This window comes from Magnolia sinica, chromosome 16, assembly GCF_029962835.1.
Source record: "Magnolia sinica isolate HGM2019 chromosome 16, MsV1, whole genome shotgun sequence".
Classification (NCBI taxonomy): Eukaryota; Viridiplantae; Streptophyta; class Magnoliopsida; order Magnoliales; family Magnoliaceae; genus Magnolia; species Magnolia sinica.
This window is the reverse complement of record NC_080588.1, coordinates 38,180,334-38,467,125: the sequence shown is the minus strand read 5'-3', so window position 1 is coordinate 38,467,125 and position 286,792 is coordinate 38,180,334. Positions and strand designations below refer to the sequence as shown.

The window sequence follows — 286,792 nt, the reverse complement described above, 5'->3', positions numbered from 1 at the left end:
ATTTTTTTGTAATGATTTGTTTCGTATCCATTCCTTCCTCGCCACCAGCCAATCCCGCAGAGAATGTATGCACTTGAAACAACACTTTGTTGAGTCATTTTATCAAACACTCGGTGAGCAACATCAATATCAAAATAACCGAGTCACCAAGCTAATTCTATTCGAGTTGAGGTTCAATTCCAGTCAAGTCGAGCTTGGGCAAGTTCGAACTTGGCTCGAAATTTTTTTGAGCTCCAAAAACCAGCTTGACTCAGTTCGAATCCAATTTCAAGACGAGGTGAGTCGAGCTTTTCCAAGTTGAGTCGAGCGAGCTGATCAAGCTAACCCAACTCATGTACAGTCGCAACTTGTCCGAGTCACATATTGAGTAGGGCATGTTCTGATTCATGGTAACAAACCGGTTCGGACTAGAACAGGTCGCAAGAAGCTCACTCGAGTTAGCAACCCACGTTTGGATACTTGTAAGTCAGTTCCACGCGTGAGAGGGACTTTACTAGTCACCACCATTTTGTAGGAATTGGATTCTGGTCGGTGTTGGAAAATCTCTGTGAGCCCACCATGATGCATGTGTTTTATCCACACCATCCATCCATTTTTTTTCAGCTCGTTTTAGGGCATGAGCTCAAAAGTGAGGCAGATTCAAATCTCAATCTCAGGTGGACCACACCATAGGAAACAATGGTGATTGAATGCCACCACTAAAAACTTCGTAAGGCCGCCATCCAACCTGTTGATTAAGTCACACAGACGTGGATGAAAGCAAAACACAAAGATCAGCTTGATCCAAAGCTTTCGTAACCCCCGAGAAATTTTTAATGGTGGGTGTTCAATCATCATTATTTCTTATAGTATGGTCCATATGAGATTTGGATCTACTTCACTTTAGGTATCATGCTCGAAAATGAGATTGCAAAATGGATGAACAAAATGGATTTTAAAAAAAAAAAGAAAAAAAAAACTTAAATAATGATGGGGCCATAGTCCTTTTCCAGCATCCACGGGTACCAACGTGGATGTTGTGTGCTACTCTATGTAATCCGAGTCCATTTTGTAATAGTGCTAAACTGACGTAGCACTTTGGCCATCCACAATTTCACTTCCCTGCACGGTGGTCCCTTGGTGAAAGTCAAGCCCTCGGAAAAGTAGGAGTTGGTCTCGTCAATATAGGAGGCACCACTTACATGGGTTATAGACGAAATATTAATGACGAATAATGTTCCAATTGGCTGATTGGTGAACATCTTTCGGATGGCTAATTGGTCAAATGTCCTTCAACCAAAGGTCGGAATCACTTCGGCCGGATTTCTTCTAACTTATAACATGTCTAAAGTGGGACTTGCAACTTGAACAGTCCAATTTGAGTTATATGCATGCGTTGTGTACATTTCTTGTGTGCATCCTTGTAAGCCATAAAGTCACTTTAAAATGGGATGTTTACCAAAATGGCCTCGGGGTTTGGTTGTATCATGTGTTTAACCTCTCTTTCTTATTTCTCATTGTTTTGGTCTCTTAACAATTTTATTTTATTTTTTTCAATTTTGCAAGGATGAAAATATCCTTGCCTCCTTATTTGGAATTTTTTATTTTTTTAGAGGAAAAATGATCAAAATCTTTATTCTTCATTCAAAGCTTCCTTAGTGGAACCCGTTATTGCATTTATTTATGCTCCTTGTTCGATGATCACATGCCTTGGTGTGTTAGGGGTCGGTTAAGCCCTTGGAAGCTGAAGAAAGAAGACATACGAAAGCTTGGAGCATCAAGGAGCAAAGAATAAGTATACGAGGTGCCTTGGTGATTCCAACTCTTGAACTAAAACAACCCTTAGTTTCTAGCTTATCCTAATCTTTATAGGTAAACCTTGTTTGATCATTCATAGTCTTATGAGCCAAAATTAGAACATAATAAGTACAACTAAAAGAGGTGTGGGCTGCTATAAAACAAGTTATCTAAATAATAGCCATCAAGCGATCTTCGATCAATCGGGCTCAAGTGATCAAACAGGACAAAAACCATCCAGTAACATATCTGGAAAAATTCAACCAAAGTTTGATTGATCGACATAACGGATTTCTGTCCCATTTTTTCTTACTATTGGAGCTCAATTATTTTATAAAGGGCATTTGATATCAAGGCATTTCGGTGGATTTTTGATGCAAATAGCGGCTATGTGTTTTTCCACTCATTCCACACTTTCTAATCCTCAATTCAAAGAATTTCATGCCAATTTTCTTGTGATTCTTTACTCTAATGAGCATTGCATGCTCTTATTTGAAGATGTGGATGAACTTTCACATTTCTAAAGATTAGATACTATCACTATAGTCAAATCATTATCTAAACTCTCTAGAAGACCCATTTACGTGAATCCCCTATGAATTACAACATTTTCATGTTTTGTAAGAGATTCACCCAACCTCCCTTGTCTTGGTCACCTCTTTGGTACATCAGTTACAAATTTTAAGGAGTTTGGGTTGGAGTTTGATTCTTAAACCTCTTCCTAGATTTGGTATCACTATTTAAGGGATTGTAAATTTGTTTTTATTATCTATCAATGAAATTTCGAATTTATTTTAAAACTTTTTTCTATTTTTTTCTTATAGATTTGAGGAATCTCAGTGAGGAGTATAGAGAAGCTTCGTGAATTCGGAGTAGTTACCTTTGAGGAAGACGGTGATCGACCTCATCACGCCCATCCCTGCATCATTGGATCACCTAACACAACCCTAGATCCACCATATATTGTGTTGATATATCCTATTGTAATACATCAAGATGTAATCTAGCAAACCTCTAGTAACAGTGGGTTTAATAATTTAGTTGATTTAATTTGACTAATATATACCACATTTACAATTTCTCAATGCCTACATATCAAGCGTCATACTCTGCTAGAACAACAAATAACTCCCCTCACAATACCACATGGCCACATTTATGTGCTTTCAATTAATTGCATTCTTAGGCCACAAAGAGTATAACAAAGAGCTCAAGAATTATGCCCATAAAGTACTTCGAACCACTCTTTTAGTGGCCATTAAAAGGGAAGTAGAAAAAAAATATATATAAAGAGGAAATAGTTATTGGAAAAGAAAAATCCCATTTCTCATCCCTTTCATTGCTCATGCTACTCTTGGGAGAACTCCTTGTATACGTGAGAAAGTTTAAGTGGACCATGAAATTAATTGGTTTATAATTTTAAGTCAAGTCTGCGGTAACACAGACTTGAAAGATATAGAGATCACTCTTCGCTTCCTTCTCTTTCTCTACTATTAACAAAAAAGTTGAAAGGTACTACATTCGTATTTTCCATAGATCATGTTAAAATGGCAAAATCTACATATACAAGGGCATTTTGGGCATGTAAAAGTTTGAAATGGGATCTAGCTAGGCACCTAGGTTGATAATTGTGTGATTATGTGACTTTTTCCTAGTTGGGCCAGCGTTTTTACCCTTAAAAATAATAATAATAATAACATAAAATAAAAAATAACAAACAAAACTAGGTGTTAATGTGGTGTTCTTCTGTTTGATTTGTTGCATGGTCCCTTGGTAGTAGGACCACAATATTAGTGGTTTGGATCACTAAAGAATGGGCTCCACTTGACAATCTGACAAGTCTAGTTTGATTGTAAACTCAAAGAACCATCAACGTATACGATCTGTAAGCTGTCCATGATGGGCACTGTAATTGAAAGTTCAGATTGGTGATTCTGCAGTTTTGTTCTTTCTTATTGGTATGGCTTTCTTAGTGTCACTTGAATAGTGTGTGACATCAAATGGATGGTCCATATTGATTTATTTGACTAGAAGTGCCCTAGCTAGAGCTCATAGCACTGTAACTTAAAAACCGAGAATGTTTTTGTTTGTAGGTTGATTTATCATTACAACAAGAAGGAATGCGTATGCAAGATCTAGGACGGTCAACAATTAGGTTTCTTAGAGGATGCGTTTCGGCTAGAAAATCAAGTTGGACCACTCATTAGGGTTAGCCACACATGTGCCATGGAACTGTTGGCTACATTTTCTTATGCATTTGATGTTTTATTCACATATTGCCCAATCGTTGAGTGAGCCTCATGGATTGTAAACTAAACAATACTCACCTTGGAGCCGATGCTATCGACCGACCAGTTGATGTCATCGAACAGCTGTTCGATCCCATTAAAGAAATTCAGAATTTCTCTAGTTGGTTGTTGGACTATTTGGGTACCTATTCAATGCCATTAAAGATAAGTTCGATGCCATCGAGACCTATTGAACTGCAATCGAGAAAAGACAATTTTTTATGTTGTCTCTGGACTATTTTGGTTCTTGTTTGATGCCATCGAAGTGGGGTTCGATGCCATCAAGACTCATCGAAGGTCCCATCAAATGCATCGCGTAGATTTTATGCAAATCTTCGTATATGCGGAATTTATTTCCCATTTTGTTTGGAATTCTTCCCATGGCTATAAATATGGGTGGAAATCGGAATTAGGATAATATAAGCTTTTCCAATTCGTTCCTAGGGTTTAAAAGGTATAGCTTCGGGTGATACGAGGCTTGTTCAAATCGGGTATTTTCTAAACTCTTATAATTTATGTTTTCATAGTGATTATTTGTCACTTTGTGCGGTGATTTTTTTCCCGAAAGGGTTTTTCCACATTAAAATTGGTGTGTTTACGTTGTGCTTGATTAGTGCAATTGGATTACTTCGCTTGATTCATTTCTATGTGCTTTCGCAGTCCCCTAACAAGTGGTATCAGAGCAAACGTTGGGGCACATGCTTGAATCCGAAAGTAAGTATCAATGGCTGCCAATCCCAAATTCGAAGTCGAGAAATACTTTGGGAAAAACAATTTTGAATTATGGAAGGTCAAGATGATTGGCCTATTAGTTCAATAAGGATTAGACGACGTCCTTGAGAAATGACCATAATCTATGGATGACGATGAATGGAACAAACTGGATAAGAAAGCAAGAACCTTCATTTAATTGTGCCTAACTAATGAGGTTCTCTACAATGTCATGAGAGAAAATTGTGGCGAGTCTATGGGCGAAGTTAGAGGATATCTATGTAAAGAAATTCTTTAAAATTATATATACTTGAAATTGTAGTTGTTCAATCTTAAGATGGCAGAGGGAGGAGACGTCGAAGCCCACATTAACAACTTTAATAAGATGATTTGCAAATTGCTAGATGCGGAGGAAACGATTGGGGATGAAGATTAACTATGTATTTTGTTGAATTCTCTCTCGGCTTCATATGAGTTTTTCAAAGACACATTGTGTGCCAGTAAAACGTCTCTTAGTGTTGATACAATTATCTCAGCCTTCAAGGAAAAGCGATGAGAAAGAAAAATGGTAACATGGGGGCCTCTACCGATGCATTGTTTACGAGAGCAGAATTCTAATCAAGATACTAGATCTTCTCGATCGAGATTCAAATCCAAGGGCAGAGGCAAAGGTAAATTGAAGTGCTGGAATTGTGGGATGACGGGGCATATGGAGAAGGATTGCATAAATCATAAAGCAAAGAAAGAGAACTCAAAGGCTTCTTCTAGGGAAGCCAACATGGCCACGTCTAATGAAGGTACAAACGGAAGTGATGTGTCGTTAGTGTATATGATCAGACACTTATACGATAATCGTAAGGACTGGTGAATTTTGAACACTTGGGCTTCATATCACAGACTCTTCATCGAAGTTTGTTCACCAGTTACAGAGAGTGCAATGGTGGCCAGGTATTTATGAGCAATGATAATGCTTTAGTACGATATGCATCAAGATGTTTGATGGGATGGAGCATACCTTGACTGATGTGAGGCACTTTCCTGACATGAAGAAGAGTCTGATATCTCTTGGTGTATTAAGGGCGATTGGTTGCAGATTCACCGGTTTCAATAGTATCATTAAGGTTTTAAAAGGGGCACTTATAGTTATGAAAGCATAGAGGCACGAGAATCTTTACAGGTTGATCGGAAGCACTTCAATAGGTAGAGCTGCAACGACTGTAGTGGATTCCACGTCTACACGTATGTGGCATGCATATCTAGGCCATATGAGTGAGTGAGGCACGAAGGTACTTTCTGATCATTATTTAATTTTAAGTTTTAAAAGTTTTAATTTTAAGTATATATGGGAATTATATATATAGTAAACAATTTAGGTTATCTTTTAAATTTGGAAAACATGTATGTAAGGGTGTGCTTGATTATGTGCATTATGATGTATGTGGGTCGTCGCCCGTGGTTTCCGCTGGAGGGTTGTCATGGTTTGTTGCATCCATTGACGACTACTTCAAGAAAGTATGTGTTTATTTCATGAAAAATAAATTCGCTATTTTCACTAGGTTCAAGCAATGGAAAGTGTTGGTGGAAAAGCAGATAGGGCAAAAGGTGAAATTTCTATGGACAAATGATGGCAATGAATTTACTTCAACTGAATTTAATCAATTCTGTTAAGGAAGAAAGGATCATAAGGCATAATACAGTTAGCCACATGCCCGATCAAAATGGTGTTACTGAGCAGATGATTCAGACTCTCTAAGAGAGGGCCCGATGCATGATTAGTAATGCTGCTTTGAGAAAGGACTTATGGACTAAGGCTGTTAACACGACTTACTATTTGGTGAATCATTCCCCTTCTATGATGATGGATTGCAATATTCTAGAGGAAGTATAGAGCGGTCAAAAGGTAGACTACTCAGGATTGCGTATCTTTGGTCATGAAGCTTACTCTCATGTACCATCATTTGAGAGAGATAAGCTATATCAAATAGCTAAAAAGTACATCTTTGTTGGCTATGGTGGTGGTGTGAAAGGGTACAGGCTATTCGATCAGGTCACACAGAAAATCATCATTAGTCGTGACGTCAAATTCAATGAAGGATCCTTATTATGTAAGGATGATCAGGAATCTGAAAGGTTGATTGTGGATATTCAAGTTGACATAGGTGATACTCAGGCTGAGACAGACGCAAAGATATCAGTACAGGAGTAGGTGGAGTAGCCACTGTGAGAAAGAATCCACCGTGGCATCATAGGTTATTGGTGAGATAAAAGGATGACTCAAATATTGCATACGCATTTATTACAGATGAGGGGGACCTATCTACTCTTTAGGAGGATATTGAAGAGCCTGATGCATAAAAGTGGAAAGCAATGATGGATGATGAGATTGACTTCTTATACAAGAATGAGACATAGGAGCTAGTAGAGCTTCTAGTTGGCAGAAAAGTAATCGGGTGTAAGTGGATCTCCAAGAAGAAATTTGATAGGTACAGGGTAAGGTTAGTAGTGAAGTGATATACTTAGAGGGGAGGCGTTGACTTTACTGAGATATTCGCGCTGGTTGTGAAGTAAGTATGTATCAGATTCATGTTGGCGCTGGTTACCCAATACGATCTTGAACTGGAACAAGTGGATGTGAAGATTACCTTCCTACATGGGGAATTGGAAGAGCAGATTTATATGAAATAACAAGAAGGCTTCGAAGTAAAAGGGGCAGAGAATAAGATTTATAGGCTAACTTAACCTATGCATTCCTTTTAAGGGAATTATATGAGCTTAGATATACCATAGGGACCATTTTGATAGCCTGTCCTGGTTTGCGAATTCTACTATAGACTTGGAGTCACATTTAACTTGAATTTTGTTGAAACCACCGGCAGCACCTAGGGAAAGGCCCGTGGTTTGTACATGCATGCCAAGCTAGTAGACTTACATGGGCAAGATCCACAATTTAATTTGATGGGTTCATTGCTCTAGTATCAACATCCACCTATGTTATAGAACACTTTGTAGATTGAGCCATTAGGACATTACGAATAATGGCAAATTAGGACCTTATGAATATTCTTACCTAAGTATAGGAGACTACCACGTATCATACTAAATGATTTCATATTAGCACATCAGTGTATCTTACACGTCACAATGTTTGGATGGTTGTGATTCAAGTCCAAGTTAAGATGTCACCATTTGATTGGGGAAATGCTCCTTTAATGTGATCTTGTAGACGGTCCCACAATTTGGTAGAAATAAAGACTTATTGCATACTCTTTAATAAGCTCAAAGTTGATGTAGTACCATAACGTCAATGCATGGTATCACTCGTAGGCCCCACACGGGAAGGAAAAACCCAATAACATCCGGTCTGTAAAGAAATGCAAACCACTATGTGGAAAAGTAAAGCAGAAAATGGACATCAGATGAGGAAAAATCCCATTTAGTATCTACTCCATAGATTTGTAGGGAATGATATATCATACTTCATCATGGTTTTACGACTTGAATGAGTCCGACGTCACATATCCGAGTCGACTTGGATTCGTTAGCATCTTATCCGCTTGCAAGTTAGCCCGATTTAGTCCTGATTCAACTCAAGACCCAACGAGTTAATACAATACCATAGCTTTTATAGTTGAAATGGGAATGAAAATGTTAATAGCAGTTGCTTAGTAGGATGACTGATTTTGTCTCCAGTGGTGGTTCCGTGTGATTCAGGTTGTGGATTTGGTGGACATCCCATGTGAGGCAGGGAAGGATGTGTTGATGTCGAGCACCGTCTTTCTAAGGGGGATAATTAATCTGAATCCATGAAGCTTCTCTGGACTTCTCACATAGAATCCACGAGGAAAACAAGAAAAATAGAAATACTTTTCTAAAATTCAAAATAAATTGCTTGATAATTGTCATTTATATGTGTGCCTGGTACACCATTAATATATAAAAAAACCAAAATTCTTAATTACCAAATATAGCAAAATTCTAACTCTACTAAAAATCCTAATTCTAATAAAACTCTTCTAAAGCAAATTTCTAAAAATAAAAATTCCAAATAAATGTTTGCTAGAAGAGTCCTACCATGATTACAAGTTATTTCTAAAAAGAAAGAAAATCTAAAACCCTAAAAAAAAATATTAAAAAAAATAAAATTACTAAAAATAGTATTTTTTTTCTTAAATTTTCATTTTTGAGTTGAAAGTGCCCATTTTCTGACAAAACAGATAGATTGAACCCACTTTGTGGGTCAGTTCACCTCAAATGGCCCGTTTCAGCAAAGATTGATAGGTTGTGCATCCTATAAAGATACCCAGATCAAAAGTTATGATCAATTTATGGCCCACCTTCTTTTGGTCCAACCATGCTAGGAATGTATTGGTGTCACGTCCTATATCAAAGCCCTCCACATAGAAAAAACTTGTCCTCGAATCACTCAAGGGACTTCGCTCATGGTACTCAAATAATTTCTAATGTCGATGTTTTTCAGTCTTTTCCTTATACTTTGCATTAAGCTCTTGAGTTGACACAATACATGTACTCATTCTCTCTTTGACTTGACCATTATGGATCAGTTCCACCACTTGTGCCTACAAGATCTCACATTCTTCCTAATAATGTGGGCAATTAGGTAGACTTACCCCTGAGACAAGATCAATATGATTTTGTATATCTCGTATGGGAGGCAATTTATTAGGAAATTCATTGAGCAAAATCACCTTGAACTCCTGCAACGCTGGTCTTAAATCCTCTGGGATGTTTATAGGCTCCATATATTCTTCCTTTTCAACTAATAATGCATTTACAGTTCTCATCTCCTCAAATTATTTTATGAAATCCTATTTGGTTATGAGAGATTGTTCCTCCACTTTAGAAGTCTTGGGTTGGTTCTTCATTCCCATAAGGACAAGGATAGTCTTTCTACCATTTTTAATAAATATAAATATGTTATCATATCTTTTATTTGTAGAATTAATATTATATCGTCATGGTCGACCAAATAACATGTAACAAGCTTCCATGTCAACCACGTCACGAAGTACTTGATCCTTATATTTTTTTACCAATTGAAAAGGAGACAACGCATTGTTCGGTTACCTCTATGTTGCCAACCTCCTTGATCCATCCAGTCGTGTACAGAGATGGATGTCTTTCTGTTTTTAGTTGTAGCTTTTTCACCATTATTTTTTAACACAATATTCTTATCGCTCCCGATGTCGATGATCACATTGTAGACTTTTTGGTGTACAATGCAACTCGTTCGAAAGATTTTGTGATGTGGTAGATGTAAGACCCATATCCTAGCATGTACCATTCTGTATGCTTCCGCGATCCTCCCGGTCGAATTCCAGCGACTCTCGATCTGTTATCGGTGTTTACACGCGATCCTGAGTCGTGTCCCGTATATCAGAGTCAGCTCGACCCGAGACTTGTATCTCTGTGACCGCGCCGTCGCCGCGGTTCCGAAGCCGCGTCTCGCGCGCTGAGGCGATACCCGGGCCAGGAGATGTGGGCCTGCGTTCAGTTTGAGAAAAACATCGCGCGTTACAAATTCTGAGAGAATCCATCACATCACTCCCATCACTCACACCCATCCCTAAGTACAACTACCCATCCCCAAGTCAACTCTCTCTCTCTCTCTCCAACCATCACTCCCCATCACTCTCTCTTACAACCCTCTCTCTCTCTCATCTCTCTCCCTCATTCTCCAAGCAACCAACGTCCAACATTTCCATGGAAGAGAGGAGAAGCTAGTGTGGCCCACCTTCCTACCACTCAATCCCACCATGCAAAGACCATCTCCACCGTTGAAATGCATCCCTTGGAGCTCTAGGATGCGTTGATGGAAGAAGAAATTCATGATCAAAAGTGGGTGTTTTTATAGGCCTAGATTTCATTTTTTTTTTGATGGGCCAATTGAGGCCTACCGATTGATGGTATGGATCTCACTTTGGACCCTAGGTGTGGCCGATGGCCCCCCTTGATTCTCATGATCACTCCATGATGGGGCCATCCTCCATGGACCCCATCATGATGTTTATTTTCCTTGCATGAATAGGGTCATCTAGACCTTGCATTTCGGTGGAGAAAGGATCTCCACCGTTGATCTTTGATTTGGTGGGCCCACATGTATTGGGACCCACTTGATGTATGATTAAATGCAAGGGAGGGCTCATAGTGGCGGAGCCTTCCATCATCACATGTCTATTACTCTCTCTCTCTCTCACCCTCTCTGTTTCATATTTTTTCTATTGTGATGATGTGGCGGTGTGGCCCACCCGGATGAACCCGATCTTGATGTATGTCTTATCCACACCATCCAACCATGGGTGGCCCACCTAGGCATCCATTTGTAGGTGAGGCCTACCTTATATATGTGTTACCTAGACCGTCCAGCGTCCAGGGACACTGGACGTGGCCTAACCGTGAAGTGTGCACGGACACTGGTAGTGTAGTGACCATATATATATATATATATATATATATATACACACACACACACACACACACACACACACACACACACACACACACACACACACACACACACACATATATATATATCAGTTTGATTCTAAACTTTTGGGTGGACCAGTCATACACTCCCCACCCTTGATGTATAAGTTTAATCCACACTGTCCATCCCATTCCTCAGCTCATTTTAAGCGTTGAGCTGAAAAATGAAGTGAATCCGACTATCTGGCGGGCTATAACATTAAAAAAACAGTGGCTTTACCGTTGAAATCTATTTTGAATTTTCTACACGCCAAAACATATCACATATTGGGCTTGATTGGTCTGTCTTGAGCCATGGAATGCAATGGCTGGAGTGGATCCACCTGATGCGGGCCCCACATAGGAAAAATCATAAAAAAAAAACTATTTTTTCAAAAAAAACATATAGCAGGCAACGCCTGCTGCTGCAGCGTCCAGCAGCAGGACGCTGCTGCGTTTGACGGACGGACAGGGACCACGGTCCTAGACGTGGGCCCCACTGTGATGCGTGTAGAATATCCTCACCGTGCATTTGGTGAGCCCCTTTAGGACAGTGGACCACCCAAAAAAAAAATCAGTCATGTAGTGAACTTAGGTGGCCCACGTCACAGGAAACAGTGGATTGAGCGTCTGCCATTGAAACTCTTTTGTGGTCACAGAAGTTTTGGATCATTATGAAATTTGTTTTTCCTTTTCATTCAGGTGCGTGTGACCTTATTAACAGAATGTATGTAAGATAAATGTTATGGTGGGCCCCACTGATATATGTATTGGATCCCACACCGTCCCACATTTGAGGTGGGACGGCTGGTGTACCTCACTCCAGCTATATAGCTGCTGTAGTTGTGTCACCAAGTTTTGTAGGTCCCATCTGTCTCATCCACGCCGTCCATCTATGGGACCCACCATAATGCATGTGTTGTATCCATACTGCCCAACCATGTTGAGATACCATCTCATGATATGAGGCTAAGAATGAGTAAGATCCAAACCTCAAGTGGCCCCCACCATTTAAAGTAGTGGACAGTGACATCCACCATTCAAACTTCCAAGGGCCACAGTAGTTTTCAATAAAGCTGATATTTGTTTTCACTTCATCTATCATTATGTTAACTTATGAAATGGTTGGATCTCAAATACATCACGGCGGGCCACGCCGTGATGCGTCCAGCCTAGGATCACGTGGACCACACTGTAGAAATAGTGGGTTTGAACATCCACCATTAAAACCCTTGGGCTACAAGGTTTAGACCAATATGATATTTGTTTTTTTCCTCTAAATCTAGGTCTTTGTGACCTTATGAATAGGCTGGATGGGAGATAAACCCTATGGTGGGGCCCATTGGAATTTAACCGTGGAAATCACTATCTCCACTGTTAGATATGGTATGGTCCAGTTGATCTTTTGATATGATTCTTTTTTTTTTATAATACTCTATATTGATCTCTAAAAATAGATGAATTGTGTTCGGCCCATTTGAATTGGCCCATTCAACTCGGCCCATTCAACTTGGCCCATTGATTCGGCCCATTTGGTAAGGCCCGATGTAATGTACTTGGGGACCATTTGATAAGGCCCGATGAGATATATGAGGCCCGTTGTTGAGGCCCATCTTAATGTGTACCAGACCCGTTGTTGAAACCCACCTTGATTATGTAATTATTCCACACTGTCCGTCTGTCGTGGAGCACACCTTGACATTATGTATTTTCAACAATGTTGTCCATTCCGTTTGCTAGATAGGTGTGGCCCGTCTTGATGTATACGTAATTTCACACTGCCCATTTAACAATGGGACCCACTTTGAGGTACTTCACAGCCACGCCGTCCATCCATTTTAGCTGCCACGTGAGGCCCAGATGATGTGTATGGAGGCCATTTAGAATGTACAGGGCCCACCCCGATATGATAAGGCCCTTGTGTAAGGCCCATCGTATGTATTTATGGCCTTTCAATCAGGCCCATGCAATGTATTAATGGCCCATTGATGCGGCCCACTTAATGTATATTTGAGGTCCATATGTGGGGCCCATATGTGGTGTATATCAGGCCAAAGTGGTGAGGCCCGATGTGATGTATGAGGCCCATTAATGCAGCCCGTTGATGCAGCCCACTTGGCGTATATGAGGCCCATATGATGAGGCCCAATTTGAAGAACACGAGGCCCCTTATGATGTATTAGGCCCTTATCGTGCGGCCATTGTGACGTGTATTAAGCCCATGACACGTGACCCATTTGATGTATTCGAAACCCAGATACGTGGCCCATTTGATGCATACAAGACCCATGTGTAGGGCCCATATGTTCGATTTGAGGCCCATGAGCAGGGCCCACCTGTTGTGTATATGAGGTCCATTGGTGTGGCCCATTGATGCGGCCCACTTATTGTATTTGAGGCCGATGGGTTGTGGCCCGTGCAATGTATTTGAGGCCCATGTGCAGGGCCCACCTGTTATGTATGTAGCCCTTGTATGAGGCCTATTGCGATGTACATTAGGCCCTTGTATGAGGCTATGGGCCTACTTTATGTTTGACTCGATGTGGGCCACTCCTTGGGAACAATGTTGCTTAAATGTCCACATTGATAGGCAATGATGGTTGAACGTCTACATTGTGACCTTCCCTTAAGCCTTGTTAGGCCCATTCTCATCAAAGCCGATTAAGATTATCGATACCAATTATGAGTATGTGACAGCATAGCATCATGTACATACCCATACGCATCATCTGCATGTTTATTATGAGATGTGGTTGACCATTGCATATGTCCTTGGACAAGTTATTATGAGACTCCCTGATAGGCGGAGATTGTCTCACATGAGCGCACAGTATGCGCAGGATTGATGCATGATAGGATTGTATGACTCATGGATCTTGCATTGTGTGTTGTAATTACTGTATGCCCTAGCAATATCAGGGTCGTAGCCTCTACAGGCATGTCGTGGATAGCTAGATGAGACACCAAAAATGTTTGGTTCGAGAATCTGGGCACTTTGAATGTCCGTGGGTGAAAGTCTCTAAACCTCCGTGGTCAGGAGATGCCCCAACGTCGAGACCAAGTGGATATATGAGAGCCCGAGTGCTGAATACCAGGAGGCCGCATCTCCCACTATGTTGTGGTTGGTTGGAAAGGGGTGTGGCCTTACCCGCCCGAGAGTAGGGGGTATAGCTAGGCTGAGTTTGACCAGCTCGTGAATGGGTCCGCTATCGACGTGCTGGGTAAATATTTGCTGACTACTGGTTAAGCAGATAGTGAGGTCTCTTCCACTTGCATGGTCGCGCGTCAGTGGGCGGTAATTTGCATGTAGAGTGTACTAAACCCCGGTGATAATCCCAGAGATGTACAGTACGAATTTGTGGAGCAAGTGTTGTATACTCATTTATTCATTCATTCACTATCCACTCGGGCTGATAGTGCGCAACTATTTGTTACGTGTGCCTTCACAATGGCCAAGATTTCGGTTGGGGCGCGCGACTAACCTGAGATCAAAAGTTTACCATATTGAGTCTAACTATCCAAATTGGGTATGAGACTAGTTTGGATAGAAGTCCCTTGTGGTGGACCCCATAGCCTGCGATACTACGTACTATCATCCCGACTTCACACTCCAGTATGGTCATCCCATTCGCACCGCATATTGCATTACATCCGCGGCATACGACATTTTGGGTTACTGTGTTTCTACATTTATATGGTCTAGATATGGCTGATGGTATTTGTGAACTCATCAGGAATTGTATATTGCATTGCATCCTCGGCATCTGATATTTGGCTCTTTATGGCTCCTCGTTTGTATAGCTAATCTGTATTGTGTACTCTGAAATTGTATGACTTGTGGACTTGTCAGTATTTCTGCTTACTCTGATATTGTATGGTTCGTGGACTTATCAGCATTTCTGTTTACTCTAATATTACATTCTAAGCACGCATATTCTGCTCACACACTTACACCACCCTCTAAGCTTTTTATGAGCTTATGCACGATAGATGCGTGCAGGTGACGTTTGCACGTAGTCGTAACTGAGCAGGAGCAGGAGTGTGCAGCCGAGCCTTATGAAGATTTTATTATATGAATATGTTTTTCCATTTCAGCATTGTAATCAAATGATTATATTAGTGGATATGTGATGATGATGTTGCCTTTATGATTTGGGTATACTTGTGGTTATGCTTCTTATGAGACAAATGTACGTTGAAAAATCCTCCTTGTAGAATCCCAGGATCAGAACCTGGCGTATGGACGCTGGGAGCCGAGAATGGGGTACTACGGAGGCTGTCGACACCGGATTCGGTAAATCGAAAATTTTGTGAGCCCGATTTCCGGGTTTGGGGCGTGACAGTAGATTTATCTCTACTTTTAGCATACACAACGACTTCCTCGTGATCAAAGTAGTGACCTGCTATTCACCATCATCAATTGATGCTCTGCGGAAATCGGGGCTATGTCGTATAATGATCACAAGTGGTTGAGCATCGCCTTGGGCTTAGGGTAAAATTAACATATCTGCAATATGGTCGAGGGTTGCCTGCAACCCTTGTAATGTCAACTGATTCTCCTGGTGGAAAGCCTTCATTCTTTCTAAAAAAATAACGAATCATTGGATCACCATCCACGGGATTTTGGTCCATTACTTTGTTATTTGTCATCGGCTCGAGGATTGTCCTTGCTCTGATACCAATTGACGTAGGGAAGGTGTTGAGGGTCAAATATTGCATATTATCCCCCATTTATTTCTTGATTTTACAAACATAATATGGCTTAACGGCATATTTTACATGTGTTTGTGTTGCAAGGTGAATTTAAGAGCTTGGATTGAAAAGAATGTTAAAAGCATGGATTTAGTACTCAAGAATTGACAAAGTAAAGAAGGGATCTTTGGATACCAAGATTGAAGATTTCAAGACTCCATGATCCAGGAAACCAAGTGGAGAAAGAAGGAAGTTGAAAGAACAAGTGTAAAAATCACAACGACTATGTCATCGAGAACCGTTCGATGACATCGAACACTACTCGATGATATTGACTTTACAAGGAAAAATCGAGTTGGTTCCTAGACATATTGGGTGCTTTTCTTGATTAATCGAAGACATGTTTGATGACTCGAGGGAAGGTGCTCGATGACATCGAAGACTACTCGATGGCATCGAATTTATTGAAGAAATTGAAGTAACTCACTGGACTATTTTGGATACATTCTCGAGGACTCGAAGACCTATTCGATGGATCGAAGCTTAGCTCGATGACATCAAAGGACGGTTCGATGACACAGAGACTTACGCATTGCGAAAAAATGAAAAGGCGCGACTTCCATATTCAAACCCCTTCGATGTCATTGAAGGGTGTTAAATGACATCGAAGGCATTACGCAGAATTACGCAGAGTGCATAAATTTGATCCGATTTTGCAGATTTGCGAAACTTTATTTATAAATAGGGGTTTCCTAGGCACTTTTTAGGATATCTAAGATTTGGAGAAGTAGAGCAAAAGGACGGAGCCATTTCCCAAGAGTTCTTCTTCCCTTCTTTTTAGTTTGTTATGCTTTTTTCTAGGGTTTTTAATCCAATCATGTCTATGGTTGGCTAGATCCCTTAGCTAAGGCTAAGGGGTGAAGCTTGTAGTATGGTTAGGATGTTATTCTTGTTTGATTCTTGTTGTTGTTGAACTCCTTTGATTCTAGTTTAATATTTAGGAATACTTTTAGTTTTTAATAGTTTGTTGTGACTGAAATTACAAGGAATCTGCAATAGCTTGAAGTATTTTCTTTTTTTGTTTGGAGTTTGTGAAAATAGGAAATCTTATTGTTCTTTATCGTCCCTTGGGCATGGATGAGTGACGAAATCCCTTCTATTCTTCACAATTCTCCTATGTTAGTTGTTGGATCGGTATATCCTGTTGTCCACCATTGTCTCATGGGCATGGTTAGGTGATGGAATCACTCACAACTTTCATCCGTTGAGAATTAGGTCAATAGAAATTCAGATTTGATCTTATTGAATATCTTCCAATTGGATAGGATAGGACTCCAATTTAATTGAGTGTCTTGAATCAAATAAGGAAACATCCTAATAGCTGCAAGTAGATCCCTGAAAACCCTAGTTCCCACCTTTAAATTCTTAAGTTTCTAAATTCATCATCTCACAATTACTCTCTACTTTCCTTATTTAGGTTAGATCTTCTCTTAGTTTTGATTCTAATTACTTTCATAATAGATACACAAGATTAGTCCCTGTGGATTCGACAGATTCGACGTCAGTCTCACTGAGATTATTACTACATCGCGACCCTACACTTGGGGTTGTGAACAGAAGGACATGTTGACATCAAGCATCATCTTCCTCAGGGGGATAACTACTCTGAATCCACGGAGCTTCTTTGGATTCCTTATAGAGATATCTCGAATCCACGAGGAAAATAAGAAAATAAAAATAATTCCCTAAAATTTGAAATAAATTGCTTAATAATTTTCTTTTGTATGCATCCCTGTTACACCATCAATATAGGGGGAAAAAAAAAGATGTGACCCAATTTGTGGGATGGTTCACCTCAAATCGCCCATTTCAGGAAAGATTGATAAGTTGTGCATCCCGTAACGATACCCGGATTGAAAGTTATGATTAATTTACGGTCCACCTTCTTTTGGTCCAACCATGCTAAGAATGTATTTGTGTCATGTCTTACATCACCATGGATGGAGCACATCCCTAAATATTCACATTAGAAGATCCCAACTACAAATCTTAGGTGAAGGTTGAATAATCGTAGCAGCCCAATCGAAGATCATCAACTCAACCGTTATCTACAAATTCCAAAGTCACTGAGAGAACTCACTAGTTAAGATCATTTTATTAGAGTAAATTTAAGCCTTACTTTAAAATGAGGCCTATGATCTGGATGGTGGGAATGGCTGTAGAAGCGTGTCAAGCTGTAGTAGAGTAATTGGGCCATATCTAGTCATGTTGGGTCCCTTGTTCCAGCACCAACATCCATCTCTGCTCTGGACCCATTTTTATAGACTTGGGCACTAGGACATTGCAAATCATAGCCATCAAGACAATATGCATACTCTTGCCTAGTGCATGAGACTTATGCTTATTATAGAAAATGAGTCCATATTAACAACAACAACGATGATGACAACAACAACAACATATCTTACAAGCGATGATGCCTGATGCCAAGCTGGCTGTGATTAAAGTCAAAGTCAAGTAGTCAACATTCAAATGGGCCCAATGCTCCTTTAATGTCATCATGTTCACGGCCCCACCATTTCAGGAATCAAAGACTTATAGCACACTATTTAATAAGCCCAAAGTATATAGCTAGTAAATGTTAATAGCTTAACATCAATACATTTATGTGCTTCCAAACTGGCTGGCCTGGGTTATGCTGGTTTGCCCCGCCGGAATAGGCTTCTTGTAAAATTTGCCTTTTCAATGGAAATATTTTTCTCCTTAAGAAAAAAAAAAAAAGTGCTTGCAAGCGATTGAACTTGTAAGCCCCAAAGTCAATAAATCACATCCCAATAATCAACCTCATAGAGAAATGCAGAGGAAAAGTAAATCAAAAGGTGGTAATTAGACGTGCAAAACCTCATTCTGTATCCTCCTCAAGGTATACTTGGGAAATTCCTTGAATATGTAGGGATTAAATATAATTTAGAAAGGATAAAGAACAACTCAATGAAAGGTCATGATTGCACATATTCAAGGAGTGACCCTGATTATGCAAAAAGTGGCTGAAACACGTACTATAGTTCTAGACGACCATAACTTTATTACCGATTATATCCGTTTCACACGTATGGAAATGCATATGAAAATGGACAGATTCGGTTTTCCCTAATGGATTTCTACAAAAGGCCGTTTCATGTGTCAAAATTGCATTTTAGTCCAAAACTCACTATTTAAATTTTATCATTGTTTTTCCCATTTTCAGGGTTTTAAGAATCCAAGTGTGATTTATAGTTTTTTTTTTTTAACATCTATTTTTTTTTTTTAACATCTAATGGGTTTAAATGAGTTTTGGTGCGATTTAGACATCTTTTTATTATTTTAGAAATTTTTCTTATTTTGAGTTTAATGAGGGTTTAGGGTTTCTATCTCTTTTACAAATACATTATATAATTGTCCGCAACACTTTTTTTCAATAATGCAAAATTTATTTATCAATGTTTAGATGGTTGTGATTCAAGTCTAAGTCAAGATGTCACCATTTGAATGGGGGCATGCTCCTTTAATGTGATCTTGTAGACGGTCCCACAATTTGGTAGAAACAAAGACTTATTGCATACTCTTTAATAAGGTGAAAGTTGATGTAGTACCATAACATCAATGGTATTATTCGTAGCCCCACACGATAAGGCAAAACCCAATAACATCAGGTCCGTGAAGAAATGCAAACCACCACTCTGTGGTAAAGTAAAGTAGAAAATGGACATCAGACAAGGAAAAATCTCATTTGGTATCTACTCCCTAGATTTGTAGGGTATGATATATCTAGGCGTGTACATCAAGTTAAGCCAAGTCGAGCTAGCCTCAGCTCGACTCGGCTCAGCCACTCACTGACCTCTGCTAGAAATTGGCTCGGCCACTCATTGACCTCAGCTCAAACTCGACTCGGCTCAGTCCTCGAGCTTGACTGGCCAGCTCGGGTCGGTTTGGTCAGCAGCTCAAGCCAGTTCGAGCCAAGTTCATCTGTGCAGCATTTTCACAAACACCTGGACTACACGTTCAAAATCCCATTGTTTTAGTTACTGGCATTTTATCAAACACCTAAGCAACATAAAATTCAAGAAAAGAAGGGTATTTGTTTCATTAATGTGCTAGAATGGCAGGGTACCTATCCTACCTTTCTTCTACATATCCTACCTTCCCTGCCATCATCCAGGCACACCGCATGCTAGTTAGGGTACATATCCTACCTTCCCTGCCATCGTCCATATCCTACCTTTCTTCTACAAGCATCTCTTCCCTGCCATCGTCCATATCCTGCACATTATAACACAAGCATCTCTTCCCTGCCACACTCGTTAAGTCATTTCATCAAACACTTGGTGAGCAACATCAATATCAAAGTAACCGAGTCACTGAACTGGTTTGATCCGATTTCGATTTGAGCTGGGTTCGATCCGAGTCGAGCTGGGGCCAGCTCGAACTCATTTTCAAGCTCAAAAAATCAGCTCGACTCGGCTTGAACTCAACTTCAAACTGAGTCGAATCGAGCTTTTTCAAGTCCAGTTGAGTGAGCTAACCGAGCTAGCTTGGTTCATTTACACCCCTAGATATATCATACCTCATCATGGTTTTAAGACTTGAATGAGTCTGATGTGACATTTTCGAGTGGACTTGGATTTGTTAGCACCTGATCCAGTTGCAAGTCTAGCCAATTTAGCCCTAATTCAACTCAAGACCCAATGAGTTAATACAATACCATAGCTTTTATAATTGAAATGGGAATGAAAATGTTAATAGCAATTGCTTAGTAAGATGATTGATTTTGTCTTCAGTGATGGTTCTGTGTGATCCAGGCCGTGGGTCTAGTGGACATCCCATGGATGGATCTAGATCCTAGTTACAAATCTTATGTGAATGTTGAACAATCCTAGCCACCCAATTGAAGATCATCAACTCAACAGTTATCTATATATTCCAAAGTCACTAACAAAACTCACTGGTAAAGATCATTTTATTAGAGTAAATTTAAGCCTTACTCTAAAATGAGGCCCAAGATCTGGATGATGGAAATGGCTGTAGAAGAATGTCAAGCTATAGTTGAGTAATTGAGCCACATCTCGCCATGTTGGGTCCTTTGTTCTAGCACCAACATCCATCTTTGCCATGGGCCCATTTTTATAGGCTTGGACATTAAGATATTGCAAATCATGGCCATCAAGACCATATGAATACCCTTGCCTAGTGCATGAGATTTCTGTGTATTATAGAAAATGAGTCCATACTAATAACAACAATGTGTCTTACAAGCCACAATGCCGATACGGCTGTGATTAAAGTCAAAGTCAAGTAGTCATGGGCCCAATGCTCCTTTAATGCCATCATGTTCACCATCCCACCATTTCAGGAATCAAAGACTTACAGCACACTATTTAATAAGCCCAATGTATACGGCTACCATACATTAACAACTAATATGGACATGTTGAGGGGTCAAATATTGCATATTAGACCCTAATTATTACCTAATTTTATGAACATGATCCCGTTTAATGCCCTATTTTAATCGTGTTTTTGTTGCAAGGTGAATTTACGAGCTTAGACTGAAAAAGGGTGCTAAAGGTATGGATTTAATGCTCAAGGATCATTAAGGCAAGGGACGAACTCCAGAGGACCAAGATCGACAAATTTACACGCCAGAAACCCGAGAAAAACAAGTCAGTCACATTAAAGATGCTTGAAAATCATCCAGAATGTAAGATCATAGGGTTCTCACCATCCGTTTAGCTCAAAACTTTATATATAGCCTGAGGACCATAAATTAACCGTACACGTCAAATTTCATCCATTGAATCCCTGTGAAAGTGGCCCAATGGATAGATCAGCCCATAAAACATTGATTTGGGCCTACCTGATATCTGGATATGCTTCAAAATTGGGATTGACCCCTTAAATTATCTAGAAGAAAGGATGTATGGATTAGATTTCTCATAAACATCAATATGGACCCGACTTCACGTGGCCAGTGTACACAACAGGTGTACGCCCGCTGTGCACCGGACCAGTTGAGCTGGTCAAGCTTGGTTTGACCGAGCCTCCTTCCTAAAAACGGAATTTCCGTTTTCCTTCCTCCAGCGTCCGCACAGGGACCTATGGATGATCGTTGTGGGCCACCATGGTCCATTAGAATCCCACGGCTCATATTACCAAGTCCTAGGTGGTGGTATTACAAAAGACAGCAAAGATCGGATCTCAACCGTCCAAATGTAGGACGAACGGTGCAAGAGAAACTCTGTGGGCCACACTGAATTTGATCCAAAACTAACCATGTCGATTTTTTTTTGAGGTGAATCCAATTTACGGACTGGATTTCACCGCTGACACTGATCATGGGCCCACCGACCTTCATGGCACGATCAGAGTGCGCAAGCCCTGTTTTCACGCCTGACGCTGGCCATGTTTTCGTTCGTTACAATATCATGGCATTGATCAGATGGACGATCCAGACCGTCCATCATGAATTCCACCCCGAAACATCCCATGGGACGTTGTTCATTTGGAAGGAAAGCAAGGACAGTGGGAAAGTTCTTCCCATTTTCTTGGCTGCAGAAACAGGTTATGTGCAAACTGCACGTGATTCCTTCATCACCTCTTGCCTGTATGAACCGACTCCAGCTGCAAACGTCTAAGCAACCGTCCTCTCTCCATCGACTCCTCTGGTTCTATATAAAGGAGAGGAGAAGAGAAGGAAGAGGCATCCAATTGGGACGTTTGCAAGAGAGAGAGAGAGAGAGAGAGAGAGAGAGAGATTGGGAGTTGTTTTTCTGTTTTCCTTATGTTTTTAGAAAGTTCCAGCCGCATCATGTCAGGCTAAACCTCTTAGCTAAGGCTAAGAGGTGAAGCTTGTGGCATGATTGGAAGACTTTACGACTTTGATTCATTACTCAATTGATGTTGATATTGGTTTGATTTTAAAGAATACTTTTAATTTTTAATGGTTTGTTGTGACTTAAATTACAATAGATCTGTGATGGTTTTGAGTATTTCCTTTTCGTTATTGTGATTATACAGTTAGGAAGCCCTGTTGTTCACCATCGCCCCTTGGACATGATTAGATGATGGAATTCTCCCTAACATTCATACATCTCTCAAATTGGCTGTGGATTGGTTTAATTTTGTTGTTTACTCTGTCTCATAGGTATGGTTTGGTGATGGAATCCATTTTAATTTACATCCGTCTTATCTCTTTGGAAACTAGATCAAAGAAAGTTTAGATTGAGTTTTAATGATATATCTTCCAACTAGATGAAGACGGGACTCGAAGTCCAGTTGAGTTCATGAATCAAGCGTAGATCTCCCTGATCTATATATACAATTGGATCCTCTGAATCTCTAGTTTCCCACCTTTGATTTATACAAAATTTAGATTAATAATTTCACCATTAGTCCTTCATATTCACTTAATTTAGATATCATCTTCTTCTAGTTCTAGTTCTGATTGCTTTCAAATTACGTACAAAGTTCAATCCCTGAGGATTCAACCTCGGTCTTACCGAAATTATTACTACATCACAACCCTATACTTGGGTTGTGAACATGATACATTTATGCGCTTCCAAGAGATTGAATTTGTAAGCCCCAAAGTTGATAAGTCACATCCCAACAGCCAACCTGATAGAGAAAGTCAATAAGTCACATCCCAACAACCAACCTAATAGAGAAATGCAAAGGAAAAGTAAAGCAGAAGGTGGTAATTAGACACGTAAAACCTCATTTTGTATCTTCCTCAAGGTCTACCTGGGAAAGTCCTTGCATATTTAGGGATTAAATCTAATTTAGAAGGATAAAGGGCAACTCAATCAAAGGTCATGATCACACATCCATCTTTGCTTTGGGCCCATTTTTATAGGCTTGGACACTAGGATATTGCAAATCATGGCCAGCAAGACCATATGAATACTCTTGCCTAGTGCATGAGATTTCTGTGTATTATAGAAAATGAGTCCATATTAATAACAACAATGTGCCTTACAAGCCACGATGCCGATACGGCTGTGATTAAAGTCAAAGTCAAGTAGTCATGGGCCAATGCTCCTTTAATGCCATCATGTTCACTGCCCCACGATTTCAAGAATCAAAGACTTACAGCACACTGTTTAATAAGCCCAATGTATACGGCTACCCTACATTAACAGCTAATAGGGACACATTTATGCGCTTCCAAGAGATTGAATTTGTAAGCCCCAAAGTTGATAAGTCACATCCAACAATCAACCTCATAGAGAAAGACGATAATTCACATCCCAGCAACCAACCTAATAGAGAAATGCAAAGGAAAAGTAAAGCAAAAAATGGTAATTAGACATGTAGAACCTCATTCTGTATCTTCCTCAAGGTCTACTTGGGAAAGTCCTTTCATATTTAGGGATTAAATATAATTTAGAAGGATACACCCTGATTAGGCAACTCAATCAAAGGTCATGATCACACATTCAAGGACACACCCTGATTAGGCAAAAATGGCCGAAACAGGCACTATAGCTGTAGAGGACCACAACTTTATGACTGATTATGCGTTTCATGCGTATGGAAATGGACAAATTCCGTTTCCCCTAATGGATTTCTAAAAAAAGGCTATTTTATGTGTCAAAATTAAATTTTAGTCCAAAACTTATTATTTAAATTTTATCATTTTTTCCATTTTCACGGTTTTAATGTAATTTATAATTTTTGTTTTTAACATCTAAGGGGTTTAAACTAGTTTTTGTGCGGTTTAGATGTCTTTTTATTAATTTAGAAAATTTTCTTATTTTGAGTTAAATAACGTTTTAGGGTTTCTATCTCTTTTACAAGTACATTATATAATCGTATGAAACACTTTTCTTTTTTAATAATGCAAATTTTATTTCTCATTGCGACACTTTCCTTCAATACTACAGATTTTATTTCTTGTTTTTAAAGAATTCTCATTCCTTATAAATTGAAAGGCTATGTTTAAAAAGACGGTGATCTCATACCAGTTATGTTAATATCATATCTCATAACTTTCATAATTTGCAATGAAAATGTAATTGTTAATGGCCGTTGGTTAGTAGGTGTTTTCATTAGTTTTGGGGCAGTCAATGAGCTGGCCTCAGGCTAGCCAATATTAAAATTTTGAATAAGGTCGGCCCATCAAGCCTAACCCAAAATAGTTTAAAACCCAAGTCCAAGCCAACCTAAGGCCAGCATGTTGATAAACCTATCATTTATGTTAGATTTTATTTTATTTTATTTTATTTTTATTTTTAACAACATCCTAAAATAGTTCTTAAGACATGCCCCTTTAGGTTGGATACAGTACAAATGTTTCTATCTGAAGCTTAATGTACACTTTGATGTGTGAGGTTCAACATGACATCCAAATTTGCCCTACATGTGCACCCTCTCCTAGTCTATTATTTTTCATGAGTCAGATTAGTCTAAAACTCAGGTGGACCCACCATGTAAAATTATGCCTAAAGCCTTTAAAATCACTTGTTGTGGCCCACGTAGGTTTTGGATCTCTTGGGTGCCAATTTTCTTGGCCGGATGCATCTCTTTAATTGTTTAGATGGAATATATGAAAGAGAGTGGCCCCACATGCAATCTGAAAGGTCTTTAATGGTATGCATCCCTTCCCAACTGTTCCTCATGGTGTGGCCCACATAAGTTTTGGATTGACCTGATTATTGGGCATCGAGGAGAAAATAGGGACCCAAATGATGGATGATTGGATGTCTTTAAAACAATGGTGAAACCCCGCAAGATGATTTATACATTAAGCTTAATGTAGAAACATTTTCTATTGGATTCATCCCTGTTCCTAATGCCATGTTGGCGCTGGTTACCCAATACAATCCTGAGCTAGAGCAAGTGGATATGAAGACTACCTTCCTGCATGAAGAATTGGAAGAACAGATTTACATAAAGTGACCAGAAGGCTTCGAAGTAAAAGGGGTAAAGAATAAGATTTATAGGTTAACTTGACCTCTGCATTCCCTTTAAGGGAATTATATGAGCTTAGATATACCACAGGGACCATTTTGATGGCCTGTCCTGGTTTACGAATTCTACTGTAGCTTGGAGTCACATTCAACCCGGATTTTGTTGAAGCCACTACCAGCCCGTAGGGAAAGGCTCGTGGTTTGTACATGCATGTCAAGCTAGTAGACTTACATGGGCAACATCCACAATTTAATTTGATGGGTCTATTGCTCTAGTATCAACATCCACCTATGTTATAGAAAACTTTGTAGATTGAGCCATTAGGACATTGCAAATAATGGCAAATTAGGACCTTATGAATACTCTTACCTAAGTATAGGAGATTACCACGTATCATACTAAATGATTTCATATTAGTAAATCAATGTATCTTACATGTCACAATGTTTGGATGGTTGTGATTCAAGTCCAAGTTAAGATGTCACCATTTGATTGGGGAAATGCTCCTTTAATGTGATCATGTAGACGGTCCCACAATTTGGTAGAAATAAAGACTTATTGCATACTCTTTAATAAGCTCAAAGTTGATGTGGTACCATAACATCAATGCATGGTATCACTCGTAAGCCCCACACGGTAAGGAAAAACCCATAACATCCTGTCTGTAAAGAAATGCAAACCACTCCACACAAAAGTAAAGCAGAAAATGGACATCGGACAAGGAAAAATCCCATTTGCTATCTACTCCATAGATTTGCAGGGAATGATATATCATACCTCACCATGGCTTTACGACTTGAATGAGTTCGATGTGACATATCCGACTCGACTTGGATTCGTTAGCATCTGATCCGGTTGCAAGTCAGCCCGATTTAGTCCTGATTCAACTCAAGACCGAACGAGTTAATACAATACCATAGCTTTTATAGTTGAAATGGGAATGAAAATGTTAACAGCCGTTGCTTAGTAGGATGACTGATTTTGTCTTCAGTGGTGGTTCCGTGTGATCCAGGCCGTGGATCTAGTGGACATCCCATGTGACACAGGGAAGGATGTGTTGAGGTCGAGTACCGACTTTCTAAGGGGGATAATTACTCTGAATCCATGAAGCTTCTTTGGACTTCTCACATAGAATCCCTAAGGAAAATAAGAAAAATAGAAATACTTTTCTAAATTCAAAATAAATTGCTTGATAATTGCCATTTATATGTGTGCCTGTTACACCATTAATATATATATATATATATATATATATATATATATATATAAACCAAAATTCTTAATTACCAAATATAGCAAAATTCTAACTCTACTAAAAATCCTAATTCTAATAAAACTCTTTTAAAGCTTAATTTCTAAAAATAAAAATTCCAAATAAACTTTTGCTAGAAGATTCCTACCATGATTATAAGTTATTTCTAAAAAGGAAGAAAATCTAAAACTTTAAAAATAAAAAAATATTAAAAAAATCAAAATTACTAAAAATAGTTTTTTTTCTGAAATTTTCATTTTTGAGCTAAAAGTGCATGTTTTTTGACAAAACAGACAAATGTGACCCACTTTGTGGGTCAGTTCACCTCGGATGGCCCATTTCATTGAAGATTGATAGGTCGTGCATCCTGTAAGGATACCCGGATCAAAAGTTATGATCAATTTATGGCTCACCTTCTTTTGGTCTAACCATACTAGGAATGTATTTGTGTCACGTCCTATATTAGACCCCTCCACATAGGAAAAACTCGTTCTCGAGTCACTCAAGGGACTTCGCTCATGGTACTTAAATAATTTCTAACGTCGATGTGTGTTAGTCTTTTCCTTGTACTTTGCATTAAGCTCTTGAGTTGACACAATACATATACTCATTCTCTCTTTGACCATTATGAATTGGTTCCATCACTTGTGCCTGAAATATCTCACATTCTTCCTGATAATGTGGGCAACTAGGCAAACTTGCCCCTGAGACAAGATCAATATGATTTTGTATATCTGGTATGTGAGGCAATTCATTAAGAAGTTCATTGAGCAAAATTGCCTTGAACTCCTGCAACACTAGTCTCAAATCCTCTGGGATGTTCATAGGCTCCATATATTTTTCATTTTCAACTAATAATGCATTTACATCTCTCGTCTCCTCAGATTATTTTACAAAATTTTGTTTGGTTATGAGAGACCGTTCCTCCACTTTAGAAGTCTTGGGTTGGTTCTTCATTCCTATAGGGACGAGGATAGTCCTTCTACTATTTTTAATAAATATAAATATGTTATCATGTCTTTTATGCATAGAATTAACATTATATCGCCATGGTCGACCAAATAACATGTAACAAGCTTCCATGTCAACCACGTCATGAAGTACTTGATCCTTATATTTTTTACCAATTGAAAAGGAGACAATGCATTGTTCAGTTACCTCTATTTTATTGACCTCCTTGATCTATCCAATCGTGTACAGAGATAGGTATCTTTCTGTTTTCAGTTGTACCTTTTCCACCTTTGTTTTCGACACGAGATTCTTATTACTCCTGGCGTCAATGATCACATTATAGACTTTTTGGTGTACAGTGCAACTCGTTCGAAAGATGTTGTGATGCTGTAGATTTATCTCTACATTTAGCATACACAACGACTTCCTCATGATCAAAGTAGTAGCCTGCGATTCACCATCATCAGTTGATGCTCTGTGGAAATCAGGGTTATGTCGTATAATGATCACAGGTGGTTGAGCATCACCTTAGGCTCAGGACAGAATTAATGTATCCGCAATACGGTCGAGGGTTGCCTGCAACCCTTGCAATGTCAATTAACTCTCCATGTGGAAAGCTTTTATTCTTTCTAAAAGATAACGAATCTTTGGATCACCATCCATGGGATTTTGGTCCATTACTTTATTATTTGTCATCAGTCTGAGGAGTGTCCTTGGTCTGATACCAATTGACGCAGGGAAGGACATGTTGACGTCAAGCACCATCTTCCTCAGGGGCATAACTACTCCAAATCCACGGAGCTTCTTTGGATTCCTCATAGAGATATCTCGAATCCACGAGGAAAATAAGAAATTAAAAATAAATTTCTAAATTTTAAAATAAATTTCTTTGTAATTTTCTTTTCTATGTGTCCCTGTTACACCATTAATATAGAAAAAAAAAAAAAAAAACAAAATTCGCAATTACCGAAAACAACAAAATTCTAACTCTACTAAAAATCCTAATTCTAATAAAACTCTTCTAAAGCCTAATTTCTAAAAATAAAAATTCCAAATAAACTTTTGCTAGAAGAGTCCTATCACAATTACAAGTGATTTCTATTAAAAAAAAAAAATCTAAAACACTAAAAATAAAAAAATAAAAATAAAAATTGGAATTACCAAAAATATTAATTTTTCTTAATTTTTTGTTTTTGAGCTGAAAGTGCGCGTTTTCTAGCGAAATAGATAGATGCGACCCAATTTCTGGGATAGTTCACCTCGGATGGCCCATTTTAGGAAAGATTGATAGGTTGTCCATCCCGTAATGATACCCGGATCAAAAGTTATGATTAATTTACAGTCCACCTTCTTTTGGTTCAACCATGCTAGGAATGTATTTGTGACACGTCTTACATCACCATGGATAGAGCACATCCCTAAATATCCGCATTAGAAGATCCCAACTACAAATCTTAGGTGAATGTTGAACAATCCTAGCAGCCTAATCAAAGATCATCAACTCAACCATTATCTACAAATTCCAAAGTCATTGAGAGAACTCACTGGTTAAGATCATTTTATTAGAGTAAATTTAAGCCTTACTCTAAAATGAGGCCCGTGATCTGGATTGTGGGAATGGTTGTAGAAGCATGTCAAGCTATAGTAGAGTTATTGGGCCACATCTAGTCATGTTGGGTCCCTTGTTCCAGCACCAACATCCATCTCTACTATGGACCCATTTGCATAGGGTTGGCACTAGGACATTGCAAATCATAGCCATCAAGACAATATGCATACTCTTGCCTAGTGCATGAGACTTCTACGTATTATAGAAAACGAGTCCATATTAACAACAACAAAAATGTGTCTTACAAGCCACGATGCCCGATGCCAAGACGACTGTGATTAAAGTCAAAGTCAAGTAGTCAACGTTCAAATGGGCCAATGCTCCTTTAATGTCATCATGTTCATGGCCCCACCATTTCAGGAATCAAAGACTTATAGCACACTATTTAATAAGCCCAAAGTATATAGCTAGCATATGTTAATAGCTTAACATCAATACATTTATGTGCTTCCAAATTGGCTGGCCTAGCTTATGCCGGTTTGCCCCACCCGAGTAGGCTTCCTGTAAATTTTGCCTTTTCAATGGAAATATTTTTCTCCTTTAATTTTTTTTTTAAAAAAAATATCCAGTAAATTTTGCCTTTTCAATGGAAATATTTTTCTCCTTTAATTTTATTTTTTTAAAAAAAGTGTGCTTCCAAGCGATTGAATCTGTAAGCCCCAAAGTCAATAAATCACATCCCAATAATCATCCTCATAGAGAAATGCAAAGGAAAAGTAAATCAAAAGGTGGTAATTAGACGTGCAAAACCTCATTCTGTATCCTCCTTAAGGTATACTTGGGAAATTCCATGAATATGTAGGGATTAAATATAATTTAGAAAGGATAAATAACAACTCAATGAAAGGTCATGATTGAACATATTCAATGTCACGCCCCAAACTCAGAAACCGGGCTCACAAAATTCCTAATCGCCGAATCTGGTGCCGACAGCCTCCGTAGTACCCCATTCTCGGCTCCCAGCGCCTATATGCCAGATTTCGATTCTGAGATCCTACAAGGACGATTTTTCAACGGACATTTATCCCGTAAGAAGCATAACACAAGTATACCCAAATCATAAAGACAACATCGTCATCAAATATCCACTAATATAAACATTTGAATACAATGCTGAAAAGGAAAATACATATGTCAAAATCAAAGCTCCAAGAGTTCACTGCATGCTCCAAACTCAACGCTACTGCGACCTAACGCCAGCTGCACGCATCTATCATGCATAAGCTTATAGAAAGCTTAAAGGGTGGTGTAAGTGTGTGAGCAGTATATGCGTGCTCAGAATATAATATTAAAGTAAACGGAAACACTGGTAAGTCCACGAACCATACAATATCAGAGTAAGCAGAAACACTGACAAGTCCATAACAAGATCATCAACCTCATCCAGGATATGCAATGAAAAGACATGGCAAGCCAACGTCATATGCTGAGAAAGTAATGTAAATCGGCTATGTAATACGGAAACATAATGAACCAAATATCAGATATCGAGGATGCAATACAATATTCAATTCGGAAGAGCTATGAATACCATCAGTAGGGCTGTTCACGAGTCAAGCTAGCTCGAAAAGCTCGCTCGACTCGGCTCGAGTCAGCTCGGATTGACTCGGCTTGAATAGCCGATTCGAGCCAAGCCAAGCTAATTATTTGAAGCTTGAGTTGAGTTCAAGCCAAGTTCGACCATAGGGCATTTCGACTCGACTCGACTCGAAGCTTGAACTCGAGCTCGACTTGGCTCGATTAATAAATATATTAAATATTTTCTATATATATATATATATATATATATATATATATATATATATATATATATATATATATATATATATATAATATTAATATAAGTTTTAAGTTTAAACTTAAAAATAAAAAAATAAAGAAAAACCCTGGAGTCTCTACCCGACCGCACGCACCCCCTTCCCTTTCCCTTTCTTCTCTTTCTCTGCACACTGCTAGCCGCACGCCCGCCCCGACCACCACCACCAGTTTTCATTTCAACTCCACAATAGTATGATTTTAATCTCTTGAGATCTACTTCTTAGGTGAGAAACCCAAGAAATTTGAGATAGATTCTTCTCAGATTTGTTAGAGCCTCAAAGAAATCCAATGATTTGATTGGCTAGAGCTCTTTACTTGGATTTCTGATCTATGTTCTGCTCTGTTTTTTTTCTAGTACTTGGATTTTTGCTAGTGGAAGAAGATCAAGAACAGATCGGTTCTTATAGGTTTTCTCATCCAATTCGATGCTTTGTTTAGTTTTTTCATTGGGTTTTGCTTTGATTCTCTTAAGATTTTTGAATTTTTTATCAATGGAGGAGGATCAAGAACAGAATCCATGACTCTCTCACCCAACAAGCTCGAGCTCGACTCGAGGTAAACTCGACTCGACTCGAACCACTAGCTCGACTCGAACTCGACTCGACAGCTTTGGCAAACAAGCCAAGCTTCAATGTTGAGCTCGAGGCTAAGCTCGAGCTCGAGCTCGAACTCGAGTACATCATGGACAAGCCAAGCCAAGCTTGGCCCACCTCGACTCGGCTCGGCTCGATGCCCACCTCTAACCATCAGCCTCATCTAGGTCATATAAATGAAGAAACATAGCAACCCAAAATGTTATGTGTTGTGGATGTAATGCAATATGCGATGCAAATGAAATGATCAGGCTAAAACGTGAAGTCAGGATGATAGTACGTAGTATCACAGGCTACGGGGTCTATCACTAGGGACTTCTATCCAAACCAGTCTCATACCTAAATTTGAATAGATAGACCCAATGTGGTAAACTCCTGATCTTAGGTTAGTTGCACACCCCAACAGAAATCCTGGCCATTGCGAAAGTACATATTACAATTAGTTGTGCACCACCAGCCCGAGTGGATAGTGAATGAATGAATATAATACTGAGTATACAACTCTTACTCCATAAATCAGTACTGTACATCTCTAGGATCATCACCGGGGTCTAGTACACTTTACGCCAGTTGTCGCACCATCAAGCACACAACAGGGTAAGTGGAAGAGACCTTACTATCCGCCTGCCAATATTGCGCCCGGCTCATTGATAACAAACCCATTCCTCAAGCTGGTCAGACTCAGCCTAGCTATGCCTACTCCCTTAGGCTGGTAAGGCCACACCCCCTTCCAACTGACCATGACACAGTGGGAGACGCGGCCTACTGGTATACGGCCCTCATGCGCTCATATATATCCACTCGATCTCGACGTTAGAGCGTCCTCTGGTACCAAGAGGGTTTAAAGATTTTCATCCAGGGCCATATATGGCGACCCGATGCTAGTAATAGATTTCCAGTGTCCCATCTGGCCATCCATGACATGTCTGTGGAGGATACGGCCCTGGCGTCGTTAGGGCGTACAGTAATCACAACACACAATGCAAGAAGCATAAGTCATACAATCTAGTCATGCATCAATCCCGCGCATATCGTGCGCTCATGTGAGACTATCTCCGCCTATCAAGGAGTCTCATAACAATCTGCCCAATGTTATATGCAATGGTCATCCACATCTTATAACAAACATGCAGATGATGCGTATGGGCATGTATCATGATGCTATGCTGTCACATACTCATAATCGGTGCCAATAACCGGAACCGATAATCAACATCGACAATTAGTCTTAATAATCGAAATCGGCCACGATAATCAGCCTCGATAATCGGAATCAGTGAGAATATACCTAATAAGGCCTAAGAGAAGGTCACAATATGGACATCCAACCATCATTACCCATCAATGTATACATTCAACCAACATTACTCCCAAGGGGTGGCCCACATAGGGTCAAACATATAGTGGGCCCATGGCCTCACACAAGGGCCTACATCACGATGGGTCACATCCATGGGCCTCTCATACATCAGGTGGGCTGCATCATATGGGCCACATATACATCACAATGGGCCTCTGACACGGGCCTAATATACATCACAAAGGGCTCCATCCCATGGGCCTCAAATATATCATAATGGGCCTTTACCCATGAGCTCCAAATACATCACAATGGGCCTTAACCCATGGTCCTCAAATATATCACAATGGGCCTCAACCCATGGGCCCCGAATACATCACAATGGGCCTCAACCCATGGGCCCCAAATACATCATATTGGGCCTTAATGAATGGGCTGCAAATACATCATATTGGACCTCATACAAGGGCCTCATATATCACATCGGGCCTCACCAAATGGACCCCAAATACATCAAATGGGCCATACCAACTACACTATTCATCCATCTAAAGAAATCATTTTAGAGCATTATCCAAATAAATGAATCATATCAAAAGATCATCTAAACCATACCACAAATAACAGTGTGATAATGATTTCCACTATTAAAATTTAGAGGGCCCACCATAGCGTTTATTTTCCATCCAGTCAGTTCATAAGGTCATAAAGGCCTAAACTGAGAGGAAAAACAAATATCATATTGGTCTAAAACTTTTATAACCTAAAGGGGTTTCAATGGTAGACGTTCAATCCCGCTGTTTCTGCAATGTGGTCCACTTGATACTAGATCTAGTTTATTTTTAGTCTCAAGCCTTGAGACGAGTCACTAAATGGATGGATAGTTTAGCTGTAACACATACGTCAGTGGGGCCCACAGAACTTGCTACCGTCAGTCCAGTGGCTACCCAGCTGGTAGATGGACGGTCTGGATGTTGCCCTACATGAGAGGGCCCCATGCAGGGAAACAGATGGACGGCATTGATGAAGCGTACACGGAGTGGGTCCCACCCGTCCAGATTACTAGACGGTGTGGATAGTACCTATACATCACGGTAGGGTCCACAGAACTTGGTGACGTCAAACAGCAGCTGAATACCTGCTGTGAGACACACCAGCCAATCTACTTCATGTAAGTGGGTCCCACGTGGTGGGCCACCCATTATATAATATTATATTATATATCATATGATAACATGATACACCCAGCGTCCAGAGAGTCTGGACGCTGGATGGACAGTGTAGATCACACCACATATAAAACCTCATGGCATTCATGCATAAAAGGTGGGTCCCACGTGGGAGTGACCCACCCAAATATATATATATGGGAAAAGGTACTATGCGCTCGACCTCACGATAAGCTCCCGTGAGGTCGAGCTGTGTGGGCCCCACTGTGATGGGTGTCGATCATCAACACCGTGCATTTGATGGGTCCCCTTTAAATTATGGGATATCCCAAAAATCAGCCATATATGGAACTCAGGTGGGCCATACCATCTAAAATCATGTGAAGACACCATTAAAACATATAAAAGCACTTGGTGGGGCCCACCTAAAATTTGCATGCGTCTGAAACTTGGTCTGAACCCTCATCCAAGTGGGACACACATAATGGATGGGCTGGATTTGCAAACCACATGTCGGTGGGCCCAAAAAATGATTATGAATGTTTTAATGGTGCACGACCCCTCTCCACTTCTATATGTGGTGTGGCCCACACAAGTCACGGATTGACTTGATTTTTGAGACCTAGGCCCACGATGGAATGGTGCATCTGACTGATGGGGTAGATGTTCGAAACGCATCACGGTGGGGCCCACACAGCTCGACCTCATGGGACAGACTCGTGAGGTCGAGCGGACCATATATATATATATATATATATATGTATATATATATGTATATATATATATATATATATATATGTATATATATATATATATATATATATATATATATATATATATATGTATATATATATATATATGTATATATGTATGTATGTATGTATGTATGTATGTATGTATATATGTATGTATGTATGTATTTTCTTTACTTTATGCAATTTTGATACACAATCCACGATGAAATCCCACCATCCCTGATAGACGGTGTGGATAAAACTCATACATCATGTAAGGTGAGGCCCACATGGCAACGGCCACTAGTCAATCCGTTCATCTGGTGGGTCCCACGTGTGGGCCAACTGGTTTGTTAGCACTCACACCTCACTGTTAGCCACCTCCAGTAGGGATCAATACCAAGACCTCAGTGATTGATACGAGGTATCTTTCACCCAGACTACCACTTGAGCCATGGATCAGGGTAGTCCAATGGGTGGGATTCCCACCGTTCCAACGGTGGATAGTGTGGATCATCACCTGCAATATGGAGGGCCACACCATCTAATGGATGGGGTAGATATAACACATTGGCGGGGCCCACTCCATCATAAGGGAGAGAGAGAGAGAGAGATGGAGATCGGAGTAACGGAGGAACCCCGCCACTATGGGTCCCTCGTTAATATAAATCGTACATCAAGATGGGTCCCACCATATGTGGGCCCTCAAATCATCAAAGCCACACAAATCAACACTAGAAAACACCCACCAATCATCTTCTTGGACTTCTTCTCCCACCGATGCATCCTAAAGCTCCATGGAATGCATTTCAACGGTCGAGATAAAGCTTAGATGGTGGAGATGGGAGGTAGGAAGGTGGGCCACATTAGCTTCTCCTCTCTACCATGAAAATGTTGGACATTGGGTTGCTTGGGAAAAATGAGATAGAGATGAGAGAGAGGTTATAAGAGAGAGATGGATGGGTGATGGATGAGGTGAGTGATAGGTGTACCTGGTTGAAAGAGAAAGTTAACTTTGGGGTTGCTTGGGGATGGGGTGTGAGGTGATGTGTACTTGACATGAGATGTGATTAATGAGATTGATTTGAAAGCTCTCTCTTGGGTTTTGTAACTACACGGCATTTTTCCTCGAACTAAACGTAGGCCCACATCTCTTGGCCCAGGTATCGCCTCGGCGCGTAATACGCGGTGTCGGAACCGCGGCGACGGCGCGGTCACAAGGGTACAAGTCTCGGGTTGAGCCAACTCTGAAATACGGGATAAATTTAGGATCGCGCACAACTGCTATCTACACATCGTGGGTAGCCGGAATTCAACCGGTAGAACCGCGGAAGCCTACGAAACGTTACTGCTAGGATACGGGTCTCACATTCAAGGAGTGACCCTGATTAGACAAAAAGTGGCCGAAACATGCACTATAGTTCTAGATGACCATAACTTTATGACCAATTATCCGTTTCACATATATGGAAATGCATATGAAATGGACAAATTCGGTTTCCCCTAATGGATTTCTTTAAAAGGCCGTTTCATGTGTCAAAATTGCATTTTAGTCCAAAACTTACTATTTAAAATTTATCATTTTTTTTTACCATTTTCAGGGCTTTAAGAATCCAAGTGTGATTTATAGTTTAAAAAAAAAAAAAAAAAAAAAAAAAAAAAAAAAAAACAGCCAAGGGGTTTAAATGAGTTTTGGTGCAATTTAGACGTCTTTTTTATTATTTTAGAAATTTTTCTTATTTTGAGTTAAATGAGGGTTTAGGGTTTCTATCTCTTTTACAAATACATTATATAATTGTACGCAACACTTTTTTTCAATAATACTAATTTTATTTATCAAATGGTTGTGATTCAAGTCCAAGTCAAGATGGGGAGGATTTTCCTTTAATGTGATCTTGTAGACGGTCCCACAATTTGGTAGAAACAAAGACTTATTGCATACTCTTTAATAAGGTCAAAGTTGATGTAGTACCATAACATCAATGGCATCAATCATAGGCCCCACACGATAAGGCCAAACCCAATAACATCAGGTCCGTAAAGAAATGCAAACCACTTCTCCTTGGAAAAGTAAAGCAGAAAATGGACTTCAGACAAGGAAAAATCCCATTTGATATCTACTCCATAGATTTGTAGGGAATGATATATCATACCTCATCATGGTTTTAAGAATTGAATTAGTCCGGCGTGACATATCCGAGTGGACTTGGATTCGTTAGCATCTGATCCGGTTGCAAGTCTGGCCAATTTAGTCCTGATTCAACTCAACCCAACGAGTTAATACAACACCATAGCTTTTATAATTGAAATGGGAATGAAAATGTTAATAGCAGTTGCTTAGTAGGATGACTAATTTTGTCTTCCGTGATGGTTCCGTGTGATCCAGGCCGTGGGTCTGGTGCACATCCCATGGATGGATCTAGATCCTAGCTACAAATCTTATGTGAATGTTGAACAATCCTAGCCACCCAGTTGAAGATCATTAACTCAACAGTTATCTACATATTCCAAAGTCACCAAGAGAACTCACTGGTTAAGATCATTTTATTAGAGTAAATTTAAGCCTTACTCTAAAATGAGGCCCATATGATCTGGATGAGGGAATGGCTGTAGAAGAATGTCAAGTTATAATTGAGTAATTGAGCCACATCTAGCCATGTTGGGTCCTTTGTTCTAGCACCAACATCCATCTCTGCTATGGGCCCATTTTTATAGGCTTGGACGCTAGGATATTGCAAATCATGGCCATCAAGACCATATGAATACTCTTGCCTAGTGCATGAGATTTATGTGTATTAGAGAAAATGAGTCCATATTAATAACTACAACGTGTCTTACAAGCCAAGATACCGATACGGCTGTGATTAAAGTCGAAGTCAAGTAGTCAACATTCAAATGGGCCGAATGCTCCTTTAATGCTATCATGTTCATCGCCCCCACCATTTCAGGAATCGAAGACTTGCAGCACTATTTAATAAGCCCAATGTATACGGCTACCATACATTAACAGCTAATATGGACACATTTATGCGTTTCCTTGAGATTGAATTTGTAAGCCCCAAAGTTGATAAGTTACATCCCAACAATCAACCTCATAGAGAAAGCCGATAAGTCACATCCCAACAACCAACCTAATAGTGAAATGCAAAGGAAAAGTAAAGCAAAAGGTGGTAATTAGACGTGTAAAACCTCATTCTGTATCTTCCTCAAGGTCTACTTGGGAAAGTTATTGCATATTTAGGGATTAAATCTAATTTAGAAGGATAAAGGGTAACTCAATCAAAGGTCATGATCGCACATATTCAAGGAGACACCCTGATTAGGCAAAAATGGTCGACAGGCACTATAGCTCTAGACGACCATAAGTTTATGACTGATTATGCGTTTCATGCGTATGGAAATGGAAGAATTCGGTTTCCCCTGATGGATTTCTTAAAAAAAAGGCTATTTTATGTGTCAAAATTACATTTTAGTCCAAAACTTACTATTTAAATTTATCATTTTTTCCATTTTCAGGGTTTTACGAATCCAAGTGTAATTTATAATTTTTGTTTTAAACATCTAAGGGGTTTAAACGAGTTTTAGTGCAATTTAGATGTCTTTTTATTAGTTTAGAAAATTTTCTTATTTTGAGTTAAATAACGGTTTAGGGTTTCTATCTCTTTTACAAGTACATTATATAATTGTACGCAACACTTTTTTTAAAAAAATAATGCAAATTTTATTTCTCATTGCGACACTTTCCTTCAATACTACAGATTTTATTTCTCGTTTTTAGAGAATTCTCATTCCTCATAAATTGAAATGCTATATATGTTTGAAAAGATGGTGATCTCATACCAGCTATGTTAATATCATATCTCATAACTTTCATAATTTGCAATGAAAATGTAATTGTTAATGAATGTTGGTTAGTAGGTGTTTTCATTAGTTTTGGGGCCATCAATGAGCTGGCCTCAGGCTAGCCAATATTAAAATTTTGAATAAGGTCGGCCCATCAAGCCTAACCCAAATAGTTTAAAACCCAAGTCCAGGCCAACCTAAGGCCAGCATGTTGATAAACCTATTATCTATATTTGATTTTTTTTTATTTTTTTATTTTTTAACAACATCCTTAAATAGTTCTTAAGACATGTTCCTTTAGGTTGGATCCAGTACAAATGTTTCTATGTGAAGCTTAATGTACACTTTGATGTGTGAGGTTCAACATGACATCCAATTTGTCCATCATGTGCACCCTCTCCTGGTCTCCTATTTTGCATGAGTCAGATTAGTCTAAAACTCATGTGGACCCACCATGTAAAAGTATGCCTAAAGCCTTTAAAATCACTTGTTGTGGCCCACCTAGGTTTTGGATCTCTTGGGTGCCAATTTTCTTGGCCGGATGCATCTCTTCAATAGTTTAGATGGAATATATGAAAGAGAGTGGGCCCACATGCAATCCGGAAGGTCCTTGACGGTATGCATCCCTTCCCAACTGTTCCTCGTGGTGTGGCCCACATAAGTTTTGGATTGACCTGATTATTGGGCATCGAGGAGAAAATAGGGACCCAAATGATGGATGATTGGATGTCTTTAAAACAACGGTGAAACCCCGCACGATGATTTATACATTAAGCTTTATGTAGAAACTTTTTCTATTGGATCCATCCTTTTCCTAATTCCATGATTGCAAATGAGCACTTGGGCACCCCAGCCATTCGATCATGCTCAATTAATGGGCCAACATGATGCCTTTATCAATTTGTTGATCCCATCTCTTGAAATGTTTGCCTTTTTTATAATCCTATAGAAGGTTTTGGCAGTCTTCAGTTTATGTTAGCAGGTTCATAGATAACTGATCAGAACCATTCATATAATGGGCCTCACAGATTCACTGAATTGTCAGACTACTCTACAAAATTTTTAAACTTTTATTGGTTGACTATGAAACTTGGTTGTATTTTCTCTCCTTATTGTCTATTTGGTGGTCATCTATTTATCGAACTAGAAAAGTTCCATATCAAATTTATTTTATCTCTTGGGCCATTGATAGTGGAGCAAATAATTGAAAATTCACATGTGGCATCATGGGATTACCGTAGCTATGTGTGGGGAGGCTTGACAGAGCTAAGGAATGAAGGCTATATCCTAGAGTAAATTTAAGCTTTACTCTAAAATAAGGCCCATGATCTGGATGGTGGGAATGGATGTGGAAGCATGTCAAGCTATAGTGGAGCAATTGGGCCACATCTAGTCACGCTGGGTCCCTTGTTTCAGAACCAACATCCATCTCTACTATGGGCTCATTTTTATATGCTTGGGCACTAGGACATTGCAAATCATGGCCATCAAGATCATATGAACACTCTTGCCCAACACATGAGATTTTTGCGTATTATAGAAAATGAGTCCATATTAATAATAACGACCATATTAATAATAACGACGTGTCTTACAAGCCGATGCCCGTTCCAAGACCGCTATTACTAAAGTCAAAGTCAAGTAGTCAACATTCAAATGGGCCCAATGCTCGATCCTTTAATGCCATCATGTTCACGGCCCCACCATTTCAGGAATCCAAGACTTACATACAGCACACTATTTAATAAGCCCAAAGTATACAGCTAGCATACGATAATAGCTTAACGATGACACATTTATATGCTTCCAAGCAATTGAATTTTTGAGGCCCAAAATCGATAAGTCACATCCCAACAATCAACCTCGTAGAGAAATGCAAAGGAGACGTAAAGCAAAATGTTGTAATTAGATTGTATCTTCCTCAAGGTCTACTAGGGAAAGTCCTTGCATAGGTTGGGATTAAATTTAATTTAGAAGGATAAAGCTCAGTGAAAGGTCATGATTGCACGTATTCAAGGAGAAACACGCACTATAGCTCTAGATGGCCATAACTTTATGACTGATTATCCATTTCACGCGTATGGAAATGGACAAATTCAGTTTCCCCTAATGGATTTCTTAAAAAAGGCTGTTTTATGTGCCAAAATGGCATTTTAGTCCAAAACTTACTATTTAAATTTTATCCTTTTTTCCATTTTCAGGGTTTTAAGAATCCAAGTGCGATTGATAGTTTTTGTTTTAAACATCTATGTGGTTTAAACGAGTTTTGGTGCGATTTAGACATCTTTTTATTATTTGTAATTTTTATTATTTTAGAAAATTTTCTTATTTTGAGTTAAATGAGGGTTAGGGTTTCCATCTCTTTTACAAGTACATTATATAATTGAATGCAACACTTTTCTTCAATAATGCAAATTTTATTTCTTATTGCAACACTTTCTTTCAATAATGCAAATTTTATTTCTCATTTTTAGAGAAATCTCATTCCTTATAAATTGAAAGGCTATGTTTGAAAGACAGTGATCCGCTATGTTAATATCATACCTCATAACTTTCATAATTTGCATTGAAAATGTAATTGTTAATGGCAGTTGGTTAGTATGCATTTTCATTAGTTCTAGGCCGTCAATCATGAGATGGCCTCAGGCTAGGCAATATTAAAATTTTAAATAAGGTCGGTCCATCAAGCCTAACCCAAATAGTTTAAAACCCAAGTCCAAGCCAACCTAAGGCCCAGCATGTTGATAAGCTTATTATTGTGTTATTTTTTATTTTATATTATTTATTTTTTACATCCTTAAATAGTCCTTAAGACATGCCCCTTTAGGTTGGATCCAATACAAAAGTTTCTGTGTAACTTACTGTACACTTTGATGTGTGAGGTTCAACATGACATCCAATTTGTCCATGTGCACCGTCTCCTAGTCTTTTAGTTTGCATGAGTCAGGTTAATCTAAAACTCAGCTGGACCCACCATGTAAATTATAAAATCACTTGTGGCCCACTTAGGTTTTAGATCTCTTGGGTGCCAATTTTTTTGGCGGGATGCATCTCTTGAATAGTTTAGATGGAATATATGAAAGAGAGTGGGCACATGTAATCTAGAAGCTCTTTTGTAAGATCCGTAACCATGTGAGACCGATTGTACACTTCCTTTCAATGTCGGCACATTCCCGACGGACCAGATCAATGAGATTTGAATTTGACTTTATTTCAATACTGCGACACCCCGAGACTTGTACTCTAGCAACCGCACAGGCACTACAGTTACAACGTCGTACCACACGTCCCATCGCGACCCCTAGATTAGAAGTTGCAGTTTTGACATAATTCGAGGTAGGCCGTGCAATGCATGTGAGTCACATTTGCACACATCCCAATATTGTCAAATCCATCAATTAATCAATTAAATAATCCATCAATCAATCCATCACTTCTCTTTCCTCATTAGTCAAAGCAATACATGCCTCCCATCATACAATCCATCCATTGCCCATACTTAGTCATCCCTCTCTCATTATTTCTCTCTCCATTCTCTCCCTTCATCTTTTCATAATTTCCTCTCTATCCAAAAAGTTCTACTACAAAAGCTTTCAAACCTCTCTCATTTCTACAAAATTTCCTACCAAATGAGAGTGAGAGAAAAGAGATTAGAGAGAGAAAGAGAAAGAGAAGAAATTAGAGTGAGATTAGAGAGATAAGAGAAAGTGCTTAAGAGAGAGAAGTGTTTAAAAGAGTGTTTTGGAGAGAGCGTTTGCGAAAGAAGTGTTTGAGAGTTAGATTAAGAGATATTAAAGCTTGAGGAAAGGTTAGAGGAGTTTAGGGGAGGATCTTCACCATCCGATTAACAATCTGACCTAATCCAACCATCCATCCACCATTGTGCGTGCAAGGGAGGACAAACTCTCCCTTATTTCCTTTTTTTCTTTCATTTTTCAGGGGCCCACAAAGGTGGGACCCACTTGGTATATGTGATAGTTGTGTGCGGAGGGCCCCATAGCGGCGGGGGCCCATCCAATGGACCAATATCTCTCTTCCTTCTTTTCTTTCTCTCTCTTTTTTTTTTTTCCTTTAATAATTGTAGACCATTGAGGGGCCCATAAGTAGGTCAGCCGTGATATTTAATTGCCATTAAACATGTTGATTAGATCATGTAGATCTGGATTTTAAAAATGTAAAGATTAACTTGATCTAAGATTCTTTAGGCCCATCATATGAAGTGGCAAAAATGATGGACTCACTGGATTATCCAAAGAGGACCCAACCATATTCTAAGAGAAAACAACAAAATAAATAAATAAAATAAAAAATTGAAAACGGCAGCTGCTGCCCAGCGCCCAGCAGCTGACGCTGGTGCTTTTGGGCGTTAGGGCCCAGCTGGTGGCGCCCAATTTGAAGTATGTGTATAATCCACACCTTTTATCTATTTTATATAAATTTCCAAAATATGATTCAGATCTAGTGGGCCACACCATGGAAAATAGTGGTGATAATGACTCCCACCGTGAAAACTTTTAAAGGCCCACGGGCCACAAGGCCCACCCTGCTGTGTGCATGCGATCAAACCTGCCCAAGTCGGGAATATTTGAGTCCATGGCTAGCTGGGAGAAAAGGTAAACGGATGGGATCATTTCAATGGGGCCCAATTAATATTTTTTTTTTATTTATAAAAAAAGGGAGTTTTACGTGCAACGGCACTGCTGCCGGCACGTGAGTGTGGAAGCCCTCTCGGGCAAGGAGAGGTGGTCCCACTCGTGGGACCCACCATGTAGAATCCATACCGTCCACTTGTTTCACCATGCCATTTTAGGGTTTGGGCCCAACACTAAGCCATATCCAAAGCTAGAGTAGGCAACACCATATAAAACAATAGTGATAATGACACCCACTATTGGAAGATTCCAGGCCTACTCTGTTGTTTATAAGAAGTGGAATCTATCTAAGATTGCAGTTATTAGGTCTAATGCGAGCTGGCTGGAGTGGATCAACTCATTGTCAGCCGGATTCAATAGAAAACCAAAAAGAAAGAAAAACAAATATATATATATATATATATATATATATATATAAAATTTGACCTCTCTTCCCGTGTGAGTAGGAATGCTCGGTGATAGCCTCTCAGTTGTCACCGCCAGGTGAGGGGTTTTATATATATATATATATATATATATATATATCTCTCGAAATGCTCACCTGTGGCACCAGTTCTCACGGAACTGGTGCAAACTTTTTTGAGAACCCATTACATGTAATGTGGATCCAAAATCTGAACCGTCCATGTGAAGCAGCACCTCATGAAACCCCCCGGGCCTTAAGTTTTACTTTGATCCAAAACTTTGGTGGGTCATGAAAAATAAAAACAGTTTCCTCCTTTGATTTGCATTTCTCTTTTCTATGTTCCACAAGAATTATAGATCAGGGAAAAAAATTGTCCCTCGGGATTTCATGAGATTCCACATCACATAGACCGTTAAGATTAGACACCTCTTTGCGGGCAAGGAAGGGGCCCAACTCATGGGACCCATAATGATGTATAGGTATAATCCACACTGTCCATCTGTTTCTTCGGATCATTTTAGGCCTTGGCCCCAAAGATCAGCCAGATGGGGATTTTGAGTTGGCCTCACCACAAGAAACAGTGGAGCAATGGTAGTTATGTGGAAACCTTTCTAAGGCCGAGTGTGATGTTTTTGTACCTCCTTTTTGTCTTTCTGAACCCACCACGTGATGGCCAAGTTGATAGATGGAGTGGATCATTCAACAAAAAAAAAAAAAAAAGTTTACGTGATGGTGGCGGGAGCCCCACTGAGTCCCACTCATGGCACCCACCATGATGTAAGTGTTTAATCTACACCGTCTATCAGTTTTTTTCTAGATCATTTCAGGCCCGGGGCCTAAATATGAAGAAGATATAAATCCCAGTAATTCACACCAAAGGAAACAGTAGAGATAGTGGCGTCCACCATATTGAAGCTTTGCAGGGCCCACTTTGGTACGTTTCCGCACCCACCCACATGTGTGAAGGTCACGTAGACCTGGGTGAAGAGAAAATACAAATATCACCTCAATCCAAAGCTTTTATGGGCCCACGGTGGTCCACGCTGCCCAAGCTAGGGTCCATTTGTGGGACCCACCATGTTGCATATGTATGATCCACACCGCTCATTCATTCTTCCAAATCATTTTAAGTCTGGGTCCAAAAAATGAGGCCGATCCAGATCTCACTTGGACCACACCATATGGAGCAGTGGGGACAATAATGTCCACCGTTGTGTAACTTTCTAACGCTTATTTGCCATGCAACCAGTGCATTGGTACGCTGCCCAGTAGGTGGCACCTCTGTGGGACCCACCATGATGTATCTATTTAATCCACACCATCCATCTGTCTTGCCAGCGTGGTATGGTTATAGGTTGTGTGCCACACCTTTGGAATAGCGGTGGTTGCACGCCAGCAGTTGAACCTTCCTAGAGCCACCGTGGTGTCTATTGGTCACATTACCTATGTAGGGCCCAATTTTGGGACCTCACCTTGTTATATACATGTAATCCATGCCAGACCATCTGTTTTACCAACCTAGGCAAGGGTATGGGGCCTGATCAATGGGCCACACCAAGGAAACAAAGCTCATTTGATATCTCCATTGGAACTTTCTTAGGAACCACTATGAGGTTTAATTGTGATCCACACCCTCAGTGGGGCCCACCATGGACCCTGACCTGGTGCATGTATTGCATAGTCAGGCTATCCATCCATTTGACAGCTCATGATAGGTGGGGCCCATGGTAGTCCCTACCTTAGTTCATATATGTTACATCAACTACATTCTTTCATTGTTTGCCCATCTATAGGGCATGTTTTGAGATCCCAATAGGACACCTTGTGGGCTCAGCTTTAGAGCATTACAATCACCACCTTAGAGTCGCCTTCCCGGGCCTTTAGGAGCATATTTAGGTTGTAGCCAAAGGCTACGATTGGCACCCATCTTACACCCTTGATGTGCCCACATGGCTCGCTACGAGTGGGACTTTCAATTATAGGCCACCTATGTAGGAATATGTGGGGCCCATTAGAGATATATTCAAGTGGATCCCACATTGGCATATCGGTATTAGATTTGTAGGGCCCATAGTGATTTTATTCACAATGGCCCATTGGCTTGAAAGACTAATCAAGTATAGCCTGGTGGGCTTCGATAAACTTGGTTTCCAAGTAGGTCCCACCTATTATGAATGATGCATTTCCCTTGTCATGTGGTGCGATATTTTACATATGTGTTGCTACAATACTTTCTTGATAATTTATATAGCATTACCTTAATAATTTGTACAATGTTTACGCTTGTGATTGCTATAACACTTCCTTTATGTTAATATGGTGCTTTCTTCATATTGATGCGACACTTATTTTATATTTTATGTAGCATTGGTTTTATATTTGAATTAACATTGCTTTATAATGATTTAGCATTGTTTTATGCTTGATATGGTATTATATATCTCATGCATAGTAGTTATGATTGTATGTTATCATATCTCATTCGTATCATGTGTGCATGACTTTGATGATGGCTCATTCATGGTTTTGGCTTGCCTATGTATAACAAAGATGATGTCCGTATGACTTAGGGCATTTTAAGGGACCTGTATAAGATAGGGCCACCTTGCACGTATGCACGATTACATGACATAGTTGCATGACTTGGATGATGGTCTCGTGCATTCACACATGCAATTGCATAATTGCATCCACACCTTAGCGACATCAAGGTTATGGCCACCACAAGATTATCATGGTTGACAGCTTGAGAATAGATATCGAAAATCTGGTTACGTTTACTGGGCACGTAGGATTTCCCTGGGTGAAAGTCCCTAAACCATATGGGCTAACAGGATTGTTCAACGTCGAGACCGAATGGGTAACATGAGCGCCCGAGTACCAAATACCAATAGGTCGCGTTTCCGACTGTATCGAGGTCGGTTGGAAGGGGGTCTGACTTTTTCTGCCCAGGTGAAGGGGGCTATAAGCTAAGTTGAGACTGATCAGCTTGTGAAATGGGTCGGTTATCGGCGAGCTGGGTAGGGATTAGCATATCACTAATGAAGCGGATAGTGAGGTCTCTTCCATTTACTGGGTCATGCACGCGATGGGGCGGCAAGCCAGTGTCATCGTATATTAGACCCTGATGATACCAGATGAGAATCGTACTGAGATGTTGATTTAGACATCAGGATTATGCATGTTACATTGCATCATTAGCATGTGACATTTGGCCCAGTAAGTCTTTGCATCGCACAGCCTAGGTAGGGCTGATGATATTTATGGAATTGTCAGTTTGGCCCTCCACCATTTCGCTTAGTCTGGCATTTGTATGCTTGGCACATGCATTGCACACACACACACACTCTCTCTCTCTCTAAGCTTCGTATTAAGTTTACGCACATTCTTTACATGCAGGTTATGCTAGACTGCAACAACATTGTAGCAAGAGCATGTGTCTAATCCGTTGGATTTTTATTATATTATGTATTTTCCTTCCAACACTATACTTAAAGATTATATTAGTGGATATGCGGGGATGATGTTTTGTGACTTAGGTACACTTGTAGTTATCCTCATTTTAAAAAAAAATCACCCTGAAAATCCTCATTACAGGATCCTATGATCGGAACCTAGCGTATGTGAGCTACAAGCCGATAATGGGGAACTACAGAGGTTGTTAGTACCGGATTCGGCGGCCGACAATTTTGAGTGCCCGATTTATAAGTTTGAAACCTAACATATTTAATGGTATGCATCCCTTCCCAGCTGTTCCTCGTGGTGTGGCCCACATGAGTTTTGGATCGACCTAATTTTTGGGCATCCAGGAGAAAATAGGGACCCAAATGATGGATGATTGGATGTCTTTAAAACAACGGTGAACCCCACATGATGATTTATACATTAAGCTTAATGTAGAAACTTTTTCTATTGGATCCACCCCTACTCCTAATGTCATGATTGCAAATGAGCATCTAGGCACCCTAGTCGGTCCATCATGCTCAATTAATGGGCCAACAAGTGACGCCTTTATCAATTTGATGATCCTATCTCTTGAAATGTTTACCTTTCTGTTAATCATATGGAAGATTTTAACAGTATTCAGCTCATGTTAGCAGGGTTCGTGGATATATGATCTAAACCATTCGTATAATGGGCCCCATAGATCCACTGAATCATCAGACTAGGCTACAAAATTTCTGATCTTTTATTGGTTTACTATGAAACTTGGTTGTATTTTCTTTCCTTATTGTCTATTTGGTGGCCATCTATTTATTGAATTAGAAAAGTTCCATCTCAAATTTGTTTTTTTGTTTTTTTTTAAAAAAAAAATCTTGGGCCATTCACAGTGGGGCAGTTGATTGAAAATTCCCCTGTGGTGCTTTTGAGAAAATTCTATCTCTTCTCATGGATTCGAGATTTTTCTCTTATGATTTCAAGAGTACCATGGGGATTCAAGGTATTTATCACTTGAGGAAGACGGTGATCGACCTCATCATGTCTTCCCTTGTGTCAGTTTGTATTAGAGTGAAACTTTCTCCTCGAATCTATGGCTTCTAATGACAGGTCGGGCAACATTCCGATGGACGGTGCTCCTAAGAATTTTCCTTTAACATCAGCGGTTTTGAAGCGGTATAGCAAGAGAATTGGCAAATCATGTAAGGGTTGCAAGCTGCCATTGATTGCATGACAGAGGCCTTATGGAAGCTCCATGTTTGTGGAGATGATTTGCCCCCGATAGGCACTGAAATTCATAATCACGCCAATCGCAGGGTAATACCAGCAGTGAACTGCAGGGTCATGCCTGAGAAGGTGGGATCCAACGACGAGGATATCGATGACATGATCCTTCAACATCCCGGACGAAGCGACGATCAAGTTAATGGGACGAATTGGGAATTTAGGATGAAATTGACCTTCCTAGTTTCAATGGACAACTCCACATTGAGGACTTTCTCGATTGGCTACTAGAAGTCGAGCATTTCTTCGATTACATAGAAATTCTTACAGAGAAGAAGGTCAAATTGGTGGCGTACAAGTTGAAGGGCGGATCTTCAGCTTGGTGAGAGCAACTTCAGCTCGAGCGATTGAGACAGATGAAAGCGTCAATCCACTCGAGGCTGTGAATGAAGCAGTTGTTACACACATGATTCCTCCATCAAGATTATGATCAAGTATTGTTCTAACAAAACTAAAATTGTTAGCAAGATAGAAAATCAATGATGGATTATGCAGAGAAATCTTATTTCTTGTTTGCGAGAGGCGATGATAGCCAATTGGTGAATGGTTATGTAAAGAAATCTCATTGTTTGTCGACAATGGTCGACCTAGTTGAGACAGAGTCGCAATAGGCCGTCGGATTCGTCAGTAGCGTATGTGTGGCCCCTGTGGAACCGGAGAACCAACCCAATACTTCAGAAGTGGATAAGCAGCATCTTGTAAATGAGCAAGATTTCGTCAAACACTCTGAGGAGATGGGACTGATCGTGCCATTAGTAGAAAATGAAAAGAATGAGGAGTCCACGAATATTTCAGAAGATGTAAAGCTAGTGTTGCAGGAGTTCAAGACGATTGTACTCGCCAAACGTCCCGAGGAATTGTCTCCTATACAGGAGATTGGTTTTTCTCAGGTTGAGTTTGTCTCCAACAACATGAAGAATCAATCTACCGACCAAGCCCAATTTGAGGTTTTATATGTTCGAGTTCCTAAACCTACACTCAACTTGTTTACATAGCTTAAATTACCCGAAATGAGTGTTGCAGTGAGGAATATGACAGTTCGAGTAGCAACTATCAATATTGATGTCCAAGAGAAATCAAAGAAACCTCCTGCAAAATACAAGGTACAGGCTAATAAATGTCGGTACCTGAGGTTGAATACATATTGTGAACCTAGTCCATTGAAGAACTTGAGGAAGTTGAACACATATCGTGAACCAAATCTATTGAAGAACTCAATGATTTTTTTTTTTCAAGTGGAGGGGTTTGATGTAGGACGTGAATCAAGCACATTCCTAACACACACATTAACCAAAATAAGCTCATTGAGAGAAATCAACAAAATTCAGCATAATTTCAACGAGTCGACTAATATGGTCGATATGTCAAAATCCTGACAGAAATTCCAAATTACTTGTTGGCTGATTTTTGCTAGTTTAGACAGGTGGACAAATCCGTCGATAAGTCGAAATACTGTTTGACAAGTCAACAAATCATGTCGACAAGTCAAAATTCATAGAATTTTTAGTCCTTGTCTTTGGATGTTTTTGGACCACTTCGTTAGATCGATGACAAGTTGACAGATAGCTGAAATTTGCACGTTTTTTGAAATTTGTTTCCTAATTTGATTAGGACTTTTTAATTATGTTTTAGGATTTGTTTATGGTTATTTAATAATATTAAACTCTTTTTTTATGGACAATTATAATTCAATTAATTAACTTCTCAGAAAATTCTCTCTCTTCTCATGAATTTGAGATTTTTTTTCTTGGCGATTTAAAAGTACATTATGGATTCAAGGTGTTTATCACTTGAGGAAGACACTGGTCAACCTCATCACGTCCTCCCCTGCGTCACTTATAGTGTACTTAGGAAAGTCCATGCATGTATAGAGATTAAATTGAATTTAAGAAGGGTAATGGACAATTCAATGAAGAGTCATAGTAATCACGCATATTATGGTAGGAGGGACCCAAGGAAAAAGAGCCTAAACACATATTATAGATTTGGGCAGTCATAACTTTACGACTCATCATCCATTTCACGTACATGGAAACGGACAAAGTTAGTTTCCTTATGGATTTAGAAAAAAGAGGATATTTTATGTATCAAAATTGCATTTTAGTCCATAATTTACTATTTAAATTTTACTGATATTTTTTTGTTAGACCAGAGTTCATAAGCTGATATAGTTAAACACTGAGGTGACATCTGATGTGTTTCGAACATCTACCCCATTAGTCAGATGCACCATTCCATCGTGGGCCTAGCTCTCAAAAATCAAGTCAATCCATGACTTGTGTGGGCCACACCACATATAGAAGTGGGGAGGGGCCGTGCACCATTAAAACATTCATAATCATTTTTTGGGCCCACCAAGATGTGGTTTGCAAATCCAGCCCATCCATTATGTGTGTGCCACTTGGATGAGGGTTCAGACCAAGCTTTAGCAGCATTCAAAACTCAGTGGGCCCCACCAAGTGCTTTTATATGTTTTAACGGTGTCTTCACATGATTTTAGATGGTATGGCCAACCTGAGTTTCGTATACGGCTAATTGTTCGGATATCCCATAATTTAGAGGGGACCCATCAAATGCACGGTGTTGATGGTCGATAGGCATCACGGTGGGGCCCACACAGCTTGACCTCACGGGAGCTTATTGTGAGGTCGAGTGCATAGTACCTTTTCCCTATATATATATATATATATATATATATATATATATATATATATATATATATATATATATATATATATTCAGGGTTTTTAGAATCCAGTTGTGATCTGTAGTTTTTATTTTAATCATTTAAGGGTTTTGTATGAGTTTTGGTGGGATTTAAACATACTATTTTAGAAAAAAAAAAATCTTATTTTGACTTAAATCAGGATCTAATGTTTCTATTGCTTATACGATTACATTATATATGTTGTAAGTAACACTTTCCTTTAATAACGAAAATTTTATTTATCATTTTTAGAGATTTTTCACTCTTTATGGATTGAAAGGCTATTTTAAAAAAGATAATGTTCTTTTCTCTTTTATTGGCATACCGGCAAGTGTATCATTAGTTTTAGAGCTATCAACGGGCTAGCCTCAGGCCATGCAATATCAAAATTTTGAATAGAGTTGGCTTGTTAGACTTGGCCCGATTAGTTCAAAATCTAGGCCTAAGCTAACCTCAGGCCCAGCCCGTTGACAACCCTATATTATTTATGTCAGGTTTTTATAACAACAGGTTTTTAAGTTCTTCAGACATGCCCCTCTACGTTGGATCCAGTACAAAAGTTTCTATATGAAGCTTAAGATAACACTTTGATGTGTGGGGCTCAACATGACGTCCAATTCATCAATCATGTGCAACCTCTCCTAGTTTCCTTGGATTCCATAAATCAGGTCAATCCAAATATCAAGTGGGACACACCATGTAAAATCACACTAAAAACTTTTAAAATCACATGTTGTGGCCCACCTAGGTTTTGGAATGTCAAAATTCTTTTGGGTGCCCATTCTCATGGTTGGATGCACCTCGTGGATAGTTTAGATGGAATATATGAAACATTGCGAGCCCCATGTGAAACTTGGAAGGTCTTTAATGGGTTCCGTCCCTCTTAATTGTTCCATGTGGAGTGTCCCACCTTAGTTTTGGTGGCCCACTTGAGTTTTGGATCAACTTGATTTTTGGACATTGAGGAGAAAAGTAGGGACCCAAACGAGGGATGATTGGATGTCTTTAAAACAATGATGAACCCCACAAATAGATTTTTACATTAAGCTTAATGTAGAAACTTATTTATATTAATTATATCTAACCCCTACTCCTAATGCCATGATTGCAAAGGAGCACTAGGCACCCCAACCAGTCTATCATGATCAATCATTAGGCCAATAAGTGATGCTTTTATCAATCTGATGATTATATCCCTTGGAATGTTTCCCTTTTTGTTCATCATCTATAGAGTTTTAGCAGTCTTCAGTTTGTGTAAGCAGATAGATGATCTAAACCATTCATATAATGGGCCTCATAGATCCACCGGATCATTAGACTAGTTTACAGGAGTTCTTGCCTTTTTATTAGTTGACAATGAATTGCTTGGCTGCATTTTCTTTCCTTACTGTTTATTTGGTGGCCATCTATTTACAGAGCTTGAAAAGTTCCATCTCATTTTTATTTTTTATGCTCTTGGGCCATCCACAGTAGGGCAGATAATATCAGTGATTTTAGAGTAAATTTGAGCCATACTCTAAAATGAGGCTCATGATCTGGATGGTGGGAATGACTGTGGAAGCATGTTAGCTATAGTGGAGTAATTGGGCATGCAACATCCCAGCACCAACATCCATCTCTTCTACAGGCCCGTATTTGTTGGCTGGGGCACCAGGACATTGCAATCCTGTGAATAGTACTGCCTAGTACATGATATGATGTAGAGCAGTCCGTGTCTAAGATGGATCAGAAAAGGCCCGATCAATAGAAGTGATTGGGACAGAACCCTAAAACAGACGTATCTTGCAAACAGGAATAAATTATTCCACATACCGTATATGATTTTGGGTAGGAGAAGTTACTTTAGTCACCCAACCCTGCTGTGATGGGTTGCCCATGCCAAATTTATGAGATTCCATCAGATCAACGGTCGAAAATTCTTTTTAATTTCATTTTACTATTTATAATAAATTTTAGTTGGATAACTATTGATCCGTTAAGCTTTAGGAGTCGTGCCCAACATGAAAAGGGCTTAGAAAATTTAGAAGAATAGCGTGGTTAATCCAAATTGCACACTTACTATTTTTGGCAAAAATCATAAAGTCTAGTCAAAATCATTGCAGCCTATAAATAGTAAGTTTACTATTTATGGTAAGTTATGAATTTTAGTGAGTTTGAGTTGGAGTTTGATTATGAAACTTCTTCTTAAGTTTGGTATCACTATTTAAAGGGTTGTAAATTCATTTTTATTATCAATCAATTTATTTTCAAATTTATTCGAAAGTATTTCTCATTTCTATTTCTCCTCATGGACTTGAGGAATCCATGTGAGGAGTCCAGAGAAACTCCATGAATTTGGAGTAAACCTCATCACATCCATCCATGCGTCATGATATTTCTACATGTTATAGAAAATGAGTTCATATTAACAACATCAACATGTCTTACCCGCTGCTCAATGCTTGGACAACTGTGATTTAAATGGGCTAAATGCTCCTTTAATGCCATCATGTTCAGGACCCTAACATTCCAAGAATCAAAGACTTATAACACGCTATTTAATATGCCCAAAGTATATAGCTAGCATGCATTAATAACATAACATGGGTGCATTTATGTGCTTCAGAGAAGTCAATTTCATAAGCCACAAGTTAATAATTCACATCCCAACAATCCCCCTTACAAAGAAATGCAAAGGAAAACTAAATCGAAAAGTGGTAATTAGACAAGTAAAACCTCATCTTGTATCTTTCTCACAGTCCACTTGAGAAAGTCCCTGTGTGTGTGAGTGTGTGTGTGTGTGTGTAGGGATTAAATTTAATTTAAAAAAGGGTGAAGGACAACTCAATAAAGGATCACATGTTCAATTGGGAGAGACATTGATTGGGGAAAAATGGCTTGAACACGCACTATAGCCTTGGACGGCCTTGACCTTACCATTTGGTTATCCATTTCACTGGTATATAAAGGGACAAAGTCAGATTCTTAGTATGGATTTCTACAAAAAGGCTTTTTTACGTGTCAAAATTGCATTTTAGACTAAAACCAAATTTTAATATTTAAATTTCATTTTTTCTATTTTCAGGGTTTTAAGAATTTAGTTGTGATTTTTAATTAGTTTTTTTTTAATCGTTTGAGGGTTTTTTAAGAGTTTTAGGTGAAATTTAGATATATTTTTATTATTTTTAGTAATTTTTTTAGAGAATTTAATTTAGATATATTTTTATTATTTTTAGTAATTTTTTTAGAGAATTTAATAAAATAGTACTTCATTAATGTCATATTTACATTCTGGTATATTTTCTAATTAATTTTTTATTAAACTAACTCTCCAGCTACGAACCGGGAGGAGCTCTGAGTGGCTACCGTGATGACCGTCCATCTACTTCTCCGTGTCATTTTATGGAATGATACCAAAAATTAATAAAATCCAAAGCTCAAGTGGAGCGCACTATAGCAAAGAGTAGTGGAGATGATGCTCACCGTTGAAACTTTCCAAAGGCCCACGGTGAAGTTTATTTACCATCCAACCTATTTATAAAGTTACATAGACTTGGATGAAGAGAAAACACAAATATCAGCTCGATCCAAAACTTCTCTGGGCCCTAAGAAATTTTCAACAGAAAGAGTTTGATCCCTGTTGTGTGGTCCACCTATGTCTTTGATCTTCCTAAGTTTTGGATCTTCTACCTGAAATGATACGGATAAATGGATGGACGGTGTAGATAAAACCCATACATCACGGTGACCACCCACGGCTCCTGCCCGTTCCCAGCTGGAAACGGGCGGGGGTAGGACGCAATCCGCGTTATACTGTTTAATGTGGTGTGGCCCACTTGAGCTTTGGATCTGCCTGATCTTTAGAATTGTCAGATGGACGGAGTGGATTTGTGACGTGAATCTCTGTGGGCCCCGCATTGTTTCCTATTCCATGAACCTGTTGCAGAGCAATCCGCATCAGGCAAAGACAGCAAGCCGGTGCTTTCAACCTGGGCACACCATGATGTCTGTGTTTAATCTGTCTATTCTTTTTTTTTTCTTTTTTTCAGATCATTTTAAGAGAAGAAACCAAAAATGAGACAGATCCAAATCTCAGATGGACCACACTGAATGAAACAGTGGTGATGAACGCCACTGTTAAAAACTTCTTGTAGGCTTCAAAAGTTTTGGATCAAGTTGTTCCTTCGTCCAAGTATATGTGATCTGTTCAACAAGTTATATGGAAAATAAACATTATTGTAGGCATAGGCGTTAAGGTTTGCCAAGAAAGATTTTAATGGTGGCCGTTCAATCACCTCTGTTTTCTATGGCATGGTCCACTTGAAATTTGGATCTGCCTCATTCGTGGGCTCATAACCTAAAATGATATGGAAGAATGGATGGACTGCATGGATACATCATGGTGGATCCCATATAACAACAACCCCTAACCTCGTACGTATGCTATGCAATCAGCCGGCAAACATTTGAGAAATTTTTTATAATAACACACACACACACACACACATATATATATATATATATATTAGATGGTTCATATCGTCTACTCAGTGTAATTTTCTGGTGATGCACCGTCCAGAATTGGGCCCACGAATTGGATGGTCCGGATAGCCTTGCCGGCAAGTGAATGCAGCGCAGGGCAGGGAGACTTGTAACATGAGCTCCATTTGTTAAGTGGCTAGGACGACCATATACGGGCCCATCCTCGCTAATGGGAACCGTTAATCAATTTGGTCGCACCAGAGATGGACCATGATGCTTACGATACACTGTCATACGCTGCCCCTCTCGGTGGTAATCTGAAGTAAATGGCCATTCTACTTCTTGTTTGTCCCAACGGACCCGGCTGGCCTGGAAGCTAGGTGGGGCCTACCATGATGTTTGTGAGAAATTCATCTAGTTTATCTGTTTTGTCGGATCATGTTAGGCCATGGGCCCAAAAATGAGAGAGATATCAAACTGAGAAAATGTAGGTAAGGAAATGCCTATCATTGAAACCTCTCCGGGTCCACCGTGATGTTTATATGCCATCCATACCGTTCATAAGTTCATTCCTACTGCAATGAACTGCAAAAGGAAAAAAAAAAAAAAAAATCCTGATTCAAAACTTCTGTAGCCCTATGAATGTTTCAACCAACTGTGGACATTCAATTCTCACTATTTCCTACCGTACAGCCCACTTGAGTTTTGGATCTGACTCATTTTTGGGTCCATGTCCTAAAATGATCTAGAAAATGATCTAGAAAAACTGATGGACAGGATGGATTTCTCACAAACATTGCGGGGAGTTCGTACCTACAACAGGCTTTCCCAGGACATCCGCGTGGGTTGTGAGGAACCCATCTAAGATTCATATCCACTCACCTTCTCACATGTCGTTTAATGGCTGGTGAATCTGGGCGTCCATCACATAGCCTTAGGGTAGATGGCCATCCTAAAGTCAACTTCCCTGACAAACGGCAGGACCATAGGTCAGCGTGACCATAGGTCAGACTCCCCTAGGGAATAGCTTGGTAAGGCAATTAAGCCCTGCGAAAATAAACAAGCTAAGGGCTATTGAAGTTAGTGATCAGAAGGACATCAAAAGCTTGCTTGGTTGGTATTATCATGTGAATGACACCGACCTTCTGATAGCTCGGTGTCATTCAAGGTGCCGCTGCCTCTACCGTCCGACCTTATCTATGGGTCAAGAGAGATTATCAGCTTCTGACTAATGTTTAATCTTATCCAAAGTAAACGACCCGAAGGTCTCTCCTGAGATCTCGGGGGATAGGATTGGAATCCCAGAGATCTCGGATGTCGAAGATCTCGGGAAGATCTTTAGACTGTGTGATCTTCCCTCTAATAGAAAAGATCTTCCAATGGTGTGATTTCCCTCTAACAGAAAAGATCTTCCGACTGTGCGATCTTCCCTCCATTATAAATAGGGAAAGCCCCTAACGGTGAAAGGTACACAACACATAAACTTTTACATACTAATAACCACTTTCTTTTGAGATCACTTCTACAAAGACCTAGATCTCTCACTTTGGCATTGGAGGGTCCCTTACATTACCCAAGGTCTTTCTTATTTGTTTCATGTGCAGGAACCCAAGGGTCTTTTGGAAAATTGCATCGATAGTTTGGTGTCATCTGTGGGAAGCGACATCAAAGTTGTTTCCTACTTTACCAGATAAACCGCAATGGCTAAAAGGAAGAAGAAAGCCCGAGTCTCCCTTGTTGCGCCTGATCTTACGCCACCGGAGCAGCCTGACAGCCCCCAGGGCTCCACCTCCCAACAGCAAACTGACTCCAGTCCTATAAGGCAAGCTCAACGATCTCGCAATAAAGGAGGGCGGCTGAATTCTCTTGAGCAACAGGTTGAAATGCCGAATAACAACATGAACTTCATGAGACAGTTATTGGAACAAATACAACCCCAGCAAATATAGATGACCACCCAGGAAGCTGACAAGTGGCCTACAATCCTCTTCAACTTTCCAACACGCCTGTTGCCTCTCAGAGAAGTTGGCAGCTTGGATCAACCAGGCCTACCCCTTCTCATGTTTCTGAGACTATAGCTTTACCCACTTCCGACCTATGCCATGAGCTGGATCGAAAAAAGCGTGGCAAAGCTCCAGCCGACACTATGGCCAAAAGTGGCGAACCGTGGGAAACTAAGCTTAAGGACTTGTGAGGTCAGATTGGGGACATACGACAAGCCTACCCTGCAAATGCTCCGACTCCAATAGAAGCAATAATGGAGGAAATCGAACCTCTGTTCACTGCTGACATTATGCAAGCTTGACTGCCAGATGTTCACAACCCCAAGTGTAGGGTTGCGATGTAGTAATAATCTTTGTGAAACCGAGGTCGAATCCATAGGGACTAATCTTGTGCGCATTCTGAAAATAACTAGAAGAAAATCTAATTAGAAATCTGGAATAAAAGGAATAATTGTGAATATTGTTTAAACTATCAATTAAAAGTAGGAACTAGGATGCCAAGGATCCACTTGCAGCAATTGAGATGCTACCTTGCTTGATTCAGGAATCCGAACTGCAATTAGAGTCCTATTCTATCCAATTGGAGAAAGAGATAGTCAAATCTCTGAACTTCTCATTGATCTAGCCTCATAGGAGGAGAATTGTGAAGATTTGGAAGGGATTCTATCACCCAACTATGCCCAAGAGACAATGGCAAACAACAAGATTTACCAATCCCACAATCTCAAATAAGAAAAGAAGATACTCAAAGCTATCATAGATCTACTACAATTTGAGTCACAATAAACTATTAAAAACTGAAAGTATTCCTTAAAATCAACTAGAAATTAAAGAAGTTCAACAATAACAAGAATCAAAACAAGAAAAACATCCCAAAAATGCTACAAGCTTCACCTCTTAGCCCTAGTTAAGAGGTATAGCCAACCATAGACATGATTGGATCAAGAATCATCAAAGAAAACATTAAAAACTAGGAAAGAAAGGAAGAAGAACTCTTGGGAGACGGCTCCACCCTTTTGCTCTGCTTCTCAAAACCCTATATATCCTTAGAAGTCTTTAGGAAACCCATATTTATAGCCTCATCCATATAGATTCGCAAAACCACCTCAAATTTACGCAATCCGCATAACTCTACGTAACCCCTTCGATGTCATCGAATAGCCTTCGATGTCATCAAAGGTAACTTGAATTCGGAAGTCACGCCTTTTTGCACAGCGTAACACCTTTCGCACTGCGTAACTTTTCATGTCATCGAACCTGCCTTCGATGAATCAAGAAAATGTCCAGAGTGTTCCAACGAGTTGCTCCAAAAATGGATAGTTATGCCTTCTAGACTAATATTATAAGCTTGTATATGCCCAGAGGTTTTGTTGCAAACTAGTATAAGCTTCCATGAGTCCTATAGATTAACAGAAGAACTGTGTGATTCAAGGGTGTATTTGGATAGTTATGCCTTCTAGACTGATAGGTCAAGCATTTTCCTCATTTTTAAAATTGAAGGAGTGTTGTTATTGGTCCCTGTCAAATCTTGTCGAGTGTCAAGAGCCTTAGTTTGTTGAAATATCAGATGTTCTGTGCTGTCCTTCTCATGTTATGCTTCCCATGATTCATCTCAACGCATCTATTCATTTTGTTTTCTTTGTTTTAAAGTTACATATTTCTTGTTAATTAGCAAGCACTTTTATATTATATTATATTATATATATATATATATATATATATATATATATATATATATATATATATATATATATATATGTATGTATGTATGTATATTCCATGATTATTTCTTTGTATTTAATCATGTAGATGGTCAGTCTTTGTTTTGACATTGATTGAAATATAAGTTCCTATTGTTGCATAAAATACATGTGTGAATCATTTTCTACCTATCCATGCACCTATGATTTACTTCATGCTTGGACTGTATTTTCTAAAATAGAGAAGCGTGGGTGTAGCATCGAAGATCTGCTCATTGAGATGGATTGGATGCTTCAGCCCAATGGGTTTGTGATTTTAAGAGATAAATATTATGTTATAAACTACATTTGGAAGTTTACGATGGCACTGCAATGGGATGGCTGATCAAAACTTTGATTAGTCAGCAAGGCATCATATTTCTCCCACCCGCTACTTAATTCTCCTATCAAAAAATCACTAGCAAGGCATCATATTTTATTCTGATTTATTTTTTGTTGAAGTTTCTGTCATTAGATGTAACCATGGTCTAAAAAAGTGACAAAATCTTGATTATCAACCACATTCCGATGGTTTTCTAATAGTGACTTCTGTACATGTTTGATAAACATACAGTCCTGTTGCGCAGCACGCCAACAACGCAGTGAGCCTAGATCCAATCTCAAGTCTCACCCACAAACGATAAACAAGAAGAAATATAAACTAGAAACAGATCAAAGCAATCCAAACAAACCACAAGACAAGATATATGTGGAAAAATCCCAAACTAGGGTAAAACAATCACGGATGCAAACTTCCACTATGAAGAATAATGAAGATTATAAGGCAATATACTAACCTCTCCCTTGGAAGTACAGAGAAAATCCATTACCCACACCTTAGAAATATTTTCCAATATTCACATTTACCATAGAATAGCCCTAGGGACCCCAATTTATAGTTTTGGCAACTTCCCTTTCGCATCCTTACGAAAGGCGACACAGAAAACCGCAGTCCGCATCAGATTCGAAAACGAATCTGCGTAACTACGATCGGTCGAGCAGACCCCATCATCGGTCGAGCATGGGCCACGACCGGTCGAGCACCTCGGAACCAAAAACTGATGCTCGCTGGACTTTGAATCGAGCTAGTCCATGACTGGTCGCGCAGGAGGCCACGACCGGTCGTGTGCAGCCCTAGATGTGGCTCCACTTCTCAAAGATCTCCCATTTGGAGACACATCGCCATAAACCTCGTCTTCTTCATCTGGAGTGCACCACCTACCCGTCTTCAAGCCTAAAGACCAATCAAAGTTGAACAGAGCTTTAGCTTCTCTCGTGTGACCGTCTTAATCAGCATATCCGCAGGATTCTCACTTGTATAAATCTTCTCCAGAGCAATCGACCCATCTTCCAGTAACGAACGTATGAAGTATATCTGATGGCAATATGCTTGGTCCTTGAATGAAGGGCTGAATTCTTAACCCAGTGTATTGCACTCTAACTGTCACTGTACAGCTTACAATCTACTTGCCTCTTACCCAACTCTTCCATAAAACCTTGCATCCACACCAACTTCATGCATGCTTTTATAGCCCAACATATTCTGCTTCCGTCGTACTGATAGATACTATCTTCTGTAACTGAGAAACCTAACTGACTGCAGCACTACCCAGAGTAAAGACATAACCTGTAGTACTTCTTTTGCTGTCGATATCTCCTGCCAAATCTGAATCCACGTAGCCTTGTAACTTGATTTCCAATCCACCATAACACAGCCCTACATCCTTAGTATCGACCAGGTATCTAAGGATCCACTTCATAGCTTCCCAATATTCTTTCCTGGGGTTGTTCATGAACCTACTAACAACTCCCATTGCTTAAGCAATGTCTGGCCTCATGCTCACCATAGCATACATGAGACTCCCTATCATTGACGCGTATAGGACTTTAGCCATGTAGTCTCATTCCTCTGGCATCTTTGCACCTTTCTCCTTAGATAGCTTAAAGTGGTTGGCTAATGGAGTGTTAACCGGCTTAGCACCTCCCATATTGAATCGATCAAATACCTTGGCTATGTACTCTGCCTGTGACAAAAATAGTTTCTTGTTTTCCCTGTCACGCTTTATCCTCATGCCTAGGATTTGTTTTGTAGCTCCTAAATCCTTCATGGCAAATTCTCTAGACAGTTGCCTTTTGAGATCTGAGATGTCCTTCATGCCTGAACCAGCCACAAGCATATCATCAACATACAGAAGAAGGATGATATACGACGTATCAAACTTCTTCAAATAACAATAGTGGTCTACATGACATCTCCTAAAACCGTTTCGCGACATGAAACTGTAGAATTTCTTGTACCACTGCCTCGGGGCCTGCTTCAGGCCATAAAGACTCTTCTTTAGTCTGTACACCTTGTTCTCCTTTCCTGGTGCCACGTATCGTATCGGCTGATGCATGTATATCTCTTCTTCAAGGTCCCCATGAAGAAAGGCTGTCTTAACATCTAGCTGCTCTAGATGTAAGTCCTCTGTAGCCACTATACTCATGACCATGCGAATCGTAGACATTTTCACCACATGTGAAAATATTTCAGTGAAATCGATACCTGCCTTTTGTTAAAACTTTTTCACAACCAATCTAGCCTTGTACCGTTTCGAACCATCGTGCTCCTCCTTCAGTCTGTAAACCCACTTGTTATGAAGAGCTTTCTTACCCTTAGGTAGAGTGACTAGCTCCCATGTAAGATTAGACTCAAGAGAGTCCATCTTATCATCCATGGCCTGCTCCCACTTAACCGGTGTATCCGACTGTAATGCCTCTTCAAAACACTCTGGTTCACCATTATCTATCAGCAGTAGATAATGTAAGAAAGGTGAGTATCGGACCGTTAGTCTCCTCTCCCGAGTAGACCTCCTCATAACCGGTGTATACGGCTCTACCTCATAATGCTCCTATGCATGATCATCCTATGGCGCTGTAACACCCATGTCCGGTAACTCTTCTATCTCTACGAATTCCTTTTTCTCGGCCTTATTTTTCTGCACACTGTTCATATGCATCACTTTTTCATTGAAGACTACGTCCTTACTTCTGATGATTTTTCTGTTTTCTGCATCCCAAAACCTGTAGCCAAAATCATGCTGCCCGTAGCCTATAAACGTGCACCTCCTGGACTTCGCATCTAGCTTATTTCTGTGCTCTGCATCAATGTGAGCATATGAAGTGCAACCAAACACTCTGAGATGTGCAAGGTTCACTTCTTTCCCGGTCCACATTCTTCTAGTAGCCCACCATCCAATGGTGTTGAGAGACTTCTATTGATGAGATATGCGGCAGTATTCACAGCATCTGTTCAAAAGGTCTTGGGTAACCCTACATGTAACCTCATGCTCCTGTCGCGCTCAAGAATGGTCCTGTTAATACGCTTAGCCACACCATTCTGCTGCAGTGTCCCTGGAATCATTTTCTAATGTTTAATTCCATTTGCTGCACAATACTCCTCAAATCTCTTATCACAATATTCTCCCCCATTATCAGATCTGAGACATTTTACTATTTTACCTGTCTCGTTTTCTACCATAACTTTTCACTTCTTAAATACATCAAACACATCAGATTTATGTTTTAAGAAATAGACCCATAATTTTCTACTAGCATCATCTATAAAGGAAACAAAATGTGAGCCACTAAGAGATAATACCTGTGTCAGTCCCCACACATCAGTGTGTACAAGCTCCAACAGATGCGTCTTTGGAGTGCGTCCCGTCTTCTTGAAACTTACCCTCTTCAGCTTGTCATACACACAGTCCTCGCAGAATTCCAAGTCAATAGACTTCAGCCCCAGTAGCTTCCCTTTTGACAATAACACTTTCATCCCTTTCTCACTCATATGTCCCAACCTCTGATGCCATAACTACTCATTCACTCCAGTTAATGCGACTGCGAGTGAACTATACGATCCTGAAGTCACGTACAAAGTACCTTCCTTCTTAACTCGAGATATCACCAAGGCACCTTTTGTGATCTTCTAGGAATAACTGGTGAATGTCGTCACATAACCAGTATCGGCTAACTACCCCACTGAAATCAAGTTACATTTCAAACTCGGTATATGTCTGACATCCTTCAATTTCAAAACTGTTCCGTCTTTCTGATTTACATGAACGTCCACCTTTCCAACAATACTGCACGGCTCATCATCACCTAGGTAGACTCTTCCAAAGTCACCTGACACATAATCATGCAGAACTTCCTTACATGAAGTGGCATGAAATGAAGCACTTGAGTCTATGACCCAAGACTCATTCCTCGCATCAAGAGACAAGATCAATGCCTCTGTGTCACTCTCCTCGGATAGATTCACTGAATCCTTCCCGCCTTGAGAGCTTCCTTCTTGTTTCTTGAGCTCCCTACAATCATGTTTCATGTGTCCCTTCTTGCCGCAATGCCAACACCCGTCTTTATCTTTTAGTCCCTTGGACTTCTTCCTCGACTTAGAACGCCCGTGTTTATTGCCTTCTTTGTTCAGTGATCTTACTCTTCCTTCAACATTTAAAACATTCTCTGAATCTCCTGAAACTCCTAATGCCTTTTTTCTAGATTCTTTGCTGAGAATTAGACCGACCACATCATCAAATTTTAACTTTGTCGACTCTGAAGAATTACTCACAGCAATCACTAAACCATCCCAACTGTCTGGCAAACTAGATAAGATCAATAATGCCCTGACCTCATCCTCAAAAATAATGCCAACAGATTCCAACTGGCTCGTGACTATATTGAACTCGTTTAGATGTTCAGTCACGCTCCTACCATCTGACATCTTCATGTTGAATAGTTGTTTCATAAGATGAACCTTGTTGGATGTTGAGGGTTTTTCATACATGGTAGTTAGGGCTTTCATTAATTCTTTTGTAGTTTTCATCTTGAATATATTGAAGGCGATGCATTTAGACAAAGAGAGTCGGATCGTTCCTAAAGCCTTCCTATCCAGCAAAAACCATTCATCATCGTCATCTTTTCTGGTTTCTTCTCTTTTCCTCCTAGAAGAATATAGAGGTCCTTCTGATACAGATAGTCCTCCATCTGCATCTTCCAGAAGGCAAAGTTTGAACCATCAAACTTCTCAATTCTAATTTTTCCTTTTTCTGTCATCGCTCTCAATAGAAATAAACCAATAGCTTTGATACCAGTTGTTACGCAGCATGCCAACAACGCAGTGAGCCTAGATCCAATCTCAAGTCTCACCTACAAACGATAAACAAGAAGAAATATAAACTAGAAACAGATCAAAACAATCCAAACAAACCACAAGACAAGAAATACATGGAAAAATCCCAAACTAGTGTAAAAAACCACAGATGCAAACTTCCACTATGAAGAATAACGAAGATTACAAGGCAATATACTAACCTCTCCCTTGGAAGTATGGAGAAAATCCCTTACTCATACCTTAGAAATATTTTTCAATATTCACCTTGACCCTAGAATAGCCCTAGGGATCCCAATTTATAGTTTTGACAACTTCCCTTTCGCATCCTTGCGAAAGACGACACAAAAATCGGCAATCTGCATCAAATTCGAAAACGAATCTGCATAACTATAACCGGTGGAGCGGACCCCAGGACCGGTTGAGCGGACCCCATGACCGGCCGAGCATGGGCCACGACTGGTTGAGCACCTCGAAACCAAAAACTAATGCTCACTAGACTTGAAGTCGAGCCAGTCCACAACTAGTCGTGCAGGGGACCACGACCGGTAGAGCAGACCCCCATGACCGATCATGCGCGGCCCTAAATGTGACTTCACTTCTCAACAAGTCCATCTGTTGCATTTGATAAAATGTACTTTAACCACATTTTTGCTTTGATTGAATTATGAATCAAAATTTGAAGATCTAGGTCTTAGTTTTCCTTAGAAAACCCATATGTGCATACAAATGTTTATTTTCTCTCATTCCCTTTGGAATCATTCAACAGATCAACAACATTGGCTTAGATGGAAAGAGAAATAAAATCACGTAGAACTCTTCTATAACTTCTTATTTTTAAGATCATGTATTGTACTCTCTATGGTCTACTGGGGCAATCATTGGGGCCTGTTGTGTAAAAACTGTTTTCCTTTGGAAAATAGTGCCTACAACATGTGATCTTTAGAAGGTCATAGTTTTTTCACAAGTAATGATTAGCGGCACAATTGAGTAAAACATGCAGTGTCCTCTCCTCTCATATGCATTGCTTGTGTATTCTGTAGCGCGAAGTGGATTGTCCATTCTACCTCAAGACTGGCGGGTGAGATTCATGTCTGCAGGAATTATTTTCGTCACCTGTCTAGTTAGATTTTCATGCATTTATACAACTTAACTCTCGGCACTCAAGTTTGTCTTTTGTCACTCATAAATTGTTTTAAAATGTTTGAGGAAGATCGAGTTTTTTCTATCCTTATTTTTGGTAGATACCCTGTAGTAGCCGTTAAAGAGAAGGGAGTTGAAGGTTTCTTCAGGGGCTGTATTGGCCAAGCTAGGAGTGGACCAGAAAACTAGGAAATTTGATGAGGATCAGGTGAATGTTGCCATGTCAAGGTAGCTGGTGGTATTTGTGGTAGTTTGCAGGATCAGGTGAATGTTGCCATGTCAAGGTAGCTGGTGGTATTTGTGGTAGTTTGCAGCAGTGCCAAGCATCACTTCTGATTTAATATGTTAGTTGATGTCTTTATTTTGAACTTTTTGTGCATTTGGGTTGGCATGAAATATAAAACTGAAATGGACGGGTTAATGTTTTACCGCTTTTGTGCCCCAAAAACTGTATTTTGTTCATTTCACATACCGCTTGAAGTTAATAAAATATTATTCGGTGGAAAGCATTCTTCCTGCTCTATTCTATTTTTTTCTTTCTTTTTTCTTCAAAACATTACATTTCTCTTAGTCTAAACTATTTTATAACTTCTTCATATCTTTTGATTTCTGGACAGGCTCCACTATATCCGTGAATTTCCATCATGGGCGTCAACCCTCAAACTAAGAAGTTTTCCAACCATGTGGTAAGTTGTTTTGTTTTTAAAAATATATATATATATGTTCCACACTTTAAATTTATTTTTATAAAAGCACCTAAAGTTTTTTTTTTTTTTCAGATGGCTTTTTCATTGTTGAAATTCAATGTCTCGAGTAGTTTAGTCTAGGAGCTTATTTACGTTGATTGCAATCTAATGTAGCTTATATCGTTGTATTTTCATGTTAGCAGGTGTTATGTACTTGTTGGGGATGATTATACTCTTGACCTACCTCCACATGAGTCATTTGGTGCCCTAGTAATGACATCAATGAAGTTAAATTTGAGGTTACTTCTTCGTGGCATATTTTCATCAAGGGGTAGACTACAGGAAAACTGGTAGTCAGTAGCAAATGGCATGTCATAATTTTTTTATGCCATTTGATTCAAGTCAAATGATGTCTACAAGCACACTGAAAGCTGTGGAGTATAGAGGAAAACAACCTTTGAATTTTCCTTACTAAATTCAGGTCTTCCAATCCAGGACATTTTCAGGGAATGGTCCATTCAGGTTAAATGATGAATGATTTTCTCACGTTGTGGTAAATTGGACAGGTTATGATATTCTTCAGTGCACATGGGGTGATAGTAAGTTATGTTGAGGATGCAGGGGATCCTTATAGAGATCAGATGGAAGATTGTATCAGTTTAATAATGGAAGAATTGAAATCTATAGGAATTGCCAACAGTCACACTCTTGCATACCAGGTAATTCATTTAAAATTTTAGCTTTTAGTTTCTAGGTTTGATTTCCAACTGCTCTATGCTTCTCAGTTCTTCAGTTTGTTTGCCACTTATGAGACATCTAAATCACCATCATCTAAGCCTTATCCCGACTAATTGGTGTTGGCTTCTGAGACATCTAAATAAACAGTTAAAATTACATATGTGCTACACCAACCAAGGCTTTAGAACTTGCCAAAACCAAGTGGACTTGGTTTCGCTAAGGAACAAATTGATAGGTCCCTTTGAAATATATATGTTTTAGGATGAGTTGTTGTGTGACAGGTGGCAGTTTTAACTAACAGAGCTGCAAACCTATATATTCCTAACTACCCAAGTCTCCCATCTCAGTTGATGTGCCAGGTTCACAATGTTACACTACATGCATGTTTTAACTCATACTCAATCTTCCTTTAGTTTTTATGTTTCCCTTAGTAGATGCTCTCTAATACCTGTCTGATTGCATATATTGCTTGGAACTACAGGCAAAGAGAGATGCTGATGAGATTTACACCCAAGCGACTCTTCAGCCAGTGAACTCTGTAAGCAGAATTTGTCGTTAATGTTGACTGAATTATGTCTCCCCTTGCGATCTTTGATCTTTGAAGCTCACAGCAATTTTCATTTGTGCAATGCTCGTGCCCTTGTTGGAAAACAATTCTCTGCACAGGGGTCATGAAATTCCCCTTAGATGGGAAGCAGATTTTACTTGCTTGTGATTCTTTTCCATGTATTGGCTTCTTTACATGCCCAGCCAAGACTCAGTGAGTTTGGTATCCCTGATTCAGTGATTCGTACAAGATTTCATATAGGTATTTAGCAAATTTGAGTTGACTCGGCATGTTTTCAATTGTGCTTGGGTCAAGAAGCTATTAGATTCTTTATGAATTTCTTGTGGTTTTCTAACTAGAGATTAGGTGCAGGACTAGCTATTGGCTTGTATTCTGGCATCACATATGGTCATCCTTCAATGATTTTGGTTTCCAAAGTGTTCTTTTTATTCTTGAATTTAAAAGATTATAAAGGCTTTGATTGCAAGTAAGGATGTCATCAAAGCCCCGGCCTGATCATTCTGGAGAAAGTATTAGGTCATAAGATACGGATTAAGTGAGGAAGACATTTTATACAAATGTTCCTGATGAATACATGCAAGTTGTTGAAGATCTGGTTGTCCCAAGGACTGAATTTGGTAATGCATCAAAGAAAGAGCATTACCATGTGAAGATATTATTTTAGCCTCCGTGGTTACTTTGTTACCAGTTTCCATTGAATAGAGGAAGTTGTAATGTTCAAAAGTTTTTATTTTTATTTTTTATTTTGTTATCTAATGTAGGTGCTTGACAAACATGGAGTGACTCTTTCTTGCAAATGTTCTGCAACAAAAGATGGTGGAAAACTTGAGCGTCATAAGGAAAGTATTACGCCTTCCTCTAATTAATATTCGTAACTAAATACTATTAGTAAAATGCATGTGCATTGCATTTAGAAAATAATTCAAAGTATGCAAAAGAAAAATAAAATGCATGTGCTCCTTTTTCTACTGGTTTTCAGGCTATCTTTTCAAGAGGTGGATGTATGGCACACAGCCAATTTGGCACATGCGAGTGATATTTAGAGCCATTCATCAGGTGGTAGACACCACAAACATGACCTGGCCTAAAAATAAGGTAGTCCATTAAATGGGTTGTACTTTTACAAGAAAAGTGGTCTGTTGAAGAAAAGATATAATCTAAATTTAATGCATGCATGTTGCCAACCGAATGGATAGACCATATTTATTTTTAGGATAGGGCATTTTTACAGAAGTCCCAACCACAAATGAGTTGCTCAAATCTTTTTTCGAGCATGCCATTCTGGCATGTTTGCCTTGGATTGCCTCTTCACATGATTCGGCTAAACATTGCTTTATTTTGTTTGTTTTTTATATTATAGTCTCAACAATTGGCTTTGGTTTTCACAATAAACATGGCAAACTATCTTAACTTTAGAATCTCTGTAGATTGAGCTGATTACGTCTCCCTTACCATTCGTAGCCCCGCTTGGTCTAGAACGAGCTCCCCTCAGGTCAAGAGTGCATCAAGCATATCCAAAAACTAGGTGAGTCAACTAACAACAGTCCCTCGTATGTATGTTCAATTGTCACAATTTTTTTCACTATTTTGACAGTTGATTGTTTTTTCAATCTATTCACATGTTTTTGTTCGTATTTTTTACTTGTTGCTTGTTAGTTAGGTACATAAAAGGCCATCACATTATGCAGCTCTTCATCTGCTTGGACTTTCATTTAATTATGTCTTTTTATTTTGAAGTCTTCCATTGCATATTTTAGTTTTTACTGTCAAGTTTGCAAGTTAAATAAATGTTTCAAATTACATCATGGTTGTTTTTACGATCTTTCGATTATTAAATGAATATGGGTTAAATATATTTGTTTCGTTTTTTTATTTTTTACAGCAGGTTTTTTAGTTAAAAATCGTTCCGAATAAGAAAAAATACCATTCCCAAATATGACCGTTGGCACTAGAATGGTTTAAAACCGTTCCTAAAATTCTGTCTCTAAAATTTAAAACGATACCCAAAACGGTTTTGTACCATTCATGATTTTCTGCGACGCCTCATTTAGGAATAGTTTAAAACTGTTCCTAAATGAAAATTTTGGTATAGTGAATTAATTCTAATTACTCCTAATTAAGGGGAGTGTTGGGGAAAACATCTTACTACATTTGAAGTTAGCATAATGTGGTGATAGACTCGATCCCCAATTATACTTGATTGGGGATTTGGCTTGCCATACTTCTCCAAATGTTACTGCCCAAATGGACCCAATCTGATTAATTCTACCTAAACTCTATAAATCAACAAGTTAATAACCTATAACTTACTAGAATTATGAATCTTATGAGGGAGATTACCTAAGGATCTGACTCGACTGAGGTACTAAGAAATCGGGTTCACCCCAAGAGAAGCTGTTAAACTCGGGCTAGACTAGGTTTGGGTGTGCGGTGGCTAAGTCAACTTGGCTAGACCGAGTTGAGCTCCGATTAGCCGGCCCTCTCTCTCTCTCTCTCTCTCTCTCTCTCTCTCTCTCTCTCTCTCTCTCTCTCTCTCTCTCTCTCTCTCTCTCTCTCTCTCTCTTCTTTCCCCTGTTTTCACTTCCGTTGGCTGCAGACCCGACCAACGATCTGACTCGGCCCATGACTCAGCTGGCTCATTGGTTGGGTTTGCTGATTTGCCCGCCGAGTCCTTCCTCGGCCTATCTCTGCATTCTCCTTCCTCCTCCTTCCCTCATCTCAAGGAGTGCTTTAGGAAAGGCTCAATCCTTCTGGCCAGCGAGTCATCAAGTCGACCCGCCTTCGAACCGAGTCGAGTTCTGTCACACGCAAAGAGCCTACTCCTCCATTTCTCTTCTTTTTATTCTTCTACTTTTCTCCAGCAGTACTTAGACCTCTCAAGACTAATTGAAACCTACTGCCATCGCAACTCGGCTGTCTCAGATGAGTTGTTGGAGCCCGAACTTGGCACCACCGCACTTGTCTCTCTCTCTCTCTCCCTCTCTTTCTCTCTTTTCATTCCTGGATTTTAGGACTGCTTCAAGGAGGGCTATTTTGGAAAGGAGCTTTTATAGCTTCCTTAATAGTTTCTAGCACCTTCTAATGTAACAAATTGCAAGATTAGTTACGGCTTCTTTTCCAAACACGTGAGTTAGAGGACACATCTGCAAGATCTAGCTTGTGTGGTCCATGTCTGATGGTGCGGATGGATTTTTGTCCCTATGACCTGTCAAATAAATGTGTTTGATTGGTGAATAAGGCCCACCCTGAAATGACGGATTTCCGACTTCAACGGAGAAGATAAGGCCACCTTTCATGGCATTTCTTTCTATATGGTCTCATTATTTGATCTGGTCCTTCTGGATGGACTGGATGAGCCCTTTGATCACCATGGGACCCACCTTTTGCTACCACATTTCCTCTGTTAAAGACGAGTTCCATTTTTTTCTCAAACGCAGCCAAATCTCATGCAGAAAAGGGTTCTCATGGAATCCTTTCGACTTTCTTGATCAGTTGATGCTCGCCCTAAGGCGGACGCTCCAGATGCATTCGGAGTGCCTTCTAGAAGCTCATAAATGCCCGGGGTGGAGCCACGTCCCAAGGAGGAAAGATTCCTCCTGCCTTTCTTCAACTGGCGACGAAAGAACCAAAAATGTCTTACTGTTCGAATTAGTGGTTGTGAGTGATTCGAATGAATGGTCTGGATCGTCCTGGAAACGGATTACCAGCGAGGTAATGGCAGGCATTTTGTTCCCGATCTTACATATCTCGTTTGTCCAATGGCGTGGGTACATCGATGAGCTTGGGTTCTTCAATCGGGAGGGTTTTCATTGAAAACACCAAACCTCGCTAATGGGCGGTTCTGATCATCCGCATGCATAGCCATTGTGGCCCACTCGTCTGAGGCACGGACGTTTCTGGCAGAAAAGAGGAAGAGGACCCCTCCTCTTGTGGGAATTCATGGGTCAAACCTGGTTTGACCAAATTTTTGGACGGGTGTACAGCGAGTGCACGCACACTTTGTGCACACACAACTAGGGTGGGATCCACAGTAATGTCTCTAAAGATCTAGGCCATCCAACAGTTTCTACTAGTCATATTAGGTCTCTAGTCCATAGATTAGGCCAATCCAAAGTTTAAGTGGGCTATATTTATTTATTTATTATTATTTATTTACTTATTGTAATTTAATTGTGGATTTCCAATCTTCCTTATGGTCAGATCATGCTGAATTTGAACGTCAATGGTCAAAAGGGTCCAGGGTTCCTTAGATGGAATTAATTGTCTGATTAGTGATTGGATGACCTATTATGTATTTATAATTTTGAATATATAATATCATTGTTATTATTATTATAAAATTTATTATTATCTTATTTCTACTTGCCGAATATCTAATTTTAAGCCTGATGGATGGTTTCGATGATGTGATGGTCCATCTTGAAGATTATCGGATGGATGGCTTGACCCATAAATGGAGATTGCCACCAACATTTAGATTTAGGCTAGGATGAAGATGAGCGGTTTCTCATAAGTTAGGTTATCAGGTAACACCCAAAAGGTACAGGATGTTACAACCACTTAAAGGTAATACCCGAAATGTAAAGCCCGTATCCTAGTCCATACCGTTCCTTAAACTCCCGTTGTCGCATCCCGTAAATCTGAGTCGACTCGAAACTTGTACTCTAGCGATCGCGTCGTCGCTGCGTCTTACGTGCCGATGCGATACCCAGGCCAGGAGTTGTGGGCCCGCGTATATTTTGAAGAAATACCACGCATTACAAATTCTGAAAGAATTTCTACAATCCATCACGTCAATCACAGGTCAAGTACCGATTCATCCCTCTCTCACCCAAAAGTCAACAACACTCATACCTATCTCATCCCTTTCTTACCAAAAAGTCAAGGCAACCCATACCCTTCATGTCACCTCCTCCTACAACACCCTCTTTTCTCTCATCTCTCTTCACTCCCAACAACCAAGAGAGAGCAACCGTCCAAGCTTCCCAAGGAGAAGCTAGGTGTGGCCCACTTCCTACCCCCTAATCTCCCATCTCCACCCTTCAATCTTCATCTTCTACCATTATAGAGAAAGCTTAGGAGCTTAGTATTCCAAGAAGCCAAGAAGGAGCGAAATCAGCGGGTGTTCATGGCATTAGATCTTGATTTTTTTATTTAAGGCCCACATGATTTGGGACCCATCTTGATGTATGCATTGTATCATAGTAGGGAGCTCATAGTGGTGGAGCTCTCTCTCTCTCTCTCTCTCTTCCCTGTTTTGTGGCCCACCATGATGCATGAATTTTATCTACGCCAACCACCTAAGTGGGACCACACCGTTGTCCACTAATAAACCCACTTGGCTGACCGTCCAATTGCGTCATTGGCTGTCTGTTTTTGGACAGTCTAGATGAAGGGATAGCACAAATATTAGCCTTGATTCAAAAGGCTGGTGGGCCACACTAACGTGAACCCCACCTGAATGGATGTATTGCACCTTACCGTCCATCTGCAGCAGTGCGGATCTGCCGTTATAGGGTTGTACCAGTAACAGCAGCACCGTCCAGACGGGTCTAGACAGCAAGCAAAGCAAGTATCAGTTGATCCAAAACTCTAGTGGGCCACACCACGTAGGACCCACCTGCTATGTTTTTGGATCCACCGTCCAGCTACAGGATGGTGGTATCCACCTTGATATATGTATTGTAGGTGGCCCACCCACGTGGGACCCTGTTTTTGGATCCACCGTCCAGCTACAGGACGGTGGTATCCACCTTGATATATGTATTGTAGGTGGCCCACCCATGTGGGACCCACCTGATGTGTGCGTTGCATCCATGATGCCCAACGTCCAGCAAGGGACAGTGGGGCCTGCTGTGATGTATCTGTAATCCAGACCATCCAAGTCATGTAGAGCCCACCTTGATGATATGTATTTCATCCATCCCGTCCGCCCATGGGACCTACCAGACGCGCTTTATCCTGGTCGTCCAGATCATGTGAGACCCACTAGATGTCGCACGGACGCAGATTATCTACTAGCAGGTTGATTGAAGTGACGTCACCAAGATCTGTGGGGCCTGTCATGATTTATATATCCACATCGTCCACTGTATGGACGGTGGAAACCCACCATAATATATGTATTAAATCCTCACCGTGCAACCATGGAGCCCACATGATGTATCTGTCTTATCCCTGCTGCCCAGGGGCCCCACATGATGCATGGGTTTTATCCTCACCGTCCGTCCACTTGCTGGGACGTGGACCCCATCCACGTGGCTCCACATGATGAATGGTTTTTTAACTTCACCGTCCGTCCATCTGCCAAGACGGTGGAACCCATCTGCCATGATAACGTGGTCATCCTAGCCATCCAGATCATGTGGGATCCACCTTGATGTATGTGGTATACCCACATCGTCCAGCAAGGACGTGTGGTCCACCTTGATGTATGATTCCATCCACACCATCCATCTCTAGACGTGGCCCCATCCTGATGCATGTGTTGCATCCATACCGCCCAATCATTTGTAGAGATCATTTTATGGCAATACACAGAGAATGAGATAGATCTAAATTTCAAGTGGGACCCATCATTATGTATTTTATTCACACTGTCCAGCGGCCGTGGGTCCCAACCTGATGTAAGTGTTGTATCCACACCATGCAGCTAGGACGGTGGGACCCAATGTGATATATGAGTTTTATCCTCACCGTCCAAGCACCTAGAGAGTGGGATCCACCATGATGTAAGTGTTTCATATCCACACCGTCCACCGTTGAAGTTTTGGGACCCACCGTGGTGTGTATTATATCCGGACCGTCCATTTGCTGGATGTCCGTGCACGGCCCACCTATTGTTTGTGCGAGGTCCATTTTGATGTATATTGGGCCCATGAGTGAGGCCCAATGTGATGTATATAAGGCTCATATGATGAGGCCCGATGTGTTGTATATGAGGCCCATTGATGAGGCCCGATGTGATGTATATATGGCCCATATGATGAGGCCTGGTGTGTTATATATGAGGCCCATATGATGAGGCCCGATGTGATGTATATGAGGCCTTTGTGTGAGGCCCAATGGAATGTGTATTAGGTCCTTATGTGAGGCCATGGGCCCCACTATATGTTTGGCTCTATGTGGGCCACTTCTTGGGAGCAATGTCAGTTAAATGTCCACGTTGATCGGCAATGATGGTTAAATGTCCTCATTATGACATTTCCTTTGGCCTCGTTAGGCCCATCCTTGACATGACAAGAGTACATCATCATCATATAACATGCTTAGTATAGCTCCACGATCCATACCCATACGCATCATATGTATGCTTGTTATGAGGAGTGATTAATCATAGCACATGCCATTGGGCGGATTATTGCATGACTGGATGATATGACTCATGCATCTCGCATTTTGTGATATAACCACCGTACGCCCTAGCGACATCAAGGTCGTGGCCTCCACAGGCATGTCATGGATAGCCATATGGGACACTGGAAATCTTTTTCTACATGGGGTGTCATAGATGTCCTTAGGTGAAAGTCCCTAAACCCTCTTAGTACAAAAGAACACCCCAACATCTAGACCGAGTGGATATATATGAGTGCATGAGGGCCGTATACTAGTAGGCCGCGTCTCTTACTGTGTCATGGTCAGTTGGAAGGGGGTGTGGCCTTACCCGCCCGAGGGAATAGGCAATGTTAGGCTGAGTCTGACCAGCTCATAAATGGGTTCGCTATCGACGAGTCGGGCCGATATTAGTAGGTGAATAGTGAGGTCTCTTCCACTTACCCAGCTGTGCGCTTGATGGGGCAGCAGGTGGTATAGTGTACTAGACCCCGGTGACGATCCTAGAGATGTACAGTACTAATATGTGAACTTGTTGAGTAGGAATTACATACTCAGCATTTTACTCATTCATTCATTCATGCATTATCCACTCAGGCTGGTGGTGCGCAACTAATTATAATGTGTACCTTTGTAATGGCCAGATTTCAGTTGGGGCGAGCGACCAACCTGAGATCAGGAGTTTACCATATTAAGTCTGGCTATCCAAATTTAGGTATGGGATTAGTTTGGATAGAAGTCCCTTGTGATGGACCCCATAGCTTGCGATACTACGTACTATCATCCCAACTTCACACTCCAGCTTAGTTATTTCATTCGTACCGTATATTGCATTGCATCCTCAACCATAGCATTTGGTTTACTATGCTTCTACATTGTATAGCCTGGATAAGGCTGATGATATTTATGGACTTACCAGCATGTTTCAGCATTGCTATGATATTGCATTCTTGGCACTTATCTTGCGCACACACGTACACCACCCTCTAAGCTTTCTATAAGCTTATCCATGATAGATGTGTGCAGGTGGCATTAGGTCGCAGCAGCGTTGAGCTTGAAGCATGTAGCTATCCTCTGGTGTAAGACCCATATCCTAGACCGTACCATTTCGTAGGCTTCCGCGGTACTCCCGGTCGAATTTCAGGAACCCTCGACCCGTTACCGGTATTTACGTGCGGTGCTGAGTTGTGTCTCGTATATCTGAGTCAACTCGACCCGAGACTTATATCCTTACGACCCCGCCATCGCCGCGGTTCTGATGCCGCGTCTCACGCGTTGAGGCGATACCCGAGCCAGGAGATGTGAGCTCGCGTTCAGTTCGAGGAAAACGCCGCATGTTGTAAACACCGAGGAAATCTCTACGACGCATCACATCACTCCATCAATTAATGTCAAGTACAACCACCCCTCTCTTAAAGTCAACTCTCTCTTACAACTAAGTACATTTACCCATCACTCACCATCCCCCTCCCCATCACTCCATCACTCACATCACCTCCCTCTTTCTCTCTAACACTTCTCTCTAATCTCTCTCATTCTCCAAAAACAAGCAACCCACGTCTCAACCCCCCCATGAGAACTTGGTGTAGCCCACCTTCCTACCACCCAATCCAACCCTTGGATCATCATCTCAACCGTCAAAACTATCCCCTTGGAGCTCTAAATTGCATGGGCGAAAGGAGTTGATCTAGAGGTGGGTCTCTCTCTCTCTCTCTCTCTCTCTCTCTCTCTCTCTCTCTCTCTCTCTCTCTCTCCTTCCTTTATTTTGTGGCCCACTTAATGAGTGTGCGTGATGTGCAAACCGTCCATCAAATAGACCCCATGGCCATCAAAGCCATGTGAGCTCTACCCTTTGGATGATGGGAAAACATAAATATCATATTGATACAAATCAAGTGGGCCACGTTCACGTGGGACTCACCAGCTGTGGTCCCCACACGTGGGACCCACCTTGATAAATATGTACACGTCCAGCGTCCCTGGACGCTGGACATTGTGAAGAATGATCAAACAGTGAGGTGTACTCACCGCCAAAAAGGTAGATGATTTTAAACTTTTTAGGCGGGCCACTCATACAGGCCCCACCTTAATATATGTATCTAATCCACACCTCCCATCCTATTTCCTAGATCATTTTAGGCATTGAGCCTGAAAAAGAAGTCAATCCGAATCCCTGGCGGGCCATATTGTAGAAAATAATAGTTTTGGGTGATTTCAATTGTTAGGGCCTGCTGCGGTATTCTGTGCATCAAAACACACCCAATATTAGGATTGTTAGACCCGTCACGAGCCTAGGGACCCAACCAGTGGAGTAGATCTTTCTGATATGGGCCCCACCTATGAAATTCTTTTAAAAAATAATATTAATAAAAATTTTAAAAAAAAATCGACGCTGCTGTTGTTGCTGCGGACGCTCGCAGTGAGCAGCGTCCTGGCGCTGGCAAAACGGGCAGGGAGAGTGGACCCCACCTCAGGCCCCACCGTGATGCATTTAGGGCATCCACACCGTGCAATTGATGGGTCCCCTGTAGGCATGGGGACGTCCTAAAAAATCAGTCGTTCACGGCACTCAGGTGGTCCACACCATCAACAATAGTGGGATTGAAAGTTTGCCATTGAAACCCTTTTTAGTGTCACAGAAGTTTTGGATCATTATGAAATTTGTTTTTCCTCTTCATCAGGGTCTGTGTGACCTTATCAACGGCTTGGATGAAAGATAAACGTTATGGTGGGCCCCACGTGGGAGCCACCTGGATGAGGATTGGCTGGCGTACGGATACACCAGCTGCTATATAGCTGTTGTGTAAGATGTCAGCGAGTTCTGTGGGTCTAACCGTGAGGTTGTGCCACATCCAGACCGTTCATTCATGTGGGGCCCGATGTGATGTGTTGAGGGTCGAATATTTCATATCAGACCCTGATTACTACCTGATTTTACGTACATGATGATGCTTAACGCCCTGCTTTAATCTTGTTTTTGGTGCAAGGTGTATTTACGAGCCTGTACCGAAAAGGATGTTAAAAGCATGGATTTAACGCTCAGGAATTACCAAGGCACTGGACGGGACTACAGGGAACTGAGATCGACAGATTTACACACCAGAAATCCGAGAAAATCAGGAAACTGAAGCTCAAGTAGCCCAAAATTGGTCTATAATGCAAGATCACGAGGTTTCCACCATCCGTTCGGCTCGAAACTTCATACATGGCCAAGGGACCACAAATTAACCGTACACGTCAAAATTCAGCCCTTGGATCAGTGTGTAAGTGACCCGATGGATAAGATCAGACAATAACCATTAAGAAAGCATCTTGGACATCCTTGGGAGATCATGACCCAAACTGAACCGATGGAAAGAGCATGAAAAACGGTGGATACCCGTCAAATTTCACTTCTTTTGGATGGTACAGTAGGGAGAAACGAACGATAGATGTTTCTAAAAGGGAGAGTGGCAAATTTGTAAATAACCAAAACTCTATATGCATGCATGTAAGCTAGAGGTTTGCTTCAACGTTCGGTATCGACTCATCACAGGTTGATTGTGTGGCCCACCTAGAGTTTGGATCTACTTCATACTTTGACCCATAGGCTTATACTTTATTAAGAAAATGATGAGCGGAGTAGATCTTCGAAAATACCATCAGAAGTGGGCTCCACCTATTTTTTGCAAACTTTCCAAATAGAGCCATGTGAAACGTCCAGTGACGGACGTGCTATCTACTGGGTTTTTACAGTGGGCCCTGCCCATCAGTCTGATCACTGATCCAGACCGTTCATGTGACTCACGTGGTTTATCTTCACCAAGAACTAGGTGACGGAATTTCAGAAGGGAGCGAGTATGGGTTCTCGGCTGTTCAAACGCAGGTTGGACGGTGGCGTAAAATATCCCATGGGCCACGTGAATGCAAGTCCAAATGGACCATTCTCAACCGAAATTCTGAGAGGAATCTGGTGGATGGAGTGGATTTCCCAAAAGTCATCTTAAGTGGGCCCCACCGAGAGTTCAGCGTCGGCTCGCGTACAGAGCCTGCGTCCGTGAAAAACGGCCGCTGTAGGCCGGTTCCGTGATCCCGATCACGGTCGGATTAATAATCCAAACCGTCCAATGTGTATCTCATCCAAAAACTTCCCCCCGAACGTTGTATTTTTGGAAGGATATCAAGGAAAATGGTGCTGTTTTGGCATGGTTTTTGGGCTACGTAAATAGAATTACGCAAGGAATATTTGTGGTGCGCTTCAAAGTCGGTTGCTGTGCATTCCACCGACTACTTTACGCACAGACTCTCCATCGACTCCAGCGACGGATTGCAATACTTATAAAAAGGAGAAGAAAAGAGAGAGTTAGGGAGGGCTGGGAGCTTGGACGTGAAGCACAGGACAAAGTTTATTTTTTTGTTTTTGTTTTTTTCCTTTTCTTTTCTTTTGAGATTTAGTTAATCAAAATTATGTTGGGCTAAACCTCTTAGCTAGGGCTAAGAGGTGAAGCTTGTAGTGAGATGGGAGACTCTATTTGTTGATTTAACTATTTAATGGTGAATTGAACTTGATTGTGTTTTAATTATTAAGGGAATGTTTGTAGTTTTTAATGGTCTATTGTGACTGAAATTACAATGGGTCTGTGATAGCTTTGAGCATATATGTTCCTTTCCTTTTATATTTATGACGTCAGGAAGCCCTGTTGTTCATCATCGTCTCATGGGCATGGTCAAATGACGGTACCCTTCCTAACATTCATAATCATCTGATTGGTTGGTAATTAGTTTTATTCTTTTGTTGATTTTGTCTCTTGGGCATGGTTTGGTGATGGAATCCATTCTAATTCATATACCTTTCATCTCTTTAAAATTATATCTGAGGAAGCTCAGTTTAAATTTTCATAATGTTTGATACAGCCATAAGATCTCCCTGATCTCTACAAGTGGATCCTCTGAATCCCTAGTTTCTTATCTCTGATTTCTCTTAAATTTTACAATAATTTCTCACCACCATTCATCAATTTATATTTGATTTAGATTTTATCTTAAGCTAGTTCTATTTCTACCTAGTTTCAGATAACGTACAGGTTTCAGTCTCTTGGGATTCAACCTCGGTCTTACCGAGTTTATTACTACATCACAACCCTATACTTGGGGAGTGAACAAGTGATGCTGGCGCGGCACTTACCTACCACGTGTGTGTGGAGCCCGCCTTGAACTTACGTGTTTTACCCCAGCCGTCCATCATCTGGACGGTGGTTGGCCACCTGATGTATGCAAAATGCGCTCACACGGTGAAAACATTAAGATATGCTTTCTTTTATTATTATTATTATTATTATTATTATTATTTTTCTTCTCTCTCATGGTATTACAAGAGATTGGGATATAGATATATTTTATAATATATATATATAAATACTTATATATAATATTATATTATGGTGGTCCCATGCGGAACACACCTTGATTTATTTATTATAATCCACACCGTCCAGATTATGTTGGACGGTACTGGACAATGGTTGGACAGTGCCGATTTACATGGATAATGATTCGATGGTGCTGATTTGTGTTGATCATCAATAGTGGGCCATGTGCTCCATAGAATGATAGTGTACAGTGATATACATGATGCACCTGCCACTATTGAAATGATTTGAGATGTAATCCAAGCTCTCACCCACATCATAGTGGGACCCACCATGATATATATATGTTGTATATTCACATCGTCCATTCATGTGGCCCCTACATAATGAACGTGTTGTATCTACTTCGTCCATCCATTTTGACGTGGGCCACACCTTGATTTATTCATTATATCCACATCGTCCATCCCTGGATGTGGGGCCCACCTTGGCGATGTATCTGCCACACCGTCCAGCATGGGACAGTGGGCCTACCATGATGTACGTGTTTTATTGATGCAGCCCACTTGTTGTGTTTATAGCCCATGTGTCGAGGCCCATTGGTGCAGCCCGTGGATGTGGCCCGCTTGATGTAATACGGCTTATTGTGATAAACTTCTGGCTTATGTGATAATGTCACGCCCCAAACTTGGAAAACGGGCTCACAAAATTCCCGATCATCGAATCCGGAGTTGACAGCCTCCGTAGTGCCCCATTCTCGGATCCCGACACTCGCATGCCAGATTTCGATCCTGGGATCCTACAAGGAGGATTTTCAGTATGAATTTTTTTTTTGTAATGGAGCATAACCACAAGCATAACCAAGTCACAAAACAACATCACCACATATCCACTAAATCAAAAACTTTAAGTACAATGCGGAAAGGGAAATACAGGGTGATCAAAAAGCTCCAAAATAAACTGATGCGCACTCCTGCCTCAGCGCTGCTGCTGTCCAATGCTACCTGCACACAACAGTCGTGTATAAGCTTACAAAAGCTTAGAGGGTGGTGTAAGTGTATGCGCAAGGCCAGTGCCAAGTGTATAATATCAGAGTAATGCGAAAATATGTGGGTAAGCCCACGAATGCAATCAGTTGTACCAAAACGATGTGATCCAAGGCATGAATACTATCGGCCATACTAAGGCCATGCAATGCGAGGCCTATGTAGCCAAATGTCAAATGCAAGATGCAAAGCAAGCATGCCAGGCCTCATCAAGTACACATATCAGTACAGTTCCTCTCTAGATATCACCGGGGTCTAATACACCTCACACTGACTGCCTCCTCCCTAGCTGCACAGTCAAGCAAGTGGAAGAGACCACACTATCCGCCTGACCAGTAGTCTGCCAATACCTACCCGGCTCATCGATAGCGGACTCATTTGCGAGCTGGTCAAACTCAGCCTAGCTTATAGCCCCCTCACTTGGGCGGATAAGGCCACACCCCCTTCCAACCGACCACGACACAGTGGGAGACGCGGCCTACTGGTATTCGGCACTCGGGCGCTCGTGTATCCACTCGGTCTAGACGTTGGAGCATCTCCTGGTACCAAAAAGGTTCTGAAATTTTCACCCAAGGACATCCTAAGTGCCCACAATGCTAGAACCAATATTTTCGGTATCCGATACGACCATCCACGATGTGCCTGTGGAGGCCACGGCCCTGATGTCGCTAGGGCGTGCAGTGAATGACGACACATAATGTGAAATGCATGAGTCAAACCGTCAGTCATGCAGCAATCTCGCGCATACCACGCGCTCATGTGGGGCACTCTGTCTCATAAGGAGTCCCGTAAATGTCTTAGCCCAACGGCTTATGCTATGATCAAACATTCCTCATATCAAGCATACATATGATGCGTATGGGCATGAATCATGGGGATATACTAAGCATGTTACAAAGTAATGAACTATCCTTACACCGAAGATGGGCCTAGACGGCCTACACATAACCAGTATGAGCCTACCAATGGACCCAAGGGAGAGTCATAATGCGGACATTTAACAACATTATTACAATGTGGACGTCAAACCGACATTGCTCCCAAGGATGGCCTGCCACAAACCATGGAGAAATCACGCATTGCAATGGACCCTAAGGACAACCCATTGGGCCTCGACCCATGGGCCTTAGGTACATCAAATGGGCCGCATTAATGGGCCTCACCAACAGGCCTTATGTATATTGCAATGGGCCATAACCCATGGGCCTTAGAATACATCAAAATGGGCCTAAGCACATGGGCTTTATGTATCTCAAATGGACCACACCAATTGGGCCCCATGCATACCAAATGGGCCACACCCAAATATAAGTGGAGATAGTGATTTTTCCACCATTAAGGTTCCCAAAGCCCAACCTAACATTTATTTTCTATCCAATCCGGTCATAAGGTCACACAAACCTGGATTAAGAGGAAAACACATTTCCTATTAATCCAAACTTTTGTGACAACAAAGGATTTCAATGGCAGGGACTCAATCCCCACTACTATTTGCAATGTGGTCCACTTGATCCTAAATCTGCCTCATTCTTCAGCTCATGCCCAAAAATGAGCTTTCCAAATGGTTGGGAGGCTTGGATGCAACACATGCATCATGATGGATCCCATAGGTGGATGGATCTGACTCATTCTTTAGTTCATGCCCAATAATGAGCTTGCAAAATGGGTTGACGGTTTGGATGCAACACATGCATCATGGTGGACCCCATATAGATGGACAGCATGAATAAAGCACACATGTGCTGGGGGGTTTTCCACTGTCTGCCTGGACGGGATGAAGAAAACGCATACATTATAGTGGGCTCCACCGTCCGCCTGACGGTGGGAGACAAACACATACATCACTGTGGGTCCCATGTGGGGCCCACCATAATGGTTATTTGCAATCCAATCTGTCTATGAGGTCACGCAGACCTGGACGCCGAAGAAAAACAAATTTCATCTTGATCCAAAACTTATGTGGACCCAAAAATGGGTTTTAATGGCAAACAATTCAACCCCATTGTTTCCTCTGATGTGGGCCACCTGAGTCTTGGATGTAGCTGAAATTTGGAGGGGGCCCACTGATGGAGGTGGCCCACCATATGAACGGGTTGGATGGCAAATATACATCAGGGTGGGGCCCACGGCAGGGTCCGTGGGTCACTGTTGTCCGCCCGCCTGCCTGGCGCGCTTGCGTCTGACAGCAGCAGCAGCAATGCTGCTGTTGGTTTGGTTTTTTTTTTTGAAATCTTATATTCTGGGGTTTTTCATATGTGGAGTCCGCATCAACTGAATCCATCCCATCCATTGCACTCTATGGCTCATGACCGTCTAAACGAGCCCAATATCCGTTGTGTTTCGGCGTGTAAAAAAAATCAAGTGAATTTAAATGGTTAAGGTCACTATTTTTAAAGGTATGGCCCGCCAGAAAATTGGATCAGCATCATTTTTCGGCTCAACGCCTAAAATGAGCCGTGGAAGGGAATGGATGGCGTGGATTGAATTTATACATCCATGTGGGGCCTATACAAGTGACCCACCCCAAAATTTTAAACCCATGCTTTTTTTTTTTTTAGGTTTCCAGGTTCAAGTCCAGAGACGCTGGACTCTCTCCTTTTGTTTTCTTTTCTCTTTTTTTTTTGGCATACAAATAACGTTAAGGTGGGCCCTGCTTAGGTGGGCCACCACATGGCTGAATGGTGTGGAACAAACACATATAAAGTGGGCCCCGCCTACAAATGGATTGGATCCAATACATGCTTCATGGTGGGGTCCATCAGGGTGGGCCACATGGCCATTTCATCACACAAAAGAAAAAAAAGGAGGGAGAGAGAGAAGAAAAGAGATCGAGACACGCGTGATGGAGGGACCCCGACACTATGGGCCCTCCCTTGCATTCAATCATACATCAGGTGGGTCACATTGCATGTGGACCCATCAAATCAAAGATTAACGGTGGAGATCCCTTCTCCACCAAGATGTAAGGTCTAGATGACCCCTTTTTAGCCTAGAAGATAAACATCATGATGGGGTCCATGGAGAATGGCCCCATCATGGAATGGTAAGAAAATCAAGGTGGGCCATCGGCCACATCTAGGGTCCCAAGTGAGATCCACACCATCAATCAGTATGCCTCACTTGGCCCATCATCAAAACATGAAAACCTAGTCTAATAAGTACCCACCGTCGATCTTCTTGGTCCGTTGGAACGTCGATCTCCTTATGCTTCACTTTAACGGTGGAAGATGGGAATGAATGGCTAGGATGAGGGATTTTGGGATGGAAAAGTGGGCCACCAAAAATCACTTTTCTCTCTTGAAAATGGTTGGACGTGAGAGGCTCTTGCTTGCTTAGGAAATGTGATGAGAAATGAGAGAGAGAGAGAGGGTTGTAAGGAGAGAGAGTGATGGATGTGAGTGATGGGTGAGGTGATGGTGTACTTGATATGTATTGGTGTGTAAGAGAGAGGGTGAGAGAGAGTTGACTTGGTGGTTGCATAACTTGTGGAGAAAGAAAGCATGGGTGCTCTTGTACTTGACATGAGGTGATAGATGGGATTGATTGATGAGATTGATTTGACATGTTGTAGAGATTCTCTTGAGATTGCAAACGCGTAGCGTTTTCTTCGAAATAAACGCCGGCTCACATCTCATAGCCAGGGTATCAGATCAGTACGCGAGTCACGGCGTTGGAACCGCAGCGACGGTGCGGTCGTAATGGTACAAGTCTCGGATTAAGCCGACTTAAATCTACGGGATTCGACTTACGGTTGCGCGCAAACGTCGATTATACGTTGTAGGTTACCGAAATTCGATGGGAAGGATCGCGGCAGTCAACAGAATAGTATGAACTAGGATATGAGTCTTACAGATAAGGCCCAACGTGATGTATTCGAGGCCTATGGGCGAGGCCCAATGTAATGTATTTGAGGCCCATGGGCGTGGCCCATTGTGATTCGTTTGAGGCCCTTGTATGAAGCCCAACGTGATAAATGAGAGGCCCATAATGGGGCCCATCGTGATGTGTATGTGACCAATACGTTGTGTATGAATCCCTTATGTGGGCCACTCCTTGGGAACAATGTTGGTTAGATGTCCACATTGATGGGCAATGACGGTTAGATGTCCTCATTAAGACCTTCCCTTAGGCCTCGTTAGGCCCATTCTCTTCGTGGGTTAACCCAAATAAGTGGGCCCCATTTTCTATAGACGGATGGCTCCGTGCTATCGGACTTGATATAACCACGGTCGAAAGTTGATCTTTACATTATGGTTGATTGGTCGTCCATCTATGGACCCCGCCTTGTTTATATACGCTGGTTGTCAATGCCGATTATCGATCGAGGCCGATTACCGATTCTCATTTGTTGTGGCTGATTACCGATTATCGATCGAGGCCGATTACCGATTATGATTTGTCGTGGCCAATTATCAATTATCGATCGAGGCCGATTACCGATTTTGATTTGTCGTGGCTGATTACCGATTATCAATTGAGGTCGATTATCGATTCTGATTTGTCGTGGCCGTTTGCCGATTATCGATCGAGGCCGATTACCGATTCTGATTTGTCGTGGCTGATTACCGATTATCGATCGAGGCCGATTACCGATTATGATTTGTCGTGGCCGATTGCCGATTATCGATTGTCGATTACCGATTATGATTTGTCGTGGCCGATTGCCGATTATCGATCGAGGTCGATTATCGATTCTGATTTATCGTGGCCGTTTGCCGATTATCGATCGAGGCCGATTATCAATTCTGATTTGTCGTGGCCGATTGCCGATTATCGTGGCTAATTACCGATTATGATTGTTATGGTCGATTGACCGATTATAGATCGAGGCCGATTATCGTGGCCAATTGCCGATTATGATTGTCGTGGCCGATTGGCCGATTATCGATCGAGGCCAATCATCATGACCGATTGTGGATTCCAATTGTGGTGAATATTCTGCTCATATTTGAGGCCCAATGTGATGTATATGAGGCCTATGTGATGAGGCCCATTGTGATGCATTTGAGGGCCAAGCGATGGAGCCCATTGTGATGTATGTTAGGCCCATGTGAGAAGCCCATCGTGACGTATATTAAACTCTTGAGTGAAGCCCATGTGTTGTATATTTGGCCCTTGTGTGAGTTCATGGGTCCGCTATATGTTAGGATCCATGAGGGTATTCCTTGGGGGCAACGTTGGTTAAATGTCCACATTGTCAAGGTCGATTGTCGGTGCTGGTTGTTGATACTGATTATGAGTATGTGACAGCATAGCATCATGATATATGCTCATACGCATCATCTGCATGTTTGTTATGAGATGTGGTTGATCATTGCATATGTCATTGAGCATGTTATTATGAGACTCCCTGATAGGCGGAGGTTATCTTACATGAGCGCACGGTATGCGCAAGATTGATGCATGACTGGATTGTATGACTCATGCATCTCGCATTATGATTACTGTACGCCCTAGCGACATCAGGGCCGTAGCCTCCACAGGCATATTGTGGGTGGCCAGACGGGACACCGAAAATTTGTTCTAGCATCAGGCTGCCATAGATGACCCTGGGTGAAAATCCTTAAACCCTCTTGGTACCAGAGGACGCCCCAACGTCGAGACCGAGTGGATACATAAGCGCCCGAGTGCCGAATACCAAGAGGCCGCGTCTCCCACTGTGTCGTGGTCGGTTGGGAGGGGGTGTGGCCTTACCCGCCCGAGCATAGGGGGCAATACTAGGCTGAGTTTAACCAGCTCGTGAATGGGTCTACTATCGACGTGCCGAATAAGTATTGGCAGACTATTGGCCAGGCGGATAGTGAGGTTTCTTACGCTCACTTGGACTGTATGGCTGGGAGAGCGGCAGTACCATTTGGAGTGTACTAAACCCCGGTGATGATCCCAAAGAAGAACGGTACTGATATGTGAACTTATCGAGCAGGAGTTGCATACTCATTCATTCATTCACTATCCACTCGGGCTAGTGATGCGTAACTATTTATTACATGTACCTTCGCATGGCCAGGATTTCGGTTGGGGGGCGCGACTAACCTGAGATCAGGAATTTACCACATCGAGTCTGACTATCCAAATTTAGGTATGAGATTGGTTTAGATAAAAGTCCCTTGTGATGGACCCCATAGCCTGTGATACCACGTACTATCATCTCGACCTCACACTCTAGCATGGTCATCCCATTCGCACCACATATTGCATTACATCCGCGGCATATGGCATTTTGGGTTACTGTGTTTCTACATTTATATGGTCTAGATACGGTTGACGTATTTGTGAGCACATAAAGAATTGTACATTACATTGCATTCTCGACATTTGATATTTGGCTCTTTATAGCTTCTCATTTGCATAGTTGATCTGTATTGCATACTCTGATATTGTATGACTCATGATCTTATCAGTATTTTCGCTTATTCTGTTATCGTATGATTTATGATCTTGTTAGTATTTTTGTTTATTCCGATATTGTACAATTTATGGATTTTCAATATTGCTGGTATTGTATGATTATGGCATTGTATTGAATACTTGGCACTTACCTTGTACACACACTTACATCACCCTCTAAGCTTTCTATAAACTTATGCATGATAGATGCGTGCAGGTGATATTAGGTTGCAGCAGTGCTGAGCTTGGAGCGTACAGCGGTTGTCTAAAGCTTGATTTTCGATTTTTGTATTTTCCTTTCAGCATTGTACTCAAATGATAATATTAGTGGATATGTGATGATGATGTTGACTGTGTGAATTGGGTAATCTTGTGGTTATACTTATTACGAGTTAAATGTATAAAAAAAATCTTCCTTATAGGATCCCAGGATCGGGATCTGGCGTATGGACGCTAGGAGCCGAGAATGGGGTACTACGGAGGCTGTCGGCACCGGATTTGGCGATCGGGATTCTTGTGAGTCTGATTTTCAGGTTTGGGGCGTGACATCTGGAGCTTTTGATTTTCGATATATGTATTTCTCTTTCGGCACTGTATTCAAATGTTTATGTTAGTGGATATGTGATGACGATATTGCCTTTGTGATTTGGGTACACTTGTGGTTATGCTCCTTTATAAAAAAAAATCTCACATAGAAAATCCCCCTTATAGGATCCCAGGATCGAAATCTGGTGTATGGGCGCTGGAAGCTGAGAATGGGATACTACGGAGGCTGTCGGTACCGGATTCGGTGATCGAAAATTTTGTGAGCTTGGTTTCCGTGTGTGGGGCGTGACATAAAAGGTACAGGGTGTTACAACCACTTAAAGGAAATAGTGAAGGCCCACCGTTAAAAACTTCCAGAGGCCTAGAGTAATGCCCACTATAATATTTCTTTTCTATCCAACCCATTGATAAGGTCAATCAGACCTGGATGAAGGGAAAATACAAAGATTAGCTTGATCGAAAACTTTTGCAGCTAAACCACAAAAAGCTTTTAATAGACATTCACCACTATTTCCAATGATTTAGTCCACTTGAGATTAGGATCTACTTAGTAGGTTTTGGGCTCAGGTCCCAAAATGAGTTGTAAAAACAGATGGATGACGTAGATATAAAAATATATATCAAGGTGAGCCCCACACGATAAGGGTAACACCCACTAACATTCTCTATAAGGGGATTGCGTGGTGTGCTGCGTGCCACCGGCATCAGTAGTGTATTGTCATCACCAAGTTATATGGATCTCACTATGATATGTGTTATATCCTCACTATCCATCCATTTTATGAGATAATCTTAGGGCATAAGCCCAAAAATGAGGCAGATCAAAAGCTCAAATAGACCACACCATAGAAAGCAGCAGGTATTAAATGCATAACATTGAAAACTTCTTGAGAGCCACAAAAGTTTGGGATCAAACTAATATTTTTTGTTTTCTCTTTGTCCGGTTTGTGTGACCTTATGAACAAGTTGGATGGCAAATAAACATATTTGTGGCGCAATAATTATGATGTTTGATGCAATGTTTGTGATGAGCCCATTGTATTATATATATATATATATATATATATATAGGCTAAAAATGATTAAATTTCAAGCCTCAATGGGCCACAAGCATAACATCACATGGGAGCGACTAACCAACATTTTTCAACCGTTGATTTATGTGGCCATTGTTTTGACTTATCAATTATTTTATGAATGTAATTTTAGTTTAGTGATGCAAGTGATAATTTAATTATTTTGGAATATTATCAACATCTGTTGGGATTTGTTCTGCGGAATCACACAGAGATGGATCTAGGATAACAATCCAAGAGAACCAAGCAAACACAAGAGAACAGAAAGATTTAACGTGGAAAACCCTTTCGGAAAAAACCATGGCACAAAGCGATAGAAATCCACTATGAAAACATAAATTACAAAGAGAGAGGACTTACCCGATTCGAACAACCTCGAATCTCGCCCTTGCTACACCCTTTGAAACCCTATAACCCTTTCAAGAAACCCTTGGAATACCTTTAGAAAGCCTTAGGATGTTTTAAAACAGCCCTATGAACTCCTATTTATAGTTTTGGAAACTCGACTTTCGCACCGACGTAGAATAGTCCAGAAACTACCTCAAATTTACATAGTCTGTGTGCTATCTACGTAAACTTCGATGAGTCAAAGGGCCTTCGACAAGTCGAAGTAGATCTTTGACAAGTCGAGGATCATGAAAATTTCAATATACTTTGTTGCTGGACTTCGAGCCGAACTTTTTCAGGGCTAGTCGAGTTTTTTCAGATTTAAGACATCTTTTTAACAACAATCTCCACCATGTCTTCAATCTTTAACCATGTAGATTCTTGACCTCTTCTCTTATCTTTGCATTACATCATAGCTTCAATCAATGCTTCTCATGCACGCTCCATCATTCTCTTACGCCATCGCCAAGCCCGGAGAAGTTGCATAGAACTTGAACTTCTCTGTAAGAATGACCTAGGTGAGCATGTCTGCTGGATTCACGCAGGTGCGAATCTTCTCTAGAGTTACACCTCTTTCTTCAAGTACCTATCGGATAAGGTGGTGACAAACATCAATGTGTTTAGTACATGAGTGATAAACAGAATTTTTAGCCAAATTGATAGCGCTCTCGCTGTCACAATTAACCGGCACAACTTGTTGTTGAAGCCCCAACTGATTTATCATGCCTCTTAACCAAACACCTTCCTTAAATGCTCTCATCACTGTCATATACTTAGCTTTTGTCGTGAAAAGAGCCACCAAGGACTAAAGCTTTGACATCCAACTAATTGCTTCACTGTTAGTACAAACGAGTAACCTGAAGTTGACTTTCTGGAATCCATATTGTCTACGTAGTCTGAATCCACATAGCCTACAACTTTGTCTCTGTCTTCCCAAAAGGTAAGACGTAATCTTTTGTACCTCGAATGCATCGAAGTAACCATCTTACCGCCACCCAATGTTACTTGCCGGGGTATTTTCTCACAACACCAATTGCCTATGAAATAACCAGTCTAATACAGAACATGGCATGCACTGCCAACCACATTCGAGTAAGGCTCATGAGACATCCTACTTTTCTTCATCTGTTTTGGGACATTATCCTGAGGAAAGCTTGAAGTGAGTCGCGTAGGGAACGCTCACCGACTTTGCCTGGTCCATTGCATACTTGATCAATACCTACTTAAGGTATTCTGCCTGAGATAACCAAAACCTGCTCCTCTTCCAGTCTCTATGAATATCAATGCCGAGAACCATCTTTACAACCTCCAGATCCTTCATCTCGAATGTCCCTATTAACCGAGTCTTCAGTACATTGATTTTAGACATGTCATGATTGGTGATCTATATGTCACCAACATACAATTCCAGGACGATGGACCTGTCAACACTCAATGTCTCGCAATAGACACAGTGATCGTATTCACTCCTAGAAAATTTCTAACTCACCATGAAGAATTAAATATATTTACCACTGCCTAGGCGACAGGTCGTACAACGACCTCCTGCAAACCTTGTTCTCTGCCCTTTTAACTTCGAACCACTCTGGTTGCTTCATGAATAATAACACTTCCAATTTCCCGTGCAGAAGTGCAATCTCCACATCCATCCGTTCCAGCTCGAGATCGCATTGGGCAACTAGCACCAATACGAATCTAATAGACATCTACTATACCGTTGGCACAAATATCTCTAAGAAGTTGATCCCTTCTCTCTAAGCATGACCATTCGCTACCAGCCTCGCTCTGTATATGGTGTATCCTTTTGAAGATCCACTTGCATCTAATCATTTTTCAGCCCACTGGAAGCTCCACCAGCTCCCATGTGTCGATATGGTACAACGAGTCCATCACATCGTCCATAGTCACCTTCCGCTTCTCAACACCAGGCTCACCTAGAACCATCTAAATAGTAGACGGATCTCCCTCACCTGTAACAAGAGCATATGCGATATTAGAGTCGTCCATGTACCTTGCTGATATCCTGCGATTATGATGTGTGATTCTTATCACGCCCCAAACTCAGAAACCGGGCTCACAAAATTCCCGATCGCTGAATCCGGTGCCGACAGCCTCCATATAACCCCATTCTCGGCTCCCAGCACCCATTCCCCAGGTTCTGATCCTGGGATGCTACGAGAAGAATTTTCAACACCAATTTGATTCGTAATAAGCATAACCAAAGGCATAACCCACAAACAACAACCAAAAACTCCATACATTTCCACTACGATCAAAAACTTTAAAAGTACAATAAGCATAAAGGGAAATACGATGATAATAAATAAAAAGCTCCAAGATGATCTGCAAAGCGCTCCTGCCTCAGCGCTGCTGCGCTCCAACGTCACCTGCACGCAACGATCATGCATAAGATTATGAAAAACTTAGAGGGCGATGAAAGTATTTACGCAAGGTAGTAGTTATGCAGTATCAGAGTAATGCAAAATATGCTGATAAATTCATGAATGCCATGAGTCATACAAAGGCTATGCGATCCGAGGCATCGATGATGTCGACCATACCAAGGCCATGCGGTGCGAAATGCAACTCAAGCATGCGAATCCTCATCTAAATCCACATATCAATACAGCTCAACTCTGGAATATCACCGGGGTCTAGTACACTCCAAGCCAGATTGTCGCCCCATCGTGCGCAATAAGGTGAGTGGAAAAGACCTCACTATCCGCCTGCCAATATCAAGCTCGGCTCATCGATAGCGGACCTATTCCTCAAGCTTGTCAAACTCAGCCTAACTTTGCCCCCTCCTCTCAGGTGGGTAAGGCCGCAGCCCCTTCCAACCGACCACGACACAGTGAAAAGCGCGACTGTCTGGTAATCGGTACTCGGCGCTCATGCACCCACTCGGTCTAGACATTGGAGCAACCTCTTGGTACTATAAGGGTTTAGGAACTTTCACCCAAGGATATCTATAGCACCCCATGTAGAACAAGATTTTCGGTATCCAATCCTGCCAACCACGATACGCCTGTGGAGGCTACGGCCCTGTGTCGCTAGGGCGTACAGTATTATATCACATAATACGAATGCATGAATCACACTATCCAGTCATGCAGCAATCCTGTGCATATCGTGCGCTCATGTAGGGCAATACCTCTCATTCGGGAGCCTCAAAAAAAAAATCTACCTGAAGGCATATGCCATGATCAGTCACTTCTCATATCAAGGATACATATGATGCGTATGATCATGAATCATGGAACTATACTAAGCATGTTATATGGTGGTGGATGTTGTTCATAACTAAGATGGGCCTAGACGGCCTGCAAATATGGGCCTAATAATGGGCCCTAGTGAGAATTATAATGCGGATATTTAACCAACATTATTCTTACAATGTGGATGTCAAACCAACATTGATCCCAAGGTACGACCGCCATAAACATCATTACTCAAACCATAGTAGGGTTATACATTGTAATGGACTTGTGTACATCCTATTGGGCCCCGACCTATGGGACTTAGTTACATTAAATGGGCCTTATCACATGGGCTTCATATATATCAAGGTGGGCCTTAATTGATGGGCCATAACTACATCAAGACGAGCCTAATCCTATGGGCCGATCAAATGGGCCAAGTCGAATGGGCCTCAGGCATGTCAAATCGGGCCCACCCTCATATATATATATATATATATATATTTGAAATCTGACCCATTCACAAGTTAACATAGAGATAGCTGAAATGAAAACAATTATCAACTAAATTGGAAACTACTGCTACCCTTAGAAGTTGAATGGCAGATGTCACGGTCCACTATTTAAATGGTGGGGTCCACTTGAACTTTAGATCTGATTCATCCTTTTGCCCATGCCATAAAAATGGTATCTCAAAATGTTTAGATGGTATGGATACAGTGTGTGCATCATGGTGGGCCCCACTGTTTAAACAATGAATGGTGTAAAATACATACATCAATGTGGGGCTTGTGGGCTTGTTGTCATCAAAGGGGCAGCTAAATAGCTGTTACACGTATTGTAGCTGCACTAGAAAGGTAGAGGTGGGTCCCACGTAGGGCCCACCATCATGTATATATTATATATAATATATAATATATATAATACAATATATACTATATATAATATAATATAATATATCCACGTCTAGGCCCTGGACAGCCTGGACAGTGCTACATATTATACAATATATATATAATATAATATATACTATACATGATATATATACAATATATCATATAATATATAAAATATAATATATTAAAAATCATGATCGTTAAGGCCCTGGACGGCCTGGACAGCACATACGTCAAGCGTAGCCCCACATTGGGCCCACCATAATGTTTATTTTCCATCCAAATCTGCTAAGAGTGAGGACCCAAAAGGGTTTCAATGATAGCCACTCAATCCCACTGTTTCCTACGGTGTGGGCCACCTGAGCTCTAGATCAAGTTGATTTTCGGAGGGGGCCCACTTCAGGAAGTGGCCCACCTAATGAACGGGTTGGATGACAAATATTCATCATGGTGGGGCCCACGTCTGGGCCCGTGGGCTGTTGCCCACCCGTCCGTCCGCCGGTGCGCATGCAGTGCCTGCTGCCTTCTGACAGCAGCAGCGCCTGCTGCTGCTGCATCTCTTTTTTTTATTTTCCCACAAAATTTCACATGTGGGGCCCACATCTTGAGAATCCACTCCGTCCAATGGTCCCCCATGGCTCAAGACAAGCAAATCAAGCCCAATATTGAGCATATTTCGGTGTATAGAGACATTGGAGGGTGTTTCAACGATAAATACGCTGTTTACTATGCTATGGCCCGCCTGAAAGTCAGATTGGCCCCATTTTTCGGCTCAATGCCTAAAATAATCTGGAGAATGCAATGGATGGCTTGGATTGAATACATACATCAAGGTGGGGCCTATATAAGTGGGCCACCCCATAAGCTTGGAAACAAGCTAATATTTGTGTCTTCCCTTTTTGTCCAACGTCTAGGGACGCTGGACGGTTTGGCCTTGCATATGCATTGAGGTGGGCCCTGCTTAGGTGGGCCACCAAATGATGTATGGTGTGGGTACAACTCATTTAAAGTGGGCCCCTCTTATAAATGGCTTGGATAAAATACCTGCCTCATGGTGGGGTCCATCCTGATGGGCCACATGACCATATTAACATAAGAAAAGAAAAACATGAAAAAGAGAGGGAGAGAGGAAGAAAGAGAGAGTGGGACACGCATGATGGAGGGACCTCGACACTATGGGCCCTCCGTTGCAATCAATCATACATCAAGTGGGTCCCATTATATGTGGGCCCATTAATTCAAAAAAAAGAAATCCAACAGTGGAGATTCCTTCTCCACAAAAATAGACGGTCTAGATGACCCATATACAAGCTAGGAAGGTAAACATCATGATAGGGTCCATGGAGAATGGCCCCATCATGGAATGATATTGATAATCAAGGTGGGCCATGGACCACATCTTAAGATCTAAGGTGAGATCCATACCATTGATCGGTAGGCCTCACTTGGCCCATCTTTAAAAAACGTAAAAACTACCCTATAAAGGCACCCACCGTTCGATCTTCTCGGTTCGTTGGAAAGCCTATCTCTTTTTATTTCACTTTGACAGTGGAAGATGAGTTTTGAATGGTTAGGATGATGGATTTGGGATGGGAAAGTGGGCCACACAACTCACTCTTTTCTCTCTTGAAATGGCTTGTACGTGCACTCTCTTCCCTTGCTTAGAAAGTGTGTTGAGAAATGAGTGAGAGAGAGAGAGTTGTAAGGAGAGGTGATGTGCGATGGAGTAATGGATGGGAGAGAGAGGGATGGGTGTGTAAGGCTTCTTTTGACTTTTGTGGTTGCTTGGTGTAAGAAAGGCATGAGTGGTGTAAGAACTTTTTGACTTTGGAGTTGCTTAGGGATGAGTCAGAGGTGATGGTGTACTTGACATGTACTTGACATGATGGGATGGATTGATTGATTGATTAAGGTGACATCTCGTAGAGATTCTCTCGTAATTCGCACGAGCGGCATTTTCCTCGCACCAAACATTAGCCCACATCTCTTAGCCAGAGTATCGGATCGGCGTGCAAGACGAGGCATCGGAACCGCGGCGACGGCGCGATCGCAGGGGTACAAGTCTTGGGTTAAGTCGACTCGGGTTGACGGCATGTGAATCAAGGTCGTGCGCAAATGCTAGTTAAGGATCGAAGGTTGCCGGAATTCGACCGGGAAGACCGCGGAAGTCTAAGAAACTGTACGGTCTAGGATACTGGGCTTACAGCTCTCCCCTCCTAATAAAAATTTCATCCTCTAAATTTACATAATCATCGCAACTAGTCATAACTCATAAAGAAGAAAAAATATAGCATCACTATATAAAATCAGAGATAATATACAAAATACAACACAATCAATCATCAAAAAGATGGGGATAGTGCTCTTGAATCTCAGCCTCGCGCTCCCGAGAAGCCTCCTCAATAAAATGGTGACCCCACTGAACCTTCACCAACGGAATGATCTTAGTCCGGAGGACCTGCTCCTTTCGATCAATGATACAAACTGGCTGCTCAATATAGGAAGTATCCTCCCAAACCTCTAACGGCTGCCAATCAATAACAGGAACAATGTCCGACCCACACTTTCTCAACAAAGAGACATGGAAAACGTTGTGAACGCTAGACAACTGAGATAGCAAGGCAAGCCGATGGCCAAGGTGCCAACGCGCCCAGTGATCTCAAAAGGTCTTATGAATCTCGGGGCAAGCTTGCCCTTCGTTCCAAATTGAACTACGCTCTTCATGGGTGAGACCTTGAGATACACATGGTCCCCCACATCAAACTCCAAGGGACGACGCCGATGATCAACAAAACTCTTCTGCCGGCTCTGAGCTGTGCGTATCCTCTACCATACCGATGGTCGCCTGATAGCTGTTATTGTATACGAACTCAGCCAATCACAGATGCTCATCCCAGCTACCCCTAAAATTAATCGCGCAGGCCCGAAGCAAATCCTCAAGGATCTGGTTGACCCTCTCGGTCTGGCCATCAGTCTGCGGATGGTACGCGGTGCTGAGCTGCAAATCAGTCCCCATCCTCTCTGGAAGCTCCTCCAAAACTGAGACGTGAACCTCGGGTCTCGGTCAGAAATGATCGACACTAGAACGCCATGCAGTCTCACAATATTCTCGATGAATAATCTCGCAAGCCGGTCCAAAGGCGAAGTTGCACGAATCACAATAAAATGTGCCGACTTAGTCAGACGATCCACAATAACCCAGATGGCGTTATGACCATGCTGAGTCCTCGGCAAGCCCATAATGAAATCTGTCGACACGTGCTCCCACTTCCACATCGGGACACTCAACAGATACAATAGACCAGGGGGTCTCTGATGATCGGCCTTGACACGCTGGCATATGTCACAATCGGCCACAAAATTGGCGATCTGGCGCTTCATCCCCACCCAAAAATACTGTCGCCTCATGTCACGGTACATCTTCGTCAAGCCAGGATGGATAGAAAATCGTGATCGATATGCCTCGGTCATAAGATCTCTGCGCAACTCAGGAATATCCGGGACACATAATCGGCCTCTGAAGCAAAGTCCACCATCTGAACCAATCTGTCAATCTGTCTGACTCTCAGATGCTGCCTCTACTCGGTAATCCTGTAACGACTCGTCTGCCTGCTGAGCTTAGATCACCCTTGTAATAAGAGAGGGTTGAATCTACAGGCTCGATAACTGCACAATAGAAGACTGCAAGTCAAACTCAAAGTCGTACTCTACTATATCCTCGAGCATCCTCCACTCCTGAATCATCATATGCGCCACCAGGCCTCGTGGCTGACGGCTGAGGGCATCCGCCACCACATTCGCCTTACCCGGGTGGTACTGGAGATCGAAATCATAGTCCTTCAAAAGCTCCATCCAACGCCTCTGCCTCATGTTCAACTCAGACTGCGAGAAGAGGTACTTCAAGCTCTTGTGGTCAGAAAAGAGCTCGAACCTAACCCCGTAGAGTCTCCACACCTTCAGTGCGAAGACAACTGCAGCCAGCTCTAAATCATGCATGGGGTAGTTCAACTCATGGACCTTGAGCTGGTGAGATGCGAAGGCTACTAGTCTCCCGTGCTATATCAGGATAGCATCCAAACCAATATGCAAGGCATCAGTAAATACAATAAAATCATCACTCCCAAAGGGAAGAGTGAGGACAGGAGTAGACGTGAGACTGTCCTTTAACTCCATAAATGCTCGCTCACAGGCGTCCCTCCAAATAAACTATGCGCCCTTCCGAGTCAACCTAGTCAGCGGGGCTGCAATACAAGAGAAGCCCTCAATGAAATGCCGGTAATAGCCCGTTAAACCAAGGAAACTGCGGATCTTAGACACAGTCGTAGGTTGGCCCTACTGACGCACTGCCTCAACTTTCGAGGGGTCCACTGCAACGCCCTCCTTAGTCACCACGTGACCGAGGAACTTCACCTCCTCCTACCAAAACTCATACTTCTCCAGCTTCGCATATAGCTAGTGTGCGAGGAGGGTCTGTAACGTAACCTCCGATGCTTCTCGTGCTCCTCACGGGTCCTCGAATAGATCAGAATGTCATCGATGAAGACTACAACAAACTGATCGAGATATGGATGGAAGACCTCGTTCATCAACTGCATGAAGACCGCAGGTGCATTGGTCAATCCGAAGGACATGACCTGAAACTCAAAATGGTCGTAACGTGTCCTGAAAGCCGTCTTCGAAATGTCCTCCTCTCGAACCCGAATCTGATGATAACCGGAACGCAAGTCAATCTTCGAAAAGAACTATGCACCCTGCAGCTGATCAAACAAATCATCAATCCTCGGGAGCAAGTACTTATTCTTGATCGTGACCTTGTTGAGCTCACGGTAATCTACGCAGAGCCTCAACGAGTCATCCTTCTTCTTCACAAAGAGTATCAGCGCTCCCCACGGTGAACTGCTCGGACGGATAAAGCCCAACTCGCGCAACTCGTCCAACTACTTCTGCAGTTCCCTCAACTCCAACGGTGCCATACAATACGGGGCCTTTGAAATAGGCACAGTACTGGGTACGAGATCAATCTGAAACTCGGTGAGTCAGCAAGGCGATAATCCCGGAATCTCCTGGAACGCATCGAAAAAATTACAAACCACAGGCAACTGGTCGATGCTCACCGTTATGGGCCCCTCTATGGCACATGACATCAAACAAGACAATGACACTCCTCTGGGCTCAGCAATGAACTGGAATTGCTGTAAGCCGAGTATACAAAACGTAACTGTCCTGGCGGAGCAATCCAATATGGCGTGGTACTCAGCAAGCCAATCCATGCCCAGGATGACGTCGAACTCAGACATCGGCAATGCAAACAGATCGGCAGGCAAAAAGATATCTCCAACCAGAACGGGGCAGGATGAGCAAAGTCGGCCCAACACTGCAGTCTTTCCCAAGGGAGTTCATACTGACAAGCCCTCGCGAGCAGACTCCAATGGCAAACCAGTCGATCGAAAAAAACTCTCGACCACAAAAGAATGCGATGCACCAAAATCAAACAACACACGTGCAATGCATGCAGATACTGAAAGTATACCCTCAACGACTCCTCCTGATGTCTGCGGGTCCTGCTGAGCTGCATAAAACCTAGCCTGAGCCGGCTGGGGAGGTGTCTATCCCGTCTGAGGTGCTGCTGTCGCTGAGGCGGTCGAAACTGCTGCCTCTACTGCTGTGGTCTCGGAGGCTGGTGCTACTGCTGAGGTGGCCTCGGTGGTGGGGGCTGCTTCGCTGCTGCTGTGGGAGTCTCTGCTGCAGCTGCGGTGGAGGCTGCTGTGGACCTCTCGGCTAATGCTGCTGGGGGCGAGGACACTCCCACATACGGTGCCCCATCGCACCGCACCTAAAACAAGAGCCGATGAACTGCCTCAGAGGTGGTACTGGAGGTGCTACTGGCGCTTGGAAGGCTGGGCGACCTATGCACCTCTACTGTGGTCGACCCTATTGAGAATCACTAGAAGAAGCTTGCCTCTTCCGGTCTCTCCTCTGACCGCGATCTGACTGAGAACCGGCCCACTCAGCCCCAAAAATCTGGGCCTTCCATACCACTTCCTCAAAAGTCGGGAACTCATGCCCAATGACACGGCCTCGAAGACCGTAATGCAAACCATCCTCGAAACGGCGAGCTCTCCGCTCCTCATCATCTACCAAGTATGGCGTAAATCTAGATAGCGCTACAAAACGAGCGACGTACTGAGCCACCGTCATATCACCCTACACCAAGGCCTCAAACTCCAACGCCCGCTGTCATCGGATGTGATCAGGAAAGTACTGTCGGTCAAATCGATCCACAAAATCCTCCCAAGTCCATACAAAATCGGTGCCTGCTGCTCGGGGGACTAATATCCACCAATGCTCAGCCTCACCGTGGAGGAGAAATATTGCTAATCGAACTCGCCGCTCGGTCGTACATCCCATCGTATCGAATATCTTCTCCACATCGGTGCGCCATCTCTCAGCTACCGTCGGGTCTGGCTCACCCTGAAAACGTGGGGGATCGAGCTGTCGAAACTCTTGAAGGAGGGCACTCGCGCGCTCCTGCTCTGCCTGGGCCGGTGAAATAATAGGGTGTCTACCCTGCTCCTGAAGTGCAGCCATCACAGCCTGCAACATCTGCTACAACTAGGAGGTACTCACAGATACGGTCGGATCAGCACCAGTCTCTGGTGGAGGAGCAGCATCCTCAAGATGAGCGGTAGGAACCTCTGGTGGTGGAGTGGGGATCATAGGTGGTAGGACGGGAGCCGCAGGCGGTGGAGCTGGAGTATCAGGTGGTGGTGCGGGAATCGATCGGGTCACTCTCCTGCGCGGCATGTCCTACAGGAAAGAGCGAATACTCTTATCAATTTTGAAAACTCTCGAAAGCACGCTCGTTAAGGGTCTGTAATAAAAGTTCATTAGGCTATCCGAACTTAGGACTTAATCATTCATAGCAGACATGTAATGTTGTTCTTGGTTATTCCCGAGTTATGCTCTGATACCAACTTCTGTCGCGCCTCAAACTCGAAAACCAGACTCACAAAATTTTCGATCGCCGAATCTGATGCCGACAGCCTCCGTAGAACCCCGTTCTCGGCTCCTAGTGCCCATTCGTTAGGTTCCGATCCTTAGATGCTACGAGGAGATTTTCAACACCAGTTTGATTCGTAATAAGCATAACCAAAGGCATGACCCACAAACAACCAAAAACTCCATACATTTCTACTATGATCAAAAACTTTAAAAGTACAATGAGCATAAAGGGAAATACAATGATAATAAATAAAAAGCTCCAACATGATATGCAAAGCGCTCCTACCTCAACGCTGCTGCGCTCCAACGTCACCTGCACGCAACGGTCGTGCATAAGCATAAGCTTATGGAAAGTTTAGAGGGCGGTGAAAGTGTGTGTGCAAGGTAGTAGTTATGCAGTATCAGAGTAATGTGGAATATGCTGATGAATCCATGAATGCTATGAGCCATACCAAGGCTATGCGATGCGAGGCATGGATGATGTCGGCCATACCAAGGCCATGCAGTGCGAAATGCAACTCAAGCATGCGAATCCTCATCTAAGTCCACATATCAATACAGCTCAACTCTGGAATATCACCGGGGTCTAGTACACTCCAAGCTAGATTGCCGCCCTATCACGCGCAATAAGGTGAGTGGAAAAGACCTCACTATCCGCCTGTCAATATCGGGCTTGGCTCGTCGATAGCGGACCCATTCCTCGAGCTGGTCAAACTCAGCCTAGCTTTGCCCCCTCCTCTCGGGCGGGTAAGGCTGCACCCCCTTCTAACCGACCACGACACAGTGGAAAGCACGACCGTCTGGTAATCGGCACTCAGCGCTTATGCACCCACTTAGTCTAGATGTTGGAGCAACTTCTTAGTACCATAAGGGTTTTGAGACTTTCACCTAGGGATATCTATAGCACCCCATGTAAAACAAGATTTTCGGTATCCAATCCTACCAACCACGATACGCCTGTGGAGGCTATGGCCCTGATGTCGCTAGGGCGTACAGTACCATATCACATAATGCGAATGCATGAATCACACTATCCAGTCATGCAGCAATCCTACGCATATCGTGCGCTCATGTAGGGCAACACCGCTCATTCGGGAGCCCCAAAAAAAATATGCCTAAAGGCATATGCCATAATCAGTCACTTCTCATATCAAACATACATATGATGCGTATGATCATGAATCATAGATTATACTAAGCATGTTATATGGTGGTGGATGTTGTTCATAATGAAGATGGACCTAGACGGCCTACAAGTATGGGCCTAATAATGGGCCCTAGGGAGAATTATAATGCGGACATTTAACCAACATTATTCTTACAATGTGGACGTCAAACCAACATTGCTCCCAAGGTACGACCGCCATAAACATCATTACTCAAACCATAGTAGGGTTATACATTGTAATGGACTTGTGTACATCCTATTGGGCCTCGACTCATGGGCCTTAGTTACATCAAATGGGCCTTATCACATGGGCTTCATATATATCAAGGTGGGCCTCAACGGATGGGCCATAATTACATCAAGACGGGCCTAATCCTATGGGCAGATCAAATGGGCCAAGTCGAATGGGCCTCAGGTATGTCAAATCGGGCCCACCCTCATATATATATATATATATATATATATTTGAAATCCGACCCATTCACAAGTTAACATACAGATAGCTGAAATGAAAATAATTATCAACTAAATTGGAAACTACTGCTGCCCTTAGAAGTTGAACAGTAGATGTCACGGTCCACTATTTAAATGGTGGGGTCCACTTGAACTTTAGATCTGATTCATCCTTTTGCCCATGCCATAAAAATGGTATCTCAAAATGTTTAGATGGTATGGATACAGTGTGTGCATCATGGTGGGCCCCACCGTTCAAACAATGAATGGTGTAAAATACATACATTAATGTGGGTCCTGTGAGCTTGTTGCCGTCAAAGGGGCAGCTAAATAGCTGTTACACGTATTGTAGCTACACTAGAAAGGTAGAGGTGGGTCTCACGTAGGGCTCACCATCATGTATATATTATATAATATAATATATAATACAATATATACTATATATAATATAATATATCCACGTCCAGGCCCTGGACAGCCTGGACAGTGCTACATATTATATACAATATATATATAATATAATATATACTATACATGATATATATACAATATATCATATAATATATAAAATATAATATATTAAAAATCTTGATCGTCCAAGCCCTGGACGGCCTGAACAGCACACACGTCAGGCGTAGCTCCACATGGGGCCCACCGTAATGTTTATATAATATATACTATACATGATATATATACAATATATCATATAATATAGAAAATATAATATATTAAAAATCTTGATCGTCCAGGCCCTGGACGGCCTGAACAGAGCACACGTCAGGCGTAGCTCCACATGGGGCCCACCGTAATGTTTATTTTCCATCCAAATCTGCTAAGGGTGAGGACCTAAAAGGGTTTCAATGGCAGCCACTCAATCCCACTGTTTCCTACGGTGTGGGCCACCTGAGCTCTAGATCAGGCTGATTTTCGGAGGGGGCCCACTTCAGGAAGTGGCCCACCCAATGAACGGGTTGGATGACAGATATACATCATGGTGGGGCCCACGTCTGGGCCCGTGGGCTCCTGCCAGCCCATCCGTCCGCCAGTGCGCAGGCAGCGCCTGTTGCCTTCTGACAACAGCAGCGCCTGCTGCTGCTGCATCTCTTTTTTTTCCCTACAAAATTTCACATGTGGGGCCCACTTCTTGAGAATCCACTCCGTCCAATGGCCCCCCATGGCTCAAGATAAGCAAATCAAGCTTAATATTGAGCATATTTCGGTGTATAGAGACATTAGAGGGTGTTTCAACGATAAATACATTGTTTACTATGCTATGGCCCGCCTGAAAGTCAGATTGGCCCCATTTTTCGGGTCAACGCCTAAAATAATCTGGAGAATGGAATGGACGGCTTGGATTGAATACATACATCAAGGTGGGGCCTATATAAGTGGGCCACCCCATAAGCTTGGAAACAAGCTAATATTTGTGTCTTCCCTTTTTGTCCAGCGTCTAGGGACGCTGGACAGTTTGGCCTTGCACAAGCATTGAGGTGGGCCCTGCTTAGGTGGGCCACCAAATGATGTATGGTGTGGGTACAACTCATTTAAAGTGGGCCCCTCTTATAAATGGCTTGGATAAAATACCTGCCTCATGGTGGGGTCCATCCTGATAGGTCACATGACCATATTAACACAAGAAAAGAAAAAAAATGAAAAAGAGAGGGAGAGAGAGGAAAAAGAGAGAGTGGGACACGCGTGATGGAGGGACCCCGACACTATGGGCCCTCCGTTGCAATCAATCATACATCAAGTGGGTCCCATTATATGTGGGCCCATTAATTCAAAAAAAATCCAACGATGGAGATTCCTTCTCCACAAAAAAAGACGATCTAGATGACCCATATACAAGCTAGGAAGGTAAACATCATGATAGGGTCCATGGAGAATGGCCCCATCATGGAATGATATTGATAATCAAGGTGGGCCATCGACCACATCTTAGGATCCAAGGTGAGATCCATACCATTGATCGATAGGCCTCACTTGGCCCATCTTTAAAAAAACGTAAAAACTACCCTATAAATGTACCCACCGTTCGATCTTCTCGGTCCGTTGAAAAGCATATCTCTTTGTGCTTCACTTTGATGGTAGAAGATGAGGTTTGAATGATTAGGATGATGGATTTGGGATGGGAAAGTGGGCCACACAACTCACTCTTTTCTCTCTTGAAATGGCTTGGACGTGCACTCTCTTCCCTTGCTTGGAAAGTGTGTTGAGAAATGAGAGAGAGAGAGAGAGAGAGTTGTAAGGAGAGGTGATGTGTGACGGAGTGATGGATGGGAGAGAGAGGGATGGGTGTATAAGGCTTCTTTTGACTTTTGTGGTTGCTTGGTGTAAGAAAGGCATGGGTGGTGTAAGAACTTTTTGACTTTGGGGTTGCTTGGGGATAGGTCAGAGGTGATGGTGTACTTGACATTTACTTTACATGATATGATGGATTGATTGATTGATTAAGGTGACATCTCATAAAGATTCTCTCGTAATTCGCACGCGCGGCGTTTTTCTCACACCGAACGCTGGCCCACATCTCCTAGCCAGAGTATCGGATCGGCACGTGAGACGCGGCGACGGCACGGTCGCAGGGGTACAAGTCTTAGGTTGAGTCGACTTGGGTTGACAGCATGTGAATCAGGGTTGTGCGCAAATGCCAGTTAAGGATCGAAGGTTACCGGAATTCGACCAGGAAGACCACGGAAGTCTACGGAACGGTACGGTCTAGGATACGGGGCTTACAATTCTTCTCACAGGTGGCTGCTCCACTGTAACGTCCTGAATTTTGAGGTTCGAGCAAAGGCTCAACTCCCGAGATCCATCGCATTACCTATGCAACATAGATAACGATGGTTAAATGTTGTCCATGTTAGTGCATTAAACATGAATGGGATTACACTAAATCAGCATATCATACTCCAAAGATGATTAAATTAGGCAAGAAAAAGACTGTGATAGATATATAAAGTGTAATAGTGGTTATAAACCCCCAGAGTATGATCATATCACCAGGCTGAATATATACATGTTTGTTCCAAAATATACAAAATGACAAAGTGTAATGTCTAACTAATTCATATAATCCCTGTAATCTCGTCGATCAGTACATGGTCTACATAGACCCGCCTGATAACTGTACATAGGAGAACTCTTCCTCATTGTCATAAAAGTCTGGCTTCGCCTCATATGCCTCGCCATCATCTGCAGCTAAAATAGAGTCTGGTTAGTGTTTTAAAATACCATCCCAGCGTGGGAGTGAGTGATCAACTTAGTGATACTATAAGGCAAAGGTTAACATTTATCAATTCAGTCAAGCAGTAATGATAAAGCAATATAACAAGCATTTCCTAACTACTCTGGTTAATGTAAGGATGATATGTGGTAATGATACATGCCCTCGCCTGCACTCCCTCAGCGACATCTTCTCACTGTCGCACATGCTATTCCCACTGTTCTTCATCGCCAAAGCACATGCAATGCAGTGCATGCACGTGTTAGCCGAGTTCTTAATTAGGCCTATTCATACAGCAGATTTGGGAAGCTAAGGTACCTCCCTTTATATCATTTACCCAAACAATGGTCCATCTAGGGTCGTCAATCCTAGTTATTCACATATGATAAGCAAGTTATAGGGCAACATCACCCCTGATTTGAAAAGCAATGGATAGGCAAGTTCAGGTTACTACGAGAAGGCTCGTCACCTTAGCGTAGGCCGACAACTTGAATACAATGTCCCATACCACCGTATTTGGCTCATGAGTTTGGGTTGCTCACTAATCACTACAGGGAAGTTCGTCACCCTAGCGTAGGCCGACAGCTCGACCACAGTGTCCCATACTACCATGCCCGGCTCATGAGTCTTAGCGGATCGTGGTACCAAGGTTAAATGGGCTTTACATTGGTAAGTAGTATCTTCGATTCAAGCAGCAGCGTCTATACATGGTAAACATACAATAGGTCAATCAGGTTATTTCACAAATTCGATTGGTACGAGCGCATGCTGAATTAATCGACATGGAGTGCATAAGCACTCCATGTGGCCTAACCACTGTCGACAATCTTCGTACAACTCGAATTCATCGAACGTATCTAATGTGGTGAATCTAGTTCGGCCATTCAACCAAGATCTATTACCGATTACCTGGACTATGTGGCAGTCCCAATCATATTCAACGCAATAGACAGTCACATGTGATAATTATAACAGCATTTAGCAAACAATTCAAATACATTAATCATTTAAGCATTTTTTAAACACATAAAGCATGCTACTATACATAGGATATTTTTATACATAAATCACGTATGTGAAATTAAGGTTACATGAAAGAATTTTATATGCATAAATAAGGTAGTCGAGAATCCTATCTCAACACCCTTAGTAATTACAATTCAACAAACAATTACTCATTCAGACATTTTATCAAACACTTAGCCTACACATTAATACATACATGCCCTAACTTAGTTATAGCATATATTATAGCAAATCCTTTAGCAAAGGAGTTGTCATATATACAACGAACATGTATTCTAGATTAATAGTCATGGCAAGTATAAATCATGAAACACATGGAATGCATTATATATTCACTTAGTTCATACGCATGTATAATCTATCGAATACATCGTAACTAAGATCATATAGTAGCAATCAAGTCAGACATAAATCATTAGCTAACATTGAAAGCCTTGAAAACCATAACTTAAACGTTTATAGTCTGCACCTTTCGTTGGTACGCTTGTTATGAACTCAGTTTGTACACCACGCCTTTGTCTACGGCACAACGGCTACCTAAACATTAAAATGGGTTAGCTATTTCACCGATTTCTCTATTTGGATTCCCAAATCAAGATTAGGGTTAGGATTTCTTACCCAAATTGTATCTGGAATCGATGGTGTAGCGATGGTGGGGTGGTGATTCAACACGAGGAGTAATGGGAATGAATCCCGGTAACGATCTCCTGATCTCTCACTCTTCTCCTCACTCTTTTCTCCTCTTTTCTCTCTTCTCTCTCCTAGGGTTAGAGAAAATCGTATGGAATGAGAGAGGGGTGGGTTTTGGGCATTATATAGGCCCAGAAGTGATGTCAGCGTCCCCAAGGCCATGATATACTTAGGTTATAGCCCAAAGGCGGCTGTTTCGGACCAACGGAATTCATTTGGAGGTCCATTGATCTGAAGAAAGTTCCCTGACAATGGATCTATGCCGGGTTAAGATTTCGGTTCGATTGGATTAGTGGATCGATCGTGGAGGACCCGTTTCAGTTCAACGGTCATCGTCACTCAATCAGGGCCACAAGTATACCAATGGGTGTAGGGAAATTTCTCTGATCTAAGGGGTAGTTGGGTCAAGATCTGATAGTCTGAAACCTTAAATTTCGCCTGCAAGCGAACGGTCCAATTCACTTAAATCTGAGTTCATTTTCTAAAGATATTCACGTTTCTCACGCACTTCGCTCCAGGCTCAAGTTGTGCGTTTCTGAATACTATTTGGACTCGATTCCCACGATGGTTGTCAAGCCCAGTAAGGTGGTCATAACCTTATAGTTTCGCAGCCATCGGACTTTTGACGCGCGGTCCAGGTCCGATACGGGGTTTCAATGTGCTCTCGAGAGCAACTGGGTTTTGCGATTGATCCTATATTTTTACGAAATGTTAAGTTAGTGATTCTAATAGTTTTGGGTCTTGCAGTTCGTATAGAAAGTGGTTCGAGCTAATTCATCGATTAATTCAGTTTAGTACTTAATTAATTTTTGTCTAATTTCTAAAAGATTCGGTCCTTAGTGATTTCTGCCTGAGGTGGTACTCGATTTTTTGTACGGATTTTTTCGAGACGTTACATCCACCTGCTTTATATCTCTATTCTCGCGTCTCAGCCTTCATGCCCTGCCCTCATGTGGCCATGCCCAGCATGTCACACACGTGCAGAGATGAAATCCACTACAGCCACTGCAACTCCACCTGTTGAAGTGCTCTCGATCAACCTATAAATGTTATTGAGTCGTTGCACTTTCATGATTATATGTGCCCCCTTAGATACTTTAAGGGCATCATCAATACCCGTGAACTTGCACCCTATAGCCTCGAGTGCACCGAGAGATATCAGACTCTTCTTCATGTCAGGAACGTTCCTGACACCATCAGTACCCATGAACTTGCACCCTATAGTCTCGAGTACACTGAGAGAAATCAGAATCTTCTTCATGTTGGGAACGTGCCTCACCTCAGTCAGTGTATACTATGTCCCATCAAACATATTAATGCGCACCGTACCAATAGCCACAACATTATAGACAATGTCATTACCCATAAACACTTATCCACCATCGCATTCTCTATAGCTAGCGAACTAACTCCGATGAGGAGTCATGTGAAAAGATGCCCCTATGTATAGAATCCACTCGTCCCCACGATCATCGTATAAGTGTCTGATCGTACACAGACAAGACATCACCTTCACATCTACTCGTTCTTTCACCAGACGTGGCAGCGTTGGCCTCCCTGTACGAAGCCTCAGATTCTTCTCTCTTAGATTTAGGATTTGTACAATCTTTCTTCATATATCCTTCTACCCTATAATTCCAGCACTTTAACTTGCCTTTGCCCTTACTTATAGACTTAGATCTTGACCCTGAAGATCCTATACCTCGATCAAAATTCATGCCTCTTGTAATCAGTGCATCGGAAGATGTCCCTATGTCGTCGTTTAACTTTTTCATAGTCTTCCCTTGAATGGCTAAGATAACGGTGTCGACACTCAGAGTTTTATTTGTGATGCGCAGTGTGTCCTTGAATAACTCATACAATGTCAAAAGGAAATTCAGCAATATACATGTCTGTTCCTCATCTTTGATCACTTCCTCCATATCCAGTAATTTGCAAACCAATTTATTAAACTTGCTAACGTGGGCCTCCAGATCTCCACCCTCTGTCATCTTGAAGTTATACCACTGTAGCTTCAAGTGTAGGCGATTTTCAGAAGATTTTTTCGCATAGATATCCTCTAACTTAGCCCGTAAACTAGCTGCAATTTTCTCCCTCAAAACATTATAGAGAACCTCATCCGTGAGACATAAAAGGATCGAGGGTAAGGCCTTCTTATCAAGGGTATTCCAATTATCATCAGTCATAGTAAACTTTCGCTCCTCAAAAGCACCATCTTCACCTTGCTTGGTTAAGGAACTAAACATCTTGATCTTCCATAACTCAAAGGATCTTCCATAACTCAAAGTAATTTTTCCCTGAGTACTTCTCAATATCATACATTATGTTTCCCATTAATGTTAATTTTGTAAATCCAGATCTGTGTCCCAACGATGGCTCTGATACTAGTTGTTGAGATTTGTTCTATGGAATAATATAGAGATGGATCTAGCATAGCAATCTAAGAACATCAAGCAAATACAAGAGAACACAAAGATTTAACGTGGAAAACCCTTTCGGAAAAAACCACGGCACAAAGCGACAAAAATCCACTATGAAAGCATAAATTACAAAGAGAGAGGACTTATCCGATTCGAACAACCTCGAACCTCTTCCTTGCTACACCCTTTAAAACCCTAGAAACCAACCTAGAAACCCTTGGAATACATTTAGAAAGCTTTAGAATGTTTTAGAAAGGCCCTATGAACTTCTATTTATAGTTTAGGAAACTCTACTTTCACACCGACTTGGAATTGTCCGGAAACCGCTTCAAATTTACGCAGTCTATGTGCTGTCTGCGTAACCTTAGATGAGTCAAAGAAAATTTTCCACAAGTCGATGATCACATAAATTCCAATATACTTTGTTGCTGGACTTCGAGCCGAACTTTCTCAGGGTTAGTCGAACTTTTCCAGATTTAAGACATCTTTTTAACAACGACATCAACATCAACATCAACGGGCCCGCGTGTGCAATAGATTAATAGCCTATTGATACATACGTTATGACAGGCAGCTCTCCATAAATGCACAAAACAGCAAGAGGATTGGTAATCCAAGAACAAGTGAGGAATATTTACAAAACTCGCCAAAATTAAAGATTTGAATCCCTCCAGTCCACGCTGCCAAACGACTCATGAATTCCGAGCACCTTCCAATCTTCCAAGTCCATGGTGCCAAACAAACTCTCTACATAACGAGAATACAGTACATTGGAGCATTATTTCATTATATGCATGACAAAAAACATGTGGGCCCAACAAAATGCTCACCTAAGTGATCCAAACCGTTCAAATCTTCCACTTCTAATAATGCTAACATATATAAGCTTCAAACAATTTAATCCTTGGGGATATTTGCTATTTCATGGCCTTGTGGTCAGGACAACCATGAAATTGATACAAGGTGGTCCATTTATTTTGATACATTTTCAGCATTTCTGGACCATGATGCGCACAAAAATAGGGTGTTTCAGGGTTTGAGTCCTGCCGTGGATGGCTGCTGTCTAAAAACCACACTCATCAGTTAATTCGGTATGTTGATTCATTGGAGGAACTTTTGCATGTTGCTTACCATCTGTAGGTCATATCAGCAAGATTTTCTATTTTGACCTATCTTTCTAATTCACTCTACAATTTTTAGGCATTGGAGAAGACTAAAATTACAGCTTCATTTGAGGTTTGTGTAAATGATGCATGCAAATAAATTAAGATAGTAAAATCAATCTATGAACTGTTAAAGTAGTGTAATCTATCTATTAACTGTTATTTTATCTTGATGACCATTTGCAAAATGATTCAATCAAATTAAACAAGATTTTCAAAAAAAAAAAAAAAAATGAACTTAGCATGTTTTAACTCAACGTGATCGTAAAACCTTTGACAATCTTATTTTTTAACCATCCTATTCAAACATGAACTCATGTGCAACATCAAGTCACATGTGCATATGCACTGTACTGTATAATTTGTATTGTGTCAATTATAACATTTTTGTTTCAGCTTGTGTATTTAAGTAACATTTTCCATCCACGTAAGTCATTTGAATTGCAGTATGTGTTAGCACAAATTACAGATTTCACAATTTTTGTAAATAAAAAATAATTAAAGAAACCAAAAATAAAAGGATAGGCTGAAGCACGTGTGATCACGTAGTTCTTAAAGTGTTATTCGCCCTTTCTCAAAAATGATTGAAAATACTAATATGTTTTAGGTAAACTGCTTCTAGGATATGATGAGCATGGGTGTGGTTCTGTATTCAGCAAATACGAAGAACCATGAATAGAACTCTGTATACACATTTTTTTTTCTAGCAAATAAATAAACGAAAAAATTCCAATTTCAGAAAGCATATTAGAAAAATCCAAACCACTGCATTGGTCTGTTTCTTGAGGTTTTCTGGCTAAGGTTCATATGAACCTTGCTAACTGATTAGAGTACACAATTGCTCTTCTGTTTGGGTTGTAAGTGAGAATGGTTTGAGTGTTAGTGATGGTTTGTTGAACCATCCAGGCACTGTTTATATAGGATATGGTGGCTGACCGTTTTGGTCCAAGGTCATAACTCAATATGACCGTTATTTGGCTATTGGTGAGAAACTAGCTGTTTTTGGCAATTTCTGACCGTTGTGCATGTGGGATTATTGTTGTTGCATGCTGGCCGTTAAGACTCATTAACTAGTCGTTTTATGACCGTTGTGCATATTGGATTAATGTTACATAAGGAGTTACACTTCACTCCAATGACTAGTTTTCAGCCTTTATAAAAGACACACCGGTCTCATTCAGATCACTTATTCATTCCAGCCACTTGACCCATATTCTCTGTCAAGTGCAAAGTGCACCATTAGCGCCTCTATAGCCACTCAACCAAGCAAATAATAAGGTACTCCACACCTCATATATAAATACTATTTTTTTCTTCTCTGCTTTTCAATATGGGACTATTCCCAAAACTCCAAAATCGCAAATTTTTCAAGCAAAGCTTTTATTATTATTATATATATTTTTATTATTAAAATATTTTTTAATCAAAGTTTTTTCACAACAGTATGTAGAAGTATCTTTAGCGACGAACTGGGCCTAAGTCCACTGGAAGATGTTAGAGAGGGTGAGAGCCTTGTTGTGCCCTGACCCTGTCACATCACGAGACGTTGTCTGTGAGTTAGGTTGTTTGGGAATGCAGTCTCAATTGGGTAGTAAATTTTTTTCCGAAGCTAAATACTAACGAGAGATTGATAGCGAACAAGTATCACAAGGGAATGTGAAGAAGAATTTGAAAGGAACAAAAAAAAGTATTTGAAATTATCGGGAGGAAAGTAAATGGGAGCTAGCAACGCACTCCAATCAGATGTGAAACTTCGATAAGCTGGTCAGTCACTCAACTCAAGGTGCAGACCGTTGGGGCTGGGACAACGACTGAAGCTTGGGTGCTCATCACCCGTGGAGACGTCATTGCCCCAACTGAGGTAGGAAGCACGCACCGCAAGGCATGAGCTATCTTTTTAGCAAAAATCAAGAATACAAGATGGTCCCATTTGCAAGATACTTCGACATTGACACATTTGGCACAATCTCTTTTTCACATGAGCTTTGCGAAGCCTACTCGCCGGTTATCTTATGTCATGTGGTACTATTAATGCCATAAGATTTTTTTGTAGACCAAAGAGAAGACAAATGAAGTGAAAAATCCATGGGTATTATCGGTCATCAACATTACAACTTATATTTGGTCTATTCAGTCATAAAATAGAACTGGCAGGCCACTACATTTTTCCATAAACCTGCATTATAAGAATCTTTATAGCATATATTTGAATAGAAAAATATTAAAATAAAAAAATCAATTGAATTAGTTAGAAGTTTTATATAAAATAGGATAATGTAATTCTTTGCCTATTTCAGATGGATTCCAGTGATACATTTATGCACCTACTCAGTTCTTGGTGGTAATACCAATCAACCTGCAATTATTTTTTTTCTTTTGGGATAAAATGATTTTTTTTTAAATGTGAATATGATTAAAGAGCAAGTTTTTTTTTTTTTTTTCATTTTTATTTCTTTTGAATTACACATTGAGTCAATTATACGAGTTCTTTTTCACAATAATAAAGTTTTAAATGGAATTTTGTAAATTATGAGTATATTGTGGGCCCTATGGCGTATTCATCACTTTGGAGAGATTGGAGTAATGTTTTATTTTTAAATGATGCTTTTTTGTTGTTTTTTTTAATACACGTACCCACACCACATGGGCACTTGGTCCCATGATCTCAATGTTGAAACAAAGCCTCTCTACCATACGAGGTGAGTCAATAATACATCAAAATTTTCATTTCCCTCCTCTTTGGAGTAATGATGGTGGGCATGCAAGTGGCTAACTGTCACGATGGGCCTGATTAGCCTGCCCAGTTTTCGGCCTCATATACATGGCCCAATCATTTTTTTCAATGGGCTCAAGTTACTTTAGCATGACTCGGACCCAACTCAGCCCAGCCCAACCCAGGCTTATCGATGCATATGTTATATCCTACAAATATATGCTAGTCTAATCCTTAGGCAACTATGTATTTTGATTTCATTAAAGTATTTATTTCTTTGTGCATGTGTGGTCCAATTGATAAATGAATGGATAGGAAAATTAAAGGTGGACATAAGGACACTGGCCATTTTCGGAAGGGCAGTTATTTGATACTCTAGTGGTGTATGGTGCTTGATATGCACACACTTAGAGGCAGTACACATAATACACTCAAATTAAAATTGTCAAGCCGACTCTTTCATATCTTCTTACCTGGTCTTCCCTCTCTGTTTAAGCAAGCTGCCTCTACACTTGTCAAACAAGGTTTTAGAAATAATGAAGAGGAAGTCAACACCTTAGAAGGGTGCACATATCTTTCAATAGTAGAATCTTTCTCGTTGAAGCCGCCTTATCCAAATTTTCTTAGTATTTTTGAAATTACATATGGAGGGCCACGGGCTATACGCGGAACTTAGGCGGAGCTAAGGAATGATGACTATATTCTAGAGGATGTGATTAGGACCAAATAAAATTTATGTCAATTTAAACATAATTGCCTACTTAAATTAATATAAAAATTAAACTAATGAAATTAACTCTAAGGTTTTAAGTCAACAGAAGGTCCAATCACATAAATTACAAAATATGTGACAATTAAGCAACTATTCTATAAACATGATAGTGTACATGTGTGTGCAGGATGTGCTACTTATCAACTCATAGTATTATCTAATCATACATACATATAATTAAACATTCAATAGCATATATATAATTTAACATGTGCTCAAATAATAATTACAAACACAATCATGTATACTGGTTCGGTTTTCCTAATATTCTCCCTGCGAATGCACTCAACTCATAAGTGTACCAAATTTCACTATTGGAGGTTTTAAATCAGATTCACCTTTAACCCTAAAGACCCTAGCGTACACTCCCATCAGAGGCTCTCGTAAAATACTTGATTTGGTTTTCTATCTGCTAACCAACAACCTTAGTCTTAAACTATGGACATAAGTTTACTCCCGTTCGAGGCTCCCTCAAAGATAAACATGTATAATTCCGTATCTAGTGGCCTACACAAGGACTTTCATTTAGGTTTTACACAAAAGTCATGGTCATATAAAAGAACCTAGTCAAGTTTGGTAATTTAAACTCTTTCACTCAATCATACACAAGGAATAAGTGTATATGGACTCTTACACATAGCAACTTACTTATCGGATTAAGTTTACTTTTGTAGCGCCTTCATAGGTTGCTTAATCAATGCTATCTAGTGCTTCAATCAACTTCCATGTACTCCCACAATCATGATGCCAATGCGTCGTCAATGCTTCAGCTCCAGGATCAAACACTTTGTATGCGATACTCTGATATGGTGACCAAGGTAATGGGAGGTGAGTAGAATCTCCTACAACTAATGAAAAGTTGAATTCCTAGGGAATTTTACTTGATGGACACTATAGAGGTTGATAGACACTAAGATTTGTCAATATAAATGGTGTCTAAATACTAGAGAAGGCTTGTGTCATGATATTCCTGTAACAGAGCTTAAAATACTCATTAGAGTGAAGAATCACTAGGAAACGAGCATGGATCTCATTGAGATAGACCCTATGAGGTTTGGTAAAACTTAGGATGCACTAGAATCTCTAAAATGTTAAAATCCATTATTTCTATAAAGATCTAATTGTTAAATTTATTAGAAAAATGCTCCAACGGATCTATAATGGCTAGTCTTCAATCGGACCGAAAACATGGTCAGTTCGACTGAAACTAGCAGGGCAAGGATAGTTTGACCGAAACCGTCAAGACGGGATCATTTCTAAAAAATGTAGTTTCAAGCTTAGGTCAGAACAAAGTTGGCTTCAGTTGTGTCAAAGCCAGCCGAAGGATTCTTTGGCAGGAGCCTAATTACATGAATTTCAAGGCTTTATTGTTCTACTGTTTTGAGCACTTTCAGTGGAACTGAAGGGGAGTTCGGTAGGACTGAAGGTTGATAAATTTGTGTAGTTTTTCCACCAACTCAATACCTCTAAAGCCAATCTAAGAATGTTCAATTAAGTTTCTTATGACTAAGAGATGATCAATAAAATGTTTACCTATTATGGTTAAGATCATCTAGAGGTTTAGGTTATTATGGACATAAATGGGTCTAAGGTTAAGGTATACCAATGTACCTTATATTTACCTGTTTCTTTGCTCCTTGATACTCATATACTCTTGTGTTTTTAGTCTTCAATTTCTAAGAGCTCAATTGACTATATGACATATGAACTCACGTAAACAAGATGCACAAATCAGTGTGCTGATAATTTCATGTCCTTATTTAAGTGCCAAAAGTTGATTTTGGTATTAGGCTTCGAAGGAATTTTTTGCAGCGAAGTGTTGCCGCCAAAGGAAAATTCCATCACCTAAAATGGAGTGAAGTGTGTGGAGGACCCCGTATGGATGGTGATGTGGGAATCAGGCGTCTGTAAGATGTCAATTCGACATTACTTGCTAAATTAGTTTAGAGGTTCGGAACTGAAGAATGAAGCAATTTGAGGATTATAAAATATGCTATTTGCAGATTCTTGGTTCTATAAGACCGTCCCATCTTTGAAAAGTAATAGCCCAACTGGAGGGTAGAGTTTTTAAAGGCGTTAGCTTTGCGGTTGGGTATGGGGAGAGAATCTGATTTTTGGATTTACCTTGTGCTTTGGCTTGAATATTTAGGCACCATCCAAGAATCTGATTTTGGATTTACTTGTGCTTTGGCTTGAACATTTAGGCACCATCCAAAGTTAGGCCTACGAATCACCGATTGGGTTGCTAAGAACCCTTTCGGGTTATTCCCCCATCCACAGGCCCTAATCCAACAGCTAAAGTCTGGATCTACCCTAATCCACAGCCCAGAGTCAGAAAGACTCGTTGATTCAACTCAACAAGAACCCCAAACCACAACCAAAATAAGTAATGCCCTTCATCAGCTTGCTATGTGTTGTTCTTTAGTAAGGCTATATTCTACACTACTTGTGTACTATTTTAAAATGTCTTCTTACGATCGAGCCTAGACACATCTTTGAGTCAACCCGACCCAGTTGAACATTTAGTCAGGTCTACACGAATTTTCAGGTTTTTGAAATATGCTGTAGAGCCTAAACTATTTTAATTTTAAAATTAAAAAAAAAAAAAAAAAAAAAAAAAAAAAAAGAATAAATCACATCTATCCATTCTTCAGGTGGGCCATAGTGATGGGGAGGAAACCTTCTGTAATTAAGATTTGCTTGCAGTGAGGATTTTCTGTGCCCCCCTGCTTGGTGAACCAAAGGCAGCCAATATCCTAATTATAAGGAAATCTTTAGGGTACATTTGTGTAGTGTTCCATCCCCTACATGTAAATATTCCTTGCCATGCTTTAGCACAGCTTTCATCTCTATAATAGCAATCATCAGCATGTTTTTTTTTTCTACAACTTGTAAAATCGCAATTATGAGCAAGAGAGCGGGACTAATGCGCAGTGAAGCCCACGTGGAGGCATGGGGGAACGCAAGAATCAAGAAATAAGCATGGGATCACCTATACCAGTGGACAGTTAACCAAAAGATTTACAGACCACTGATCTGATGGCTCATATAATCCTTGTATTAGCCTAGGCCCCATCCACCAACTCAAATGTCTCGAACAATCTAAATAAACACCATGTGTAACAGCGAGATGTTTCAGGGCCTGTTTTGACAAACCCATGAAAGTAAAAGTGTACATTCCTCTTTAATTTTCAGCCTCTACTTCGGACCCAAAAAAATGCCCTGGAACTTGAAACTACTAGCAAATTCAATCCATGTGAAATCAAAGGGCGATCTAAATCAAAGGGGTCCCAAAAGGCATAATGAAATTAGGGAGCAAGCCTGAGTGGGTCGCGCGGAAATAACGATGTTTTGCGGATGTTGTTCAGAGCACAGAAGAGCATCACAACCCGCTCCAAACCCACACCAAATCCGCCATGCGGAGGAGCACCATATCTGTCAAATACAAATATCATAGAATGACAAATTTGAAAATCACGGTCTGGATAAAAGAAATCAAAAAAATCAAAGAGAACGAAGAGCCGGGGGAAACACCAAGAGTGACAAAATCATACCGGAAAGAATCAATGTATGTTGATATCGTCTTTAAATCAATACCACATGCCTCTGCACGAGTTGCCAAAAACTCAGGATCATGTACACGTTGCGCTCCTGAAATGATCTCCTCACCTTTGAGAAAAGCCAAGAGAAGTCAACACTAAAGAACAAAGAGAATGCAACATTTCCCATTCTCCCAAGAAAACATTACCAACATTTCCCTTCATAAAAAGTGAATAGATGGTCCAACAACGTGAAAAAATAAAGGAAAAAAATTTGGGTGTGTTTGGAAGTCCCCAATTCCTAACACGGTTCAATAGCGCCACAAAAAGTGTGGTGGAGGCATGTTCTGGACCTTTACGTATCTCCCTGTGGATTGCATACCTCGAATGAAGACATCAAATGAATTACTGTAAGCTGGGTCATCATAACATGGCATGGTGTAAAATGGCCTGACAGCCAATGGATAGCGGTGAAGTATATAGAACTCGGTATTGTACCTATGTTGAGAAGTAAAAAATCGGTTCTTCAGCGTACAAGTACGATAATCATTGCTTTATTTGAAAAAACAAAATGGATATTACAAAAAAGTGAGAGAGAGAGAGAGAGAGAGAGAGAGAGAGAGAGAGAGAGATTACTTCTCTAGAACAAGCTGCCCCAATTTTCTTTCCGACTCTGTATTTAGATCCCCCATTGGATCAACTTCGACACCAGCTTCCTATACATACAGTACAAGTTATGGCTGCATTGTTAGCATAACAGATGTGCAGACCACAAATGGCATGTCAACGAACTATTTGTATGGGTGCGTTTGGATGCAATATTGAATTGAACTGCATTTTCTAGTCTAACAAACTGGGAATAAACAAATCAGTGTCCTTCGTCAGCATGCATATTGAGGGTCTCTACTCCAAATACGTTACTTTTGAGTTGGACATGAGAGAAACATGTGTGCATTACGAGGCCTATTTTCTCATTACAAATATATGGTAAATATAAAAAGCTTTTTTCTCTTGATTAAATTGAAATTTCGCAGTTCAACTCATGTGTCCTTCCAAATACATGTAGCACTGGGCTATGGGCCACCTATCAGTGAAAATTTTGCGCATGTTCTCTAATTTAACATGGCTGCCATGTCCAACACCAACATGCATCAATCTCTAAGTAACATAGGCCCAAGTTTCAAACCATGTCCTAAGGCATGCACTTATCAATTCTGGTCAATAAGATAACAATATCAAGACAGCAAACAAATATGATCGACGATGCAAGAAAGAAAAGTTGGGTACCAATCAGCACAGAGATATACCTTAAGCATTTGAACCCCTTCTTGGAAAGTGAGTCGCAAAGTCTTCGACAAGTACTGCCTCACCCAATAAAATAAAATAAAATAAATATATATATATATATAAAAAAAATCAGTAAAAACAGGAACAAAGATCAGCTTTCTGTTGATAAAAGGACAGGACATATACAGGTTATAACAAAGGCAAACAGAAAATGATCAATGGAGTCAACGTGAATATAGGCCAAATTCAACATTTTGAAAATCATAATGGAAAAGAAAATGGACCTTCAAAGGTTTAAATGGATACTGCCTCCCAATTGCATCGAGTTCCTTTTGGCATTTCTCGTTCAAACTGTCAAACATTGTAACGAATAAACGGTCGACAATGTCTAAGACCTGCAGGTGCACGGATGAATTCTCACCAATAAATTTACATGGGCCAACTCCCAATGGCCACCCAAAAAAAAAAAAAAACAAAAACAAAAACTCAACATCCAACCTCACCTGAAAATAGTGCTCTTCGATCTCCATCTCAACATCAAGGCCAGTAAACTCACACAAATGCCTATGCGTGTAGGAATCCTCCGCTCTGAAAACAGGGCCGATCTCAAAAACACGGCCAAAATCACCACAAATCGATATTTGCTTGTGAAGCTGAGGTGACTGCGCTAGGCAAGCAGGCTGCCCTTTGTAGTCCAGTTTGAAAACAGCTGAACCACCTTCACTTGCGCCTGCTATCAACTTTGGAGTATGGATCTCAACAAAATCTTCAGATAACAAAAAGTGCCTGAATATCTGCACAATAGTGTGAGTGATTCAGAACCACGACTTCCAATTTTTACTCAATTTATGTATAAAAGATATGAAAATCAAGAAAATAATTTTTTTTTTCCAAATAACAATCTGATAAGATAGGAATAATTTTAAACAAAAGCATTCAATTTTCAAATGCACATTCAACATCAGCTGATCAGTACTGCAAATGAATAAGTAGCCATGGAAGGTACGATGGACTAATGCCCTCAGAAATATCACTCAGATTTGGAGGAATGAGGATAGTTTTAAGGCTCGGTATGTGCTGTCTTTATTGATTACAGATATTTCGTCTGGTTTTAAATGGTTGCTGATGGTGGTGTATGGTCCAAACAAATCCAATATGAAGCAGATGTTTTGGGAGGAGCTGGATTTTTGCTGCAGGGAGTGGGCATATCCCAGTGTGTAGGGGGAGGGGGTGACTTTAATGTCGTTAGATTCTCATATGAAAAGTCGAATGGGGGAAGAATTAATCGAAGTGTGCGTGATTTCTCGGACTGGATCTCAAAAACTGATTTGATTGACTTACCGATGGGAGTGGTTAAGTTTACGTGATCAAATGGTCAGTCCCAACCTGTTCAGTCCAAGATAGAAAGCTTTCTTCTATCACCTGAGCTGCTGTATAAGTTTCCGCTGCTGCATCAAAGGGGATGGCCAAGACCGGTATCCAATCATTGCTCTATTTTTTTGGAAGTGAACGAGGAGGACTGTGGGCCCATGCCATTCAGGTTCGAGTTTTTGTGGCTAGAGATGGAGGGATTTTAGGAATTGATTTCAAAGTGGTGGAGGTCTCTCCCAGATCGGGGAGGAGCTGGTTAGAACTTATTCCAAAAGTTGAAGCTTCTGAAGAGTAAGATCAATGCGTGGAAAAAAGAAGTTCTGAGTTGATGCGAGGAGTCCTTGGTCATCTTAAATACAATTCAGGAACTAGACTTAAAGGAAGAAAAGGGTGAGTTATCAGAAGGAGCATGGAGTTAGGTTCATTAGGCCAAGTACTGTGCTAGGTTGAGAGAGAATGAGATAAAGTGAAGGCAGCTGTCAAGGGCCATTTGGCTCAAAGAGGGAAATAAAAACATGAAGCTCTTTCACAATATGGCTAGTGCGAGAGCTAGGGTCGATAAAATCAAGTCAGTGGTGGTTGAAAGGAAAACAGTAGAAGGGAAGGTAAATGTTTGTGCGGCAATAGCAAACTTCTACAGGAAATTACTTCAAAGGGAAGAATGGATTTGGCCAAAGCTAGATAATCTTCAATTTGATGCGATTCCAATGGAGGTGGCGGTGAATTTAGAGAAACCATTTTCGGAAGAAGAAATCACGAAGGCGATTTCCAAGCTAGGAAGTGAAAAGGCGCACGGTCTAAATGGCTTTCCAATCTTATTCTATAATAAGTTCTGAGAGGTTGTGAAAGGGGGCGTGATTGGTTTTATTAACGAGTTCTTTCTTGACATCTCCGGAGTTAGGTGCGACGTTTATTGCATTGATCCCAAAAAAGGAGGGAGCGGAAAGCTTGGCAGATTATAGGTCGATTAGTCTTTTGGGTGGTCCGTCAAAAATCTTAGCAAGGATCTTGGCATCCAGATTCAAAGAAACAATTGGGGGTGTCATATCAAAGTCTCAAGGGGCATTTATAATAGGAAGGCAGATTGCGAATAACATGTTGGTGGCACATGAACGCATAGATACATGTCATAGGAGGAAAGAAAAAAGGGATGGTATGTAAGCTGGACATCGAAAAGGCATGCAACCATGTCGATTTGGGATTTCTTGGACTACATACTAGGTCGCTTGGGGAGAAATGGAGAGGGTGGATTCATGCATGTGTAGTGTCGGCAAAGTTTTCAATGTTGGTAAATGGCTCGCCAAACGGCTAATTCTCTTCTTCCAGAGGTTTGAGGCAAGGAGATCATTCGTCCCCCTATCTCTTCGTAGTTGTAATGGAAGCTTTGAGCAAAATGATAGATAAAGGGGTGAAGGAAAAGATAGTGTGGGGCTTCGCCATTGACAACTCTGACTTTCAACTGTCGCATCTTCAATACGCGGATGATACACTTCCGCTCTGTGAGGCAGATGCAGTTTTGGTGGAGAATTTGCATCTGATTTTGATATGTTTCGAAGTAGTTTCGAGGCTGAGAATTAATCTTGCAAAAAGTGAACTAGGGGAGTGGGGATATCCAAGGAAGAAGCAGCTTTCTTTGCGGGTGTGTTCGAATGCAAGGCTGGATCATTTCCATACACCTACCTCGGGCTTCCGTTGTGTATAGGAAAGCCCCCTAAGCGGGTATGGGATAAGGTGATCGAGCCGTTCGATAAGAAGCTATCACAATGGAAGAATAGATCGCTATCACTAGGGAGGAGAATTACACTCATCAAGGTGACAATGTCTAACCTCCCAGTCTATTACAAGTCTCTATTTAAATGTCCAATATCGATTGTGGAGAGGTTGGAGAAAATCAGGAGAGATTTCTTATGGAAAGGTACAGAAGACTCGCACAAGTTTCATTTAATGAAGTGGGACAAAGTTTGCAAGCCGAGAGAACAAGGGGGTGCAAGGTTGAGAAGTTAGGAGAGGATAAACGATGCATTGATAGGTAAATGGGCTTGGAGGTTCAGGGTGGAAGAGGAATCCTTTTGGAGGGAGGTAGTGGGCAAGAAGTATGATATTGATGATGGGGGTGGTGGAATCGTTCTTCGCCGTTGTATAAAGCCTCTTCGGTGTGGAAAGCAACTTCTTGGATCAAGCCCAAGGTGTGGGAAGGGATTTAATTCTCCTTAGGTGATGGATTGAAGAACAAGTTTTGGAAAGATGTTTGGGTGGGGAGCAAAAATTGGAGGAAGCTTTTGAAATTGCGGTAAAGACCACAAGGCCAAAGTGTCCTAGAGGGGGGTGAATAGGACTTTATAAACTTTTATGATAATTTAAAAATCCTATTATCCTAATCTTGATCTAACGTGCAATTATCAAAATATACTCATTTTAACTCTACAGGCTTCCAAGCCAAGTAGAGGATCCAATCGCAAGACTACTCAATATTTAAACAAGATATGGCACTTAGTCTATGATGAATGAACTATGTGAATGTGTGTAGGATGTGAGTCTTATCAGTTCTAGATATTCATATTGTCATGCTTTCATGTAATCATTCAAAGTAAACGCAATAAGAGAATATGCAAATATCAATCCCAAACACAGTCGTTTATAGTGGTTCAGCTATGTGCCTACTCCACTCCTGGCGGACGCACTCAACCCTTGAGTGTACCGGATTTCACTAACGGAGGTTTCAAATCAGGTTCACCTCTAACCTTTATAACCTACACAAGGTTGACTCTAGGACTTACACAAGGTACCTAATCATGCCTACACAAGGCAAACGTTTATGCCCTACATAAGAGCAAAGGTCTTACACAAAGCACCTAGGTTTTATGCCCTACACAAGAGCAAAGGATCCACACAAGGAACCTAGTTTAGACCACACAGGTCAAGGACCTATACAAAGGACCTAAGTTTATGCCCTACACAAGAGCAAAGGTCCTACACTAAGAACCTAAATGTACTCTCCCGTCGGAGGCCTCTTAGGAGGGCTTGTAAAGGGTGAGATGCGCCTGTGACCCAATCCTACACAAGGAATGATTAACAGGGTCTCTGGACTCTAATGACTTACAGATAAGTAGATGAGCCCTGTTCTGCGCATTGATGAAAATGCTCTCCCTTGATGACGAAGATTCTTCAATTCCCTTGATCTGCAACACTAATGATGCTCCAATGTAAGGCGACGGGGTTTTGGGTCAAGGTTTTGTTGGAATCCACTCTAATGAATGTTAATCATTAAAGAGACGGAGTGATTCCAAGGTCTTAAGCATTCAAGGGATCCCAGCTCAATGATTTGCCATTAAGGTGGTAGCTGGATGATCCTTGAATGAGAAAGTTCATTCACCAATCCACTCAATTGAATATCAATGATGAGGGTGGATTGAAGAATGAACTCCCATGAGAAAAAGGGCTTAGGGTAGGTGGTATGCAATTACTCTCTCAAAGCTCTCTCTTTTTCTCAATACTGCAACTAAGAACAAGCTCTCCTTATAAAGGCAAAAAGCTCCAATGGAAATAAAACTGTCAGTTTCTGACTGAGTTCGATGTCATCGAACGTATAGTTTAGATGCCATCGAATATCAGTTCGATGATACGAACTCAACTGAAAAACATTCCGAGAACTTTTTGAAAGAAGATCAATGTCATCGAACCTGATTCGATGTCATCGAGATTTGAACTCCAATGTCATCGAATTACAGTTCGATTCCTTGACATAATATGTGATATTACAAAAGAGCTTGCTGGACACTTTTAAGCTTGTCTTCGATGTCATCGAGAATGATTCGATGTCATCGAAGTTTGAATTTCAATGTCATCGAATCCCAGTTCGATTCATCGATCATTTCAGAAGATATTCCTTGAAGACGCGCTGGACACTTCTTTGTCCAATATCGATGTCATCGAGGTTTCTTCGATGTCATCAAAGTTTGAATTTCGATGATATCGAGTCTATCTCGATACCTCGAACATTTCCATTTGATTTTCCTTTCAAGCTTGCTAGACACAGACTTGTCCAGATTCGATGTCATCGAACCTTGCTCGATGTCATCGAACTTTGAATTACAATGATGTCGGAGCTCGTTCGATTCCTCGAGCAAAGTCAGAATATTTTCCAAGAAGATTTGTTGGACAATGCTCTAAGTTTTTCGATGTAATCGACTCTCCTTCGATGTCATCAATTACTGATGTTTGCCGATATCGAAGGTATGTTCGATTCATCGAGTATTCTGTCCAAATATTATGCGGTTGCTAGACATAAAAGGTCTCATTTCAATGTATCGAAGTCTGTTCGATGTTATCGACGAAACTCGATGTCATCGAATTAAGCAGAAAACTTGAAAATTTTTCCTGTTTAAAAACAAGTTTTCAGACTTTTAACTCCTATGTTGTTCTAAGGCTTTTAAGGATTTACTTACCTGGGTATTTTGGGACATGGGATGCAAGGCTTAGTTTACCTTTGACGAGCTCGGAACACACATCCGGTTGAGGCAATAGCTTGTACGATCTTCATATGGGGCTCACTTGACTCGTCGACTCAACCCTCACGCTAATTGACAAACCAGGACACTTTCAGCTTTCCCGAGAGTAGCTAGGTTGACCTCAGAGTAAAGGATTGTAGTGGCAAGGTGTTTCTCCTTTCTGGGGGATGAGGTTATCTAGGCTCTACCATGTAGGAGGAATTTAGACAATGAGGAGGCTGAGGAGCTAGTCAAAATGTTATCTCTTCTTGAAAAGTCGAGGCTGCTGCCTATGATATCGGACTTGATGGTATGGAAGGAAGATAGGTCCAATAAATTTTCTGTCAAATCTTTTTATAAGTTCTTGGAGGGAGGTGCTAACAATAGTGGGATAAAGCCAACTACTCATGTATGGTGTTACAGAGCTCCTTCTAAGGTGGCGGTGTTTGCTTGGCTTGTAGGTAACAGCAAGGTTCTTACAATCGATAATCTCAAAAAAAAGAAAGATCATTCTTCCGAATGTCGGTGTTATGTGTTATCGAGATGGGCAATCGGTGGAACACATGTTCATCCATTGCGATTTTGCATCTCAGTTGTGGTAAAAACATTTCAATCTTTTCGTAGTTAGATGGGTTTCGCCAACTCTCATTGGGCAGTTTTTTTTTATGTGGCATGATGGTATACTTTTAGAAGTGGGGCGAAAGGTATGGAGGCTTGCACTCCTGGAGGGGTTATGGTTCATATGGCTGAAAAGGAATAATAGACGTTTCAAGAATCGGTCGAGCCAACTCGTGGAAGTCTTCAAGAAAGCGAAATCGCACGTTATAGAATGGGTATTGGCATTAAAAAATTTCTAGCTTGTGATCCATCAGATAGGGCCGTGATATAATAACCTGTGGGTTCTCGAGTTTCTGTATATTTTTCATGTCTAGTATATTTTGGCTTTGCCTTTTTTCTCAATAAAATTTTACTATTGCTATAAAAAAAAAAGGATAACTAGTGGAAGTTGATGGAACTTGGTTGTTGGTGTTCTGGGGGCTTATGAAGGGCCATATAGATGCCTTTCTAGGACTGTTGCCCATGCAGTCTAGAGCTATTTTGATTGCTAGGGCCCACGGGTAAGGAGGAGTGTTTCACTGAATCTCACATGCATGCATATATGCTCCACTGGAGTAGTCTATGCATCATCTTCTCCTCAAAAGTAGAAACGGAAAAGCCAACTGAATGAAGAATAAGCTAATATTCCTATATAGATTAGAAACAACTTATGTAACCAATGGCTTATGCGTGCATTGAGCACGAGAAAAAACCCAAGCTTAACAATACCACCAGAAATATATAAATGGACAAAAGGCTAATCGAGAAGTATAAGCACTTACATTTCCAACTTGACATTGTATGCGAAAAATCCCTTGATTAGCAGGTGTGCGGATGTCAAGAACTCTATTATTTAAACGTGTGTCCTGACCAACACTGACAAGCAGTTCTCCAGCCTGAACCCACCAAACTACCGTTAATAAAGAAATGAACATCTTCCATCCGCATTTTAAATGGAAAATACGTTATGAATTGAGTTGATCAAACATAGGGGACTTTCTTCAAAACTAAGGTGGAAAATTAATAAATAAATAATTTAAACTAATGTTAGAAAGTGTTACCTTCTTAGCATCTTCAATCTCCTTCTCACTTCGAGAAGCATCCTCAATATTAATAGGCAGATTAGGCACAGCCTTACTGATACAGTAAATTTTTCTAACTTGCACTTCCACCTGCAGAAAGAAGAGACTAGTATTTAACTCATTTTCGAAATATAAGGGTTGTCTAAGTGAGTATGAAAGTAATACAGACGCAGATTGGAATAGTTTACATCAACCACAATGGCAAGATTTATGAGATTCAACTTTATATGCATCTCCATATTTACAGGTAGGTAAGAGCAATTGCATCTTGCAATTCCTGTGCACCATAAAATAATGCAACTCCCATGCATTGAGACATGGTCAGTATGACTACTGGGTTAGACATCCTCCTAGTGCCCTCCCACCCCGGGATTGTAGATGACCTGATAATTGCTTTGATTGGATTATCCTAACTATCCCAATTAATAGGTTTCCGGCTGTTGAATATGGAGCATAGCCATTTTTTAACAGTTGATTCATAGGCATCTGATCAGATGGTAAGGTTCATAGCAACCCAAGGTGCGGTCCACTAGGTGGATTGTGGACAGTCATTCCAATCATCAATCTGGACTGTCCAGAAACCATTAGACTATTGGAGATGCACTAGATCCTCCCTCTCTCCCTCCCCTCCCCCAGCCTTCGTCTCATTTCATGTTAATAAAATTATCCCATTACCATTCAAATAAAAAGGTCTATAAATAAGGCCAAAGGCCATATGTACATTCAACTCTTTATGATACAAATTGAAGATTGCTTTCTATTAAGACAGAAGCTACTGGAATTGAAATCTAGATTTTATTCCTAAATCTAGCATGAATCTTCAGCACACTGTTATTTATTCATTTCAGTCCTTTGGATGCGTATATTTTGGTATCAAGCAAGTTTCATTCCTTGGGATTCATTTTCTTTTATTTTGAGTTTTTATTTCCCAATCCTTCCATGCCAGCAAATCCTAATTTTTTTCTCAATCCCTAAAATTTCCCAGTTCACTAACCCGAGGTTGACAAGCTTTCCAATTTCCAGGTTGACAAGCTTTCCAATTTCCTACATCCAAACCCTAACTTAGTGGAACCCCCAATTTTCCAATTTCTCAATTTTCCCAATCCAACATTGCAATTGTTGTGCCAAAATCTCCAAATTACCCTAACCTAAATTCCTATCTTCTCCGAATGTTTCCCAAATTAGCAACTCAACTTTAACCCTAAGTCAAATCAGCCCTTTACCATCACCAAAACCCAATTTTAGGATCAATTCAATCAGTAATATGATGAAGACACTCCATTAGATAATAGAAGAGTTGGATATTGTATTGCGTCGTGTCTGCTAAAATCTCGCCAAGTGAAATATTTAAAATGAAAGTAGCCGTAGTGGAAACGTTGTTCAAATGATAACTTATGGGAATAGTCATGAAAACAATGTATTGGAGAGAGTGAATATGAAGAACACCCCTTTCGATGATATCTTTTAACGTACTCTTTCAGAGAAAGGTATTTGAAAGGTGCATGGTTCAGAGCCACTCCCATGGATCATTGTCACCCAATACTTGGAAAACCATGGATACAACATTAAAAGGCCATCCATGATAAGAAAAGAAATACATATAAATTTGTGAGGGACAAAAGAACATTCACAATGAACCCGATTTCCGAAAAGCTATGGACATCCTCCAAATATTCAGATGAGAAAAGGAAAGAACCAACGAAAGAACAGAAAACAGACCAAGTAAACCGTTGAATTGACCAATGGATACACAGATGGATTTGCTGATGGCTCAACAACCTAATCAGAGGAAGTTCCAACTGAATCAGAAGACCAATTGTTAGTTAACGCAATAGAAGAAGCCTCAGAATCAACAAACATGGACAACTCAATGGTCAAGGAGATGGACAATGTCACAACCACATTGGCAAAGTCTACAAAGATCGATGCTATGGTACCGCCTCACTTGCAATCAATGTGCACATATCAAAAGCCAACAGTGACAGGCAGCATGATGGCGACCAAAATCCAGTTGACAATAATGAACGAAGCCACAATCAATATTCCAGCAATCCAGATCTACAAATAGACTCTGGCAAAAGAAATGGAACTTGACACCTAGCACATGGAGGACTGCGGAGAAGACAAAGAAGGGATGGTGTGATATATAATGCCATATAGAAAGATGCAGATCCAGGTTAGAGGCCTTCATCATCAACCAACACCAAAGTTGAAGCAGACAACTTACAAGCTGGATCATTGTAATAAATTGCTACTTTAACTCGAGGACGAGATTTTTCAAGTCTGGGGGGAATGGATGCATCCATACCACACAAGCTGACTGACCGAAAGACTGGGCCCATCCAAGGTCATGATCAAGGATCTGGACCATCCAACAGTCTACATCAACGATTTAAACCACTTTGAGGATCAAGACTGATATTATGGAAGACCAACCCCCGAAAGTGCATTATGCATTAATAGTCATTTACTTAGTTGTTAGAGTTAGCTTAACAAGTTTCATTTAGTACTATTTTCATCATTTATTGTCTGTGCCATTTTCTCAGGTATCAAAAAAATGGCCAAATGACGTGAAATGGGTCCCATTAAGCTTATCGAGTTGACCTACAAATGAGCCCAAGAGCATGTGATTCCAATACATTCAAGTGAATTGTCCAGTTTCCATGAAGCCTACATGGTTGTAAGAGGACACACGCACGCATGCACCAAATGACGCAAAATGGGTCCCATTATGCTTATCAAGTTGACCTTCAAATGAGCCCAAGAGCATGTGATTCCAATACATTTGAGTGAATTGTGTCCAGTTTACATGAAGCCTACATGGTTGTGAAAGGATATACACACCGAATGACGTGAAATGGGTCCCATTAAGCTTATCGAATTGACCTTCAAATGAGACCAAGAGCATGCGATTCTGAAACATTTGAGTAAATTGTGTCCAGTTTACATGAAGCCTACATGGTTGTGAGAGGACGCGCTCGCGCACACACACACATATATGTATATGTATATGTGTGTGCGTATGGGGTCATAGCATGCATTGCTTCCCTTCTGGCATATCTTGTCTATGGTACAACAAGAGCGGGAGATTGTTGTCATTACTAGCACAGCGGCTAGTAAACTATCGGCTCTCAAACGCAGACTATTTATTTCTACTTTCTATTGCATCGGTAAAGAAATTTTGCGGTTTGATCTTTCAAAAAATAATCCATAGGTATCCAAATCATCAGGATTATCCCTTTATGATTTGGTCATGTCACTCACATGCGATGCGAGTAGTTCAACACATTTTCTAACAAATGGACAAGGTACTTGAAACAAATTACTGAATTACCTACCTGCTGCGAGGCCCCTTTGATCTGAACTTGGGGAACGGTGACGATCCCTTCGATATCAATAATCGATTCCTTGCTGATCCCAGTGGCGAACTTCACCATCTGCCTGCTGACCAATTCCGGAGCAACGGTCACAATGCACTGGACGGTATAGCCTCCCCTCCTCAGTACCAGAAACGCCATGTTCTTACCAACGGCACGGATCGTCTGGGCCCGACCTCTGATCAGGACCTGCTGATCCTTCAACCCGTCATTCAACAACTTAATCTCCGTCCACTTACGGCCGCTGATGGCCTTCGATTGGAGATCGATGAGAAGGGCATCGCCGTAATTTTCATAGAGAGGGTCGGTTTCTGCAGCAGCCGACGCGGCAGCAGCGGCGGCATCGGCTTCTTGCTGGCGCTTCATGGCTTTCTCGGCTTTCATTGCTTCCTTCTTCGCGGCTTTCTTGCTGAGAGGCTTTTCTCTCTCTTCTGGTGTTGGAGGTGTTTCGGTAGCGTTTCGGTCGTTGGGAGGAATTTCGGAAGACATTTTCTTTCCTCTCTTTTCTTTTTCTTTTTTTTCCTGAAATGCTTGATTTTGAAACGTTTGGGAGAAGATTTGAGGTGAAACGGAGGTTTTAAGAGATGGTCAGACTAAAACCCTAGCATAGAAGAAACAGAGTTATTTGAAACTCGCGTGACGCTGGACGCGGATTTCCTGCGAAAGCCTTTCGCAGGAAGTTCCTGGACTGGATGCAAGGTGGGGTCCAACGTGATGTTTACCAGAAATCCAACCCTTCCATCCATACAAGATGAAACAGTGGGAAAAGGAATTTCTACCGTTCGAAACCTTTATAAGGTCATTTTCACTGGGAGGATGTGAAAAAACAAAAAACATATACCTATACAAAACTTTTGGTCCCATATAATATTTCATTGGTGCTCACTAAAACCCCACTGTTCTCTCATGTGGCACATTTGAGTTTTGGATCACCGTATTTTTTCATTGCATACCCTAAAATGAGCTCGAAAAACGGATGGACAAGTTACATTTCTCACAAACATCATAGTGGGCCCCACCCAGAATCCTTGAAAGCTTCCGCACGAAATTTGGGGATCCAACCCAATCGAACCAGTCGGATCGGATCCAACCGGAACCCGGGTCGGATTGAGTAGCCCCACTCATATCCAACTGCACAACGAATCGAGTTCGAGTTAGTAGCTAATCCGATCCGATCCGATCTGCACAACGTTCATTCAACACTGTTCATATAATGTTATCCACTTGTGATTGGGATATACCTCGTTTTTAGTTTAATACTATAAAATGATCTAGAAAAATAGATGGACGGCACGGATGAAATAAATACATCATGGTGGGGTCCATAGAGCACCAACCACCAGCCATTGGCTGGTGGCAGGGGGAGTAGCCAATTCGTCCTCTCAGCTCATGGCTCAAGGTGCATCAAGCACCAAGAAAAGAACGAAGATAAAGGAAGCGGATTGGCAGGTGCACCACGCACCAGGCCAACTAGTGTATTGATGTCAATAAGTTCTGTGGTCCCATGTCACGCCCCAAACTCGAAAAACGGACTCACAAAATTTTCGATCGCTGAATCCTGGGCGACAGCCTCCGCAGTATCCCATTCTCTGATCCCAGCACTCACGTGCCCGATTCCAATCCTGGGATCCTACAAGGAGGATTTTCAGTATGAATTTTATTATTTTTCTTTTTTTGTAATGAAGCATAACCACAAGTATAACCAAGTCATAAAGACAACATCATCATCATATATCCACTAATATAATCATTTGAGTACAATGCTGAAAGGGAAATACATAAATCAAAAATCAAGCTCCAGAAGACCGTTGCACGCTACAAGCTCAACACTGTTGTAACCTAATATCACCTGCACGCATCTATTGTGCATAAGCTTATAGAAAGCTTATAGGGTGGTGTAAGTGTGTGCACAAGATAAGTGTCAAGTATACCATAAAGTCCATAAATCATACACAATCAGAATAAACGAAAATACTGACAAGATCATGAATCATACGATATCAGAGTAAGCGGAAGTATACTGGTAAGTCCATGAGTACTATCAGTCGTACCAAGGCTATGCGATGCAAAACATAATAAGACAATAATAGATGCTGAGGATGCAAATGCAATATGCAAACCCTGACGAGCCACGAATACCATCAACCTCATCTAGGCCATATAAGTGCAAAAGCATATTAACACAAAGTGCTAAGTACTGTGGATGCAATGTAATTTGTGGTGCGAATGAAATGACCATACTGGAATGTGAAGTCGGGATGATAGTACGAAGTATCACAGGCTATGGGGTCCATCACAAGGGACTTCTATCCAAACCAGTCTCATACCTAAATTTGGATAGTCAGACACAATGTGGTAAACTTCTGATCTCAGGTTAGTCGTGCACCCAACCGAAATCCTAGCCATGCGATGGTACACATAACAAATAGTTACGCACTACCAGCCCGAGTGGATAGTGAATGAATGAATGAATGGATAAGCAATTTATGCTCAATAAATCCACATATCAATACGGTTGTTCTCTGGAAAAATCATCGGGGTCTATTACACTCAACACCGACTGCCTCCTCCCTAGCTGCACAGCCCAGCGAGCGGAATAGACCTCACTATCCGCCTGACCAGTAGTCTGTCAATACCTACCCGACTCATCGATAGTGGACCCATTTACGAGCTGGTCATACTCAGCCTAGCTTATAGCCCCCTCGCTCGGGCGGATAAGGCCACACCCCCTCCCAACCGACCACAATACAGTGGGAGACGCGACCTACTGGTATTCGACACTCGGGCGCTCATGTTCCACTCGGTCTAGACATTGGGGCACCTCTTAGCCTCGGAGATTCTGGGATTTTCACCCAAGGACATCCTACGTGCCCACAGTGCTAGAACCAAGTATTTTCGATGTCCCATTTAGCTATCCACGATGTGTCTGTAGAGGCTACGACCCTGATGTCGCTAAGGCATACAGTGATCATAACTCACAATGCAAGATGCATGAGTCATACCGTACAATCATGCAACAATTTCGCACGTACCATGCACTCATGTGGGGCGCTCTGTCTCATAAGGAGTCCTGTAAATGTCTCAGCTCAATGGTTTATGCTATGATCAAACATTACTCATATCAAGCATACATATGATGCGTATGACATGAGGCATGGAATTATACTAAGTATATTATAAAGTGGTGAACTATCCTCGCAACGAAGATGGGCCTAGACGGCCTACACGTACAAGTATGAGCCTATCAATGGGCCCTAAGGAGAGTGACAATGCAGACATTTAACCAACATCATCCTTACAATGTGGACGTCAAACCAACATTGTTCCTTAGGCACGGCCCGCCATAAACATCATTACATAAACCATGGTGGAATCACATTATAATGGGCCTTATGTATATCCCATTAGGCCTCGACCCATGGGCCTCCAATACATCAGATGGGCCTCATAACATGAGTCTCATATATATCAAGGTGGGCCTCAGCGGATGGGCTATAACTACATCAAGATGGGCCTAATCACTTGGGCCTTATATATATACCAAGGTGGGCCTCAATGGACGGCCGCAAATAAATCAAGATGGGTCTCATACATATACTAAGGTGGGCCTCAATGGACGGCCACAAATAAATCAAGATGGGCCTAATCACATGGGCCTCATATATATACCAAGGTGGGCCTTAATGGACGGCCACAAATAAATCAAAATGTATATATAATATATACAAATGAATCATATCAAAAGATCAACTGGACCGCACTCCAAATATCAATGGTGAAAATGATTTCCACAGTTAAAAATCCTTCAGGGGCCCATCGTTATGTATTTTTTTATTAATCCAACCTATTTATAAGTTAACATGGAGGTAGATGAAGGCAACACATCATCTTGATTGAAACTGTCGTGGCCCTTAAGAAGTTTTGAACGGTGAATGTCACTATCCCCACTATTTTAAATGGTGGGGTCCACTTGAACTTATGGATCTGGCTCATGCTTTAGCTCATGCCATAAATGAGCTTTCAAAGTGGTGGGACGGTTTGGATGCAACACATGCATTATGGTGGACCCCACCGTCCAAATAGTGGACAGCGTAAACACAACACATACATAATTGGGTGGGTCCCACCGTTTAGTGCTGTGGACGGTGCGGACAGAACACATACACCGTGGTGGTTCCCACCATCCACAGCCGTGGACGGTGTGAAGAAAAACACATACATCAGTGTGGGTCCCATGTGGGGCCACCATAACATTTACTTTCCATCCAATCCGTTGACAAGGTCACACGGACCCAGATGAATAGGAAAAACAAATTTCATAATGTTCCAAAACTTTCTGCTACCAAGAAAAGGGTTTCAATGGCAGATGTTCATCCACACTGTTTCATGTGATGTGGGCCACCTGAGTCCCAAATATAGCTGACTCTTGGGGGGCCCACTGTCCCAGAGGGGACCCAACAAACTGCACGGTGTTGATGATGGACACACATCATGGTGGGGCCCACGGCTGGGACCCCTTCCAGCGTCAAAAGCATCAGGGCGCCGCTGGCGTCCTCTGACGGGTCAGCAGCAGCAGCAGCTACTGCCCTGTTTCATTTTTATTTTTATTTTTCTGAGGTTTTTCTTATGTCGGGCTCATATTAGTAGGATCCACCTCACTCATTAAATTCTGCAACTCATAACAGATCCAACAAGCCTAATATTGAGCGTATTTCAGTGTGTAAAAACATCGGAGTGACTTTCAATGGTGAAAACCACTATTTTTCTATGCTATAGCCCGCCTGAGAGTCGGATTAACCTCATTTTTCAGCTCAACGCCTAAAATGAGATATGGAAAGGAATGGACGACTTGGATTAAAAACATGCACCAAGGTGAGGCCTGCATGAGCAACCCTCTCCAAAGCTTGAGAATCAAGCCATTTTTTTTTTCAACTAACCTGGACGGTTTTGGGCAAACGGCTTTACAAGGTGAGCCCTGCTCAGGTGAGCCACCAAATGATGGATGGTGTGGACACAACATATATGTAAAGTGGGCCCCACCTACATATGGCTTAGGATCAAATACATGCTTCATGGTCGGGTCCATCCGGGTGAGCCATATGGCCATATCATCACATACAGTAGGATGAAATGAAAGAGAGAGGGAGAGAGAGAAAAAGTAGGACACACGTGTGTGGAGGGACCCCGACACTATGGGCCCTCTTTTTTAAGCATTCAATCATACATTAAGTGGGTCCCAATACATGTGGGCCCACCGATCAAAATCAACGGTAGAGATCCGTTTTCCACCAAAATAGAAGGTCTAGATGACCCCTTTTCAAACTAGAAAGTAAATATCATGATGGGGTCCATGGAGAATGGCCCCATCATGGAATGATAATGAGCATCAAGGTGGGCCATCGGCCACATCTTAGGGTCCAAAGTGAGATCCATACCATCGATCGGTAGGCCTCACTTGACCCATCATAAAAATATGAAAACTAGCCTATAGAAGCACCCACCGTTTGATCTTCTCGGTCCGTTGGAACGTCGGGCTCCTTGTGCTTCACTTTGATGGAGGGTGATAATGTTTGAATGGCTAGGATGAAGGTTTTGGGATGGAAAGGTGGGCCACACACATGCACTTTTCTCTCTTAAAATGCATGGACGTCCACCTCTTTTGGTGCTTGAAAATTGTGAAGAGAGAGAGAGAGAGAGAGAGAGGGTTGTAAGGAGAGAGAGTGATGGGTGATGGAGTGATCGATATGAGGTGAGTGATGGGTGAGATGAGTGATGGGTGAGGTGAGAGATGGGTTGACTTGGTGGTTGCTTAACTTGTGGAGAAAGAAAGCATGGGTGTGTGTACTTGACATGAGGTGTTGGATTGATTGATTGATTGGATATATTGTAGAGATTTTCTTGGGATTGCAAACATGCGGCATTTTCTTCGAAATAAACGCCGGCCCACTTCTCCTTGCCAGGGTATCGGATCAGTATGCAAGACACGGCGTTGGAACCGCGGCAACGGTGCAGTTGCAATGGTACAAGTCTCGGATTAAGCTTACTCAAATCTACGGGATACGACTCAGGGTCGATCGCAAACGTTGATTATACGTCGCAGGTTGCCGAAATTTGCTGAAAATGATCGCGGGAGTCAACGGAACAGTACGGACTAGGATACGGGCCTTACATCCCATCATGGGGTATGTGTTATATCCAAATTATCCATCCATTTGACGGGCTCATCTTAAGGCTTAAGCCAAAAACTAAGACAGATCTAAAGATCAAGTGGACCACACTGTAAAAAGCAGTGGGGGTTGAACATCTACCATTAAAACTTTGTTAGGGGTCACAAAAGTTTCGGATCAATATAAAATTTGTTTTTCCCTTTCATCCATGTAGTTGTAACCTTATTAACAGATTGGATGGAAAATAAATGTTATGGTGGGCCCTATGAATTTTTTAATGGTGAAAATCGTATATTTTTTTAAAAAAAAATTTCAAAAAAAGAAAAGAAAAGAAAATTCAATCCGAACTGTACCTAACCCGATACGACCCGATTTCCCTGACCAAGTTAGACTTGGTTCAAGTCAAGCCAATGGTGTAACGGATTAGATCGAGTCAGATGATCCGAATTCAGTCCCTGATCGAATTAAGCTCAAATCATATCATTGAAAATTTTAGACTGAGTGGAGTTGGACCAATTGGTCCGACTGGACTCAATGCCCACCTCTACCATGATGCTTGATACGCAGGGAAGCGGATTGGCTGGTGTACCACACACCAGCTATATAGCTAGTGTATCGACGTCAGCAAGTTCTAAGTGTCTAATCATGAGGTATGTTACGTATCTAAACTGTACATCAATTTGGCGAGATCATCTTAAGGCTTGAGAAGAAAAATAAGACAGATATAACAATCAACTGGACCACACTGCAAAAAGCAGTGGTGGATTGAACGTCTACCATTGAAACACTTTTATGGGCCACAGAAGTTTTGAATCAATATGAAATTTGTTTTTCCTCTTCATCCAAGTCTTTGTGACCTTATGAAGAGATTGGATGGAAAATTAATGTCATGGTGGGCCCTACAAATTTTTTAAGAAAATCATTATCCCACTGCTATTTGTGGTGTGGTCCAGTTTATCGTTGGATATTATTCATTTTTTTTGGATAATGCTCTAAAATGATCTCGAAAAATAGATGAACGGTGTGGATATAATAAATACATCACTGTGGGGCCCATGTAACTTTGATCTCCTTTGAACCGTTCGTACAACTCATGGCTCGTGGAGCGTCAGCGCTTGCCTTCGCACTACACGTACCTACACCAGCTATACAGCTGGTGTGTGGTACACCGGCAAATCCGCTTCCGATATGCAGGCACTCAGAATTTTACACGTGTCACGTTTGAAAACCCAGTGGGATATATCCGGTAAGAATAACCAAAGCTTCATGGGGCCAACCACGATGTCACCGTCCGTTTAGCTGGAAATCTAAAATGGGCCACATCCAAAACTCAAGTGGCCGTGCCCTAGAAAACAGAGTAGATTCTTTGCAATTTGAAACGCTCATCTTCGCAATTTGCTCAAAACAAAATCCAATCCTAATGGCATCAAAACTCTCCGGTCAGAACTCAGTAGGGTTCGGCCACAGGCGTGGGTCCTGATGCACCTTCTCAATGTTGACTAGTACACGCGTGCCAGCTGAGATGTGGTACCCTCCAATGCAGCAATCTTCGATAGCCTCGTGCATTGATAAGGTTGTTCCTGTGGAGCTTATGCGCAACTATCTCTATCCTTGCTGATGTGGTTGTCCAACTCATTTTGTGCCTTCTTAAATACATGAGGATTGTTTAAGACCACATTGAGGGTCCGGGCCAAGATGGCTGCTATGGATTTAGTGTTATTGTCTGATGTTTTGAATTGAACTGAAATCAAGGGCACGTGGATGTTATCAACAAATCATTTGATGCCATCGAGAAAATTCAAACAAATTTTAATGAGATAGTTTTGGAGTTGCTACTCAATGTTATCAAATGTGATTTCGATGTCATTAATTGAGTTTCAATGGCTATCGATGTCATCAAAAGTCCCATATAAAATTTGAGTGTTCTCTCCTTCTTTTGTTTACATTTGATTTCGTCTTATTGGATTGAATTCATGTTTGTTTTCGCACGATCGGCAACAAATTCCAATTATGATAAGACCCTATGGTTGAAAAATCAAAATATAAAGGAAAAACAAAAACAATGAAATTGGCTAATATGAAAAAATAAAATAAAAACTATACATATATCTAACCAAATTGTCTGTGTTTCAATGATTTCTTCTTCAAATTCTGATACGAGTAATTCACATTTTCATTTCGAGTTCTAGTTAACTAACTATTAAAACTTAACTTTGTTACTCTGGTAGAGGATGATGGATGATATTCAGGCATTTGAAAATTAATTAGAATTTACATATTTGACAAATATGTAAGTCAAATTAAATTATTATTCAAATTATGGTCTACAGTTTAGAGGTATTGTTGTAAACTATTGATTAAAATTATTTTACATTAAAAAAGAAAAAAGTACGAGTGATTTTTTACAAAAATTCATGTTTTGGTGTTTTTGGAAATAGTCCCATGTTAGAAAAGAGGTAAGATAAACTTGAATTTATACCTGAGGTGTGGAAGATGGTGCTCAACCTCGTCACATCCATCCCAGCAGCGCAGTCATTTCTCAATTTAATATATTTTACTTTAGTATTTCTTTTAGATTTTCTTTAAAAAAAGAAAAAAATTAAAAAGTTAAAAAAAGTAAAACCATTTCACAAACAAAATAAAACTATTCGATGTTGATTTGAGGTTTTAAAAATCTGTTTGACATCGATTTCAGGGTTATAAGAGAACTCTCACCCCTCCACCATTTGCCTTTTCAGGTGTTACCTGGTCATTGGACCAAGCTTCGAGTTGGCTTCTAAATGTATTTGTGTTTTCCGGAGTATCCAGGTTGGGTGACCTAATTAAGAGGTTGGATGGCAAATAAATATTACAATGACCCTAGCCAATACAAGATGGTCCCATTTGCAAGACACTTCGACATTGACACATTTGGCACAATCTCTTTTTCACGTAAGCTTTGCGAAAGTTATCTTACATCATCTGGTACATTTCATGCCACAAGATATTTTTGCAGACCAAAGGGAAGACAAATGAAGTGAAATTTTCATGAGTATTATCAGCCATCAACATTACAACTTATATTTGGTCTATTTGGCCATAAAATAGAACTCGTGAACCACTACATCTTTCCATAAACCAGCCTATTTCAGATGCATTCTGGTGATACATATATGCACCTATTCAATTTTATGTGGTAATACCAACTAGCCTGCAAATTTTTAGTTACTTATTTTTTCTTTTGGAATAAAATGAATTTTTTTTTTTTTTAAATGTGAATATGATTAAACAGAATTTATTATTATTATTATTATTATTTTTTACATTTTTATCTTCTGAAATATACATTGAGTCAATCATACAAGTTCTTTTTTCACAAAAATAAAGTTTTAAATGGAGTTTTGTAAATTATGAGTGTATTGTGAGCCGTATTCGTCACCTTGGAGAGATTGAAGTAGTGTTTTTATTTTAAATAGCGCTTTTTTTGGTTTTTATTTATTTATTTTACATACATGCACCCACACCACATGGGCACTTGATCCCATGATCTTGGTGTCAAAACTGATCGATCACATCTACTACATGAGGCATGTTAATAACACATCAAAATTCTCATTTCCCTCCTATCTCCAATAATGATGGTGAGCATGCAAGTGGCTAACTGTCACGGTGGGCCTAATTAGCCTGGCCCAGCTTTTGGCCTCACATGCATGGTCCAATCATTTTTTGGGGTTAGGCTTGGGCTCAAGTTATTTTAGCCCGACTCAAACCCAACACAACCCAGCCAGCCCAACCCAGGTTTATCTATACATATGTCGTATACTTATATCCTACAAATATATGCCGGTCTAGTTAGTCAACTATGTATTTTGATTTCGTTTAAGTATTTATTTCTTTGTGCATGTGGTCCACTTGATAAATGAATAGATTAGGAAAATTAATGCGGGAAATAGGGACACTACCCATTTTGGGAAGGGTTAATTATTTGATACTCTAGTGGTGCATGGTGCTTGATATGAGGCGGTACACAGCATACACTCGAATTAAATGGATTAAATCTTCAGACCCGCTTCATTAAGTCACAAACCAAAATTCAGATTGGTTGGGCAATCCTAACCTCAGATTCATGGACATTGTTTGCTGACAGGACCGTAGGATATATTTACCTTTAGCAGTCCGGTAAATGTCCACCATTCAATTAGTCAGATATTCGAATAAGCATATATATATATATATATATATATATATATATATATATATATATATATATATATTTGTGACCATAATTTGGACAGTTTAATTTGAATTACTTTTTTTTTTTGCCATGTATGTAACTTACTCCAATTTCTGAGATCCTTTATACTATCTATCACATTCTGCCAGAGTATCGAAGTTAGTCCGAGAGGCTGAATAAACTGGAACCGCCCATGCTGCTTTAGAAATGCTAAATGCAATCACTCGAGAGGGAGATGTAAATAATGAGGCCGACAAAATAATCAAGTGGGCCACAGTTGTGTATTATTAGGACCTCAGCCAATTTCTCTAGCCATTCATTTATATGTTGTAAGCATGTCCCCAACTTGATCATACGGTCCTGATTTTGAGTCATGCTATCTACCCCGTGGGATTGCATTAGTATTCCTCACTTCCACTGTCAGTAAAGGCCACTTCATACTAGTCAATGGAACCCAAACTACCCACCAACGTTCAATTGGCGGTCACAATCAATCTAGACCATGCAATACATTGTCCTCACTAGTCACACTGGCCGATCCTAACACTGTTTTCTGAGTCTTTCTGATCCGTCCAGGCTTTGAGCCTTCTGTTTTGACACATTTCGGCCAAAAGCCTAGCATGGACCTAGTTTTGAGTTTGAAACCACAGCTCGAGAATAGCCTTTTAAGCTATAAGCTAAAAGCTAAGGGTCTGTTTGGGCGGTGGGATTAGAAGGGATTAGGTGGGATGGGATTCAAAAAACATCATTATTACCCATGGCAGGGATTCTCCCCTATTGCCATGGGATAAAATTAATGTCATGCTTTGTTTATAATATGGTGGTACATTGAATGGATATACCCACCATCATTTGAAATTATTGGGAATAACACACGTGTTATATCTAAACTGTTCATTTGTTTTGAAACCTCATTTTATGGCATGGGCCTAAAAATGAGGTAGATCCAAAACTTAAGTGGCCCCAAAGAAGTTTTCAACGGTAAATATTTAATCCCCATTGCTTTCTATGGTGGGGTCCACTTGAGATTTAGATTTACCTGATTTTTTGGCCCATGCTCTAAAGTAATCTAGATAAATGGGTGGACGGTGTGGATATAGCCCACACATCATGGTGGGACCTACACAACTTCCCAAACATTGAGTGAAATTGGCACGGACCCAATGCAATTCCATTTAATGTAATTCCAAGCTTTTCCATTCTTCCCAAACATGGAGTGGAATTGGATGAATCCCATCCCACCTAATCCCTTCCAATCCCACCGCCCAAACAGACCCTAAAGAGGAAAATCAGTCTTCTTTCAAGACAGACCAGACCATCTTCTACCAAAATTATACTGATTTGATTACATAAATATACCCAATTGATGAACATTTAATACAGAAAGTCAAAACTATGAACATTTGCAGAGAATTTTCCATCCACTAATCAACGGTTAGGATTGCTTTGACAAAATATGCCTTTTCAACTATGAGCATTTGCAGAGATTTTTCCAATTGGCGCATGGGGTCTGCAAACCAGGGGAGACTCAAAATGTATAAACTACCGACCAGGGGGATTCTTCATGTCTGGCTTTGATCCCAATATATATATATATATATATATATATATATATATATGAGGCCACTCCAAAACTCAGGTGAGCCACAATGTACAATGTAGGAAAAAAAAAAATCTCACTCCTAAAACTTCAGATTAAGATGGGGTGAACACACCTGAGTCATAGAATAGTGAAATATCTAGGGCACCTCTTTTTACCTTGTGACTGTGAGGCGCTTCAGATGAATGGATTCATGGAATTATAAACACCATGGCAGGCATCCCCATCGCACTCATTCCCTATGATGTGGCCTGTTACAGGGTGAATATGAGGCAGCATACCTTGAAGGATGGAGGTGCTGCTCTGTTATGATTCACGTTTGTGTAGTTCTTTTACAATCACTTCTCCACCCTTCTCCCACACGGGGCACGTTCCACTTGTCTAGTTTAACAAAAGTGCAGGCCATTGGTTAACCAGAGTTGCACCGTGGTAATGGGATAACCTCAACACCAACCAGTACATGGATTACTATCAAAGCTCAGGTGAGTCTGATACGACTGGTCCAACACGACTCGTCCAGTAAACTTGGATTTGGTACTGGCCAATTCATTTCAATACCAAACCTCTGATTCAACAAGTTGGGATGATACTCCCCAACTTTGGATGAGTCACAACTCAACTTGAGACGAAGCGAGTCAGAAAACCATTATCAAAGTTACCTCATTTGTCTATGGAAACTGAAAAAAACAAGAGAAGAAATGCAGTTGGGGCCATCTCAAAAACAAGCAAAATCTTAGTTGATATATCAGGAGTCCTAAGCTCAGACAAGCCTACATATTTCCTCCAATGTATGTGCTAGGCGCCCAACAAAAGCTAAAACGGCAAAACTTTCTCAAACAAGCTGAAATAAGTACTTGCAGACATTTGAAACCAACGTCTCCCTGGAAACTGGAAAGCAGAAGAATAGCATCATTTCTCTCTGGATACTTTTAAAAGTGACGTACCTATCTCTTTTCTATTTCTTCTCTTCCTTCTCGGCTTCAGCAGCCTTCTTCAACCTTACTCCCACGTGACGCTCATTCGTCCGTTCCAAGCGAAGCTTCTGATATGCGTTGAATGACTTCATTGCCTCGGTCACCTTCACAAACTCGACTGTTGGCTTCTCAAGAGTGATGGGCATGTATGGACCCTGGACCTGGGTAGCTGAGGCCAGCTCCTCTGCACTAGAATCTCCATTCTGCACGTAAAAAATAATAATAAATAAATAAATAAATAAAATTTAAATTTAAACTTAATTTAAAACACACACACACACACACCATTCTTTTTAGTCCATTCTGAGGCAATTGGATGGTTATGATCATGTAAATAATGTGTGCCCATGGTTCCCACAGCTAAACATTCATGGCCTGAAAAAGAAAACTTGTTTTTTTTTTTTTTGGGGAGGGTGACACTACCATGGATTGAACCGTGGATCACTCACACACACTACAATGACTCCACCAGCTCTCCACCAGCTCATCCAACAAGCAGGAGACAAAACTAGCTTATTTTGCAACTGTGATTTCGAAAAAAGTCTTGGACCCTCCAAATACATGGGGACCACATTCCATGATCAGAATGGTAATAGTCTGTAGCCCTGACAGAGGATGGTCCACGATCTGATAGTCCCACAGATTGCATAATCCATGAATGGGATCATCCATCGGGAATGGACCCAACCATCTAACAACTAAAATTTTGAGCTGACCCACAGGCTACTGAATTGGTCTTCATCTTCTAATAATGAGCAAAACAACTGACACGTAAAATGAGAGCACATGTAACACATTCTGAATTCATGCGGCGTGTGGCTTTTGCACAACCCTGACATTGATGTTAGTTTTGACAGGTACCAGCCAGTGAAGTAGTGAAAGAAATTACCACAAATGCCCTCAGACAGGATGCTCTAGGCAAGACAAGTGCCAGAGATCTGGATGACAGCACATGTCAGAGATCCCAGACATTTATCAGGTAGGGTATACTGAACATGCTATGGACCAGTTTGCTGATCATATAGGTCCAACTTGCATGAGAAGTTGAGGGGAAAAAAGGTCAACAGACTTAATTCATCATACATGTTTGGCGGATCAAAGAGTGCTACCCTGATTTTTGGTATTTGGCATGTTCACTTCACTGTGAACATTATCTGATGAGTGGCCCAGATCTTTGACACATGCACCTCTCATTCAGATCTCTGACACATGTTTGCCCCTCACACGGGGGGCCCCTCATTGAATCACTACCCAATTACAAACCCAAGTTCCAAAGCCCTCCCTTTCTCACTTTCAGTTTTATGCACAAGGGAAAAAAACATCTTTTCCGAAAGTTGGTCAACAGCATTGCCTTTTCCATCACAAAAAAGAAAAAAAAAACAAAAGAAAAAAAAAAGACCTATTAAAAGGGAAGGGGTTATTTACCGACAAAAAAGGGGGGAAGAGGGAGGGAGTTCATTAAAAAAAAAAATAATAATAATAATAAATTGTGTTAAACAATTTCTCCTCCTAAGCCAACATCAGCAAAAATCAAGGTATGACTATTCATCCATCAGGCTCTATTACAGATGAACCATGACCTAAAAACAATGACATTCAGATGATCTTAGGCCAATAGTCTACATCAATTGACTAAAGACCTCCAACAGAACAGTTAGAATTATTCCACTCGTTTAGCGTTGCACTATAATGCAGCCACAGTTGATCTGTTGATGAAGGGACTGAATATCCTGTGTATTTGTATTGCTACATAATTAGAGTAGGGAGAAGAAAAAAGAAGTGTTTTAACACGGCACCCTAGGAATTAGTATGGATAGTATTCGATTTACGTGATAGTTCAAGGACATGGGCGTCACAACCAGCATCAATTGTATTCAGTTTGTGCACCAACATAGTGTTTGTCATTTGGTCAACCAAAACTACAAGCTTTATAAATCAAAACTCACATTTTATTCAGCTCCTAAAAACAGGAGCAATAACATGGTTTCTTGGGTTTAGCTTACCTTGAATTTGCCAGGTCGCCTTGGGAAAATAACCAGCTTGGCCTTATATTCTTTCAATCTTTGAACATTGGCTTGAAGCCCTTCCAATGATCGATTCTTACGACGGTGATCGACAGCAATGCCTATCGTCATGGCCAACTTCTTTGGAATGCCAGCAGCCTGCAAGCACAGACAAGGAAATGGAGATAAACAGAGATTATAACAGCCATCAAGCCGTAAAGAAAAGGGAATCATTCAGCTGAATGAATGTTTTATACACATGAGAGTGTGTGGGTGTGCGTTGAAGAATAATGTTATAAATTTTATTTCATGCTCGAATTAAAAGAAAGGAACTATCCAGCTGCATAAAATTAAACAATTTGAGCAAAATAATCTTGAGGCAACTAATTTACAATTTCTATGTTACTCTAAGCATTGTAAGAAAATATTTGAAATATAATGAATGGCACCCCCCCAAAGAAACTGGTCGAATTTACAGAATTTTCTCATTTTCAGAGACTAACAGTAAAATAATTGAAAATTTCACAATTAAGAAAAGAAAATAGGATGTATTGTATGATCTGATACATATCAACCAGTACCATCATTTTTTAAAAGAATGGAATGGAAAAAAAAAACATCAATTATTGTTTGATAAACATTGTGCCATCTGATATGAACCCACCCAGTATTTTTTGCTGCACATCATATGGTCAATACAGAAATTCTTTGGTAAAGTGGTGGGAAGGATGGAGTAGAAATTATCCGGGAGGAAAGGTTGGCTTATTATTTAGGGGTGGAAAATGTTTGATCAAAGCTGCTATTGCTAATATGCTGATGTACTTACTGTCATTATTCACTGTTCTGCCAGCCATCATTCAAAATCTGGAAGGGATTCGAAGGGACTTTCTATTGCAAGGAGCAGAGAACAAAAACAAGTTCATTTGGTTTGTGGGGAATAGGATTGTAAACCAAAGGAGATTGACAGCCTTGGGTTAGAGGTCCCAAATTAATGAATTTCACTCTTTTTTGGGTAAATGGCAAGGAGGCTTAGGAAGGAGGAAGGTAGTGTGTGGGCAGCTGGGCTTAAGTTGGAGATTCTTTAGGATGGAAACATCTTTCAACCCAGGTGATGGTACTTGAATCACTTTTCGTTTGACCCGTGATGTGGAATATGCTTCTACGCTCTACCTTTCCTAAAATATTCACAGTTGTGATCAAGGAAGATGTTCTTACCTCCCATTATGCCTCGATGGCCCTGTTTGGATACAATGCAAACAGTTTGCATTGGCAAGACATTTGCATTTGCTTGGGAGGTGGCAGATGCAAAGGCAAAGCGTTTGCATTTGCTTTCCCCTCCTCAATAGGGGAGTATAACCTTTTTTTCCCTCAGAAAGTCAAATGGAGGTAAAAGAGTTTGCCTCTAATGTGTGGTTTTAAATGGCAATTTTGGAGGGAAAAAAGGTTTCCCTTTGTGGTTGCAATCCAAAGGTTTCTAATGCAAAGAAAATGCATTTTACACGACTTTTCTACAAGACATTTGCATTTTCTTGGGAAGCCGTGGGATGCAAAGGCAAAGTGTTTGCATTTGCTTCCTCCTCGTCAACAAGGGAGCAGAACTTTCTTTCTTTCTTTCTTTTTTTTTTTCAAAAAGACAAATGGAGATAAAAGAGGTTGTCTCTAATGTGGGGTTTTTAATGGCAATTTTGGACAGAAAAAAGGTTTCCCTTTGTGGTTGCAATTCAAACAGTTCAAATGCAAGAAAATGCGTGTTACATGACTTTTCTATAGCAAACAAACAGGCACAGAGGGTTTGTTTTCCCTAGCGTTGATGTCAGTTTACTTCCTGCTTATGTACATTTTTTTCTTTCCCTTGTATTCTCCTAGTTTACCTTCAATCCAAATAGGCCCCAAGGTGGATGATTGTGTTTGGACCCCTCGGTTTCGCACGAATTTCGCTGACAATGAGACTGCTGATGTTCTTCAACTCATGCTTCTTTTCCAAGACAAAGATGTATTGTTGACGGACCAGGACAAATGGGTCCAGAGACAACAAGCTTGTGCCAAGTTTTTTTTTTTTTTTCGTGGCAAGTCATTTTATGAGTCTATTGCTTCTCCTCCTCACCCCATTCACCATGCCTGAAGTTATGGCGACCCCCCTTGTGTTTTTGGGTTTGCTTGGCTCATTGGCAAAAAATGAGGTCAGGGGGGGACAGGGGGCAAGAGAGCAGTACTCTCCCCCACCAAGAGCGGGTATAAGACCCTCCAATAAAACCCAAGATCTCCTCCAAATACACCCCTTGAACTGAGGAACCCCCAAAGCTGATAGAATCACCCTCCCTTCAGCACTGAGGAAGGTCATCTCATTATTATTTTAATATCTCACAATTAATTCACTTATCATAGGGCTTAACATAAATTCTTTAAAAAAAAGAAAAAGAATAACAGCATTTGGAGTAATTCAATTACAGAACTGATACTTTGTACTGGTGGTAGAAATCAGGAAAATTGAGAATGGTAAATGAACACGGCACAGTCCCAGATTTCAAACCTTGAGCTCCTCTAGAGAGAAACCTCTGCCTTTCCTGGTCTTCATGTTGTATTTAAGAGTTTGGCAGTGCACGATGGGACGAATAAGTCCTTCCGTTGGCTTGGGAAAATTTTTCACAGCTTTCTTCTGCCGAGCTGCACAGTTCGTTAAATGATCATATGTTTCAAGGTGTCTTTGCTCTACACACTCATCCGACTTGAATAGTTGGAAAACCCAAAAATAAAAATAAAAAAAGCTTCAAAAATGAAGCATGTAAAATTTAAGAGAGAGCCACAGCAGGTGAATTCCTTACCATTGCGACGCCTTGTCTTCCTTGCAGGTTGATTGAACCATGTCCTAACATAGTTCTGCCAGTGTTTCTTGAAGTGCCCATTAGGAATGACATTGTTATGCTTCACCATACTTCACCTGAATACAAGCAAACTAAGAATTGGAATTGGCATAATCCACAAAACTCACGGAAGAGGGACAAGAATCCAAATTTCTCAAACCCACCCAATGGAAACCATTCATGGTCGGTTTCTAACATAGGATTCCTGGAAAAAATTTATCCAAACTACTAATTTTGAAGCTGAATAGCCCCATACGGTCTCCACATGTAGCATGCTTGCCACCACATCTGGGTGGCAACCCCCACCATGACCATAGGCAAAAGCAAGCTGGTCCACTCATCAGGCAATGTGAAAGATTGGATGGTTAAAGAACCAGCCAACACAACCCGCATTTAATGCACATGTGACCCACTAATGCGAACCGGACTAATTTTCCAAATTGCCATCATCTTGGTATGGCCCGCCTTATACATAGCTCAGATGCTAAACATACTTGGCAAGTTCAAATGTGCCGATCGTCTGGAGGGGTGATTGTGTTGCTAGAAAACCTCATTTAGTTGTGCTAAAAGGATTTCCTCCATTCTTCTCATACAAATGCAACCAATCCGATTAGTACACCATCATGATTTACGGGTCGGGCCACATCCTCTGTGGTCCAACTTGATGAACTAAGCGGATATCACATGGATTGCTGCATCAGAACATGTGCAGCACATCCTGATTTCAGACCGCTATGAGATCAGGCACATCTATGTAAAACACTACTACCAACAGTGTCTTAGTTCGAAGTTTTTTCCATCCATGTGGCTTACTTCCAAATACACCTCTGAGGCCGATAACGTTACCATTCACCTTGTGCATATGACTGATCAACATGAGACATGCATACAGCATCTAAGCCGTCGAAAAGGTGGCCCCACTATGAAGATTATCTGGTGCTACAAGCAGCGGATCACCACTTATTAAAGTAGACCACACGTTTGAAAAATGATAAACAGGCAACACTATATAAATGGTTGTCGATGAAGATCCGTGTGGCCCACCCAATCTTCTTTCAAGGTGGGGACAGCCTTTTGGACAGCCCGGATTCCATCCCGCGCGACACGTATTTTATGATCCATTGAGGTGTATTTGAAACGCTCTTCTTTGCAATTTGCTCAAAACAAAATCCAATCCTAATGGCATCAAATCTACCAAACGATTACAAAAAAAAAAAAAAAAAACCTAACGAAAATGATTTCCACGGAGATTCAAAGCAGCATACGAATTCCAAAACATCACAACAAGATATCTCCTTCCAGAAACAAAACCCTAAGATGGAATCCAATTCCTGAAAAAATGAAGACTGAATTCGAAGAGTGAAAAGAAAATCAGAGATTTTGGGGGGAAATAAAGTACCTTGTGTTTTTGGAGAAGGAATGGAAGGGGAAAGGTTTTCGACGCCGCCCAACAGAGAGAAGGGGCTTTAGCTCTTAGCGATCATATATAGCTGGGGTGGGATTCCAAAACTGCCCCCTTATTGCAGGTAGTTTTCCAAATGTGACCTTATCCGTGGACTCCAATGTCAGTTTTACACCGCTTAAAGAATTGTTGTGACGCTTCAAATGCACACGTGGCAGAGTATGAGGCAATCCGGACGGTTAAAACCGATTATCCAATCATAAAAGAAAATATCAATGAGAAGATAACATTAATTGGTTTTTTTTAGGGATTTGCATTATCAGTGTGTTTTTAGAAATATACCAATCGGCTCACGTTTTGGATGGTCCGGATAGCTGTAGATCAGCCTTAAATGAGTCACCACCACTGAAAAACTAACAGAGAAATCTAAAATGACCACAAAAGTAAGGGTGCACGCCGAGTTAACACGGATCAGCCACGAACCTTAGCTTGAACTTGGCTCAGCATGGCTCAATCTTCAAGCCCATGAGCCATCTCAGCTCGATTTGGTCAGCAACTTAGGTTCGTTTGAACTAGCTCCAGCTTAAATCAAACCTCTCTGCAGTATTTTCACAAACACATGCGATATAACATCAATTTTTCATTGTGTTTAAAATAATAATATATGTCTACATGTATTTCATCAAATATCTTATAGGCAACATCAAATTTTAAAAAAAAATTATTTGTTTCATATACATATTTTCCTTGCTACCAGCCGGCACTTCATTAGGTCATTTTCATCAAACACTTGGTGAGTAATATAAATATCAGAGTAATCAAGTTATTGAACTAGTTTAATCCAAGTTCAATTAGAGTTGGAGTTCGATCCAGTCAAGTAGAGCTCGAACAAGCTCGAATTTGGTTCAAAATTTTTTTCAAGCTCAAAAACTCAACTCGGCCCTATTCAAACTCAACTTCAAACCAAGTTGAATCGAGCTTTTTTGAGTAGACTCAAGCAAGCTAACCAAGCTAACTCAGTTCGTATACACCCCTACTTGAAAGTCCGCGGTCGTACTTTCGGATGTTACATGTTTACATGGCATTCGTGTTTAATATCAGGGCTATTCATCATGTGCCGATCAATCTGAGAACGCCCTGGCCCAGTCCACACATCATGTGGTTAAGCTTGTTTGAGCAATGGACGGTTAGATAGAGAACAATGGTCGGTTTTTAACTTATAACTTTGCTAGCGCATCACGTGTGCAACAAAACTCATGTACACGCCACGCGTGTGGGAAATCTAATCCATCCATGACGTTGGTCCGACCTTGTATATCTTTTCCCAAAAAATAAACGTAGTCTATCAGCATGTGGGCCTAATGTTGGATACAGGTTATCAGTTTTTCAGAGCCTGATATCTGTTTTGCTGCGTGTGGATCAACCTTATTCTTAGGCTAGGGTTCTGATGGATGGATTTGATTCGAACCTATTCTACCATAGTGGCACACGTGTGGTTGCTCGTGAGCTTTACTGCACACACGTGTGCACTTAGCAAAGTTGAATTGGCATGCTTAAGTAGAAATCCTGGACTCCATACTTGGGCTGTTGGGCGGCTGATGTCTATTTAAGCCCAGCCTGCATAGTAAATCTTATGCCTGAGTCAACACTGGGGCCCAACAAAAGTCCCGGCTCAGGCCCGTTCATGATTATTATCTAACCTGTATCTGGTGAGCCGAACCCCGGCCACTTACTTTTGTGCAAGATCTGGTCCGTTCATCATGTGTGCCACCACTCCTAATTAACATGGAACCCATTAGTATGCTCAAATTAAAATAATCTAACGGCCAAAATGAATTTGATCAATCTTAGTCATTAATCACGTAAAGCTCACCTAATAAAAAATCTTATAAGGGGAACAATTGCAACGCATGGTAATCTATTTTCATGACAGGCAATCATAGGGGATGGGTTAAATGCAATACATATCACACACCTTGGTTGTCCCATTGTTAGTTGCACGCCTTCAACTACCTCCATGTGAGATGTTTTGGAACTAGTTGTTGTAATCCAAATCTATTTTGCATCCAAACACAGCCAAAAATACCTAACGATATGCAAACTTACAATAAGGCCATTTTGGATGCCATTTTTCTCTTGAAATTTACATGAGAATACATAAACACCATCCAAGTTGTATGGTTGCATTAATTAATATTCAGTTCTACCATTCAGACAGCTTAGGAGGGAGGCGTGGGGTAAAGAGGACTTGTACAGTTGTTGATTTAGATTAGGGTTATCTAATCTAAAGTTTTGTTTTGTGTGAGGTCAACAAGCGGGGCATCCGATAGGTTCCACATCGGAAGTAGACGTGCAAATGTCAAACGCATGACTTGGAGAGCAAAAGAGATCCTCGCGCATGATCGTCGACCTAGCCAAAATGCTGACCGTTACGTCCACATCCACATGGCTACTTAGAAATCTCTCCAGCTGTAACTTCGAAGGGTCCCGCCACAAGCATAGGTCTTTCTGTAACTTTCCAAAGTTTACCAATACACGCGTGCTAGCTTGGTTGCGGTACCCTCCAATGGAAACATATTGGCTACTCCCCCTGCCAAAGGCTGGTGGACGCTGTTATGTGGGACCCACCATGATGTATGTGTTTCATCCATGCCGTCCATATATTTTTACATATCATTAGGTGGAGCACCGTCTTCCTCAAGAGGATAACTATTCCGAATCCACGGAACTTCTCTGGACTCCTCACAGAGACTTCTCAAATCCACGAGGAAAGAAAACAGAAAATAGAAATAAATTCTAATAAATTCGAAATTGATTAATAAATCATCGATAATCCTCTAATGCGTCTCCTTACACCATTAATAAAGAAAAAATAAACTAAAATTCATAATTACCAAAAATAGCAAAATTCTAACTCTAATAAAAATCCTATTTCTAATAAAACTCTTCTAAGGCCTAATTTCTAAAAATAAAAATTGCAAATAAACTTTTTCTAGAATAGTCCTAGTATAACTAAAAGCTATTTCTAAAAGGAAAGAAAATCTAAAACTCTAAAAATATTTTAAAAATCGGAATTACTAAAAATAGTAAAATTTTTCTAAAAATTCATTTTTGAGCTGAAAGCGCGCGTTTTCTAACGAAACGGACAGATACGACCCACTTTGTGGGTCGGTTTACCTCGAATGGCCTACTTCAGTAAAGATTAATAGGTTGTGCACCCCGTAACAATACCCAGATCAAAAGTTATGGTCAATTTACGGTCCATCTTCTTTTGGCTCAACCATGCTAGGAACGTTTTTGTGACACGTTCTACATCAGACCCCTCCACTTGAAAAAAAACTCGTCCTCGAGTTACGCAAGGGACTTGGCCCATGATTCTGAGATAACTTTTGAGATAACTTCTGACGTTTATTACCCATTTTCTTGTACTTGACATTAGGCTCTTTAGATAATACAATACATGTCCTCATACTTTTCTTGACTTGACTAGTATCGATTAATTCCTTTACATTTGCCTTCAAGATCTCATATTCTTTCTGATAATATGGGCAATTTGGCGGACTTGCCCCTGAGATGGGGTAAACGTGATTTTGTATATCTCGTATGGGAGGTAATTTATTAGGTAGTTCATCAAGTACAACCCCCTTGAACTCTTACAATACTGGTTCTAAATCCTCTAGGATATTCACAGGCTCTACATATTATTTCTTTTAAACTAATGGATATATATCTCTCATTTCTTCAGATTGTTTAACAAAGGCACATTCAGTTATGAGATATTACCTCTCCACTTTAGAAGTCTTGGGTTTGTTTTTCGTTCCCATAGGGGCCATATGTTTGCCACTGATGAATCCTGTGGCTTGTCGCGATTCCGTTTCAATGAGGTGGTTTCTCGTGGACAAATAATATGATTTTTCTGCAAAACCTTTTACTGATCGGCTATCTTAGTAATAATTTTGGTTTTGTGGGAATAATACCTCATCGTAATCTCGTGGGAGAAATCGCATGCATAATAACTGCTTCATCCCCGACCACATGTGGATTGGCATCTTCATCTGTCTCATCCGCTCAAGTTGAAGTTGTTCTCACCAATCTGAAGCTTTGCCCATCAACTTGTACGCCACGAGTTTAACTTTCTTTTCTTCTACGATGTTCATATAGTCGAAGAAACGTTCGACTTTAAGCAACTAATCGAGAAAGTCCTTGAAGTAGAGTTGACCATTAAAACTAAGAAGATTGACTTTCATCTTGAATTCTTGACCCATCCGATCTATCTGATCAATGCCTTGTCTAGGATGTTGTGAAATCATGTCATTAGATCCCACCTTCTCAGGAGTGATCCTGTGGTTCACTGATAGTGTCGCTCTACGATCAGTATAATTACGAATTCCAACAATTGCTGGTTATGGATTACCACCATGAACACAGAACTGCCCTAGGGCCTTCGCCAAACGATCCGCCATGCGATCGATGGAAGTCTACAGCCCTTGCATGGCTTGTCGATTCTCTCGCTGCGCCGATTCGAAAGCTGCCGCCGTTAAAAGTAAATTCCCTGGAGCACTGCCCATGGGATTGTTGCTCGACCTGTCGTTAGAAGCCATCAATCCGAGGAGAAACCTCGCTTTGATACCAAACTGACGCAGGGGAGGACGTGAGGTCGAGCACCGTCTTCCTCAAGAGGATAACTATTCCGAATCCACGGAACTTCTCTGGACTCTTCACAGAGACTTCTCGAATCCACGAGGAAAGAAAACAGAAAATAAAAATAAATTCTAATAAATTCGAAATTGATTAATGAATCATTGATTCTAATGCGTCTCCTTACACCATTAATAAAGAAAAAATAAACTAAAATTCGTAATTACCAAAAATAGTAAAATTTTCCTAAAAATTCGTTTTTGAGCTGAAAGCGCGTTTTCTGACGAAATGGACAGATGCAACCCACTTTGTGGGTCAGTTCACCTCGGATGGCCCATTTCAGTAAAGATTGATAGGTTGTGCACCCCATAACGATACTCGGATCAAAAGTTATGGTCAATTTACGGTCCATCTTCTTTTGGCCCAACCATGCTAGGAACGTATCTGTGACACGTTCTACATCAATACCAATCTCAAGTAGACCACATTACAGAAAACAGTGTTGAATGAGCATCAACCATTAAAAACTTTTTGGGGGCATAGAAGTTTTGGATCAAGTTGATATTATTTTTCCCTTCATCTAGGCCTGTATGACCTAATAAACAGATTGGATGTCAAATAAACAGTACAGTGGGCCTTAGGATGATTTTAATGGTGGATATCCAATCGCTGTTGTTTTCCTGTGGTGTGGTCCACCTGAGATTTATATATCTTTTTTTGGGATCAAGCCCTTAAATGATCTTTAAAAATTGATGAACGGAATGGATGAAACACATACATCATGGTGGGGCCCATAGAGTACTGACCACCAGCCATCGAGCTGGTGGCAGGGGGAGTAGCCGATCCGTTTCCCCTCCAATGTAGCAATCTTCTGGGGATGCAGATTTCCTCTTAAAGCCTTAGCCTTATGTGACCACGTATGTTTGTGAGAAATTTACTCCGTACATCCATTTTGTTAGATTATTTTAGGCTATGTGACCAAAACATACAAATCTTAGGTGGATCCAAAACCAATTGTGGGCCACACAGGAGGGAAAACTGGGGAACAAGTTTCCTACAGACGAAACCTTCCTTAGCTCCAACTTGATGTTTATATTCCATCCAAACTGTTTATAATATCAATCCCACTGAGATAAAGTGACGTAAAAAAATAATAATTAGCATGATATGAAACATTTGTAAGCATACAAATGTTTCAATGGTGGTCGCTGAATCCCCATTGTGTCCCCTTATGTGGCCCACTTGAGTTTTGGATCCACCTCATTTATAGTCACATATCCTTAAATGAGCTTAAAAAACGGATGCACCGTGTGAATTTCTCAAAAAAAGAAAAAGAAAAAAGAAGTCAATGATAGGCCCCACCTACTATCCCAACACAAGAATCTCAAGAAATCCACATCCCATTCTTTCATAGCCTTGTGCGTTGGTAAGATTGTACCAGCCCGGCTTAGGTATAATGTTTCTTTGATTATAGCTTGTAGGTACTGTTCATCCCCAATGTCATGACCAATTCTTGTGAGGGGCAACCAGCAGGAGTTACATTCGATCTTGATGGATTTGCATGGTATATTTAGAGATATGCGGGGATATACAACGATGATCTTATGATAATACAATTGGAGCACATCAAGCAACACCACGATATTGCTCAAGCGATTGATAGAAGAGCAATTATGTAAAAGCGGTTACAAGACATATGATGAGAGCATGATCAAAGAAAGCCATATACTATTAAACACTTATAGTAACCGTCAGAACATGGAAAAGATTTAGATGGTCGGGGTAAGGCTATAAATAATAGAGGAATTCAATAAGAAAAATTTGTCCCATACCAACCCCACTAAACCCAAATATATATTTCAATTTACCTGTCATTTTATATGTATTAGTGTAATCCTTCACTTTTAGTCTGTTATTTACATTTCATAGTATAATTCATAGAGTTAATCAAGTAGTTGATAATCTTAGATGTAATTTTAGTCTACACTCACACATTGGATTCAATTCCTCATTTACGAAAGTGTTTTGTAGCCGTCCTCCACGACTGATTGTAAGAGTTACTTTCTCGTTTCTCTTTTATACATACCAAAAAGTCCTTTCGTATGGAAGGCAAAAGGTGTAACCTATCATGCATGCTATATATTTCTCTTACAATAATATCTGTCCTTTTCCAATTAGATTTATAAGGAACAGTTAGAAATAGAGTACAATAATTTTAGTCTTATTTTTTGTAGCCGTCATTTTTCCAATCCATCAATGGGATGGTTAGGATTACCTACCAAAAAGTGATTCTTTATAATCATAAGCAATTCATGATGGGAACTATTAAACAAATGGTTTGTTGGTTAGACCTATTTTTGTACAAATAATATTGATTGTCCATATCGGAGATCATTAATATCATTAGATTAGTGTGATATTTGGGTGGTGGCCCATGAAAAATGTTTGTTGAACTTGAAGGATAGTCTAGATAAAAATGACCTTGTTTTTTTAATATCTTTATAAAGGCATTATTTTGTAAAATCTAAATTTACAAGGAATTATTCTACGAAAATTCCCTTCCTTGTAAGATTCTTATATGAATAATCCACAGTTCCTTTTTTAGTTCGTTTTTTCCAACTCAGATGTATATCATTGCATACAATTTCCAAGTAGTGTTTTAAGTATTGACAATATTGGTCAATATATCATACGATATATCTTGTATTCCTCCTTTGTAATACAAAATGCATAAGTAGAGGGTAATATCTCATCTGTTTAATTAAATGAGCATTTTCAATTTTTTTTTTCTATAAATCATGTTAAATCAGTGTCAGATTATTATAAATCCATGATTTTTTATGTTTTGCATGAAAAATAATAAATTATGAGCTTTTGATTTCAAGATTTGGAAAAGATAAGCCAAATTGTGGAAAAAAAATTCTCAATTTCTAGCAAATTGGTTGAAATATATATATATATATATATATTAGCTGTTAGTACACCCACTATTAGTTCACACTTCACTGGTAGCCACCCCCACTAGGGAATCGATGCCAAATATAAAATCAAATATGTATGTAAGCTGATTTAATGATTTTTTATTTTATTTTATTTTTTTTATATTACTTTTGAATGTATTGCTTGTATTTCAACATGTCTTCTTACCTTTATAAATTATATGAATAGACTTTGAATATACTTGCACCAATTCAATTCGACAACGCATAAATTAAGACTTCATACAAAGAAAACTTATTATATAAACTTGTCTTTATAATGTTTTGATTTATAAATGTATATTAATATATTTTTTAACAATCATTAAACCTGATCTTCATCATCTTGAACTCCATCAGGGCAAGTGACTACTTGCTTCGAAGCTCTCAACTATGAGAATAAAGTTACTAAATTACAATATTATATCTATATATATATATATATATATATATATATATATATCAAATGAGGCCAAAATTTGGATCAAAATTAAGTAGGTCATAACCAAGTGAACTTATTAAGACCCACTAAATTTACGATTTTAAAGGCCTCACATGCTTATCCAGCCATTTAAGAGACTGTAAGGCTCAACCCTATTTAAGAAAGGGGTGGGCCTTTTCTTCCCAAAGTGGTAAGATGACATGATAAGGCTAAAGAAACGCAAGAATTGGACTATGGGCCTGAACACTTAAAAAGAGACCAATAATGCCCAAAAGAAGAGAGAAACATAAAATCGCTAGATTCATCTGGTTATGGGCCGAAAACAAGGCCTGAAGCTTGTAAGCAAACAAGCCCAAATTGGACCACATTTACAGCATGGACGGGTCCACTATTTGGTTTGTTGCGTTTTGTTACATAACCCGAATTTTTGGACCTGAACCAAACAAAAGGACCACTTCCATCCTGCCCCAAAAATAAAGAAAAAACCCTAGTCTATTGTTGTTGTCATAACCCCACACAAACTTTAATCCTCTCCTTGGGTGCCATCGACACCAAGATCTCCAAATCTAGTGGCAACACATCCCCTTCGATGTGAAACAAGCGGCTTTGATCTATGGGTGATGGTTGCCCGCTTGATGTGCTATGAACTAAGCCTAATTGGGAAGCCATGGTCACGACAGTACGTGGTGATCGGATCAGGCAATAGGGTTGCTGGATTGGCAGTAACCTCTTGCAATCGAATACTACAATATGGTGAGGGTTTCCCTTTGCCATCTACTGGAATAAGCATATCCAAAGCATAAATGGACCACACCACAAGAATCAATGGTAATTAAACACCCACTATTAAAAATTTATTGGGTGATGCAAAAGTTTTAGATCAATGATATTTTTGTTTTCCTTTCATCTAAGTCTGTGTGAGATTATGAACAAGTTAGTTAGCAAATTAATATTACCGGGCTTTGGAAAAGTTTTAATGGTGGTTGTCATTAATGTCCTCACAATTCCTATGGTGTGGTCCACTTAAGCTTGTAATCAACTTCATATTTTTATCTCATGCCCTAAAAATGATCTGGCTAAATAGATAGATGTCTTGGACATAAATATCATAGTGGTAGGGTCACCAGGGAAATTGCTTCCGCGTGGCCCAAATCGAGGTGTGTATCACATCCACATGTCATGTACTATCCTCTAACATGAAAGTTGGATGTGAAAATGATAAGGCCATCCGATGATCATATAGCCTGATTTTGGAGGTTTTTTTTTTAGTTTTCTATGATGTCACACACCAAATGATTATATAATCTTGATTTGTTCAGGCATTTATGTTAGAAATAATGGGACTAAAATTTTAAACTAGATAAATCAGTAAAGAATAAAATGTCATATTTGTTGAAATAATTTCTAATGAAGTATTCCCAGTCGATGTGAAAGTTATCTTCTTATTAGACTAGGAGAAAACTTGATTGCTCTATTGTAAATAATTTGTATTCCTTAGTAGAAAATTTCCGATGTAGGTTTGCATTGCGCTAAAATTGTCAGCATATGATCTTGATAGTATGCACATGTCGTGTGAGATCTAACACCAAAAACACTACCACACCTTCTCTATACACTTGGGGAAAAGTAGAAAACGTGGAATTTTCGAAAAAAAAGAAAAGAAAAGAAGGAGAAAATGGGCCACACCCAATCGAAGAAAGAAACCTGCTCAAGCCCATCAGGGCCGAATTTTCGGATACGTGAGAGTATACATGCGCACACATCCAGTCGATGGATTCTACAGCCGAAGACGAGCAAAAATCAAGAGGTACACGTGTGCATATCTATAATGTTCATCAAGTGGGCCTCAATTAATCTGTATGTGTCATCAAGTGGGAGCATATGTCCACATTAGATGACGGATGTTGGTAATTAGTTCATTGTCTATAATGGGACCCACCAGATGAACAGCTATGATATTTGACATGGGGTATCATGTTTGAACCTATAGTACTTAAGTAGGATTCACTATCCTACTAGTAAGCATCGAGGGGCTTGAGTTGCTTATTGTGAACTGAGCATATAAGTACATCGATTGGGCCATCGTTTAATGGGATTTCCATGGCTGCTTGTTAAGAGGCAGGGACCGTCCATTCCCTAACCAGAGGTCGGTCCCACATGAATGGATAGTAAAATCAATGACTAAACATTTGTTTATTGTAATTAGTATACTGGACCTTTTTATTTTCCTAACCATTGATTGGATATTTAGATTTATCCCAATATTAAAGGTGGGACACATGATGGATGGCTTAAATCCATTATTAGACTACTATATTATATTTGATTAAAACTAATTAGTCCAAACAGGCTTAGATGATGATAATGATATTTAACTACAACCATTAATCTTGATCACCTTTGATTAGATGGTTTAAATATAAGTCCTAATAGATTTCAAAGATTAAGGGGTCGTTCGGCACCATGGATTTTGGGGGTATTCGAGGGGATTTCAAATCCCCTGGGGCGTGTTTGGTCCATGGAATAAAATGGTATTAAATTGTATCAGATGGGATTAACATCACTATTGCACAATGATTGCATGTCTAAAAATACCATGTCATTTTAGCCATCTAATCCCATGTTTGGAATAAAATTCTTACTACATGAAAACACTAGATTTAGCAAAATCTTGTTTGGGGGACCATAGAATTGTAATCAACAAACCAAATTCACAACGGATGTTGTTCACTTGTACACATATATGACCGGAATGTCACATGTAAACGATGCATATGAATGGATGACATGGATAAACACATGCATCAATGTAGGGGCTACTTGTGTAGTGGATTTCAAAATCCACATAAATTCCCGCATGGGACCAAATACAATTCTATGGGAACAAATGCAATTTCATCCCACCTAATCCCAACCTTTCTCATCCTCCCCAAATGTTGGATAGAATTTGTATGAGACTAAATGCAATTCTCTCCCACCTAATCTCATCTAATATGGCATGCCCCCCCTTAGTATGTTTGGCACATAAAGTAACTGGGGTTTCAAATCCCCTTAAAGACGGGGTGTGAAATCCAAGATGAAAGCTTGGATTACATATAAAATCCTTCCAAGAATTACATGACTAACATGTGTATCACTGGTCTATTAATATATTGCACACATGGCCCACTAATGATATCCCAAAACAATCAGATTATCAATTGCATCACTATAATTACTTTAATATGATGATATGCGCCATCCAAACATTGTCCATGTAAAGCAATGGTTAAAAATCATTGGTTAGTCATATATATTTCAACGAGCTTATTACAACCATTATGTCAAACATTACATACTTACACTGATTACAGACATTAATGTTAATTTAGTAATTAAATTCAAACCCCTGTAATCCAGGGTGCCAAACACCACGAGAGAATTTCAAATTCAGGGGATTTCAAATCTAGTGCGTTCCGAATCCATGGGTTCCAAATCCACCCTCCCAAACAGGCCCTAAGAACTTTTCTCCTATACTATAAATTTAAACAGCCAAACAACAAATCTAGAAGCCCTCAATGAGGTTTTCCTTCCAAAATTCACGATTCTCTAGAATTGCCTATACAAGTACAAGCAGGTGAATTTTATGTAAAAATGTAGTGAAACCGAACGCTTGCATAGAATCATTTATCACTCAGATTGTAAGATTACAACTCTCTCTCTCTCTCTCTCTCTCTCTCTCTCTCTCTCTCTCTACTCATAAAGCTCAAAGCGAAGGTGTGGGCTGAGTAAGACTTCCACCACCGTTGATTTGGGGTTGCTAATGGTTAAGCTCTCAATATCCATAGCTGCATCCGAAGGGCGAGCTAGTTCGAAGCCATGAAGCACGCATGCAAGTGTCAAATGCATGAATTGCATTGCAAAGGAAATTCCCGAGCAAGATCGTCTACCAGACCTAAATGGAATGTATTCAAATTGTTGGCCTCTAACGTCTATGTTCACATGGCTAGTGAGAAACCGCTCCGGTCGAAACACCAAAGGGTCCGACTACACACGTGGGTCCTGATGCACCTTCCAAGAAATCACCAGCACCAGCGTTCCAGCCGGGACATGGAAGCCTCCTAGTCGGCAATCTATATAAAAGGCCTGAGAGAAACCTAGAGTTGTAGAACCTTAGTATGGTAGAGCTTTATCCCAAGGATACATATGATCTTTCTTAGGAATTTTCATATTAAATGTGGTAGATAATAATACCTTACCCTCAGTCATAAGCCCTATGTCATTTTCAATAAGAAGAATGTCATCAACATATAGAATCGGGGACCTGAGGTATACACATGGCTCCTTAGGATTCTTCATGAAGTGAATCCTTTTGATTGTTCCATGTGTTGGGTTTTGTCCATCACCACTAATGCTATTATGGATAATATTTTAACAAATGCAACATGAACCATGCATAACTCAATGTATTATGAAGTTTGCATTAACATGCATATTATGGTTTGGATGCACTTTCATAAAACCCTCGTGTCCATTCGTAGAAACACGCGAGAATTAGCCCATTTGCCAAAAACCTATCAATTGATTTTCTGTGTTGAAAGCTCCTTTTGTGAGGAAGCTCCCTTTTGTTGAAGTTGCGTCCAAACCAACACTTACCCTTTGAAGAGTAAATTTGAGGTACTTAAATATATGCATTGCAGGCCTTCACCACATATGGGGCTGCCCTTGATGATTGGAACTCTTCATACAATGCTGCCCTTCCACCAAATAATGATTGATGGTGTAAAGACCAATGATGCATAAATTGATATCACCATGACCTGCAATGGATGGTTCAAACAAGAACGGACCATGATAGGCCATCGGTGGTGCTGCCGGCGTTATGAACTTATCTTATTCTTGCCGGTAGGCAACCCATTTAGCAACATTTTGGGGCCTGCAGAATAGAATTTAAGGTGTTCAGGCAATTGAGTTCTCACATTAGAAAACCTAAGGTCAGATCAAGGCTATTAATATGGTGGAGTCTATCAAGAAGATGCATTGGCCTGAAAATCAAGTCAGCCACACTTCTAAGAGGAAGCTGAACAACTAGAGAAAATTAACTTCCACCCATATTAAACATAAAACTGGTATACATGATGATTAGGCTGGTCTGATATTTGGGCAAGGCATGATCAAAATCCTCAAACTCTGCCTGAGTTCTTGTATTCAATCTGCCACCAGATACATTTTCAAGAGGAATTTTAGGCTACTGCTCATCATGATGCAGCATATGTTCTAGTCAAATGTATCCATGCCCATGATTACCAAAGGACCAGTGATCAACTCGTGTATTTTGACGTATTGCACAGGGTCATCATCATTGACTTAGGACAACTGTTATTTGGATCAGGCGTATCAAGCCAAAGGCAAAGATTGCTGACAGGTTGTAATAAGAATCTGCATCTTCCACTTGGGCACTTATTTCCTCATTCATGCAGCCATTACCATTGGATGAGGTCAAGATCCAAGTATGAGCAGCACCACAGGAGCAAACATCCATTTGCTAATGGGCATGATTCTATACATTAAGGGCCATGGTTCTGCAATCCAAACATAGTTCAATGTTCAAAAGGTTAAATTTTCGAATTGGAGAGTTTTTCTGAAGGATTTCTATAACTACCACAAGAAGAATCCCCAAAATGAGAAGAACTAAAAGCCTCTTTGCCTAATGATACAAGTATACAACCAGGTCATGTGCTTTAAACTCTTCTTTCCTATATTTCATGCAAACAAAGAATCTTAGTTCAATTTTGAGAGAATGTAGACCCCACATCACAGCTACCAAGTAGGCACTGGTGCCCAACGTCTGGTGACACACGTGTAATCAATCTGGGCCAGTCATTAGGTAGTGCACGATACGAATATGCCACACAGTGAAAACCAGGGTAGGAGACTCATCAAGCGAGCTGTCACATACACATTGAACTTTGACTGCTGGACATTTCTGTGGCTGCCCATTTTTCTCATACAAGCATGATCAACAGACCAATATTATTTCATCTCAGGGTATGTTCACAGTATACACTACCTTATGAACAGTCCGGATCTCTGACATGAATGCCATCCAACGATGGGAAAGCCGCCTCACATGGACCCGCATTCCATCAAACTCATCTGAGCCATACTCATATCCTACCTTCAGCATTTGCAAGCAGTCTCTTGGGTTATACTAATATCCTTCCATTTGCAAGCATAAATGTTGCACTGCTTCATAAATTGAATGGATCTGTGGATGGTCCTTATGACCCGCCACAAAGGAATGCACACAATTCCTAATCTCAATCCAACTACTCCCAATCATCTTTTGAGCTCCTCTTGCATCCATCACTTCCCTAACGTCAAATGCATTGCCCCACTCACCAATGACAGTATACATGTTAGCTAAAAGAACATAATTCGAAGAGTTCTCCGGTTCATCCACAAAAGGCCGTTCTGCAATGCGCCTTGCCATGACTAAATTCCCAAATCTTTTGCAAGCTCCAAGCAATGTGCCCCACATTACACTGTCAGGCTCGAATGGCGAGGTGAGAATAAAATTTTCTGCCTCTTCCAATCGACCCGCTCGTGCCAAAATATTGACCATACATGTGTAGTGCTCGGCCTTGGGCTCAATCATATACTTGTGAATCATGTCATTGAAATATTGACGGCCCTCATGAATCAAACCACCATGACCGCACGCATTCAAGACGCCAATGAATGTGATGTGGTTTGGGAGGCTGGAACTTCCACCTGATTGCACCATCTCTGCAAAAAGCTTCAAAGCCTTCATAACTTGGCCATTTTGAGCAAACCCGCATATCATTCCATTCCATGAAATAAGATCTCGCTCGGGCATGCCGTGAAAGAGCCTCGATGCATCATCCATTTCACCACACTTAGAGTACATATCTACTATCGCACTTCCCACGACCACATCAGACTCCAATCCAAACTTCAAAACAAGGCCATGATACTGCTTACCCCTTTCAAATGCATTAGTATACGCACAGGCGTTGAGCAACCCACCAAAAGTGAAGGAATTAGGCTTCGCATCAGTGAACAACATCTGATCGAAGACTCGCATTGCATTCTTCTCCTGTCCAACCTGAACAAGTCCGGCTACCAACGCTGTCCAAGAAACCACATCTGGTTCAGGTATTTCGTCAAATATCCGAGCCGCTGAAGCAACAAGCCCACACTTGCAATAAAAGTTCACCAAAGCATTGCAGGTAAAGCGATCGAAGCAAAAACCGTGTCGAATAACCAATGAATGCACCTGCGTCCCTTCTAAAACCCGGGAACGAGAAGCGAACTCATTCAAAACAATAGCAAAAGTATACTCATCCAACAGCGTACCTTCTCCGGAAATCATCCTAAACAGCTCCAAACCAAATTCGCCCATCCCGGCCTTCGAGTAGCAGGAAATCAAAGCATTCCACGATGCCACATCTCTGTTGGACATTTCAACAAACGCCTTCCAAGCATCATCCATGTCTCCCACTTCCGCATACATTCTAACGAGATGGGTACCGATAAAAGCATCCGATATCGAACACACCTTGATAACCTGCGCGTGAAGTTGCCTCCCTGAATCTCGGTCGCAGCAAGGGATGAGAATGGCGTATGTGTAGTTGTCAGGTCTGGAAGAAGCAGTAGTGCTACGGGCCATGCGGGCGAAATGGACCATCGCTTCTTCGGGTCTGTGGTTTCGAGTGAGACCCGAGAGGATGATATTCCATGAAAAAGTGTCGGTTTCCGGGGCCGCCGAGAAGAGTTGGAGTGCGTCGTGGATCCGACCGGAGCCGACGTAGGCGGATAGGATGGTGTTGTATGAAACCACGTTGGTGCGAGGCATGTGGCTGAGGAGGTTGTAGGCGTCGGGTAAGGAGTCGGATCGGGTATAGGCCCGAAGGAGGAGGTTGCAGCGGTAGACATGGTTTTGTAGGCCAGATTTGAGGAGGAAAGCATGCAGCTTTTGAGCTTCCGACAACATGTGCGAAAGAGGAGTCCTTCAATACAGGAGGAGGTCGTACGTGTGCGAAGAGGAGTCCTTCAATATAGGAGGTCGTACGTGTGGCCCACCATCCGGGTTGTCGAACAGTACGAGTGGTTGATGAGCGGCTGGGGCGCCATGTGCGCAGATGATAGAAGAAAAAGACGCGATTTGCTGGAGGCAGGGAGCGTGGATTGTTCCCGAAACCCTTTTTCACCAACTTCCTACAAAAGGAAAGCTAGGTGGGCCACCGTGATTTTTTATTTATTATTTTAGAAATCTACCCAGTTCATCCCTTTTTTTGTTTTGACACGAGACGAGCTCAAAAATAATAAAGGTTAAAGACTCAAGTGGACCAAAATGACATTAAACGGTGAGAATTGAACGTTGATCATTGAAACATTGGTAGGGGCCATAGAAGTTTTGGATTAAGTTAGTATTTTTGTGTTTTCATTTCATCCGATTGTAATATGACCTTACAACGATGAAAGAGTGTATAAACAGTAGGCATTTCTAGTTGCACTTTTTCCTGTCGAGTTTTGGAGCTGCCTCATTTATGTGAAACGGATTGGCTACTCGGTGCTCCGTGGGCCCCACCATGATGTATGTGTTTCATCCATGCCGCCCATCTATTTTTTTAGATCATTTGATGGTATGAGACCAAAAATGAGGTATATCGCAATCTCAAGTGGACTACATTACAGGAAAAAGTGTGTTGAATGAATGTCAACCATTAAAAACTTTTTGGGGGCCGTAAAAGTTTTGGATCAAGCTGATCTTTGTTTGTTCGCTTCACCTGGGTCTGTATGACCTAATAAACAGTCTTTAGGAGGATTTTAATATTGGATATCCAATCACTATTATTTTCCTGTCGTGTGGTCCACTTGAGATTTATATCCCTCTCATTTCTTCGGATCAAGCACTGAAATTATCTTTAAAAATGGATGACCGGAACGGATGAAACACACGCATCATGGTGGACCACAGAGTGGCTGGTGGCAGGGGAGTAGCCAATCCCCGTTTCCTCATTTACGTGTCCATGGCCTTATGTGATTGGCAAAACAAATTGACCCATTGAATTTCTGGTAGAAGTGTTTCCGACAAACAAAGACTCTCTATTCCTTATAATTTTATTGGGCCATGTGATTACTGAGGAGGTGGGCTTGGTGCATAATAAATAAATAACAAGAAGAAAAATATAAAAAGTCAACTATTAGAAAAAAAGAAAGGAAAGAGAAAAAAAAAGACGAGAGAAGCAAAGTATTGGGTTTTTTAACAACAAGAAGAAAAGAAATTTTAATTTATAAAGAATTTTTGGAAAAAGAGTTGTAGCTTTTAGTGATTGTTGGTGACCATTCAGTTGTGAATGGTGGTGCCTCTTAGTAAAAGGAACATCATTTGAATTTGAAATGGAAGGATGCCATTGTTGAAAAGACATCATGAAAGAAGATGTCTTTTCATGAAAATGGTTTTAAGCATCTCTTCTGATACTATATAAACCCATATTTGGGTTAATCCGAATGAAAAATTTCCAACAATCTCCTCTCCATCTTCTTCTTCTTTAGCATTTTTGTTTTATGAAGGTTTTTGAAAAGATATAGTTTTCAGGTGTTAAATTATAAATAGTTTCCAGGCAGTAAATTACAAACAGTTTTTAAGGGTAAATTGTAATAACACAGAAGTCAGGGTTGTACGTTGTAAAAGTGTGTTCGGGGTGCGGTTTTTCGATTTTGCAGGCCAAAACCCACATTTCTTCGATCTTAGAGAAGAGACTTATTGTATTCTGGAGGCGGATTTGCTGTAACCCTCTTGCAAATTGGTTTAATTACTAATAGGGTGCGAATATCACCTTAAAGATAGCAACATCGTAATGCGCCTTAAGCCTATCTTTAAGTGATTCATTTTCTATTTTCCGCTTTCAATTATAACAAGCTTAAGGTGATATTATGGCCTCTTCTATGGGTCATCCTAACTTTGTTCGAATTACACCGTTCAACGGCTCAAATTTTCTTCAATGGCAATCGAGGGTCCATCTCTTCCTTACATCACTCGAGTTGGATACATCACTCGAGTTGGATCATATGCTCACTCAAGATCTTCCTTCACCACCATCTGACAATGATACATTAGAACAAATTCAAAAGAGACAAAATTAGGAGCGTAACGACTACCTATGTAAAGGTCATATCTTCAACGCTTTTTCTGATTTGTTATATGCTGTTTACCATCAAAAGAAAACTGCTAAGGATTTGTGGCAGGCGCTGCTCACCAAATACACATCAGAGGATGAAGACAACAAAAAATTCCTTGTAAGTCAGTTTTTAGAATCCAAAATGTTAGATGAAAAACCTGTCCTTGATCAAGTACATAAGTTAAAGGTCATCATCCAACAGTTTAATGGTGATGACACTAATCTCGACAAATCCTTCCAAGTATCCACCATCATTACTAAACTTTCTCCTAAATTGAAGGATATTAAAAAATCATTGAAACAAGAAATAAAAAGTGTTCTTAGAGGATCTCCTAATGTTTCTTCAAATAGAAGAAGAATCTAGGCTCCGTGACAAAAAGGAAGAACAACAGGAGGCCCTAAGTAATGCTACTGTAGTCGAGAATAGTGTGAATCGGGAATCAGAGAAGCCACTTTTCAAGAAAGATGATCGGCTCAAATCTAATAATCAAGGGTTCAAAAAGAACCCATTCAAGAAGGGTCCATGCTTCTTTTGCAAAATCCTTAATCATTTTAATAAAGACTGTCAAAAATACAAATAGAAAATGCAAGAAAAAAAAACAAGTCAATATGACGGAAGACATGAATCTGACAGCTGTCATATCTGAAGTTAATATGGTAAATGAGGATGTTGAATGATGGGTAAATTCTGGCGCTACCAGACATGTTTATAGAAATTACAATATATTCAATTCCTACGAAATAGTGGGGGATAATAAAAAACTATATATGGGGAATGCCTCCACATCCAAGGTTGTAGGAAAATGGAAAGTATATCTTAATCTAACTTCCGAAAAAGTCCTTACTCTGAACGATGTGCTGCATGTACCGGATATTATGAGAAATCTTATATCAGCTAGTTTACTGAATAAGTTTGGATTCAGACTTCTATTTGAATCCGATAAATTGATTGTGTCTAAAAATGGGGTATATGTAGGGAATGACTATGTATCTAATGGAATGTTTAAATTGAACCTAATAAATAAAAATTCTTCTTCCGTTTATATGCTTGATTCATATGATGTTTGACATGCTGGACTATGACATATTAGTTATCGTAGTATGGATAATATGTCTAATCTAAATCTAATTCGTAAGTATATAAAACCTAATGACAAATGTAGTATTTGTGTACAATCCAAAATAACTAGAAAACTGTTTCCAAGAGTGGAAAGAGAATCATAACTCCTATACTTAGTTCATAATGACATATGTGAAATGAGCGGTTTTATAACAAAAGGGGGAAAGAGGTACTTCATAACCTTTATAGATGATTTCTCCTATTATACCCTAGTATACCTATTGAAGAATAAAGATGAGGCATTACAAAAATTTAAGATATACACGATAGAAGTTGAGAACCAGTTAAACCGAAAGATTAAAATTTTAAGGTTGGACAGGGGAAGAGAATATCTATCCTTAGAATTCTCAGAGTTTTGCAAAACTCACGGTATAATTTATCAAATTACAGATCCCTATTCACCCCAACAAAATGGGATAGCAGAACAGGAAAACAGGTCTCTCATAAACATAGTAAACTCTATGCTAAATAATGTAGGTTTCAGTTTAGGATTTTGGAGAGAAATCTTATTAACTGTATGTCATATATTTAATAGGATACCTCATTCTAAGACTTATAAGACTTTATATGAACTATAAAAGAATAAGATTCCTAACATCTCATACTTCAAGGTATGAGGTTGTAGAGCCTTAGTTTTGCTTACTGGTCTTAAAAGGCCCAAGATAGCGTTAAGATCTCTTGAGTGTATTTTCATAGTATATGCATAAAATAGTAAAACTTATAGGTTTCTAGTTGTAGAATTTAATCGTGCGATCCCGATAAACACCATAATAGAATCTAGAGATGCCAAGTTTTATGAAAACTCATTCTCTTTTATAACTAGAAAAGAGATAAGACCTCAAGATCTAATACAAGCAGTAATTCTCAAATACTTAATCAAGATATCAGCAGTCTCGATAAAGAGGATATAAAACCTATAAGGAACAAGATGATAAAAAAGGTACATCTTTTGGACCCGACCTATACCTTCTACTAATAGAATGAGGAAACTATATTAATATATAACATAAAAAATGATTTGGTAATAATAGATGATGCCCTTAGATCTCAGGATGCTTCTTTTTGGAAGGAAGCTATAAACGATGAGATAGATTCTATATTGCAAAATGGAACATGGAAACTTGCGGATCTGCCCCTAGGATAAAAACCAATAAGTTGTAAATAAATTTTCAAAAGAAAATTAAGACCATATGAAACTATAGAAAGGTTTAAGGGCAGATTAGTTGCTAGAGGATTTACACAAAAAGAATGTATTGATTTTTTCAATACCTATACTCCAGTAGCAAGGATATCAACTATTCATTTTACTTGCTCTAACATCTATTCATAAGTTAAAAATCTATTAGATGGATGTAAAGGCAGTTTTTTTAAAATGGTGACCTTGATGAAGAGGTTTATATGAAGCAACCAGAAGGTTTTATAGTTTCAGGACAGAAAAATAAAGTATGTAAATTAATCAAGTCACTATATGGATTTAAACAGACACATAAGTAATGATATGAAAAATTCGATAAAGTAGTCACCTCATATGACTTTAAGATTAATGAATCTGATAAATATGTATATTTGAAATTCTCTGAAAATAAAGGATAATTATATGTCTTTACGTATATGATATGTTAATCTTTAGTACATGTTTAGAAGTTATAAATAACACTAAAAGATTCTTGTCATCTCGTTTTGACATGAAGGATATGGGTGAAGCTAATGTGATTTTAGGTATCAAATTATTAAGAAACAATGATGGTATAACCTTATCTCAATCACATTATATTAAAAAAATACTTTAAAAATTTGATCATTATGATAAGAACCCAGTTTTTACTCTTTTTGATTCAAATATCAAGTTAATTAAAAATGAAGGCCATAGTGTATCTCAGTTAGAGTATTCCAAGGTGATTAGCAGTCTTATGTATGCTATGATTTCTACTCGATCTGATATTTCTTTTAAAGTAGGTAAATTGAGTAGGTTTACAAGTAATCTAAGTTTAGATAATTGGAATGTTGTCTCTAGAGTACTCAAATACTTTAGAAAAATAATTAACTATGGTTTACATTTTTCTGATTACTTTAGTGTACTTGAAGGGTATAGTGATGCAAGTTGGGTCACTGATTCTAATGAATCAAAGTCTACCAGTGGATGAATTTTTACACTTGAAGGAGCTGCCATTTCTTGGGGATCAAAGAAGCAAACTTGCATATCTCACTCTACCAAGGAATCTGAATTCATAGCTTCGACAGCTAGTAGTAAAGAAGTAGAATGGTTAAGAAACATATTATTAGAAATACCATTATTGGTGAGGCCTTTACCACCAGTCTCTATCTACTGTAATAGTGAAACAATACTATCAAAGGCATATAACAAGACTTATAATGGAAAATCCAGACATATCAATCTAAGGCATAGTTTTATGCGACTACTTGGTGACGGTGTTATAACAATTCAGTATGTACGATCTATCCAGAATTTAGTGGACCCATTCACCAAGGGACCGGCAAGGGATGTTGTCAGTAGAACATCAAGAGGAATGAGACTTAAACTAATTTCATAGACACCGGATGGGTGAAACCCAACCTAAGTTAATAGGTTCAATTGGCAAAATACCTCGTAAAAAGTTTCTAAAGCAGCACTATACGTTTTCTATCTGTCTCATTCGTGAATGTATGTATAATGCTCGGTATCTGTAATGACGAAAAGGAGGATGAGCTGCTGCTCTTAATGAGTCATTGCAAGGGTGGTATAGTTATAGAGACATTCATGAGGACTCACCTATATGAGTATTGGAAGTGGGGCCGCTTCCTGATGTTCGAGATTTTTTGGCTACTCTTATGAACTCATGAATACAGGACAGAGCATAAGGCCATTAATATGCTATAATTTTAGAACACATGGCAATTGAAATATATGTGTGTGTAACATGTCCGGTTGTGTCATATAGAATACTTAGTTCAAGACCATGGTTACTAAGGATTCTGATTCAACTTTGATTTGTTTACACTAAGTGAAGGTTTAAGTTCATAAGACACTTTCTCCTATACACACATTTTTCTTACATACCCTGATCTCTGTATTTTGAAAAATAGTAGGGTATTGTTGGGTTTTTTCAAAATAAGAAGAAAAAAAATTTTAATTTATAAAGGATTTTTGGAAAAAGGGTTGTGTGTTTTAGTGATTGTTAGTGACCATTCATTTGTGAATGGTGGTGCCTCTTGGTAAAGGGACCATCATTTGAATTTGAAATAGAGGGATGTCCTTGTTGAAAAGACATCATCATTGTTGAAAAGACACCATGAAAGAAGATGTCTTTTCATGAAAAATGTCTTAAGTATCTCTTGTGATACTATATAAACCCATCTTTGGGTCAATCCAAATTAATAATTTCCAACAATCTCTTCTCCGTCTTCTTCTTCTTCAACATTTTCGTTTTTGGAAAGATACAGTTTTCAGGCGCTAAACTGTAAATAGTTTTCAGGGAGTAAATTACAAATAATTTTTAGGAGGTAAATTATAACAGCACAGAAGTAAGGGTTGTATGCTATAAAAGTGTGTTCGAGGTGAGGTTTTTCAGTTTTGCAGGCCAAAACCCCCATTTATCTAGTCTTGGAGAAGAAGCTTATTATATCCTGGAGGCGGATTTGCTCTAATCCTCTTGCAAATTGGTTTAATCATCAGTAAGGTGCGAATATCGCTTTAAAGATAGTGACATCGTAACGCACCTTAAGCCTATCTTTAAGTTATTCATTTTCTATTTTCCGCCTTCAATCATAACATAGAGGACCCTTTTACCTTCCTCTGGTTGATCAGGACCCTTCATTCAAGGCTCCCCTTTCACTATCAGTATTGAATAACCCTTACCATCTAATCATAATCCATCATGTGGGGCCACGTTTGATTGACCATTCCCATCAAAATTGGACTTGGATTTGGTAGCGACCCTTCCAGCATGTGCTGAAAAATCTGTGGATCCCACCATGATCGATGTGTTTTATCAAAGCCATCTATCCATTGTGCTAGCTCAGTTTAAGGCATGAGCCCAAAAATGAGGCAGATCCTAACTTCAGGTGGAACCACACCATATAAGAACAAGTGGTGATTGAATACCCACCATTAAAAACTTCTACAAGATTCACTGAGGGGTGGTATTGGTGTACTAAGTAAATGTAAATTCCCTGGTATGATGGTATTGGTCCACTTTTTGATTGTTCATCCCACACACTCAAAATAGAGTGTGGATTGTGTACTAAGTAAATGTAATTTCCTTGGTATAATGGTATGAAATTGCATTTGGTCCAATGTAAATTCCATCCTGCATTTGGGATCGATGGAAAATTTAGGTATTATATCATCCAGTGCAATTAGGAGATACAACAGGATTTCTAGCCTAATCCTAGAGTAGGGGAATTTTAACGCTTGCCTTATGCCAAATTAAGCAGCCAAAGGACATGTATGCACGATGTGGGGTACCGGAAAGGATTTGGTTGTAAGGTTAGTTGAAGCACAGTTTGACAGCATACGGTCTGATCCAATGCAATCTGTATACTCAGATAGCAAGATCGATGGGGTGTGATCCTAAGTGTTGGATCACGTGCAGTTGCTATAACATTTCTAACATTTCTTATTGTAAATCATCGGATACAATTCTAATAACTTAAATTGACCCAACAAGTACCTTCAAATGTGATTCATCCCTGCTATTTCAGATTTCTCTGTTTATTAATGGAATTAAGAAAATCTGAGTCTCTGTATATCCGCTAGTGCATTTGGTGGTTGTCACCTTTATTTTTGAAGGTTCTCGTGACAGAGAGGATTGGCTTTATTTATCCTGGGAAGCGTATCTACTGTTAACCCTTTTGCAAACCAAATTTTGATTATTAGTGAGGCCAAGCATGGCATAAAAAGACAGTGTATCTGACTCAAGCCTGTCTTTTCTATTCTCACTCTATTTAACCTCTGTTATAACATCATTTGGATCTTCTATCACAATGAATTGTAGTAATCAAGACTGTTTGTTTGCATCTTTTAGCATTCATATTGAAGGTCTAGGGTTTCAAATGGGAGTGGAAAGATAACCACATTGTGATTTCCTTCTTTAGCATTCAAACTGAGGATCTATGGTTCCGAATTTGAGTGGAAAGGAAGGTTAACCATAATTTGATTTCCTTCTTTAGTTTTGGGGTTCCAAATTGGAGTGAAAAGGAAAGCAATCACGATTTGAGATCCTTTTTTAGCATTCACGTTGAGGGTCAAGGATTCCAAATTGTAGTGGAAAGGAAGGTTATGATTTGAAGGTGACTTCATCATGGCTTTGTAAAATGTTTCTTTCTTTTTATTTATTTATTTATTTTTATTTTTTTATTATAAAGTTCCTCTACAATTAGTGAATGGTAGCCATTCAAATTCACTCGCGTATCCAAATGTAGCCCAAGTTGTGACCCCAAATAGAATATGTAATTAACTTAATTTCAGGGTTAATTGTCCACTGAATAGATGGACAAACAGAAAGTGGTCAACAGTCGAAAATTCAACTTGTGCAATCAATTGTTAAGATTGTTCAATCCACAATGGCTACTAGAATATGGACAGTCTAGATTGAAAAACATGCACACCACATGGACCGAGGATAGGTTACTAAACGCCCAGTAACATCTTACCCTAACCTACCCATAATTGTATACGCACTGGATTAAATTGCAAAATAAGGTCATAAAGGCTTCCAGGTCCAAGATTTAAGATGTTGATCTGTTGGAGCAAACCATGAAACAGAATCATAGGTGATATGTCATCCATTGATTACAGGCAGTTGGCAATTTTCAGATACAGAACAATGGAAAGTGCTAGCATACCTACCTAATCATCAAACCAAGCACAACATATATGTGTACATGCATATCATTTTCCAACAGGTCACATGCCTGCCTAGGCTAAAGAACTAGCTTCCAGCCCCATTCTGTTGTGCCCCTGGAGTGGTGGTGCCACTCTTCTTGGAAGAGCTGCTGAACTGATTTGTCATACTTTTGCCCATGAACTTCCCAGCTTTGGACAGGCCGCTGCCCACAGCACCAATGCCACTCCCGACCAGCCCCACCCCCGCCCCAACGCCAGTCCCAACCAGCCCCACCCCTGCCCCAACGCCAGTCCCAACCAGACCCACTCCAGCTCCAAGGCCAGTTCCCACCACTCCAATGCCTGAACCTACCAGCGATGCTGCCCCGTCAAGTGCATCCATCGTGCTCCCTATCAGCCCAGATTCTTTTAATTTCCTTCTCTCCTCCAAGATCCGCTTTTCTTCTTCCAAGGCTGCCAGCTGCTCTTCCTTGCTGAACTGATGGTAAAATACCTGCAGGCCCCACGTGTGCATGGATTAGTGCTTTGTAGAGCCATACTGAAGAGGAGCAAAGGTATACATCCACAGATACGATGAAATGTTAACAGTATACTGATGAAACATCATTTCCAGTATGCACCACATTCTTACAAACATTGTAGTTGGAATCAAATAATTTACTACCTTTCAAAAATAATAATAAATAAATAAATAAATGAATAGTTTGCTGAGAAGATTGGTTAGAGACCTAACTATTTGCAGCTATATTCCTTAACGACATCATGGCGGTGTTTTTCAATTTGGACCCAAACAAAGAAAAGAGCAAGTTCAAAATTCCGCAATACACATTCACTTTTGATATATACAGAATCTTTATCAAAATAAATTACATAAAAAACTTTGGAAAACATTTTCCTAAAACAAAGATTGGATGTTACTGTGGCTAAAGAATCAGCAACTCATTAGTAAAAAACTTTGGAAAACATTTTCCTAAAACAAAGATTGGATGTTACTGTGGCTAAAGAATCCGCAACCCATTAGTTATTACTACCCGCAGGGGCAAAAGGAAAATGTTGAGACCCTGTTTGGGAGACACCTAAAAAAATGAGTTCATCTCTTTTTAGCTAACAGTAATTATTTAAAGAGATCTTATATCTCTAATACATAATGAGTTCATGTTAACAGTGACTATGTATTAGAGATCAGTCTCTTGTACATAATTACTGTTTACTAAAATGAGATTAACTCATTTTCAGATGTCTGCCAAACAAGGCCTTAGCCTAGATTTTTATTTGTTTATTTTGGGTTCTGGATTACATCATTGATTCAAGCAAAGACCAAAATCATTACATTATCAGGACTTTGTTACATAGTCTACCTTCCGGTGGGGATGTGTGCTAACCAGCTCATCTAATGAGGTAGATGCAGAAGCCTAGAAGTTATAAGATGGATCTAATTGAAGATAAGAGAGTGAGAGTGTCCAATGGGTTGAAATGTCAGGTTTTCAGCCCTTTAGATGACCTTTTTGCATGATGCCATAATTGGTGCTCAAGAAACTAAAACAAACCCATAGCAATGGGTTCTGAGAAATGGAAGAATATGCTTTTGGCCTCCTAAGGTGACATCACCATGATGCCACGCCAAAACATATGCTTGTTTTCTTCTTATTCTTTTAATGGGGAAAGATGAAGGTACTGAGGTATTTTTAAGGTTTTTATTGTGTTGGTTTTAGTTGCTTCTTATGGGGTTATTTAATGAGTTCAGAAAAGCTCACTGCTAGAAGGAACATGAAGATTAAAAAGGTTAATTTTCATTTATACACCATGTATGAAGAGTTTTAGGGTGTTTATGTTGTACTTGTATATTAGAGGAGCGATTGGTCATCCTTCTTGCATAAGGACAATCCCTATCCCACTTCCTAATGCATCCATCATATTCAATTCTGAATATGTCTAGGAAAAATCAGGCAATGCCAAAACCGGTGTGGAGGTCATCGCACCTTTGAGAAGTTGAGAAATGCTAATTCCGCTTCTTTCATCCAACAAAACTGGTCGTTGCGTAACATGGCGGTAAGTGAGCAGCCAACTTGCCACAATCCCAAACAAAGTGTCAGTAGTAACATGTCGACCCCAGAAATCCATGGAGAGGCTTAATAGTGGATGGTTTCAGCTAGCCAACCATGCTAGCCACATTGCAAGGATTGGCCAAGACGCCATGATAGGAAATGACGTGGCCAAGACATTCAACTATGGTTTGGCCAAATGTGCATTTGGACATTTTCACAAACAACTGATGTTGGCATAATACCTCCAAAAATGTTCAAAGTTGAGACAAGTGGTCCGTCCAACAAGGGCTATGAATTAAAATATCATCAAGAATACCAATACAAACTGACGGAGAAAGGGCCTGAACATGTCATGCATGATGCTTTCGAATGTCGATGGCGCGTTTGTAAACCCGAACGACATCACTAGAAACTCGTAATGACTGTCGTGTGTACGAATCGTTATTTTCGGTATGTCCTCTTCTTGAACACGGATCTAATGATAGACCGATCGGATATTGAGTTTGGAGAAGTAATGAGCCCCATGTAACACATCTAGCAGCTCATCTATAATAGGGATGGAAAATTTGTCCTTCATGGTGATCTGATTGAGTGCTCTGTAATTAATGCAAAACCTCCAAGAGCCGTTTTTCTTCTTCTTCACAATGCGCTTGATCACATTCTTTTGGATGTGAGGGAACCGATACAACCTCACATTGGCCAATGCGCTTCTTGGTAAAATCTCAATTCAGTGGTTCTACAATCAGCATGCAAGTAACCCTTTGGGTTCCTCAAAAAATGGAGAAAATCATTAAGTAAATGTTGTATGTCAAGATGGATTAAAGATTCAATACTTTTTCTGGTATAAATTGCATAAGTATGCCACCAACATGCTGCTGAAACATTCTCTCCACGGAGTAAGCGCCCTGCTCTTTTAGTGGTATATTGGGGTCACCCTCGAGATGATGCTTTCAGCCTCCAATCAAGAAATCCATGGTGAGTTTGTTGAAATCCGATAGAATGAGGCCAAGTTGTGGTAGCCATTGGATACCGATCACTATATCCGACCCTTTTTAAGGGTAGCAAATATGTGTCGGTTTTGAAGTGGTAGCCTTGGATGTTGACCTATATACTGGGGTCACCCTCAAGATGATGCTTTTAGCCTCCAATCAAGAAATCGATGGTGAGTTTGTTGAAATCCCATAGAAAGAGGCCAAGTTGTGGTAGCCATTGGATACCGATCACTATATCGGACCCTTTTAAGGGTAGCAAATATGTGTAGGTTTTGAAGTGGTAGCCTTGGATGTCGATCTCTATATCTATGCATCGACCCAAACACTCCAGCTTGCTTCCATTGGCCACCAACACATTAAAAGTAGGGGAGTGATGGACAGGCCATCTCAAATGTTGTGCCAAGCCTCCACCGATGAAATTGTGAGTGCTCCCACTATCGATGAGGATGAAAATCTTATGTCACTTTGTATACCTGTCCACACGCATGGTTTGATGGGATAGCTAGCCCGAGAGGGCATGTATGGAGATCTCATGATGTAGGACGGATAGTTTAACCTAGAATGATGCAATGAAATTAATCAACGGATTAATTAGAGAAATCAAAACACTAAACAAAGCTAATCTATCACAAAGTTAAAGAGTTCAAGCATTAAAGGATGCTCCAGTTCAAGACTACCTACAATTACACAGTATAGGTCTTAGAGGATATTGATTAATTAAGACTTATGGAAGGTACAACTTTCATCTAGCATAGGGATAAATCATAATTCAAAGGAAATCACTTGGTTTTATTAGGGTTTGGGTATGTTTTTGGGAATTAGGGTTTGAAGATGGGAAGATGGGAAACGAAGAAGCAAGAAGGGGGGGTAGGGTTGTCTGTATGGACGGCCATACAGTGCGTTTGTACGGTCATACGGAATGGGTTGTCCATATGGTTGGGTGGGGTGATGACTTGGGAGTGGGCTAGATGGATAGGGTAATGGTTTGGGTTAGGTTTGGAAGGGCTACGGTGATGGCGGTGATGGGCTTTGGTTGGAAACAAAAGAAAATTGAGGGAAATAAAAAAGATAAGAGAGAAAAAAAAAAAAAACAAAAATAAGATTACCTAGAAAGAGAATAAAAGGAAAAAGATAATTGGAATCACTTAATGGCTTCACACCAAACTCCAATCACAGAAGGAATTTTGCTCCAAAACAAAGGAAGAAGAAAATTTCATTCAATAGCCAATTATGCCCTAGGCTTTACATGTCCAAGCCTTATATGCTCTATTTGGGGTGTTTTTATAAAAACACCCCTAATATCAATTAAATCATAAAATAAACCAAAATAATCAAACTAACTAAACAAAATAACTAAAACTAGTGTCCAATATGAGTACATGATCAAGACGACTCAACCATCAAAATGGTCCAATGGTCAAGATGGCCCATCGTGCGAAATCCAACGGTCTGATAGATGTATCCAATTGATCCAGTGGTCCAATACTCTCAACTAAGCAACCCGCATGCATCTTTCAGTGTGGGGTCTTCAAAGATGCACAATCATGCATGTGGGGTCTTCAACGTGGCTAGGAACTCTATTTTGGGCCTACTGGGCTCCATGTAATGATCACCTAGCTATAAAGAAACTGGGGCAACTCTAATCCGCCTTTGATAAACTCTAAAAGGTGCTCGGATGTCCTCATCATCTCAGGAACCTCTTCTTCAGGTATTGCTTTTTCCTCTTTTAGAGATGGCTTTGGTCTCCTCATCCGCCTCTAGCAAAAATAATTGATGTGTTTTACATTGGTGTCTTGGCACAAACTTTGCGTCACAAATATAACACAATCCCTTTTTTCATCTAGCTTGCATTTCGGGCCAATTGAGGCACCTCACGAGAGCCCATACATAGTCGCGGGAGGTGGTAAAGGTGTGACAACCCTCGACATGAAGGGTTTGGAATTGCTCCGCAACTTTTATAATTGATCTTCATGCATGCAAGCCAAACCCTCCGTGGCCAGCATCATGGTTGGATGGAAAAGCTTAATGTACTTTGCATGAATCTCCTCCTTCAAACTTGTGATAAAACACTCGAACAAAGCCATCCTTCCATGTGATTTGCCTACTTCTAGAACTGCATTTGTTACTCACAAATTGTCCCCATTTGTGATAGCTTCGACAAAGCCTCATCAAAGTCTTTGTAATCTAGCGGTCTGAATCGCACAAACAAGGCCTTGATGAACATGGCCCATGTCATCGTGAGATTGATGCATTAGTACCATTGGAAACAATGGTTCACTTTGCCTTCGAAGTGAAAAGATGCAAGGAATTTCTTATCCTTTTCTGGTGTACCTTGAAATTTGAAGAATTGTTTATTAGATCTGACGCCACAAGTTTTGGAAAATAAATCTGGGCATGTTGCTTGAACCGATCCTCCATTATTGAAGTTGTTGCCATTTAAAACCTATAGCTCTCCATAGTCTTCGTGGTTGTGGCGGTTTTTATTTTAAAAGACCTCATTTTGGATGAGGAGAGCTTCCATGGATTCTTTGAGTTCTCACATGGCGGACTTCATTTCTCTCATATCCTTCTCAATGATCGTTACTTTGACTTCTATCTTGTGCTTGAGCATACCCAAACCTGCTCTGATACTAAATGGTAAAACCGTACTTAGATGATTAAGACAACTAGTCCAAATTCAAGGATGGACAGTCCCTCATTGTAATCAAGCAAAAGATTGTTGGGGAAAAATTATCATGTTCCTTCATCAATGGCTAAGAAAAAACATAAATAATTTGGCATTCTACAATGATATTAACAACTGAAAGTTAGCAAATTAGCTCCTATAAGGCCAATCCACCCCCTACAATCGAGGCTAACCCACTCCATGCAATTAAGGCCAACCATTCCCTTGATTTTTTGGGTATTATTTCAAATTCAAAATTCGAATTTGAATTCAAATGATAACAATTTATTGTAGATCTTAAGTGGGCTAGCTTGGCCCACTCTGCTGGCATAAATTGTTTGGCCCACTAGTTGACCCATGGACCCTAACAATGTTGACTACATGTTTGCACTTGCTTAGAAAGTGAAGGATGTTGCGGAAAACTATTTTCCTTTGCATTTCCTTCCTTAATACAATTAAGGCCAACCGTTCCCTTGATTGTTTGGCTATTATTTCAAATTCAAAATTCGAATTTGAATTCAAATGATAACAATTTATTGTAGTAGCTTGGCCCACTCCGTGGGCATAAATTGTTTGGCCCACTAGTTGACCCATGGACCCTAACAATGTTAACTACATGTTTGCACTTGCTTGGAAGGTGAAGGATGTTGCGGAAAACTATTTGCCTTTGCATTTCCCACATCAATAAGGGAGTAAACTTTTTTATTTTATTTATGACAACCAGGTGTCCCTACCCCTTCAAGACAGTAAACTTCTTTTTTATCAAAAAGAAGTCAAATGGTGGAAAAAGAGCTTGCCTCTAATGTGTAATGTTAAATGGCAAAATTAAGTTAAATGATGGAAAAAGAACTTGCCTCTAATGTAACGTTTTAAATGGAAAAATTAGAAGGAAAAGAGGCTTCCCTTTGTGGGATTACAGTCTCAACACATTCAAATGCAAAGGCAAACCATTTTCCATAACTTTTCTTTAGGAAAGCAAACAAGTGCAAAGGGTTTCTTCCTTAACCGCTGACTTTAGTTTACCGTTAGCTTATGTCACAAATTTGCTTTCCCTTGCCTTCCCGTAGTTTACCCTCAATCCAAACACAACCTAAAAGATAACAGGTAATCTACAACACCACTTACAAAGAAAGCTTGCCTCCATTGACGTTGGCATTTTTCAAAAACTCAAGACCATATCATCCCTAAAATCAGCTTCAGAAGAGGACCCAACAAATGACCAATGAAGGGAAACAACCATGTTTTGATAGCTATAAGACTTGCATAACTCGCATCATCTGCTGCCCATGGCCCCGAGAAGGTCAATTTAATCTCCCCTTGATGATCATGAATTACCCAGCCTATTTCGGAAGATTCAATATTCCACAACTTACATTAACGTCTAACTTACAACAAATAGATGAGGGATCCACGAAACCAAAATGACGGGAATAAAAAATCTCTAAATAATAAAAGTTCTAAATGCTTTGGAGACTAGCAATCCTCACCTGTTTCAATTCTTCGTTCAGTCACACTAGACCATTGCATAGGAAGCAATTTGATGTTCTTAGGGACCACATGAATGCATGGTGTTCTGTAACGATAATGGTGGCCGTAACGGCCACCATCGTTACCTTTATGATACGGGTTGTAACAGCTGTTACGGCCCCCGTAACGGCCATTATGGTCTTTTTTTATTTATTTATTTTTAAATTGAAAAAAAATCCTGAAAAACATGTATTTGCCCCGTAATGTTGATTAAAAAGTAAGAAAAACCTGTATTTACCCCATAACACATAATTACGGGGCTGTTATGACCTTTATAGGGGACGTAACGTGCCGTTAATGGCAATTACGAGTCCTTTTTTTTTTTTTTTTTCCATAATGGTTGTTACGGCCGTTACAACCCCGTAATGTGTAATGGTTGCCACCATTACCTTTACGTAACGGCCTTTATGGCACATCAGGCATGAATGGGATTAAAACCAATGTTGTCAAATCGCATATGCCATCACATTTTTTTTAACAATAAAAAATTTGAAAAAAAAGAGAGGAAAAAATCTATAAATTGTTGAAAAAATTTTGATTTTTTTTTTTTAAAAAAAAAAAAAAGGAAAAAGTTGCCTAATTAGTACACATGATTGGATTGGGTTATTTTATTTATTTCATTGTACTTTGAGTATTTCAATAAGTTATATATTTAATTACTTATATTATATTTATATAAATTTTAAGAAAACAATCAACAAGCTACATTAAGAGAATTAATTATTAAAAACTTCGAACATAGAAATTTTATTGATAAATGGATAACTTGGAACTACTCATAAGTTACAACTTACAAATTAATTTACAAAAATCAAGCACAACTTACAAAATATAAAAAATAAGCAAACTTGAAACAGTTGTAGAGAGATTAGAGTAAGAGAGAAAGAGGTATAAGAGAGAACAAGTGAGCGACTTAGAGCTTTGGAGTAATGAATAATGAAAATAGAGGGGATGTGAGTGCCGATTTATAGACAAAAGTATGCCAAACTGAAAATAAATAATTGACTGTTGGGAAATATGCAATCGCATACTCGCATATGCGATTACATATTGGTCGCATATTAAAGTATGCCATGGCATACTTGCTAGATCGCATATGCCATAATAGCATATGTGATCTGATCCACAGTATGCGCATATGCGATTGCATTTGATAACAATGATTAAAACAAATATCAAAGATACTATCTCACCCTCCATTACATAATTATACTTCTATGTTCAGTTCATAATTGTATTTGTGACTTTGGTGGGATATGTGTTTCGTTGAGGTTCTGATTTTGCAAAGATGGAAATTAAATTCCTTCATCAACAAACAACATAGAGCTTCAACATGTGAGAGACATTGGAGTGTGTTTAATGCTACGCATATGGAAGGAAATAAATTAAAATCTCAATACCTACTTTGCTTTTTTAGGTGATAAACATGAATATGAAGAAGATAAAGAAGGGTAGTGCAAGTAAGAAATTGTGGATTAAAGGCAAACCACTAATAGCATTACCACAAGATATAACCATTTAACAATTGATGTTGGCTCGAACTTGTTCTTGGACTTCTTGGATGTGCTTGACAAGTTCTTCGGCTTCTATACTACTCTTTCCTATATTAGGAATTGCTACCCGATCCAAGATATGGCTCAGGTTTCTTCCATAAACTACTTCAAATGGAGTCTTTTGAGTAGATCGACACTGAAGAGTTGTAAGCAAATTCAGCTTGAGGTAAGACAAGATCCCATTGTCGTAGGTGGTCACTTGCCAAGCATCGGAGTAAATCACCAAGTCATCGGCTGACAACTTCGGTTTGGTCATCGGTTTGTGGATGATAGGCACTTGAAACTGGAGTTGAGTACCCATACATTTCCACAAAGTTCACCAAAAGTGGCTAATGAACCGTGTGTCTTGATCAAATGTGATGGTTCTTGGAACACTGTGGAGCTAGACAATCTCTTTAGGGCCTATTTGATTTTTGAGGGTGTGGTGAAAGCATAGTGAAATGGGTCATCATGACCCCATCCGATGTTTGGCAGGTGCTGTAAATGCACACAAAAAGGGCAGCTCGCAATATGGATTTCCTGAAATGGTGGCTTGGCGATTTCCAAGGGAAATTCCGAGCGATATCGGCGATTTTCTCGAGGGATAGATAAGACGCTCGTCTTATTTCGATGGTTTGCTAGAGCATGTGTATGTATTCTAAGCTTCTTATATTGTTGGCGTTTCACTAGAGGTGGGCATCGAGTCGAGTCAGACTGGATTAGGTCCAACTTGACTTGATCCGGTTTTTGCAAGTACCCGACCCGAACTCGATCCGATTCGGGACCGAGTCCAACAGGGCTGACTCAATCCGAATCGAGTCCGAGTTGGTCAAGGAAACCGAGTCGGATCGAGTTGAGTCTGTCCGGTCGATTCAGACTGGGTTGAGCAAGCCGAGTCGGAGACTCTGGTGCTAGGAAGGAAACAGGAGAAAAATAAGAAGAGAGAGGAAGATAAGGAGGAGAGAGAAGGAGAGGAGGGAAATCGGAAAAAAAAGAGGGAGAGAAAGGAGGAGAGAAAGAAGGAGAGGAGGGAAATTGGGAGAGAGGGAGAGAAAGGAGGAGAGAAAGAAGGAGATGAGGGAAATCGGGAGAGAAAGGAGGGAAGGAGAGGAAGTCGGCTCGGGCTGCGGGTAGGGTTAGGGTAGAAGAATGGTAAAAGTAAAAAAAAAGGGAGTAAAATCTAACTTTTTACTACCTGATTCCAGTTCGGACAGGATCGGATCGAGTTGCTACATGACTCGAACAAGACTCGGTTTGGTGTCGGATCCGAGTGGGTCTACTCGATCCGACCAGTTCGGTCGAGTTGGATTCGACGAGTCGGGTCGGATCCTGCCCACCTCTACGTTTCACTTCACATAGTTTTCCACCCGCTCCAACTTCGGCGTAGGTATAATCCTCTCCTTTTCTCCCAGAAAATATTGCCTTGCTATTTGTTTCACGTTGTTAAGATGGAGATAATACCAGTCTTCGTTGATAACTAATCTAATTCCTCTTCTTCTTCTTCACGGGTGAGGAAGAGTTGGTATTTCAGGTGGAGTATTCCAGTCCTCGGTGCGGAGCTCAGATGAGTACACGAGCGCTCAGTCGTTCACAGGTATGCATTATTAGCCAAATCTCCAGACTCCACCACTTTCCCCATTTTGCGTATCTTTTTTGATAATGTGTAACAATGATGATACATGCATGTACCCTCCCTGTTGGAGGCCAACAAGAGGGTTCTGTATGCGTGTTGCTATCGGGAATCATAGTCTTCTGCAGGGCCTCTGCTACCCTCTTCTTTTGGATCTTGAAAGAGCTAGTGGAGTTTGTTGGTTCCACGGCTCCTGTTGAAAGTTTTTCTCGCAACATAGTTTCTGTTTGTGAATTTCTGATTTCCTTTTGTGCTCGCTGCTGCAGTGATTGTGTACGTTCTCTATTCGTCTGTAGCCACGAACGAAATGTTCTATGGTTGGCCCACCGTGATGTGTTTTTTCATCCACGCCGTCCATCGCATCTCTTGCATCTACGGCATAAAAAGCTTATTATTTGGTGTGGTCCACTTGAATATTCTATTTGCCTCATGTTTCTGGACATACCTTGCCACGATGGAAGAGAATAATGGACGGCGTGGATAAATAGAAACGTCATGGTAGGCTATCCCACAGAACCACCTGTTCGTGGCTGGAGAGATGGGTGGAAGTGGATTGCATAGTGAGTAACTCGCTACTCAGCGTACTGAGTATACTCTGTGAGGTCCACCATGATTTATGTATCTGATCCGCTCCGTCATCCATTTTACCCAATAATGGCATGGCTTGAGGAAAAAAATGAAGCTTACATAATGTTCAAATGGACAACACCATCGGAAAGTGTTGAATTGAAAGACTACTGTAGAAAAATGGATGGGGGCCACAGAAGTTTTGGATCAAGTTTATATCTGTGGTTTGCCTTCATCCATGTCCATATAATGTTATGAACAAGTTGGTTGTAAAATAAACATCACTGTGGGGCCTAGAAACGTTTCAACGGTGATACAATCTACTGGATCATTATCCCCACGACTTCCTGTGGAATGATCTACTTGATCTTTGGATGTGCTTCAATTATGGGCTCAACTCATTAAATTAGATGGAAAAATGGATGGACAGTGTAGATAGACCACATACATTCAAGATGGGCCCAACTCAATTTACTCGGTACGATAAGAGCGTACTGAGTACCTTAGTACCCTATTCGATTACGACTCTAGTATACAGGCTGCGGGAAGCAGATTGCGTACTGAGTAACTCTGTACAACGTATTGAGTAAACTCTATGGAGCCCATCTTCATTCATGCATTGTATCATCTCCGTCCATCTGTTTTATCATATAATTTTAGGGCTTTAAACCAGAAATTAATTAGTACCAAAGCTCTAGTGGACCACACCACCTGAAACAGTGTGAATTGAAGTCTATTGTTGTAAAGTTCTTAGGGGCCCGCAGAAGTTTTAGATCATGGTGATATTTTTGATTTCCCAACACCCATGTCTTTGTGATGTTATGAACAGTTTGGATGACAAATAAACATAAATGGGGGGGCTTAGAAAGGTTTCAACGGTGGAAATCAGTACTTTCACTGTTTCCTTTGGTATGGTCTACTTGAGCTTTTGATATACTTCACAGTGGGCCCAACAGAGTACATCACTATTTCTAGGCTACGTTATATATACAGTACTGTTTCAGACTCTTGTATACAGGCTACGTTATATATACAAAAAAGTGTATTTTTTTTTTGTTGCAATAAAATATCAGCTTGATCCACTGTTGAAACCTTACTAGAAGACACATGTCATCCAAATTACTTGGAAATTTGGAGTTGGACAGCATCAGATACCATCTATAGTGGGCCCGCGTGCTGAGATGATCAGATGATTGACTGTTTGTCTTGGAAAGAAAACCACCCTTCATCTTGAAATCTTGGCGTACAAGTATACACTCTATCTCATCTAAACTCAACCTGGGCACACCTTTTTGGGCACTCACCTATCACACGTGGCGACGATTTTCAGTTGATCATCTCGTCAAACCCACTTGGTACTTCTCCATGATAATTAGACTGTCATAAGATAATATTTTAAACAGGTTAAGCGATTAGTTGATAATGAACTGTTGTGGATTTCTCAGTTTGATTTTGTAGAATATCAGGCGGATGCCCATTTTCAGTTCAGTAATCCAAACCATCCAACAGGTGGGTCAGTCACTGGACGACTATGGTACCAAGAATATAATGACATACTTTGAAATATCACCTTGTATAAATCATCCAAATCACATGTGGTTGAATTTTCTCACTCGTCTCCTTATTTGTTGGAGTGCTTGTGAATTCTTCTAGTCCAAAGTTGGACCCATTGCAAAGAGTTTTGTAAGTGGTGGCCCTATTAAGAGTTCAGAGAGATTGGTCGATGTATAGTTAGTCATCCTTTAAATACAGTATCACCGTTCTGATCAAATTCACATGCATCCTATATAGAGCGAGGCGAATCAATATGGCTGGGAGCGGCTGGACGGATGAAGAGCTGGAATTCTTTGCGGGATCTGCTGCAATAGCAGCAGGGGAGTATCGCCGCACTTACCTCTTTTGCAACTCTCCTAGGTTTGCTGATTATGACCGTGCCCGTATTATCAACGGGATTATTAGGGCAAGGGAGACTGATTGCGTCTCACAACTACGGATGAAGAAGACTACGTTCTTCAATCTTTGCTCAATTTTACGAGACAAGGGTTTGTTGGCCGATGCGAAGCATGTAAGTATGGAAGAACAGCTTGTCATGTTCCTCCATACAATAAGTCACAATGTTCGAAACCGAGTGATTGGACATTATTTCGTAAGGTCAGGCGAAACAGTAAGCCAATACTTTAATCGCGTATTGGATGCAGTCGTTTCTTTACATGCAGATTTTGTTACACTACCTAACCTTGAGACCATAGTCGAGATTTCGTCAAACCCACATTGAGCTGAGTACTTTCAGGTATGATATCACATATATTTTTGCAGTTGTGTAGGGTCTATGGTCATCGAAATACAAAAGCCAGACTCCCTAACATTTGTCAAGTTTGTCTTAGGATTGTATCGGTGCGAGAGATGGGACACACATTCCTGCTTTTGTACCATCTGCGGATAGTGTTGTCTATCGAAATAGGAAAGGATTCATATCCCAAAACGTCATGGCGGCTTGCAAATTTGACATGAAGTTTGTTTACGTCTTAGCAGGATGGGAAGGTTCCGCATTAGATGCACGCGTTTTGCAAAGTGCTTTGACTCACGCGATCATTTCGTAATCCCCCATGGTAAACCCATGGACATGAAGCACTCTGAATTGTTCATAACATCGAATGAATAAGGAATGCTATTGATGAAAATTTGTTTTTGAAATGTAGGTAAATACTATGTAGTAGAAGCAGGATATGTACACTCTCCCGATTTCATGGCCCCATATCGTGGTGTCCAATAACATCTCAATAAGTATCGTACAAGTCGGAAACCATCCAATGCTCCGGAGTTATTCAATTATCGCCATGCACAACTATGGAACGTAATAGAAAGCTGCTCTGGAGTTTTGAAAGCAAGGTTCCCAATTTTGAAGACTACTCCACAATATCCCGTACCAACTCAAGTGAAGATAATGCTAACTTGTTTTGTTACACATTTTCATAAGGATGTCGGGAAACGATGACATGGTTGAGTTCGACAGGTCGTCGAGTTGTGGTGTCGATGGTGTGACCCCTTCACCTATAAAAGTATCCGTCCTCGATGAAGGTCATGTGCTTCTGAATGTCACCCCACATGAAAGGGATGAGTGGACAAGAACACGTGATAAAATCGTGTCCAGAATATGGAACCAAGCTTATCCGGTGAGTCAAATAAATTAGATACCTTGTAATAAGATGACCATGTTCCGACGTTCTTGAAGTAGCATTCAGGAATCCCATTACTAAGATCATCCATGCTGTTATTGCATATTTTGTTTAATTAATATATCTACTGTTTTTTGAATGGGGTATGCTTCCAGTACTAATTTATTTCAAGGACGCAATATGTCATCTTAATAATGACTTATTTTTCTACTAGCATTCCTAATTGATCTTCTTGTAGATTGCGGTAGACCGGAGCGGCAACATGTCACCCAATAGATGATCCATTATGTCGACTCCCACGAAAAATCCCATAGGTTCATCTACAAGTACCCCACGGAGATCTCCCAGAAAGCATACCATGAACAGATCACTAGAGAACTAGTCTTATGGGGGTGTTCTTCGTTGAACGGATGATATAGACGGCATCCTAATCGATGGACTGATGGAGTTGGTCCTTGCAGGAAGAAAAAGTGGCGTTGGCTTTAAAAAAGAATCTTATATGGGAGTTGTTGGCAACATGAGGTTGAAGTTAGGTCTCAAGATCAATAATGACAATGTTAAAAATTACATTCGCACAGTGAAAAAGAATTACTTCACTGTCAGAGATCTGCGTAGTGCGTCTGGATTTGGATGGGACCCTGACCTACAAGTTATCATTGTTTCAGATGAAGTATGCATGGACTACATTAAGGTATAACTGGAATTAAGTTAAAATTTCATCATGCCTTTGCAATATTAATGACAGGTTGTTTTTTGTATTGTTACTAGTCCCATCCAGATGCTGCTTAATTTCGTGGCAAACCAATGCCAATGTACGATGATCTTGAGTACATATTCGAAAACGACAGGGCTATCGATAAAGCATGTGCCACTGGCAACTTCCCTCCAGGCGCTACCACTCCTCGATGGAGAGATACCGAGGTTTCGTCCACACACACAGTTGATCTGAATGATGATATTAACATTATACCTTCTGAAGATCTTGGCGACATTGCACTGGATATCCATTGGTCTTACGACAGCCGTAGAGGTAACAATATTCCCAATCCAAGTCAGACGTAGAATGGGAATGCCTCAAATAACAAGAATGCCATGGTTAATTCTAAGAAGAGACCGAGAGTGGAGCAACTGGTTGATATGATTGGCACTGGGATGGTCGATATTGGGGGAGTGATGAAGTCAATTGCGATTTTAATCCACAAGGGTAAGGACTTTGGTCGGATTTCACAAATTATACCAGCTTTGGAAGAGTTAGAGGGACTGATGGCTGATGAGGTACTGTGGACGACGAAATTGCTATCTCAGGAAGAATCATATGGGGTCGCGTTTCTTAACTTTGCCAAAGAAAAGAGAATTTCATTCATACGGATGCTGCTGAATGAGGATGGACCCCACATCTAAAGGAACATTGTGCCTGGTTTGACTGTCGAATCAGTCATTCGTAGGCTTTGCATTTTGGACAATATTTAATTATAAAACATTTTGGACATGTATAACTTTGGATAGAAAGCTTATATTTTGGACAACTTTTAGATATAATTCCCACGCTGATATTTGAACACATAAAGTGCACTGACATCAAGGTGTTCCGTAACGGTAACGGTGGCTATAACGGCCACCACCGTTACCTTTACGATACGGGGCAGAACGGCTGTTACAGCCGTTACGGTCTCTCTTTTTTAGTTTTTTTATTTATTGAAAAAACCCTCGAAAAACTTATATTTGCCTCATAATGTTGATTAAAAAGTATGAAAAACCTATATATGTCTCGTAATAGACCATTACGGGGTTATTACGACCTTTATAGGGGATGTAACGTGCTGTTAACGGCAATTACGGGTCATTTTTTTTTCCATAATGGTTGTTACGGCTGTTACGACCTCGTAACATGTAACGGTTGCCACCGTTACCTTTACATAACGGCCTTTACTGCACACCATGCCTAACATACATGGTTGGATCTTCTTGCAGTTTACTCATGGGGATATATTGTTATCTATTTGAATTACATACAGATTTAACTTATGCGTAAGTCACGGCGACACTTGTTATGGTCAAATATTACCCGGTATGTAATTGCTTATAATTATGGATAATCTATCGATGATTAATGACTTATTTTGAACAGATGACCAAATTCTATGTAGTGTTCATAGGAAGACAATTAAGATTATATTAAACTTGGGAGGAATGCAAGGTCCAAGTTGACGGGTACAACCATGCTCGCTTCAGATCATACAAGTATGCAGATGAGGTGTTTCTTGCTTGGAGCGCATTCATAGGTGATGTCATACCGAATCAGGCAGGCGATGGTGTTGACGAGGCGTCTGGTTACTACTTCGCACCTGATATGTCAGCTTCCATGATACCAGCAACGACATGTACAGGCAACCCTGGGAACTCGATTGGCTGTAGTGACTTTGATCATGACTCGATGTTGGTTTTGTTTATTGTATTTGATGTTGCTGTTATAGTTATGGTATTTCAGCTAACGGTGCTCTATCGTTGATTCTTCTAGTCGATGGATGCATCATAGTACATTTACGGGAGTGGTCTAATTACTTTACTATATAGGGTAGATCCATGTACCATTTGTAATTTTGGACGGGTGATTTTTTGGTTTACTTGGGAAAGTGATATCTGATATTAATGGGTGATTGTCGTGCATTAGTTGTACGAATTACAACCCATGAAACTTAGATGGGTACGACCGGAATTCATCAAGTGAGCAAGTATGTTCGGAATGGGGGAATAAGTGGATTACGCCCACCAACTTGAGAATCACTTGATTTATACAGCAGCTTGATTCTTTCACGCAGGCCCTTTGTGATGAATGATTCAGATCTTACATAGGCATGCCACACATACACCAATCAATCTCATTGTATGGCCTGTGCTCCAATGATCCTAACCCTTAATTGGAGAATTACACGGTATGATGCACTAAGCCATATATGTATGGCCTGTGGTCTAGCAATTTCCTAACCATTACTCGGAGAGAACATTCAAACGGTTAACATCATCCAATCTAGTAAATATTATAGGTATAATCCATCCTTAATGTGGTGGGGTCCACAAGAGCCCCTGATCTATGTCATTATTTTTGTTGGATTTCCCCTAGAATGATATCTGCGGTTGGTTGGACGGTGTGGATATAAACCACACACCATGATGGGGCCCACATAAATGAGTGACGATTATACCAGTCGTCTGTGTCTTGTGACTGATACATTCGGTGGTCTATAACGTGCGTATCTTTGCTACCTTTTGTTGGCTGCTCAGAAATGGGAAATACTCATTATGGGTGGTTTCCGTAAAAAAATTGAATTTCCAAACAGGAAAATGTGTTATGATTGGAGTTGACAATTCACCAAAAAGTAAAGTTGGAAGTAATAAATGTTCTAAAAAGATGCATTTACCACATCTCTACGAAATCAAACAGGCCCTTAAAGAAGATGGAAGCAATGTGAGAGGTAGCGGTAGCATTCCTGCATGGAATAAAATGGGACATTTTAGAAAAGCGATCAACTACCACGAATATAGAATCATAACATCATTGTGTTCTTGGTAACCTAAGCACAAAGTCCATACTAGTGTCTTCCCATGGATGAGATGGAATAGGCAAAAGTTGGTATAGTCCACAATTTTATTGCCTACTCTTAGCTCTTTGGCATGCCATACATCTACAAACGAACCGTTCAACATCTCAGTTCAACTTTGGCCAAAAGTAATGCTCACGGACCATAGCAATTGTCTTATCTCGACCAAAGTGACTTCCCAACCCACCATCATGTAACTCGGCTATGACTTCGTGTCGTAGAGATCCTTCAAAAAGGCATAATTGGTTACCCTTAAAAAGGTACCCATCTACAATGGCATAAGTTTTCATTTTGCCAATTTTCACGCTCTTCCCAAACATTTCCAAAATACGGGTTGGTTTTGTAATTTTCCAGCAATAGATCAAATCCAATCACCCCAAAAGACAAACTCTTAAGGAGATAAGATTTTCGACTAAGTGCATCCACAACTTTGTCCATGGTAGCCTTGTGATGAATTACAAATGTATACTCTTGTAAATAAGAGAACCACTTAGCAAGCCTAGAATTAAGTTTCTTTTTCAGTATTGAGAAAACAGAGAGCCCCATGATCGAAGTATAATACAAACCCCTTGTGTATTAATAAGTAGTGACACCAAAATCAGAAGGCTTGCACAATGGCATAGAACTCAACATCATAAGTAGAATAACACTTCTTAGCATAGTTGAGTTTCTCACTAAAGAAGGCAATTGGGTGTCCCTTTTGGCTTAAGACAGCCCCAATACCTATGTGGGATGCATCACATTCTACCTCAAACACTTCATTAAAATTTGGCAAGGCAAGCACAGGTGCTTTAGTTAGTTTTTACTTGAGTCAAAACTCTTTTAAGCTTCTTGAGTCGAAGCAAAGTCTTTGGCCCTTATGCAATTGATTACGGGGCAATAATACTACTAAAGTTCTTAATAAACTGTAGATAAAATGTAACTATGCCAGGGAAGCTTTGCACTTCGATAACCGATTTTGGAGTCAACCACTCTACAATTGCTTTGACATTCTCCTCGTCAACCTTAACACCTTGAGATGAGACAACATAGCCTAAAAAGACTACATCGTTGGTCATGAACACACTTTTTGAGATGACATAAAATTCTTCCCTTCACAAAACTTGCAACACTTGACGCACATGGTTAATATGTTCATCATTAGAAGAACTAAATATAAGAATATCATCAAAGTAAACAACAACAAAATTTTCAATAAAAGGTCATAATACTTGATTCATGAGTCTCATAAAAGTGCTAGGTGCATTTGACAATCCACGGCATTACAAGCAATTGATAAAGGTATTCTCGAGTTTTAAAAGCGGTTTTCCACTCATCACCTGTTGGGACACGAAATTGATGGTACCCACTTTTAAGGTCAACTTTTTAAAACATTTGAGCACCATGTAAACATGTCCAACATGTTATCAAGTCTAGGAATCAAAAAATGGTATTTTGTTGTTATCTTGTTGATAGCTCAACTATCAATACACATCCTCCAAGTTCCATCTTCCTTTAAGAGTGAGGAGGGCGGGTACCGCACATGGACTTAGGCTTTCTTAGATAAGTCATTTCTTTAATAGTCCTTGTAATTGCCTTTGGAGCTTGGCATGCTCTGTAGGGCTCATGTGGTAATGTGGCACTTGGCACCAAATCAATTCAATGTTGGATGTCAGGCATCGGTGGTAACCCATCCCAAGGCTCGTCGGGTGTAACATCGGAAAAATCTTCAAAGAGTTCCACAATGCATTTGGGCATTTCTCTCACTTCTTCCTTAGGGATGTCCTGGGCCACAAATACATAAACATGGGTCATTTCCTTATAAGTCTCTTCAAAATATTTTAAAGACTAAGATTAATTTGATGTTCTTTGGGGACACGAGAAGAAATTTCCTTTAATGGAGCTAATATATACTTTACCCCATTGAGAGAGAGAAATAAACATTTTTCTTCCATCATGATGAACATCTCGATCATATTGCCATGGCTGCCCAAGTAAAATGTGGCAAGCATCCATAGGTAAGACATCTAACCAAAGTTCATCACAAACAATACTTACCAATGGGGAATTTCACCAAACACATTTCATTGAAAGGAACTTCGCCTCCTTTTTTTAACCAAGAAATTTTGTAAGGGCTAAAGATGCTTTTCACATTTCAATTGTAACTTTATCGACCATTTCTTTGACAACCATATTTTCGGCCATAAGTGGTGTAAAAAGTATGAAAAATATTACGATGTAACCAATGGTCATTTTCTTGGCTTTTTGGAGAGGCTAAAACTCGTCTTATCACAAGACTATTGGCACCACAATTGGGATCACATACCTCTTGGTAGGGTTCTTAGGAGGCTTCATTGTCATCTTCGGAATCATAAACAACTGCATCATTATTTTCATCTATTAGATTTAATCAGTTGCTAACCTTCTTTTGATGACAACCATAAGCCAAATGTCATTTCTCTGCATATCGAAAACATGTATTATCTCGAGTTCTTTCACGTGGGGTGGTTGTACGCTCCTGAGTTTCTTTCCCATCATATCAGTTTGGGCATTTGGTAGACCGTGTAACAACCTTCTTCTCTTTAGAGGTTCCAACATTTGAACCCTTCTCAAAGCGCCTAAAAGAAATCCTTTTTAGTATTTCTTCCGCCTTCAAAGCCTTCGATACACCTCTTCAAGATTACTCAAGTGATGCAAATTTATCTCATCATGAGATAATTTCAAACCACTAATGTATCTTACTACCAATTGATCATTGGTTTCTTGTAAGTTTACGCGGCTTAAATATTTATAGAACTCTTTGGTATAAGTAGCCACATCTTGATCATTCTTTTGCCAGAGATGATAGAACTCTCGATATAAAGTTTGAGAATAGTCGAGAGGGAGAAATTTATCATCTAACTTTAATTTCATTTCGGCCCATGTACTAATTCGCTGAATTCCTCTTCATTCATGACTTGGTATTATTGCCACCAAACTAAGGCATGATCTTTGAGTTTTGTAACAACAAATTTGACTTTCCTCTCTTCCGACAATTCTTTCCATTCAAAGAAAGTTTCCAAAGAAGCAACCCAATCATAATAACATTCAAGATTGCGTTTACCATCAAAGTCAAGTACGTCTACCCAGATGCTCTTGTCGGCATTTTCTAGAGAGCGTGCAAGTTGTTCCATCGTCCAAGTTGATTGCGGTGTGGCTTGTCATGATGGAGCTCGTTGTGATGGAGCTTGTTGTGACGGAACTTTGGTAGAACTTGAAGAATCAAAAACCACTTCTTCATCGAGCATATCGGGAACATCGAATGGTGGTTGCATATGTATAGGAGGTTCCATCGGTTCATTCGCGGGGGGCTTTGATTGGAGTGCCTATGCAAAACCTCCATCATACGTTGGATGTGATTGTTGGCTTATCTCGAATACCAGGCCAAGGTTGGTCGAAATTAGTAGTAGAAGGAGTGAGAAACAGTTTGGAAGCAAGAGGTTTCAAAAAAACAGCAAAAACAGAGCTAAAAATGAAAAAAAAAAAGTTACCGTTACGGGCCCGTTACGGCCGTTACACCCCGTAACGGGCCCGTATCGGCCGATACGGGTACAAAAAATCGTATCGGCCGATACGGCCCCGAAACGGGTAACGGTTCGCACCGTTACCGTTACGTATCGGCCGATACGTAACCGATTTGGCATACCTTGGTTAAAACTCTTTTAAGCTTCTTGAGTCGAAGCAAAGTCTTTGGCCCTTATGCAATTGATTACGGGGGCAATAATACTACTAAAGTTCTTAATAAACCGTAGATAAAATGTAACTATGCCAGGGAAGCTTTGCACTTCGATAACCGATTTTGGAGTCAACCACTCTACAATTGCTCTGATATTCTCCTCGTCAACCTTAACACCTTGAGATGAGACAACATAGCCTAAAAAGACTACATCGTTGGTCATGAACACACTTTTTGAGATGACATAAAATTCTTCCCTTCACAAAACTTGCAACACTTGACGCACATGGTTAATATGTTCATCATTAGAAGAACTAAATATAAGAATATCATCAAAGTAAACAACAACAAAATTTTCAATAAAAGGTCATAATACTTGATTCATGAGTCTCATAAAAGTGCTAGGTGCATTTGACAATCCACGGCATTACAAGCAATTGATAAAGGTATTCTCGAGTTTTAAAAGCGGTTTTCCACTCATCACCTGTTGGGACACGAAATTGATGGTACCCACTTTTAAGGTCAATTTTTTAAAACATTTGAGCACCATGTAAACATGTCCAACATGTTATCAAGTCTAGGAATCAAAAAATGGTATTTTGTTGTTATCTTGTTGATAGCTCAACTATCAATACACATCCTCCAAGTTCCATCTTCCTTTAGAGTGAGGAGGGCGGGTACCGCACATGGACTTAGGCTTTCTTAGATAAGTCATTTCTTTAATAGTCCTTGTAATTGCCTTTGGAGCTTGGCATGCTCTGTAGGGCTCATGTGGTAATGTGGCACTTGGCACCAAATCAATTCAATGTTGGATGTCAGGCATCGGTGGTAACCCATCCCAAGGCTCGTCGGGTGTAACATCGGAAAAATCTTCAAAGAGTTCCACAATGCATTTGGGCATTTCTCTCACTTCTTCCTTAGGGATGTCCTGGGCCACAAATACATAAACATGGGTCATTTCCTTACAAGTCTCTTCAAAATATTTTAAAGACTAAGATTAATTTGATGTTCTTTGGGGACACGAGAAGAAATTTCCTTTAATGGAGCTAATATATACTTTACCCCATTGAGAGAGAGAAATAAACATTTTTCTTCCATCATGATGAACATCTCGATCATATTGCCATGGCTGCCCAAGTAAAATGTGGCAAGCATCCATAGGTAAGACATCTAACCAAAGTTCATCACAAACAATACTTACCAATGGGGAATTTCACCAAACACATTTCATTGAAAGGAACTTCACCTCCTTTTTTTAACCAAGAAATTTTGTAAGGGCTAAAGATGCTTTTCACATTTCAATTGTAACTTTATCGACCATTTCTTTGACAACCATATTTTCGGCCATAAGTGGTGTAAAAAGTATGAAAAATATTACGATGTAACCAATGGTCATTTTCTTGGCTTTTTGGAGAGGTTAAAACTCGTCTTATCACAAGACTATTGGCACCACAATTGGGATCACATACCTCTTGGTAGGGTTCTTAGGAGGCTTCATTGTCATCTTCGGAATCATAAACAACTGCATCATTATTTTCATCTATTAGATTTAATCAGTTGCTAACCTTCTTTTGATGACAATCATAAGCCAAATGTCATTTCTCTGCATATCGAAAACATGTATTATCTTGAGTTCTTTCATGTGGGGTGGTTGTACGCTCCTGAGTTTCTTTCCCATCATATCAGTTTGGGCATTTGGTAGACCGTGTAACAACCTTCTTCTCTTTAGAGGTTCCAACATTTGAACCCTTCTCAAAGCGCCTAAAAGAAATCCTTTTTAGTATTTCTTCCGCCTTCAAAGCCTTCGATACACCTCTTCAAGATTACTCAGGTGATGCAAATTTATCTCATCATGAGATAATTTCAAACCACTAATGTATCTTACTACCAATTGATCATTGGTTTCTTGTAAGTTTACGCGGCTTAAATATTTATAGAACTCTTCGGTATAAGTAGCCACATCTTGATCATTCTTTTGCCAAAGATGATAGAACTCTCGATATAAAGTTTGAGAATAGTCGAGAGGGAGAAATTTATCACCTAACTTTAATTTCATTTCGGCCCATGTACTAATTCGCTGAATTCCTCTTCATTCATGACTTGGTATTATTGCCACCAAACTAAGGCATGATCTTTGAGTTCTGTAACAACAAATTTGACTTTCCTCTCTTCCGACAATTCTTTCCATTCAAAGAAAGTTTCCAAAGAAGCAACCCAATCATAATAACATTCAAGATTGCGTTTACCATCAAAGTCAAGTACGTCTACCCAGATGCTCTTGTCGGCATTTTCTAGAGAGCGTGCAAGTTGTTCCATTGTCCAAGTTGATTGCGGTGTGGCTTGTCATGATGGAGCTCGTTGTGATGGAGCTTGTTGTGACGGAACTTTGGTAGAACTTGAAGAATCAAAAACCACTTCTTCATCGAGCATATCGGGAACATCGAATGGTGGTTGCATATGTATAGGAGGTTCCATCGGTTCATTCGCGGGGGGCTTTGATTGGAGTGCCTATGCAAAACCTCCATCATACGTTGGATGTGATTGTTGGCTTGTTTCAATTCATCCATTTCAACACGCACATGGACATCTTTTAGTGGAGTTGTACGGTGGCATTGGCCTTATCCTCACACCATGAAGATCAACTTGCTTTGACACCAACTGATGTTGATCCAACACACACAAAAAAAAAAGAAAAAAGAAAAGGGGAAATGGATACAAGCAAGAAATGGAGAGAAAAAGGAAGATTGATTGAATTGATTGGAAATGAAGATGACAATACACTACATATGGCTTGAGGATTCACTCACCCAAATACAAGAGGATTCACTTACTCTCAATAATCAAGAGATCTCAGAAAGAAAATGGGAAAATACACTAATGATTACTCACCCAAATACAAGAGGATTCACTCACTCTCAATGATCAAGATATCTCACAAAGAAAAGGGGAAAATACACTAATGATCATTCTTCACTTACAATGCTTCTTTTATAGAGGTGAGGGGAGATGGTAGCCATTCGAGAGAGAGAGAGGGGGGGGGGGGGGGTGGGGGGGGTTAGTTAGGGTGGGGCCCAAGGCAGATGTTGGGCCCCACTCCAATGTCACACTGCATCAACATTTAATCCTAAAATATTCTAAAGCCTGAATTTTGGATGCTACTAGTATGAAATGTGAATTGCAATTGATAATGCAGGCATGTCATGCTTAGATGTTTTCTAGAATGTGGTATGATGAATGTTAATATGCCTTGGTGTTACATTTTGTAACAGAGATATCTCATTCTGTGTATCTTTTACCATTCCCTATTGTATTATAACTTTTATGTTTTGCTGAAGTTTTCCACTTTTTTTCCAAATTTTTTTTTTTTTTTTCACAAATTAGGTATACTCATTCCCAGCTTAAAATAAACAGATAAAAATTCAAGACACAACAGGAAATAAAAATGCCAATTTATTTAAAGAAACTGAAGAATGAAAAAAATAAAAATAAAAAATAAAAATTCCAACTGGCAAGCTGTCAATGATTATATAAATTCTGAGACTCAACATAACCTAAGCAAATGATACATAGCCAAAAATAAAAACTGCTGCCTACAGATATGAATTGGAGAAGATTATAAATACGAGATTAGATGTAGCTGACCTTAATGGTAAGAGTTCCCCTGTCCTTCTTATCTTTAATTTTTAGCATATCAAGAGATGGAAGTAGTCTCAGTTCAAGATCCTTTGGAGATTCAGGTTCCAAGTCGACTAGAGGCAATTTTGCTATACCCAATCTCTTATCTTGTCCAATGTTGTCCTCATCAAAAACCTGTAAATAGGGTTGGGCAACATTAACAGAAACGGTATAGAACAGTTGAAAAGGAAGTTTATTTTATCTTCGGTGTGGATAACAGAATCAGGAGTAATTTACTGGAAACTGTTAGTGAAGCCATGGCTAAAAACAAGACAAATTGTGCAAAGTCGAGGACACCTGCTGTTAGCAAAGGTCAAATAATTTACTAGTCACACTGATGGTGCTAGAGATTGTAGTTGTTGTTAGATGTGTTTCAAATTTATAGTGCAGCCATACATGTATCTTCCACAAACTTTTGATAAATGATATATCATGCACGTGGTCCCCCGATTATGTTGTGGCATTCAAGCTCAAGTCAATTGCCACTTTATGCAATGCCTAACAGTTCTTAAGCAATTAATAGTTCCTTTGCTTTAGGTAGTCAGGCAGTTAAATATTCACCTGCAAAGAGTCTCTCAAATAACAATTCCATGGCTATATTTTCTCCGAAATCATGTTCCTGAGCTTGACCAAATTAAGTATATGTCCTAGAATCAAAATTCCGATAAACACAGATGAGTTTTTTGTCATAACAAGAATATAGAAACACTTTTAATGGTAATGACTCTCACATCCAACCTGGTTTTCACTTTGATGCATACTTCATCATCTGCTGGTTTTGACGATTTGTGCGAGCATTGTTGTACTCCTTATCAGAATAAGGAGCAATCTCAAGTTAAATGATACCCACAATTGGGTTCAATTATCAAATCCCTTTTGACAATATGTGGTAGTCTAACCAACCCATTTAGAAGTTTTCTTGTAAGGCACCTCTTCAGACCTTTCCTCATTAGATGTTAGGTTGGAAATTTCACGATCTTGATTCCTAGCATTGACCTGACCATAGTGGCAAGACAATTTTCCAATATTTGTGACACCCATATTATCTCCGCTTCCCTTCATGACAATGTTGCATTCAACAAACTTGTGTCTACAATCCTTCACCATATAGCCAACTTTTGTGCATCTTGAACCTTAGAAAGTCATAGGTTATGAAATGTTTTTCCATCTTCACTTTTTTCTTTTCTTTTTTTCTTTTTTCTTTTGAAAGGTGATGAGATTTTATTAAAAGAAGTACAAAAAGGCAGCAAAAGAAAGAAGCTCAAACCCATGTGAAAGAGAAAGAAACACCCAACAAACCCAAGCAATCAAGGAGCCCCACTCCAACACAGCTAATTTTGTCCTTCTACAGACCCCTAAAGCCGACCCAGAAAGGTTCTGAAAACATTGGTTGTTTCATTCTCCCCGAAGAGCCCAAAGGGCAGCCAACAAAGCTAACCTCCACATCTTCTTTCCTTTTCTTCCTATTCCTCCCCAATGCTATGCAAGAAACAAATACTCGATAGTCCAGATCAAAACCAATGAGACTTTGAAGAGATCAAAGAAGCCCTCCTATACTATTTTAGCAAAAGATCAATGAATAAATACGTGATCTATCGATTCAACATCCTGCAAGCATAAGCTACAGATGTTGTTGATGACCATCGGCCTCTTTCGGAGATTATCAATAATTAGCACCCTACTCCTTCCCACATCAAAACCAATGAGACTTTGTAGAGATCAAAGAAGCCCTCCTATACTATTTTAGTAAAAGAGCAACGAATAAATATGTGATCTATCGATTCAATATCCTGCAAACTAACCTCCACATCATCTTTCCTTTTCTTCCTATTCCTCCCCCATGCTATGCAAGAAACAAATACTGGATAGTCCACATCAAAACCAATGAGACTTTGAAGAGATCAAAGAAGCCCTCCTATACTATTTTAGCAAAAGAGCAATTAATAAATACGTGGTCTATCGATTCAACATCCCACAAGCATAAGCTACAGATGTTGGTGATGACCATCGGCCTCTTTCGGAGATTATCAATAATTAGCACCCTACTCCTTCCCACTAATCAGGTGAAGGCCGTGACCTTGGAGGAGGCACCGTAGTGCCACACACAGGCAGTATGGTGACATTGTGCATCCATCAAGGATTGAGAGATCAAGCTATAGGAGTGAATTGAAAATATTTTGGATTTATCTTTCTAGAAGGCTAAAATCCTCGAAGTTGAGTTAGAAGCTAGATGATGTCTTCCACCTCCTCATCCGTTAAGCTCCTTTTGCATGGGGAAGCCCACAAAAAATCCACACTGAAGAAGGAAAAGCACCAAACAATAACGGTGTCTGCTGATTGCCTCTGAGGAGAGCCTAGATAACCTTGGATAGTTGACACGAAGTGGGTCCTCTACCACACGTCTTTCCAAAAGCACACCTTCCCCCCATCCCCAATGGAGAAGCAAGTCCCCTCCTTAAACTAGCTCGACATGCAAGCAATCCCTTCCAAAGACCGGATGTCCTATAAAGAGATAATTCTCTGACCCACTATCCCCCATTCTCAATGTTATATTTGCTTGCAATCACCTCTCCACAATCTCCCTTCTTTTATCCTAAAATCTCCACAACCACTTGCCATGGAAAGGCTTAGGAGGACCTCTAACCTTTTAATACTGACACCGCCTTCCTCGTTAGGCTTGCACACTTCTCCCCACTCCGATAAATGGAACTTGTGGTTTTCTGCTACACTTTACCAAAGGGAATCCCTTAGATTCTCTAACTGAGCAAACAACGACTTCACGCACCTAATCAATGACATGAAATAGAGAGGCAAATTTGATAATGAGGCTTTAACAAGCATAATCCTACCGCCCAAGAAAAGATGTTCACTCTCCTACCTTGACAATTTCCTCTCCATTCTTCTAATGACCATGTCCCACAATTGCTTCATCGGTTATCCTCCATACCTTGCCACCTCCACGGAAGACATGCGGATCCCTAAGAGTTCATTTTGAGAATATTAACCTTTAACCCGACACCGACTCAAAACATATTCCAATCTTCCTTAAAATTTCCACCATGGCTTCTTGCGCCTCGCAGAAGAGGATGGTATCCTTGGCAAAATGGAGATAAGGGATCTGAAGCTCAGAATTTCCACCTTAAAGCCACTGATTAGACTTGCGGCCTGACCTTCATACAACATTTTGCTAAGTGCCTCTAATGATACCACAAACAAAAAGGGGGTCCCCTTGTTGAAGGCACTGTGAAGCCATAAAGAAGTCCTTCGAAGACTAGTTAATCAACAAAGAGAACTTAGGCAACTGCACACAGGCTTGGATTCACTACCACCATTTATGGCCAAATCCCAATCGATCCAGCATGTAATCCCAGTCCACATGATCATAAGTTTTCTCCAAGTCTAACTTGCAAATAATGATGCTTTTACCTACTCTATGCCACGAATCAATATATTCGTGAGCGACTAGAGCATTATCCAAAATCTGCCAACCAACAACAAAAGCACCTTGATATTCAAAGAGGACCTTCAAGAGAACCATCTGAAACCTAGAGGCCAAAATCTTAGTTAAGATCTTGTACTTACTTTCAACGAGATTAATGGGTCAAAATCCCTTTAAGCAATCAACTCCTTTCTTTGGGATAATAGCTATATAAGAGTTGCCCAACTCTAACACTACCCAACTACTCTTGAAGAAAATAATAGCAACAATGATAAACATGTCACCCTTGACCCACTCCCAAAAATTCTAGAAGAAAGCTAAGGGAAAACCATCTAGTCCCGGGACCTTATCTCTATCCAATGCATCCAACATAGCTTCAATTTCTTCATATGAAACCGGACTCTCGAGAGAAACAAAGTCTTCCACAGATAGACAATCAAAAAAGAGATTGTCAAGTTGCTTCAGCATCCACTCCTCCCTCAACATGAGATTCTTGTAGAACTATACAATTGAATCGCAAATTTGGTCCTTACCATGGACCCTATTACCATCCACTACCACACTATGGATCTTGTTAAATGTTGCATGGGAGTTGGCTATGCCATGAAAGAATTCGTATTCTTATCCTCTTTGTTGAGCTAAATAGCCCTAAATCTTTGCCTCCACTCAATTTCTTCCTCCTTAAGCCGATTATTGCACTAAAGGATAATTTCTCCCTCACTGCTTTCTCTTCCTCCGAAAGCTCCTCCCTTCTTTGATATCCAACGCTTGAAGATCCCTAAAAATGATGTTAATGCAAAACCCCGCGATTGCATCATGACGCAGGACAACCCTAATTATGATGCATGCTCATGGACATAATTAAACAGTGGAAATAAAAGGAATAAATGATCTAAAATTCTAACAGTAATTATCATAACTGAGAAAATCATAAAGGAAACATGCAATGGAGCGGGCCACCACTACAACCATGGATTACGAAATTCAATTACTACTTAGGTTGGATCTGGCGAGGGATGAGACCTCCCGATCTTGCATGGTCACACCCAATCAATCAATGAAGATCACTAGTCCAAAGAACCAAGAAGTTTCTAGGATTAGGGATTTGAGAATTTGGGGGTTTAGGGTTTAGATCGGTTCTCAAGATTTTGATCGAAGAAGGATTAGCCAAAACTGGAAAATAGAAGGAAGAAAATTATTACCTTGAAGAAGTTGGAGGGGCACAAGAAGAAATTAGAAGAAGGAGATCAAGGGAAGAGAAGAAGCACCATTAGAGAGAAAAGAGGAAGGAGGCAACCAAAGGATTTGCTTTTCATTAATCAATAGTTAAAAATTCGAGTTTAGGGCTTTAGCTCACTTAAAGAAGCAAAGAAAGACATAAAATTACTAAAATACCCCTAGAATAAGCAAATAAAGACATAAAATTACTAAAAGACCCCTAAGTCAAAAACACGCAAATAACATAAGTACGGGAAAGTTTGGGCGCTCAGTCTTCTTTCTCCAATCTTCTTTCACATGTGTCTTCCCTAAGTGGGGTCTTCTATATGTCCAATCACATGTGAAAGGTCTTTAGCTCCACAATAGTCGCCTATCCACAAGGACGACACTTGTGGTTGGCGCTTTCTTCGTTGGTACACCTTGAATGCGCTTGTGTCCGCATCAATTCCTCTCGGGTGAGAAAAACTCGACTCCGACGAGTTGAAACTTTTGTAGCGCTCGAGTAGATCTGGATCAATACCCTGCAATGCGTCGCTCGACAGCCACGTAGATTCAAACGATGGTTTGTTCTTCCACTTGACAAGATACCTTTGGAAACCCCCATCTCTCGTGGATACTATCTCGTCATTCAAGATTTCCTTAATTGCTTCTTTATGGGTAATGGGTGGAGGAGGGGGTAGAAGGGGTTGGGTAGCAAACTCAGAAAAAGGCCATGAAAGGGACGATGTATCAACAATGGGAGTATGGGCACGGACTAGATCTTCCACATTAAAAGTTGGATTAATGCTCATTTCAGGTGGAAGGTCAACCCGATACGCGTTGGACCCAACCTTTTGTAATATCTTGAATGGTCCAGCACTACGCGCTTGTAATTTCTTTGCAGATCCTTGAGAGAATCGCTCTGGCCTTATTCGCACCATTACATAGTCTCTTTCTTGAAATTCTTGCACTCTACGATGAGAATCGGCTGAAACTTTATAATCATCATTGCTCTTATTTAACCGCTGTCTAATATGTGTATGCAAATCATGAATATGGCGTGCGAATGCATCGGCTGACTCAGAAGACCTTTGGGTAACAGACATAGGTAAGAGATCTATGGGCATTCTAGGTTTATAACCACTTACAATTTCAAAAGGACTCAACCCTGTAGATCTATTAACTGACCCATTATAAGCAAGTTCAGCAGTTGGTGAAATTAGGTCCCAAGTCTTAACATGTTCACCCACTAGACAACGTAGAAGATTTCCAAGGCTACGGTTTACCACTTCAGTTTGACCATCTGTTTGTGGGTGGTAAGCAGTAGAAAATTACAAACGAGTTCCCATAATGTGCCACAGTGTCTTCCAAAAATAGCTAGTAAATCGAACATCACGATCAGACACTATGGTTTTAGGTAACCCATGGAAACGCACCACACCATCAAAAAAGAGACGAGCAACATGAGACGCATCTGACGTCTTTGAACATGGGAGGAAATGCGCCATTTTAGAAAAACGGTCCACAACGACAAAAACGGAATCGTGCTTTTTTATAGTCTTGGGAAGCCCGAGCACGAAGTCCATACTAATGTCCTACTACGGAGCATGTGGCACTGGCAATGGCGTGTACAGCCTGGTATTTTGCTTTCTTTGCTTTGCCAGCTGACATGTTCGACACTGCCCTAAAACTTTGGCTACGTCTCACTTGAGGCTTGGCCAATAGAAACGATCTTCCATGAGGGCAATGGTCTTATCACGACCAAAATGGCCAGCTATCCCTCCTGAATGAAGCTCCCAGATGAGGAATTCACGAAGGGACATACGGGGAATACAAAGTCTGTCTCCCTTGAAAAGAAAGCCATCTTTAAGAACATATTCACCCATAATATGCTGGTCACTAGAGAGCGACAAGTAAGTACCCCCAAAATCAGGACATATGGGGTATTCATCTTTCAGTTGCTCAAATCCGACTACCTCTACACTCAAGGAGTTGAGCAACGCCACTCTCCTACTAAGGGCATCCGCTGGTTTGTTTTCAACCCCGGCCTTGTATTTCAAAACAAACGAATATTCCTGAAGAAACGCTACCCACTTGGCATGCCTTGGGTTGAGTTTCTTCTGAGAATGCAAATATCTCAAAGCCTCATGGTCAGAAAACAAAACGAATTCTTGCAGTAGGAGGTAGTGTCGCCAATGTCTCAGGGATTGCACTACCGCATAAAATTCTTTGTCGTAAGTGGAGTATTTTTGTTTTGGCTCATTCAGTTTCTCACTGAAAAAGGCTACTGGGTGTCCTTCTTGACTCAACACTCCACCTATACCGACACCAGACGCATCGCACGCTACTACAAAGACTTTAGAAAAGTCAGGTAGACGCATGACAGGAGCTTCCATGACGCAGGACGGCCCTAATTATGATGCATGCTCATGGAAATAATTAAACAGCGGAAATAAAAGGAATAAATGATCTAAAATTCTAACAATAATCATCATAACTGAGAAAATCATAAAGGAAACATGCAATGGAGTGGGCCATCACTACAACCATGGAGTATGGAATTCAATTACTACTTAGGTTGGATCCGGCGAGGGATGAGACCTCCCGATCTTGCATGGTCACACCCAATCGATCAATGAAGATCACTAGTCCGAAGAACCAAGAAGTTTCTCGGATTAGGGATTTGAGAATTTGGGGATTTAGGGTTTAGATCGGTTCTCAAGATTTTGATCGAAGAGGAATTAGCCAAAACAAAAAAAATAGAAGAAAGAAAGTTATTACCTTGAGGAAGTTGGAGAGGCACAAGAAGAAATTAGAAGAAGAAGATCAAGGGGAGAGAAGAAGCACCATTAGAGAGAAGAGAGGAAGGAGGCAACCAAAGGGTTTGCTTTTCATTCATCAATAGTTGAAATTCGTGTTTAGGGCTTTACCCCACTTAAATAAGCACATAAAGACATAAAATTACTAAAATACCCCTAGGATAAGCAAATAAAGATATAAGATTACTAAAAGACCGCTAACTAAGTCAAAAAACGTGCAAATAACATAAGTATGGGAAAGTTTGGGCGCTCGGTCCTCTTTCTCCAATCTTCCTTCACATGTGTCTTCCCTAAGTGGGGTCTTCTACATGTCCAATCACATGTGAAAGGTCTTCAGCTCCTCAATATTCGCCTATCCACAAGGACGGCACTTGTGGTTGGCGCTTTCTTCGTTGGTACACCTTGAATGCACCCGTGTCCGCATCATTCCACCATCTTGCCCTTAATTTCTTTAAAAGCCTTGACGACGGCTTTAGAGCACACGAACTCTCCCTTTTTCATGCACTCGGTAATGGGAGCCATGATCGTGCTAAAACCCCTAATGAACCGACGATAAAAAGTTGCTAGGCCGTGAAAACTTCGCACCTCATGAATGTTCCTTGGTTCTGGCCACTCAACTATGGCCCTGACTTTTTCAGGGTCTGCGCGCATCCCTTCAGATGACACTATAAATCCTAAGAACACAACTTTGTTAGACATGAATACACATTTCTTAAGATTAGCGTACAACTTTTCTTTCCTAAGGACACTACAGACCTTCTTTAAATGTTCAAGGTGTGATTCCTTAGTGGTACTATAAATAAGAATATCGTCAAAGTACACCACTAGGAATTTTTCCATGAACGGCCTCAAAGCTTGTGTCATCACCCGCATGAAAGTACTGGGTGCGTTAGTCAAGCCGAAGGGCATGACCAACCACTCATACAGCCCATCTTTCGTCTTAAACGCCATCTTCCACTCATCTCCTGGGCGTATATGAATTTGGTGATATCCACTCTTGAGGTCTATCTTAGAGAATATAGTGGACCTGGCCAACATGTCAAGCATATCATCAAGTCTAGTTATAGGGAACCTATACTTGACAGTAATTTTATTTATGGCATGGCTGTCCACACACATGCGCCACGTGCCGTCTTTCTTTGGCGTTAACAATGCAGGCACGGCACACGGGCTCATACTCTCTTGGATGAAACCCTTTTGCAGAAGCTCATCAACTTGCTTCTTCAACTCTGCATGCGCTGCAGGGTTCATCCTGTAGTGAGGAAGGTTCGGTAGAGTAGACCCTGGGACAAGATCAATGGCATGCTGTATGTCCCTCATAGGTGGCAACTCATTCGGTAAGTCTTCAGGAAATACATCACTGTATTCTTTTAGGACCGAGGTCACCTCACAGGGCAACTCTGATGGAACCTCAGGTGTAATTTCTCTAGCCACAAGGGCATACACCATAGAATCCTCCTTAGTCTCTTTTTCAAGCTCTCTTGCACTGATTATATGTAAAGACTTAGGTTTGGATTTCCCCATTTCTCTAGGCTCACTTGCCTTCTCATCCTTCTTCTTCCCTAGTGTATTCTCAGGTGGCATGGGATTAAGTTTGATCTTTTTACCATTATACACAAAAGTACAAGCATTCGAACGGCCAAAGATTGTGACATCATTATCGAATAGCCACGGTCTACCTAGGATAACATGTCCCACATCCATAGGTAAAACATCACACCACGGGGACTCTTTGTATGACCCAAACTCGATGGGGACTAGACATTACTGGGTGACAGGTAGGAATGTCTTGTCAACCCAAGAAACTTTATACGGGTCTGGATGAGGTGTGGATTTCAGTTTTAAGCGATCTAAGGTGCTAGTGGAAATCACATTCTGACAACTTCCACTGTCCACTATCACTTTACAATTCTTTTCACCACACTTGGCAATAGTGTAGAAGATAGTGCTTCGACGCCAGTCAGCACTACTTCTAGACTGAGCTCACACACGCCTGACTACTGCAAGCGTTGCTTCTCCATCCACTTCTTCTTCATCAGTAAGTCCTCCTTCAGGGTGATACTCTTCAACTTCATAATCACCCTGGTCATCTCCACCTTCGTGGGACTCGCCTATAACTAAGGCTCTCCCACGGCTCTTCGTAGGACACTGATTAGATATGTGGCCAAGGTTGCCACACTCATAGCACCTCACTTGACTCATGTTACTAGGACCGGCACCAAGAACCCCTTTGCCCTTGTCCTCCCTAGGCCTAGGCTGAATGGTCGCTTGTGCCCTAGGTTGACTACCAATATTAGGTCTAGTTCCTTGGGAACTAGATCTAGCACTGGAGTCTCGGGACTCAAAACGACGAACGATAGGAGCCTTCAGATATTGCTCTAACTCCTGCACGACTTGATATGCTTCATCTAAGTCCGTTAAGGGCCGAGTAATAAGCTCGCGCTGAAGATCCGCACAAAAGCCCGTCTTGAAACGCGAGTGTTACTAGAGGGTCTTCTCGGATATCACATCGCATCACATATTCTTCAAATTTAGCGATGTAGTCAGCGGTAGGCATTGACCCTTGGCGTAAGGATTGCCATTAGTCAAGGAGCTTCTGACGGTATAAGAGAGGAAGGTACTTCTCCTTCAACTTCTCTTTCATCTCATACCAATGTGTGATAGGGGCTCTACCAACTCTCTATCCTACGCTCGGTGTTGGTCCAGAAAAGCTTGGCTTAACCCACAAGCTTCATCTTAACAAACTGCATTTGACGGTTTTCCGACATGCCATACCACTCAAAGTAGTGGTCCATGTCAGCAACCCAGTCAAGGAACGCCTTAGGATCCAAGCGCCCATCAAAACTCGGGGCCTCAACTCTCACACTCTTCATCGCATGCTCATCTGGATCATAGCGGTCTTGATGACCACATATGGCTCGTGCCTCTCGCACCACACCACGACTGTTACCACGATCTCTATCCTCATTACCACCACGTGTGGCAGCACGTTTTTCAATGATTCCTTCCACTTGGGAGTACGCATCTTCCCCTACAGCGGGGTTTTCTTTTTGGGACGCCTCTAGTTGCTCCACCTTAGTCATGGTAGTGGTAATTTGGTTCTCAAGGCGGGCAAACTCACGCCTTTGACCCGCTTCTAGGGCGGTTATCTTTTGTATCAATTGAGCAAGTTGCTCAGATAACTGCTCGTTATTCATGGTAGGTTGAAGTCCAAAACCTCTACCTCTTCTCGTGGGCATACAATGAAGACTTGAACCAAACTCTACCTAACTAGACTACTAGGTGTTATGACTTTCAAGATGAATGCGATGAATGCAAAACTACTATGAACTGACACAATTAAGTTGAAACAGGAAACAACTCAAATCTGAAAATTTTCCAGATTAGGAACTTTCTAAAATTGGAAAGTTTCTAAAATTGAAAACTTTCTAAACCTGGAACTTTCCTAAGTTAAACCTAAAAATCAAAACCCTAATTTGATAACTCGATCTAGACAAAAACCATGCAAGCCTAGGCTCTGATACCAAATTTGACGCAGGACAGCCCTAATTATGATGCATGCTCATGGACATAATTAAACAGCGGAAATAAAAGGAATAAATGATCTAAAATTCTAACAGTAATCATCATAACTGAGAAAATCATAAAGGAAACATGCAATGGAGCGGGCCATCACTACAACCATGGATTATGGAATTCAATTACTACTTAGGTTGGATCCGGCGAGGGATGAGATCTTCCGATCTTGCATGGTCACACCCAATCGATCAATGAAGATCACTAGTTCGAAGAACCAAGAAGTTTCTCGGATTAGGGATTTGAGAATTTGGGGGTTTAGGGTTTAGATCGGTTCTCAAGATTTTGATCGAAGAAGGATTAGCCAAAACTGGAAAATAGAAGGAAGAAAATTATTACCTTGAAGAAGTTGGAAGGGCACAAGAAGAAATTAGAAGAAGGAGATCAAGGGAAGAGAAGAAGCACCATTAGAGAGAAGAGAGGAAGGAGGCAACCAAAGGGTTTGCTTTTCATTAATCAATAGTTAAAAATTCGAGTTTAGGGCTTTAGCCCACTTAAATAAGCAAATAAAGACATAAAATTACTAAAATACCCCTAGAATAAACAAATAAAGACATAAAATTACTAAAAGACCCCTAACTAAGTCAAAAACACGCAAATAACATAAGTACGGGAAAGTTTGGGCGCTCGGTCTTCTTTCTCCAATCTTCTTTCACATGTGTCTTCCCTGAGTGGGGTCTTCTATATGTCCAATCACATGTGAAAGGCCTTCAGCTCCTCAATAGTCGCCTATCCACAAGGACGACACTTGTGGTTGGCGCTTTCCTCGTTGGTACACCTTGAATGCGCTTGTGTCCGCATCACATTAGCTTTCCACTTCTATTACCCGTGGACCAAGCACCTCTTTTGTCCACTCTTTCATCTTTTCTTTGAGCATTTTGAGCTTTTAGAATAATTTGAAACCTGCAAAAACTTCCACCCTGAAGGAAGACCATCTCATGAAATCCCTCCACCTCAAGCCATGCCAACTCAAGCCTAAAAGGTATGGGGTCCGAATTATCTTCAACATCTTCCAAAATGACCAAGCAGTGATCCTGATCTCGGAAGGCAATTTTATTGAACCAATGGGAACTTCTCCAGCTAAGAAGGCAACACCAAGAATCTATCGAGCTTTGGAAAACTTGGTAACGATGTTCCCACATATTCGACATGTTCCACAACTTGATGGTAGCATTGGAAGAAAGACCAAATTTATTTATAAAAACAATAATAATAAATAAATAAATAAATTCAAGATTGTTCTGATAAGAGCCTGTCCAAGAATCTCTCAGTCGCACCTACATCTCCAATACGACTGACAATAACAAGGTTGACATTTAGAACTAAGGCTCTCAAACAAATCTTTGTTGTGGGGCTCTAAAACATAGTTTCATATGATAAAAGTCTGACCAATTGGACCAATGCTTCTCTTTTTTTATCAAATTCAAAAAGCTTAGAAATTTTAATCCATATAAAAAATGGAACTTCAAACTCATTCTAGTGTAATTAAATCAAGATCAAAAGATTTTGGAAGGTCTAACTACGATTTTAGTGCATATGTTCACAATCCAACAGATTCATTTGAAACTCACTGTATTTCAGGTAAATAAAATTCCAAATTTGTCTCTCTAATGTCCTAAAAGTAGGAGGATGTCTACTGGAGAATTAGTTTAGGCCCGCTCAAATTTAATTGAGTGATCTGTGCTTAATCACTTTTATCAATAAAACATTATTCAGTAAAAAGAATAATTTCCAATATTTTATAAGAGCCATGGGCACACTTTGAAATTTATAGTACTTCCTTGTCTTCATCAGAGAATTAAATAACATAATTTTCGACCTGGACTGGAAAATAACTAACACAAAAATCAGTCTTAAACATAAGACAGGGCTTGAAAAATCAGATTGCACCATTGAACAACACTAGCCAAGAGATGAACAAGAATCACACTGAATCTTAGTTAAACCTTCCAAAGTGTTCGTCCCCATGCCCTTAAAGAAACTCCTTCATAGTGCTTTCTTTCCTTTCCTTTTTCTTTTCAAGAAGTGAAACTCAGTCAGTGTTGATTGACACCTTAAAAAGGCAAGCCAACTCAAATCTCAAGACCTAAAATATTAATCCCAACACAGCTTGTTAAATGGCTTTAAGCTACTATATAGAAGATGGGTCAAACTATAACATGGTCTTTCACAAGTATTTTATCTAGGAAGAATCTTATTTAAGTCATAGGCATTTGTTAAACTATGAATCATTTTAATAAAAAAGAAAGTGCAAATTACCTAAATCCTCTGCAACGCTGATATTAGCTACATGATAGAAATTTACCAAAACACCCTCTACATATTGAGAGAGGAGAACAACACTTCCACATATCTACGATAAAAACACGATGTGGACGTATAAGTGCAAACATGAATATGCAAATGCAATTCACAACATCCAAATGAAGATTTAAACATGTTCTAATGAATGATCAAGAACATATGGACTATCTATATTCATTTTGTAAGTTAGGTTTTTGCTCCAGTTGGATGGTGAAAATTATCAACATCTGAAACGAGGAGCCATAATCCTGCTCAACACTAAGACGTGCTGTTATGGAAATAAGCCACCGGGGAGTCCATTTGAGAGCATCAAATTGGATTATGGGAAATCCATCTAACTGCCACGGAATACTAAAGTGACTACTTTATTGTCATCACAAGATGACTCTTTCTTTAACAATTATATGTTGGTACCATTATATTATGTAACTTGGAAAAAGGCAAGGGGTGTTAAGCACAAATAATCTAATGTGCAAACAATACATTCATCATAGTAAAAACTTACACAAATAAACGTACAAATATAGCAAATAACTAGTAAGTGGTACACATGAAATTAGGCTATTGGAGATTTTCTATATTGTCATGCAAATCAGTGTACCCAATTTGATTGAAACGGGTCTACAATCCACCAGGTATTCAAAAACCAGTGTCCTTGCTGCTACCCATATAACTGCCATCGCTAGTGGTGGGCTTTAGGAACTAAGCTGCCATATCAATTCATCTACTGCTAATTAAATCCACACGATGCTATACAACTTCACAACAACACATTTTTCAGCACATGAAGATAAAATGGTAAAAATATAAAGGAGGTAGAAGTCAAGAAGCACCACGTCATACTATTCAGCCTAGACTGTGAAATAATGGATTAAAAACACAGTAATTCCCTAAATAACTGGAATAAGTGTAGGGTAGATCAAGACCTCAAGGATAAGTGACTGTGTTTCCTTGTCTTCAACAATCAACTCAAATGTTTCATTCCACACGGGATTGAGATTGTTCTCAATTGTTTTTGTTTTAACCTTCATTATTGGTCGAATATACACAACCACATAGGGATCAGATTTGCCAATCATTTCCATGTTTTTCAATGCATTTGCTTTAACTGCAGTCACGGAAAGCTTTCCCTGTGGCTTGTGCTCTAAATCACTGCACAATAAACAAGCAATAGACTAGTTTAAAATCTCATAAGGTACATTGGAACATCTATATGATTGGTCACTATGATTTTTACAGTGCTAAAATGCATTATGCTAGGACAAATATGGTCAACAAGGAACACTGTGAGAGAAGAAAGACAGCTTCTGTTTCATGGAAGATAAAAAGCAGTCATGATACAAGATGAATAGGGCAGCCACCAGATCCCAGGCAGCAAAAGTTACAAATCAAACTTCAAAAAACAATCTGTTCGTTATCATGATGCTCTCATGGAGCAACTAACATAGTGATCTTAAAGTACAGATTACATATTATGATAATTTTTCATTTTGATGGGATATAGGAAACTTGATTTTCAACATTTACTGATCTCATCCAGAAGTTATCTGGAGTGGACTTGCTTTCAATAGATCTAAATGAAAAGGAATTAACTCTAGCATGCATGGAAAATGATGGTAGGTTATAAGAATTCTTCAGTAGTGGTGATGCAACTTTCAATTTGTTCACAGAAAATACTACAGGACATGACAGGGTGCACAGAGTACAAGAATATCAGTTTGGAAGAATATCAGAGTACAAGTATTTATAAGCGCTGTCACAAAGAAACCACATTATCAAGAATCCTGATGAATGGCATAATGGGATTGGCATAGCTGACCCCAATTAGTTGGGATAAGGCTTTAATGATAACAATGATGATGAACAAACCACAAACCATAATGAATGTCCAAGTGCTTCAAAGTACTTCTGAGTAAGTGCAGAACAAAACTGTATCTTCTGAGAACTAATTTTCAAAGGAGTTATAGTTAGGAAGGTAATGTTGCCGTTCTTATTATCGTTGCCATAGAGACAGAGACATGAAACCAAAGGTGCTAAAAGGGTATTTAGCAATGCATTGCAAGTATCTTTCAAGTGTGATGAAGGAAGATCACCTTATAAATGTTATTAAGAGATGCAGAAACTCTGTTGCACATCTTTTCTAAACACCTAATCATTGAGTGACACTTGAAAGAAGACTGGAACAAAGCAGGAGAACAGCACAAAGATGTGAAGATCAAGTGGTTGTGAACTGAGGTTGATCCTAGGTATTTTGATGAGTTAAGTCAACCGGCGCATTCGACCTGTTCTGACTTGGATCTGGAATGGATCCAGATATGGGGTCCATTTGGTCAGATGCATGTCTAGGAACTAGGATCCAATAATAATCAGATCAGATCCAGGTTTATGTCAGTCAAACCTGTCAATCCTTGCTATAATTAGCACATCCACCAAGGTTACCAAGATCGTGGTACAGTAACAGGTACACAGTACGCCACTTCCTCCAATACATGGGACACTATGGGTGAATCATGTGGGTCACTCCAGTATACCACACGAATAGTATTTTATATATATATATATATATATATATATATATATATATATATATTGCACAAATCAAAGTACAAATCTCTACATTCTAGATATAGAGAAATGCTCCAGTTCTCTCAGACCACTATAAGTTATAGCTCCTAGGTGCATTGGTTCACATGGACAGTTAAGTTACAGTGCTCCTAGGTGCATTGGTTCACTTGGACAGTCCATTCAATTGATCTGAACTGTCCATGAAGTCCAGGACACATTTTGTAGGCTATCTTACAAAAATCATACTGATTGGACAATCCAATCCTCTTTTAAAAAAAAATAATAATAATAATAAATCTAGCCTTACTTTCTACAGCCCTCCATTTTTGCAGCCATGTATGGTATGGTTACGATTGCCTAATGAAAGTGACTCTTTAGAATCATAAGAAATCCAAGATAGGCCCTATCAAATAGATGGATCAATCTGTTGATTAGACCTATTTTTGGGTAATTTTCTTGGCTATCCATATTGAAGACGATTGATCAAATGGTTTATGTTTGACAGATCGGCCTGATATTTGCCTACTAGTGCATGAAATGTGTACTAAACCTAATGAACAGTCTAGATCAAAGGATTGGGCTAGCCAAGTGTCCCAATGCAACTAGGAACAATATAACTTATGGTGCTCCGAGAGCACTGGAGCATCTCTCCTAGATATAAAGGTACATTAGAACTTAACCACCATTAAGAGAATAGAAATGCAAGTTCAGGTCCATAAAAATAGCTATCTTGATCACAAATGTCCCTTAATTGGATGGAGTGGTTTGGGCCGTAAGGGAGTTGTGATTTAGGAACCTCGATTTCAATGGTGTTAGTAACTATATCATTAATTTACATTAACTCTGTACTAGTGCGTGCGTGCGTGCGTGTGTGTGTGTGTGTGTGTGTGTGTGTGTGTGTATAAAAAATCAAGGTTCCTAAATCACAACTCCCTTACAGCCCAAACCACTCCATCCAATTAAGGGACATTTGTGATGAGGTCGAGCTGTGTGGGCCCACTGTGATGTGTGTCGAACATCTACCCCATCAGTCAGATGCGCCATTCCATGGTGGGCCATGGGCTTAAAAATCAAGTCAATCTGTGACTTAGGTGAGCCATGCTATATACAATAGTTGAGAGGGGTTACCTCCCATTAAAATCTACATAATCATTTATTGGTTCCACCGAGATATGGTTCACAAATCTAGCCCATCCACTGTGTGTGTCCTACATGGATGAGGGGTCATACCAAGTTTCAGCCGCATCCAAAACTTAGGTGGGCCCCACCAAGTGCTTTTATATATTGTAGGCATGTCTTCACATGGTTTTAGATGGCATGGCCCACCTGAGTTCTGTATATAGCTGATTTTTGGGATATCCCATAACGTAAAGGGGACCCATCAAATGTACGGTGTTGATGTTCGACACACATCACGGTGGAGCCCACACAGCTTGACCTCATGGGAAGTTACCATGAGGTCGACCTCATAAATAGCTCCCGTAGCGTGGCTGTAGCGTCCTAAATAGCGTAAATCCCCCGTAGCGTACGCTACAGGGGTCATAGCGTATACTACAACTACATAGGGAAAGCTACAATGTATTTTTTTACTATTTTATTTTTTTATTACTTTTTTATTGTTTTCTTTGTATCTAATGTTGAGGAATGTGACACTTGTATTGTACTTGATACTTTTAACCTATGGGATTTTTATTTCTTCTCATAATTGTGATGTGGTTTCAATTAGACATTATTAATTAAAGTGGTTTGCTTAGAAAGTTGTTGATGTGATAATTATTTGATTTGGCTTATAAATGTGGATTGGCTTTTGATAAATGATAACTAATAAATTGTTTGAACATGCTTATAATTGATAAAATGAATCATCTTTTAGGCATTTTTATATTTTTTTTCCACTATTTATTATATGTCCTATTTTTTAAATTAAAAAAAGAAGTATTGCGTAGCTTACGCTATGTATTTACGCTACATGCTATAGAGGGCTGAGCGCTACGCATAACGCTACACACTATAGAGGGTTGAGCGTTACACATCACGCTACCGCTATTTCAAACACACACACACACACACACACACACACACACATGCTCAGCTGCACACCAATTCTCGCTAGTTCTCATGAGAACTTTTTGAGAACTCATTTTCGGTGATATGAGCCCAAAATCTGAACTGTCAACCTAATGTAGCACCCCATGAAACCCCTAGGGCCCAACTTTCACCCTGATACAAAACTTTGGTGGGCCACGACGAAAGAGAGAGGCAAGTCAAGGGAGGAAACTATTTCCTATTGACATGGCCCACTAGAGTTTTGGATCAGGGTAAAGGTTGGGCCCTGGGGGTTTTATGGGGTGCTACATCAGGTGGAAGGTTTGGATTTTGGGTTCATATCACAGGAAATGAGTTCTCAAAAAGTTCTCACGATAACTCGTGAGAATTGGTGTGCAGCTGAGCATTCCTATATATATATATATATATATATATATATATATATATATATATATATATATATATATATATATATATATATATATAGCAAATAAAATGCAAATCTATGTTCAAAGAACTTAGATCTATGTTGTTTAAACATAGATAAACAACATAGATCTTCGTTCCCCTAAAGAAATCTTGGGAAAAAGAAAAAGAAAGGGAATTCAAAAATGCCTGAAACATTGCCCAAAAATACAAAAATAATTTAAATCCAGTAGCAAATTGTAAATCTATGTGCAAAACAAATATAGATTTACCTAAATCTATCATTCATTTCCCTAAAATTATTTTAAAAAACAATAAAAATTTCATAAAATGCCCAAAAAATTAACACGAAAATACGAAAAAAAAAGTTGAAAATTTTATTTAATCAATGCATGTGTGAAAATCTGTAGATCCATAGTATTAAAAGATTATTCATGCATCATTACAACAAAGAGTAGAAATTTTTTTTTATATAATAAACTTCAATTTTCAGAAAATTCCAACGTAAATAAAAAATAAAATAAAAATGGAGAAAACCACCAAATTGAAAACAAATCAAGCACGATTTGATCGATTTAGTGTTATAGTGTTCATTTGATTTTATTCTAGTAACAACAAACAAACAAACAAAAACTTTTTTTTTAACCTTTTTCTATTTTTTTTTTTAATTCCATTTTCTAATTTTCCAAATCGACTACCGGACCTTCAATCCTTCAATACCTAGTTTCGATCTTCAAAATTGTCATAGATCTGGTCCGAAATAGGCCTTAAACAATCCCTCATTGAAAAAATTCCGTTAAGGAGAAGGGGAAATTTTTAAAAAGGGGGGCGGTTGGGGGTATTTAAGCCTATATTGGTCGGACCGACAAGGGTACAGGATATCAATGCCGATACAGGCCGTATCGGGCCAGTACAATATCTTTTTTTCCAACAAGGGCTGATACGTACCCGTATCAGGTAATGTATTGTGCCAATAAGGATATGATATGTCCATATCAGCTAATACAATACTGATATTTATAACCATGCTTGGATAGAAAACCTAGGTTCTTAATTCTTATACTCAAAACTATATCATCTTTGTTTCTGATTTTAGAACCAAAAAAAGATTTGCCAAGATCACTAGAAAGACTTGACCTACTCCCACATCAGCCCATGAGTAAGAATTTGATTAACTAGGTTTGAAACTTGGATTTGATCAATTTGAACTGAAATGATTTCATTCTATGAAATGAAGTCTAATCTGCTAATGTCATTTTCCTGCAAAACCATCTTAGAATCGAAATATTTGCAATGAAAACAACTATAGAACATTCCTAAGGAATCCTTCAACAACATGAAATTGGGATAATAATATAGTAAAAAACATAAAAAGCCATTGTCATCATCAAAGACTCCCCAGCAATTTGGAGACAACATTTAAATGGTAGATTGGCAAGAGTTTAAATGGCCAGCCGCCCACTAGATATCAGCCTCCTCTCTAAACCAGGCTCTAGAGCCATAGTCTGGACATGCCAGAGCAATTTCTAATTATTTCAAATGTAATATTTTGCATTTGTAATTCAAAAAGAAAAAAAAATTCAAAAAATTCAAAATCAAAGAAATTGAAATGTTTATCTAGTTTGATAAACGTGGAGTGTTGGAGTATTTCTATTGATCAGTCATGTCATATAGGCCCCAGTCACACATCAAATTGCTTCGATTTGAATTATTCGGAGGATACCTTACGTATATCAAAAGGATGTACAATCAAACCTATTTTTTGATTCAATCGAAATCCAAAGAAGTTAATATGGTACCTAAACAACGATAGATATGTAAAAAGCGGGTTCGATTACGCCTATTACTAATCCTAAATGGAATGTAATGATGTAGGGATCCATATGTAAACATAGTATCTATTTACATATGCTCGAATGACCCCTTCTCATAATGAGAATGCACATAACCTTATTCCATGTGCTAGAGAGGACTCCACAATCCAAAATGGCATTGTGTACATAAGTCCTAATATGGTGAACATATTAGCATTGTTCCTGTAAAAGAACCAACTCCCAGGGATGATTGATTTCTCTCAAGAGCTTGTAGCTCTTCAGCCATGACCTCTCTCCAACATGATTGATATGATGCTTCATAAAATTAGAGATAGGGGGGGTGCACCTGAGCTCCTTGAGAGATCCTCTCTTGGGGGTTTTAGGTTCGTATTAGGCTTATATCATATCGTTAGATATGGCCAAACGCATACTTAGATATGTTCCCATATGGCTATATCTTAACATCGCTTGCTTTAATGGCAAAGGAAAATTTTATTAGCACCAAACAAAAACAGAGGTAAGGACGGTGGATGATGACGAGTCATCCCACTTCTTCCTAAATTGCAGAAAGAATTGGATCCCCCCAAATATGCAAAATGTTTTCCCATTCACAGCCCTTAAACTGGGGGCTCCTCAATGCCTAAAAAGTCTTTGGCATTAGTTGGAACTCATTGTAAGACGTATTCAGTACTACATTCAAAAATTTAGTCAGGGCATCTATGACTAGTATAACTTATAAGATCCAAATATTCAATAAAATATGCATATCCTGCTAGAGAATATCCCAATCCAAAGGCAAGACATGTACAAAAGTCCTAACATGGTGATACTAGTATTTTGCTCTATACACCACTGCATCTTTCTAGATCATTTAATGTGCTATAGTATTATACTATTATTATACCATTCATGAATCTATTTTAGAGTAACAGTTGGTTTATAAATCCTAACAAGTTTCCTTTTTTACTACTTTAAGAAAAAGTATTCAAGAACAAAGACTTACTGTACCAAGGGCAGCAAGAACAAACAAATCTGCATCATACCTGAGACTACGAACAAATGACCCATATGCTTCTTATGGTCACTACTACTACAATGGTAATTAGCATACAAAATAAATTTTTGGATTAGTTGCAACAAAATAACATTGTGCATACAGCATAAAGCCATGTTAGCCTCAAATCAAATACATAATAATTCAATAACAAAAGGCGGATAGAAAGAGAGAGAGAAACAAAAACAGAAAAGACATTTCGTGCTTACCTTGTATCCACAGGTACACCCCCAATCGGAACAACAATCCTATGGGGCCACTGCAGCATATCTGTGATAATTGACTCTACAGTATCCTACCGAAGGGAAATGTTACGTGGCAAAATTATTAGAAAATATATGATGAAAGTAACATCTGTCTCTTGAATATAGAAATAGAACCAAAAAAGATCAAGAAAAGATTTGACAATAAGCTAAAACTTACATCAATCATATCTGAAAGTCCAGGAATCGCAGTCAAGCTTCCTCCAACAGCTTTCAATGTATAATCTATTTTAGGCTTTGGCTGGATACATATGCACCATTGCTTTTCAATATTAGACTACTGATTTCGACTTGCATCAAATATGAAAGTCGAAACACATCCAAGAAGTTAATCTCAATGTGTTGAAATAAAAGATTGAAAGGGGGGAAAAAAACACACATCAACAGCTAATATGAAAGGTGGCCCTTTAGCTGCTTGATTCCATCACCTGTGCAGTGTGACAAATATCGCCAAGATTTTGACAACATGGCGTTAAATACACTAAACGATACTATTGCAAGAATATCATGATATTTTCAAAATATCGTTGATCTTAAAATATTCCATTTTTAATGCAATGTTATCAAGACATTAACTGGAAAAATAGTACAAACGTTTAAGAATTTCTTATAATCTTATATGTTAATGTAGAATAAATATTTTTTAAATAAACTTATTTTTGGCAAGATTTTCCCGATAGCAACCTGAGAAAAACCTCAATTTGAAAAACTCCTGAGAAATTTCTGGGCCAAAAATTGCCAAGAACGAGTTTGTCACTATGCACCTGTCTAGGCTGGCCTCGAAATATGGAAAGGTTAATGTCTCACAGTTCTATCAGTGGGAGGGGTCGTCACTGGTGCGGATTCAAACTTTCAGGAGGAATCTCAGGGAAGAAGAAATGGATGCAGAGTAGTATCATTACTTCGGATGCTGAACGATGTGTTAATCGCCAGAAGGCCAGCGCTTGATTATGGACTTTCAAGCCGAATAGGTATTTTTCTGTCAGATTCATGCATCGACCCCGATAGCAGGCGAAATTTTAAGAATTCCCTGGACATAGGTTGTCTGGATGATCAATGTTCCACTGAAGGTTAAGTGTTTTCTGATAGGAGGCATGCATAAACAAAATTCTGACAGTAGATGTGACTATGAAATGACTGAAGAAACACAGAACATCTCCAATCTGCTTTTTCTTGCAGGATATGGAACAGAATCTGCTTAAAAATCAGGCAGGCTTGGATGATTTCCGATTCTGGGGGGAGCATTGAGACAGTGGTGGACTCTGTGCTTGGGGGTATGCTGGTAAAAAGCTTTGGGTTTCTTTTGCCAAATCCGCCATGTGGTGCATTTGGTTGGAAGGAAGTAGGCGGATCTTTCAAGGCAAATCTAGATCAGTGAGGATCAGTTGCTTGACCATCTGCTGGGCGGTGGGCCTCAGCTGCCAATAAATCATTGAGGTATTCACTGTCACTCTTTTGATGGTAATGTGGAGGGTTCTTAGCTTGCAGATCTCTGAAGCGTGATCCAACCAAGGTATCCCGTATCAGTAACAGTGGCTGTAACGGTCACCACCGTTACTGATACGGGTATCGGCCGTAACGGCCAATACGGGAGTGTAACGACCGTTAAAACCTTCGTAACAGTTGAAAATTTTCTTTTGCCCAAAAAATTCTGAAAAAATATCTAGAAAATCCAGAATAATGTAAATATTCCAAATATATGTTCATTTTTTGTTTTGAACATGTTTATGGCAGTGTAACGATCCACTCTTTGGTGAGAGTGTTGTATCGGGTTGTCTAGTGAATTTGTGAACATGATTATGTCTCTAATGTTAACACATCACAATCAAGCACTAGAACTAGAAATCAGAAAAAGCATAAATACGACCTTTTCAATTAAAAAAATGATCCTTGGAGCTTCTATTCGCTCAAATCACTTCAATCTATGGTTTTAATATTAAAAACTATAGTAAGAAAGGTCAAAATCTGTTGTAAAATGACCTAAGAGAGTTTTTGGAATGAGAAAAGTGAGAAAATGAGAAGAAATTTTGATTTAAATAGAAAAAAAAAAAAGTGGCTTTTTTTCAACCATTACAAGAGTAACGGTTGTTATGCCTCGTAATAGCCTTTATGGCCACTGTAACGGCCGATACGGTCCTAAAAAACCAATTGCCCCGTTTCACCCTTGTATCGCGTAACGGTCATGGCCATTACCTATACGTATCGGCCTTTATAGGCGTATCGTACTGGATACGGAACACCTTGGATCCAACCTAGAGATGGCAGACTACAGCCACGGGCTATTTCAAGCTGAATTTCAATGGGTGCTCATTAGAAACTCAAGCCCTGCCAAAATCGGAGATGTGATTTTGGATAGTGCGGGTCGATCCATCCTAGAGTTCACCAGCCCAGCAGGTCATTGTGAATCCAATGTGGCTGAAGTCGCTGTAGTTGCACAAGGGGTCAAGCCTCGGCTTCATCCTTTATTCCCTTTGATCTTCAAAGGGGACTCGAAATTGGTAATCATGTGGTTGAGAGTTGGTCGCATGCCATGGAAATTCGAATGAGTTATTGGTCGAACTTTCTCATTTGCCAAGATCTGACAACTCTAAAGCAGCTATACTAGCAAAAGCTGGGGCTTCTGCCATGGAACTGTCAATTTGCTACATTCTTAATAGGATAGTTTGTTTGCATGGAGCCAGGCTCTTCAGATGTTTTTTTTGAGCTAGTGCTGGTGTGTTTCTTTGTATTATGTTGTATCCTTTTATCCTTTCATTGTTGGCTTTTCTAATGAAATTATCCACTAAATAAAAGAAAAGAAAAAAAAAAACTAATATAAGTGGAGGCAACGAAATAGTACGAAAATCTAGGATGGAGGGGAGTCGGATTAGAGCAGAATGAGGAGGCCAAATAGATAGTTGAAAAGAGGAATAAATAAGAAAAGAAGAAGAGAAGGAGAAAGAAGAACAAAAGAGAATGTTTGGAGGAAAGGAAAAAAGCTCCTTGCATTCCAGCCCCCTTTTCTATTTATATAAAAGGAACTTCAAAAAAAATGTAGAGAAGCCCATACTCTTAGCTCATATTACAAAAGAGGCCCTTTCTAAACACTTCTCGACACTCTCCCTCAAGTTGTGCATAGATATCTATCATGCATAGCTTGCTAAGAACATATATTAATTTTGACTTAATAACTCCCTTAGTTAAAACCCTAAGAACCCAACCTAACTGGACATGAACGAACATTTCTTAAGGTTAGCGTATAATTTCTCTGCCCTAAGGACGCTACAGACCAACTGCAAATGTTCAAGGTGTGATTCCCTAGTGGTGTTATAGATAGGGGTGTACATCGAGTCGAACCGAGTCGAGCTGGCCTCAGCTCGACTCGGCTCGGCCACTAGCTGACCTCAACTCGAACTCGACTCGGCTCGGTCCTCGAGCCTGACTGGCCAGCTTGGCTCAGTTCGGTCAGCAGCTCGGGCCAGCTCGAGCCAAGTTCGAGCCAAGATCAAGCCGAGTTTGCCATTTAGGTATTTCCACAAACACCTGAACTACAACTTCAAAATCCCATTGTTTTACAAACAGAAGCAATGGTTTTACAGGTATTTTATCAAACACCTTTGAAGCAACATAAAAACCAAGAAAAACAAAGAGAAAAAGGGTATTTGTTTCATGTACATACCTTCCTTGCCACCAACCACATTTCGTTGAGTCATTTTATCAAACAGTTGGTGAGCAACATCAATGGCAAAGTAACTGTGTCACCGAACTGGTTCGATCCGAGTTCGATTCAAGCTGGATTTGAGCTGGATTCGATCCGAGTCGAGTCGAGTCAAGCTGGGGCCTGCTCGAACTCATTTTCGAGCTCAAAAAATTAGCTCGATTCGGCTCGAACTCAGCTTCGAACCGAGTCAAATCGAGCTTTTTCGAGTCGAGCGAGCTAACCGAGTTAGCTCAGTTCGTGTACACCCCTAGTTATAGATCAAGATATCGTCGAAGTACACCTCTAAGAATTTTCCCATGAACGGTCTCAAGACCTGGGTCATCACCCGCATGAAAGTGTTGAGTGTGTTAGTCAAGTCAAAAGGCATGACCAACCACTCATATAGCCCATCCTTCGTCTTGAAAGTTGTCTTCCATTCATCACCGGGGCGTATACAGATTTGGTGATACCCACTCTTGAGATCTATTTTGGAAAAAATGGTAGATTTAGCCATCATGTCTAACATGAAGCCTAGGTATGGGAAACATATACTTGACCGTGGATTTTGTTGATGGCTCTACTGTCCACACACATGCGCCAAGTATCGTCTTTCTTAAGTGTCAGTAAAGCGGGTACGGCACACGGGTTCATGCTCTCTTGGATGAAACCCTTTCACAAGAGCTCATCTACCTGCTTCTACAATTTTGCATGCTCTGCAGGGTTCATCCTATAGTGAGGAAGATTTGGTAGAGTTGACCCAGGGACAAGATCAATGGCATGTTGGATGTCCCTCATGAGTGGCAACTCATCCGGCAAATCCTTAGGGAATACATCTCTGTACTCTTAAGACCGGGGCTACCTCGTGGGGTAACCCTACTGGTACCTCTAGTGTAGCCTCTCTAGCCACTAAGGCATACACCGTAAAATCCTCCTCAGTCTCTCTTTCAAACTCTTTAGTTGCAATGATGTGGAGAGACTTGGGTGTGGATTTCCTCACTTCTTTAGGCTCACTAGCCTTCTCACCTTTCTTCTGTGCAGTGTTTTGTGGTGGCATAGGATTAATTTTGATCTTCTTGCCATTATGCATGAAGGTACACGCATTAGAACGGCCGTAGATTGTGACGTCATTATCAAATAGCTACGGTCTGCCTAGGATGATGTGACCTACATCCATGGGCAACACATCACACCACAGAGACTCCTTATAAGACCCGAACTCGATGAGTATAAGACATCGATGGGTGATAGGAAGGGAAGTCTTGTCTACCCATGAGACTTTGTACGAGTTAGGATGAGGGGTGGCCTTTAACTTTAGATGGCCTAAGGTGCTAGTGGAAATTACATTCTAGCAACTCTCACTGTCCACTATCACCTTACAATTTTTCTCGCCACACTTCGCGATCGTGTAGAAAATAGTGTTGCAATGCTAGTCAACACTACTTCTAGTCTGGGCTATAGCACACCTAACAACTGCTAATGCGGCATCATCACCCACCTCATCCTCATCACTCAATGATCCTATGGGCTGATATTCTTCGACTTCAGAGTTGCCCTAATCATACTCGTTATCCTGGGAATCGCCTATAACCAAGGCTTTTCCTTTGCTCTTAGTGGGACACTGAGTTGCAAAATGGCCAACATTTCCACATTCGTAACATCGCACATTCTGTCCTCCACTTGGATCAGCACCAAGGACTCCTTTTCCCTTGTCATCCCTAGGCTTAGGCGGAACATTCGCATGCACCCTGAGTTGATTACCAATGTTGGGTCTAATTCCCTGAGAACCAGTCCTAACATTAGAGTATTGGGAATCGAACCGTCTTGTGAGAGGAGTCTTCAGATACTGCTCTAATTCCTACATCACTTGGTACAAATTGTCCAAATCTGTCATGGGACGAGCCCAAAGCTCACGTTGAAGATCCGATCGAAGGCCCATCTTGAAACGCATGAGCATTACTAGAGGGTCTTCCTCATTGTTACACCGCACCATAAATTCCTCAATTTTTGCGATGTATTCCGTGACAGACATAGATCCTTGGCGTAAAGATTGTCATTGTTCCAGGGGCTTCTGGCGATAAGAGATAGGGAGGTACTTCTCTCTTAACATAGTTTTCATCTCACTCCATTGGGTAACGGGAGCTCCTCCCACCCGTTCAATCCTACACTCATTATTGGTCCAATACATCGCTGCTTACCTCACAAGCTTCATTTTGGCAAACCGCACTTGTTGGTTCTCTGACATCTCATGCCACTCAAAATAGTGGTCCATGTCAGCTAACTAATTAATGAATACCTTGGGGTCAAAGCGACCATCAAAGCTCGGGCCATAAATCTTGACATTCTTTATGGCCCTCTCATCATGATCAAAGCAGTCCTAATATGCCCGTTCTCTACCCACATGCCCGCCATTGGTGGGAGTTTGTCTTGGGGCTGGCCCCTCACCAACACCACCTGCTTGCAACTGCACATCTCCCACAACAGTGGGGTTTTCCCTTTGGGATGCCTCTAATCACTCAAGTCTAGCCTCGGTGACGGTCAGTTTCCATTTGATATTTTTGTTGGATGTCTCTATGGCAGTTATCTTTTAGAGTAATTGAGCGAGGTGGTCGCTTAATTGCTCATTACTCATGATAGGGTGTTGGCCAAAACCTTTACCCCTTCTAGTAAGCATACACCAAAAACTCTCAAGGTTCGAAAAGACCTCAATATGGATGTATGATCCTATTTCTATATGATGTATGAATGCTGCAGATTTTCAAATTTAACTAGAATGAAAACACAAATCTAGAAATTCAGATTTATATCTCGTAGGACTGTGAATCTGAAAAATCAGGTTTGCAATTTTTGTGGGACGTAGATCTGGAATTATCTAGACAATCCTAGATGAGAAAACGGATGATCCTAAGTTCAGATAACTCGATCTAACAAAAACCATGCAAAACCTAAAGCTTTGATACCAAATTTGACGTAGGACGGTCTAACTAGAATGCATGTGTGAGCACAAAAATGATTCAAGGAAATAAACTAAGCAAATCAATTAAAATGTTCACATTCCACATCATCATAAAGATAATAATAAAGAGAACATGCAATGGTTGCAGACCATCATCACAATCCTGCGGTACCGTATTCAAATCATGTGTGGATTGGATTCGGCGAGGGATGGGACCTCCCAATCTTGCATGGTTTTAATCCGACAATCAAGGCAGCTTCTCTAGTCCAGGAAATCAAAGGATTTCTGGAATAAGGATGGCTGGAAAATTTGAGAGAGGGTTCTAATCAATTCTCAGATTTTCAGGGTCAATAGCAGCCAAAAAAAAGGACTAGGCTTGGAAAGAGAAGAAGAAGGTTGGAGGGCTAGAAATAAAAGTTAGGAGAAGAAAAGAAATTAGGGGAGGAGAAGAACTTACCACAGAGAGAAAGGGGAAGGAGGCACCAAGCTTTCATTAAAAAATAAAAAATAAAAAAAAAATCATTCCGTTTAGGGCAGAAAGCACCCTATTTATAAAATTCAGATTTAAAAGAAAATTACTAAAATACCCCTATAACAAAAGTAAAAAAAAAAAAAAAAAAGTGCAGAACAAAGCCTTCTAAAAAATATTAAAAAATAAAAATAAAAATCACATGTAACAGATCAGTCTTCTAACTCATCCTACACGTGTCCTCCCAATGTGGGGCCTTCAATTGATCCAAGGACACGTGTAAGGTCTTCAAAATCATCCTTAAGTTGTGAATGTAATCAAATCTTCAAAATCATCATTTAGTTGTGCCATGAACCATCATCGAGCCATAAAGATGTATTTGTCGGCTGCCTTCGTCTATGATAAACTTTGAAGGGCTTGATGTCTACATCAGAATTGCTTTAAAAAAAATCAAATTTATATCGAGGTTTAGGGGATTTGGGAAGGGATTTTTAAAAAGGATGAAATCCGGGTGAAATTTTCGGCCTATTGAACATATTCATAGGGGCTTCCGGTAGCAAGCAAGTGGCTTTAATGGATAAGAAGACAAGTGGGTTTCGTCTTCCAAACAGAGTCGGGCGTCCTCCTTACAAGGGAGTGGATTCGGTGCAACTTCGGTTGCATTTAAGACTGTACGTCCCTTACAATGGGACCCACCTTGATGTATATATTTTATATTCATTCTGCCCATCAGTTTGGAGAGATCAATTTAGGTCATGAGACAAAGAATGAGGCACATCCAAAGCTCAAATGGACCCATCACAGAAAGTAGTGGGGAATGAACGCTTACCATTAAGAACTTCTTGAGGGCCATATATGTTTTTGATCACATTGATATTTGTGTTTTCCCTTCATCCATCTCAAATAAACATCATGGTGGGCCCTAGAAAAGTTTTAAATTTCAACGATGAGAGTCACTGTCCCCACCGTTTTCTGTGGTGGGGTCCACTTGAGCTTAGGATCAACCTCATTCTTTGGCTCATGCCCTAAAATGATCTCTCCAAATGATTGGACAGTGTGGATATAACACATACATCGTGGTGGTAGACCATGGTCAAGGTCCCATCCACTTCGTCAACGTGGACTGGGGAGTAACCCAACTCAGGCACGATTTGGGGGATCCTCGTTTTCACTCAGTGTATCCCTAACTGTAGGGCCCATTATATGCCTTACATCCATATCGTCCATCCATTTTGAAAGCTCATTTTAGGGCATAATCCCAAAAATGAAGTAGATCCAAATCTTAGATGGACCATACTACAGTTAACAGTGTGAATTGATTGTCTAACGTTGAAAAATTCTTAAGGGCCATTGAAGTTTTCAATCAAGCTTATATTTGTTTTTTCCCTTCATCCAGGTTTGTGTGACCTTATGAACAGGTTGGATCTCAAATAAACATCATGGTGGGCCCTAGGAAGGTTTCAACGGTATTCATCACTGTCCCCACTGTTTTCTGTGGTGGGATCCACTTGAGCTTTGGATGGGCGTCATTCTTTGGCTCATAACTTAGAATGATCTCTCCAAATGGATGGATGGTGTGGATACAACACATACATCATAGTGGGGCCCACAGTCAAGGTCCCACCCACATTATTATTCTGCGTGGATTGGGCATAGGATGCAGATTTCCCGTGAAAAGCCTTTCACAGGAAGTTCCTGTGCTAGGATGCTAGGTGGGGCCTACTGTAATGTTTGTGATAAATCCACACTGTCCATCTATTTTGGGAGTTCATTTTAGGACATGCAACCAAAAATGAAGTGGATCCAAAACTCAACTGGGCCGCACGAGAGGAAACAGTGGGGATTCAGTGACCACCATTTGAAACATCCGTATGGCCACAAAGTTTCATATCAGGCTAAGTTTTTCGTGTTTTCACTTCATCAGAGATTCAGAGTAGGAATTATTCGTACCCGTTTCGCCCGTATCCTGTTTCGGCCAATCAAAGTGAAATACGTGTGATCTGTACAGATATGCATGGTGTACCAGAGGATTTTTCTGCAAATATGTACAGTGAATCCTCGAAAAGTGGGATTATAACATATCAGTGGCCACTGAGTGTCACTAGAATAGTCGAGAAGGGTAACAGCTAAGCTTAGATGGTCGCATGACAGGTGGCGAAAGAAGAGATGAAGCAGAAAGTGGGAAGCATCTAGAAGCCAAATAGTGCATAACGGTTATAATAATCGTCGAAACGTGGGAAGAATCAGGAACGGCTCGATTAAGCTATAAATAGCATAGGAATTCAACAGAATAAATCGTCTTATACCAAACCCAAACAAACCAAACTTATCTTTCAATTATCTTTTTATCAGTCAATTTACATTCCATAGTGTAATCTTTTACTGTTCCTGTTGAGTAAATTACATTACTTAGTGTAATCTTTTACTTTTTAGCTTGCTGATTTACAATCCTTAGCATAATCCGTAGCAGTAATCTAGTCTTTAGTTGTAATGGGAGTTTACGCTCATACGCTGGACTTTGTTCAATTATCGGAGAGGTGTCCTTCATTAGTTCACAGCGACCGACTGTAAGGATTTCTTTCTCATTTCATTTAATTTTGTATTGAAAAGTCTTTTCGTTTGGCAGGCAAAGGAGTAACCCATCATCAGAGGACGAACCCCACCCTCTAAATATCGCCTGATTCAATTTACACATTTAACGAGTGGCCGAATAGGCAACCGATCTCCTCAGATCTCAGTCATACACTACGTGTCTGCTTATCTTGGCGCTTGGGTTCATTGTTGTTCGGTTCGAATTGGAGCCACAAATTCAATTCCGGCATGCCAGCACACTATGTAATAGAATAACGATGAACAGGAATGACCTTATAAATGGTTTGGATGGCATATAAACATCAAGGTAGATCCCAGGAAGGTTTAAACGGTAGCAAACTCTTTCCTTGATTTTACCTCTCGTCCGGCCCACTTAAGTTTTGGATCCACTTCATTTTTGGTCACGTCCTAAAATGAGCTCACAAAATGGATGGACAGTTTGGATTTCTCACAAACATCACGGCCAAGGTGTTCCATAACGGTAATGGTGGTTGTAACGGCTACTACCGTTACCTTTACGATACAGGGCGTAACGGTTGTTACGGCACCGTAACGGCCGTTACGGTCCCGTAACGGCCTCTCTTATTTATTTAGTTATTGAAAAAACCCCCCAAAAAACTTGTATCTGCCTTGTAATGTTGAATAAAAAGTATGAAAAACCTGTATCTGTCCCGTAATAGACCATTACAGGGCTATTATGGCTTTTATAGGGGACGTAATGTGCTGTTAATGGCAATTATAAGTCATTTTTTTTTTCCATAACAGTTGTTACGGCCATTACGACCGCGTAACATGTAACGTTTACCACCATTACCTTTACATAACGGCCTTTACGGCCCTGTAACGGCCTTTACGGCACACCATGATCACGGTAGACCCCACCTAGCATCCCAGCATAGGAACTTCCTGCTTTCGCAAGAAATCTAGGTCCACCAGAACAACGCAACTTGGGTAAGACCCCAGAACCAGCGATGTGGGTGAGGCCCTGACCGTAGGGCCCACCTCGATAGGTGTATTATACATCCACGCTATCCATATGTTTTTCCATATTATTTTAGTATATGATCCCAAAAATGAAGTTTATACAACTTTCAGGTAGACCACACCACTGGAAAAAGTGAACATTGAACTTCCACCATTAAAAGCTTCCTAGCGTCCACAATAATATTTATTGAACATCCAACCTATTGATAAGCTCATACATATCTGGATGAAAAGAAAAAGCAATATCAGCTTGATCTAAAACTTTTGTGCCCGTAAAAGGTTTTCAATAGTCATTAATCACTGGTTCTTGTGGTGCAGTCCACCATTAAAAACTTCCTAAGGCCCACTGTTTCTTGTGGTGTGGTGCACCTGAGAATTGGATCTGCTTCATTTTTGGGCCCATGCCCCAAAATGAGTTTGGCAAGAAAGATGGATAGTGTAGATATACCACACACACATTGAGGTGGGGCCCACATAATAATAATTGTCTAATGGTCTTATTTTAACAATTAAGTGTCCACTTATCAGCGGTTACAATTTTATTGCCCTAATAATAATTGTGTTTTCATACATGTCTTGATACATTTATAAATATTATGCATCATATTTGAATATAGTTGTTTTAGTTCAATCAAACAACGCATAGCTTAGGACCCTATACAAAGGAAACCTATTATGTGCACTTCTTTTTTAAGATTTTATTATTAAAAAGTGTGTATTAAAGTCTTTTTTTTAATAATCCTTGAAGTTTCATTGAAAAATTCAACCATTTCCCCATGTTTCCCAAAAAGTGCAATAAATTATGTGCTACAAACGATATATCATGTGCAATAACCGATACGTATCTATATCCCAAGGGTGCGATACATTGCGCGATACCGATATTTCGAACATTGCTTATGATTAAGATCAATAGGAGTGCTTGCTGGTCGAGAACCTAGCCTATCAATCTCTTTTAAAAGGTCCAAGGTATACTTTCTCTAAGAAATAAAGATACCTTTCTTTGATCCACCGACCTCTATACCTACCTAGAAAATCTTTCAAAATTCCTACATCCTTAATCTCATATTCTTTTGCCAAAAATTCCTTCTAGTTTTGAATCTACTAGAAAGCATTTCATGATACCACAATACATCCACATACACAATCAAAGCTGTAATCAACTATTCATGTCACCTAAAAAAGAGTATGGTTGGCGTGACTCTAGGAATAACTAATCCTCTTAACTGCCTGACTGAACCTCTCAAACCAAGTCTGAGGAGATTGATTGAGCCCATAAATAGATTTCTTCAACCTACAAAATTCCCCTTCACTGTTGAGGAACAAACCAGGTGGAGAAGATATATACACTTCCTCCTTTATATCCCTATGGAGACGTGTAATTTTCACATCTAGCTAAATACAACAGTCAAGAAAAGTTTGGTGCAAGGGATGGTAGAACTCACAAGGAGTTCATCTTGGCTACAGGTGCAAACACTTTCGTGTAGTAAATCCTATATGTCTAAGTGTACCCCTTAGCAACAAGCCTAGCTTCATAACTTCCAATAGAACCACCTACCTTGTGTTTTACTGTGAAAACCCATTTACAACCCACGGGCTTCTACCAATTCTCAAGTGTCATCTTTATTAAAGACTACCTCTTGGAATCTAGAAGACAAAGAAACAGAAGAAATTGAAGTCAATAAATATTAATAAGGAGACAAGGTTGCATATGAGTCAAACTTAAACATAGGACACAAAGTACATTGACGCTTCCCTTTTAGCAAGACAATTGGATAACCATCCTCAGAGGAAGAAGGAACAGATAAAGGAGAGGAATTACCTGGTTCCAAGGATATGCAACTAGTGAGTAGATGACAAGGTGTTACATATCCGTTACGATACGGCCGTTAAGGCCGATACATGTATGTAACAGTCGTGACCATTACGCGATACAAGGGTGAAACGGGATAGTTTGGTTTTTTTGAACCATATTGACCGTTACAAAGGCCATTACGAGGCATAACGACCGTTACCCCCGGAATGATCGAAGAAAGACTTCTTTTTCTTACATATATTCATTTTTTCCTCAATTTTCCACTTTTCTCATTCCAAAAACTTTCCTAAATCACTCTACAACGGATTTCGACCACTCATACTATAGTTTTTAGGATTAAAATAGTAGATTGAAGCGGTTTGAGTGAAAATAAGCTACAAAGGCCATTTTTTCAAAAAATCCAAAAAAGTGATATACATGCATTTTTTTCCGATTTCTATTTCTAATGCTTGATTGTGATGTGAAAATATTAGAGACACAACCATGTTCATAAATTCACCATATAACCCAATACAACACTCTCACTAAAGAGTTGACCATTCCACTACCATAAACATGTTCAAAACAAAAAATTAATACAATTTTGGAATATTTACATTATTCTAGATTTTCTAGATATTATTTCAAAAAAATTTAGGCAAAATTTTTTTGAACCGTCACAAAGGTCATAACAGTCATTACACGCCCATATCGGCCATTACAACCGATACCCATATTGGTAACAGTGGTGACAGTTACAACCATCGTTATCGATATGGAATATCCTGGCCAAGGTATGTCGTATCCGTTGCGATACAGCCATAAAGACCGATACATATATGTAATGGTCGTGACCACTACGCGATACGGGGGTGAAACAGGGCAGTTGGTTTTTTGGAACCGTATCGGCCATTACAGGAGACGTAACAGTTGAAAAACGACCACTTTTGATGCATGACAATTAACCACTTGCTCTAAAAGCTTAAACTGATAGAGTATGGCGAATTAATCCCTTTATCTTATAGCCTAGGCCCCAAATCCATGGGTTAGGTCGTCAGTCGAACCTTCCTTGTGGGCCCCAAATCCATGGGTTCCGCGGGCCACCCACCTCGAGTGTGCCTTGCATCCCACAAGCCACACCCCACTCGAGCCCGGTGTGAAAATGCCCCTTGATTTATCAACCCCGGTGAGGAGTCTCAAACATGAGACCTCTTGCTCTAATACCAATTTGATGTAGGGCAATTAACCACTTGCTCTAAAAGCTCGAACTGATAGAGTAAGGGGAATTTATCCCTTTATCTTATAACACGGGCCCCAAATCCATGGGTTATGTCATTGGCCGAACCCTCCTTGTGGGCCCCAAATCCATGGGTTCCGCCTCACACGGGCCCCAAATCCATGGGTTCCACAGGCCACCCACCCCGAGTGTGCCCCTGCATCCCACTGGCCACCCCACTCGAGCCCGATGTGAAAATGCCCCCACATTAACTTTTCTCTATTTAAATCCATCTTTCTCCTCAATTTTTCACTTTTCCCATTCCAAAAATTCTCATAGATCATTCTACAATAGATTTCGGCCAACTCTTACTAAAGTTTTTAGGATTAAAATTGTAGATTAATATGATTTGAGCAATAGAAGCTCTGAGGGCCTTTTAAAAAAAACAGAAGAAAAAAGTGGTATTTATGCCTTTATTTCCAATTTCTAGTTCTGATGCTTTATTGTGATGTGTAAACATTAGAGACATATAAACATGTTCATAAATTCACCGGACTGCCCGATACAACAATCTTACCAAAGAGTGGACCGTTACGTTACCATAAACAAGTTCACAATAAAAAAATGAATACATAATTGGAATGTTTACATTATTATGTATTTTCTAGATATTTTTCCATAACTTTTTGGGCAAAAAAATAATTCAAACATTACAGGGGTTACAATGGTCGTTACGCTCCCATATCGATCGTTATGGCCAATACCCAAATTGGTAATGGTGGTGACCGTTACGGCCACAATTACCGATACAGAATACCTTGGTCGTGACACTGATCGTGGTGGTCGTGGTAGTTGAGTCCGCAATGGACAAGCACAAGGACGTGATGAACCACATCTTTGTACACATTGTGGAGACACAAATCACTTCGTTGATAGAGGATGGGATCTTGTTGGATGTCCATCTTAGGTTGAAGTATTTGTAGCCAATAGTGCCTCCGCAAGTTCTAAGAAGATTTCACTTTAGCTTGCAGTGGTGAAGCCTTCCTTGAGTGATTCAATTCTTGTCTCGTGAGGCCTACAATACATTGATGCGACTTCATATTCGTGATGTTCCTGACACTTTCAGAGCCATGATAGCCCAGTCAGGTACTACTCTCGACGTGTCCTCTTCTCCTCCTTGGGTCATTGACTCTAGAGCCACCTCTCACATGACTACTAGGTCTCATTTGTTTAGTTCTTATCTTCCTTCTAGCTAGTTACTGTTGCAGATGGAAACAAAACTCTTGTATTTAGAACGGGTTCCATCAAGCTTTTTCTCTATATGCGTTTGTCATCAGTTCTACATGTCTGTAACTTTTCCCTTAATCTATTATCTATTAGTTGACTCACGAAATCATTGCATTGTTTAGTAACCTTCTTCCATTCTCACTGTGTGTTTCAAGACCTCCGAACGAAGCAAATGATTGGTGGAGGTTGTGAACATGAAGGCATTTATGTCCTGGATGATGCATCTGCGATGGCATATAGTGGCTTTTCCTTAAATAGAGAGTCAATATCTAGATGGCATTGCCACTTAGGGCACATATCCTTGTCTAGGTTAAAACTTTTGTTTCCTGCAATTTATGTATTACTTCATATTGTGAAACTTGTGAGTTCTCTGAACATCATTGGAATGTCTTTCCTCCTAGTTTGTCTGAGGAAACCCAACCATTTGAGTTACTGCACTCCGATGTTTGGGGTCCTGCTCCTGTTATCTCTCTTTTTGGATATAAATACTTTATTACTTTCATTGATGATTGTACCTAGATGATATAGGCTTATCTTTAAAATCTACACATGAAGTGTTTGATATGTTTAAGGTATTGTATAATGAAGTGGCTACCTAATTTCAATGTCCTATCAAAATTCTACACTCTGACAATGGGGCGAGCATATCTCGCGTGCTTTTTTGTCCTTCTTGCAATACCATGGTGTTTTATCTTGTACTCCATGTCCATGAACCCCTCAACAAAATGGTGTCATTGAGTGAAAGAATTGTCACCTTCTTGACGTCATCCATGCTCTCTTACTTGGTATGAATCTTCAGAAACAATATTGGGATGATGCCTTGCTTACTGATGTATTTTTTATTAGTTGCATTCCATCCAGAATAGAATCGCACGCATTTTGAACATTTGCATCCCCATAATAGAATTGCACGCGTTTTGTTCAAAATTCTTGACAGTAGTAATGGTAAGTTGAGTCCACAGGCGATGAATTGCATCTTCTCGGGGAACTCTCGATTGCAAAAGCAATATAAATGTTATGAACCTCTGACTTGTAAGAAATGTATCAGCTGATGAAGGGAAATATTTACATAATCCTCTTACCGGTTAAGGGGAGCATGTGCAATCTTAACTCTATACCCCTTCATATCTCGTCTTGATGAAGCCCCTACTCCATCTATTTCAAAGCCTATCCTTGTGTATCATCCACAAACTAAATCCTCTATTGATCAGTGGCCCATCATTTCATCCACTTCAGCCAGTGGTTCAGGAATAAGCTCCCCATCTCCTGATGATCTTCCCATTGCCTTACACAAGCCTCCCCAGACGTGCAAAAAGCATCCCATTAGCAATTTTGTTTCTTATCACTATCTTTCACCTTCCCGTCATTTGCAACTTCCATATCCTCCTCTGTTACCCGCATAATTTGAAGGAAGCTATGAGTAGCCTTAACTGGACTAAGGCTTTGATAGAAGAAATGCAGGCGTTGTAGAAGAACAATACCTAGGAGTTAGTTCCCTTACCTCTCCCTTGCCTCCAAGAAAACAGACAATTAGATGTCGATGGCTTTATACTATTAAGTATCTTCCAAATGGTTTTATTGATAGATATAAGGCACAGCTAGTTACAAAGGGTTATACTCAAACGTATGGAGTGGACTGCTTTGAGATTTTATCACCTGTAGCCAAGCTTAACTCTGTTCAATGTGGTTACCTCCTTGGCAATCAACTCGTCTTCGCCCCTATTTCAACTAGATGTAAATAATGTATTCTTACCAGGTGATCTTGTGATCTTGTCAAGGTCTATATGGATCAACCCCCAAGTTTCACCATATGTCACAGCTCGACTCGAGGAGTCCATCTATGGTCTCAAACAATCCCCACGTGCCTGGTTTGATAAATTCAGTGATTCTCTTATGAACTTTGAATTTGTTCATAGCCAAGTCAATCACTCTCTATTCATCCGTTGTCGACCCACCGGGATTATGGTGTTGATTGCCTACATAGATGACATTGTGTTGTCCGTTGAAGATACTGAAGGAATGGTGGCCATAAAATCCTCCCTCAAAACTGGATTTGAAATCAAAGATCTTGAGATTCTTCGATACTTTCTGAGCATTTAAGTTGCACGGTCTAAGTCTGGAGTTGTGCTCTCTTAAAGGAAATATGCTCTTGATCTTCTTGATCTTTCACACCTTTTGGGTTTTGGCCTGATACCACTCTTGGACCACGATTTCTCCACCAAATTCATGTTTTGATGTGAAACAACTTGAGTTTGTTAATGCAGCAATAAACACAATCCCAAAAAAAATGGCAAAAAATTTCCCTAATTTTTCTAGAAATTTTTTTTTTAATACAAGAATATCACATGTTCCCTAGTACCGGTCGATTCTTCCAAAACATTGCAAGTATCCTAGCGACACATTGGAACTTTATAACATGAGTTGTGCCGAGATACCACGATATTATGGAAATAACGAGTTATTGACCGCTATTTGCAATATTATCGTCAATATCGATCATATCCTTGGATTTTAACATCACACACTTGTGATATCAATAATTTTTTTTTCTTTTTGATAGTTAAGTATGGGCTCAAACCTCTAACCTTAATGTTGATACACACTCTGTCTACCACTGAGCCACAAGCTCAAACCTATATACTTGTGATATCAATAATATCAGACGATATATCATTACATTGAACATTGGGTCAGAGAACCTCTCTACTCATCTCTACTCCACAAATTTCTACACCATAAAAATTGGCAGTAACACACAGTTAGAGATTATTTCAATGACATGTATATTATTTTTGAAATTACATAAGCAGGTCAAGGAAGATTTCAGTTGGCATACATCAGAAAGGAGAGCTAGAACGACAGCCGAAATGCAAGGTATCTCTTCAGAAAGTTGGAAGATAACACGTATAACAGTGAAGACCTGAAGATCCTTCAACTGCAGCCACAAGACAACTTCCAGTTAGTCGCATTTGAGAGATGCCAAAATACCTAAATCAGAACACTTGGCATAGTTTCTGTGAATATTGAAAAATGACATAATTCAGTATCTAAATATCAGGTAAACATATATTCAACAGCAACAATGCTTCTAAGAAAACTAAAGCCTTTGTAGTATTTGCATTATTAAAAGTAGCACTTCAATTTGTGAACCTGAATGGGTAGTGAAGCAACAAGCGCTTCAACAGCTAGGATGATGCTTGGGTTACCACCCCATCGGAAGTCAATATCCATTGTGATTTGACCTTTCTTAAAGCTCTGAACACGTATGCCTGCATCAAGTGAATCATGGTTTAAATTTGTGCACCCTTGTATCGATGTAAAAGAAACTTCTTCCTTCTTTGTGAATAGTAACGATGATTTTATAAAAGGAAAAAAGAAGGACAAGATGCTCAGAGCCAAACAAAAGCATGGATGATGAAGAATCATCTAATTAACAATAAAGTTCCAACGGTGAATTCCAGATTGCTCCTTTCTTGAAGTTAAGAAGGTTCAAAGCTATAGCTGTCCCAATAAACAAAACACACAATATACAAAAACATATATGTATGCATATATGATGTAAATTTGTGCACCCTTGTATCGATGTAAAAGAAACTTCTTCCTTCTTTGTGAATAGTAACAATGATTTTATAAAAGGAAAAAAGAAGGACAAGATGCTCAGAGCCAAACAAAAGCATGGATGATGAAGAATCATCTAATTAACAATAAAGTTCCAACGGTGAATTCCAGATTGCTCCTTTCTTGAAGTTAAGAAGGTTCAAAGCTATAGCTGTCCCAATAAACAAAACACACAATATACGAAAACATATATGTATGCATATATGAGGCATGCTCACCTGTCTAATCCGAACGGTCCATGTGATGCGGAATCCCATGCTCCATTTTAGAAGCTTGCTACAATATAATTTAGAGATTTTCAGCCATCTTCTTTATCTCATTATTCTAAAAATCATGAACAAGGTGATACTCTGATTGCATTTTTCAATTGGAGATCTGATCTACTAGAAGCACATCAAGTATGTGCCTCCAGATTGTTTACAAATGACACGTATTAGTGTATGATGATCAAAATCAAGCATCCTGGAGGTTTCTCCACTGATTGAGCACGAAATAAAAACTACTTTCTATGGGACTAATCTACCCAGTGAACAAACCTTTACAACTGAAAGTGAGCAATTGCTGACTGTGCTTTTAGTGTCCATTTGTATTCCACCTATTTAATGGCTAGGAATGTCCAAACATTGATTCTCAGGCTGAACAATTCACTATTTAAACTACCAAATTAATGGTTCCATTCTAGATCATGTGTGCCACGAATGCAGCAACGAAATTGAGACACTCTACCTTAAAAGTACCCTTGTTTGTCAATATATGTTAGTGTTGAGTTAGTCTGTCAAGTGAGCCCCAAATTGAAGATTAACAAGACCAAAGACTCAGCCAGCTTGAAGAAGTTCAAGTGTTCACATAGGTAAACAAGCCTCACTTCCCTAACCAAACCCCTAAGGTATATGACTTCTTTTATAAGAACCTAATCTTACCCACAAATTGTATTTTCAATCCTTGGTAAGCTTAGTTTAGTTTATTTCTAGGGTTGGTGGAAAGATGAATTAAATAGGTAAACTTCATGTCCTGTCGATTGCATCGAAGTGCAATCGAGGATGTTTTCGATGGAATCGAACTATATTCGATAGCATCGAAATCCGAGCCTAATAATCCAGCAACAAACTGAATATACTGGGTATTGTCGATTGCATCGAAGGAAGCTTGATGGCTTCGAAACTTATGTTTCAATGACATCGAACCTACTTCGATTGCACCAACCTTGGGCTACTTACCTCCAACAATCTTGAAATACTTCAAGTGTTCTTCGATGAAATCGATCCTCCTTCGATAGCATCGAAAGTTGATGGCATCGAAGCTCATTCGATTGCATCGATATATGGACCAGTTTGTCCAGCAAGCTTTCTAGGAAAATCTTATATCTCAATTGCATCGAAACCTCTATTAATGGCAGTGAAATTCAAAATTCGATAGCATCGAAAGGCCTATCAATTGAATCGAAATACGGACCAAACTGTCTAGTGAGCTTCCATAAGAAAATCATTTTATTCTCGATGGCATCAAAATTTGGCTCATTTAGTCCAGGAACCAAGTGTCATTTTCAAAGGAAAATCCCAATGGCATCGAGCCATCTCTCAATGACATCGAAGGGCCATGGCATCGAGCCATCTCTCAATGACATCAGAGGGCCATGGCATCGAAGGATGATCGATGGCATCGGACAGAATCTGTCTTGCACTTATTTGAAAATAATAGTGCAGAGAGTCGATGCAATTGAAGAAGGTTCGATGACATCGAAGACCTCTCGATGGCATCGACAAATAACAGATTTCTGCCCGTTTTTTTACCGTTGGGATTTTACTCTATATAAACACTTGGGTTGTTTCTAGGAAGATAGAGCAAATATTGAAGAGAGTTTTGAGAGAGTTATTACCCTTCCTGTCAAGCCCTCTTTCCAATAAGAGTTCATCATTCAATCCATTACTAAAGCATTTATTGGTATATTCAATAACTTGGATTGAAGAATGAACTCCACCCTTTGTTGATCTTCTAGCAGCACTTCTTAAATGCAAATCATTGTGCCGGGATCTTTAAAGGCTTTGCTCATGAGAATCTTCTCTAGATCTTAAATGCATATCATTAACTGGATTAGATCAACCAAACTCTAAACCCAACAACCTCGGTACCTCGATTGGAGCATCTACAAGTAGTTGCGGTTCAAGTGAGTTGAAGACTCTTCGCTAGTAGGAAGATCTTTAACAACATGTGCTGAAATGGGGCTCACTCACTTACTTGTAAGTATATAGAGTTCGTTGAGTCTAAAGTCATTTCCTTGTATAGGATTGAGATTCAAAGTTTGAGTTGACAAACTCGCTAAGACCTTTCGTATGCCTCCGACAAGAGAATACGTGCTTTTGTCCTTGTGTAGGACTTAAACGTTAGGTTCTTGTGTAGGACCTTGGCCTGTGTGGCCTAAATTGTTAGGTTGACTTCTGTAGGCTCCTAAGTAGTGTCCTTGTGTAGGACCTGTTGCCTCGAGTAGGCATTGCCTTGTGTAGGCTCCTAGTTGTGTCCTTGCGTAGGACTTGTTGTCTTGTGTAGGCTCCTTAGTTTAACCTTGTGTAGGTTGTAAAGGTTCATGGTTAACCTGATTTAAAACCATTGGATAGTGAAATCCGGTACACTCTACGAGAGAGTGCGTCCGCCGGGAGTGGAGTAGGCACATAGCCGAACCACTATATATAATCGTGTTTAGGATTGCTATTTGTGCATTTATTTAATTATGCTTATGTACCTTGAATGATTAGTTACGATGCATAATTAGATGAATATTTAGGATTGATAGGAATCACATCCCACACACTCTTATACACTATCTTTATAGGCTAGTTGTTTTACTTGCAAATCATGTGTAGCCTATGTGAATGGACCCTTTATTGGCTTGAAAGCCTTAGAGTTACTTTGCCTTACTTACCCTGATTGGTAAATTACTTTAAGTTAGGCATTGTTTGTTTTTAATAAGTAAATATTTTTGAAAAGTCCTATTCACCCCCCTCTAGGACATTTGGACGTAATTCCATACTTCAATTAGCGGTTCATCTGTAATTTCATACCTCCCATCCCTCAAGAGGCACTGTACAAGGCCCTTTCAAATTGATAGGGATCCAAACAAGGCACTTGAATACGTATTTCTGCTTTAATAATCAACTTAAGAAAATATTTCCCACCCTACCAAACCATAAGTCATGCCACCACATTAATTATTGCCTTCATGGACCCAAAACATTGTCCCAGCCTAAAAAGAAAATCTAGAAATGTGGATGTAAGAAAAAAGAAAAGATGGTCGATCATCATTTCCATCCATAACTCCAACCAAGAGCTGCTAAACCATCATAATGAACAGGACCAAAAACATACAGCTAAAAGAGTAAGAATAACATCAAACCTTCAATCTTGGGCGGCACATTTCCAAGAGAAAGTTTGCTGAACTTTAGTGAAGAAATTCCAGGAGGTCGATAATCCTCCAGAAGTGGTTCAACAGATTCCCGAATGACCAGTGTTGCTGCCTGAGAGGAAGAGTATGCTAACTAATTTAAGAAATTAAAGAACATAAGCTACTCACATGCCAGTATCAAAATGATACATGCAACTGCAGGGACCATAAATTTATGACTATATTAGCAGCACTCTCTCATAAATTGACATAACACATTTACCAATCAGTATGCATGTCATTTTTTTATGGATATAAGAGGTCGATAATCTTCCAGAAGCAGTTCAACAGATTCCCTAATGACCATTTTTTCTGCCTGAGATGAAGACTATGGTAACTAATTTAAGAAGCGATTCAACAGTCCCTCCCTCCCTCATAATTTGTCATAGCACATTTACCATTCAGAATGCATGTCATTTTTTTATGGATATAATATGCATGTCATTGTCATCTTACAGTCTCTTTAACTTTTGAACATTTTGGTGCCAACGTCCCAGATTTGAGGATCAATTTGAAGGACTTCGTTTATGAGAAGAAGCAGTTTAAGAACTTCAGCAATAAAAAATGAATTTATTAAAAAGTAATGCTACAGTAGCAATCAATAAAGCTTTAAGAAAAAGAAAAATAAAGGAAGAAAAGAAGGTTCTTCTGGACTATTCAATTATTTGTCACAAAAAATACTATATATAAACAGAGCAAATACAAAATTAAACATCTGGTGGATCGAACTAAAGCAAAAATATGTTCAATGACAAGTTGACAACCATTGCATGTGCATATCATGTTATGTGCGAGGACAACAATTCTTGAAGAACTGCATCAAAAATTAAATACTATAGCCCCTAATTCTGGAAATGCACATCTCAACAACCTACTATACAGAGGTCACAAAGCCAAAGTTCAGAATGAGAAGCCTAGAGATTGTGTGCTCATGAAGTTTGAGAAGAATCTACGAAAATTTTAAGGTTAGGCAAATAGCTACAGAAAACATGGAATTCAATTTTGACATCATGCAAAACACAGGGATTATCTTACATCAGCCACAAAAGGCCACATTTTGCTTAGCTGCTTATTCAACCATTTCACCTGCAAGAGCCCAACACAAGAAAAATAAGATTCATAAAATGAAGACATAAAACAAAACTTAATAATAATAATAATAATAATAATTTACTAAAAGTACTAATCCCCAACATGCATATGGAAACATGTTCACCTGGTTTGCAAATTTGTGACTGTTAGATAACATTATAGAGTGAACGGTGTAAGGAGAAAGGTGAGGAAGAGAAAAAGAATTTAGAGAGATTTGTTCTCTCCCCTTAAGCATCTTATTAATAAAACCTAGGGCTGCCAATAGGTACCCAGATCCACTGTTACCCGATGAACCCGATCCAATTTTAACAGGTCCGGGTCTGATTATTTTATTTTTTTGGACCCGTTACAAACAGGTTTAATCAAGTTCTTGTCAGGTCCGTCAACTTAGACCCGATGAAAATCAGGCTGGTAAAGTCGGGTTCGGATCAGGTCCAATCAGTCATAGACTCATAGTACTATTATAAAGATTAAATATAAATTAATCATTGTAGCAACGGAATGAGGTTTTCTAAGCCACACACAAGTAAGAGAGCCCCTTTACACCTCATGCACATGTCAAAGTGGCACATGTATGTGCAACCTAATCCACTGATCTGGTGGGCCCGGCCATTCAAATGCTCTAATTTGACCTGAACCCAACTTAACCTAGACACAAAGTCAGACACGTACCTAACTGATACCTTTGCCTGATCGGATCTAGGTCTATGTCCTTGAGAACAACCAGGACCTGGAAAAACTCAAAATCGGATACAGGTACAATAGGACCTGACATGAAACCAACCCATTGAAAGCCCTAATAAAATGCTAACAATAAAATAACATTGTGTCCAATAGGAGCACCAAAAATTGTACACCACACCAACAATAATTACCCCATACACCACAAACACACTCACATCCTTACACAAGCATATGCAATCTCCAATACTTCTCAAGCTGGACCATAGATATCACACATGGACGGCTTGCAACAAGGATAGTTGTGGATGTACCAACATGGTTTATGAACACAAAATGATCACAGGAGCTCTGCTCGAACCATGCTTTGGGAGACTGATACACCACAAAGAGCTTCTCTTTGGTCTGCAGATCATCCTTTCACTTCATCTGGACAAAACTAGGAGGGAGAAATGCACACTTCTTCACACCATGGAGAAAAGCATTCTTCATGCCTAAGCGGTCAAGGGATCCTTTACGAAATGCAGCCATGGAGAGAATTGTACCCTTAACATGATCATACGCTTTGAATCGATGATCCAGGATGTCTGAGAGACGTTACCTGACTTTCCTATTTGGTCAGCAGCAAAGATGGAGGCTTGGAGAGCTGCCACTTGTTGTAACTCACTAATAGTTTTGTCCCTTGGGTGTGGAGTACTATAGCCAAAAGTTTCATCAGAGGCTCTCATATTAGCAGAAGACTTTGCATTGATGTCCTTTGGACGAGAGGATGAAGAACCCAATGGTATTCCTTTAAAAGTCGTCTTTTTCCATAGTGTGCATCTAAGTTTGTCTTTGTCCACTTTTCCACATTTGGTTCCTTGCCCCTTCGCAGTTTTAGATTTTGTAGTCAGGGTTAACCATGTTGTAGTCAGGGTTGACCATTCTAAGCTTGTTTGTCCACTTTTCCACATCCGGTTCTTTGAACGAATGCACCTTGATTTTCATATATAATGCTTGATAGAACACTTTGAGATTTCACTCTGCAAAAGGATTTTCTTTGTGGAGTAATTATAAAAAATCGTAAGTTACACTAAGATGACATATTAGCCAATGTTGTCCTTAAGAGGGTAACATGAACTCCTAGATTGAAGTATCTACTATTTATAGCTGAAAGATTCTTCTCGACCATTTCCTCTATATGGTCCCAAACCCTCACCATTGGTTAGCCCACATATAACTACAACTGAGAAAGCCAATAGCAAACTCCTAGCTTTGCACCCAAACACAGCAGTCAAATTCCAAACACCTTCTAGCTGCACAACCCAGAACTTTACTCTTCTAGACATTTACTTTCTAATTGAGAGTACTTCGAAGCATTGAATAATCTTCCTCAGATTGAACTCTTCAGCCATGCTAGCGTCACAAAGGAGAAACATATCATCCAAAGTCTACGAGATGGAAAACCATTAGGCTTGTCTTCCCACCATAAACCTGCTTATGAGACCCTCCAAAGTTGGCTTCTCGTGCATTTTACTTAACACCTCTACCCCCATCATAAACAACAAAAGGGAGAGTTGATCCTATTGCCTTAGACCCCTCCAACCATTGAAGAGACATGGAATTATGTTAATCATTGTCGAAAGATTCATTGATCCAACACACATTCAGCCATACATCCTCTCCAACAAGCCCTCAAACCCATCATCTATATCATGTATCAAGGAACTTCCCATTCAGGTAGTTGTATGCTTTCTCCTTTCTCCGCCCTTTCTTTCTTGGGCACTAATGTAATAAATAACGCTCTCAACTCTTTTGAAAGTCCCCTTTCATTGGAAAGAAACTCTAATAGGTGCCTTTTCATTTATCAACTTCCCGTTCAGGTGATCATATGCTTTCTTCATAATCTCCACCTTTTCTTTCTTCGGCACTAACAAAATAAACAGCACTCTCAACTCTTTTAAAGTTCTCCTCCTCTCATACAATTGGAAACAAATTCCAATAGGTTCCCTTTCATGTCTTCGCATTCTAGGAAAAAACAAATGAGAAACCATCCCTGCTCGAGGCTTCACACCTCCCCATCTCCTGAACTATGTTTTACACCCGACCCCCCTATTAGGACCCTCAAGTCACAAACTCTCCACCTGCCAAAACTAAAAATTATCAAGGATGATCCACCCTTCATATGTACAAGGTCCAAATAGAACTAGATAATTTTGAATGTTGGCTCTTTCCTCATTATGAAGCAAAATTCACAAATTGTTGAGATGTGCCCAAATTGATGCTCAGCAGGCTCGTATGTAGCATTGTGTGGCATTGTGTGATCTGAACATCAATTCTTCACAAATTCACCTTTGTGGGTATCCAATCTTATTGACCAATACTAGCGTATTAGCTCAATACGATACATGATATGGGGTTGTGTTGACCCCAGTTAAAGAAGTGGGCCATATCAGCTTAGATCGGAGCCCTGTTGGCACTGATATGGGATTGATACAACCAACATGGGCCAATACGAGTCATACGACCACAAATGCCCAAGTTTGAAATTTTTTTCAAAATTTTCTCTTCTTTTTTCATCTAAACCATGGAGGAAGCTTGTAAAAGCCATGTTAGACTAAATCTAGGCCATTTTGGGGGATTGTAACAAAAGATGTGTGGGATTGACGATTATGGGAAACTTTAGGAAAAGGGTAAACCACCACTTCTTCTTTTTTTTTTGTGTGTGCGTCCGCGCGTGTGTTATAATCTTCTTTTTGTTGTATTTCAATGTAAATGGCCCTAATTCACCAAATCATGTTTGATTTGTGTTCAATTATCTGGTTGATTTTCAACAGGTCAAGCCAATATGCAACATTCTTCGGCGGGGGTGTTCTCGAGAGTGCTAGTCCTTTTCAGAGATTAAGGCCCCTTAGGTCTTTTTTTTTTAATTATTTTTTATTTTTTATTTATTTTTTAGAGATAACAGAAAATATATTAAAGAAGAAAGGATTACAAGGGGGAGGATTGACCCGCTGAGTTAGTGAGAAAGGGATCCTCCCAAAGCAAACAGATTACAATCTTTGATATTAAGAAAATACAGGGTCCATTCCGCTGTGTGCTGCTGAACTCTCTGAAGAACAACATCCCTTAGCTGCTTTTCTAGTTTTTTGTCGTTAGGCTTTGGCTACTCGGGAGCAGCTTTTGCTTCTTTTTCTTTCTTCCCCTATTGCTCTCTCTTTTGCCTGGTTTTGTTTCCAGTTTTTTTTTTTTCTTCTTTTTAGTTTTCTTTTCCTTGTTGTTTCTCTCTTTTCTCCTCCATTAAAAGTATCACCTTTAAATAAAAAATAAAAAAATGCAACGTTCTTATCAAAGAAAGGTCAGATACACCATTACAGTTGTGTCTAAAATAGAAAAAAAAAATGATAAATAATTGAATATCTCATTGTTTCCCCTTTTCTTAGTATTTTTTCCTTCATTCTTTGGCCTTCAAAAGAATGACTGATATAGGCTGATGTGGTCACATACGGGCCAATACAATCAGTGACACCTACATTGAATCGTTTTTCGATTGAGCCAATATGCCCCCCTAATACCGATATTCAAAACCATGGCCATAAGTGCCTCCACAAAATTACAATATTATACCTAGCTCATAAGGTTATGACTTATGATGTCAAGCCAATGTAGGGGATATAAATATCCAAATCCAAATCTTAAGACATTTTGTCGTCGCAATCAAAGTCTCTGCACTTTGAATAGTACCAGTACAACTACAGCTATGACTGTGGGCCGATGTCTGGCATTAGTAGCTATTCTTATTCACGTTTGACACAGCAAATGCCCAATGACTATGATGATGATGAGGTGACACCAATGAGATTGAGCAGCCACAGGCAGCACGACTTCATTTCTGGTGGTGACATGATTGGTGAGTAATGTCTTTGTATTTATGTTTGTCCTTTGACATCACTCTATCACTTATGACTTATGAGTTCACTTTATACTTCATGCATTAACATCTTACCGACTTCCCTTTTTTTTTTTTTGAGAGAGAGAGATAACGGAACCTTTATTAAACGCAAAAAGGAGTTACAGAAAACAGAGAGAGCTGAACCGCTCTCCAATGAAACAAAATTACAACCCTTTAAGTTTTCTGCAGTAGCCACCCACTCCACAATTAGCTGCCTCACCCTATAAGCTATGGACTCCACCGACTTTGAAGTACCACTGAAGCATCTCCCATTCCTTTCTTCCCAGAAGGACCACCATACAGCCATGAGAGCCATTCTCCATAGCATGGTTCAGTGTTTTCACAATCTAACTCCCTGCCAGGCCTTTAAGAGCCTCCCTGTTGAATCTGGAAAGGACCATGAAATCTCAAAGCGATGTAAAATTTCTGGTCAGATCTGATTTATAAGAGCACAATGAATAAAGAGATGATCCACCGATTCTGCATCTGCCATACAGCATAGGCAGACATTCGTGATAAACATACCCCTTTTTCTCAGATTGTTGACTGTGAGGACCTTCTTCTTGCCTACTAGCCATCCAAATGCTGCTATCTTGGGCGGGACTTGGTATTTCCAGACGTAATTAGTCCCTGCCTCCTCTTGAAGAAGGATTACTGACTATATAATCGTAAAAGGATTTGACCGAGAATTTGCACGATTTGTCAATTCTCCAGAGTAGTCTGTCAGCTCTGCATTGATCCGGTTTGCTACCGTTAATGCGATTAAGTAGCGCTACATATTCTTCCACCTTCCAGTCTTGAAGATTTCTTCTGCACCTGAGCTCCACACAACCTCACCTCCTAGAAAGGAATAGCATTCACCCACTGATATGGATTGGTTTGGGGCGACGCAGAAAATACGCGGGAATTCATCTTTTAGAGCAACCTCTCCCACCCAAATGTCTTCCCAAAATCGAGTACATTCGTCGTTCCCTATATCAATTCTTATACTTTTAAGGACATCCTTCTTTATGGATAACACCCCTCTCCAAAGGGCCGAAGCTCTATAGTAAGTAGAGTCGTTAGTCCACCAGCTTCCTTTAGATCCCCCATACTTGCTTTTGATTATCGTGTTCAAAAGAGTTCCATTCTCATTCCCAAGACTCCAGGTCCACTTGCCTAAGAGTGCCCGGTTCATGCTTTTGAGGTTTTTAACTCCTGCCCCTCCAAATTGGGTCTACTTGCAGACCTCCTTCCACTCCATGAGGTGGATTTTTTCTTCTCTTCCTTCCCTTGCCATAGGAGGTCCCGTCTTAGCTTTTCTAAGATTGCCATTATCGACATTAGGCATTTAAACAGGGACATGAAATACAGGGGAAGGTTCGACAACGCTGCCTTGATAAGGGTGAGACGCCCACCCAAGGATAAATATCTGCATTTCCATCTGGCTAGGTACTTATCGAACCTATCGATGACCCTGTCCCATAACGACTTCGGGGGCTTTCCAATACACAGCAGGAGACCCACAAAAGTAGTCGAGAGGCGGTCGGCTGAACATTTGAAAAAGTTTGCAAATTTAATAACCACTTCTTCCTCCATATTCACTCCGAACATCTTGGATTTTGCCATGTTAACCCTGAGACCTGAAACTGCCTCAAAACATTTGATCGTAGTTCGCAGGTTGCTCGCTTTTTTCCTGATTTGCTTCACTAAAAAGTAATGTATTGTCCGCAAACTGTATATGAGAAATTGGATTATACCTTCCACTCTGAGCCCGTGATGATGCCTTCGTCCTAGCCTTTGGACAGCATTCTAGAAAATGCCTCCCCTACGATTAAGAAAATAAAGGGGGATGGCCGGTCACCTTGCCGAAGCCCTCTAGGGCTGTTGAAAAATCCTTTTGGAGATCTGGTAATTAAGATGGAAAAGAAGGCTGAACCCACACATTCCCCCATCCATCTTCGCTTGCGTCTGAAACCCATCCGATGGAGCATATATTGGAGGAAGCCCCAGTTTACATAGTTATATGCCTTTTTCTGCATCTAACTTGCATAAAAGGCCCTTCAATTTGTGGCTCGAATCTAAACATTCATACCCAATAAGGGCACTGCCCACAATTTGTCCTCACAGGATAAATGCATTTTGATTGTCGAAAATTATTTTACCCATCACCCCTTTCAACCGAGACACCAAGACTTTGGCTAGGATCTTATACGGACCGCCGAGAAGACTAACCAGCCTAAATTCCTTAAAAGACTCCACTCCCGGGATTTTCGGAATCAGCGCTACAAAAGAGGCCCCAATATCTTTTGATAGCCTCCCTCTATCATAAAATTCGTAGATGAAATCCATGACGTCTCCTTTTAATACTTCCCAGAAAGATTGGAAGAGGATTATAGGAAACCCATTAGGGCCAGGGGACTTGTCTCCCCCCAGGGCGTCCATCGCACTTTAACCTCTTCTAAAGAGAAGGGAGCTTCGAGAGCACTGACTTCCTTTATAGATAAACTGTCTACCTGGGGATAATCGAGCTTGGGCCTTTTCCAATCTTCTCCCCGAAGCAGATTCTTGAAATATCGAATGGCCTCTTTTGAAATGCTTTGTTTGTCTTCTACGCGGGTCCCATTCACCACTATGCTGCTGATTTTGTTGGATCTCACACACGCACTAGCTATACAGTGAAAGAATTTTGTATTTTTGTCTCATCCTTTGATCCATTTACTGCGTGATCTTTGCCTCCATGAGATTTCATCTTCCAGCACCCTTCCAGCATAAATTTGAATCAGCTAAACTTTTCTGGTAACGTCGTCTGCTGTCCTCAAGCCATCTTCCGCTTTAATGCCTATCGTTTTCAACTCAGCAAGGATCGCGTTTGCTTCCTTCTCCCTTGAATGAAGCTCTGCCGCTTTCCATCTCTTGATCTCATTTTTCAATAGTCTCAGTTTGCAGCATAGCCAGAAACCTGCATATCCTTCCACTTTAAATCCTACCCACCATTCTTTAATTAACTGATGAAAACCTTCTATCTTTAGCCAGGAGATCTCGAATCTGAATGGCTTCGGGCCCCAGTTTTGATCACCTTTTGCAAGTATCGACGGGGTGTGGTCGGACATAGGATTCGGGAGGAGAGTCTGCGATAGAAGGGGGAAAAGTTTAAGCCAGTCAGTCAATACCAAAAATCTGTCCAATCTAGACATAGTTGGGTTTGTCCTCCCATTTGACCAAGTAAATCTCGCTCCGAGCAGAGGGAGATCCACAAGTTCCTGACCTTCAATCCACTGTGAGAAGATGTGCATGCCAGCAGTGACCTTACCACCATGGGATCTTTCTTCCACATAACGCGTTATGTGGAAATGACCACTTATGCACCAAGGGCCACTGAATTTCTACCTGGTATCATTTAATTCTTCCCGAAAGTCCTTTCTTCAGTCTTCTTGATTAGGGCTGTAAACGGAAGTAATTAGACAGGAGAGATTTGAGGATGTCTCTTCCAGAATTATTGAAACTGAAAAAATTCCACTCTAACTATTCTCCAGGGTCCAGCATGAGGATTTCCACACCACCAAAATTCCTCCCGCACTTCCAATAGCATCCTAGGCAGCCCACTTAGCATCTTTTTTCCTTCCAGAGACTAGAGAGAACCCAGTAACTTGTCGTTGAAATTTTGAACCTTGGTTTCCTGTAGGCAGATAACGTCGGCTTTACTCCTACCATAGATATCTTTAAGGAATCTTCTCTTCTGCTTGGACCCCACCCCTCTAACATTCCAAGATAGGATCTTCATTTAGGGACTGAGTTACCTTGAAGTCCTTGAGTCCTACTCACCTTTTTTGACCTCTTGTTAGAAATTGGGCTCGAGATAAGACTTTGCAGCTCCCTGTTGCTATATGTCTTAGTGGGATATTTCCTAGGAGTTCTTGTCGTAAGCATTGGTCGGCCATGTTCCTTAATGCAATGGAATAAAGCAACGTAATCTTCCAGATGATCCCCGAACGATAACCCTATGGATCTACCAACGTGGCCCATAGCATCCATCCATTTCCTTTTTTGAATAATGTTGATCATTTTTGCCCTTTGTTCTTCATTGTCCACCCTCGCCAACCCCCCCCCCCCCCCCCCCCCATCTTCAGATTGACTTCCCGCTCTGACCAGTAGAGGCTCCACCTCTATAATTCCTTCTCTGACGCCTTCATGGAATAGCATAGATAAAGCTTGATTTGGCATCGTGACTTTGGATGATGAGGAGCGGTGCGACGATGAGTCGGGAGAGTCTGCACCTTCAGAAGATCAGGAGAGGAAGTCCTTCTAGGGATCGGATATATTGTCCCCCTTCACTGGCAGTGCGGGGGGACTATCTATCCTCGGGGATAGATAGGTAACCGCACGAACAGGAGCATGCAATACAGGGAGCATATCTCGCACGAGCGAGGAAAGCTTCCAGGGCATCCAATGGCTCAAAACAGAGAGCTCCCTGACACGTGGCTCTACTATCTTGTAATAAGGGGTGTCCGAGCCTCCGTAGATAGGCACAAGGCAACGATTGATGATAGGGTCCGTGCTTAAAGAGAGGTTGAGATTTAAGGCATGCGAGTTAAGTGGTTCCGAAGCACCCGAGCCGCATCTACTCGAGTGACCTAACCGAACTCGACCCTCTCGTTCGGAATCACCGGGCTCTGCGGAACAACCACATATTCTGAGATCCCCAAAAGTGTGATAACAGTCGATATTTCTTGAAACGACGGAGATACGAAGGGGATTCGGCAAGCTATCTTCCTTCCACGTGGACAGAAGGGATTCGACCGCTCCCATCGAGGAGAAGCACTCAATAGCTTCTGCAAAAGCGATGCCACGTGCCTCGCTGTCCAGGTCTCCTCTACTGACATCAGTCCTGCCTCCTTCTGGAAGAATACAGTTGTTGGGTTTCGATGCTCCTGAGCCACACAGAAATGGGGTGTTGTCAGCCCTAGCCATGGCTCCCCTCGCTCCTCCCGATGGAGAAGAAGACCCTCTTTGTCTCCATAGATCACCCCATCTGGGGATTGGACCATCCTTGGCCTCCATCTGAATCGACAAATAGAGCTTCCTGTCGTCAGCTAGGACCTGAATACGGCACGGAAGAGTCCCTCCCTTCTTCCTCTTAACCCTTGCCCTAATCACCCCCATATCCTCTCCTAACTTCATTTTAGGATCCAGTTCGATAAAATTCCCCAAGCGTGAGGCAGCTGTTATGAAAAATTCTTCATACCAGAGCTCCAGTGGAACAGACCAGATCACCATCCACACATCTTCCATCTCGAACGTTGAGAATTCGTCCCACCTCTAGATTCTGATAATAGGGTCGTCTCTATGTAGTGCTCCTGCCATAATCAGTAAATCTGGATTGACTCCTAGACTCATCCAAATCCATAGTTCATTGTAGCCAATGGGTTTGATATTGTATATTTCTCTGGTGGGATTTTGCAACATTCATCTATCTAGCTCTTGACTTCAGCGATCGACGTTCCTTCTTTGGTTATCACCACTACCGACACTTGTAGGGCTCTTTTCAATCGTTCTAAGCTATCTTGGTTAATTTGCACCACCATTTCCTCCCCTCCCTTCATGTTATCTTCCCCGCTCCCCGAACCCATTGTTCGGCAGCATTCACCTCTACCTTGCAAATCTTCAATTGATGTAGATGTCCTATTCGACTGAATAAGCACCTCCTTGAAGGACAGTGTCCCACTGGTATGGGGCAAGCATATCACCCCTTGAACGTTCCTACCTATAGTAATGGGTTTCTGCTGCATTGGGATTTTCTTCGCTTGTGTTGATCCTCCTCTGCTGTTAAATCCGAGTTCAGGTCCAAATCTCGATCTCTGGACCAACAGCTTAACACCCCCAAAGCTTTCGCCATGAAGAATCTGGATCGCCCTTATGAATTCTTTCTCTGTACTCGTCTTTACTAACGCAAAATCCCTATAGGTCCCATTGGTTGTGTTTCTGGGCCGCACCACGTCCATCACAGTTCCAGCCATGCCAAATACTCTAGAGAAATTGATCCAGAGCCACCCTTCTGGGAATCCCTTAACGAACAGGGTTGGGTAGCTAGAGACATTCCTTTCCTTTTGTGCATGCACATTCGGTTTCCGTTTTCTTCTTGAAACGTGTTTCCAATCTTGTCCCTCCGCCTGCTCCAGTTGTTTAGTTCTTTCTTTCGCAGCCTCTTGCGAGTTACTTCCTTTCGTCCTTGCTTCCGTCATCTCTTGCGTGTTGCTTCCCTTCGTCCTTTCTTTCGCCGCCTCTTCTACCACCTCTTGCGCATTGCAAGAGAGGGTCCGCCTCTTCCGCATTGCCGAAAATTCCCACTATCCACTTAGGTTTTGCATAAAAGGGTAAACCAGAAGCCGTTCTGACAACATTCTTACTGACTTATACCGCTTCTTTTAAGTATACATGCACAACTAAATTATGGTTGTCTATGGTTAAATGGTTATATAAATACAAATATAGAATTGTCACATCATTAGATTCATGCTCATATAATCTTATTTATATTGAATTATGGTTATTAGATATTTAGAAAATTAAATATAAGAATTTGGTAGTCAATCCAAGCCTGTTGAGTTTATAAAATCATCAAGCAGCTCGAGACAGCATTCTTAACAAAGAATGGCCCATTACACCAGCATAACATGTTCAAACTAGGGAAATGAAGAAAAAAATTGAAAGGAAAATCTTGTTGACAAACAAACAAGGGAAATGACTTTATATTTTTCACAGTTTTCTAGGAACTACTTCCCGAAAAAAACCATTTGCCTCAAATTTTTTTCCACAAATCCAAACAGGCTCTAAAAAATTTTTGAAAAATATTCATCTCATGAGACAAGCCCCCCCTTTAAACATGCCACTCTCAGCTCAATGAATAGTTTAAGTGTAAGCAGTCTTAACATGGTAGAAACCCAGGCTGTGAAATTAAGGGCCTGTTTGGATTGTGAATTACAACAGTAATATACTGTAAAAGTGCCATCATTACGATTTTACCATGATAAACCAAACACCAGAATTGTCAGTCAAGTTACCTGTTTTTAGGAGACAGGTAAAGGAATTTGTAATCACTGCACTTCTACAGTACTCCATGGATGTAATTCGCAGTCTAACAGCCCCTAACAAGTTCCATACTTCTAGTTTTTATCCTAACTAAAGTACCTGTTAAGTAGATAAAATTCTTCTAAAAGCCAACAAGATATTGTTGCACAAAGAATTGTGTAAATCAAAGCATAACCAATTGAGGAGATATTAAATCAAGTCATATCCCTTGAAACAATTTACCTGTTCAAACACTGGGAACGAAATCCATTCAGGATAATTGTCACCACAGATTTTCTTCAAATCATCTCTGTTAAGTGACGCTAGAAGTTTTATATCAACCGCCTGTAAAAGTTAAGAAATATAAGTAATTATCACCACAACATAATATTGCCTCCTAATTATTGGAAACAAAACGCAAAAGCTGCATTGTCTTCACTAATTACTACCTAATCAAGTGTCTACTAATATTTGAATTCTTTCAATGTGTATTGCATACCGACAGAGGTGTGGAATATTCTGGGTGAAAACAGATTGCATTTGCCAACTAGTCTTTTCAAGAAATTTTACTAGGAAAAAAAGGGCCCAATGATGGGAGGAGAAGAATCATGATATACACAAGGATAAAGGAGATGCACAAAGTTGCACCAACAAGTAAACTATGTGAGTCACACTATGAAGCTCCAGGTGAGGTGGAAGAAAGACAAGAAGTAATGGTATCAGAAAACAGTTATGGCCTCATGCCATAGAGATCAATGACTAAAGCTACTCTTACTAAGAAAGTTATTGTTGGTATAGAGAGGAAAAACAATCTCGATATGGATTTTATAGGTCTGGAAAAAGCATGCCCTAAAGTACTCAGCTGGAGAGTCGAGTTTTTAGTGTACCTGCTCAAACACAACCCGATATCAAGTTTCTTCAGTAGCAATTTGATGAGGCATAGCCCAACAAAGTAAAGAAAGAAAGAAAGAGCCAGGAAGGTTATGCGGTGCGTGATGAGGAAAGGGGTTTCAAGATTGATTTATCCACATCATTAAAGACCTAGGGGAACCTTGATTAGGATTGAAGAGCCTGAAAATAGGATGAGAAGAAGACCTAAAATGTATTAGATCAAGCTGATGAGAAGGATATAAATGTTTTTTTTTTTGCTTGCCAAGGGTAAGATCTTAGATAGGAATGATCATGAAATAGGATTCATAAAGAAAATACCAAATAGCTAGGACAAACCCATAAAGATTTATTTTTATTTTTTTGTGCGTGTGCTGCAAGAATGTAGCCTAATCAACTTTCACATAGATATAGTGCTTACCTCCACAAAGAATCCAGGCTTTATGAATATCAAAAACCAATGCAAGAGATCAAGTTGGGTAATAGATTTGAAGCATTCGCCACAATCGTTAGCACAAACTTTTTATTAAGAATTGTAACCACAACCACAAGATAACCAAATCATTTGCATGACAAAAATAACCAAATCATGTCCTCAAACACGTCACATTGGGACAAATGAGTAACTACTTAGAAGGGATGACATGTATCCTATTTGAAGTTGAAAAGTGTTGTTTCCCTCCTTCAATGTACTCTTTTGCAATTCAAAACATGATAAAGACCAAATCTCATATATTTTATGTACATGCATAGGGAGTGAAATACAACAGGACAATCGTTGCATATCCACTGTATCAATGCCAGTAGCCATATTGATCAGGCCTAAAAACCAATACAATTCAGTGCATATCTATCGTACTAGTGGCAGTGATTGTGCAAGTCAAATTAGTGTGATTTTACTAAGCCAAAAAGAATCTGGAAATATTGGGCAATGTATTATTGACTGAGGGAAATATTGGGTAAACATGAGGAAATGGTAGAATTTCTCAATGAAACTTTAGGAAATGCTAAAATACGCATATTTGGATATGTAGGAATTAAATCATTGCAAAAAAGATGCATACATAATAAGTTTATCTTTAATGGGGGTCTAAAAGCGTGTAACGCTAAACATGGGGAAAATGGTGGAATTTTTGAATGATATTTCAGGCGATGTTAAAATAACATATTTGCATATTTAAGAATCAAATAATAGTGAAAAAAACACATATTTTCATATTCAGGAATCAAATAATAAGTTCCCCTTTAATAGGGCCAAAAAGCACGTATTGTTGACTCAAGAAACATGGGGAAAATTGTAGATTCATCCATCCAACAATCCATCTACGCATGCACATACATACATACATAGAAACACACATGCATGATCCATCCATCCATGCATGAGTTCACACACACACATCCAACCAACCAACCATACATGCATACATATACACACAAAAAAAACATGCATTTCATCATACAACCATGCACCCATTAAAATATATATATATATATATATATATATATATATATATATATATATATATATATATATATATATATATATATATTTTGAAGTGGAAAATTCATAAACACATTTTTGGCAATGTCGATACGTTGGCAATATTATCGAAATATCGCGATACACTGGCGATACAAGCGGCACATGGAATTTACATAGTCGAAAATATTGGCGATATCAATACAATGGTGAAACAAGTGACACTTGGAATTTACACAGTTGGAAATATTGGCAATACTTAGCCATATATCGCCAATACATGGAATTTCTGATACTAACAATATCACCTGGATCGTCGAGCTTGAGATATGGATAATATCGGGGATATTATCGATGTATCGGGGATACTCAGAACAATGCCTACAAGAGCATGGGCTTGTGGGCTAGACTCCAATGTTAGTTTAGCCCTATTTTAACAGTGGTGGTGAATCATCCTCCTAACACATGACATTGATGTGCAGCTATCCAGTCATCCAAATTGTTAGCCAAATCGTGGATGCATCATATCTCTAAAATCACATTGATCAAGCAACCCTAGCCATCCAATTAATGGCTATCTAGTGGATAGTTAAAGTAATATAGTGAGTGGTCCAAATTCAAATGGATAAATTAGATGATTAATATTATGTTTGCAGTGTCTAACCCAAAAACAAGAAGAAAGAAAGAAAGAAAAAAATCACATGTATGCTCTTTTTTTTCTTCTCCATGCTAAGACCACACACATGATCCATACTTTCTACAATTGCAGCCACTGTGTAGATCACGTGGCAAGAAAATCAGGCCATTCTATCACACATGGGAGAAAAGATGGAAAGCTTCTTTTTTTCTAATTTTTTCAATTTTCCATCAAATTGCGTTGTTATCTCTCGATACATGCAATATAATACATACGATACACAACATGTATCGATCAATGAGGGGTAACTTTATGAAGGAAAGGGTCCCAATATATCATGCGATAAATAGGAAATATCATGGAAAATGGGGAACTTTTGCAAACACTTTAAGATATTGTATCTCACAGGTGGTATCATCCAATACCACTGATATAAAGAACAATGAATTAGGCATTGTTGGGAAGATGGGTATATGGAGATTTGGGCAAGAGGAAGATAGTTTCTGGAAGTGGGTTAGCATGGAAAGCAATTCAAAAGGCAATGCCCTATTTAAAATTTGCATTTGGGAAGGTATTTGGTGTTTGGATTGCCCACTCTTCTATATCTTTTAGAATATTTATAGTATATTTGGAATTTTTGTTTCAGAAGGAACTTCACAATCCTTCAAAAAAAGAACCTCATAATGACAAAATATACTCATATGGCATCTTTCTCTCTTGGAAGTGTTTTTGTCCCACCAAAAAGTAGGAACAAGAATCTAGAAACGGAATTCACTGGGGTCATCTTAGATTCACTCTAGCCCCAACAAATCAAAACAGGATATCCAGTATTTAGAGTATCATTATGATTACATGTATTGATGAGTTACGATACAGAAAACGTATTGATATTGTCAATACTATCGCAGACATCAGGGAATGTATCGTTGTCGAGGAAACATTTGGCAAACATTGGGAAAAAAGTGGAATTTTTCAGTGAAATTTCAAGAGATGCTAAAAGATGCATGTTTTCAGTGAAAGATACCTTGTTTCAACACTGAGGTCTTGGTATCGATTCCCTAGTGGGGGTGGCTAACAGTGATGTGTGAACCGACAGTGGGGTGTACTAACGAGCTAACAAAAAAAAAAGACTCAAAATATTACAAAAAACAACTATACATAAAATGTTTATAGGCGCCTAAACCATGCACTGTCAGACAAAGGCAATGCAATCATATCCAAAATGAGTTCATATGGTAGAAATTAGGTTTTCTCCATTTTCCAACAGTTGAAACTTGTTTTTTCACCTCAATCCATGTCAATGCATAAGAATCGTGCATACGCATGGATGTGATCACAATTCATGCTAACTGTAGACATCCCAAAAACGAGCGGGCCTGGATTAGAGACTTCAATCAATGATCAACGGTTTTTATTTGATTAAAAATTGAATTAGTTTGAAATGATTTTGGGACGATTCAAGACAATGAAATTTTGGTGTGAGCCATGATTGGATCCTTGGGGGTTGTGATGAATGATGATTGCAGATTGTGGACCTCACAGGATTTATGAGGGCCACACATATTTTATTGTAAGATCAGGTGAAAGGCAGTTAAATTTTAACCACCCATTGTAACAGAATTTTGGTACTCTTGGTTGAGATAGATTATTCAATCGCCTTTGCCCAAAAGCGGGTAAAGTATGACCACCCAGCATCTGTTTGGTAAAGTTTGTGTGATTTGTATTAAATCACACGATGCCCGATTTCGATGATGTTTCCTTTAATCATGCAGTATTTTTTTATGGACTCTAATATCGAAGCAAAATCAATTTGATTAAATGGTCATTTTTTTTAAGATTTGGGCCTTGCATGTTGAACTATGTTTACCACTCCTATTGTAAGTGCACCCATTAAGTCATCTTTGTCCATATTTCGAGTAATGAAACGTGTTTTTAATTGAGCTCTAATCGTGTTCTAATTGCATCCTATGCCATTATAGCCAATTTGGAGCGCAAAATTACCATTTAGCTTCCAAATTGTGAATTTCAATGAGGGAATCTTATTCTAATAGACTTTTCTGTCTCTTATTCAATTACGATCCTACCCTTCAACCATTAAAGACACATTTTTGCACATATTCTTCTTACAACCCCTGAGATTCCTATAATTGCATGCATGTAATGCATCACATGTATGAATGCCACTTCCATCTCTTGAAAAGGCGCCCTTGATCTTCCCAATTTTCTCTAACTCCTAGTTTTCCTCTTCCTGTCTCAGCACCAGAGTAGCCCATTAAAGGCCAACTCTGGAATGTCTGAGAACGTTTAAAAGTTATCTGCCACGAAGGACACCCCTAAGAGGATGTGCACCCGCCTTTCCTACTTGCAAAGTCTTATGACCCTGCAATGGAAAATCCGAAATAGGTGTAATGATGACTGGAACGATTTTTGCAGCTGTGATTTGTCTTATTGCTTTAAAAAAAGCATCGGTTGAACTTCTGTCTTTCCTTACCCAGCAATCGTGGAGCTCTTGCACCTTCAAAGTAGAAGAGTGGTTTCTTATCTTAGAAGCGGTGTTGTAAGAAGCGCACTATCCTCTGTCTTGAAAGAGAGTAAGCATATACATTAGGTAAGTCAGCCTTTGAAGAAAGAAAGTCATAAAGTCCCCACCCATATTAGAAAGAAAAACAAGTAATTAGACTTGTCCCAGAATAGAACATATGATTGAATGAAGTGGCTGGCATGGCAAGATAAAGATGCAATTGGTCCCATGCACCATGCTTGCTGCTTGCTCGTGTCATGCAGACTCCTACACTAAATAACATGGGGGTTGTTTGCCTCCAGTAAAGTTGGGGACAACAAGTTCTCACACACCCTTCACCCTCTCTTCCACCATCTTTGGCCAGTAGTAACCTCCTGCTATAAGAGCCAATGTCCTCCATGGGTGACTAGCCGCATGGCACTTCCTTAAGTTTCCAACTGTCAAGCACGTTGAGGCAATTCCCTCTAGTGATCAAGAGCCCATTTGTCAATCCAAAACCTCCTCCTAGTAGCTCCCCCGACTTGGCCCGTTACACTCAAGGTGTTCCAAAACGATAGCGGTGCCCGTAACAGCCACCACCGTTGCCATTATGATATGGGCCGTAACGGCTATTACAGCCCCCGTATCGGCCATTATGGCGGTTTTTTATTTTTTGAAAAAACTATTACAGGACCGTTACGAGGTTGTTATGGGACCGTAACGGCCTGTTTTTTTTCTGTAATGGCCGTTACGGCCCTTTTTACCCCGTAACGCATAACGGTTATGATCGGTATCGTTACATAAAGGTCGTTACGTAACCAATTTTGAATACCTTGGTTACACTAGCCTAGCCACCAAGAAGGGATCTTTCTCTAAACCCTCTCCTCTCAGGCAATGGTCCCTTGTATTCTGCAAATGGCAATTAGCTCTTCCCCCTTAAAAACAACAAGTTCAGCTTTCCTGCCGAGGGCATCTACTATTCTCTGATCCACCTGCTCTAGTGAACTAACCGGACAGCTAGGAAAGACTAACTAAGCCAAGCAGACACCAATGAAAAGAGGGACTTTGACTCGCTTACTGAAAGAAATAAATCAATCAATCAAGATGCTACCTCATCGCACCCTTACATTAATTTTCATATGAGATATTATAAGCCTATGATACAACGTTGATAAGACCCTCCTCCGAATCATAAATATAGTATATTTCTTGTTCATTGGTTACCAACTAGTTTTGGGAAGCAAGGCATTCAGCTAGTTAGGGTGTTAATGTTAGTTGTTTATGACAAATAAGAAGGATATATGGCGTCTATGTCGAAGAAGGAGAAGATTGACTATAAGACAAATTGGATAGTCGATTCGGGGTGCTCACATCACCTGACTGGTGATATTAGTTCATGAAGCTACAGAAATATGAAGTGATGCGGTTGTGACCGCGAATAATTCAGTGTAGCATGGGTGACCTTGCAATCTCACCCATGAAAGGGAGTTCAAAAGTCTTGGAGAATGTGTATCATGTTCCAAGACTCCAACGATATTTGGATCATCGATCAATTGGTATTGCTCCCACATCTCTTGTGCTTAGCTCTTTAACAAAGATGTTGTGGTAGCCTTCAGTACGTAAGGAAGCTGGTTGAATCGCAATGCAATTTTAGAATGTTGCATGAAAGTCACATTATCAGGTTTAGGTAAACACAATGACTTCATATAACATAGTAGAAGATTGGCAGCAAGTACACAGTTTGTCAAGCAAATTGCACATGATATCCTACAGTGACAGCAGGTACATAGTTTGTCAAGCACCATTTTGCACACAAAAAGAAGAATCATGAGGACAGTATGTTGAGCAAATACGAACGTTACTCAAGAATAATCTATCCTTGCTCCAAAGGTTGGATAGACTATACATGTTAAAAGTCTTGCATGATGCATGCCGGAGCATAATGTTCTATGCACATACATCACATATATCAAATGTTCTACATGTGCGACCATCCATATAAGTACCTACATGTGCCACTATCAATATTCAAGCACCTCACATGTGCCACATGTGTCAATCAATGTGCACATGCGCTATAATGCTACATGTGTTACCAACCATCTCAAACTCCCCCCACTATTTTAAATAGCAAATAGCGTATAGCGTAGTGCTCACCCCTCTGAAGCACAAGGCATAGGCTATATAGTGTTTAACATAAGCTATATGCTACTTCTATATTTTTAATTAAGATTACACTTGGAAAAATAGGAAAAATAATAGGAATTGATTAAATATAAAGATAAAGAAATAGCAATAGAACTGATTTAGAAGTAATAAGCATATGTTAAAAGACACCAAAAGGTGAAGAACACTACAATGATATCAACCCTACTCAAGAAAAAGAAATACAATCTAAAGAGACTTTTAGATAAGATCCATCTTCACCCTTGTAAAACCCTCCGATATCAGGCCGCTCTTATCTCAGAAACACCGATTGTTTTTTTCCCCAAATAGCCCACAAACCAGCCAATAGGGACAACCACCATAACACCTTGCCTTTTTTTCCCAAAACCACCTCGATGAAAGCCGGGGAAAAAAAAAAAACTATCAACGGTCCCAGCATGACCCAAGGTGCCTTAAAAAAAAAAAAAAGTTAAATCTCTCCCACACTAATCTAGTGAACAAACAATAGATAAACAAGTGGTTTACCAATTCAGCATCAAATAAATACATGGGGGCACATGGATAAACACGATTTAGTACTGTTAATTATATTATTTTACTAAGATCATTAAAAATTAACTATTTTTTTATTAAAAATGGAAAAATGTGACAAATTATTGAAAACATTATTGATTTTAATATTTTAGTGAAAATAATTTGTAGTGTACGCTGCATGGCATGTAGCATAGGCTGTATAACGGGTACTGTCTACTAATTACCATCTAGTGTAGTGTACACTGCATAACATGTATTGTATTTGTATACTAATTAGCATGTAGTGTACACTGCATAATGTCTGCATGTACTAATTAGCGTAGCGTACGCTACAGACGACTTAAGCCATTTTCGTGAGCCACATAACATGAAGGCTAAACTTCTCTACATGGCATAAGCTACATGCAACCATTGTTATCAAATGTGATCGCATATGCACATATGTGATCGCATATGCGCATACTGTTGATCAAATCGCATATGCCATGATGGCATATGCGATCCTGGCAAGTATGCCATGGCACACTTTTATATGCGATCGCATATGCGAGTATGCAATCACATACTGCATATGCAATCGCATATTTCCCAATAGTCAAGAGTGGAAGATTTTTATTTTTATTTTTCATTTTTTCAAATTGGAGAACTTTTGCCTATAATCAGGCACTCATATCCCCTCCATTTTCACTATTCTTTACTCCAAAGCTCTAAATCTCTTACTCTCTCTCTTACACCTCTTTCTTTCTTACTCTAATCTCTCTACGATTATTTCAATTATGTTTATTTTTTGTATTTTATAAGTTGTGCTTACTTTTTGTAAATTAAGTTGTAAGTTATAACTTGTAAGTTGTTTCAAGTTATCCATTTATCATTAAAATTTCTTTGTTCGAAGTTTATAATAATTAGTTATCTTTTAATTTAGCTTGTTGATTGTTTTGTTAAAATTTATATAATATAATATAAGTAATTAAATATATCACTTAATGAAACACTCAAACTATAATGAAATAAGTAAAATAACCCAATCCAATCATGTGTACTAATTAGACAAGTTTTTCCCTCTTTTTTTTTTTTAAAGAATTTTTAGAATTTTTAGAATTTTTTTTTTTTTTTGGAAAAAAAAAAATATGCCATGGCATATGCGATTGTGCGATCGCATATGCGCACAGCATATGCTGATCACATGCAATCGCATATGCGATTTGACAACATTGCATGCGACATAATGCAAACTGTTTAAAACATTGCTTCCCACATGTTCCAACACTCCATGTCACAAGAGCTTGACAAGCTATGTACAATACAGTTAGTCCTACAAAGCATGTGACAGCACGTGCATTACGCGAACTTGGCGTGCATCCAAACAGCCCCTTAATATCTATGCAGCCCCTGTTGCTATATTCTATGAGGCAGAGGTCCGGGCTCTTTGACAGGAAATGCGGAAGCTTATAGAGTTCCATGCTTCCCAAACAACCATTGAGGGGGATTCAACCAATGCCATCAAATGGGCAGAATCTTGATATAAATCCTTGGTGCCTTGCCCTTTGAATAGAGGAAATTGGGGAGATGAAGGGAATCATCATGGTTTCCTTCACTCATGCTAGTAGGGATGTAGATGTAACTGACGATGATTTGGTTAAGAAGGGTTCTTGGCTCTCAAGTTTGCTTGTAGGAGACTCCCTTCCTCTTTCGTAATTTATTCCTTCTTTTTTTTTTTTCCTTTTTAATGACAATCACTCTTCAAACAATAACGATTTAGATTGTAATCTAACCATCATGTGATTCAAAATGGAAAATAAAAATAGGAGAGATTGGTCATTGCAGATTTTAGTGTGATACTTTATTCCCTCTTTCGTTTGCTTCTTTACATATCTCATGCAATGTTTCCTCTTTCAATGAAGTCATTGTCAGATGTCCACATTCAAAAGAAAAAAAAAGGGAAAGAGAAGAAAATTTGGCTGAACCTACACAACAAAAACCACTGCGAGTGCTGATTTCTCTGGTTGGATTTCAACACCTTGCCACCGATCATCTTCCGAAGAACATGGCATAGTTGAACTGTTCTTAATTGCCACAATACTCTGAAACGCGGCTCACTTCACTACTAGCAATAGTGAATTCAAGAACATTTTCAATTTTCCAATGCCGAGAAATCAAGAGCATTTTCAATTTTCCAATGCCGATCGCAGGCATGCAGAAATTGGAATTCCCATCGCAAGGGTAGAGAAATTTCAAGAGGGAACAGGCACGGATAAATGATGCAAGAGAACAGAATTCTTCTTGTGACGGAGACAACGAAGATGAAGAAGAAAAAATCACCTAAAAAAAAAAAGAAGTACCTTAGCGACACGCTTGGTGGATCGATACCTCATCATTTCGCGCCATCCTGCCATCAAAGCAATCCCAACGATCGTCCCCATTATCATCCCTGCAATTAGCCCCATCTCTCTCTCTCGATGATGATGATGATGATGGTGTTAGAATCTCTGGTCGATGAAAAGAGGAAGAAGAGAGGGAAGAAGAAGATCCAGTTCAAGGGTTTTGATAGGAAACGGTGCAGCGTTTCATAGCTGTATTTTTACCTGAACGTTTTCTATCCTTTTATTCTTGGGTTTTAATGCCAGCAATTAAAAGTTTTACCTTTAACGTTCCGAATTCATATTTGCACGTGAAAATCATCCCCACTATAGGGACGACTCCGATCAGCGGGCCATCTCATGTCGACCCAATGGGACAACACATGCTGGAATGGATGCCAGGATTCGGTCAGGTCGGGACGCGGCTTCAGTGGATCCCCGGATCCAAACGAGGACCGTGGATCGCTTACTGAGGGGCCCAACTTGATGCGGTACAATTGTTTCGCCAGATCATTATACAGTCTCAGCCCAATGACATAATAGATCCAAATTTCAAGTCGACCACACTACAGCAAAATAGTGGTGATTAAATGACTATTATTAAAACCTCTGGGGAGCCACCAGAGTATTTATTCGCCATCCAACCTATTTATAAGGTCTAAAGGACCTATATGAAAGGACAATATAAATATTAGCTTAATAAACTTGTGGCCCATGTAGTTTTTAATACCTATCCCCCATTGTTCCGCAGGGTGTGGTCCACTCAAGATCTGTAATTCTCTTAAGGGGGATGAAATTACTTTTTTTGCAATAAATGCACTTGTTTGTGGATTGTCTCTTAATGTCATCAGAGTGAGTTATTTACTATGGTGTTTGGATCATGTATGATGCAAGACTTAAATATATCTTTTGATTCATGTAGTGTTTGGTTGTATATAGAAAACAATTGCCAATCTCCAAAATCATGTTTGAAAACTATAGTGAGAAGTAAGGTGGGGCCCACCTTGATGTTTGTGAGTAATCTACCCCGTCCATCCGTTTTGTGAGATCATTTTAGGAAATGCTACCAAAAGTTAAACAGATCCAAAACTCAAGTGGGTCATACGAGAGGAAAGAGTGGGGAAAGAATTTCCTACTATTGACACCTTCCCGAGCTCCACCTTAATGTTTATATGTCATCCCAAATGTTTATAAGTTCATTCCTACCAGAATGAACCGACACCATAGAAAATTTTATTGTGATACAAAACTTTTGTAGCCATATGAATGTTTCAATGGTGGTGACTCAATCCCCATTGTTTTCTCTTGTGTGGCCCACTTGAGTTTTAAATCTAGCTCGTTTTTGGTCTTTTACCCTAAAATGATCTTTGTAAAACAGATGGATGGGGGTGGATTCCTTACAAATATCAAGGCGGGCCCCACCTCTCTTACGAGCGTAAGAACTTCCTAGCTCATGCTTTTAAGAGGAAATCCTATGCATTTTGCAAATCCTGGTTGAATTGGGGAAAGCCCTCCCTACTCCATGCACAGGATCCAATGTTGGAAACCTATGATAAACTAAACAGGGATGAATTTTCAAACTAAGGGATTTAAAGTTCCATCCCACTTAATGCCATCTAATTCCATGTGTCAAACACCTCTAAGGGATTTGCTAATGTCAGTGAAAGATGGACCAAAATAACCTCTTGGATAAGATTTACGGTGGATATCTTTTGGCGTTTTGATTTAGAAATTGTTGAATCGACCATCTCTATTGTCGCTGAAGGAGAGGTGGTTGGAATGGCCAAGGTTGCCTTTTTCAAATGATTTGGTGAAACACCCGAGACTTGAGTCTGCTATGTTGATGTGCTCATAAGCTCAAATAATATGGTGAAACAAATGGACAACATGGATTTAAGGAACATACATCATGGTGGGTCCCACAGTCATGGATTTACTAACCTTGTGGATTCCCTAAGAGCATGATAACGGCAAGTTTGGCAAGGCCATAATCATGGGGCCTACCATGAAGTATGTGTTGCATATCCACGCCGTCCATCTATTTTACCAGCTTATTTTAGTGCATGGTCCCAAAATGAAGCAGATATAAATCTCAAGTGAGAGCACACCACACAAAAACGTAGTGATTGACCATTGAAAACTTCTTGTGGGCCACAAAACTTTTAAATCGAGATGATATTTTTGTTTTCCCTTAATCCAAGTCCATGTGCCCTTATCAACAGATTAGATGGCAAAAAAACATTATGGTGGGCCCTGTTAGTGCACTTATTTGTGAACCCATTTTGTCAATCATGTGAGTCAATGTATCATATAGTCAGTTGAGCCCTTGGAAGCTGAAGACCGAAGACACAAGAGGACATGGAATATCAAGGAGTGAATAACAAGTAAATGAGGTGCCTTGGTGACCCTAACCTTATACCTAAAATAATATTAGCCTTTAGATGATCATAACCTTTATAGGTAAAACTTAATTGATCATCATATAGCCTTAAGAGTCATATTGAAACATGATAAGTTATGTTATAAGATGTGCAAGGCTGTTGTAAGTTTATCTGCCTAAAATAGTAGTTTTTAAGTGGTCATCTATTCCATTGACAGCCTATTGATGGGTCTCGATGGAATCAAATAATAGATCGATGGAATTAAAGAAACTGTCCATCAACCTTATAGAATATTCCTAAATTTTCTCCATAGGATCGAAGGATTGAATGATGGGATCAAAGAACCTTCGATCCCATCGTTCAATCCCATCGAATGGCTTTTCCATCCTATCGACATAACTCTATAAAATGAGCATTTGGTTATTAGGCATTTTGAGGGTTATTTGGTGCAATTAGAGGTTAGGTGTTTTTTCACTCATACTATGCATCTTATACCTTATTCTAAAGAGTTTCATGCTAATTTTCTTATGATTATTTATTATAATAAGTGTTCCATGCTCATATTCGAAGTCTTAGATGAACTCTCACATTTATAGAGAATAGACATTATGCCTATAATCAAATCATTGTCTAAACTCTCTAGATTGCCCATATGGGTCAATCCCCTAGGTTACAACATTCACACAAGTTGAAGGAGATTTCACCACCTCCTTTACCTTGGTCACCTCATTGGGACATCACATACAAGGTGAACGTTCATACGAGATGAAGCATCGACATCAACGATCGAGGGAGCAATTGAGAACCCAATTCATGCACGGGTGATCATTGAAGAAGCATCTCAAACAAGGCATTACAAAAGGGTCTCAATCTGATAAGTAAGTTACCAATTGTAAGATTTCACATACTCTTTCCTTGTGTAGGATTGAGTATAGAGTTTGTGACCCAAACTCGCATAAATTCTTATATAAAACCGTATCGTCACCAACACGGGTGATTATATGTAAGTCATTGTGTAGGCATATGACGGGAGTGTATGTTTGTTCGGTTCTTGTGTAGGACCTAGGCTGTTTTGTAGGGCTGAATTCACCTGAAACGGGTGTGTACGTGTTGGTCTTTGTGGGAGCCTCCGGTGGCAGTGTTCGTAGGGTCTTGGATTAGGACCATTTATGGTTGTTGGTTAGACGATAAAACCTCAACTAAAGTCTCTTGCGGGAGCCACTGATATGGGTGAAAACGTGTTCCTCTGGCAGGAGTGTACAATTGTATACGTTAGATGTAAACTTGATTTAAAACCTCTAACAGTGAATATAAGTACACTCGATGAGGGTGCATCCGCTGAGAGTAGAATAGAGAAATTAAACCACGTATATGCTTGTGTTTAAGATTGTCATTTAAACACAATTCTATGCATACTTATGTGGTTGATTAGTTAGATTATATGAATGCTTGAATTAAATTGTATGCTAAACACTTAACTTGTAAAGCACACACAAGTTCACTATCTCTATAGACTAGTTGTTTAATTAGAACATTATTTGTAGTCTATATGATTGGACCCACTTTGGCTTGGAAGCCTTAGTATTATTTTGCCTTCTTTAAATTGGTAAATTGTTTAAGTAGGAAATTGGATTTTAATTATAGAATTTTAAATTGGTCCTAATCACCCATCTCTCTTCCTTCCTCTCTAGGACTAAGTGATAATTTTCTAGCTCAATCAAGCTTCCGCACATGACATAGTGGACTATTCCACCTAATTTCAATTGGTATCAGAGCGAGTTGTTCTTTGAGGACTTAACCATCTAGAGCAATATCCCAAAATGAGTCGAAAGCTAAGTTTACCCAATGAAATAAACTAATTAATAAATCTTTTGGTATGGGTGAACATTTTTGTAACGCCCTGAATTTCAAGAGTCGAGCAAAACTCAACTCCCGAGATTCTGAACATCACTTATGTCCTGTGGAAGATAGTTTTCTCATTTCTTCCATGTTGATTGATTAAGCATGCATAGAATTTCACTTAACGGCATATCATACTCCAGATTTAATGAAGTTAAGCAAATGCATAAATTCAAAACATATCTATGTAAATATATACATGTTCCACAATTTCTTTCCAGAGTATAAGTCCGCACTGGGTTCAATATATACAAATACAAGTTCAAAATGAACAAAATGTAGAAATGTAAATGTATTCAACTAAGCCCAGATGCCCAGTGTTCCTTGCGTAGTGGTACATGCCTACATCGGCCTGCCCGAGAGTTGGAATTAGGAGAATTCCTCCTCATCTAAGAAGTCCTGATCCACTGCATAAACGTCGTCCATACCTGTATCTACATCAGCGTCTGGTTGGTGTTCTAAAACACCATCCCAGAGTGGGAGTGAGTGATCAGCTCAGTGGTTCTATAAGGAAAAAGTTACACATATTATCAAGTCAATCAAACAGTAATGATAAGGCAATCATAACAATCACTTCCCGACTATTCTTTTTAATGCAGGAATAGAGTGTAAGTAATGATGCATGCCCTCACCCATCAATGCTCCCTCAACATACGACTCCGATCGCCTATTTCGCATATGACAACACTTCCTCAAATGTGCAACTCTAACGTCTTTTTGCCACATTCTAACCAATGTAGTGTGTTGCATGGACATATTAGCCAAGTGATTAATTATGCTCATTCATACAGTAAGTTTGGGAAGCTAGGGTACCTCCCTTTTTAATATTGACCCAAATCGAACATTAGGCATCGGACAACCTCAGTGGTCCTACTCCTATGTTCTGGATCCATTTAGGTTCGTCACTCCTAGATAAACACATACGATAGGCAAGTTGCAAGAAGTTGTGCTCGCGGTCACTACGGGGAGGCTCATCACCCCAGCGTAGGCCGACAGCACGAACACGGTGTCCCATACCACCATACCCGGTTCACGAGTCTTGAGGATCGTAGTACCATGGTTAAGAGTGGATCTTCACATTGGTGAGGGGTACCTTAGATTCAAACAGTAGCGTCCATACATGGTAAACACACAATAGGTCAACTGGTTCGTGAGGCAAACTCGCTTGGTACGAGCGCACGCTGACCTAATCAACATGGAGTGTATAAGCGCCCCTCGTGGCCTAGCCACTGTCAACAGTCATCGTACGACCCGTATCTTTCGAGTTTACCCAAGGTGGCCATACTTCTTCGGTCACCCAAACATAGACGTTTACCGATTGCCTGGACTACGATTGTAGCCCCGATCCTATTCAAATACTACTAACACCCAGGAGTAATGCCTATCTCAGTATTCTACAAGCAATCCTAGTGAATTTTCTCATTTGGGCATTTCATCAAATACATAGACCATGTTAACCATAACTTGCATTTTATCAATTGGTTACATAGAGAAAAATATATATATGCATAAGACAATAAAGAATCCTACCTTAATACTCATAGTAAGTACAAATCATTAACAATTGGTCCATCTTCTTCTCAATCAACTCCTATTACTCGACGCCATCTTCGGTCACCCAAAGATGATCCCTCATATATGCGGGATTTGCGATTGTTCAATGTTATTGTTGAACGACCTGTTGATCGTGACCACATTGCTCCTTTTGGTATTCTTCCTCTTCTCCAAGTTGTAGGATAGGCTAACATCTTACATTGGGGTGGGCCTGCATACCAATCTATTGCACAGGCTATGTTTGCGTGTATCTCTGAATTTTCATCTGAGAATTTAACATTTAAAATTGATGCTAGAGAAGGTTCATTTGATGTAGACCGCCATCTGATTTCGGGTCTTATGGACATACCTGTCAACGATGCGGGTATTCCTATTCATACTTTAGCTGAAAAACCCTCAGAATTGAAAAAATTTCATGCTCACTAGAGATCTATGTAATATGAATGTGCAATGGACTCATAAAGGGAATGCGCTTCCCTCAAAGTATTTATTACCCAGATACAGAGTTCTCCACGGAATCTTTATTTCAAATCTGTATCCTCGTTTAGGTAATAAAACTGAACTGACTTCTTTATGGTTCGGGTTTTGTATTCCGTTTTCTCTGGTACTAAAGTTTGTCTTCCTTCATTGATATGTCATTTCGTCATTCAGTTTCGTCTTTATCTAGGTCATAGTGATATTCCATTTACCTATCTTATAACTATGTTAGTTAATCACATGTTTGTTGCTATGCTGGTTGGAGAGACTCCTATCCATCATCTTATTTTTAACAATTCGAATATTAACAAGATGAAGTTGGAATTGGCTTCTGGCCAAGTGGATGTTGGTGTTGGAGGAGCTGAAGCAGGGAATGAAGATGAAGTTCGCGATGTTCTTGATGATATTAATATGTATGATATTTTTGATAAACTTGAATCTGATTCTACTAATGATCCTGACTATGAGCCATCTGATTTTGATGCTCGTCTTCATGCTCTTAAGGAGAAAGGTTGAGAACATGAATGTTGCCCATGACTTACAATTTAAATATATGCGCAAGTATCTTAGGCGCATAAATAAGGGCCTTCATCAACTTGATCCTACCATACCTGCTCCTTCCTCTGGATCTGATTAAGTGTTTTATCCTTTGGTCTGTATTAACTCTAATATTATTTTACCTTTGTTGGTTTGTGAACTTTGATTTTACTTCAGTTTGGTGGACTGACCTTTGTTTATGGAATTTGAACTGATTAATGGTTTGTGGACTTTAATTTGCTTAAATCTTGACTAGTTAATCCTTTTCTTACTCCTGTTTATTATCCTTTTCCATTTCTTTTTTGCTTCCTTTGTCATATTGTGACAAAAAGAGGGAGAAGATTCAAGTAGTTTGGATTGATTGGAATGGATATGGATTGAAGGGTAGTAACATTAATTTTTATGATATATATGTGTGTGCTACTCAGGGGGAGTAAATAAGTAAGGAAGAATTTGTGCTAGTTAATGACAACTGTAACTGGTTCTCTTATATATGTCTGGTGCATGATTCTTTATTGAGCATGTTGTGCTTCTCTTATTTTTTTGAAGTGTGTTTTGTCACAAATTTGACAAAGGGGGAGATTGTAAGTGCTATGGTTTTATGCTCCTTTGGTTGTCAAATTTTGTGGTGCCAAAACATCAATCTATATCTTGTGTAGCTCATTGGTATATATGATCAAGACATTACATCACCTCTCTAAACACTTTGCTTCAAGTCAAGAATGAAGAACTACTTCAAACCATTTCAAGAAATGCAAGTACAAGCTACAACGAAAGAAGTGATCTTGTTTAAAGACTCAAGTTAGTGTATAACGCAAGATGAAGTATAATTCAGGCTCTAGAAGATCTCAAGCTCAATGTTACATCAAGTAGAGAGATCTCAATCTTCACAATCTTCAAAGGTCAACTATCATTTAAAGAAATGAAGTCTCAATATTCATACCTCACTTTCAAGGTATGATTGACCTTAGACTGACCTTAGGATAGGTCATTTTGTATACATAATTTAAATTGAATTACTTTATATGTATTTGGACTGTTCTAAACTAGTCTTGAACTCTGTTTGACTAGTCCTAGCTTTGGCTCGACCAGTCCAAGAAATTCCAAGACCAGTCCTAAGTTGTTGCAATTTTTCAAAAGTTTTTGGTTGAGCTACGACCAGTCTTGAAGACTACTCGACCAGTCGTAGGAACAGTGATGACTCGTTCCAGGACCAGTCATGCACCTTCGATTCAAACTCCAGTGACTAAATCCCGTGCCTCACGACCAGTCGTAGGATGCTCATGACCGGTCGTGGATACCCTACGACCAGTCGTGAAACGGTTTTATCCGATCACGCTTAAAATTTCAAAAATCTGTTCGATGTACGGCCAGTTGTAGTGTCCTCAGGACCAGTCGTAGATGCGATTTCTGCAACTATAAATAGAACACGAATTTCAGAGTTTCATATCGAATTTCAAGTAAAATCAAGGCATCACTCTGAGATAAGTTTGTGTTCATTTTTAAGCTACATTGTGCATATTTAATATTCTCTTTTGTTAACTTTATTAATTTGATTTTGTTTCTATATTCCAATCTGAATTGAAAAGAGGAATTGTTGTATTCCTTCTTTTTGGAAGCAAAATCAAATATAGCTAGCCCAACTGGTTTAATTTAAAATCAATTAGAACATAGAATCATTTCAAAGTGAGTATTGGACATTGAACTTTCGCATTCAAACTTCTACCACGATTGGTTCTTCTGGGCTGCTACAAAAGGAGAAATCCAAGTATTTTACTGTATTGTAAATTTCCTTCATTTTGGTTTTTGTTTGAGATTAAGCCAGAAAAATCTCAATCTATTGGTTATCTGAGGAGAGCCAGGAAAACTCAGAAGTGGGGTTTTTTGAATTATGTAAGCCCATTGAAAGACAGAATTGTGAAGGTTTTAGGTGAACCTGTGAAACCTATTTTCATAGTGAACGCTGATATCCTCTATGTGAAGATATTAGGAGTGGAGTAGCAATCTGTGTGGTTATTGTTTAACAGTTGATGAACACACAGGTGAACCACTATAATTCTTTGTGTATTATGGTTTGAATGTTTGCTTAATTTCTATATCATTTATCATTCAAAATTGTGGGATGTATGTGTGGATGGGAATGTTGTAATAGTTTAGATTTCAATTCTTGCTATTTTCTTTCTGTTCCTTTACAGTTTTAGCTTTTAATTCTCTAATTGTTTTAGTAAGGTTGTCCTACCACAAACCCTTGGTTTTTATGGTGAAAGGTTGTCCTTAGAACAACTAGATTTTGTGATTGCTTTATATTTTGTATTGTAAATTATTATCTTCCCTTTTCTTAGCTATCTTATTGTTTAATTCCGCTATTGTTATTTTAAATTTGGCATAATCCTATTCACCCCCCCTCTAGGATATATAGCTAGGCCTTTTTAAGGTTAGTATTTCTTACCCACAATCGTAGTCGGAAGAGGTAGCAAAAAGTAACGGTGATTAAGCACGTGGATCCATGGGAGAAAATTTCCCATAGTTACAGCGATCTCCCAAACTTCTTCTTCTCTATTTTCTATTTTCTCTTCTCTCTCTCTCTAGGGTTTATGAAATTCGTGTATGGGAGAGAGAAGGTGAGTTGGGAGCTATTTATAGCCCCAGATGGGGTGCAAATGACCTTGGGGGGTGAATAGGACAATGCCAAATTTAAACAATAACAATGAAATATAAATGAATAAAAGATAGTACTATTAATAAATCACTATATTGGAATGTAAAGCAACCTTAAAAAAAGAGATTGATATCAATGTTGTTCTAAGGACAACCTTACACCATAAAAACTAAAGGTTTATGGCAGGACAAACTTATTTCTTGAACAAATTGAATATCAAAAACTTAAACAGAAAGGAAACAAATGAAATAGCAAGAAATAAATTCTAAACTATTACAACATTCCCCACAATGCTTGAAATGTAAATATTACAACATTCACATTTACATATACATCCCACAAATCTAAATGATCAAAGATAGAAAATATAAATCACACATCCACAAAATACAAAGAGTTATAGTGGTTTGCCTGTGTGTAAACCAACTGTTAAAAAATAGTCACACAGATTGTTACTCCACTCATTTTTTCCTCACACAGGGGATATTAGTGTTCACTATCAAAATAGGTTTTCACAGGTTCACCCAAAACCTTCACAATTGTGTCTTTTTAGAAAAAGACTTACACAATTCAAAAACTCTCACTTCTGAGTTTTCTAGCTCTCCTCAGTCAACCAACACAATGAGATTTTTCTGGCCTAATCTCAAATAAAACCAAAATAGAAATTTTCATAAATGTAAAATACCTGGATTTCTCCTTTTGTTTTAGCCCAGAAGAACCAATCAGAGTAGAAGATCGAATGTAGAAGTTCAAAGTCCAATACTCACTTTTAAATGGTTCTAGGTTCTAATTGATTTTAAATTAAACTAGTTGGGCTAGCTATATTTAATTTTGATTCCAAGAAGAAGGAATATCACAATTCCTCTTTTCAATTAAGATTGGAATGTAGAAACAAAATCAAATTAATAAAGCTAACAAAAAAGAATATAAATTATGCACAAAGTAACTTAAAATGAACACAAACTTATCTTAGAGTGATCCCTTGATTTTACTTGAATTGAGTTTTCAATCTCTAAAATTCGTGCTCTATTTATAGTTGAAGAAACTCAGCTACAACTGGTCCTGAGGACACTACGACTGGTCATAGGAGAAACGGATTTTTGAATTTTTGAGCGCAATCGGATAAAACCGTTCTATGACTGGTCGTAGGGTGTTTACGACTGGTCGTAGGACTCAAAGATTGGTTGTTGTAGTTTGAGTCGTAAAACCAGGACTGGTCATAGGACGAGTCAACACTGTTCAAATGACCAGTCGAACAGAGTCCAGGACTGGTCATGGATGAACAGAAAATTCTGAAAAAGTGCAACCAATTTAAGACTGGTCTTGAAATTTCTTGGACTGGTCAAGGCAGTGCTAGGACTAGTCAAACAAGGTTCAGGACTAGTCTTAGAACAGTCCAATTCCATGTAAAATGATTCAATTGAATTATGTATTCAAAATGACTACCCTAAGGACAATCTAAGGTTAGTCATACCTTGAAAGTGAGGTATGAACATCGAGACTTCATATCTTCAGATGATAGATGACCTTTGAAGATTGTGAAGCTTGAGATGTTTGAACTTGATGTAGCACTGAACATGAGATCTTCTATAGCTTGAATAACAATTCATCTTGTGTTGTACACTGACTTGAATCTTAAACAAGATCACTTCTACTATTGTAGCTTGTACTTGCATTCTACTATAGTAGCTTTTACTTACATTTCTTGAAGTAGTTTGAAGTAGTTCTTCGTTCTTGAGTTGAAGTAAAGTGCTTGGAGCGGTGATGCAATGTCTTAAACATTTATAACAATGAACTATGCAAGGCAAGATTGAGGTTTTGGCACCACAAAATTTGACAACCAAATGAGCATAAAACCATAACACTTATAATCTCCCCCTTTGTCAAATTTCTGACAAAACACTCAATAATAACATAACCAATATGAATATAAAAAAATATGCATAGGTTATAAAAGAAAAAACTAGTTACAGCCTGGTTAAAGAATCATGCACCAGTTATCATCACACATCAAGATGAAGTAGGCAGAACACCTCCTTACTCCCCCTGAGTAGCACATTTATATAAAACAAATGCTACTCTACCACAGTCCATATTCCATCAACATATCAATTCATATGCAAAAACATATAAATTCTCCCCTTTTTTGTCACAATATGACAAAGGAAGAAGAAAAATGGAAAATGATAATAAACAAGAGTAATCAAGGAGTCAAGATATAAGCAAATTAAAGTCCGCATACCATGAACTAGTTTAAACAAAGTCAACAAGCTATAGTCGCAAACCAAATAAAGTTTACAACCCAACAAAAGTAAACTTAAAGTTATTATAGACCTAAGAGTAAATCACTTAATCAGATTCTGAGGAAGGAGTAGGTATGGTAGGATCAAGTTGATGAAGGCCCTTATTTAAGCGCCTAAGATACTTGCGCATATATTTAAATCGTAAATCATGGGCAACATTCATATACTCTACCTTCTCCTCAAGTGCACGCAGACGTGCATCAAACTCAGATGGTTCATAATCAGGATCATTACCAGAATCAGACTCAATTTCATCAAAAATATCATCCATGTTTATGTCATGAGGAGGATCATCAGCTTCTTCTTCATTCCCAGCTTCAGCTCTATTACCACCAACATCCACTTGGCCAGGAGCCAATTCCAATTTCATCTTGTTTATATTTGAGTTGTTAAAAATAAGATGATGGATGAGAGCCTTTCTTACAGACATAACAACCAATATATGAGAAGCTAAAATAGTCATAAGATAGGCAAATGGAATATCACTATGACCTAGATGGAGACGAAACTGAATGATGGAGTGACATATTAAAGATGGAAGACAAACTTTAGTACCAGAAACGATAGAGTGCAAAATACGAACCATAAAGGAAGTCGGTTCTATTTTATTACCAGAATGTGGATACAGATTTGAAGTAAAGATTCTGTGGAGGACTCTATCTGGGTAACAAGTACTTTAAGGGGAGTGCATTCCCTTTATGAGTCCATTGCACATCCATATTACATAATGCTCTAGTGAGCATTCGTTTTTCTGATTCTAAGGGTTTTTCAGTTAGAATATGAATAGGAATACCCTCATCATTAACAGGTATTACCATAAGGCCAGATATTAGATGACGATCTACATCAAAAGGGCCTTCTCTAATATCTATTTTAAATGTTAAATTCTCAGTAGAAAAATCAGAGATACATGCAAACATGGACTGAGCAATAAATTAGTATGCAGGCCCACCCCAATGTAAGATGTTATCCCATCCTACAAATTGGAGGAGTGGAATGATACCAAAAGGAGCAATGTGGTTAAGATCAACAGCTCTTTCAACAATAACCTTGCACAAACGCAAATCCCGTACATATGATGGATCATTTTCGGGTGACCGAAGATGGCGCCGAGTTATTGGAGTAGATCTAGAAGAAGATGGACCACGGGCTATTTTCTTTTTCCCTCTAGCATCCATTGGCAACAAGAAATTCAAAGAACTATGGAGATGCAAAAGATGAGAAATGAGTTTTCTCAAAATTAGAAATTTAAGAAGAAAACCCCAAATAACCCAACAAAGCTTGAAATTAAGCACTCCAATGATGAGATTGAAGCAAATGGACCATGAATCTACAAGCAAGATTGATAAAATACACTAACCTTGATGAATCACACTGTAAGGTTCGACTAGTCGTACCACAGCTTGTTAGAGAGTAAGATAAAAATGAGGAAGATAAAGATTTTCCCTAAATAAAAGAGGACAACGTGCTCCACGACCGGTCTTGAGCTGTCCTCGACCGGTCGTAACAGGACCGATCGAGTACACCCACGACTGGTCGAGTATCAATTAAAATATGCATTTTTTATAAAAATTTGAAATTTAACCAAATAAATTATCAAATATGTATACACTATGATACATATATGCATGAATAATCAATTTTAAATGCACATATCAAGATCAAATTTTAATTTATTAAACCTGCTTTTGTCGAGTGGTTTAGTGAAAATGTCAGCAAGTTGAGTCTCGGTCGGAATATATTCTAAAGAGATCATTTTTTCTTCCACTAATTTACGAATATAATGATACCTAACATCAATGTGCTTGGTACGTGAATGCTGGATTGGATTTTTTAAAATATTTATAGCACTGGAATTATTGCAATACAGAACCATTGAATCCCGTGTAATTCCATAATCACTTAACATACGTTTCATCCAAACAAGCTGAGTACAAGCATTTCTAGCTGCGATGTATTCAGCGTCAGCCATAGAGAGTGATATATATAGAACTTTGCTTCTTGCGAAACCAAGAAACTAAACAATTTCCGATATAAAAACAACCACCACTGGTTGATTTCCTATTGTCGATATTTCCAGCCAAATCAGCATCAGTGTATCCTGCTAACTGAATACTAGTATCATATGGATACCAGAGACCCAAATTAACTGAACTTGCGACATATCGCATAATCCGCTTAACAACAGTTATCTGAGACTCTTTAGAATCAGACTGATATCTAGCGTAAATACTAACACTTAAAGCAATATCTAGTCTACTAGCAGTTAAATAAAGTAAACTGCCAATCATACTATGATATAACTTAGGATCAACATTTTTACCTGTAAAGTCCTTTGAGAGTCTTAAGGTTGCACTCATAAGAGTATTAAAATTTTTACCATTCTTAAATTCGAACTTTTTGATTAAGTTCAAAGCATATTTGGTTTGAGAAATAAAAATACCATCAAGTTGTTTTTTTATTTGCAACCTAAGGAAATAGTTCAATTCTCCAACCATGCTCATTTCGAACTTAGATTTCATTAAATCTGCAAACTCAACAGTCATGTTAGAACAGGTAGATCCATAAATAATATCATCAACGTAGATTTGAACCATTAAGATATCATCGTTATGTTTCTTAACAAACAAAGTTTTATCAACACTTCCCATTTGAAAGTTATGACTTAGTAAAAACTTAGTCAACTTTTCATACCATGCCCTGGGAGCTTGTTTTAAACCACAGAGAGCCTTTTTTAGGCGATAGACATGATCAATACTCTTAGGGTCTTCAAAACTCGTTGGTTATTCAACATACACTTCTTCATGCAGATTGCCATTTAAGAAGGCACTCTTTACATCTATTTGATAAATTTTAAATTTTCTAATATAAGCAATGGATATGAATAGTCTGATTGATTCAAGACGAGCTACTGGGGCAAAGGTTTCATTATAATCAATTCCTTCAATTTGATGTACCCTTGTACAACCAGTCTAGCCTTGTTTCGAATTATATTACTAAGTTCATCAGACTTATTTTTGAAAATCTACTTAGTATCAATAATATGTTTATCTTTAGGTCTAAGAACAAGGTACTAAACATCATTTCTCACAATTTGGTTAAGCTCTTCTTGCATCATAACTATCCAGTTTTCGTTAGTAAGAGCTTCTTTTACGTTAGCCGGTTCTATCTGGGATGTGAAACATACGTAATTACATATGTCTTCAAGTTGTCTATGAGTGCGCACACCAGTGAGAGGGTTTCCAAGAATCTGAGTGGTTGGATGATCTTTAATAGTCCTCAATTCAGAATCAGTTTGATTTGATGAACTACTGGTTTGTCAATTAAAAGAACTTCATCATTATCTGAACTTGGGGCAGGTGTATTCAAGTGATCATTTATGACCATATTTATAGATTCTTGAATAACACCGGTCTTTTTGTTCAGTACTCGATATGTGCAACTGTTTAAAGAATATCTTAAAAAGATCCCTTCATCACTTTTAGTATTAAACTTTCCTAGATTTTCACGGTCACGTAGAATATAGCACTTGCTGCCAAAAACTTGAAAGTATTTGACATAGGCTTCTTATTGAACTACATTTCATAAGCCGTTTTATTATTAGATTTACTCGTATAAACCTGATTAATTATATAACTGGCAGTATTAACAGCTTCAGCCCAAAGATTTTTAGATAGCTTCATACTATTCAACATTACATTAGCCATTTCTTGAAGCACTCTATTTTTCCTTTCTACAATTCCATTTTGTTGAGGAGTTTTGGGCATAGAGAATTCATGTGATATTCCTTGATCGCTACGAAATTTCTCAAAACTACTATTCTCAAATTCAGATCCATGATCACTACGGATCTTACAGACTTTAGAACATTTTTCCGTTTGAACTCGTTTAAGAACTCTTTTTATTTCATCAAGAGTTTCTGACTTATCTTTTAAGAAAGCTACCCAAGTGAATCTGGTAAAATCGTCCATTATTACCAAAATGTATTTTTTGCCACCTCGACTTTCCGTCCTGGTAGGTCCTATAAGATCCATATGGAGAAGCTCGAGTGGTTTTGATGTGGCATTAGAGTTCACCTTCTTGTGAGAGCTCCTTGATTGCTTGCTTATTTGTCATTTACCACATATTTTGTCTATCTTTTGTAATTTAGGTAGACCTCTTATTAGTTCTCTTTTGCTCAGTCTATATAAATTATGGTAGTGTACATGTCCAAGACGTTTATGCCATAAATCAGTCTCATCGGTATGGACTATGTAACACGTTTGACTAGATGAGCTGGATTCACTAACAATATAGCAGTTTTCAGAAGTTCTACAACCAGATAATATTACTGAACCCTTATTATTTAGAATTTCACAACCTTGGTTAGAAAATCTTACACTATGATTGTTATCGCATATTTGAGATATGCTTAATAAATTGTGTTTTAACCCTTCAACGTATAAAACATTTTTAAACAAAGGGAGGTTATAGAGTTGAACCGTACCTTGGCCAATAATCTTGCAATTGCTACCATCGCGGAATGTGACTAAACCATCAATCATGTCTTTGAGATTAGTGAATAAACCTTTATCACCAGTCATATGCCTTGAACATCCACTGTCTAGGTACAACTTTGAATGACTTGTAGCTTTGAAAGCAGTGTAGGCAACCAAGCAGATAACCTTAGGAACCCATTTCATAACTGTTTTGGGTTTAGGAGTATAGTGGGTCTTCTTTTGATTGTAGTTATTGTTAGAGTGACCCACTGAGTTAGATTTTAAGAGCTCCTTAAGAAGATCAACTATTTTCTCAGCTAAAGGGTTTTGGTTTTGATTTTTATAGTTGATATAGATGTTTTTAGGTTTTTGAAAAGTTTTAGAATTTTTAGAAAATTTTTGATTACTTTTCCCTTTTGAGTTCGAAGTTTCTCCTCTCATAAACTTGGGGAGGAGTGTTCTTCTGTTTAGGAGAAATATTCTTATCGTAGCCCAAACCAGATCGGTCGCTACATTTTCTTGATCCGGATAAAAGTTTTTCTAACTTTGGATCACCTTGGGCATATCTCCATGTATCCTTTAAACTCAAACGAGAAGAGACTTCAAGTTTAAGTTTTTCATTTTCAGATTTCGATTTTCAATTTGGGAGGTTTTGAATTCCAAATCGCATTTGCGTTTTTCAAAACAATCTGAAATATGAGATTTTTCTAAAACAAGAGACTCAAAATTTTCTTTAAGCTTTGAAAATTTTTCTTTTTGAAGTTTAAGTTTCATAGTAATTTTACAACTTTCCTTGTATAGGGCATTGTAAGCATCTTGAAGATCATCTTCATTTTCACATTCACTGTTCAGATTTTCTTCACTTGTTGAATCATTATCTGAAAATGTGAATTTGGCTAGAGTCATAAGGGCTTTAACTTCACTCCTCGACTCGGTTTCAGAATCTTCTGAATCAGAAGAGGCTTCAGAATCAGAGGATTCATCCCAAGTAGCCAACATACTATTCTTTTTGGGTTTGTCCTTTTTATGACACTTGTTTGCTAAATGCTCATATTCTTAGCAGTTGTAACATTGACTATCTTTTAAAGATTTCAAAGTCTTAGATTTAGATTTAGATCTTTTCTTATCATTTACTTTTTGAAAATTAACCCTCTTTTTACTTATGAAAATGTTGTAAAAATTTTTCGCTAAAAGGGCCATATCATCATCATAATTTTCTAAATCAGAATTATTTTCTTGAGAAAATTTTTTAGAAGACTTAAGGGTAATAGATTTTCCATTAGGAGCTTTAAAATTTAACTCGTAGGTTTGTAAAGACCCAACTAATTCTTCTACCCTCATAGTATCTATATGACGAAGTTCCTGGATCACAGTTACCTTAGAATTAAACCGTTTAGGAAGTGAGTGTAATATTTTTGCACACACTTTACTTTCTGGGATTTTATCTCCAAGACCCCCACATAGAGTTCACAATGTCATTTAATCTAGTGTAGAAGTCCATAAATATTTCATTTTCTTCCATATATATTTCCTTAAATTTGGTTGTGAGGATTTGGACTTTAGATTTCTTGACAATTGATGTACCCTCGTGTGTCATTTTTAAAATATCTCAAGCTTACTTTGCAGAATCACAAGATATAATTCTTTTGAATTCATCCGGTGATAGTGCGCAAGTGATTGTATTTAGTGCTTTTGCATTTGCACTACTCTCACTTTTCTGAAGTGTGGTCCATGAGAAATAAGGTGTTACTCTCATTGATTTTGAACCATCGATCCCAGTTACTGCAGTGGTAGGAGGGGTCCATTCATTCACTGTGGCTAGCCACACTTTCATTTATGGATTTAAGGAAGACCCTCATCCTAGCTTTCCAAAAGGCATAATTGGTGCCATCAAAAGGTAGAGGCCTAGTGACTGAAAGGCTATCAAAATTTGACATCTTATATATAGCTTAGATCAGTTAGCTTAGGAAATAAATCCAAATAACAAGAATTAAAAAGAGCTATTAGGCTCTGATACCACTTGAAATGGCCAAGCTATATGTCTTTTAGGGGGGAGAGGGGGTGAATAGGACAATGCCAAATTTAAACAATAACAGCAGAATATAAATGAATAAACGATAGCACTATTAATAAATTACTATATTGGAATGTAAAGCAACCTTAAAAAGAGAGATTGATATTAATGTTGTTCTAAGGACAACCTTACACGATAAAAACCAAAGGTTCATGGTAGGACAACTTTATTTCTAGAACAAATTGAATATCAAAAACTCAAACAGAAAGGAAACAAATGAAATAGCAAGAAATAAATTCTAAACTATTACAACATTCCCCACAATGATTGAAATGTAAATATTACAACATTCACATTCACATATATATCCCACAAATCTAAATGATCAAAGATAGAAAATATAAATCACACATTCACAAAACACAAAGAGTTATAGTGGTTCACCTGTGTGTACACCAACTGTTAAAAAACAGCCACACAGATTGCTACTCCACTCCTAATATCCTCACACAGGGGATATTAGCGTTCACTATCAAAATAGGTTTTCACAGGTTCACCCAAAACCTTCACAATTGTGTCTTTTTAGAAAAGGGCTTACATAATTCAAAAACCCTCACTTCTGAGTTTTTTGGCTCTCCTCAGATAACCAACACAATGAGATTTTTCTGGCTTAATCTCAAATAAAACTAAAATAGAAATTTACATAAATGTAAAATACCCGGATATCTCCTTTTGTTGCAGCTCGGAAGAACCAATCGGAGTAGAAGATCGAATGTAGAAGTTCAAAGTCCAATACTCACTTTAAAATGGTTCGAGGTTCTAATTGATTTTAAATTAAACTAGTTGGGCTAGCTATATTTGATTTTGATTCTAAGAAGAAGGAATATCACAATTCCTCTTTTCAATTAAGATTGGAATGTAGAAACAAAATCAAATTAATAAAGCTAACAAAAGAGAATATAAATTATGCATAAAGTAGCTTAAAATGAACACAAACTTATCTTAGAGTGAACCCTTAATTTTACTTGAATTGAGTTATCAATCTCTGAAATTCGTGCTTTATTTATAGTTGCAGAAACTCGGCTACGACTGGTTGTAGGAGAAATGGATTTTTAAATTTTTGAGCGCGATCGGATAAAACTGTTCTACGACTGGTCGTCGGGTGTTTACGACTGATCGTAGCATACCCACGACTGGTCGTAGGACTCAAAGATTGGTTGTTATAGTTTGAGTCGTAGAACCAGGACTGGTTATAGGACGAGTCAACACTATTCACACGACCGGTCGAACAAAGTCCAGGACTGGTCGTGGACGAACAGAAAATTTTGAAAAATTGCAACCAACTTGGGATTGGTCTTGGAATTTCTTAGACCGGTCGAGGCAG

At 39.9% G+C, this 286,792-nt stretch overlaps 4 protein-coding genes and 2 long non-coding RNA genes across 7 annotated transcripts; 1 reads left to right on the top strand and 5 right to left on the bottom strand.

Moving 5' to 3' along the window:
* Positions 1-65,970: 65,970 nt before the first annotated feature.
* Positions 65,971-69,831, top strand: LOC131229147 (uncharacterized). Its single transcript, XR_009163189.1, has 4 exons — positions 65,971-66,357; positions 66,767-66,835; positions 67,039-69,666; positions 69,802-69,831. It is a non-coding gene; the product is annotated as an uncharacterized LOC131229147 (long non-coding RNA).
* A 48,124-nt stretch (positions 69,832-117,955) lies between these two features.
* Positions 117,956-131,391, bottom strand: LOC131228752 (aspartate--tRNA ligase 2, cytoplasmic-like). Of its 2 annotated transcripts, XM_058224613.1 has the most exons (10): positions 130,688-131,390; positions 127,329-127,439; positions 127,050-127,163; positions 120,316-120,606; positions 120,097-120,207; positions 119,833-119,886; positions 119,162-119,241; positions 118,908-119,023; positions 118,541-118,655; positions 117,956-118,421 (listed from the first exon to the last, which is right to left on the bottom strand). In XM_058224613.1, the coding sequence occupies exons 1-10, from the start codon at positions 131,213-131,215 to the stop codon at positions 118,295-118,297; spliced, it is 1,647 nt and encodes a 548-aa protein (XP_058080596.1). In that variant the 5' UTR covers positions 131,216-131,390; the 3' UTR covers positions 117,956-118,294. The 2 variants fall into 2 exon arrangements, with proteins under 2 accessions (XP_058080596.1, XP_058080597.1); XM_058224614.1 differs by lacking the exon at positions 119,833-119,886 and having other exon boundaries at positions 130,688-131,391.
* A 12,033-nt stretch (positions 131,392-143,424) lies between these two features.
* Positions 143,425-150,098, bottom strand: LOC131228727 (large ribosomal subunit protein eL13z-like). Its single transcript, XM_058224580.1, has 5 exons — positions 149,944-150,098; positions 148,506-148,621; positions 148,214-148,347; positions 145,684-145,842; positions 143,425-143,883 (listed from the first exon to the last, which is right to left on the bottom strand). Exons 2-5 carry the CDS (start codon positions 148,612-148,614, stop codon positions 143,662-143,664), a joined length of 624 nt encoding a protein of 207 aa, XP_058080563.1. The 5' UTR covers positions 148,615-148,621; positions 149,944-150,098; the 3' UTR covers positions 143,425-143,661.
* A 14,096-nt stretch (positions 150,099-164,194) lies between these two features.
* On the bottom strand, positions 164,195-166,000 carry LOC131228806 (pentatricopeptide repeat-containing protein At2g13600-like). The gene has a single exon (XM_058224667.1). It carries the CDS (start codon positions 165,998-166,000, stop codon positions 164,195-164,197), a length of 1,806 nt encoding a protein of 601 aa, XP_058080650.1.
* Positions 166,001-175,008: 9,008 nt separating this feature from the next.
* Positions 175,009-267,386, bottom strand: LOC131229275 (calcium-dependent lipid-binding protein). Its single transcript, XM_058225178.1, has 11 exons — positions 267,089-267,386; positions 256,785-256,886; positions 244,826-244,876; positions 243,743-243,863; positions 239,887-240,005; positions 239,573-239,671; positions 221,922-222,002; positions 221,708-221,793; positions 214,520-214,745; positions 200,226-200,393; positions 175,009-175,649 (listed from the first exon to the last, which is right to left on the bottom strand). The coding sequence occupies exons 1-11, from the start codon at positions 267,191-267,193 to the stop codon at positions 175,242-175,244; spliced, it is 1,566 nt and encodes a 521-aa protein (XP_058081161.1). The 5' UTR covers positions 267,194-267,386; the 3' UTR covers positions 175,009-175,241.
* Positions 207,763-211,898, bottom strand: LOC131229277 (uncharacterized). Its single transcript, XR_009163244.1, has 2 exons — positions 211,835-211,898; positions 207,763-207,910 (listed from the first exon to the last, which is right to left on the bottom strand). It is a non-coding gene; the product is annotated as an uncharacterized LOC131229277 (long non-coding RNA).
* Positions 267,387-286,792: the final 19,406 nt, after the last annotated feature.

Bases quoted from the DNA above. Each gene is read 5' to 3' on its own strand.
- LOC131229275 (XM_058225178.1), bottom strand. From the start codon at position 267,193: ATGGGGCTAATTGCAGGGATGATAATGGGGACGATCGTTGGGATTGCT. The intron at 243,864-244,825 runs GTAAGATAATCC...TCTTCCTCTCAG, and splicing joins TGTGGCCTTTTGTGGCTGAT to GCAGCAACACTGGTCATTCG. The intron at 239,672-239,886 runs GTTCACAAATTG...TTGTGGCTGCAG, and splicing joins TTGCTTCACTACCCATTCAG to TTGAAGGATCTTCAGGTCTT.
- LOC131228727 (XM_058224580.1), bottom strand. From the start codon at position 148,614: ATGGTGAAGCATAACAATGTCATTCCTAATGGGCACTTCAAGAAACAC. The intron at 145,843-148,213 runs GTTTGAAATCTG...CTGTGCTTGCAG, and splicing joins TCTCTCTAGAGGAGCTCAAG to GCTGCTGGCATTCCAAAGAA. The intron at 143,884-145,683 runs GTAAGCTAAACC...TTTTACGTGCAG, and splicing joins GGCGACCTGGCAAATTCAAG to AATGGAGATTCTAGTGCAGA.
- LOC131228752 (XM_058224613.1), bottom strand. From the start codon at position 131,215: ATGTCTTCCGAAATTCCTCCCAACGACCGAAACGCTACCGAAACACCT. The intron at 120,607-127,049 runs GTAAGTGCTTAT...ACTATTGTGCAG, and splicing joins TACAATGTCAAGTTGGAAAT to ATATTCAGGCACTTTTTGTT. The intron at 119,024-119,161 runs GTAATCTCTCTC...TTCTCAACATAG, and splicing joins GGGCAGCTTGTTCTAGAGAA to GTACAATACCGAGTTCTATA.
- LOC131228806 (XM_058224667.1), bottom strand. From the start codon at position 166,000: ATGTTGTCGGAAGCTCAAAAGCTGCATGCTTTCCTCCTCAAATCTGGC.